This window comes from Panthera tigris, chromosome B3 (assembly GCF_018350195.1).
Source record: "Panthera tigris isolate Pti1 chromosome B3, P.tigris_Pti1_mat1.1, whole genome shotgun sequence".
Taxonomy (NCBI): domain Eukaryota; kingdom Metazoa; phylum Chordata; class Mammalia; order Carnivora; family Felidae; genus Panthera; species Panthera tigris.
This window is the reverse complement of record NC_056665.1, coordinates 51,605,645-51,842,644: the sequence shown is the minus strand read 5'-3', so window position 1 is coordinate 51,842,644 and position 237,000 is coordinate 51,605,645. Positions and strand designations below refer to the sequence as shown.

Genomic DNA, 237,000 nt, shown 5'->3' with positions numbered 1-237,000 from the left:
ACCATGTTCAAAATCAAATGTAAAAATGAATACTTTTCCTTTATGTGAGCAATAATCATTTAGAAAATGCTATAGAAAGATGGAAAATAAGATATTTACAACATCAGTGAACATATAAAGTGTCCAGGGATTACACTACGAGAAATGCGCTCGGCCTTTGTGGAGAAAAATGTTTAAATTTCTCTTCAAGGACATAAAAGAAGGCCTGAATAAATTGAGGGTGGGGGCCGGGGACAGGGTAAGATGCCATTTTCATGGATGGCACTATTTAATACTGTACTGGTGTCAATTCTACCCAAATTAATAATATAATGTGTGAGTCTAATGTAGTTGGAATACAAATCCTAGCAGAACTTTTGAAAAATTGTACAATTATTCTATATTTTATATGAAGTAAAATTCATGTATAACAAGACACTCTTCAAAACAAGGACCAAAGAAGTGAGATTTGCCCCACCACGTATTAAGGGATATCACAAAGCCATCATCATTAAAACAGTGTGATACTGGCATGGGAATGGATAAATGAATAATGGAACAGAATGGAGTCCCCCAATAGGGCCCCACATTATATGGTGGCTTTAAGGATCAGAGTGGGAAAGAAAAGAATATTTAATAGATGGGCCCATTGTGTGTGTGTAGGAGGGGAGAAGAAGCAAATCCTCGGCAAATGCTGTATCCAAAAATAAACTCCAGATGGATTCATGATGAAAACTTAAAAGTAAAACCATAATATTCTTAAGAAAAAACTGAAGGGTAACACCTTTTAAATGTTGGGTTAGGAAAGAATGTCTTAAGATACAATCATAGAAAAAATGATGAATTTGCGGTCATCAAAAGGAAAGATTTCTTTTCAGTGGAAAACCACCATTCATAAAGAAAGGCAATAGACTGGGAAATACACTTGCAACTTAACAGCCAACAAATGATTAATATGTATAATATTCATCTAAAATAGACAAGAAACTACTGTAAATTGGTTTTAAAAAGATAGTAAGTCCAATTTTTAAAAATTTACAAAAGAAATTAATAGGTAGTTTGTCCATGGGAACACTCAAATGGCTGGTTAGCACATAAAGAGATGTCAACTTTATTAGTAACCAGAGAAATACAAATGAAAACAAGGAGATATAACTTTATACTCATTGGATTGGCAAAAATATTCGGCTTGAAAAACATCAACTAGGATGTGAGAAAATAACTTTTTGCTCCCACAACTGGTGGGAGCTATACTAATACACCATTCAAGAGAGCAACTTAATGTTAATTAAAAATGGGTTTAGGCATGGGGCGCCTGGGTGGCTCAGTCAGTTGGGCATCTGACTTCAGCTCAGGTCATGATTTCACAGTTGTGGGTTTGAGCCCTGTGTCAGGCTCTGTGCTGACAGCTCTGAGCCTGGAACCTGCTTTGAATTCTGTGTCTCCCCCTCTCTCTGCCCCTCTCCCACTCTCTCTCTCTCTCTCAAAAATAAATAAACATTAAAAAACTATAAAAATAAAAAAATAGGTTTAGGCAGATAAATTATCACATAGACCTGAAAAAAGTTTAGATCTTCATCACAACACAGTTACATATCAAAGGAGATATTCATCAATATCCATCAACAGGAGAATGAATAGTGTGTGCATATATATATATATATATAGTATAATACTCTATAGCTGCCAGCAAGAATGGATGTGATCTACTTATATTGACTCAGAGAGATGTAAAAAGCCATGTTGAATGGACATATAGTACAAGTCTTTATATATATTTCAAAACTAGCAAAGACTGCAATAATATGTTGTTCATGGAAAAAAGTATATGTAAATGAAAGTGTGGATGATAAATTACAAAGTCATCCAATTAAATATGTGAGAGTGAATATCTCTGAGGTTGAGGGAAACGAGATTGGTGAATAAAGAAAAAAGAGGAACTTGGGACTCCTGGGTGGCTCAGTCAGTTAAGGGACCAATTTTGGCCTAGTTTGTGATCTCATGGTTCGTGAGTTCGAGCCCCGAATTGGGTTCCACATTGGCAGCAGAGCCTGCTTGGGATTCTCTCTCTGCCCCTCCCCCACTTGCATGTGCACAGACTCTCTCTCTCTCTCAAAATAAATAAATATAAACTTAAAAAGAAAAAAAGAGGAACCAAAAAAATTTTAAAGAACCTGGCACAGACCAACAGTGATAGGTGCCACAAAAAGAGGATTATGATGAACTTAATGTTGTGTACCTCTAGTCCAAAATAACAACATAAAGAAAAAAGGTATAAAATGGGTAGGAAGAGTTACCTGGTTGCTCAGAGTTAAGAAGGGTCTAGAGGTCTAACCACTTTTTTCTTTAAATAAAAAATTATAGGGGTGCCTGGGTGGCTCAGTCGGTTGAGCGGCCAACTTCGGCTCAGGTCATGATCTCGCGGTCCGTGAGTTCGAGCCCTGTGTCGGGCTCTGTGCTGACAGCTCAGAGCCTGGAGCCTGTTTCGGATTCTGTGTCTCCCTCTCTATGACCCTCCCCCGTTCATGCTCTGTCTCTCTCTGTCTCAAAAATAAATGAGCGTTAAAAAAAATTAAATAAAAAATTATATTTAAGATTTTTATTTATTTTTTATTAAGTAATTTCTATTACCAACATGGGCCTGAACCTTTAACCCAAGATCAAGAGTCACATGCTCTACCAACTGAGCCAGCCAGGAGCCCCTTTAAATAAAATTTTTATTGAAGAATAACATACAGAAAAGTAGACAAATAATAAGTGTACAGCTTAATGTATTCTTACACATGGACATATCAACACATCCAAGTAACCACCACCCAGATCCAGATATAGAACATTTCTAACATCCCCAAACCTTTGATGTCCCTTTAAGTCATTACCCCTCAAAGGTAACCACTGTCATAACTTCTTTCACCGTAAGTTAGTCTTACCTATTTTGGATATTTTTATAAATGAAATTATTTGTGTATCATCTTTGCATCTGGCTTGTTACATGACATGTAACAATGCTGTTGTATATAGCTAAAGTGTGCTATTTTTTGTTCTTAGATAGTATTCCATTATATAAATATTCTATTGTTTATTCATTCTCCTATTGATAAATATTTGGGTTATTTCAGTTTGTGGCTATTATGGATAACACTGCTATAAACATTTTTACATAGGTCTTTCAATGCACAAACATATGCATTCCTGTTTGATATATAAAAGGAGTGCTCTCTTTGGCAGCATATATACTAAAATTGATACATAAAAGGAGTAGAACTGCTGAATCATTAGGTATGCAATGCTCAATAGTTAGTAGATATTGTTGTATACACACACACACACACACACACACACACACACACGTAAGGATTTTTTTAAGTTCTTTTTTAAGTAATCTCTACACCCAATGTGGAGCTTGAACTTACAACCCCAAGATCAAGGGTCACATGCTTTACTGAGCTGACTAGATACCCCTAGATATTGTTGCCTTTAAAATATTACATCAACTTACTTCTTTTTTTTTTTTTTTTTGAATGTTTATTTTTAAGGAGAGAGAGAGAGTGAGCATAGGCACACACAAGGGAGGGGCAGAGAGAGAGAGAGAGAGGGAGAGAGAGGATCTTAGCAGGCTCTGGGCTAAGAGCAGACAGCCCCATGTGGGGCTTGAACTCAGGAACCACGAGATCATGACCTGAGCCAAACTTGGATGCTTAACCGACTGAGCCATCCAGGTGCCCTGCATCAATTTACTTCTATAAACAGCATATGAGTTTCAGTTGCTTTATATCCTCATCAGCGATTGATATTGTCAGTTTTTTAACTTTTAGCCTCTCAGAGGAGTATGTTATGTATCCCTCACAATCTCTGCCTTGTGATAGAAGTGTTTAATCCATTCACATTTAATGTAATTGTTGATATGGTCATTTTGTTTTCTATATGGCTCATGTCTTTTTTGTTCCTGTTTCTCCTTATGTTTTTGGTGATGGTGGGTTTTTTGTTGTTTTTGTTTTGCTTTTTTGTGTGTGCACGATTTTAATTCCCATTAAAAAACAAAAAAAATTAAAAAAAAACAAAAACAGTATTTCTTGAGTTAATTTTTTTAATGGTTCCTCTAGGGATGAAAATATACATCTAAATTCATCACAGATACTCTAGGTTAATACTGTGTTACTTTCCTATGGTTGCTGTAACAAAGTACCACAGACTGGTGGCTTAAAACAACAGAAATGTATTCCCTCACAGTTGTGAAATCACTAGCATTATTGCTATTGTGGGGTAAGGGGTTTAACTGCACTTCATTCCAAATCAAGTGAGCCCCTCCAAAGGCAAAGCTGCTGGCTTTTATAGCTTGCCTGACTCTGGTAGAATTACCAGGCTATCTGACCTGGGTGAGGTGAGAAGATAGGAGCAGCCCCAGGCAAGACTGTCAAACAAATGCTGTTCTTACTCAGAGGTCAGTAGCTTGTCATAAATAAACACTACTAATTTGTTGTATGCTGTTGGGGAATTTACAGAGCCCTAAAATTGTTGTTTTTGACACTTTTGTCCAGTGTTGTCCTTACTTTTTTGAGGAGAGAATTTGCTGAGCCTCTCAGTCTGCCATACCAGAAGTGAAAAGTCTACTTAAAAAAAATTTTTTTTATTAAGAGATAAGTTTTATACCATACACTTCACCCATTTAAAATATACAACTCAGTGGCTTTTAGTAGAGTCACAGATTAAACTGTCACCACAGTTTATTTTAAGTTTCATCATTGGGGTGCCTGGGTGGCTCAGTTGGTTCAGCATCTGACTTTGGTTTGGGTCATGATCTCAGTTTGTTGGGTTGAGCCCCATGTCAGGCTTTGCGCTGACAGCGTGGAGCCTGCTTTGGATTCTCTTTCCCTCTCTTGCCCCTCCCCTGCTTGCTCTCTCTCTCTCAAAAATAAACATTAAAATAAATTAATTAAAAAAATTTCATCATCTCAAAATGAAATTCCATGTCCCTCAGTTACTGCTCCGTCCCCTTGATTCCCCCTGACCCAACTCCTCCCAGCTCTAAGTAACCACTAATCTGCTGTATGTCGTCTCTCTTTTTTAATTAGTTAGCCTGGCTAGAGGCTTATCAATTTTATTGATCTTTTTTAAAGAACCAGCTTTTGGTTTCATTGATTTTCTGTCCTCAATGTCTTTGATTTTTGCTGATTTATATTATTTCTTTTCTTTTGCTTACTTTGCATTTAATGTTTTTTTCCTTTTTAAACTTCCTAAACTAGAAGCTTTAATGATTGATTATGTATGGGTCTTTCTTCTTTTCTAATGCATACATTCAATGCTATAAATTTCCCACTGAGCACTGCTTTCACTGCACTGGACAAATTTTGATGTTATATTTTCATTTTCATTTAGTTCAAATATTTTAAAAATTCTCTGGAGATTTCTCCTTTGTTCCATGTGTTAGAAGCATGTTGTTTAATCTTCAAGTATTTAGGGATTTTCCAGCTATTTTTCCATCATTGATACCTAGTTTAATTCTAATATCATCTGAGTGCAGACATTATATGATTTCTATCCTCTTAAATATTAAAGGTGTGTTTAACAGCCCAGAATGTGCTCTCCATTGGTGTGTATCTCATGTTCCATGTGCTGTGAGTTAATTTATGAGACACTAACAAAAATCCTTTATTTCCATATCTTTATTTGAACAATTTTCTATAATAGCTAGGAGAATACAGCATTAGTGACGCACATTTACTAAGGACAACATTAGACAACTACAAATTTAGAGCGTAAATGTCAATCTGATATTGTTTTGGTTTTCATCTTATCACTAGGTGATATCTAGTGAAAACCCAGGTTTCAAAGGCTTTTGTTGATATGAGGTGAATTGTTAACTTATTTTTAAAAATTCCATGTGGGATATGTTGGGATGGTTTCAGTTTAAAACCAGAGGTGGTTGATAGTGCCTTTCACTTCTCAGTATTTCTGCTTCCTTTCTAATGGACGAGTATTTTACCTAAGAACTTTTCAAAGATTAACCATATCATGTTTTTCTATGTAGATCAAAATAGAATTCCTTTTACAGACCCAACAAGGAAAAATATTTGAAAAACTTCAATGTTCGTTTTCATTGTAGTTAAAAGGCATATCCATTTCACAGCAAATTAATAATTAAAGTTAATAATTAAAATACAATATGTTAAATGTCATGAGCTCATTCCGGTGTAACACTGTTAGAGCAATTTAAATTTTCCAAGGACACAAAAAAGTGAACATTACTCCAAGAGTCCACAAAAATACATAACTAGGAATCATAAATTACAACATACATATCCACATTTAAAGGAAAAATTCACCATTTGTTGGAAAATATTAAATGGCTCAAGTGATTTAGAGAGCCTGAAATATAGGCTACAGTTTTATAACATGTACCAATACGATATTTGAAACTATTGACTGAAAAATGCATGAAAATGTACTGACCTACCAAGCATTAAATTATACGTACCAGTTTCCACGCAAGAAACATTTTTCTTTCAAATATTTCAAGCTATATCACAATACTAAGGAAATGTTAATCGTTTTCAGTCATTTTAGGAAGCTAATGACACTCATTAAGTTAAGCTAATGAACATTTTCGCTAGACCAAATTATAAAATTAAAAAATGTATAAAATGCATTTTGGCAGGTATTTTACAGATTACTTTTCAGTTCCTGATCTGTTGAGAAGTCTACTGTAACTCAAGGTTGATTTAATTTAGGGTAATACAATGGAATAGAACTTACAGTACTCTTCCCTATTTTGACTCAAACTTTTATATATAGTACAGGGTTCTTTAAAAAAATTTTTAAAGCATGTCCATGGAAGGTTTTACAGCTGTACCCTTTACCTGTATCAAGAAAAGATCTGGGGAAAACAAGCCATTTAAGCATTACCAAGAAGCGAACTGATCTATTTCTTCCATATGTTCATTTGCTTACTTGTGACACCAAGCCCCCCAAACTCAGGAACACTGTCTCAGCCCACATTCACTGGCTCTGAGACTGGTGCTGCCTGAGTTCCAACACCTGTTTGGAAATAACAGAAAAGAAAAGGAAGGAGAAGTAACAGGAGGGGAGAGTCATGCAGGAAGAAAAGGAATTAGCGGTTGGAGGCCACACCCAACCAAAACCCTCACAAAACCTTGAGAAACAGGCAAGATATCCTCTCCAGGTAAGTCGGTCCCTTACAGAGGAAAAGTTCCAGAGAACTTAAGGCAGCTCTCGGAGGGAAGGGAGCAGGGGTTAAGGCGGTCCTCACAGCACGCCCTGAGAAGAAATTACAACGCACTTAACCATGAACGGAGGCCATGGCAATACACACAGCCTCTCTGACACGCATGCACATAGCGTACCTCCTAGCTCCAAAGTAAACACCGGCAGCATGCACACACCAAAATGTCCAAACACACGGACGTGGATACGTGGATACGGCTTGCCCACAGACAGGCCTCAGAAGGTACCCAGGGGCTTCACGGCCGGCTGCATAGCTCGTCTGGTGGCTCTTGTGCTGGCTCTGAGGAGTGTGTGTGTGGAGACTGACTTTCCTCTGAACTTTTGGGAGGCTTTCACTGCTTCCAGTCAGTTTGAGACAGCCTGCCACTAATTAAAGACCTAAGCACAGAGTGTTGCACCTTTCAAGGGAGCTCTGAATCATTACAAAAATCACACCTAGTTATAGAAGGTAACTGACAAAAAGAAAGCCACCAGGCTCTGGGCACTTCATCTCGTTAGCACAGACAACCTGGTCCTTGGCGCTTGCTCAGTTCCCGTATGCCCGTTGCCAATTTTGATAAGAAAAAAAAAAAAGCACCTCTTGTTGACCCAGGGTACCCCATGGGTACCAGGAGAAACTGAATGTCACCTCGAGATCTTTTACTTTCCTGCTCCCACCTGCCACACTGACACTGCTACATTCAGGAAAGCGGCATGGCAGGAGGGCTGTGTGACCTCAGCAAGTCACTGACCTCTTTCTGTGTAGCATCAGCAAGTGACTATAGTAGCTACCCTTTCTGCCTTCCAGTGCTGTTGTGAGGACACAATGAGGTAACAGAGGAAGTACGCTGAAGAAAAGCATAGTCAGATACAATGTCCTGTTCTGCACTACTTTCAGCAGGAGAATCTAAGGGTCACATGCTAAGTTTTGCTTTCTATTTTATTCTAAACAATTGCAGTTACCCAGAGGATCCTTGATTATGCCTCCTGGGGAACTCTACATTCTGGTAACTGTGTGTGTGTGTGTGTGTGTGTGTGTGTGTGTGTGTGTGAGAGAGAGAGAGAGAGAGAGAGAGACAGACAGACAGACAGACAAGGTGGGGTGGGGAGGGCAGGTTGGTGCATGAATATTATGTGAGGATTTCTCAGGATAGGACAGGTACCCCTTGACCTAGGGTTACCAGGATAGTAATTTCTTAAAACAATCACTACACTGAAATTCCCAATATTTTCATAGCCTCCCTCACATGGTATTAAAAGATCTGATCTGTGTTATGCATAATTACTCACCCAGAAAGAGCCAAACGGGATAAAGCAAATCATACAAACTGACCAGGATCCTCAAATTTCCTTTTGGTGGGCTTTGGAATGTATCTTTTTGTACTTTTGCACTTGACAAAAGAAGTGTCAGGTACACGGAGATTTTTCGAAACTTCCAAAGGAATCACTTTATGGATCTTATTTTCCCTCTTCTTTATAGTAACGCTCAGGTCAGGCAGACCAAAGCCTTAAGCCAAGGAAAGCTACAAGGAAAACTGCTCCTAATTTTTCAGTCTTGCATTCCAAGGTATGAGCTGGGTCTATAGATAAGGTGAGTGAGGAGACTATTGAGAAGGGGCTATGAAGATAGGACTGTTTTCTTTCAAGATTTTTCTGTGAATCCCTACTGTGTGTCACAATGGAATTATGAAAAAGCAAATTAGTGATAATGTTAAAGAATGTACTGCTGAGAAGCGAGAACAAGAAGTTGTGCAAAGATCAGCCTGAAGTCAGGCCAGGGGGGCAATTGAGGACTGACTCTACTGCCTTCAGCACAGTCAGAGCAGCTGAGCAGACAGGCAAGTGGTGTATGGTCCAGCTGAGGGAGGGGAAAGAGTGAACAATGGAATGCGCGGCTGGAAGGCTGGGGAAGGGATGTTTGAAGTTGGGTGAGGAAATGTGGTTGGAGAAAGGGTGGGCTGTCCTAAGAGGGGCTCAAGGAAACCCCTAGTAAACAAATAACTGTTGCATCCTCAAGAAAGTAGCACACGGAGTCATTTATCAGGTCTTGGGGTTCCCTGGTTGTAAGGTTGTAGTCTTGTAATGACTAAAGATCTTTATGTCGCTAAGAGAAGTTGATTCAGATCCCCATCTCGGGTTCTGGGTAGGCCTTGGAGGAAGCTGGAGCCTGGAATAGTAGAGTCTTTGCGTGGCCATCACTGAACAGGAGAGATTCTGGCCCAGGTGTGGAATGGAGGCTTCAGCACTTTCCAGCACAAAGGCAGGAGACAAGAGAGAGATGTTTGAGGATATGAGCCGTCTGGGCTAAGATAAAGGGCTGCAACGGCAGTAGGAGCTACAGCATGCTCTTGAAGACCTGACAAGATTCAGGGCATGCACATTACACAGGGACTAAGCTGGGAAAGGGCCCAGGAGGATTTCCAGGTCTGAGGTGGACAGCCTGCTTCATCATGACATTTTTCTGGTGTTTCCCCTGTGCAATGAGTCAGTACTCTGGCACATTCAGTACTAACCAAGAGGTAAGAGTTCATTGTTCACTGAAAACCACATTGACAGCTGGGGAAAACTAAGAGAACCTGATTGGATCAATAGTGTTTTTGGCTGGTTTTGCAAATAAATAAATGTATCCAAACTGAATATGGCAGTACATGATTCAATAAAAATTACTAAAACTAATTCACTTTTTTTTTTTTTTCAACGTTTTTTATTTACTTTTGGGACAGAGAGAGAGCATGAACGGGGGAGGGGCAGAGAGAGAGGGAGACACAGAATCGGAAACAGGCTCCAGGCTCCGAGCCATCAGCCCAGAGCCTGACGCGGGGCTCGAACTCACAGAACGCGAGATCGTGACCTGGCTGAAGTCGGACGCTTAACCGACTGCGCCACCCAGGCGCCCCAAACTAATTCACTTTCTAAAAGCGTGTATGTAAATCATGTAAATTTAAGAAAGGTTATAGCTACACCAACTTGTGGTTTTACATTTTATTAATCCCCTAGAATTAACAGGCACCAAACAGTGATCTTTCAATTAGAGGGTGAACTCACTGAGTAACTGTATCTAGTTTCTCTAGGACCTAAGAGCCAAAAGGAGAGAATTTTAGATGTGGAAGGGTCCAACTCTCTTACTGTATAAATGAGGAATGTGAGGCCCAAATAAGTTAACAGACAGTATTTATCTTTTAATAACAATCTTTATCATTGATTTGAAACTGTTTGACTTCCATTAATATTGCACATGTATTGATAAGATGTCATTTTTCATAGACCATCTAACGGTTAAGTTATATAAATCTATGATTGTAATTCAGAACCAGAGTTTCTAATGAAAACTAAGGATTTGCTTTTGCACAACCTGAAAGATTTACTGTATAGGATGTCCAGGAAAAACTGAGAATATGTTTAATTAGAATTTCAGAATGAAACTTATAGGATCTGGCTCTTACTGAAACAAATCCTCTAAAATTCAGCAGTCTTCTTATATAAGTCTTAAAGTATTTCTAGTATGATGCTCTTTAAAGTATCTAGTGGTACTGAGAACATTTATAGAAGTTGCAAAGCCTAAAAAAATGGAATCATAGTATTTATTATATACCTTGTTTTGCATAATTTATAGGATAATCAAGGTTTCAAGACCCGAACCATGACTATGCTGATACTCTTCTCTAGATAGTGACTGAGATTAATTGTTAATAAATTAAGAAGAAAGAAAACCTGGCTGGGTTGAAAATATGCAGTGCAGGAATCTGATCTGGGAACTAAAAATAAGTCACTTCACAGAACACTGTACCCTGATGTGATATCCACCCAGGGAAAATTAATGAGCACATCAATGTAATACATTCTGAATAAATAACGACATCAACAATAGCCACTTTGTCTAATCCTATCCCTAAATGTCAAACATTTTGTCATATTACTACATGACTTCCCAGTGTCCGCTACTCGTGCAGGGGAATCTGTATATATTTGCACATAATCCAGTTAAAATGGTCTGATTGACTTGTAAACAGAGTTGATAAAAGAGAAGCTTACTGTTGTAGTGCCTAATAAGAATATCGCTTACATGTTAAAGTATACAGTATGTAGCAGCAATTTAAAATGCTCAGTAAACTACAGTACAAATGGACTTCTATGCTATATGGCAAACCAACATTCTCTTAATATCTTTATATCAGAGTGACACATATAAGGAAGTTACTTGACCAATTACTTTACATATTGCCAGTTTATTTCTTTGATCCAGTTTGACAATATCAACATAATTGATTCCTGAACTGATATGATATGTACTCAATGGCAATTTTTCTTTCAATTCTTCTGGTTCACACAGAGGAGGTTCTTTGTTGGTGCCTTCCTAACAACAGCTCATAGCTGGAATTTACATTTTTACCATACCATTAGGATGCAGTGCTAAGGATTTAAAATAAATGCTGGCAGCTGGAGACACTTTTTCCCCTTCTGTCTGCCATTTACCTGCATGTAACTCAGGATACCTAACTGATCAAGGGTGAGTGTTGCTATGAATTAAAGGTAACACAGTACAAAGAAGCCTATTTGTCTTTCCAAGGTGATGAAAGTATTTAGGGAGATTTCCAGTTAATAACCTCTTGTTTGAAAGATACTCAGTACTTTCTCTTTAGAGCATATTTTCAGTAGCTCACTGGAAATAATGGGTTCTTATTTCAGGCAAGAAATTTACTCTCACTGTTTGCCTTGACATCACATCACTTTCAGACCCGTGATATGAATCCCAGGCCCAGGCTGGCTGGAATTTGGATGGTTTCTAGTGCGAGGGAGGATGGGTTAAAAGGAAAGGTGACAGGAAAGATGTGTTTAGCATCCATGAGCAGCTGAGGAGAGTCTTTCCTGTCTCGTAAACGCATCTGAGATTTAAAAACAAAAAACAGAACATCAGTTCTTTGAATCTACAAATAATTTTTTCCCACCAAAAATCTACCAAAAAGTCTTCAACTGCTAAAGAATGTTTATATTTGTTTTAAAATCACTGCATTTTTTCTAATAATCTGTTACCAAAAGTTAATGCACTGTCAGAATGAGATAATACAATAACAAAACCACACTTTCCTTCAATAAACTGTAAATTTCCATTCAAAAGACTGTGTTGGTGAATCAAAGGAAAAGAAAGCCTGGGAGATCTTACCTGTATAGTACGAATAAATGATACAGAGACTCTTTCTTCAAACTCATTAACTGGAGTATACAAATTCAACACTTTGACAATCTGCGAGAAATGAAATGATCAAAGTTTTCAGCATATAACCAAATACACACTGGGTGCTGATAATCTGGGAAACTAAAAGGATCTGTGCATACAGTTTATAATTCTACTCAGGGCTGGATTGGGATGAGGGAAGAGGGAGCTAGTCTAAAGGGCACATTTGCCTTTACTATGTGAATTTTTAAAATAAGAATGTATTAATGTATTATCTGTACTTTTAAGAAGAAATATAAATCTGGAAAAACAATCAAACTATACAAAAGAACACAACATGAAAAGGAAAAGTGTCTCACTCAATCTTCCCAGTCTACCCAAATGGCAACTTTTAACAGTGTCCCTAGTTTTCATCTAGCTGCTTTCTATACATATTCTATGTATGGTTTGTGAAGATGTCTACGTTATGAGATGCGTAAAGAACATTAAGAAAGCCCAAGAGTCAGCATAGAAATAACTGGCAAAAGAAAAATGGGTAAGGTTTATGCCTATTTCTTGCCTCGTGCTGTTGCCACTGTCCTCAAATGTCCTTCTCACTTCCTTAAATTCAATACCCAGCTTAATGGAGCCTTCCTCGAACACAGTGACTGCCCCTCGGCACTTCCTTTAGACATCTTACTGTAGAACTTGCTAGAACCTCTTATAGTAGAATCAGTTAGGTACATCTGCCTTGTCTACTAAACTGGAAATTCTTTTTAGGCAAGGATTGTTTCTTATTTTTTGAAGCATCTCCCCCAGCAACAGGTATGGTGCCTCAAGATAGCTCAATTAGTCATTTATTGAAATAAAGGAATAAGAATAATCTGTCTTAAAATAGAGAAGTCTAAAATATCATTCAATTATCAAATAGTATGGAAAATTACTTTTTGGAATATAGGTTCCATAGAATGCAGAGACTGTACATCCCATGAGAGCAGGGACATTGTTTTGTTCTTGGTTGTATCTCAGTGCCTGGGACATTATGCAGAACACTATACACACTGAATAAATATTTACTGAGAGGCGCCTGGGTGGCTCAGTCAGTTAAGCATCAACTCTTGATTTTTGACTTAGGTCATGATCTCACAGTTCATGAGCCCTGCGTCGGGCTCTGTGCTGACAGTGTGAAGCCTGCTTGGGATTCTCTCTCTCTCTCCCTCAGAATAAATAAATAAACATTAAAAAATAAATAAATATTTATTAAATGTTGACTGTGGATGACTGAGTTGCTAGTAAAGTCTCCTTTAAGACCTGTATAGGTATATGTTTTCTCTGACACATATGAAGTCAGCTCAGAGACCAGAGCAATGGCTAGGAGACCTCCTCACTTCCCTGAGCAGCACCCGTGAGGAGTGCTACCTTACTGCACAGCAGGGCAAGGTGTTTTACCTGGGCAGTAGTTAAAGCACTGCACATGGAACAGATGGCTTCTGCGTCATCATCTGTCTTCTTTTTCACTTGCAAAAGCTGCGCAGCCTGAATGAGAGGTTCCAGGGTTTCTTTAGCCCCACTGTTCATCAGATTCTTGTCACGCAGCCACTCTTCCAGTTGACTGACATTGTACCTGTGCCAAAAAAAGAGAGAGGGAGAGAATGCAAATTCACCGAATGTTGTCATAAATGTCTTAATTTTTTATGTATGGCTTTGTCAGGAATTTCAGTTAAAATGACAGCCAGTATTTTTGTTCAATTTTCTTAAATCTTACCAGTGCTTAAAATTTTATTATAGCCATAAGGTTTATAATCATAATTATATAACAGTAAGTGACTAGAGAATATAATTAACTTCAATGGAAGGTAGAAATATAGCCATTACAGCAAAAGTTATGAAATATGACTTGCTGAAAGACAAAATAGAACACACAATATGGCTGTGTCCTTATTAAACAGCTGACCGGAAAACACTTTCTAGCTTCTCTTACAATTTCAGAGGGTAGAATCAATAACCTCTGCGTATCCATTCCTCTTTATTACAGGTTAAATTCCAAGTTAGTCAAGAAAAACAAGATCCTTCCACACAGACCTTGTGCTCCAGCTCTGTTTAGGGAAGAGCCTGGGTGATAGGGTAGTGGCCTGAGGAAGCTCAGGGATGGAAGGACAGCAGGGTAAGTGGGGGCCGCTGGAAGAGACGAAGACTCCAAATATGGAGAGAGACATGGAAACTGCACAGACGCCAAGGTTACAAGAGGTGGTCAACCAAGTGACAGTGGTTTTCATACTAAAATGCTAAAGGGACACATGAGCAGCACTGCACAATCAGGCAAATAGGAGACCGTATGTTATTACGATGGTGCTTTACGTGTATAAACAAAGCTTACAGAGAAATAAATCCTACTACTTGAGTGGGAGGCATTATCTTTCTAACATTAACTACAATGGCTGTGCGTCAGAATAGAAAATTTGAAAAGAATGCCAAGGTTTCCTGAGATTAACTTTTGTAAGAGAAATCCTTTTTTCCTCTCTTGGCAAATATTCTATTTTAAAATAAATGATTTGCAAAAAAAAAATCAATTCTATTATGAGTATGAGGTTATGTGGTGGGGTAGTTGGGCATAAAACTGAGTGCACATTTTCTTAAGAGATGAGGGGCGTATTTGAAGTTAGTAACAGATCTATTAGACATGTTCTTGTTACCATGGTACAAAAAGGTGTTTTGTCAAAATAACTTTCTAAGAGAAGTCAAGCATCAGAAATCTTCATTATAAAGAATTAGCTATTTTGTTATGTACAATTAAAACACATGCAAACAGCGAGGAAGCAGCTATCTCAACTGTAAGAATTTTGCATCTTCTCTCCATTCCCTCAAACAAATTAGCGTCACAGTGGAGCGGGGTTCCCAACTAGTGGTGGGTAGAGCCTACTGAAAGGCACAGTCAGGAGCGGTAATGAATGAAAGTGGAGAAGCCCAGCCAGCCAGGAGAAAGCAGCTCCATGTCTGGTCCTCCCGTGCTGCCCGGCTGGCGGTAGCAGACATCGGGTGCACTGACCTCAAACAAGCCATCAGCTTTGGTGTTCGCTCACCTGATCTGCATGCCTTTACTCCAGGAGCACATGTCCTTTCGCAGAAGGAGGTTGTTCAGGGTGATGGCCCCAACAATGTAGAACATCTGTTTGACCACCTGCTTGATCAGTTCAGGGTCCATGCCGTGCTGACACATGACTGAGTGGAAGGAGTTGAGCTGCCGGAGGATGGAGTCCAGTGTGTAGGTGCCCTCGTCAGCGATGCTGGAGGTTCGCTTTCTTAGCCCTGTGGGCTTCACCCCAGACACGCCCTGAATGGTTTCATGCTCCAGCATGCCAGAGACTGCGGGAGTAGTTCAAAGTGTTAGAAGAGAAGATGCGTGTTCCACGTGCATACACGCATGCTCACACATGCTCTCACACATTCAATTGAGGAAGATCATCTGAGTATCAAAACAGAGGGAGAAGCCTTCCCAAAAAGAGGGCTTCCAGATTTTAAACTTTAATGAAGGAATAATTCTTAAATGCGAAAATTTACCATGAAACTAAGAAATCATAATGGTGTATTTTCAAAAATAGGAAGCAGCAACCTTATAACAACACAAGTGTGTGATACCTTGGGAGGGTTTTTGAGAAAGATGTAGCAGTTAGGGAGAAGATAAGATATTCTCCAGGGATATCTGAACCCCACAGGCAAAGAAATTAAGTAGCAAGTACAAGAGGAGATTGGGCAGTGGTTGTGGAGAAGCCTTGAGAGGGGATGGTCGTGTGGGGCTGGAGAACTGGGCCATTCCTTGCCCTTAACTTTCCACAGTGGCAGAGAGGCTCTGGGGTTAGCCTCAGCCTCCCAGAACTCAGTTTTCTCGAATCTGGGGCACTGCTGCTCCCTCCACTGTGCCCTCACAGTGTTTGGCTTATGCCCCCTCGAGGATGGTTGTGGGATGACCACCGCTTGGACTGACAGCGCCTTGACAGCAGGGGCCATTCCCGATTCAGTTTTTACATCTCCTATTCATTTTACATCTCACAGTGCTAAACGTGGCTTCCACAACACCTGACAATGACACAAAACACTGGTGGTTATTATCACATCACTGGGAGATGGGGAAAGCAGTTTAAAGGGGGGCATCTTGGAGGTAAACTTCTTATTTAGCCAATAAAAATAGGCAAAAATAGAAGAAATATTGGCTGAAGTTGACCTCTGTGTCCGTGTCACCTCTTACATTGTAGCTGACCTAGGTCGCTTTGAACACAACCTTTAGGGGACAACTGAAGAACTGATGACTGAAGTTGTCCCATGAAGAAATCACTGCTATCTCCCATGGCTTCCTCAGCCTTTTTGGTTTCTAGTTGGTTAATTGTGGGCCTATGATGGAAGACAGAATACTAAAGGCAATGAAGAAGTTGTGGAAATGTGGAAAACACACAGGTAGGAAAAGAAAGTGTAGCTGGGAGTAGCCTTAAGAAGGTGTTGCTGATTTGCCTGAAGATAACTGAGTTTGATAACTTAAAACAAATTTAATTCAATGCATTCAAAACTAGCATCCTGCAATTTATATAGGCCTCCTAATTCCTATTTCATGAATGCTACCCATTCCGACGGAATAGAGGTAGTATAGTACATAAATACGCACTCAGAGTGAGCATACGCATACAAAAGAGAGGTATGTGGACTCACACACCTAGCTGAATACACATATATAGAAACACACACACGTGCACACCCCAGTCACTCATCCACTGAGAAAATGCTACTTTAAACCAAATTGCCTTTAACAATTCCGTAGGGGCCACAAGATGAACAACCCACCGTGGAGTGTCTGACACCTATTCTTGTTGCTGTGGTACCCCGCAGCCCTTTTACTGTAGCCTAATAGGCAAAGTGCAAACTCTCCCCAGCCTCCTTAGTCTTAGATGGGCCCTGAGGAGGCTCAGTGTAGCAGTGTCCTAGACCAGAGTTTAAAGTTTTAATTTTTGAAAACTGGACAAGGTATGAGGTATACTGATGGGTATATAGCATAACCCGGTCTTAAGGGAGAGGACTCACACAGTGGGGAGATTAACTAGATACTGCCATTTCGATCATATGGAAGCAGTGATTCTGATGTATCCCAGTTAGTCACGGCTGGGGTTCGGGATTCCTCAGCTAATTTCAGGACTGGGTCTTACTACTTTATGTTCTTTGTATGAAGAAACGAATGCCACTGGTGGGCACATGAGGTAGACAGACCTCGATGTCAGCAATGCTCTCGCCTTACCGATCATTGGCTGAAGGATGTTCTCTAACACCCGCACGAGCTGCTGGTAGATCTGAATGGCTAAGTCACTTAGCACCTGCCGGTACTCAGCCAGGTCAAAGTTGGTGAGGCAGTGTTCATTCTGGCGAGACGTGTTGTGTTTCATAAAGCCCTAGAGCCATAAAGCAGAGTTACTGACACCCGTGAAATAAAAGCTCTCTTCTAACTCCCTCGTTTGATCAGACATCTCCTGCTGTCTTTCCTCTGAAGAGTTTCCTGTCTGCTCTGCTCTTGAATGCCAGACAGTCATTCTGAAATGCTGGTGTTTGTTTCCATCATATTCCCCTTCCACTTCTTACTAGCTTTTGAATAGTATCTAAAGTTGGCAAGCTAGCATTCAGTGAAACAAGATGGGGGAACTTAGTTTAAAAAAAAAATTAATGAGTGTTTTCGCTTATGAAGCAGCAGGTTTACTGCCAAACAGTAAATTATCTAAAGCACTAATCTCTTAACTTCCTATTTATAAATATTGCACCTGAAGGGCATACATCATCTTAAACTAGACTGGCTTCTACAGAGATTGGTGAATAAATAAAAAATTTCCCTTCATTGTATTTCATTGTAACCATACATGATTTTCAATCCAAGCTTAGAATGGAATCTTTTGGTGGTATGAGCTAAAATGGGAAGCCAACTGTACAGGCAGGTACTTTTGTTAGATGTTGCCTGACAAAAGGCAATTGCCTGTTTGATGGCTTCTGCACATAATCAAGCATGTGCCTCCCTAAAACTACCTAACAACATGGTCAGAAGTGGGGACTGACAGGACAGTTAATGGCCCCTAGGGGGAATTCTAGTCTGTCTGTCCCACCTACTCAGGGAGCACGTCTTACTCATATTTATATTTTCCGTCATTTGCCGGGATAGTCCCCTGCCGCTAGCCTCTTGGTGCCCAGAAAATGCTACCGCTCAGCTTCTCTGGCTGCTCTCCCAGCACAAGGTGGAGGTATGGAGGGCAGTGGTTAGGGGCACAGGCTCTTGGAGGTGAGCAGACCTAGAATTCTAGCACTGCTCCTTATGGCTAAGAGAACCTGGGCAAAATGATGAACTTTATCGAACTTCAGTTTCCTCATCTGTAAAACTGGGTTATAATTCCTACCTCACAGAGATGTTGCAAGAATTAAATAACATAGAGTAAGTACTATCTGATATATACTGAGCAGACCTTAATAAAGAGTAATTATTAACAGATTACAGTATTGAAATATTAGTTTTGAAGTCTAGTAAACACCTGATGAACATATCACTACAAATAAAAGCAAAACAGGTTTTGGGACCAGTCTAGAGAGACATGCCTTAGCTTGATTACCTTTCATGCATTTGGAAAGCCCAAATTGATGAATTTCTTTAAATAGTTCTATATTTCTCATATCAGTGCTTGAAAAGCCCACTTCCACATGCTGACAAGAGGTTTCACTGCTGGTAACAATTCATCGACAAATGCTCATTTTATTTCTGCTATGCTTCATCAAAATACAAACTCTCAGAGGGAAGAAACTATGTCACTGTCTAAATCACTGTTTCATAAACAATGAACATCAAACAAAGCTACAGGCTTCCAAGCCACCTCTGAACTCAGGTTTCTAAATTAATGGCTAAACGTTTTGTGCTTTTCAATTTTTCCCTAAAAAGTTCACAAAGTATATCACACTGGTGTTTTAATGAAGGTTTTCTCACCTCTTCTCCACTGTACTGCTTCAAACAGTGCAAAAATCGGCATGTGTTAGAGAGCCAGAAGGAGACGGTTTCAAAATCATCACCTCTTTTCTGAAAGAGAGAAAAAGGCTAAATTCACTTTTCCTTAGGGAAATAACAACCTGAAGGAAACTGAACAGATACCAGAAGGCCTCAGTTAAATTATAAAGAATTACAAAAATAAATCACATTGCAAAGTCTTACATCATTGCTAGAAAATTTCAACCGAGTTTGTTGGTTGGTTGTTACTTTGCTTGGCATCTAGTTTCTTGCCATTAGAAAAGGATGCCCAGTCACTCAGTTGATGTCAGTTCAATGGTCCCTTTCAGCAGAAAAAAATTCATCAAGCCACAGCTTACCCCAACTCACTTCCTTCAGGATTACTAAGGGGATCAGAGAGGACTAAAAGCATAAAAGGGAATCACAGACTATGAAACGCTGAAAGCCGGATTAGGTTACAAATCAGGTCAACAGTAAGATACAATTCCTGAGCAGAGAATCAGAAACGGGATGAAGGAAGTCCTGTGCAGAAAAGGAGACAGGGGAAGCTGAATAGCTCTTCATCAGGACTGGGGCACATGTCAAACAACCAGTTGCTAAATCAAAACAGGGACTCAAGACAAATACACTTCAATTCAAAACTGGGATGTGAGACAAGCTCACATCAATTTTAAACTGTATCGAAAGGGTGTTATATTCTAGTACCCATCCTTTTCAATTTTTAAACAATTTGATATAATAATTAGTTAAATTAGAGAAATGTCTTCTTGCAATTAAGATGAGAGGGAGAAAACGCTTTGGTTTTGTGGTCTTTGCAGGAGCTGACTTACAAATTAGTAAAACTTGTAGGCTAAGTGCAATATAGCATCGATACACCAAAAATGAAATGAGTTATATCAGAAGACATTCATCAATTTTTAAATGTTAAATCTTCAGAAACCCCATGTTTTAGTAACCACCATAAAACTAACTGCATAGCATATCTGCACAGCAGGGATGGAGAACCAGCATTTGTCAAAGGTTCACTAGCAGGGGCTGCAGGGAGGGTGTGTTCAAAGGGGACAGAACTTCAGTTGTGGGGGTATGAAAAAGTTCTGGAGGTGGACAGTGATAGGGTTGGCACAACAATGTGAATATGCTAACGGCACAGAACTAAGCACTGAAAAATGGTTATGCGGTAAATTTTATGTTATACATATTTTACCACAATTTAAAAAATAGTGCATTAAAGACATTTTAGATTTGAAAGCATCCACTGGGCATGTTAACTACCTACTTATCTCCATCCTAAAAGTTCTCATCTAACTTCAGTTAGATAATCAGAAAGCAAAGTGCTTGGAGAACATTTTCTTAGCTCCTCATAGAAACACGTGAGGTAAAGCTAAGTATAATGTTCATTGTTTTTCTAGAGAGGCAAGAGGAGTATTATGCAAGGTGACTCAGTGACTACTGAGTTATGTAGGGCTTTCTGCTCTATTACATAATTCTGCTGCCGTTTCCAAATCTTTCCTCTCTGTTAGTATCTATGTGTTGCTTCTCACATGGAACCAGGCATTTCAGGTAACAAGGAAAATTATGGGGTGAGTTGGAGAATAAGAGGAAGAAAAGATGGAAGAAAAATTATAATGTTTTATCAGACATCTTTTTATATGAATGAAACATATGGTATTGAACTTATTTAATACCTTTCTAACTAGAGCAACATACTTCCTAGATATATGGATCACACTAAGTATTTTTAATTTACTTTTAAGACCTCAAAGCAGACTATTTCCATTTATGGAGAAACTTAATTTACTCTGCACTTAGGTACAATTATATCAAATTAATTTTGATTACTGTTCAACCTGAGCCCTGTGTAAAAGAAGGCATACAGACGTGTTGCAAGAAAGAATGCTTCCTATAGTGGAAGTTATCAGTGAAGACTGCAAAGTGTCATATCTGGCAACTTAGCTCCAGCTTAAGGAAGGAAAAGTAACTTGGGGCAGATTCTGTCATCATTAAGATTAATTATGAGAATTTTGTTGAACATGAACTGACCTTTAATACTTTTTTGATGCTGTTAATTGTTGATGTTAGCAATGACCTTACTTTCTGATCATCATTCAGGTAGTCAGCATGTCGAACACACATAAACAGGATATACGCTGGTAACCCTGGAATCAAATTGACTGCCACACCACGTGGCTTCAGTTCTGAAAGGAAATGAGGAAAAATAATCTTATATAACACTGAAAGTCTTCATGAGGAATGTTTTGTAAGATACAAAAGCACGGTTCTTGTGAAAGAATTCAATCATTCAGGGCTAAGAGGTCACACTAAAAAAAGAAGCATTTTAATAGCTCATTAAGTAGAGAAATTTTGAGTCTTAGTTGGGACATATGAATCTTAGTTGTCTATATAATGACAACTCCCAAGTTTATATCTCTTGCCCTGACTTTTCCCTTGAATTCCCTTGAATTCCCTGCCTTCTTAACACCTCTGCTCAGGCACATCGAACTGAGTGCATTCCAAACCAAACCACTAGATCCCTTTGGAACCTGCTCTCCCAGGAGCTGTCCCCTTCTCAGTTAAATGGCAGTTCCAGACTTCTGGTTTCCCAAATCATGAGCTTAGTCAGCATTTTTGACTCATTGTTTTCTCACACCACACATCTAATCCAGTAATAAGTCCTATTGGCTCTACCTAGAAAACCCATTCAGAATCCAATTACTTACTCTACTGGCCATCCTAGAATAGACTATGCTCTTCTCCTGGACTGTAGTGGTGGCTTCCAGACTAGTTTTCCTGATTCATCCGCTGCTCCCTAATAGTACATTTTTCACACAACAACCAGAGTGACTCTATACAAAGATGTAGGTCAGATCCTGAAAATCTTCCAAGTTACTTCTCATCCATTTATAAAATAAAAAATCTTCATTATGGTCAGTGTGATCTGGCCCTGTTCCCTTCCCCAGCTCACAATGAATCTCCTTGTTGTTGGTTGAATATGCCAGGCATGCTACCACTCCAGGGACTATGTATTTACTATTTTCTGCCTGGAATGTTCTTTCCTCAGATATCAGGATGATTTGCCTCCTTACCTCCTTTGATCTCTGTTCAAAGATCACCTTATTGAAGACAACTTTCTGGACAGTCTTATATAAACTAATACATTTGCCTTTACTCTTTATCCTTTTCCCTATTATATGTCTAGTTTTTCTCTGTTCCCCACCATCCCCCAATGTAAGATCTATGAGAATAGGGACTTTATTTTCGTTCAGTATCCAGTACCTAGAAAATACTTAGCATGTGGTAGGAGCTCACTAAATGTTATTGAACTGATGAATCTTTGTTAACTCTATGCTTAAAAACCAGTGGCTTCTTAACATTTTTGCTAAATAAAGATCATGCTGAAACTTAAGTGCCTCTGCACCTATATATAGTACTCACGCCATGAACCCTGGGAACATTAAATCAAGTATAATTGCCAATCACATTACTGTCACCCCACACCTGCAGGGAGGAATGCTATGCAAAAGCTGAGAAGAGAGGTTTTTTCCCTTTTCCAGTTCACAACTTTCAGGCTGTGTGCACTCCCTACTCACTTCCCACTGTCCCCTAAATTAGTCTTCTTGCAGAGCCAGGGGGCTTACACACAATCTTCACCCTATGCTGCTCTGAAATGCTTCCTTCATGTCCATTTCATTTGTGCAGTCCTCTCCTTCCATTGCTGGGATCTTTTCCCTAATTCTTTTGTTTCTTCTCTTTTACCAAACTGTTGTTCTTGACATATTTAGTTGTCAAAGGAAGCAAGGAAAAAATGAGATTCAGGAAGTTCAGTGGCTGAAACCAGTGGGTGTTCAACTGTGGCTTACACTTCAGAATCCTTTGAAAGATTGAAAAACATATACCAGACATGGTCAGGCTCTTCCCTCTAGAGATTTTGATATAATTAGTCTGTGATGGGGACTGTACGTTAATACTTCTCAAAAGCTTCCCCAGATAATCTAATCTTCAGCCAGAGCTAAGAAGCCCAGGCCTCAAAGGATCCTGATAGGTGATTCTAGACCAGTCTCCCTGCAGGTTGACTGCAGCATGACGTGGTCAGGATGCTACTGCAGCAGGATCACGCACAGTATGCAGTGATGACTAAAGAAACCAGCGTTGAATATTTCAAACATTAGTGACTAGTCTTTCCCACTGCCGACGTATGTACCAGAAAGACCTTTTATCCCATGCAGAAAATACTTGCCCAGAATCAGGTTCTTAACAAGCTTTTGCTCATCCTCCTTCTTGTATTCCAGCATTCCTTGGAAATCCTTTTCTTTCCTAGGAATATTGACTGGACGGATGGGTTCATCAATGATCTGTCCTGGGGATATGTTCTCCATTTGGCCCACTTCATGAGAAACAAAAGGGAGAAGAAATATTTTCCAGGTAGAAAAGATAAGAGGGTTCCATAGCCCAATAATTTTAAACGAACTCTATAACAACAGAAGCTTGTCATATTTGCCACTTACTTGTTCCCTCTTTAAATACCTTTTTATGCTAAAATTGAGTGGACAGATGGCAAAATTATATGGTGATGTCACCCTAACATCCACTAATGCTTGGCTACTATCAATATCAAAGAACCTTACTTGACTTAAAAACATTTTTTTTTTTTTTGGTAATAAAATTTACTTTGTAGTAAGATTAAATGTCCCTGAAGTAAGTGGTTTAACTTCTTGGTTAATTAATCAGTACCATCATAATAGTTAAATATACTTTAATCACAGAAGAAAAAATATAATATTCTAGGAAGAAGCAGCAAGAGTATTAAAGATTCCTATCACATTTAGCTCTATGAATCCAGTCATCAAAGAAAAAGAACACTTACTTTCACTGTATAATTGCAATCAGTTCAAACCACATCAAGATAAATGGCAGAATAGTGTTTGTTCACACTAGTTGATGTGAAATGTATCATTTTTCACAAAGGCCTTATAAGGCAAAGCACTAACTTTTTCCTGCTACCTCTCATCCCCAAAGAAGTCATGAGCAGATAAAACACTTCTATTTAATATGATTTCCTAAATATTATTCCGGTTTTTGCTTGTTTGTTTGTAATCAAGTGCTAAACGTCTTAAGTTGTAACCATTTAAAGTATAACCACTGGTTAACAACCCTTTTAGATGTTAAAAATGGTCACTATTGTTAATGGCAGGTGCTAGAGAAGGATTATGCTAAGGATTAAAAAAAAAGTCTTCAATTTCATCTCAAAATTGAGAATTAAATGAGAAATGCAAGGGAAGAAAAGGAAACACAGAGTCATGGTGGTGTTTGTGGGAAGTATGTGCTAATAAGCAGGTTTTTTCTTCTTTTATTTATAGGGAGGGGGCAGTTAAGAAATCTCTTTAGGCATAGGTTGAGTTGAACCTGGTGTCAAACAAACAAAATGCAGCTCAGAAGCATTAGAAAATTTAATGTTGCTGATTCTACAAGGTATCAGTAGAGCTTCCCCTGTCACCCTGGGCAACTTCCTATGTTAGTTCTGGGAAGCCAGCTCCATAGGACAAGGTTATCACAGAGAACGCCAGTACCTGCCAGTGTTCTGGCTTAAGTGGCAGGGAGCCAGCCTAGTGACACTCCGTCCACCTCATGCTGCAGCATCACACACCGGGATTACCAGCGCTGACAATCACCACCGTCCATCACCACTATGATATCTAAAGAGTGATCATATCGTGATTGGACAAGTCAGGACTGGGATATCTAGTGTTTCATATGCATGGTAAACTGTATGTCTCTATGCAGGAGACAGGAGATTCAAGCTATTTAGTTTTACACAAATTACTTCTGGAGTCAGTTTAAACACAACACCATGAAGAACTCAGGATCAGCACGCAGTGGGCTTCACAGCTTGTACATATGCTGCATGTAAGGTACAAAAGAGTCAAATCCCTGCCATCTGTCTTACTAGATGCTTTGAGGCATAGAAACAATTCTGAGAGGGGAAACAGAGGAAACAGATTCAATATATTATATGTTTATCAATAAAGGTACATATTTGGACCCTATGTAACCCAAAAAGAATGTTTTAAACCTACTGATTTCATCCATTGATGATGAGATATACCATTATTTTATATAACACTAAAGAAGGAAAAACACTGCCAATTAAACTACAACCCATCAATAATTTTTGAAAGACGCAACCAAATTTGAGATGTTAAAATGTAAAAATTTGTATATCTCAGAATTTAAGAAATACAGTAAATATTTTTATTAGATTTCATGTTTTAAAAGAAAGCTTCACTTTCCTTTTGCAAAACCTCTAACCAAGATATTTTTGGTTCTGTACAAAAATGTCAGAGACAAAATTTGCCATATTTTCATTAAAAGTTTCTCTCTGCCTTTGAATTCTCCTCAGAGATTTGAGTCTTTATAAAAATGCATAGATAAAATATAGATGTAAGCTCAACACAAACCTGATTTATTTAGCAAGCTATCTTCTAATTAAAATAAAATGTCAAGCTTTATCTAGCATCAGGAAAATATAAGGCCAGAAAGAATAAAGCCAGGACCACATCCCAGTTTTCAAAGACTCAAAAGATCTTGGGGTTGTTTGGTCCAATGTTTCATCTAATACAGACTTTCTTCTAGAAAGACCTGAAGCGATCTCTATTTTCTATTTTCTAGATTCGTTATACTCGAGGGAAAAAAATATTCCTGAACCTTTTTGTCCTGGAAAAGGAAAGGAAATTGCATAATTTTTTAAAAGTTAAATTTTCCTCACTTTGGTACCAGAAATATCTTGATTTCAGGCTTAATAGAGACAGTCAAATAAATTCCTACAAGAAGAGAGGTTGTGTTGGAAAATATGACACAAAGGGAGAGTTAAGTGTTCCTGGAAAGCTTGGGTTCTAGTTCCAGTTTGGCTACTAACTGCCGAGACCTTGGCAGTCACTTACAGTTTCTGGACCTCCGTTTTTTATTCCCATGAAATAATTAACTGATTTCCAGAATTCTTTTAGGTATAAATTCCCTGACTCCATGAAAATTGACATGGAACACCCACTACTGGATTAAAATACAGCACAAAGCACATCAAATTTTGAAACACTCTCAATTTAGCTATATCAAATTATATATGTTGGTGTTTAAAAAAAAAAAAGCCACACTGGTTTCTAAAAAAGTCTCCTTAATTAAGGGTAGCCCATAGGAGGAGGCAAGAGTCTTGCTATTTTAAACCAGAAGAATTTAAGTATATTATATTTAGAGAAAAATACAAGAAAACTTTTAGTTTTTAAAAGATGCTTTGTTGTAGAAAGTTGCCTGTATTTTCTGTATAATGGGAGATTAGGAGATATGAAAAGTATTAGAAGAGCTTGCTACCTTTATTCTCTAATTTGGGGGGGGGAGGGACACTGCACTCAGCACATGTCCAAGTCACACACATCTATTTTGTTTTATTCTTTAGATACATATCATTTAACTCGAAATATAACTTTTCTGAAGAAATGATGTCTTTGTTTAATCTATGAAGTGTTTCTCAAATGCTACTTATAGGTTTGAGAACATAGCTGGCAAGATAGTTTCATTGATGAGATTGATTTCTGATTGATAATGGCTTAAAATTTCTGACTTCTTGAGGTATTCTAACCTATCTCAATTTAAAGTATACATAACAAAAAAAGCTGAGTAAAAACTTAAAATAATAAGTGGCTTTGTTATTTATGAAATTTTACTAATGTATTGCAAAGAAATCATTAGAAGTTGAAAAAACTAATTGGCTAGTTAATACCCTTAAAATCAGTTCTTTCAGGCACTCTGCTAATTATCATCTCATGATATAATTAAAGCAGAATTAAGTGCAGAAAGGTTTTCAAAATAAAGATTTTTTAAAGTTCTGTCGACAGACATTACAGTCCATGTGTGTGTGTGATTTGGAGGCTCAAAGTTTTAATGTAATATATGAATCATGTAATGCTACATGATTATAAATAAATTATGACTGCAAAGTAATCTATATGGTTTTTAAATAAATATTTCAACATTCGTATACCCAAAGAGTATTATCCTCTTCAAAGTGAACACCTATGTTGCCATTCTAAATATTTCTGGAACTTGTTTATTTGTTCAACAAATACTGAAGGAATGATTATCGTGGGTCAGACACTATGCTCAATGCTGTGAAAACAAGGAGAAATAAGAAGTGGTCCCTATGCTCAGGAAGCTCATGGCCATTGAGGAAGCCAGTGATTTAAACAGAAAACTGCTAAAAGTACGACTGTGAAAACCACAAAAAATGTGAGCCATCGTGGTACACAGAGGGCAGAGCCATAAAGCCTGCCTGCATGATCAGGAGAGGCTGCGCTTGGGGATGTGACATATGACTCTGGTCTCAAAGGATGACCGGGACTTGAGCAAGAGAAGAAGGAAGACCAAACAGAAAGGACAGTCAGGACAGACCTGGAATGCTGAAAGAAGGAAAACCACACAGAGTTAACATGGTAGACTCTTCTGAGCATTCCCAGTGTTGGGGACTCTTTATCCTTTGAGCCAAGCAAACACTATGCAGAGTGACACCGAGAGAACAGATGGGTAGTCAGACTGCACAGTATCATTTCTGGTCAAAATCGCATAGGTTTGAAGGCAATTCCAAAGAGGGTCTCTAAATCTCTTGAACAACGAGAACATTGTTAGAATATGCTTAGAACCTGGCTTTACCTCCATTTACTGCTATATCCCTGGCACCTAGATACATACCTAGGGAAGGAACAAGCATACTGATCCAAAAGACAAGATTCATTTGTATATAATAACAACTTGTATTTGATCATTTTTTCAAGGTGTTTTCCCATCGTCATATACAAACCATGAAACGCTTAAAGAAATTTTATTTCTTTATAATCATAATTCATTTTTCCTTATTTACTTCTCTTATTTTCTCTATTAGATTCTTTGAAGATGCAGACTTAATTTTACTCATCTTAGTTTCCCTAATACTAGAAGTAACAGTAAAAATAATAATAAAGTTGTATATAGCATTTGCTATGTGTCAGGAAATACACTAAATACATTATACACATTAATTCATTTCATCTTCACAAACTGTCAGATAGATGCCATGATAATTCCCATGTAACAAGTGGGGAAACTGAGGCATAGAGAGGTTCAATAACTTGCCCGACATCAGAGGACTAATAAAAGAGCTGGGAGTTGATGCCAAGAAGCTTGGCTATAGAATCCATGCGCTTAACCTCTATGTTATACTGCCAAGCACAGTGTCTGGCGCAAAGAATACAGTCATTAGATGCTTGTTGAATGAATTCGCTCTTCACAAATTACTACTACCATGAAAAGAACATTTTTCCCTACCTAGCAATGGAAATTTCCACTCCACGGAGGCCAAGTTTGCTGGTCTAATACCATCCTTAATAACTGCATGCAAACCTGTTAGACCACTAGTATAACAAATATAAAATCAAGATTTGGCAACTGTTATAAAATCATGTTTAAATACCTTCTAGTTCACCAATTTTTTTGGCAAATACTTTCAGTTGTTTTTTCAGTTTTCGAACAGTCTTGTCTTGTTTTTCAAGTTGCTCCATCAAATCCTAAAGATTAAAATGAGAAATATAACAGAAAAATCAAAATGGGCCTTCGAAAAGGCAGAGAAGGAAAGCAGACACAAAATCACAGGAATAGCAGTTAGTTTTACATAAAAGCTCCAGAAAAGCTCACTGGTGGAGCCACCACCTGGCTAAAACTGGCAGGCATGGGAAATACAGCTACCAGAAAAGCCAAATGTTAAAATACACACTGCCATAAGATCCTTTACAGCGTGATGGAGAGCAGGCTCCCTGAGGAGTCTTTTCCAGTAGACCCCATGTAGGTAAAACAATTAAATGCTCAAAAAATGTACTGCTTTTCCAGTGGAATGCTTTCTTTCAAGGGGGAAGAGGCAAAATAAATTTTGATGAATGCTCAAAAAGTTCTGTGGGAAGTTTTAAGGATGGTTGAACTTAGGCTGGGGCTTTTGACACCTGTGTGTGAGAAGCACTGTCTCTATGAGACCCACCCTTTGGAGATGCTAAAATTAGTCCTATAACTTAGAAGTTTGGGTAAAGATGAAAGGTAAGATGAAAAAATAACCACAGAGAAAGAATAAAGAGTGGCATGTGGCATAACATACATGTAAAATTTCACAGGTGATATAATTTTTCTCATAGAGAAAAATGGGAGCAATTCCTAATGCTTCATGCCCCCCAAAAAAAAGAAAAGAAAAAAAACACAGTACATTCAAGGGGAAGGGGTAAAAAGGTCTGTGATGACTGGCTAATTAATCCAGAATTCTCAGATCACAGGCATAGTTAAGAGATCAATAAGTAAGAAGAAAATGGGTAACAGCAGACTTGAAGCTTAGGGGAGAAGTCAATCAGTGATATCCGTGGTTATTATTCAGGTTATGGTGAAGAAAAGTATTTACAAACACAAATACTCATTCCCTTTGCAGTTTAAGACAGCACAGATTTAGATAGTAGACCATTGAGTCAAAGGGAACAGGTGCTAACATTTCAAAGTGTTCATTTGTGTTTCTTGGATTGTACTTTATCTTTCAAATCACATTTTGCTTCCATCACACTGTAAGCCTAGTGTTAATAACAAATCCAACGTGACAATGGACGCAAGACATGATAGAGGTGACACCACTGGCTACGAGACAGCTGTGGGAAGAAACAGGTTTCGTGAAGGTTTTTGAAGAGATTCCTGAGGAGGGGCGGGCAGCAGTGTGCTGTTCAATAACAGAGGCTACAAGTAGCAAAGGAGACAACAGAAATGCACTCCGAATTTACATACAATCATCCGCTTGTAAAGTGAAATCCGATATGATTGATACTTCTTAGGGTCATCTGCATATAATTCCTCAAAATACTGAAAAAACAGGCACAATGGATATTTGTTTTTCTCTGTGTCTTTGAGGGGAATTCAACTTCTCAGCAAAATCAATTTAAAAATATTTTTAAAACCCAAATAATTAAAGTATATATTCTTGAAAGGCTCTGCCATTGCCTTCTGATCTTTCCAGTATAGATGATTCTAATTATATATATATACGTATATATATATATATATATATGTATATATATATGCATATATATATACGTATATATATATATACACACACATACACATATATTTTCACATGCTCAGAGGACACAGCTCAGGCATCATCATTTAGCAGGTAAACAGAGCAGTGGCGATTATTCCTCAGATAAAGCTGTTATTTCACTCCTCAGACCTGCTCACAAGTTGCTCTATTTTTTTTTTCCACTGTCAGCAGTAGTGACAAGGGCAAGAAGGCAAATGAAGTGAAAGCGAGAATCACGGCAAGGTGGCACTCTTGTCTGAAGTTGTAAAGGCTGGTGAGAAGCTGCGTGCCCTCCTTCCCTGAAAGGCAGCATGGGGAAGGCCTGTGGAGTATGCTTCCAAGAGGAGGGAGAAAGGCCATCTTTGTGTTCGTGCTGGGAGGCAGGTGGGTAAGAGGGTTACGCAGGGTCGGGTTTCTAAGAACACTAAGCCTAGATCTCACTGCTGCTTTACTATTCTGCTCAAGTGTTTCCTAAAGAAATGCACAATTACGAATGAGAAACTGTATAATGGTTTTGAAAAGTGCATTATTCCCTACACTTAAGTTTGAAACCATTCTCCAGAGTGAGGTATGAGAAGCAGCTGACTTGAGGAGGCTTTTCTAAAACTCAGAGAAACTCATTAACTAGTCTCTTCCCCTTAGAATTTGAAAGCTTGATTTACTTTTCTATTAGCTATGAAAAACTGCCAAGAAAATTCATCCTGCAGACAAGCTTGCAAAAGAAATGGTGAATCAACTTAGTAAAAAAAAAAAAAAAAAAAAGACTCTGGGAACGTGCCATCCAGAAGCATCTTGATTTCACGGTTTCACCTTGTATTTTAAGATAATCATTCATAAGCACAGAATTTATACACTGATGAATCATTATAATTTAGCATATTTATCAATACTTAAGCATTCAAGCACTGTTAGTTCAATTTAAGCAACAATACACTTGAGAGTAATAAAATGACATTTAAAAAATATTCCATGATTCAGAATACTTTCTCCCACGAATTAGTAATATTTCAGTCACTCTGGAAAGAGTCCAACACCTGCTGTCACTTGCCTCTCCCATTCCCACAACAGAGCCTCATGCAGCAAGCTATCCTCAGAGGGACAGACAGTGAGAAGAATACTTTTAGGTTTTGTGTCTAATTTAATAAAAGGTGGGTGAATAGATGACACTAGAAAACTATTTGTAACATAAATGATCACTAATGGAGTTTTGGAGTGGTAATTCAGACTGTTAAATCTGCAGAGAAAATCCAAACTATTTTTATTAAAGGTCATTAAACCCTGAACAACAACAAAAAAGACCGGTCACTACCAATTCTTAATAGCTTTTCTCAAAACTAGGCTGACACTACAATATAGATTTTATGTAGAAATGTGGAGCTACAACTTTTCAATGACTTTTAATTTAATAAATATATTTATTAAACTTAAGTAGGTTTAAAAAATCTGTAATAAGTTATTTTGTGACAGAAATATTTCAGAAAATATTTCCTGTAAAAGAAAGAAAAAGGAAAAAAAAGGAATAAGAAATAACTTGGACTCTGTGCCAGCACTCAGAATCTGGCAAGAGAAAAAAAAAAATTCATTGCACTTCTGTTAGAATAAAAAATGTATAAACTTGAATCCTGATGTCCCTGCACCCTGACCTGGGGTCAGGTATGCTGACGCTATCCAATGTCCACCAAAAGCCCCTGCTTCGTTCTGCCAACCACCTTTCCTGACCGTCACTCCAACCCCACCTGTCTGCTAGAGATGGAGGCAGGAATGGCCTTCGTGGCTGCCTAGGGACCAAAGGTCAAAAGAGCTTGTTCCTGGTCTCTACTGTGACAACCACATAACAACCTCCTTATAATGGCAGGGTCTGAAGCTGAAGTGGAGAAAGCAGGTCACCTGAGTTCTCAAGGATAGCAAAAGCCCAGCACACAGTGAGGGGATATCTCCCAGACCCTCCAAGCTAGGTCTAAGAATGCTCAGACACGCCAGAGCCTTCTGTAGAAACACAACCTGTGCACGTGCCTTTTTCATTTCTACCAACACAATCACATTTTCCTTACTCCATCTCTGCTAGAGAAAGAGGGTATCATGTGTGAGGCAGTGAGTCTCTCCCAGTCAAAAAGGATGTGTTTGATCAAAAAGAAACTAGGACCGTGCTGGAGGGCCAGGCACTGCCTACTAAGAATGCACGGACCTGGGCGCCTCTCCTTACCAAATTTTCGTTGGTCAACCTGGTGATCTCGTGTTGCAGGCTGGCCTCGATGCGGGCCTCCGGGGGCAGCTGCAGGTTCTGCGCCAGCAGCTGCTGCTGCCGATTGTTCTCCTCCTTCAGGCTCTGGATCTCTCCACGCAGGGCTTCAGCCTCATTCTCGTGGCTCCTCTTCTGTGACTGGAGCTGGGATTCCAGGAGCCTGAGGAGAAGCCACACAGGTTGAAAAGGGAGAGGACACCTGAGTCTCTGCTCCGTGGGTGTGACACTTTGTGCTCACTTGCAAGGGCAGGAAGAGTGGGGAATCTTTAATGTTTGTGTAACTTCTGATTTCATTCAAGTCAAGAAGCTCAAACAAGGGCCAGCAACGGAAACAAGCGCTCTCATATTTGTGTCTTTCTGAATTGTGGACCCTGCTACAAATATATCATCTTCAAAGGCTCTAACAAATAGAAAAGTTTAAGCTCTTTTGAAAAGTTTATAAGAAATGATGACTAAAATAATCAATTTAAAAGACACAGCTTTAATCTGGTTTACAACATTTACAAACTAGCATTTAAGTTGGCAAAGAATACCTTTGTCACAGAGTAACTCTACACTGCAGAGGGCAAGATTACAAACTTCCAATCTAATTAAATATGCCTTTAAGAATTTCAGTGTTACTAATTTCAGGCAGAGAGTGTGCCCAGGGTCCCATTTCTACTTTCTACTCTTATCTCTGAAGGACAGAAAGGCTCGAGTGTGACTCTGAAATATATACAGATTTTCCCAAATGCAGATCGTTCTAAAACTTCATATACATGCATTTTAAATTTGTCATCTTCTCTCTCCCCCATAAACTTCCATATCAATAACAGAATCCTAACAAGACATGGTTTTAGAACAGAGATGTTAATAGGATGAACAAAGTGGTTACTGATTCTCTGAGCAAGCATGCAAGTCAGCTGTGCCTGTAAGTAGAGCAGGGTGTTGGTGGTGAGAATATCAGCACCCCCCATTTACCATGCACCCCCACTCCTACATCCACCCCTTTTCCAAACACAGAACCAAGTTATGGTTACAAATTAACTAACACAAAGAAAGAAATGACGTCCTTTTATCCTAATCCCCTTTGTTATCAACTGCTGGGCAAAAGTTAGTGATGCCATTGCAAGCAAATTGTTAGCAACAGACTGAAAATATCTAGTAATTATAAAATTTCAAAGGAATCTGAATAACACCACAAAGTTAATAATGATGGCTTGTGGTTAGAACAAACAAAGCAGAATAAACAGGAACTCCTTGAAAAAGAAGTATTTTAAAAATGTAATTACTAACGTGGTATTTTTATGAGATTTTAAAAATACAAATATCCCTAGAGCAGATGAATGTCTATGTTAGAAAGCTGCTGTTGTTTCAATTTTATTTGCTTTCCCCTAAACACATGTAATGTGTTGAGTTTAGGTAATTATTTTGAACTTCAGCAATGCAAGAGACCCCCCTGATTTGTGGTCTCACATATCTGAATTTCACAAGAATCACATAGAAGGCCAAATTATGCACTCAACACTGCTGTTAGGCAGCATGGTACTAATATAGAAGACCGCACAGTCTCATTGCCACAGGTACTTATGTCCTTTAGATTAGTCATTATTCCAAACAAGAAACCACTAAGTAATAGGTATTAATCTCTCCCACGGTAATTTGGGCTCTAGTTGAAAGGTTTTGTCTTTTTTCCAACTCCTACTGGGAGATTCACAAATTTTAGTGTGTGAAAGAAAGATCCTTCACTTATGGCCCGCAACTCCTATATTCACTATCAATCCATTTCAGCTTTAATTGCATCCCTTAGTGGAGAAGATTTTTAAGAAGGTGTTGGCTGAATGTTCTAAGTTTTGCTGAAATTTACCCAGGAAGACAATTAATGTATAAGAAACATAGAAGTTAAAGTCAGGAAGACACTGTTAGTAAGAGAAACAACAAATTAATAACATTCCATTTTGAAGAGGCAAATATAACCTGTTGGCTTGTTTTAACCCTTCATAAACCAGCCACAGCTCTCCATCCTCATTCAACTCATGGCAATCCATAGCAGGTGATCTTCCATGCAAAAGGAACAACAATGCAAAACACAAAGGGATACAGGATGGTCATGAGATGATGATGGACAAGAGCAGCACATGGTATTCCAATATTTAATTAAGTCAATGAGACTTTTTTTTATTAATTACAAATGACTTTAAGACATTATCACAAAAATTATTTTTGGTTAATTTTTTAAAAAATGGGTAACATGTAACATCACATGTCTATGGGTAGAAAGTAAAACAAAATATAATCAAGGAGTGAGAAGTACTTTTTCTGCAAAATCTGAAATGAATGAAAAGGTGAGAAAGAGGTTCTGTTTTTAACATTTTATTCAGCTAGCAGAGTGATCTTATATGTCACATATTATATTAGAGACCAAGCATGACAATCACACACACATAGAACAAAAACTTCAGCTACTGTCTTCATGGGGCAATCTTCACAATCCATTTCAAAATGAATGAAGCTTTAAGTCTTCTAAGTAGAAACTGGTTTTCACTTAATAAAATCTGCTTTCCTATTTTTAAAACTGTCTTAAGAAATTCTTATAGGGGTAACTTATAAATAAGTATATGTCCAAAGTTCTCAGCTTTTATGACATGATTTTTAAAAAGATTTTTTGTGTCAAAAATTAACGTTAAGATCTGGAGAAACTGCTTTTCTTTTAGAGATGTGACACATTTTAATAAAAGTATGTATAAATAATAAATAATAATGACAAAGTCAAGTACAGGTTTTTTTCTACCTGGAGTATAAAAATAATATTTTGGGGTATTTGCCATCAGATACTGTCCTACATCCTTCCATGTGTATGATTTCATTTAGTTCTCCTAGTAACCCATCATGTATCATTTGCGACACTGCAAAGGGAGACACTGAGTCTTAGAAATAAGATACCTGTGGAGGTTACACAGCTGGCAAGTAGCAGAGCCCAGGGCTATCTGACTCCAGAGTCCAGGTTTTTACTCTTCCTACTAGACTTCTCTTTATATGGTGTGTACATAAAGCACAGGCCAGAGAATGCTCTTCTGTTTACCATCTCCCCTTGGAGAGTTTATCCATTTTCATGGTCGCAATTATATTATTATATGCTGATGACTTCAAAATTTGTATCTCAGTCTATATACCTCTCCTATTCCAGATCTATATTTTCAACTGCCTATGGATTTCTCTCCTTAGATGTCTTCCTAGCTCTTTAAATTCATTACTTATAAATCTGCTGGTCATCTCCGCCCTGAACTTCCCCACACCACAGACCCAGGATCATGAAATGGCATCACCACATCCAACCAAGTATCCAAGCAGACACTTGACAGCCACCCTCCATAATTCCCTATCCCTCACCCACACATCCAAGCCACAAGATTTACTGACTTCATCTTATGTATCTTTCAAAGTGTCCCCTTTCAATCTCAACTGCCACCAATCACATCATAGTCACTGTAATCAGTCATTTAATTACAGTAATAGCTTCCTAACTAGTCTTTATGCCTTCAATCTCTTTCTACTATAATCTGTTCTCTAACATAAAAGCCAGGGCTAGCTTTCTAAAATTCCAATATCATATCATTCTCCTACTTAAAACATTTCAACAACTTTGACTGTCATTGGAGTGATGTCCATATTGTCTTGGCTATCTCCCCAACAGCCTACAAACTCTGTGAAAGCAAGAACTACATTTATCTTCCTTACTGCTATATTCCCAGTGTGTGACACAAGGCCTAACATGAAACTGGCATGCAATACATATTTGGTGATTGAATAGCAGAGTGGATGGGTGGACAGTGTAATATAGCTCTTTCTATACTAACACATTCTTACATAGAAGTTATGCTTATACTTTATATCATAAATTAAAATTTAAGTTTAATCCAATACTTTTTAAGCATTCTCCATTCTTACCCATAAAACAAGAATAGTACCTTAAATTTTGTATGGCAATATTCTTTAGTCTGTAAAGTATTTCTGTATACTAGCCCTGATATGACACAGCAGGAGACTTAGACTGCACACTTGTAACACAAATCCCCAGAATCATCTTTCTCTGTGATCATCACGGGCCATGTTAAGCATGTAGCCTGTAAGTTCAGAGTTCAAAGGCAAAGAGGCTCTGTTGGGAAGTGGGGGTGGTAGGAAGGCTGAAGGAATTGCAGAGATGAGACTTCACTCTGTGATAACCTCAGCTACAGGGGAAGTCTTTAGTAAAGTGTCATCATTTAGTGGCTGTGCAAATCCTGTACCTTCAGTCAGACTACCCAAAGCTCTTGGGTGCTAAGTGCCATCTATAACTTCACTTGTGTTTGTGGTAAATAAGATAAAATCAGAATTAGGATTTTCTCAAAACACCTTAGGAAATGTGACAAATACTTGGTCTTAAATATCAGGGTCCCATCCAAGTACTCTTGTAGAATGATATGGCCAACACTGATATGATTCCAGATACTTCCTCACTTCTCTCCACTCTGAATTTCAATTACCGAAAGCTAAAGTTGCCCCTATAAACCTTTACAAATAACCAACCATCCTGCACAAAATATGAAAGTGACTACCCAAGACAGTCCAACAGTGAGCAATTGGTTTTCCTCTCAAGGCTAAGACCCTAAATAATACAGAAATATCATCCCTTGATGTAAAGAACATTCATTCCCCTTGATCCCTCTCATCAATAATGCTACCTCAATATTATAAGTGAGATTTTAATGAGGAATTTATTAGAAACCTTGAATTCCCTCTGAAGGTCAGATGGTGTCTAATAAAGGTCAGATGATGTCTATATAAACACTTTGACTTACTGTACAAAAGACTGGCTTAAAGACAAAGATACACATGACTATGATTAAACCAAAATGAATAAAAAGAAAATAGGCTTACCTGTTTGTTTCTTTCAAACCAATGTATGCTTGTGCTATTTCACCTTTATCTTTCATTTTTTGCACATCTTCCAAAAGTATTGTGGAATCTGTCATTGTATTCTGAAGGGGGAAATGACACATTTCCACATTAACAGTCAATTCAAAAGCTTTAGACCACACACAACATTGCTCTTTCCTCCAGAAGAGAGGATTTATGTGTTCCCCCAGAGCTCCTGGTCCCACCAGAGTGCCAGGCCTGGCCCCGTGCAACTACAGAGGAGGGTCTGGCACAGGTAGCTAAGAGCAAGAGACACCTTCAGTCCCTCTCTTGAAAATCCCTATTGCTCTACTACAAAGGTGGTGAGAGTCTAGAGCACCAGTGTCCTGTAAATAAAATCACTGATGGGCTGTGTGTATTTTACATGATGTGTAAAAATATATATATATGTGTGTGTGTGTATATATACATATATTTCATTAAATAGCTCTTTAGTGTCCTTGCCTGATAATTGTTCTAATGCTATATAATAACACAAATATATATATTTCAAAGTGTGTATATATATATATTAAGTATATGTATACTTAATATATAAAGATATAGATATATTTCCAAGTATACATAAAGTATTACAACAATAACTAGGTAAAAACACCAAGCAACACTGAATGGACAAAGACCAAAACTATTCTTTCTACTACTTGCCATCTAGTTATAATAAAATAAATGCCCCAGTAAAACACCGTAAAGTTTGACATAAACCTCATCTTTCCATTAAAAGCTCAGTACAAAAAAGTGGATGATATGCTTTAGTAAAATTAGAAGTTTTTTCTCACATATTTAAATATATATAAATGGGAATGATTTAGCTCCCTGTAAATATCTACCATCTGCTGTTATTCAACTAACTCTTTTTCCGTCTGTTACATTATAGTATGGTACATAAGTTTTTGAAATACATATCTAGCAGGTCAGCATTACTAATGATTTTGTATAAAAAGCACTTTTCTGCCAACATTTTTAATTCATTTTTTTATTTTTCCTTTTTAGTCTAATCTGTCTGACAACCAATGCAATTTCCACATCTTGCTTCTACTTGGCTACTCTCTGTCTCTCCTAAATCAGGGCAAGAATAGACTAAGAACTATTGTTCTCTGGCTTCTAGAGAATAATACACTTTAGAACAGAGGGGACCATCCTATTGGTCTAAATAGTATATGTCTGATCTGTTAGTCAATGTTTGCTCTAAAGCAAGGTCTCCCAATGAAGTGGACTTAATAGAATACATTTCGAATACCATGATCTTAGAGACCAGTTCTAAGTTCAAGACCAGATCTTGCTAAGAAACATACTTCAAAAAAATCCTACTTTCCTCCTAATGCTGTCTTTTTTGTAAGTTTATAAATGCATCCTCAGAGAAGACCAAATATAATCTGATAAGAACTTTAACAAGAGCTTATGTTTTACTGAATTTTAAAAATCTTTCCCATAAATACCACATAGAGCATTTCTTTAGCTATTATTTCTAAATATTTTAGTACATATTTCATAGAAAACTTTTTTTCTCTTTCCCTGAAAGAAAATTTTTCTATTCTACAAAGGGCTGTACTCAGATTTTTGACATTTAGGTAGCAACTCTGAAAGACCCAATCCCTATATTAAATGACGCTACATGTATTCTCTGATATCTGAACACCTATATGATGTAGTTTTAAACTTTCAGTAAATTAGGTAACTTGATCCTATTAACTAATGTAAAGGAAAGATAAACTTTGATAGGCTGCTTTCCTGGTAGTAAGCAGCCAGTCCTTCCCTCAGCTGGTCCATCTTAGCTAAGAAGTGGTGGTTGGGGCATGGGATCAGACTTGGACCACAAGTGTTAGGAAATCCCTGACTCACTGCTCAAAGTTTGTCTCCCCTCAAGCCAGTGACCGGAAGTTCAGAAAGGGTTGCACCATGTAGGAAAATCCTACCCTTCCCAGGAAGGCTGTACTCCATTCCTGAGGCTCTTTCTCACCCTTGGCCAACAAACCCAGAGCTTCGAGACAAGAGTGCAGGACACACTGAGCTTTTTGGTGTGCTCCAAGTTACAGGACTCCCATCCCAAGCCCCCATGCTTGTGGATGGCCTACCATAACTACTATAGTGAGTCAGAGAGCCGACTCTGAATTAGAAGCCGCGGAGACCTCTCTGTTGTCCAGACTGGAGCCTACTACATCATTTTTCCACTGACTTCTCACACACGTAAGGGTCAAATAGAAAATTAATTTGTAAATATCAAAACAGACTTGGTGGCCAGAAGCATCAATTGCATATATTGGGGAAATAAAACTTAGGGTCAAATAAGGTATTTATTAAATTTTTTTTTAATTTTGTAATTACCTTGTCATCCTGAAAATCACAAGCCAGCAAGCACAAAGAACAAATGGAGAAAACAATAAGCCCTTAGTTCCATAAATAAACCCCATCAATGAGCACCATCATAACAGAGCAAAGCTAACTGTAAAATAAACCCATGAGTTGTCTCTCCTAAAACCAACTCTGTAAATAAATTAGTATTCATGGAACTGGCATGAGGTGGACATTAGCATATACATATGTGATAGTTCTCACTTCTCAGGAAAAACTGCTTGAAATCCTATTTGAGTTGTTTTGGTTTTTCTAATTGTAGGGCATTTGTGAGTATGTGAGAAAATGACCCTCCTGTTAATGTGTAGGGGTGAAATTCTTATCCTAGGTCTGTGAGAGTTATGGTAATGCTCTGATAGGAGGTCATTGGTCTAAGTGAAGCCTCCCAGAATACTTGGGGGTGAAGCAGATAAACTAGACATGGCTGGGCTGGATTATCACCTAGCTCACTGGATGTCACTCACTACTGCCCTGCAAAGGAGTTGTGAAATGAGTCTCTGCAACTGGAAACTGAGTGCGACAGCCATGGGTTTGAAAAGTCTTTATCTGTGTCACAGGCATTTTTCTAAACAAAGAAGAAGCTGCTGCCATGTGTAGGCTGGGAATTGGAGAGCAGGGGCCTGAGAGTTGGAGACAGGGCCATCCCATTAGGGGCTAGAGGGTAGTTGTGAGCTGGGTAAGTGAGGATGTGTGATACCAGAACTATGTGCTCTGTTAGCTAGGTTGTTTTCATGTCCCTTGGTTCATTTTTCTTTTCCTTTCCCTTAACTTTAGCTAAAGTTTCTTGTTAGAATACCACTTTGTCACCAAAGAACTAGAGAGAGGAGTTGTGATTTTGGACTCTGCTCCAGCTAGTGTGCAGAGACAGGCTTGTATCTCAAGGCCCAACCACAGTGGTAGTCATGGGAACCAAACTGACACAGAGAAGGTGAGACGTATAGGGCCAGGTCAAAGGAAAGATTCCCCTGTCAGGATCTTCTCATTTCAGACTGAATGGTTTGTGATTTGTTGTAAAATAAGAAAGCCCATTTCTTTATATAACTCTATTTATGGCTGGGATGTTTTTTCCCTCCCAAATTATTTGGTCACAAATATCTTGTTTTCAGAATTTGATATTTTCTGGATCAGTGTTGATCTCTCAGGTACGATCTGCCTTTCTTAAACCCAAATGTTATGTGCCAGAGTCAGTATTTTAACCACCATGCAGAACTACCATTACTCTGAGATCTTCCAGTTAATTTATTATATGGTATGTCATGCAGCTGGGTTACTTGATTGTCTAATTCTTGGTAACATTTTGTTTGCTGCATGAACATGGGCAGGGACACAGGCTAGGTTTTAAGATGATTACGCAGAGTCCCTCTGATGGCAAATGACAAAAAGGCCCATCTTTCACCAACACATGACAGCACTGGGTCTCAAATTACCTGAGGCTTCACAGCAATGACTTTGAAGGGCCATGTATACCCTCTGGCATGGGTCCTTTCTGTGGAATCACTACACGCAGCCCCTCTCACCTGCCACCCATCCCCCCCCCTAACAGCTCACCCTATTAGACAGAATTCCCTGAAGTGAGCAGAAATCATCTCCATGGAACTTCTACTCAATGATCTCATTTCTAAGCCTTTTATATGTTATCTTTCCAGTTAAAAGGGCGATTTTCAACAATTTTAAACTAATTTTCAACTAATTTTAAATTCATATTTAATACCTTCCCACAGCAAGACAATTTATGGATTTATGTACTTAAAAAAAGAGTAAAATCTTATTTCTTATTTATTCATTTAAGTAATCTGTACACCCAGCATGGGGCTTAAACTCACGAACCTGAAACCAAGAGTCACATGTTCTTCTGACTGAGCCAGCCAGGCACTCCAAATTTTACTTCTGATCAACATTTATCATGGCCAGATTACTACTTCAAGATTAATTTTAAAAGCCCTTTGCTTATGAGAAATGAAACTTGGAAGATCACTTGGGATTTCATTTATTTTTTGCTCACTTTAATTGGCATTTTCAACAGTTTTAAAGCAACATTTAGATTTTTAAAAAAATGATAATATCCTTTAGACTAAATGCTAATTAGACTAAAAATGCTCCTAAGTGTTTGCTTCATTATAAACTGGAAGAAAAGGATAGAAAGAAAGAGGCTTGTTCCCAGACATCCACTTTGGTCACTTGCTCATGCTTACCTTGGGTTGGATAGCCTCCTTCTGGCTCACCAGCTGAGATCTCAAGATGAGGACTTCCTCCTTGCGGACATCGAGCTCCTCACTCACAGAGGTCAGCTGCTCCATGAGGACACGGTAGGCTGGTGCACCTGGAGCGGTCACCTCTGGGGCACTTTTCTCACTAAGTGCCTTGCGTAACTCATTTAGCTCATTTTTCAGTTTTTTGTTTTCTGATTCAAGCTCTTGGCGCTGTATGAAGAGACAAAGAATAGTTCATTGCTGTTATCCTCAACTTTACACTGGAATTCTCTCTTCGCCCAAGATGGTAGAATTGTGCTGGAAAAGACTGTAAGAGTTATCCTAGTGAATGGCTTCCCAGGCTCTACTGGGAACTCTGTTCTTCAAATTAAGAAAGCTGACATCAAAAGGGATTTAGCAAGGTGAATGGTAGTTTGCTTCATCAAACCAAATTCCAGAGTCACATTTATTCTGGGCCTGCCTAGGGAGTGTTCACAGGCTTGGAGGGATTGCTGAGCCCCAAGGGGTGAGTTTAGTCCAGTCCTCTTAGAGCCCAGGTTTTGTTCGCAGGTAAATATAAAGGCAGGTATGAGGGTGCAGCTGGTCAGGTTATTTCCAATGAATTGGGGCCTGGTGGGGTTAGCTGAGGACTGGGGACACGGGACACGGGCTGGTGGGAGCCCAGGGCTGCAGTGGGAGTGTGCCTGCAGGAAGTGGGCAGGCTCTGTTCCAGAGACAGGGCTGGGCTCCTGCCGCTGGGCTTTGACCTGGGAGTGCCACAGAGCCTTCAGAAGCCTGGGCTGGCCCTGTTCCCAGCAGTGCTCCTGCTCACAGAAGGTTCAGATGAATAGAACCCTGAAATCTTAAGTAGCATCCTCTTATTTCCTTTGTAAAGCAGAATGGAAAGAGCATTGAAATCTTAGACTTTCAACTTCTAATAAAAGAAATTACCATATCATTTAAACTAACAAAATTCCATTCAGTGCTTTGATGACAACAAATAGTGTATTTTTCAAACTTCACTGACATGTGTGTAACAGGCTTGTGAAGTTGCTGGCAGAAGTCCTGGGAGGTTGGGAGGAAGGGATGGGTCACCTCTTCCTTCCGCCATCCAGATGGCCACACTCATCCTTTACCCCCTCCATACTTTCACATACTACCAGCCATCCCCATGCTACCAGTTAGCATTGCCCTCTGCACACTCAAACAATGGCAATGGCAGCCCAGAGTAGCGTTCTGACACTGAAATACAAATGTCTCAGGATACTGGCTGGGAAAGAGTAAAGCAGACAGGTATTTGAAAGCACCATGCTGCCTTGTTTAGCACATCACATAAGGCCTTACGACAGTGGAAATGAGACAGTTCTGGGTGTCAAAGACAAAATATTTTATTGTTTCTTCCAGAGCAGCTACCTTGGGTTTGTAGCACCATACCAAACCTGTCAACATGTTACAGTAAAACAATTTATAGTCTTTTTTTTCTACTATAGAATATATAATGCTTTCTTTCATGATGTAATCTATTCTTAAGTGAAAATGAATGAGCCTTCCTATCCCCAGTCTCCCATCACCTGGTAATCAGATTCATATTGCTCCTTTCTACAAGAGAAAATATGAATGTCTTTACTTGGACACTAAGGTCTGATGCTGTGCTTCCCAAACCTTACAGTGCATCAGAATCACCTAAAGAACAGATTGTGTGGCCTCACCCTTGGGGTTTCTGATTCACACCCCTGGGGTGTGAGATCCACAAATATGCACCTCTAACAAGTCACCAGGTGATGTTGATGCTGCTGGCCCAGGGAGCACATTTTGAGAAATACCAAGCTAATCCCTGGGAACTTTATGATCTGGGCCCCATTTTTAACATACCACAGAATGTCTTTATTTGTCCATTTTTGTGTGATCTGGAGATGACAATCTTACTTTCCATGGGCCTGTGCCATCCCATCCCATATGATCCTTGTCTTATATGACCCATATTGTGAGTTAGTCCTTTAGACAAAGGGTACAAAAGGCAAAAGAGTCAGGATAATAGAGATGACTCTTTGCTGCCACCCTTTTTTCTCTTTGAAAACATAAGTACTGTCACAAGTAGTGCTATTACTGAAGGAACAGTAGATTTATTCATTTTATAATTTAGAAAGGGCAAAAGGGTTCTTCAGGGTATTTTATTTTATTTTTTTAACGTTTGCTTATTTATTATTTATTTTTTATATATGAAATTTATTGTCAAATTGGTTTTCATACAATACCCAGTGCTCATCCCAAAAGATGCTCTCTTCAATGCCCATCACCTACTCTTCAGGGTATTTTAAAATACTACATTTTTTTGGTAAGAATTAATTTTCAAACAAATGATGCTACGAATCTAGGGTATTTAGAAAGTTTCCTACTGTCTGGTATTCAAGATCAGATTCTACCCACCTGATAGCAAATCTCTTAAATGTTCTAAGCATCCTTTAAAAAGGAAATGCCTTATCTGAGAAGTTGTGACAATGACTAAGATAAAGTGTAGGAAAAACTTTTCAAACTGTAAAGCAAATATGAGGTATTATCAGTAAAGTGTTTATTAAAGGTCAGTGGAAGAATTCTAACTGCCTTCAAGGGGAGGGCTACTAAAGAAACTGTGGGCTGGGCAGGGATTCTCTACACCTAGATGTGCAGCCTCAAAAGGAAGCAGTAGCTACCAGTTCTGGGCTGTAGGAAGTTGCAAATCCACAGAGGACAGGTCCTACTAATGTAAATTATGTTCCACATCACAGTATTAGGAAATAACGTATCAGGACCAGATTGAAGTAATATTACTGAAAAAAACAATAATGCAAAAACCCTCAGGACAGTTTAGGGAGACCCTAGGAATTCTCAAATACACATAAAGGCTTTAAAATAATGTGTTTCCTTATGCTATTTTGTGGCTTTTCTAATTCTTAGCTTTGGTTATAATCATAAACCTTGCTATAGTTTTCTAGCTATTCTAGAATATAGTTTACAAGAGGAGAAAACAGTAAAAAATAAACATAGGCAGAAAATGTCTGAGAAAAAGAAATTTAAGACTAATAACCTGATTAATAACCTAGAAAAAATGTTAAAGCTAGGGGTGTTTTGATAGCTGATAGCCTGATAGCCCAAACTTCACAGGGCTAACAAGGTTCTGATTCTGGAAAGCAAAGGAAGGAGCTGAGTGAAGTACAACCTACCCTGATTTTAATTTAATTTAATTAATTTTAATTAATTAAAGTAAACTCTATGCCCACTGTGGGGCTCGAACTTATGACCCTAAGATCAAGAGTCGCAGGCTTCGCCGACTAAGTCAGCCAGGCTCTCCAAGTACAATCTATCCTTTATCAAGAAATACGCTCTTGTTTGTTTTAAATCTCAACTCTTGGGTTACCCAAGATGCTTTGTATTTTAAGAACTCCTGTTCCTTCTTAATCAGAGCCTTTTCTTGTGTTCAACTGCTCTGGGACACACAGTGCCTGCTAGATAGACACTGCCTTTAACCATTAAGAAGACAATTCTTTACCTTCATTTTCCTTCTCGCAACAGTTTCTAAAAAATAAAACAGAATATGTTTCTACTGTAATACCTAGCAAACTAATACCTAGTTATCTTCCTCTACAAATACGTAGTTTCAGTGGGGTTTGGTGGTTAGAGTACGGAATTTGGAGCCAAAGATAACTATGTTCAAATCCTGTTCCTGTTGGTTTCTAGTGGGGTGATCTCAGGGAAGTTATTTATATCTCTTAGCCTCAATTTTCTCATCTGTAAAATGGGAACTAAAATACTCACTTGCAGTATTATTCTAAGAATTAGAGCTAATATGTACTTTACATAATATACACTTTGCATACTAAAGTACGTATTAACTCTAAGATTACTGTAAGAATTAGAGCTAATACATAAAGTATAGGCATTTAAAAATGATGATAATAGTGATAGCAACCAACATTCACTGGGTACTTACTATGTGCTGGGCATTATCCTAAGCAGTTTACTGGATTACTTCACATAATCTTCAGACAGTCTTATAATATAAATATTACCATTATCTCCATTTTATAGATGAGAAAAGTGAGGCACAGAAAAGATACATCACTTATACACAGCCATATAGTGGCAGATCTGGCATTTGAACCCACGCAGTCTGATGCTAGAATCCATAGCCTCAAATGGCAGCTACTGCTCCTGATCTGCTTGGACTCAATTCTAGCTTATGTGAAATAGAATCTACAAAAAGAAACAACACAAGGCTAGAAGTAAGGCCTGAATAAGGTTGAAGCTAGGACTTCTGGTGCCCTTAAGGACATTCTCTAAGAAAAACAGAAGCTCTGAGCAGATTACTTGCCAAAACAAGATATTCAAAGCCTTGAGCAGTAACTTCCCATTACCTTGAGTGACTCATATTCCAGTTCTGCGCCTCTAATTTGTGGTCTTTCTTCTTCCTAGGGAAAATGTAAAGTTAAAAACTTTATAAATAAGTAGTTATATTTTAATTGTCACATTTTTACCCAGAATATTTCCTTGCTCCACAGAAAATAGTGAGGAGAGTTGAGCCCTCACTAAATGAACCAAATTCTGCTTAGATAAAGTACTTCTGGGCAGGGTTTCCATTAAAGAAGAGATTGCAGACTTGCACATAAAGTCCCAGGCTCAGAGCTCAATTTGCCCTTAGCCCTGGGCTGGAGGAGCACTGCACACCTTTGCTTTGCTGCGGAGCACCTGCTCCTCCTTGCGGTCCAGCTCATCCTGCATCACCTGCTTCTCCTGCTCCAGCTCTGTGACCCGCTTCTGGAGCTTTAGGAACAATGACATGTCCAGAGGTACCTTCTTCTCACTTGGCTCCTAAACCCCAGAAATCATAAGATGGTCAAGATGATCCAGAACATGTACAAGCCAATGAGAAAATAATGAACAGTCCAATAAAAAAAAAAAGAGCAAACTTAAAGAAGAAACATAAATGGCCAAAAAGTATATAAATAACACATCCAACCTAGCTAATGAATAGAGAAATGCAAACTAAGCAACAATTAGCACTACTTTCCCCTGTCAGATTGGCAAAGACCGGAAAGATTGAGAATGCCATGTGTTAGTAACAGCGTCTTATATAATACTGATGGAAGTATAAGTAGGCCTTGTAAAAGGGCAAGGTAACTGCACTTATTAAAATTTAAATGTGTATACCCTTTAACCTAGCAATATGTTTTTAAGAATTAATCCTGCAGAGATTCTTATACAAGTACACAAAAATATATAGAAAAAAATGTTCATTGCAGCATTTTTTGCAATTGTAAAAAATGGGCAAAAAAACCCTGAATGTCAATAGAAGAGTTGCTTAAATCATAGTATAACCATACTATAAAATATTTTATAGCTGTTAAAAAAAAAAGAAATAGATATACATGAGTGGATAAATATGTCCTAGATAAAAGTATTAAGTGAAATATACAAGTTGTAGGGGATTTATATTATCTTATTTTCATTACAAAAACAAACAAACAAATAAATGCATGTGACTCTTAAATATATCTAGCACATGGCATACAAAAATCTAAAAGGTCATCAATGGTTATCTCGGAGAATGGGAGGTGCTACGGGAAAGTTTCATTTTCTACTTTACACATTTCTTTTCTTCTCTTTTTTTAATGTTTATTCATTTTTGAGACAGAGAAAGAGAGTGAGCAGGGGAGGAGTAGAGAGAGAAGGAGACACAAAATCCAAAGCAGGCTCTAGGCCCTGAGCTGTCAGCAGAGAGCCCAACACGGGGCTCGAACTCACAAACCATGAGATCATGACCTGAGCTGAAGTCGGAGGCTTAACTGACTGAGCCACCCAGGCGCCCTGACTACTTTACACATTTCTATATTAGAATTGTTTATAATGAGCATGACATGTTTTTCTATTTAGGAAAAATGATTTGTGAAAAGGTGATACCATAAATATATTGAGACCAGACAGAGAAGAGCGAAAAACTAAAACATGTATAGCTCTTAGTAAAGTGAAATATAACTGAGTAGCATTTGAAAAGTACATCAATTGGTTCTAAAACAGAATCATAGTGAGAACTACTATGTGTAAATAAAGATACACTAACTAAAGGTGAGCAAAGGGAAAGAATTACCAACCACTACCACGGAAGTTCTGAGCATGACATAGGTGCTTTACCTTGTTTACTTCAGGTTTGAATTTTTAGTGAGGTAAGAAGAGAAAGAATTGTGTCATTGGATTTAATGGAGAGGATAAAGAGTCTCTTTTTGTTAGAAAGAGAGAAAACAGTAACAATAACTTAATTAAATGGTCAAAGTGTAATTCTTAACTGATTAGTAAATCTTATATTTCAAATTGTCAATTAAAACAATTTTTTTTCTGATGTAAAAGCAAAATAAGCTTATGAAGAAAGCTTAGGAAATAAGTACAAAGAAGAAAAACAAAGCCATAATCACATACCCAGAGAAAACCTACAATTTCTGTCCAGTCTTTTTTCTATAGATTTAAGTAATTGGAATATTTTCATTCTAATTTTGTATTGTCTTTTAAATTTAGCATTGTATCACAAATGTTTTCCAAATATAGAATATGATACTTGAAACCATAATTTTTAAAAGCTATACTGACATGTGTACCATCATTTGATTATCTATTACCTTACTGATGGGCATTGAAGTTGTTTCTAATCGTTTGCTATTGAAATATACTAAAATAAATATCCTAGTACATAAATATCCAAATATTAATGTTTTAAAGTCTGCTAACTTGGTTGGACCAGCTTACACTTCCATCAAGCAACCAACACCTTGCCTGGTACAATAATGGTCAGGATTTAAAAAAAAAAAAAAAAAAAAAAAAAAGGCTCAATTGATAGACCAAAAGTGGTATGTAACTATAGTTTTAATTTATATTTCTTCACCTTTTGATGAGGTTGAATCATTTTTATATTCATTAGTTATCTTCGGTCTTTTGTGAATTGTCAGTAGTGTCGAATTCAGTGTTATTCCAGTTGTAAAAAAAACATCTAAGAAGAATTAATTAAACTAAGAAGTGGGGCATTTATATGTACTATCAAGGTCATTTACCCACAAACTAGTTAGGCCTGGATTTTTGCTTACTGTCCACTCTTGCAATGTTAATGTTCAACAGTAAGAAAAAGTTTAGGCATATGGTATTCACCATAAAGTTTGTCCTGACTTAGCAGAACAGATATAACATCCTGCCTGAACACGAAATTATTATACACTTTCATTCATATAAAAACTCATTTCTATACATCCCATAAACACTTGTATATTAGCTTATTTACAATGTAAACATTCCATTCATGTGTTTTTAATGTTTGTTCATCTATTAATGATGTATGTGTACCTGAAAATCTTAATTATTTAATCTTTTTTTACACTGTAATAAAAGACTTTACCTCACAATGAGTATAATATTTCACTCATTGTACTCAAAATGTCATCATATGGGAATCATTCCTTTCAGCCTTGAATGGGCATTTTCACTTAAAAGGAATCTTCTTGGGGCGCCTGGGTGGCTCAGTCGGTTGGGCATTCGACTTCAGCTCAGGTCATGATCTCATAGTTCATGGGTTCAAGCTCCACGTCGGGCTCTGTACTGACGGCTCAGAGCCTGGAGCCTGTTTCAGATTCTGTGTCTTCCTCCCTCTCTGCCCCTCCCCTACTCATGTGTGCTCTCTCTCTTTTTCTCTCTCCAAAATAAACATTAAAAAAATAAATAAGAAAGTAAAAGGGATCTTCTTATTAAAATGGGATGGGGTAATTCTTCAGATATTAGCAAATACTACATAAAGGATTAGTTGATTGCTAGATAAAAGCAAAATTCTATAGATAGGAATATTAAAATAGGAAATGAAAGAACACAAAACTGCTTGAGGCATAATGACTGGTAATTACTTAGGAGTGCTCTGCATGGTGTCCATTCTTAGCCCTAATGACATATCTAGTCAAAGAGATACCATTTGTCTTCTCTACACCACATGAGCAAAAAGGAAGAATGGGCCATCTGGCTCAGAGGTTTCTGGGGTTTTGCTTTGCTTTCCTTCCTCAGAAAGGACTTTGTCATCCAGGGCTTTTCTGAGAGAGTGAAGCTTTGAAACTGACCTAAAAAATAACAGTCTCTCATCTGAGGAAAATGAGGAAGACAAGAGAACTTATTCATAAAATTACCACTGTAGGTCTGCAGTCATTCTGGAATTATTGCTATAACAACAGCTGAGAAAGTTATGGTGACCTTTTCCCTGGGTTTGACATGTGTGAGGAAGCTCAAGGGCAGAAGCAGAACTGGGGTTATTTGTCAATGGCTACCAAGAAAGGAGAAGCCAAGTTTCCAAGAGAATGCAACACCTGACAATGAAGATGCACATGTGGGAGGGCTGCACAGAAGTGGAGCTGAGGTGGGCTCTCCAGAGGGAAACAGCAGTGGAGGTGACAGCCTGACTCGTGAACAACAAATCACAGGTTTGGCAAAGATAGAAAGACATTAATTCTTTTTTTTTTATTTTTTAATTAAAAAAAATTTTTTTAATGTTTATTTATTTTTGACAGAGAGAGAGAGAGAGAGAGACAGAGCATGAGTGGGGGAGGAGCAGAGACAGAGGGAGACACAGAATCTGAAACAGGCTCCAGGCTCTGAGCTGTCAGCACAGAGTCCGACGCGGGGCTCAAACTCACGGACAGTGAGATCATGACCTCAGCTGAAGTCGGACGCTCAACCAACTGAGCCACCCAGGCACCCCTAGATTTCTATCCTTCTGATCCTGACCATACCTCATCAAAATTGTAGGATATTCACTGGAAGCCTGTTTATAAGAACAAAAACATGGATTTATCGAACACTTACTAGGTACCAAACACCATTGCAAGTGCTTTCTAAGAATTACCTCAATTATCAACTTACTATAAAGTAACATAATAATAATAGCATATCAATTCACAGATGAGGAAACTGAGGCACAGAGAGACTGAGGCTAAAGTTATGGACTCAGTTCCAGGAAGGAGAGTTATTGTAGTCGGTCCAATGTTCAAGATAGCCTTCCTAACCAGAGCAGGCTACATTTCAAATGCACGTACTTAGTCACAAGGAACAAGATGACTAGTTCAGTGAAAAGTCGTTCCTATTAGTGAGAGAAGATTTCCAGGTGCACGACCTACTGCTAATGGTCAGTGCATGTGAAGGACAATATACAATGCTCCAGATCTGTCTGTGATTTCTGGAGCACAATTCATACTTCATTATTCAAAAGAGATGAGCAAAGTACTAAATCCCACTCTAAAATAACTGTTTTTTAAATTTATTTTTACTTTTTGAGAGAGACAGAGAGAGAGAGAGAGAGAGAGAGAGAGACAGAGAGAGAGAGAGAGCACATGCACTCAAGTAGGGAAAGAGAAGAAGGAGAGGGTGGGTTCTGTGCTCAGCTCACTATCATGAGGTCATGACATGAGCAGTAATCAAGAATCAGATGCTTAACTGACTGAGACATCCAGATGCCCATAAAATAACTCTTATTTGGGAAAAGATTCAGCAGAATATAGGTGAGAATTAGAAACAAAAAGGTTACCCCTCCCCTCAAATCTGGAAGAATTTGGACAAAACTTGAAAAGAGTAGAAAAATTAGGTAAAGCGCAGAAGAGTTTTTGAGATTAAAAACATAATGTCCTCAAGAAAAACTATCAATAAGATGCCTCTTGGCCCTGAGTTTAATACAAAATAATCTGCAGCAAAAACACCCTTTTCTGTCATGGCTTTCCCCTCCCTTGCAGGAGCTGCTCAAGTGGTATTGCACTGAAGCCAACAGTTTGTAAACATACTTCCCTCATACTGCTGGGAATGAGTACTCCCATTAAGACCAACTGCATGCAATCCTAAAACCTTCATATCCACTAGAGGCTCAGAGGCTATAATTTTGAAATCTTTGTGGCAGTCTCCAAAGATAGCTACCAATGATTTCTCCCAACACAAATGTCTTTTCTCCTATCAAGAGATGAAGTCTAGGGCATCTGGGTGGCTCAATTGGTTAAACGTCCAACTCTTGATTTCAGCTCAGGTCATGATCCCAGGGTCACGGGGATCCGTGCTGAGCATGGAGGCTGCTTAAAATTCTCTCTCTCTCCCCCTGTGCCGCACCTCCACCTCCCACCATCAAGCTCTATTAAAAAAAAAAATGTTTAAAAAAATAAAAAGAGATGAAGTCTATTCTCCTTCTCCTGAGTCTGGGCTGGTCTTGTAATTTGCTATGACCATACAGTGTGGCAGAATTGACACGATGTTGGTTCTGGGCCTGGCCCTAAGAGTCCGGGCATCTTTTGCTCTTACATCCTTAGAACCTATTTGTCATGTTGCTGAATAAAGAAACCACATGGAAAAGCCCAAGGAAGAAAACCTCGGCATCTGAGCTAATGCTGGGAGGTGCTCTAACCGACACCATGTGGAGCAGAAGAACCACCGAATCAATATTCAAAGAGTTTTGAACAATAATAAATTGCTGTTGTTTGAAGCCACCAAAGTTTGGGATGGCTTGTTACATGGCAACGAATAACTGGAACCACCTCTATTCTGCTACACAGTGGCCAGACTGCTGTTATCAATGGTCCCCAGACTAATGTTAGCTATAGACAGAAATGGCACTGGGGAACTGCAGTGTAAAGTCCCCGGATGGGAGGAAGTAAAGAATGGAGCTCCTAACAGACCAGCCTCAGTTTGAATGCCAGATCTGCCACTTATAAGCTGTGACCTTTGATCAGTTAACTTAGGCTTCTTGTATGTATGATTCCAACTATATGACATATTTCCTTAAAATGAACACAGTTAGATGGCAGAAAATTTCATTCCTGAGTAAAACCAAGACAAAAAGGGAAAGAATCATTCAATTTTCTTTGGCTGTTCTGCCAGAAGCAGTCTATTTCTGACTTGGCCATTTTCTCAGAATGTGACATAAAAATAGAAGAGCTGTGCCTGAATTATCCATTAGCGAAACTAATATCACATCTGAAAAGAAGATCTGAGAATTAGTTTGGCAAAAATCTAACGTAAAGTCACCATACTCTTGGAGTTACGGTAATGTGCCATTTTGGTTTCATACCCCATAACACAAAACAGTAAGGCAGATTTATAAGCTATTTTTCTTGCATTTTTGTGGAAAAAAATTATTTTGGTAAAAACTGTCATCAAACAGAGGTAGCAGATTTGCTAAACTCTTGGACATTGGTTATTTACAATATTCAAGGACAAAACAATTGACCTCAGTCTGAAATAAATTCATGACAGGCTATGTTTTTTTGTAATAGGGTATGTTAAGATGTAGAAGGGAACTGTAAAAGAAAAAAATCTGGTCATCAAAATTACATGAAAAGTTAAGATGTCTATTGACAAAAAAATATATGTAGTAAATAAGCAAGTACATATAGGAAAATATAAGTAATAATTTATAAGCTAATTAAGTACCCATTAGTCACTTATGAGTATAGTTTGAAACGACTGTTACATTTAAGGGCAAATGGGGTCTGCCCCACAATGGAAATGTTCTCTGTTAATGATAGCATGGTCACATCCTGGTGTCTAAAATGTACCTCTGTCCTCAATGGCATATCTTCAGTTTCTGCAATTTCAGAGCTAAAGGTGTATTCAGACTCATTGCTGCTATGAGTGGAGTCTGTTCTCTTGTGTCCAGGCTTAGGCACATTCTGCAAGGCAAATAAACCAAGAATAATTAACACAACATAATTAAAAAGTTAAGTCATACTTAAGACAACATCCACCTTAACTTGGTTCTAATCCCCACTCACTGACTTGCTGTTCTCATGCCCGAATACGATGTTCCATGTTGTCCTTACCAAACCTTTACAAAAGGGTCATTTTCTGGACTCTTCAAAGAAAGAAAAAGATGCACCATCAGGGCATGACAAGAACACAAAACCAAATACTCAAATGAAAATCATCTGTGATTATTAGCAGAGTCCCCTTTGGGTTTTTAAAGTTGTGAGCAGCCAATCACACTGGGTGAAGTGTAGGTATAACACCTCAGTACCCAAACACTGACTTCAGTGTTGCAATTACATACACCTTGGTAAAATGCTCATGAAATATGTTTAATGAAAGCATAATCATTTTCCTGCACTGTATTTGAGCATAAGTGGAAAAAAAGAGAGGGGTTCTACATAGGTGACTATAAATTCTGTCATTTTTGTGCATGGAGTTGATTTTCTGGAGTCAGCAGTGGGAAGTGTGAGCAGTACAGGAGAGGTAAGAAAGCTGTTCCAAGAATCCTCTGAAGTCCTGAAGTTACTGATTCAGGGAGTCCAAGTGACATTTCTATGACATGTGGTACCTATGAGATTAGCATTCAGAAAGCTGATGGAAAACAAAAGTTAAGCAATTACAGTCTGTTCCTTCGTGTAGGAGAAAGGGTTAGAGAATGACTTCAAGAAAGAAGGAATAAAAAGGCTGGGTTTTGTGCCCCTCACTCCTGGGGTGTCCACCCCCCCCCCAACCTCAGAAGAGGTGAAAATGTCCAGAAAAACCTCTGGAAACTTTTCATCTGTCCAATTTCCTTTACTCCTTCCCCCAGCTGCAGGAAGAGCCAGAAGCCACAAAGAGCTTCTTTGCCTCTCTCTCTTTCTCCCATAACCAAGCTTATAGAGAACAGACCCAACTGCATGACTAAAGGAAAGCCAGCATCCAGGGGCAGTTGAAAGTCTCCAGGCCACCGCAACCGGTACTCTGGTGCATAAGGAAGATCCAAGAACACCAGAACTTCTGAAACTAGCTAGCAGCTAGGGTCCACCCTAAAGGGGACAATCACTCCACATAAAGTCAAAGGCACCCAGATTTACTTTCTGTTTACATACACCGGCAACCTTAAAGTTCCTAGCCCCAGCCAACAGGTGTATGGGACGCTGTTTATTAATTGGTTGTGTCATTAAGAAAAACAGGTCCAGGGGCGCCTGGGTGGCTCAGTCAGTTGAGCGTCCGACTTCGGCTCAGGTCATGATCTCATGGTCCGTGAGTTCGAGCCCCGCGTCGGGCTCTGTGCTGACCTCTCAGAGCCTGGAGCCTGCTTCAGATTCTGTGTCTCCCTCTCTCTCTGCCCCTCCCCCGCTCATACTCTGTCTCTCTGTCAAAAATAAATAAACATTTAAAAAAAAAAAAACCAACAAAAACCCAGGTCCATATAAATACGGAGACAAAGGGTTTTAATAAGCTTATTTAAAGATGAGTTAGACCCCTATTTTTCCTCATGTATGTATTACCAAACAACAAATAGCTTAAGGTATGAATAGAAGCAATGCTATGTCTGTGATTTAACGTAACTTTTGTTTACAGGACAGTGGATAAATGCTCTGCGTCTATAGGAGAGAGCTGGGTAGGAATTCCAGGTCTGCCATTTTCTGTCCCTTACTTCTCCAGGCCTCACCTTCATTATCAGAAAAAGGTAGATAATAATATTATCTACCTAAGAGGGTTTATGTGAGGATTAAATAAGATAGCGCAAGTAAAGAGCATGGTTTTTGGCACGTAACAAGGATTCAATTAATGTTAACTGATGTTGCCATAATTGTTAGGACTCTGAAGTAATGCAACAACTCCCTCACGCATTGCCTTTTGTTCCCCAAGTTTTTAGTCCATATGCTATTCAATTACAAGGACAAACATACTACTTGATCATCAAGTGCTCCTTCAAGATCTGCATCTCATGCCTCCTCTTATCTGTCATTTCTCCAATAATTCCTTCTTTTCTTGGACCTGTCTTACTCCCTTCGTCAAGATTAACGACCCCACTGTTGACACGCAGGACTCCCTCCTTACTTGGAATGAATTTATCTTTAAACACTTCACAAGCCTGTATTCCATTGCCTCATTATCCTTTCACTGTCTGCTTGAATTTCCTTGGCCCTGGATTTAGTATTTTCTTCCTTCTGCTCTACAACTGAATGTTCCTGGAGAAAAATCCGACAACACTTCTTGGTACCAGGGCCAACAAATCTAGTAATCACTGGTAATCAGTGCCATTAACTTTGGCCCATGTATCACAGGTTACCAGAAGCGCTGAAGCAGTCTATCAATTCCCCCTCCCTAAAGTTTCCTGCCATCCATTTGAGGAGTCTATTTACCATAAATGCTTCCTAAGCATTATGGCAGTGAGAGCTGCATCTGCAGAACAGTGTCAATGATAGATTAGTCGAGTACCCATCTGTTAGTTGCGAAGTCCCTACCTAAACATTAAAATAAGATATTGCTATTATTTATTTATTCCTAAATTATAAAGTCCATTTTTTAATTCTCTGCAATTCTTGGCAAATATTTTCTACCAAGACTGCAATCTTCACTGTGTCTGGAGCTAGGAAAGGGGACCTAATGAAGAGCTGAGTAGGAAGCAAGTAGACTCTCATCTTCCTTCCTCTGCTATTTTCCTTTTCCCTCCTTCTGACCATTTTGTTACCCAAAAGGAAGGACAATGAGTCATCGGCATACAAAAGAGAGGGTTATAAGCTGAGAAATAAGAAATTAAGCAGCTAAACTGTCCCTGGAACTTGATTACATCTTCCTTTTTCCACAGCACTTCTGGGAACAGAATGGGTAGCAGGCAGAGACTTGCTCAGCAGGAAGGAATAGCCCTGCTAAGTTGCTGGAGGATGGCCATTACTGGAGGGTCTTTTTTTAGACATTTCCAGGAATGTGCTCAGAAAGTGATGTACACGTGGCACATGCTTGTCTCATTTTATTTTCTGAGGTTCACAAGACATGCAGTATTAAAGAATCCCAGAAATTCTGAGGGAGAAAAAATTTGTTTATCTCTCTTTCAACAGAGATAAATGTGGTTCTCACATTTATTTGACCTCAATCATTTCTTTTCCCAATGCCACTTCTTAACATCTCAAGTAACTAGTGTCTTCAGAAGCACCTCATGGGACACAAAGCTTAGTGCTAACCAAAGCATAAATTAACCATAAACGCTGGCACAGTTATCTAGAAAATAGGATAAAAATACACCCAAGAATGGAATTCTGGGGAACATGATATTCAAAGACAGAGGAAAAGGACTCTAGGGAAAGCTAAAGATGGGAGAATGTAAAGGAGGAAGATTGCAGCAGGGAGAGCATGGAAGACAAGATTTAATGAGGCTCCTTTTGATTTCTCAATGATAAGGATAATGGTGACCTACTCTTATAGTTTCTCTTTGCCACGTTCAAATCAGGATAGAGTAGCAAGGTTTGAAATAACTGTCCAACTGGCATTCAAATTAGCTTTTTAACCTCTTTGAGACTAGATTTTCTCATCTTCAAGGTGATACATTTATTTCATTTTTTTTTGTATGTTACATAATCTCCTTTATTTTCCCTTTTTAAATGTCATATTTAAAAAACATTGTCAAAGGGTACAGATAAAGGCAAAATTTGAAGCAAACATTCTCTGCCACAGATATCTGATTACCTTGTTTTTTATAAGACATATTTCAGAGCATTTCTAGCCATGGGTACCATCAGGTTACCTTCAAGGCTGGCACCTACAGGGAACAAGAGAGCTAGGGAACTCTTTGTTTCCTGACAGCAAGATAAGTAGAAGTAAGAGGCTGTGTGAAACTATTAAAAGTATAAAAGATACATTGGTAGATGCAGAAGAGTTCTTGAAATAGATGAAATAATTTGTTACAAATAGAGGCTGAACTTTCCTTTTGCAGGAATATATCTTTGAAACTGTAACAAAAACTAGTGAAGGAAATACTCAATTATATAAATATTTGCTTTATATGCAAATTTTACATGAAGTCATCCAATACATAAAATGAAGTCCAGCTATATGACTTTATACTAACCTACAGTCCAGTCTTTAAAATGTTTGACTTTGCAAAGTATTTATGAATAAAGTTATATGATTTGTGGGATCTTCTCTACAACAACTCAATCCACTGGATAGGGTGGGAAGGAGGGATAGAGTCGGGGTAGAAGTGTGTCGGCCATTTTGGAATTGGGTAATAAGTACATGAAGTACACGGGGATTCATTCCACTATTCTATCTGCCTTTATAAGTTGCCATAAAAAATCAAGTGTTTTCATTAAAAAAAAAAATCAAGTGTTTTACTCACTACCATCAGAGTCATCTCTTCCTTGAGGTCATCATATCGTTCTTCTAAGCGACTGAACTCATTCAGAAGGTTCTGATATCTCAGCCTTTCATCATTAAGATCGAGTTCCAGTTGTTTCGTTTCTTCTACTAACTTCTTCTCCATAGTCTCTGAAAGAAAGAAGAGAGAAAAGCATAATAAAGATGGCTCTACAAAAGTCAAGAGTACAAACATTTACACTGACTCCCAGCTTCTCTGCAAAGAATTTTTTTTTTACCACCATGATCTATGAAGAGTATCTTATTGAATGTAGGGAAAGAGAAAATACCATGACAAAAAAATGAAATTGTTTGTTAATAACAACAATCATCTACTGAGTTCTTCCATATACTATGGATTCAATGCCACTAGTTCATTCACTGGTTATGGCACATCCTTGATAAACTTCTACTAGTCATTGTCTAGTAACTAAAGTACTGTATTTTTTTATTTCAATATTCTGTTTCAGGCTATCACAAAATTCTTTTGTCCAAATTAGTGTACTCTGTCAAAAAGTCAGAGATAGTTCTCAGATCTCTGAGGGAGTGGCAAACTCTCAAGGAACACAGCTATCCTTTGCTACAGTCAACTCTCTGCTCACCTCAGTCCCCAGGCTGAAATCTTACATTTTCCAGCATGCTGAACCGCCCCCAGTCCTATTACTCTCCCAATTCTAACCAGATAAGATCCCCATGTCTGGTCATGTGTGTTGTTACTTCTCCTGTGTGCTGTGGGGGGCACCCTGAACTTTCCGTTTACCACCCCATTCTGCTCGCTCTGTTGCCAGCAGCTTGCATTTGCCTGGGATGTCATCTGGAGACTGGAAACGAGCCCCTGACTATAAATAAAGCAAAGTAAAAAAGCCACAGATCTCAGCTGTATGTTTTAACTCAGTGAGTCAACCAGTCACATTTATAAATGTATTAAACTTCCTAATATTTATATGGCCCACTTTATCCTCATGCTTTGTGACTAGACCTTAATCTGCCCTGCTTGCTTCGATAGCTTCACCATTTCTTTCCCCATCAGCTCTATCATAAGGGCAAGGGCCGCAAGTGCCTTGTTTCCACTGCTTCCCTGGTGCCCACTACAGTGCTTCCCTAAGGTAGGGCTCTACTAATGTGTAAATGAATGAGTGAAAGAATCTCTTCTCCCTATGACATTCTATAAATTGTCTTGTTCTCACCAGTTTGCAGAAGCTGCCTGAGGCTACCAAGAAATTTTCCCTAGGCAAATCCAATGTTATTTCTTTGTTCTTCTCATCCAATTTCAAGTAACATTTTACAATTTCCCAGAAGTATTCTCATCATTCTGGATCTTTCCATTACATTCTGCATCCTAGCAGCCTTCTTTCCATGTCTTCAGTGACTGTTTCAATCTCCCCTATCAATTTTCCTTTCTGGTTTCTTTTCTTCACCTTATCCTTTACCTGTGGACATCCTATAAGGCTTAATTTCAGATTTCTTCTCTTTTCTTTACATTAGTCCCTTTAGTAGGGAGGAGGTGGTAGGGGAAAAGGCACAGAGGGCTCTCTTACCATCATAGTTTTAATGGTACCTTAAGGCCTATTTCTTTCTGTCTCTAATCTTTAATCTCAATTTGTTTTTAGGACATCTCTATATAGAGGCCCCAGCTGACATCCAAAATTTAACATTCTAACAACTGATCTCATTAATTTTACTCATAAACAAGTATTTCCCCCCTTATTTTACTCATTAGTAATAACACATCATTATTGTTGAAATATCTCATGTCAAAACTTTAGAAAATTTTTATCCCTTTTTTGAATACCACATCAAAAAGGATAATGTTCTGGTGATTCTTTCATATACTGTATCTTTGCTCCAATCCATTTATTTCTCCCTGTCTCCACCACCAATTACTATAGCTTAGATCTACATCTTCTTAGCCCATGTTTACTTACATGTGGACTACTTGTAAATTATCATAATTCTTATCTATCTTACAAATGGAAAATGGAGTAAATGTCCACATCTAGTTAGTTTTCTATTCAAAAAATTAGAGTTGCTTTTTTTTTTTTTCTTTTTTAGTGGAAAAAAGGTAATTTATCTTGGGAGAATAATATCTATTGGTTTAGCAAAAAATAAGTAAATAGACATGCATACGTATTAGCTCACGATTTCTTCCTAATTCAATAGAATCCTATGAGTCATAAGTAACATCATAAATGCAGAACAATTCATTTTTTTTAATTACAGATGATAGTGACTGTACATGAATTCACATTCGTACATAGAAAGATGAGATTTACGAGTTCACCAACTAAATCAAACAAAATACTTACTGTGCTTGCCTCTTGGAACTTCCTGAGTTGAGTGATGACAATCTCAACTTTTTAAAACATTTAAGCTCTAAGCAAAGTTGTAACTTAGAAAACGTTGGTCTGAGGTTGGCTGAAGCACTGTAGGTTATGGCCACGCGAGCCTTACCTGTCATCTCCTTAGCCTGCTCCACGATAAGATGATTGAGGGCTTCTTTTTCCTGCTTCAGCAAAGTATTTTCTTCCTTCAGATTTGATACCAGCTATAAAATAAAACAATAAACTCAGGTGGCTGCAGTAGACAGAGGACACCCAGTACCGAATATAAAGACCACACAGCAGTCCCTCCTTACTTCCACATCTCTGTGCCCCATTTCTGTGCCTAGTTCTATCTAGTCTTCTTTCAAACTTGGCTCAAGAATTACTCCAGACAGCCTTCCTGGAAACTCCCTCCAATTGGGTGTCTCTCCTACAGGACCCTGTATGTCCCTTGTTACAGCCCTTATAAATGATTTACTTTTCCTTCCCCAATAGACTAGAAATTCCTGGAGGATGGAGATAACTGCTGTTATTTTACTTTGTACCTTGAGCATTTAGCAACTGCCTGACACCTAGTAAGTATTTGCTCTTGAAGGAATGATAATGCCTTCTCACCTCAACAGCCTAACACAAAACTTATGTGTACTTGTGATTCAGGTATTAAGAGAGATTAAGAAGGTTCAGAAAGATATGAAGGGCATTTTGGTTCTGGAATTCACTGAATTCCTTCTGAAGCTCCCTGCTGTCTGTCTTGAGAAAGAGAATTTCCCTTTCATCTCCTTTTAAGAGTTTTACAAGGTTGCAAACTGGTCCTTTTATTCCATGTTTAAGCATTGGCCTTACAACAGTGTGAAAGTATTTAATGCCACAAAACTGCACACTTAAAAATGGTTAAAGTGGTAAATTTTATGTTACGTATATGTATATTTTGAAACACACACACACACACACACACATAATAAAACACATTGACCTTTCACTTTCTAGTTCCCAGTTGGATAAGGATTCCGAGGAAGCAAAAATCAAAGCCAAAGGTTAACTGTGCAAAGTCTATAATTTACTCAGTTCATCATTGAAATAAATATGTGTTTGTGATGAGTGAAATTTGAATTTCTTTCTCTAAGCATAAATTTAAGGAACTCTTAAAGTGATAGCTTCATTCATTCATTCATTCTTAAAGTAAGCTCTATGCCCAATGTGGGGCTCAAACCCATGACCCTGAAATCAAGAGTCACATGTTAAAGCAATAGCTTTAATAATAAAGAGAAAACTATCAGGAGTTCAGAGACAGAGAAAGAGGGCTCTGTGACTGATAATCCCTAAAGACCAGGGAGGTTAGATAGGAATACTGTGCCGGAACAGAAGTCAGTCCAGAAGGTATTCCTTCTGATGGCTCAATCTCTTCCCTCCATACTGATATGGCCTTAATAGCTGCTCTCAGTAGAAAGGCCAGAGTTCCCTATGTGCTTGTGAAAGAAGTTGCTCTGTCAGCGGGGTGCAACCAGTAAACTATGCTGCTTCTTTGAAATACACGTGCCTAGCCCACACCCCTAGAGCTTGGCCAGGCATGTTTCTAAAAACTCTCCAGGACATTCTGATACACACTCCTGGGTACAAACCACAGGTCTAGTGTACCTTCTAAGCTCCTTGATCAGCCTGGCTGGGAATGTACCTTTTCTGACCACAAAGCTGGCTATCACAGTGGAATTTTTTCATTCTTCTCAATCGCTACACTCTACTCAAAACAATTAATGGTAGTGCCTACTGGGACACGTGGGTGGCCCAGTCGGTTAAGCATTGGACTTCGGCTCAGGTCATGATCTCACAGCTTGTGAGTTCAAGCCCTGTGTCAGGCTCTGTGCTGACACCTCAGAGCCTGGAGCCTGCTTCGGATTGTGTGTATCTCTCTGCCCCTTCCTTGCTCACGTTCTGTCTGTCTCTCTCTCAAAAAAAATAAAATAAATAAAATAAACATTAAAAAAATTTTTTTAAGAATTTATGTTAGTGCCTATAGCTCTCTCTGGGGAAAGCAGAAGATAATGAAATAAAAAGAAAGGAAAAATCTCAATCTGTTCATGTGTGCTATTCTTTCAGACTAGAAAGGTATGAACTTAACTTTGAAGAGGAAAAGAGAATACTCCTACCAAGCCTAAATACCCTATGGACTCAGAGGAATCTGAAAAGCTTCTGTGGGCTCAGGAAATGAAAAGGAGCTCTTAAGCTTCAAGAATATCCCTTTCAATGCATATCTGAATTCTGATAGAGTAAGTTTATCATGTCAAAATAACGTGTTTTAAAGGCGTTGTTTCTGTAGACAGAACTCAGATCTGCTAGAGACAGAGGAGGAAGTATTTTATTAAGACCCTGAACACCATGGAAAGATTGTACACTATCCTATCTGAATTGCATCGTAGCTCTTTCCAAGGTTTTTACTGCATAGGCTGTATTAATATTCAGAAGTCAATACAGAAAAAGCATAGGAAACTGGGAGTTTTGCCAGTAGTTACAGCCAACAGTCAAATCTGTTTTCACTTAAAAATGGTAATACTAGTGGAACTTATGAAAATCTATCACTTTTTTCAAGTAAGCTTTATGTTGAGGTACTTTTGTTTAAACAATACATTGTATCGCTGTTTGAGAACCTTAATGTTTTTCGTATTTAATAAAATTCTAATAGAAGTTAATATAAATGTGTGTAATGTAGAAGCACCAATAAGCAGGCATTCTTGTTATTGTTCTATCTGCACAGCAGCTCCTGGCTATCCTCAGGGTGCAGACATTTGGATTTCTCTCTCTCGGACTTCTAACACAGCCCTGATGTGGGTTTCCATAAGGTCTCTACTATCAGCTAGTGACATTTCACGGTTTGATTGGTTTCTTAATCATGTTAACTCTTTTGAAGAAAAAGGAGTCTACACTTCATCCAGACCTATGTATTTAAAGTAAGAGTGAGAGTAGGTACGTGGCCTTTAATTCTCTTCTTTGCCTCTGATCTTACTACAGTCAAAAGATTCTACTAAAAGACGCATCATGTGGGAGAAATGCTTGGAAAATACTAATAAGGAACAGGAAGCAAACTGACATTTGTATTTCACCTTCAGTTGAAACCAACACTGAGCCACATGGGCCAGGTCATGATGACAGCACATTTCCTTGGTGAAAGGAGTAGATGGGGATATGATAACTAGATCCTACCTGCTCAGTTTCCTGTTTGTACCTATCTGCACGCTCCTCAATAGATTTTTTCTCCGACTGAGTTTGTTCCAGGTCTTTCCGGAGCTTGGCAATTTCTTCCTGCAGACTGAGAACCCGTCCAGTAGCAATCTTAGCTTCCTCCTCACTTAGTTGAAGACGCTCCAAGTCACTTCGTAGTTTCTCAGTCTCAGAGGTGTATATTCCTTCCAGATTGGTCAGTTTCTCCATGAGGCATTTGTAGTCTTTGTTCTTTTAAACATATACATAAGTAACAATAAGTAAACATATGTATCATCAAATGTATTTTGAGATAACCTTATTTACTGATCATATTCATGCTGTATCATCACAGCAACAATAGAGTATCTAACTGCAACCTTTACAATTAAGGCCTATTCTTAGGGATACAAAAAGATTAGGCACAGTTAATTCTGTAGCATGGATGTGATTTTCTCACAGTCACAAGGTAAGTACCACAGTAAATTCTTAATTTCCTATTCTTAAGCCAGAAATAGAAACATCTATACTTGCTTTGGAAAACAAATCCATGTTCTATAAAAGCCATATGCTCCCAAGTGATTCTTAAAAATGATAAAATGATCACAAAATCGCAAGTTACTTACAAATCGTTTTATTACCTTAAAACTCCTCCCACTCAGAAAACCTTCCTGATGGATCCTGCTTTATTCTGTTTTTTGGGTTTTTGTGTGTGTGTGTGTTTGTGTGTGGTTTTGTTTTTTTTTTGTTTTTTTTTTTTTTTTGCTGTCCTCAGTATTTATATATTACCAATTACCATTGTATCATTTGCATGTGCTAAAATATTACTTAGTAACTATCTCTAGGAAATCAAATTTTATCTCTGCAAATAGACTGTAAGCTCCCCCAAAGCACAGACGTCTTCCTGCTTCTTTTGCCATCTCAATGCTAAACGACTCATCTGTAAAAGGAACATTATACTTTATGCAAATGAATGATAATGACAAAAGAGATTTAGAAAGTATAAAGTATAATATGACTCTTGGGCATTAAGGTCTGGCTGTAAATTTCCTCCCTTAGTCCTTGCAATCATAATCTTACCTATAAGCTTGTTACCATTTCCGTACTCCTTACTGTCATTATTATTTTACCTTTTTGCTGCGACTGAAAAGTAAAATAAGGGGAGATTCTGCTGAAAATAATCCCAGTGGAGTTCTTCAAGCATGCCCCACTCTCAGGGCTCCTGTTTAAAACACACCTGGTTGGGTACCTGGGTGGCCTAATCAGTTGAGCATCCAACTTCGGCTCGGGTCATGATCTCATGGTTCGTGAGTTCAAGCCCTGCAGTGGGATCTGTGCTGACAGTTCAGAGCCTGGATCCTGCTTTGGATTCTGTGTCTCCCTCTCTCTCTGCCCCTCCCCGCTCAGGGTCTGTCTTTCTCACTCAGAAAAAAAATAAACATTAAGAAAAATAATTTTTTTTAAATAATAAAACACACCTGCTCATCAACTTTGCGCTGTAGCTGCATTATCTTGTTTTCCATGCCGATGTGGAGCTTCTTATAGCGCTCCACAGAGCGGGCCTCGATCTTGAGCTTCTTTAGCTCACGCTTGGCCATCATCCGCCGGAAGCAGCACTGAAGATAGATGATGGCATGCATACTCCTCCTGTAGTAGATACGAGCCAGCCAGCCCCGGACCCACTTCTGAATGATAACTGCTTTGTGCTCACGGAGCATCTGCACAGAAGAGGTAAGTACAGGTAATGTCAGACCCTGGACTGGACTCAAGGTTCAACATTATATGGAATCCATAAACTATCTAAAGGGAAAGATACAAAATTTGAACCAACAATGTGCTATATGGATTGTACATGGCACAAATATACGGAGGCACAAAATTATTTTAAAAGGAGATTTAAAAAGTAGACTCAGGGGCGCCAGGTGCTAAAGTGTCAGACTTTTTCAGCTCAAGTAATCATCTCACAGTTGGTGGGATCAAGGCCTGCATTGGGCTTCACACTGACAGTGCAGAGGCTGCTTGGGATTCTTTCTTTCCCTCTCTCTTCGCCCCTTCCTTGCTCGCATGCACGTGTGCTCTCCCGCTCTCTCTTTCCCTCAAAATAAATAAAATGAAAGGTGATTTGAGAATCATATAAAAGTCTGTGTTATGTTCATATGTTATATGTATACATATGATGATAATGATGATAAGCAGAGGATACACATACATGCTGTGTATGTGTATACTAAAAGGAAAACAATTCTAAAAACAAAGAAAAAACCACATTAGGTTTCTTATTGGTATATGACTTCTGTTAGCAATAGGTGATCCCTATAAAAAGAATAGAACCCTGTAGTATTAAAATAAAACACTGACCCCCCCACCCCCCACCCCACACCCTTACTGCTGATACCATATGACCATTCATTAGGTGGATGCTTGAAAACATGAGGCATGACTTGCAAGCTGACTATAGAAGCCAACGCTAGGGGCACTGCAAAGTTTGTTACTGATTTATTGACTTTATCCCCCAGAAACAAAAAAATAACACTCTTGTTTGCCATATTTGAGGAATACCATTTTAATGAGGATCTCCCATTGCTATTTCAAATGTAGCTGGAATCCATTTAGGAAATGCAAAGGTAGTAGGGAGAAGCTTCAAAAGAAAAGTAAAAGTTGAAGTGAAGTAAACTAATCTTAATTTTGATTTTATACCATCTTGTCTAAAAAAAATTATATTACCCTAAATTTACAAACAACTTATAATAAAAAGTTGCCTTATGAAATGAATTTGTCAATAACAACCATCAAGTAGGGAGTTTATAAACAATTTCCAGAAATGATAGGGAAAAAATTCTTGAATTTTAAGAAAGGTTAAACTAGCAAAACCTTGAGGTCCTTCCAAGGACCTTGAGGTTTAATGAGATAACTCTTATGTGATATAGATGATGTTTAAATGTACACACCATTAAAATGGTACCATAAAAAAAAAAAAATAAATAAATAAATGTACACACCTAATTAAGTATTTATTAGCAATTATTACAAATGGACATAAAGTATCTCTTGTGAAACTTTTTATATGTAAAAATCTCTGAAACTATTCAAAAAGAGAGAGTACCTTAATAAAATCATTAAAAGAATAGCTTCTCTTTTTAGGTTATTTAACAATGAAAAAAAGGTAACATTCTAAAGAATACATTTAAGAAATAAGTGGTTAAGTTTTAAATGACCAAATACAAAAAAATCATAGGTGTTTAGGAGATCTTACTAGTCCCTCTGACAATTGAAGGCCGCCCTTTCTGGCTGCTCTCCTAATGCTAAGGCAGCCTGCAGGTTCCACTCAGTACAGTCGCCGTGATTCACATTGCAGTGAACCCAGTATACTGAGCTCTCACAGAACATCAAAATCCTGAGGGAGCCCCTAATCTCATCCGGATGACTAGTGACCAACTGGGTTAGACTCAGTGATGGAAACTGAAGGCTTTCAGATTTAAAACTCAAAAGCACACAGTGGCAAAGCTATTAATGCCATTTTCCTATTCCATTTCCTTCTCTCCACGTTACTTCAGACATTGGTCCATTTCTGAAATTTAGTCAAATGGAAACAGTAAATAGAGAGCTTCCACTCTCAATCTCATGTCCATCAGTGAGTCAGAAAAATTAAATAACACCTGCTCTCCCTTTAAGATCCCCAAATCCCATGAAGGGGAAGCTTGGACTGAACACAGCTAGAGGAAGCACTAATGGGGTGCTACTGGCCTAAATGTGAGTTAGCCTCTAACTTGCAACCCCTGCCACATCTAGTCACAGTGGGAGCTGAATTGGCCAGAGCCTGCCTCTGCTAAACCAATGGCCCCACAACCGGGTTCAGATGTTCCTGAGGCAAATGGTGGGGGAGTGCGCGGCAGGGAGTAGGGTAACCAGTTTGTTGTATCAAAAAGGTCAAGATTAACAAGGCTATTCCCTCCCTGAAAGCTCATGCTTGTAGAGAAAGAGCACCAGAAGGTGTGGGTAGAGAGAGAGACCTAGAGTAGCTGTCTTCAAATTTTCTTTAAAACAGAGCTATAGAATATGCTCATTCAAGTCTCATCAACTTTCATTTTTCCTTATTCTTTAAAATTATTTCAAAATAAGAAATATAAACATATAAATAGGACCTAGGTCATGCTCACGCATTGTCTGTGACCAGAGACATGTCTCTCAAATTACCCTACTGATGCTCCTTCTAACGATGATGACCACAGAGCTCTAATGGCCAGACTGTATTTCTGTCTTATGTAGAGTATATCCTAAAGGACAGACTCAAAGCCTTGCCAAAATAAGAGATAAAAATCATATACTGTCAGACGTGATGATTAAGATTAATCTAGTGATCCATTATGTATAGTCATGTTGATTATTGCCAGCTATAAAGATTATTTGTCAAAAATGTCTCAAGCATCATATTCTAATCAATACAACTGTAACCACATTAATGTAATTTATTTTCTTTTCACCATGTTAAATTCTTCTAAGGTTGTTTCATTCTTGGAACTATCTTATGCCCATCTGTCATATATTCTACCTATTCACAGCTCATCATAATTGGCTGAAAAAAGGCCCCTAAGGACCTCAGATCCTCATCCCTGGAATCTGAAAATGTTACCTTATTTGGGAAAAGGGTCTTTGCAGAGGTGGTTAAATTAAGGATCTTGAGGTAGGGGGATTATTGTAGATTATCTGGGTGGGCCTCAAATCCATCATAATCATTCTCATAAGAGACAGACAAAAGAAGCAAAGTTAGACACACAGAGGAGAAGATGATGTGCGGATGGAGGCAGAGGCTTTAGTGACATAGTCACAAACACAAGGGACACCAGCAGCCACTTGGCAAAAGCTGGAAGAGGCAAGAGACAGATTCTCTCCTAGAGCTTCTGGAGAGAGTACAGCCCTGCTGATATCTTGGTTTTTGGTCCATTGATACCAATTTTAGACTTTTGGCCTCAGAACTCTGAGAGAATAAATTCCTGTTTTTGTAAGACACCAAGTTGTTGGTGATTTACTACAGCAGCCATAGGAAACTAATACACTTTTTTTTCAAATTACAAAGATAAAAGGGGGAAAAGGAGGTAATTTATCCACTATCCTGTTAATAAATATATGTACTTATTTAATATTTAAAAATATATTTCAATTGTTGGTTGTCTCCCTTCAGTTTCTATGTCCACAGGAACCCCCGTGGTATTCTATACAGATGTAGAATTTGATTAATGTTCATGGAATGAATAAACAAAGTTGGAAATAATGCCTCACCTTGCGGTACCTATTTCTGGCCAAGTAGCCTCGCAAATAAGACTGAAGAACAATAGTGGCCATTCGTTTTATCTTGTATCTCCTGTGGACTACGTACATGCGCCAGTATTTCTGAATGATGGTTGCTGCCTTGGTTCTGCGCAGGAACTTAGCATAGCTGGCCAAAGAAAAGAGCAGTATGTTGTCGGTAATCAGACAAACCCAGGAATAAGTTTTGTAGAGACTTAAAGCACCAGTATCTTCAGCATAATAAGTAGTACCTCCATTGTCATTGTTCTAATAATGTACATGTTAAATCACTTATATTTGTATAGCAACTTATAGCTCCCCCAAATATTTTTGCACTCATTATCTGATTTGAGCCTTCCCTAACCCAGAAAAGTAGGATGTCCCACATTACCTGATATTACAATAAAGAAAGTGAAGCTGAAAAAGGTTTGCTCTTTCTAGAACAGTGCATATTGTCCCTTTTACATAGCCAACTGGCTGTCCAGTCATCCTATGCTTACTTACCACAAGCTTTCTTAGAAGTGCCATTGCTAATGTGTCTATTTATCCCTAATCTATCTGTTTGGGCATAAATTCTTCATCATTAATTCATTCCTACTGACAGTCCTAAATTAAAATTATCCTCATATGTAATCACACTGAAGTGTCATTCTCCTCCAGATCTCCTCAGTTAATTGCTCCTAAAAACTCCTCAATGGAATCATTATTAACAAGAACATATTCATGATTATTTTAATTTAAAGATGATTTCTTCGGGGCGCCTGGGTGGCTCAGTCGGTTGAGCGTCCGACTTCAGCTCAGGTCACGATCTCACGGTTCGTGGGTTCGAGCCCCACGTCGGGCTCTGGGCTGATGGCTCAGAGCCTGGAGCCTGCTTCCGATTCTGTGTCTCCCTCTCTCTCTGCCCCTCCCCCATTCATGCTCTGTCTCTCTCTGTCTCAAAAATAAATAAACATTAAAAAAATAAATAAAGATGATTTCTTCAAGCTCACATAAAAGTACAAAGTCTAAAAAATACTGGGGACATGAGTAGGCAGTAATTTGTAATTTTTTTGAAGATGAATCTACATCATTCATAAGGGTGAGTGAAATTTTATTCTATTTACTGTCTTGTGAGTAAACCTGTTATTCTTTGAAACTAAGAAGAGGTGAGGCATTGCCTTCTCAAATGGGAAGACCACTCAAAACTGTCCTCAGTTGGACAATGAGCTCTCCAATGCCAGGGGCCCTGAGTCAGGGTGGACAGGCGCCGAGAGACCTACCATCGGGCCTGGTAGCCCCGCACGTATCTCTGCACAATGATGGCCGCCTTCCGCATGCGCAGGTACTTCTTCCGCAGCAGCCACCCTCGGATGGTCTTCTGGATCCGGATGCAGGCAGCCCTCAGCTTGTCCGCCCTCAATTTTTCTAGATAGGCTACTTGACCAGCACGGAAAAAGATCTTTGTCTTACCAAACTGGTATTTGTCCTTGTCCTATTTTTTGGAAGAAATTGTATACTCAGAAGTAGAAATGATGACCATGTAAGTGAACTTTTAAAAGAGAAAAAATATATCTAAAAGCAGAATCAGTAAAGGGATGAAGCTAGTAGTTAAAACTTGGGCTACATCATAATTAACTAATGGAGCCAGATTTTTTATCCTATGTAAGTTGAGCAAATAGAAGGGACTGTAAGGAAAACTGCAGTTTAAGAGTTATTTTCCAGAATAATTCTACCTGGAATTATTATCAGAGGCCAAAAACTTGGTTGTGAGTTATAGGCAGCTATTATTTGCATATTTGCATTTTAAATATCTCAAGGAAATGGAGATGCTGACACTCCCTCTGACTGACTCAGGCTGTAAGTATTACATCAGGCTGTATGTTCCATGAGAAAGCTGAAGGGACAAAAACACCAGCATGAAGAAAAAGGCAGGAAGCCGTGCACACAAAATTAGAATCGAACAACAAAAAATTTTGCATATTCATATCAAGAGTTAAGTTTTCAACAGTTATCTGTTGCTTTTATCAACAGAATCGAAAAATAAACAAACACAATCCTACACATGTATCTAAAATCCTTCTACAAATTTCAAAACTCCTTTTACAAAACCATAATCACTTATATTGCTCATTGACTTTGGATTACAAGATATGCAGGCTATTTTTGGCCTATTGCATTCTGATCCACTTTATCTAGAAGGAAGCAGGTTATTAACCATGCTCATGTCAAAGGAAGAGTGGGATTTATTTATAATAATCACTACCATGATCTGCAATTCTAAGGGAAAACAAAGAAAACTACTTTTCAGGGTAAATAAGTATCTCCTATCCATCTTGCACATGAACCCACAAAATCAGAAATCTCCACGTATACGTAAAACATGTAAAATTATTTCAATTTAAATCACAAAAGTTTATATAGGAAGCCCAGCTGGAGACCTAAACAGCTTAAACAGAGCTAGAAGGTGGTTCCTCTCCCCACCCCCCACCCTGCCCCGTCTCATCTCAGCTTCCCCCACCACACCCCTGCTCTCTTCTACCATATAGCCTCCTCTGTCAAACCACCCTGTAGAGCCCTGAACCAGGCCTGGCATGGTCTGGGTGATGAGGTGGAGAACTATCCCTACTTTTTGCTCTCTGTTCCCTTCTGAACCCAGGATAGAAAGAAGTTGGTCCAAACTCAAAAAACATGATTATTATACATTACAAAGATAGTGGCCTTAGCTCCTCAAAAAAAAAAAAAAAAAAAAAAGGTTTTATTACCAAAGAAGAGATATTACATTTAGCTAATAGTTAATAATTAGGACTAATTACTTCAAAGTTAGGTAATCCATCCAAATTAGTGTCAAACAAGTGAAAATATTTTCTAAGAAAACCTCTCATGAATCTTAATTTCTTCATGAATTAGATCACTGGTTCTCAAAATGGAGTCCTCAGACCAGCATCAGCATCACCTGGGAACTTGTTAGAAATGCGTATTATTGCGCTCATTCCACACCCACTGAATAAAAAATTCTGTGAGATGGGGCCCAGAAATCTGTTTTTTGACAAGCCTTCCAGATGACTCTGATGTATTCTGAAATTTGAGAACTCCCTAGCTCGGCATACAAGACTTTTCAAACACCAACCTACATTTCTTAACCATTTCCCTACTGTGCCATACACCAATCTTATATAGCAAAATGAACACATTTTGCCATTTTCTGAGCAATTTCTATGCTTTCCTACCTCTTCACACTTGCCCCTAGTAGAATATCCTTCTACTTTTATACAATCTTACCAATTCTTCTGGGCCTGACCAAAACACACATCTTCCATGAAATTGTTCCTCCTTCCCATAGCACACGTGGGATGTGCTTTGCCTTCCTCTGATTTCTTTAGTATTTGATAGACACTAGGCATATTATACTTACCTTAAAATGAATGAATTTCCAAGACAGACTATGTTGCCTTAGGACAAGACTTAGTTTTTTTTTAATCACACAGTACCTGGTCTTTTATCTTCCATAAGTAAGTACGAGGTAAACTTTTACTGATAATGATCAAACTCTAAAACGAATGTGTCTCAAGTCTGGGTCCAGGCCTCATTCTGTTTCCTGATAGTAGACCATCACCCTCACTAGGGCTAGCATCCTAAACACAGTGAGCCTCGACCTCTAACACAGTGTGCCCCCCGCCTTCTCACCCCCAAATAATCTGGATTAGTGGTATTTCCCAGGGCATTCAAATGTTACAATCACAAGGCCTTTGGCCAATACCTGTTCAGATAAAGTTAAGTGAAAATCTTTCTTACCGCTATCAGTTTCTCTAATACATTCTTGCATGTTTGCTTTCTGTCACTCAGCACATCCTTTTGCTTCATTAGGACACGGTAGCGACTGAAAAATTCTTGGTAAGTCCACCTATGTAAAGAAACTCACATCAGGTTATTTAAAGAGGTAAGAATGTCTCCCATAGGATTCCTTATATTTGAAAACTGCCACGCTCACCGTGAGGGGAAGCCTGCTGCACTGATGCGGATGGTTTCCAGGACACCACACGCTCTCAGTTGCTGCACCGCCCTCTTCTCATCAAACCTATGTGTAAAAGTGAGCATGAGTAATACACAAAGAAGCCTGGTTATAGCCACAAAGTACTCCCCTCAGTCCAGAGAATAAATTCTTTTGTAAAGAATTAAATGGATAAATTAGAAAAGAAAACATTCCAAAGTTGGAGCAGTGATCAACAGGGAAAACTCTGTGTGACAGTGGGGAGGAGACAATCAGCAGGAAAGATTAAGAGCTGTAAACATTATCTGTAGCTCATACCACAGACCCAAAAGAATACCACTGAGCATATTTTTAAAAACCCCAAGCCCCTCTCTATTTTGCCTATAGTCATTAAATGGCTTGGCCTGATGAGCTGTTTTCTTAATTCTTTAGCTCACTCTATACACCTACCTGGAATAAAAACTGGCCAGCTCTGGAGATTTCTCTAAGAGGAACAAATTAAATATGCCCCATTCAATTATTTAAAAAAATATATTGGTGTTCTAAAAGCTATTCAACTTTGTGTGTGCATTTATAGTGTCCGCATCAAGGAGAAATATTTTTATTTTGTATTGTATCTTATATATGTTATGTTTATTTTACTCATATTTACTCATGCCGTTAACTGGCGTGTAACATTAAACTGACACTAGAAGAGGAAGTAGCGAGGCCTGCTTCCTGCTGGATGATCACTCTTTGTAGACCCCCAGTTAAACCTGGAGTGCCCTATCCGAGCCTCCTGCTGTGCTGTCTTGTCAAGCGTTCTGTTGGTGGTGGGAGATGGGGTTGGCTAATAGAAAGTAACACCCCTAGGTTTGTCCAGGAGAGTGGCCCTGGCTGTGGCAGCTTTTCCTGCCTCCCATTTCCTCCAGGAAGGGCTTCTCGGCACCATTCAGAACTGCCCTGCAGTTCTGAAGGCAGTTCTAAGGCAGAATCTCAGAGGATAGGATCGGCAGGATGTAGGAAAATGAGCACTCATACATTATAGGGTGGGAGTGTGAATTATTACAACCTTTGGTAAATTGCCTAATCTATGACCCAGAAACTCTACTTCTGGAAATATATTATCCTAAGAAGATAATCAGGCAAATATATGAGAATGTTTGGCAAAATATATTTATTGTAGCATCGCTGGAATAACTTAAATGGTCATCAACAGGGAATAATTTAAATAAATGATGGTATGTTTATACAATGAGATACTATGTAGTCATTAAAACGATAATACGGATTTTTACTTTCTAACATGTAAAGTATCCATATTAAGTTAAAAACAGATACAAAACAGCAATTACAGCACAAGTTGCTTCCTTTTATTACTGTCTCTTTCTCATTCTCCCTCTTAGTCTCTGTCTCTGTCACACACACACTCAGAGCAGAGAAGGAAGGGATGTTGGTTGGTCAAGAAGGATCTATGTGAGTTAATACCAGTTATCTCTCAGGGTATAATGAATGTTTTTTTGATTGTTTTTATCCTATTTTATATTTCTTAAAAACTGTTTTTGCAATGCACATGCATTACTTTCAAAATTAGAGAAATAAATATTTACTTTTTGGAAAAAGAAAAAAAACTTCTCCCTTATACATGGTATTTGTGTAGGATGAGACATTTGGTAATAGTAGACATTCTCTGATGGCGTCAACAGTTGAAAAGTAGCAGAGAGAACTGTGAACATTCACCAACGCAGCCTTATCCAATCCAGCTCTGGAGTTAACTAATGCCCAAATTAACAAAGCCCAGAAAGATCTTGAACTAGAATAAATTCAAAACAGAAGGTAGAATGCTTGGTTGACCTCAACTTCTAAAATCTTTAAAAGACCACCTGCTGATTTACCGCTAATTTGTTATCGTATTCTCAAAGGGAAACAAAAACTAAAAAACAAAAACAAACAAACAAAATTTACCCAAATATTTTTTCCCTTCTGTTGGTATGGAAATCCTTATGGGAGGTGAACCCTTTTTAATTTAGTAGTTGGGAAATACTTACGTGAATGGGAACTTGAAGTCATTAGGCTTAATACAGCGCACATAGTGAGGGGTAGTGGCATTGAGGGTCTCCATAAGCAGGTGAAGGGAGTTTCGGAACTGCATGGAAAACAGAACAGAAAGGGACATTAAGGTTTTGTCAAAATCAATGATGATATAAAACAATTAAAAAAATTTTAATGACACTATGGGAGATGATTTTGCCACCTATGAATTTGATCCAGCCTCAAAGGGGGGCTGCTACTATTTAAGAATACAGGGCATTAGGTTAAGATTTGCTTAAACTCTGCCATTTATACAGGCTTATTCTACTAAATATACATTTGTTCTCCTCCCACCACTTTTCCCTGCCACTCCTTTTTTACAGACTTATTTTCTTAGAGCAGTTTTAGGTTCATAGCAAAATTAAATAGAAGATATAAGGATGTGGGTGCCTGGGTGGCTCAGTTGGTTAAGCATCTGATTTTGGCTCAGGTCATAATATCACAGTTTGTGAGTTTGAGTCCTGTAACGGGTGAGCTCATGCACCACTTCAGGTGAGCCCCGCTTTGAGTAAAAACACGAGCCCCACTTCAGGTAAGCCCCAAATCTCTCTCTCTCTCTGCCCCTCGTGGGATTTTCTCTCTCTCCCTCTCTGCCCTTCACTCACTTGCACATACACACACACTCTCTCTCTCTCTTAAAAAAAAAAAAAGATATATGCATTTTCCATATATCTCCTGCCCCCACACAGGTACAGCCTCCCCCATTATCAGTGTCCTCATCAGAGTGGTATATTTGTTACAACTGATGAACCTGCTTTGACAAATCAGTCACCCAAAGTCCATCATTTCCATTAGAGTTCACCCAACCCCCACCCTTTGAACACACGCTTCTGTAGCTTTTTGTTGTGAACTTGGAGTTTTGACTAAAAATATAACTTTTCTTTAAGAATATTAAATCCATTTAATTACGTATAATGGAAATTCTGCTGCAAGATACTAATAAAGAAGCAGGGGACTTACAAGGGCACAGGAAGTGAGCAGGAGGATGGGGGCGTACAGCCAGTTTGGAGTTACCATTAGGGACACAGGGTCAAGCCTGGAGGCTGTGGTCCTGCTCAGTCCCTGTTTCTTATTTTACCTGGGCATAGGGTCCCCCACACAGGAAAGCAAGCTGACTGGCTTCCCATCCAGAGCACCCAGCTTTGTCCAGACACTACATATGTGACTAATATCTCCTATTCCCCACAGAGCCGAGGACATCAAAAAAAGGAGAGGCCTCTGCTCCTGCACTGAGGGAGCTGGTGCTCTGTACAAATCCAGAGAGGAAAGAACCAGAGGACAAACAAAAGGCAGCAGTGGTCTGTGAGGGAGGATATGCACTACCAGAATGAAGACCTAGAGAAAATTATTTGGGGAAAGGCTTAAACAGTCATGGGTCTAAGCCTGGGTAGAGAGGAGCAGGAGGGGTTTTACATGTTCTCACAGTAAAAGCTCTAGTCTCTCTTCACTTCCTCTGGGGTGCTAACAGAAGAAGATCTGAGACTTCAGCTGAGCTTGAGGGGAAGGAGCCCTGCAGTGGCAGCTCCCTGAACTCACCTGGTGCCCCACTGTTTTCTTGTGCTCTTTGGCTGTCTGGCCTGGTCTACCTTTGGTCAGCTTTGCAGGAGTGCGGGTGAGGGGCGTGCGCCCTGATGAGGTGGCTGAGGTTGGACTGATGGCCTTCTCATCATCTTGAAATAGTTCTGGTAGCATCTTAAACTGAGTCAGAAACAATAAAAGAAAATTACACTCTAAATAAACACAAATGTAAACCTTCACAGAAACACTGTTGAAGACTTGGAATCCACAGTGATTCCCTTCCTTAAGTAACTCCTTTGAGAGTCCCATTTCAAATATAATCAATATCTGTGTTAGGAGCTGAAGACAGAAGAAGGTGACACAAATGCTACAAAAATATAGGGGAAAAAAGCAACAATTCTATGACCATGTTTGGGGGAACAAAATCAAAACTACTCCAGTAACACTTGAAATCCTAATCTACAGGAAATGGCCACTATAAACATATTACTGGTCTTTAATTATTTTATGAGCAAAATACTAATTGAAAGTCCTATCTTACTACCTTAGCTCCACAAAATGTTTTATCATCATGTTTCAACTGTCTATTAATTCAAATGGTAAGCACCAGCTTAAAAAAAAAAAAATCACTGGAGATCTCAGCAAGAAGGGTGTCATGAACTAGTTTTTTAATATCATAAGATTGAAAAATAATCACGAATTAATAATAAATTTTAGAAAATAACATAGATTATAAGGAAAAAAGTTAAAAGCCCTGTCCTTGTCCCGTAACCTTTTATATTTGTTTTCAAGGTATTGATAACTTGATTGCATAATTCCTGCAATCAATCTTGTGTTGTACCAGGTTAGCACTATGAAAGACTATTAAAAGATCTAGCATGGGGCGTCTGGATGGCTCAGTTGGTTGAGCATCCAACTTCAGCTCAGGTCATGATCTCAGGTCATAAGTTCAAGCCCCACATCAGGCTCGCTGATGTTAGCCTATCAGATCCTCTGTTCCCCCTTATCTCCCATCCCTTCTCCACTTGCACTCTCCCAAAAATAAACAAATATTTAAAAAAAAGATCTGGCACTTAACAAGTGGATGGATGGTATTAGTCAATATGGTTGGGAGAAATTTTATGGAATAAAAGAGACTTCAAACTAATCCACAAGAAAATCTTGATATATGTAGGTATCTTTTAAAGAGTGCCATATTCCACATAAAATAAATCCTTCAAATTATAATTGCAACTACCAATTATTTGTCTAAAATTTTGGCATATCTGCCAAAAAAATAATTTTCTTTAGGAGAGCCGTTTCATTAAAAAACAAAATCATGGGGCGCCTGGGTGGCTCAGTCGGTTGAGCGTCCGACTTCGGCTCAGGTCATGATCTCACGGTTCTGTACTGACAGCTCAGAGCCTGGAGCCTGCTTCAGATTCTGTGTCTCCCTCTCTCTCTGTTCCTCCCCCGCTCATGCTCTGTCTCACTCTCTCCTTCAAAAATAAATACAAACATTAAAAAAAAAATCATAAAATTTCATTTGCTCCTGATGTGCATATTAATCATAAGGGTAATTTAGGAAATAACTCATGATGTATAAAACAAATTGTTATATAAAACATATCAGTAATGGCTGTTTGCTACACAAATGAATGTATCCTTTGCTTTACAAAATAAATAATATATTTTAGTTTGGTTGTCTATAAACAGGAAAACATGTTGTACCACTATCTTGTATTACAGTGCTAAAGTTGTGTTCCAAAGGGGTAAAATAAGAGTTCCTAACAGTTTTGATTTGCAAACCCAAGCTATGTGTATCATACACCGTCTCCCAACTCCAAGTGCAACAATGCTACATAGACTGGAGTCCCTCCAGACAACCCCTCAGAATGCATGGCTACCTTCTGATAATTAAGGATCCACTAGCCAATCAGAAAAGTTAGTCAGAATAAAGCTACAACTGATTACAGGTGCCTGTGAATGTTCCATTTAAGCTAAATTACCTAGGCAGAGTAGTTAATACAAGAATTTCATGGTTTTCATCACTATTCATAAATAGAAATGATTTATAATCTAACTGAATAATATTCAGGGATTGGCACTGTGAAAGATTTTTCTCTTATACATCAGTTCTATAAGTTATAAAGCATTAATGCCCAGTGCTTATAAGTGAAAAACTGACTTTTACTTAGAGTCATTACTTTTCTGGGGATTAAAACTGGAATTTGGTCTTTACATGATCTTTCTATTATCAAAATAATTGATAGTAAAAATTTTAATTCTAAAAACAAGAGTAAAAATGTTTACAGAATATTCCACTGAACTTAAAAAGACTCTCTTAGAATAAACTAGGAAAACAAAAGTGCCAGTCAATAGTCTAGAATGATTCACATGAATAATTTTAGTTTTTGTTTGTTTACTGAATAATTGAATATTAATTTTGCTGAACTAAGTAACTGGCTTCCTGGTTTGCTCCCCAGGATGAAAGTGAGCAGTGTTCTCCTCCCCAACTTTTCCTGAAGGGAGTGAAAGAGTAGAGGTTGAGACCAACCTAATAACCAATCGACTGCAGTCATCACATTCTCTGCAATCAGGAATATTCATTTCTAACCAGAAAGCACTCTTTCTAGTATATATGCCTATGGAAAATAATTTGGAAGTACTCTGGGCCACACTTGCAACTCCATCTGATCCAAAGATCAATCTCCATCTGGATGGAGTGCTTAAGGCCATGTTTCCAGAGCAGCCTTTTAAAATGATACAGCAAAAAAAAAACCCTGTTTTCTCTCATAGTCTCTCACAATGGCATAAGAGAATCTAGAACCAGTGTGGAGAAAGCAATTTCACATACAACTGAAAGACAACATTGCATAATGGTCAAGAGCACAGACTCAGCCAGACAGCTTGCGTTTTAATTTGACTTGAAAACTTACTAGCTATGAAATCTCTGTGCCTCCGTTCCCTCATCTGTAAAATGGGAGTGATGATATTATCACCTCATTATAAAAATTACATGAGTTAACATTTCTAAGGCATTTAAAACAAGACCTGACACACACTAAGTGTTACGTATTTGATAAATTAAAAACTCACAGTAAAGCTGATTCTGTTAGAAAAATCATCATTATTGTTAAAAGGCTAATGTTTCAGGGCGCCTAGCTGGCTCAGTCAGTTAAATATCCGACTCTCAATTTTTGCTCAGGTCATGATCTCATGGTTTGTGAGTCTGAGGCCCACATCGAGCTCTGCACTGATAGCGGGAAGCCTGCTTGAGATTCTGTCTCCCTTGCTCTCTGCCCCTCCCCTGTTTGCTCTCTACCTCTCTCTCAAAATAAATTAAAAAAATAAACTTAAAAAAATAAAAACCTAATGTTTTATTACTTAACAGTTTAAGATTATTAGTGATTAGAGACAGTATATACATAGTTACATGTATATACATAATTACCTTGCTTGATTTCAGAACTTTAATTTGTTCTTCAAAAACAGTGTCTTTATTCTTTTCCAGAAAGCCTTCACACTGGTATTCCACCTGAAAACACATGCAAAATCTCCTTAACAGAACTTTTGAACAGATATTATTGTCATCGACAACAAAAATGTTTTTTAGCTCAGGCTATATGACTGGCTCTCAGCAAATTGGAATCGGTTTTATTCTAAGAAATCAGTACCATTCTTGGGAAGAAGTACGTGAACTCTAGAGTAAAACTCCTCAAATACTGTTTTTCCTAGAGAACAGTGGTAGTACTGATTAATTGTGGTCTAATAGATCTTCCCAATTCATGGGTAATGAGACTCATAAGAAGTTGACTCTCATCTCCCATGCTGGCTGAAAAGAGCTCTTCCAAGGCTAACCCAATGTATTTTCTTATGACTGAGATCACCATCCAGGAAGGGTAGTCCTCTTGGGAGAGAAGAGATTAAATTGGGAGAGAGATCAGAAGGTACAAATGGCTGCCTGACTGAGAGCTGAGGTGGAGGCTGGGTAAATACGATATGACTGGTAAGTGGAACTACTCGAGAAGGGACTGTTCCTGCTTCCATAACACCAATGACTTCAGGCATCTACCACTCAGGGTGCTCCCCAGACAATACCGCAAAGCCCTTAGGTGACCTAAAGTCACATTCTTAGGCTTCCAGAGAGGATTAAGGAGATTCAGAAGGTCTTCAATTCCTGAAGGAGACCCCAGAAAGCTTACCCCCAATGCCTATTTACACTTCCTTGAAATATAAATTAGTCTCATGGCTCTTGATTTTCTAGGTACACTACTGAACTTGTGAAGCAGCGAGTCTGCGTGCACTGTCAGCAAGGACCAACTGACTCAAACACAGAGGGGGACACAAGTCCACAGGCTCTATTCTGACCCCTCCAAATTTTTCAGCAATCTGAGGCAGCAATCTGTAATCAAACACATTAACATTTCTACATTGAAGTATGTAAATATCCAGCCTTACTGGGATAAATAAATACTATATATAACCTCATGTTAGTTCAGGTCACAGATCAGGTTTAGCCAAGAAATAAATGATGAAAAGATTTTTTAACTTTCAGAGTTTCTTGGTTTGCAGAAATATACAGGATTGTAGACTCATATTTATTTCATGATATAATTCCATTTAGGTTGAAGGAAGGGAAAACTGACAAAGCAACACATTTCCTATAAGGTCCTAAAGAATGCAAACTTCAGCAAAGAAAAAATTGGTATCGCTTGACTATTGATTTTTTTCCTCTTTGAACTTAAGTATTCAGAAAGAAAAAAGACAATAAAGCTTCCTTACTTTGTCAGCAAAATGTTGGATGATGAAAGCTTTGTTTGACAGACGGGGCTTTTCAAAGAGTGCACATTTGTTCAAATGTGTGTTGTACAATTTTTGGGCCCAAGTGTCATCTGTACCTTTAGGCATCTACATTTAGAGGAGTTAAGAAGAAAGAAAACCAACAACAGCCAAGGTGAATATTGTTATGAGATTCTTCTCATGCATTAACCAAGAGACCATTTTTTTGCTTTTCCAACAACTTTTATATTCAATTAGGAACTCATTCCTTCCACATTTTTCATTTAGATGCCAAAATCAATTACTAATGAAAAGCATTGATTGAGACCTTCCCACGGGTGAGTCAGCCCAATCTTTGGGCAACTCCATCTGCCTATACCAGGAATAATCAAATAAATATTCTATCTGTTTTTAACACAACAAAAGCCTGACAAATAAAAGATGAACTACTATGATTTCACATATTTTTTTAAGTAAGCTATACGCCCAACGTGGGGCTTGAACTCATGACCCCGAGATCAAGAGTCACGTGCTCTACTGACTGAGCCTGCCAGGTGCCCCATATCATGTATTTTTTTTAAGTTCTTAACAGCTGCACAGAGTGAAATATTTATATAATTCAGAAAGGTATAAAATGAAGAGCGATCTCTCATCATTTGCACCAACTTTTTTCTTTCTGACTAAAGGCATGCACACAAATAGGATCATTCTATAAGTTCCTTGCATTTTTTTCTTAATGATAGCATTCTTGTATTTATGGCCACCAGGTTGTTATTCTTTTTTTTTTATTATAAAATGGTCACCATTACTTCTTTCACACATATACCTTCGATACTTTTGCAAGCATACTCATAGTGTGAACTCCCAACAGTTCCACTGTTGAGTCAAAAGGTACATGTGCTTATAGTTTTGATAAATATTGTCAACTTTCCTCAAAACTATGTTGTATTAACTCGTGCCCTTCCTCAAGAGTATAGATGCAATAAACACTCATTTGGTATTATCAAGTGAAAGGTATTATCAAATTTAAACTCACCTATCTTGGGGCGCCTGGGTGGCTCAGTCGGTTAAGTGTCTGACTTCGGCTCAGGTAGTGAGCTCGCAGTCCGTCAGTTCGAGCCCCGCCTCGGGCTCTGTACTGACTGCTCAGAGCCTGGAGCCTGTTTCAGATTCTGTGTCTCCCTCTCTCTCTGACCCTCCCCCATTCATGCTCTGTCTCTCTCTGTCTCAGAAATAAATAAACGTTAAAAAAATAAATAAATAAAAAATAAACTCGCCTATCTTATGGGTAAAAAGCATCCCATTTTTGTTTTCATTTGCATTTTTTAAATTTCAAGTGAAACTGAGCATCATATTCATTCTTAATGTTGTAGGAAATCTGGATGCTTAGGAGAACCAATCTATGGTAAGTTGTAACTTATGGCATACAAACTACAGAGGAGTTAAGAGAAAGGATAGGTTATTTGTCTAAGATCACTCAGTTAGTAGTAAAGCTGGAGATCCATTATTTTCCCAGTATATTGTGTCTATAAATATTAAAGCTAAAACTCCCTTTCTACCATATCAGTAATAAAGAATAAGCAGTCAATTTTTAAATCACAGATATTTAGGACTATTCAGAATATCTTTTGTACAATTTCTTGCATTTCTTTAAATATGTCATACCGCTGAACAAAAATACCAAATATAAGCATACTGAAAACAGAAGTGGCTAACACTGGGTAGTAGTTATATCTAATGTTAATTTTTCACACAACTTAGAAGCAGCTGAAAAGAGAAAGGAAATTCTCCAAGTTTCAATTGTAGTTAGAACCATTTGGGCCTAGTGACTCTTCAAAATGCAAGCTAGGGTGACACCCCCCTCCCCCACTTGCCACGGTGGCACCTCATGGTATACTAATGAATCTCTGCTTAAACTCATTTAACTTCAAAGACATACCTCTTCTGATAGACTGGGTACATCAGAAAACCATATTTACCTTGCATTCCTCATCCAGCAAATCTAGAATACCTAGTTTAGATTCTATAAGATTAATGCAAGGCTGATTATCATAAAAATCTATGAGTGTCCATGGAATTTGTTCCTTCATATATTCTTCCTGTTCTAATTTGAAGACATGCTGAAATGAAAAAGAAAAACTGGTATTACCAAATCATTATAAATAATGTTAGTCAAGAAAAAACATTTATAGAAAACACTCTAAGAGGAAATCTGACAATTTGAGATAGTCCATGGCTTCCAACAATAATAATTTCATGGGAGAAACATGATTTACACACAGAGAACAATAATAAGAAGCAAATAAAAATGAGAGACAGTAAAATTTCAGCTGTAAACGATTCTTGGTGAACAAGTAAATCTAGATATGCGGATGTGTCAAATAGCTGACAAATGTAGCAGTCTTTTTAATTTATTTTTTATATGTATACATCCAACACTGCACAATACACTTTTTGGCCTCAAATTATTGCACAGTGCTTCTGACAATGCCGTAGCTGGCTTGAACAACCATGCAGAGCAGATGCCCCTTAGACTACTAAACCACACTGGGCGATGCTTACAGCATGGGGAAGTAATGCTCTTAAGGGACGGTGATATTGAAGTTCATGTGCCTCAGAATTAGCTAACAGTCTTTTGTGTCTGCCTCCATTATTTTCCACATCAGGGAATCTACAGCTCACTTTTCTAGATTCTACAGCCACTGCTGCAAGCAGCTGCAACAAGTAGCAAGGTACCACTGTTTCCGCTAAAGGCATTGGCCACCAACCTCACCACTGCTTATCTTCATTCACTCGTTCAGACAAAAATAAGTATCCACCTTCTCTATGTGCAATTACCACACACCATTAACAAAGTAGACACAGGTTCTGCCCTCACAGAGTTTGCAGACTAGTGGAAAATCAGACAGAAATCAAATAATCACATGGGATCAGAAACTGTAGTGTTACAAAGGAAAATAATTCAAAATAAGGGAGCAAGAGTCCTCATCTAGTTTGGACACGGGGTGGGGGTGGAGGGAACACAGGAGAGGGGAGGGAATGCTTTCCTGAGGAAAAGCTGCTGTGTGACATGAGCTCTGCAGATGAATGGTAGTTAAGTTAGTCTAGGCAGAAGGGCAAGCCAACCACTGGTACAGTTCTTGCTTCAGGCTTTCCAATGCAGCAACCCACAACTTCTAGTCTTTCTAAGATGTTAATGGCCTTGACTTATTCGTTGTTGGGGGTTTCTGCTTTCCTTTGTCTCTTTTGTGTCCCTTGTTCTCTTGTACATCTTGATGTTTTTTTCTGGAAAGAATAGCCCTCTGTGGCTATGTCCATACAACATATTTTCTAGGACCCCAAACCCCATGAAACTTAGGTGTCACTCTGATTCCTCAAACATATTCTCCTTATGCACCTGGAATTTTTTCACTTTATTCTGTACTTGTTATAATGCCCTTCCTGGCTCACCTGCAGCATTTACCAGCTGCAATAGGCTTTAGTAATTAAAAAAACAAACATCCATAGGAATATTTATGTCATGTTAATCAGAAAGTAAATTTCTTCTGTTCTTTTGATGAATGAGAAGGCAAATGGGGCACCAGGTGTCAGCAGGATACCCTGACTGATGGTACCAATATTTCCCAAAACAATGAGCCATGTCTTTTTTTAATTCAATAATGTATATGCAGTCTCCACAATGACAACAGAAACAGTGCTCCAGATTTTAAATAGAGCTTGTTTCTCTTCCATATCTCTCTGCCTAATTTGGAAAAGTCCATGAGGCCTCAAAAATTTTAGATACTTAGTTGTCAAAAAGATAATGTTGGCATGAGGTTCAACATGGCGAGAGATCCTTGGTCAAAAAGTAATGCCTCCAAGCACTAAACATGCCAAACACCGTCTTTCTCACACCCAGTGCCCCACCCATAATCCCTGCCAAGGGAGTGGCCCAAAGCAGACAAGTTCTTCACTGTGAGACCCCAAGTTCCTAGTCACAGCTGGTTAATTGCTAGAGATCTCTGAAGAAGAAATGAACAAAGTTAATCAGAATCTCTTCCTCAGCTGTTAAGAATTGGGAAGCAGGCAATTAACAGTGTAAGCTGAGGCTGAAAGAAGTCAAGATGAATGGGAACTAAGCGAGTTAAGAGGATGAGAGGAGCAATACAACCACTGGTGGATTCACAGGAAGCTTGAAGTAAGTGGGGAGGAAATATATACAGAACAGAAGGGAAGAATATGCCATCTGATAGTAAGAGGGAGTGGAGCAGCTGTGCAGAGAGAAGCTAAGATGCAGTATGGGGTATGTGTGTGTGTATGAGAGAGAGAGAGAGAGAGAGAGAGGGAGAGAAACAGAGAGAGAAGAAGGAGAAACAGATCAATAGAGACAGAGGGAAAGAGAAAGAGAAACAAGAGAATCAGAAACACACATGCAGAGAGAGGGCATCCTTGAGAAATAGACAAACTAGCCAGTCCCTAATGAAGGCCGGTGTTGGTTCTTTGTATTTCTAGTCACGTTGTGCCAAAACATACTAGGAAAGAGCAGAGGCTGTGGCTCTGATTAAAGTATTAAGAAACTAAAAAAACAAAACAAAACAAAACAAAGTATGAAGAAACTCAGAATAATTAGTTTCTGATAGGTTTTTATTAATGATCCTTATGCAGAGATGAAAAACACACCAATTATATTCTTATGGAAATAGTCATAGCCTAAGGTTTGAAGATCACTTCTGCATTATTTCCTTGTGCCAAGTAGCTTAATTTGCTAAATAAAGATGGTCCAAATTTTTATCAGAGCATATGCACTATTTTTTTAAAAAATCAAACATTCTAAAGGTTTGGCGATAACAAGCAACAATCCCTTGTCCCATCCCTCCCCAACTCAGTCTCACTCTCTGGAGAAAACCATTTTTAACTCCTTTTGTTAAGCAGTTAGGCAGGCATGAGTGAGAAGAAAGATAGCAGATGCTAGCCACAGGCTCAGAGCCACGTCAGAGGGTTAAGAGCTACCTTCAGAGCCACCTCTAAGGGGTAACAGAACAGGAAAGTCCTAGCCACAGAGCGGGCTCAAAAGCCATAAGGGGACTTTCAAGAATGGAGCATGCACACAAAAGATGCAACTTGCCCTTAGGTTACACAAAGTCACAACAAAGCCCATTGGAAACTAATAAATATATAATACAGAAAAAATTAGAAGGCATCATGGGTAGACACATGCGCAGATGCCAGAATGTTATATAAACCACCGGTTGTCCATCAAAAACGTCAAAGTCAAATTTACATGTACACAAGGCAGACTTAAAAGGATGCAGCTGGAGCTTGTCAGGGCCATTGCTACTGTTGCTCTGGCAGTGGCCCACTTTCTCTCTTCAAAGTGTACTGTACTTATCTACTCAATAAACTCTACCTCCCCATTCTGGTCTCAGGTCTCTAATTCTCTGGTGCATCTGGCACAAGAATCGAGTGACTCGACAACACCTTAGCTGTTTCTTCTGGTACTTAACCTCTAAAGAATATGTTTATCTGCTATTTTTTTATTTATTCATTGGAAAAATCATCTAGTGATCTCTTGATGAGACAGATGAGGCTAAATTCATATATATCACCTCTCCACTGCTCCTCTCCTGTCCTCCAAATATTACTACCTTTAGATCTTCTTTTGATTTTTATTAATTTTATAATTTAAAATAATACCTTTAAACTTCTATTTTTTGTCCTCATCAACTATAGACCATACCACTTGACCTCTTTTATAAGATAAGGATACTAAAGGCTCTTGTCCTGTCATTCAGCTCTCTTCTTTCCCATCTTCAATGTCTATAGGTGGCTCATTTTTAATATCCTCTTTCATCAGTACTAATAACTATCCCTAATCTTGCTCTTAGAACTGTGCCTTGCATCTTCTTAGCACTTTACATATTCTAATTCATTTAATCTATACAACCATGATAGTAAGTATGATCATCATCCCCATTATATATATGATAAGACTAAGGCCCAGGAAGGTCAATTAACCTGCCCAAGGTCCCTTGAGTAATCAACAGAGAATGGGATTCCAATGCAAGCAGTTTACTTTTGGGGGTCTACTTTTTGCTCTTCACTATTATAATCTACCGTCCCTCATTTTTAAATACCTTGAAATCCCCCAATACCATGATAATGCTTGAAGATATTTGACATTACTACTCCACAAGAGCCTCTCTCAAAATATTCCCATTGCCATTGTCCTGGTGAATGTCTCAGACTGCTGAAGAGAATATGTAAAACAGCATATGTAAAAAAATATGTACAAAAGAGAATGTATTTTGATTTTTTATTCTGGCATTTTGCTGATACAGCAAGTAAGAGTTAAGATAGTCCTAACTCCATAGGAACAACACACTGAAGGATATCCTGGGCTCAGAACTTCATACTGCCTATGTTACTACCTAACATACTTCCTGCATACCTCACTCAATTTATTTTGACCAAATTTTCACTATACTCAGACTATAATATAAAGATTACCTTGAATCCTATCTGGGCCATAAACATATTTCTGGTGTTGCACTTACTTATTAATCATAAGTTCCTCATCAGCTCAGCTGTTCTAAACCCCAGATAATAATTGTAATTTACAACTTCACTTCAGAAACCAGACTTTAAAGACAGAGTAAAATTCAAAAGAATAATTTATAGTAGAATATTAGTTAAAAAAGAAAATTCTTACCATATTGAATTGTTGCTGTAGTTTTTCATTTGCATAATTTATGCAAAACTGTTCAAAACTATTTATTTCAAATGTTTCAAATCTGTAAAACCAAAAATATTGTGTGAAGAGAGAAAAAGAAACAAATAGTTTTTTAAACTATTTAAAATATACACATTAGCAAGAAAGAAATGGGAAATTTTCTAACATTGTAAAACTTTCTTTCCACATCAGTGAAGATAAAGATCTATAAGTCAGTAATATGGACTCTGTACCCAGCAGACAGGCATCAGCCATGTAGGAGAGAGACTTTTTTTTAAAGGGTCCAGCATGCAGAGGTGTTCAACAGTTTGAGTTTTTGAGGGCTAATTCATCCCCAAGTGGGGGAACCATCAGAATTACGACAAAGCAATTGCTCCTGTCACTTTACAGATTCACACTCACATAAGAAAGGGGAAATGGGAATAGAGATCTCATAGCTTCTTTTGCAAAACTACACAAGATAATAAAAATATTAGGCATCAAAAAGCACAAGTATACAGGAAAGGTTTTAACAGTTAAAAGATGTTACTCAGAGAAGGCAAATTACCAAATGAAATAAGATTTTTAGAAATGCTCTTCTAATGTTCTTTTCTCCTTACCAGTAGGAGACAGAATCTAATAGCCACTTAGAGTTACTAGGTAATCTCTAGAAAGAAATGTCTGTGGCAGACCGCTAAGCCAAATATACTTACCCATATATGTCCAGCACTCCAATAAAAGAATGCTGTTTGACAGCAGAATGGAGGGCTTGATTGACATGATCTACAATCCAGTTAAAGAGCTTGGCATAAATGTGCTTGGCCAAAGCATCACGGGCATTTGTGGCCTGCAGCTTGGATATGGGTTTGATGTATGTCTCCGTGGTGGTAGCCAGTTTCCGATGGCAGAGCCAGTGACACATCTCTTCATAGTCCACACCCATAAGGTCACAGAAGATGCTGAGAGGTTCATGCTTGGGCTGACAAAAGAGAGTGGGTTATTTCCAATAGAATTTACTAGAAAACACTAAAATGAGGTAAAACAAAACAAAACAAAAAAGAACCACAAAAACAAAAAAAAACCCCAGCAACTTCTTTGTTATGAATGTCCAGATCACTTGAAGCTGATCAGTGATAATCACAATCATCAATCAAACCAGCATCTAGGCAGCATTTTATAGTCTATTTTAGGGCTCATTTCACAAACTATCTCTTCCTTTGTCTCTTCACAGCATTTGTTTGTAACTGTCTTCAGGCACCTTCATTCAGTCAGTTGATCAGAAGATCTGTCAGCCTGTCAACAAATATTTACTGAGTGCCGACGATATGCCAGTAAATAAAACCAGACATGGCCCCTATTGTCAGTCACTAAGGGATATGGATATTAATCAAATGATTGCTCCCTAAAACATAAAATCACTGCAAAGAACAAGGGCACTATACTATGATTCCATGTAAAAAGAGCATGCCCTATTCAAGAGGCAGGGGCCCGTTGCCTTGAGAAACAGAGTTGAGATCTGAAGGATGGGAAGGAAGGCAGTGACTCAGTGAAAGGGTGAAGAAAGGGTCTCCAAGCTGAGGGAACAGCTGGTATACAAATCCTGTGGTTGGAGAGAAACCAGCAGTATGAGAGACTGAAGCTGAATGAGGGAGAAAATGTCTGAGTTGAAACCAGAGAGACAGGCAGAGGCTACACCATGGCTGGTCTTTATCCTGAAAGCAAAGGGAAACTATTGAAGGGTTTGAAACAGGTAACATGCATGACTTCTCAGACGGAAATCTCTTTAATGACTTACATATCCCTATCCCCTACAATGTCTTCTGTAGGCCTTGCATTGAGTAGACATTCAATAAATACTTGTTTAATTTAATCCTTATGAGTGCATTATATTTTTTAACATCTTCACTAGCATGTTTCAACTGAATCTGATAACATTCTCGGGGAATAGGCAGGATGAACATTGCTATCTTTTAACTGAAATCCAAGAGGACAGCTTGTCAAACATCGCGTGGCCAATTTATAACAGGGTTGTTATTAGAACCTGGGTGTCCTAAACCCTCTTGCACTGTTGGTGGGAATGCAAATTGGTGCAGCCACTCTGGAAAACAGTGTGGAGATTCCTCAAAAAATTAAAAACAGACCTACCCTATGACCCAGCAATAGCACTGCTAGGAATTTACCCAAGGGATACAGGAGTACTGATGCATAGGGGCACTTGTACCCCAATGTTTATAGCAGCACTCTCAACAATACCCAAATTATGGAAAGAGCCTAAATGTCCATCAACTGATGAATGGATAAAGAAATTGTGGTTTATATACACAATGGAGTACTATGTGGCAATGAGAAAGAATGAAATATGGCCCTTTGTAGCAACATGGATGGAACTGGAGAGTGTTATGCTAAGTGAAATAAGCCATACAGAGAAAGACAGATACCATATGGTTTCACTCTTACATGGATCCTGAGAAACTTAACAGAAACCCATGGGGGAGTGGAAGGAAAAAAAAAAAAAAGAGGTTAGAGTGGAAGAGAGCCAAAGCATAAGAGACTCTTAAAAACTGAGAACAAACTGAGGGTTGATGGGGGGTGGGAGGGAGGGGTGCGTGGGTGATGGGTATTGAGGAGGGCACCTTTTGGGATGAGCACTGGGTGCCATATGGAAACCAATTTGACAATAAACTTCATATATTGAAAAAAAAAAAAAAAAAAAAGAACCTGGGTGTCCTGACACCCTCACCTCCTGACCCTTCCCACTGAAGCAGTCCTTTCCATCTTTCATCTCCCTCCTCCCAAGCCATCAATTCATATACAAATTAGCACCATTACCAACAGCATGCTACAACCCCCTTAACTAAGCAGCTAATTTCATTCATATAAATATGAATGATTTGACAACATTTAGAATTGGATCAGTACTATCTAAACATATTCTATACCATAATATTAGATCAAGGCTATAAACTGCTTTGTTCAAATTTTCTGTAACTTTACTAATTTTTGGCCTTCTTCATCTGTCTCTTCTCTAATAATTGAGAGAAGTCAAAAATCTATCACTATGATAGATATGTCTATTTCATCTTGTGATTTCTGTTGATTTTTGCTTTACATATTTTAAGGCTGTGCCTTTAAGTACATGTAAGTTTGGAACCATTACATCTTCCTGTTGAATAAAATCTCTATCATTACATAGTACTCTATCTCTAGTGCTTTTGGACAAAGTCTATTTTGTCCAATATTGATACAGGCTCTGCCATTTTTCCCTAGTTATTATGGCATGTCTTTACTAAACTTTTAATTTTCAAACTTTCTGTACCTTTATGTTTTAGGAATGCTCATTTCAAAAGTATATAGCTGAATTCTTAAACCAGTTATTGTTATCTAGCACTCTAGTTGTAGGTTTTTGAGGGGAGCAGGGGCTGGTGATTCATTTTATTTTTTTAACTTTTTGTTCTGAACTGGTTTTATTTATTTTTATTTATTTATTTTATTCCTGGATTCCTGGTTTTATTTTTTATTTTTCTAATATAATTTATTGTCAAATTGGTTTCCATACAACACCCAGTGCTCATCCCAAGAAGTGCCCTCCTCAGTGCCCATCCCCCTGTTCTGAACTAATTTTAGACTAACAGGAAAGTTACCAGTGGTAGGAAGAATTACCTTCACCCAGATTCCCTAAACAGTAACATTTTACCAATTTGTATCATCCTCTCTTATATACATGTACATACACATTAATTTTTCAGAACCTTTGAGAGCAAGTTGCAAACATGATGCTATTTTAGTACTAAATATTTCAGTATGCATTTCCTAAAAACCAAAGATATTATCTTATATAACTATGGTATCATGAAAAAAATTTGAAAATTAGCAATGATGGAACCCTATTATCTAACCTATAGATCTAATTCATTCCTCCCTGATTGATCTAATCAATCTCTATGCAGGGGTGGGGGAGATATTTTTATAGTCTAAGATCCAGTTTAAGTTCATACACTGAATTTGGTTGCCACGTTTCATTAGCCTCCTTTAATCTGAACAGGACTTTGTTCTTTTTTTTGTCTTTCATTTGTGACCTTGACATTTTTGAATAGTATATCCCTCAATGTGGGTCTGTATGATGCTGCCTCATGATTAGATTTGGGTCATGCCTTCTTGGCAGGAATACCAGAGAAGTGATGTTACCCTCTCAGTGCACCATATCAGAAGTTATATGATACTGAACAGACATTTTTCCAAAGAAGACATCCAGATGGCCAATAGGCACATGAAAAGATGCTCATTATCACTCATCAGTAGGGAAATGCAAATCAAAACTATAATGAGATATCACCTCATACCTGTCAGAATGGCTATAAATCAAAAACAGAAGAAACAACAAGTGTTGGCAAGGATGTGGAGAAAAATGAACACTTATGCATTGCTGGTAGGAATGCAAACTGGTGCAGCCACTGTGGAAGACAGTACCGAGGTTCCTCAATAGTTAAAAATAGAACTACCCTATGATCAAGCAATCGCACTACTATTTACCAAAAAATACAAAAACACTAATTTGAAGGGATACATGCACCTCTATGTTTACTGCAGTATTATTTACAATACCAAAACTATGCAAACAGCCCAAGTGTCCATCAACTAATGAACGGATAAGGAACATGTGCCACACACACACACACACACACACACACACACACACACACACAATATTACTCAGCCATGAAAAAGAATGAAATCTTGCAATTTGCAACAACATGGATGGAGCTACAGAGTATAACACTAAGCAAAATAAGTCAGTCAGAAAAAGACAAATACCACATGATTTTACTCCTATGTGGAATTTAAGAAACAACAAATAAAGGTAAAAAAGAGAGACAGAAACAAGCCAGAACAAACTGATTATCAGAGGGGAGGTGGATGGGGGGATGGGTGAAATAAGTGATGGGAGTTAAGGAGTGCAACTTGTGATGAGCACTAGGCGTCATATGGAGGTGTTGAAGGTGTTCACTATATTGTATACCTGAAACTAATATAAAACTGTATGTTAACTATACTGGAATTAAGATAAAAAACTTAAAAACATGTTCACTATAAACTACAAACCAGAGAAATAAAGAAATACCTTTAGAGGATTTTTAAAAGCAAATGACAACAACAACAAAAAGAATAAAAAATAAGTTAAATGATGTTGTTTGGTCTCATTACTGGTCTTGTCAACTGTGGTCAGGAGATTAAGGAAATGTCTGCCAAGTTTCTCCACTGTAAAGAGAGCTATCATTCCCTTTGTAACTATTAAGTATTTTGTGGGGAGTTCTGTCTTTTCCAGCCCAATACACTATTCATTATTATTACTGTTTAGTTCATGAAATTTTACCTACATTTGCACATGCTTTTCTAGTTTATTGATCCATTATTTATTCTCTGACTTTAGATCTTCTACTTGGGATCACTTTCCTTCTGCTTAAAGCACATCCTTCAATATTTCCTTTAGTGAATACCCTGTTGGTGACAAAATCTCCCAATTTCTATTTGTCTGAAAATACTTCTTTTTTTCCATCATCCTGGAAAGATATTTTTACTGGATACGCAAATTAAGTTAATAGTTACTCTAGAACACTGAAGACTGTTTTCTGGCTCTTACTGCTCTAGTTAAGAAGTGAGCTATGGGTTTAACTGCTATTTCTTCAAAAGTAGTATGTCTTATCTCTTCCTATTTTAAGATTTTTCTTGGGGCACCTGGGTGGCTCAGTCGGTTAAGGGTCCGACTTTGGCTCAGGTCATGATCTCACAGTTCATGGGTTCGATCCCCACATGGGGCTCTGTGCTGACAGCTCTGACCCTGGAGTCTGCTTCGGATTCTTACTCCCTCTCTCTCTCTGCCCCTCCTCCACTTGTGCTGTCTCTCTCTCTCTCTCTCTCTCTCAAAAAGAAATAAACACTGAAAAATTTAAAAAGAAAAAATTTTTCTCTCTGCCTTTGGTATCATTATAGAGAGCCTAGGGATGACTTTCTTTTTATTTATTCTAATTTATTTATTCTAAGTCTGATTTTTTTAGACTTTCCAAATCTGAGGCTTAGTGTCATTTTCACAATTTCTGAAACTTATTAGTAATTATCTCTTCAAGTATTATATCTGCCTCATTCTTCTTTTTTCCTCTAGGAACTCTCGTTGGATTAAAATTAGATTTTAATACTCTATCCTTCATCTCTCCTGTTTTAAGCGCTCCATCTCTGAGTCCTGTCATGCATCCTGGAAAATTTCTTTACATCTCTCTTCTAGCTCATCAATTCTCTCCTCAGTTGTGTCAAATTTGCTATTAATTACTTTCGGCATTCCAAATAGGTCTGACTCTTATCTGTTGTTTCACCTAGCTCCTTCTATTTTGTTTCCTTGTGGAATTTGTGATTTTTGACTGTGAGCCAGTATTTCTTGTAACTTTTCTCAGGGGACTCCACTGAGGCCTGGTTTGAAGGTGGATCATCCAAAGTAGACTTGCATGTGCTTCTGTCAGCCATCTAAGGCACCATCAGTCCAGGACCAATTTAAGCTAAGTTTTCTGTATTTAGCTTTCTGGAACCATCTAGGAATTACAAAATCAGTCTGGGAGGAAGTGTGAGGGTCAGTTCATTGTTGCAAATCTTTAGGGAACTATTTCTCCTCCTTCACTTAGCACCAAGGCTTGCTCAAACCAGTTACCTTTTCTTTGTACTCTTGGAATAGGTGGTGGGCAAGCTTATTACTAGTTTCTCATTTAGGGTCTCAGCTTTAAGCAGGAGTTCCCCTGTTTATATGAGTCCTAGTCTTTGTGTTTTGTCTTCTGAACTCAACTTGGCTACGAAAACAAAAGCTCAAGGTCCCTGGGTTCAGCAAATACCTTATGGCGAGTCCTAACTTCAGGGTTCTCCTTTCTCATAGTTCCTATTTTCACTTAATTTCTGACATCTGAGTAGTTTTTACATATTTACTAAATTTTTTAAAAATATATAATTTATCCTGGCTGGCTTAGTCAATGGAGCATGAAATCCCTGATCTGGCTAGGGGTTGTGAGTTCAAGCCCCACACTGGGTGTAGAGACCACTTAAAAATGAAATCTTTAAAAAATATGCACATAATTTATCCAGTATGAAGATCAATCAGAGTACCTAGTCAAAAATCGCTGGAAAAGAATGTCTCATTTTACAGATGAGGCAACGACGGCTCAGAGAAGCTAAGTAACTCACCAAAAAACCTAGTGTGAGTAAACAGTAAAGCTGGGATTGGATCCAGGCAGAGACACTGAAACATATATTTCAAAACTAAAGTCTAAATCACATGAATTAATTTACACATAGTTTTGCTAATATCAACTTGGGTATCTAAACAGTGAAACATAAATCTTAACATTGTTTCCTATCACAATCTTGAGAAAGCAGGATGAAATAAGAATTAATTATATCAAAACTCCCTCCATTTTAAAATTAAAAAACACCTAAAAATATAGTGTGTGTGTGTGTGTGTGTGTGTGTGTGTGTGTGTGTGTGTGTGAGAGAGAGAGAGAGAGAGAGAGAGAGAGAGAGAGAGAAAGATTTGATGGTGGTGATCAGCAAATACTACAAATCATAAATGCCCAATGAGGATAATCAGACTGTCAGATTTTGTTACAATTTAAACAAGTATTTTCACATATGGAATTGGGTTTTAATTCTCAGATGCAATTATCACTATGTGGGGAAGAATATGCAAATCCTCGTGAAGACACCCTATCCCCCAGCCATCTAGTTCATTTTCCCAGGAGTAACTACTACTAATAGTTTCCTCAATAACTTTTAAATCGTATTACAATTCCACAGCTGAAGACACAAAATTTTCAATTATTGGTACTTGTGCCATAGGCCAAATAAACCCTTCTCTCTAGATGGCCCCAATCCAACTTTCACATCTAATACTTCCCACTTCTGTTCATATGGACCAGAAATGTATCCAAGTTCTCTCTTCTCCTATCCCTAACACACACAATCACTGTGCACCAGGATTAGCATCCATATTTCTTTATTTTCAGTTCCAGATTCTACTTGATGTAATTTATCCTTCTAATAATTATCTCTCTGATAATATTAATAGAGATACTTCAAATATACTGCTTCCATAAAGAATCAACAAAACTGAAACACAAATAAACCGCTACCACACTAAGCATATTCTGAACTTACAGGTATTGTGCAGCTGTCTGAATCCCGAGATGTAAATGCAACATTGCCTAAGTGAAGGATGCCAGCAAGTATTCGGAAAATTCCCATCTGATAAGACTCACTAATTCCTGAAACAGCAGAGTAAATGAATAAGTGATTACAAACCATTACAACAGACAATTTTAAGCCCATTTTTAACTCTTGAATATTGCCAGATGTGCAGATAGTAACATGTCGTCATTAACAACACTTTCACCTTTACTGACATTAACACGTAACACAGTTCAGCAGCATGGCTGAGAGCACAGGCTGTGGAGCAACGACTGGGCTCAAGGCCTGGCTTTGCTCCTGACCTGCCATCTCACATGGGCAGGTACTATCACCCTTCTATGTTTCTGTTTTCTCATTTGAGATACGGGAATAGTAGTGAGTATCTCAAAGGGTGTCTGTGAACATTAAATGAGAAAATTCAAGTAGTCATGTAGTATACTTAACACACTATGGGACACGTGGTAAATGCTAAACAAATTATCACCATCATACACTGGAATTAAGTATTTTATTAACATTATTATCTTTTCTACTCCAAATGCAATTTGCAGCCCAATAAGGCTGTTTTGATTCATATTATTTAATTACTTCTAACTACAGACCAAGTATAAGTCAAAGAAATCCCAAGATTAGAAGTGTTCAGGTTGGTGCTGTCTCCCAGCCTGATGAGAGAATATCCAAATGCAGCATTAGAGCAGGAAATGAAGGAGGAGGCAGGATGAGACAGCTGTTACAGCCCTTGGCTTTTTATCTGATCTGGCTTCATTCTTCAATAAGGTAAGAATTTCCTAAACATTAGGTATAATTATATGGAAGTAAAAGTAGTAAAATTATTTCCAAGTATACAATCATATACGAGGTAATTGAGAGTTGATCTCATAATGAATGCTTTCATTAACACCTACATTATGGCTTTTATTAATTTGCCATTTTCTATTTACAAATATATTCAGCCCTAGAAGTAAAGCAGTATTTTTCAAACTTTAATATGCATATGAATCACCAATGGATCTTGTTAACATACAGATTCGGATTCAGTAGGTCTGAGATAACGTTTGAGTTTCTGAATTTTTGAAAGCTTCACTATGGTTCTGTACCATACTCTGATTAACAATGCTTTTAAATCAATTAGCTCACCTCATGGTATTCCTCAAAATACCAACACATGATTTAGTTATTCTGAGGTCTTTAAAATAAATAATCCACCACTTAAAGTTGTACATTAGAGTTCTAAAGATTAATTTACTCACATGTAGACCTCATTTTTTAAATCTCAGAAACAAGACAGTGACATCTCAGTCATTTTTAAAATGTTAGAATAATCTACATATAATACAACGTTTTGTCACTACACCAGCTCGCCACATTTCCCAGCCACAAAAGACCCCAGAAAAACAAAAACAAAAACCCTACAAAATGTGAACTTGTTCGGGAAACCATAACATTCAGCTTTAGGTTTCAGATTTTGTGAAAATTTAAAGAATTACAGTTCGTCCTACTTACTTTAATGCCCCCAATTTGTTCTTTAAACAGCTTTATTGAGGGATAATTTACATACCATAAAATTCACGGTTTGAAGTATGCAATTCAGTGATTACTTGTGCAACCACTACTACAATCTGATTTTAGAATAATTCCCACCACCCCAAAAAGAAACTCTGTGCCCATTTGATGTCCAAAGGTGTTTTATAAGGAATGTTAAATCTCCCAACAACACTCACAGCCTAATACAAAGCAAAGCCAATATTCCAAGCAAAGGTTGTTTAAATCAGAGAGATACTGCTCACAAGAGCTCAAAAATAAAATTACATTACCTAGCAAAGTGCAGGCCTGCCTGGTATGTGCCATCTCCTTGGTATCATCAACTCCTTCAATCACAGGACTGCCACCTTGCTTTGTGTAATGAAAGTTATTTGCATTTCCTGTAATTAAGGAAAAAAAAAGATTTGCAGTCTATGAAAAAGCTTTGAATTCTACCTTTATGTCCACTCTAAAGTAGAGGCACTGATAGCACAGATAAGTGTACAGAGTCTGGAGTTCGATTCCAACTCAATACTCAAACAGGTATCAACACACGGCCAATCTTGCTTCATTTACACAGTCATTCACCCCTTCTCCATCCCTAGGTTATCGTGAAGCCAATTACAGACTTGTTATCATTTTATTCATAAATATTTCAGTATGAGATAATCTCCCTTTTAACAAATAAGTTTATGAACTTGGGAATTAATAGAAAACAATACCAGGACAATAAATTTAACCCCATATTCATACCTAATCGCAGCATTTTAAATTCAGGTAAATTTGCTGAAGCACAAAGCTGATAGAAGATATGATAGTTTCTCTCCTCTTCTGCCTTTGAAATAAGAAGAGTTTTCAATTATAGCATTTTAACCTAAAACTCATAAAATTCAATCACAAAAAATTTTAATATTTAATTCAGTGCAATAAGTTGTCCCTTCCCAAATTTCCTAATATAGGATTATGATTATTAAATTTTATGATTAGTTATGTGCATATATGAGTATGAATCTATTAGTTACATTCAACAAAAATTATCTGATAATGATGTTTTTGGAAGTAAAGAACAGCTTGATATATGCCATTGTCTTAAGAGATCATTATCTTTGGGGAAAACTAAAACCATGTTTTTGGGAAACAGGTATCCTCTGCTTTTCTTTTTTTCTTTTTTGTTTGTTTTTGTTTCTGTTTTTCATTATGTTCCTTAAGTCTTTATTTATTTTTTTTAATATTAAATTTATTGTCAAATTGGTTTCCATACAACACCCAGTGCTCATCCCAACAGGTGCCCTCCTCAATACCCATCCCCACCCACCCCTCCCTCCCACCAACCATGAACCCTCAGATTGTTCTCAGTTTTTAAGAGTCTCTTATGCTTTGGCTCCCTCCTTCTCGAACCCCCTTTTTTTCCCCCTCCCCCATGGTCTTCTGTTAAGTTTCTCAGGATCCACATTAGAGTGAAAACATATGGTATCTGTCTTTCTCTGTATGACTTATTTCACTTAGCATAACACTCTCCAGTTCCATCCATGTTGCTACAAAAGGCCACATTTCATTCTTTCTCATTGCCAAGTAGTATTCCATTGTGTATATAAACCACAATTTCTTTATCGATTCATCAGTTGATGGACACCTAGGCTCTTTCCATAGTTTGGCTATTGTTGAAAGTGCTGCTATAAACATTGGGGTACAAGTGCCCCTATGCATCAGTACTCCTGTATCCCTTGGGTAAATTCCTAGCAGTGCTATTGCTGGGTCATAGGGTAGGTCTATTTTTAATTTTTTGAGGAACCTCCACACTGTTTTCCAGAGTGGCTGCACCAGTTTGCATTCCCACCAACAGTGCAAGAGGGTTCCCGTTTCTCCACATCCTCTCCAGCATCTATAGTCTCCTGATTTGTTCATTTTAGCCACTCTGACTGGCGTACGGTGGTATCTGAGTGTGGTTTTGATTTGTATTTCCCTGATGAGGAGCGACGTTGAGCATCTTTTCATGTGCCTGTTGGCCATCCGGATGTCTTCTTTAGAGAAGTTCTATTCATGTTTTCTGCCCATTTCTTCACTGGATTATTTGTTTTTTGGGTGTGGAGTTTGGTGAGCTCTTTATAGATTTTGGATACTAGCCCTTTGTCCGATATGTCTTTTGCAAATATCTTTTCCCATTCTGTTGGTTGCCTTTTAGTTTTGTTGTTTCCTTTGCAGTGCAGATGCTTTTTATCTTGAGGAAGTCCCAAAGTTCATTTTTGCTTTTAATTCCCTTGACTTTGGAGATGTGTCAAGTAAGAAATTGCTATGGCTGAGGTCAGAGAGGTCTTTTCCTGCTTTCTCCTCTAGGGTTTGGATGGTTTCCTGTCTCACATTCAGGTCCTTTATCCATTTTGAGTTCATTTTTGTGAATGGTGTAAGAAAGTGGTCTAGTTTCATCCTTCTGCATGTTGCTGTCCAGTTCTCCCAGCACCATTTGTTAAAGAGACTCTTTTTTCCATTGGATATTCTTTCCTGCTTTGTCAAAGATTAGTTGGCCATACGTTTGTGGGTCCAATTCTGGAGTCTCTATTCTATTCCATTGGTCTATGTGTCTGTTTTTGTGCCAATACCATGCTGTCTTGATGATTACAGCTTTGTACTAGAGGCTAACGTCTGGGATTGTGATGCCTCCTGCTTTGGTCTTCTTCTTCAATATTACTTTGGCTATTTGGGGTCTTTTGTGGTTCCATACAAATTTTAGGATTGCTTATTCTAGCTTCGAGAAGAATGCTGGTGCAATTTTGATTGGGATTGCATTGAATGTGTAGATAGCTTTGGGTAGTATTGACATTTTGACAATATTTATTCTTCCAATCCATGAGCATGGAATGTTTTTCCATTTCTTTATATCTTCTTTAATTTCCTTCATAAGCTTTCTATAGTTTTCAGAATACAGATCTTTTACATCTTTGGTTAGAGTTATTCCTAGGTATTTTATGCTTCTTGGTGCAATTGTGAATGGGATCAGTTTCTTTATTTGTCTTTCGGTTGCTTCATTATTAGTGTATAAGAATGCAACTGATTTCTGTACATTGATTTTGTATCCTGCGACTTTGCTGAATTCATGTGTTCTAGTAGACTTTTGTGGAGTCTATTGGGTTTTCCATGTATAATATCATGTCATCTGCAAAAAATGAAAGCTTGACTTCATCTTTGCCAACTTTGATGCCTTTGATTTCCTCTTGTTGTCTGATTGCTGATGCTAGAACTTCCAACACTATGTTAAACAACAGCGGTGAGAGTGGACACCCCTATCATGTTCCTGATCTCAGGGGGAAGGCTCTCAGTTTTTCCCCATTGAGGATGATAGTAGCTGTGGGCTTTTCATAAATGGCTTTTATGATGTTTAAGTATGTTCCTTCTATCCCAACTTTCTCAAGGGTTTTTATTAAGAAAGGATGGTGAATTTTGTCAAATGCCTTTTCTGCATCGATTGACAGGATCATATGGTTCTTATCTTTTCTTTCATTAATGTGATATATCACACTGATTGATTTCCGAATGTTGAACCAGCCCTGCAGCCCAGGAATGAATCCCACTCGATCATGGTGAATAATTCTTTTTATATGCTGTTGAATTTGATTTGCTAGTATCTTATTGAGAATTTTTGCATCCATATTCATCAGGGATATTGGCCTGTAGTTCTCTTTTTTTTGCTGGGACTCTGGTTTAGGAATCAAAGTAATACTGGCTTCACAGAATGAGTCTGGAAGTTTTCCTTCCCTTTCTATTTTTTGGAACAGCTTGAGAAGGATAGGTATTATCTCTGCTTTAAATGTCTGGTAGAATTCCCCAGGGAAGCCATCTGGTCCTGGACTCTTATTTGTTGGGAGATTTTTGATAACTGATTCATTTCTTTGCTGGTTATGGGTCTGTTCAAGCTTTCTATTTCTTCCTGTTTGAGTTTTGGAAGCATGTGAGTGTTTAGGAATTTGTCTATTTCTTCCAGGTTGTCCAGTTTGTTGGCATATAATTTTTCCCTGATAATTGCTTGTATTTCTGAGGGATTGGTTGTAATAATTCCATTTTCATTCATGATTTTATCTATTTGGGTCATCTCCCTTTTCTTTTTGAGAAGCCTGGCTAGAGGTTTATCAATTTTGTTTATTTCTTCAAAAAACCAACTCTTGGTTTCATTGATCTGCTCTACAATTTTTTTAGATTCTATATTATTTCTGCTCTGATCTTTATTATTTCTCTTCTTCTGCTGGGTTTGGGGTATCTTTGTTGTTCTGCTTCTATTTCCTTCAGGTGTGCTGTTAGATTTTGTATTTGGGATTTTTCTTGTTTCTTGAGATAGGCCTGGATTGCAATGTATTTTCCTCTCAGGACTGCCTTCACTGCATCCCAAAGCATTTGGACTGTTGTATTTTCATTTTCATTTGTTTCCATATATTTTTAAATTTCTTCTCTAATTGCCTGGTTGATGCACTCATTCTTTAGTAGGGTGTTCTTTAACCTCCATGCTTTTGGAGGTTTTCCAGACTTTTTCCTGTGGTTGTTTACAAGCTTCACAGCATTGTGGTCTGAAAGTGTGCATGGTATGATCTCAATTCTTTTATACTTATGAAGGGCTGTTTTGTGACCCAGTATGTGATCTATCTTGGAGAATGTTCCATGTGCACTCGAGAAGAAAGTATATTCTGTTGCTTTGGGATGTGGCGTTCTAAATATATCTGTCAAGTCCATCTGATCCAATGTATCATTCAGGGCCCTTGTTTCTTTATTGATCCTGTGTCTAGATGATCTGTCCATTGTTGTAAGTGGAGTATTAAAGTCACCTGCAATTACCACATTCTTATCAATACGGTTGCTTACATTTGTGATTGTTTTATGTATTTGGGGGTGTGCATATTCGGTACATAGACATTTATAACTGTTAGCTCTTCATGATGGATAGACCCTGTAATTATTATATAATGCCCTTCTTCATCACTTCTTACAGCCTTTAATTTAAAGTCTAGTTTGTCTGATATAAGTATGGCTACGCCAGCTTTCTTTTGACTTCCAGTAGCATGATAGATAGTTCTCCATCTCCTCACTTTCAATCTGAAGGTGTCCTCAGGTCTAAAGTAAGTCTCTTGTAGACAGCAAATAGATAGGTCTTGGTTTTTTATCCATTCTGATACCCTATGTCTTTTGGTTGGAGCATTTAGTCCATTTACATTCAGTGTTCTTACTGAAAGATGTGGGTTTAGAGTCATTGTGATGTCTGTAGGTTTCATGCTTGTAGTGATGTCTCTGGTACTTTGTCTCACAGGGTCCCCCTTAGGATCTCTTGTAGGGCTGGTTTAGTGGTGATGAATTCCTTCAGTTTTAGTTTGTTTGGGAAGACCTTTATCTCTCCTTCCATTCTGAATGACAGACTTGCTGGATAAAGGATTCTCAGCTGCATATTTTTTCTGTTCATCACATTGAAGATTTCCTGCCATTCTTTTCTGGGCTGCCAAGTTTCAGTAGATAGGTCTGCTACTACTCTTATGTGTCTACCTTTGTAAGTTAAGGCTTTTTATTCCTAGCTGCTTTCAGAATTTTCTCTTAATCCTTGTATTTCGCCAGCTTCACTATGATATATCATGCAGGAGATCAGTTCAAGTTATGTCTAAAGGGAGTTCTCTGTGCTTCTTGGATTTCAATGCCTTTTCCCTTCCCCAGATCAGTGGAGTTCTCAGCTATGATATGTTCAAGTACACCTTCAGCCCCTTTCTCTCTCTCTTCCTCTTCTGGAATTCGTATTATTCGGATATTGTTCTGTTTGATTGCATCACTTAGTTCTCTAATTCTCCCCTCATACTCATGGATTTTTTTATCTCTCTTTTTCTCAGCTTTCTCTTTTTCCATAATTTTATCTTCTAATTCACCTATTCTTTCCTCTGCCTCTTCAATCCATGCTGTGGTCGCCTCCATTTTATTCTGCACCTCATTTATAGCAGTTTTTAGCTCCTCATGACTATTTCCTAGTCATTTGATCTCTGTAGCAATAGATTCTCTACTGTCCTCTATACTTTTTTCAAGCCCAGCAATTAATTTTATGACTATTATTCTAAATTCTTGTTCTATTATATTTCTTAAATTGTTTTTGATCAATTCGTTAGCTGTCGCTACTTCCTGGAGTTTCTTTTGAGGAGAATTCTTTGTTTTGTCATTTTGGGTAGTCCCTGGGGTGGCTCCAAACTGCAGGGCACTTCCCCTGTACTGTCCAGAGTAACTTGTGTTGGTGGGCGGGACCACAGTCAGACCCAATGTCTGCCCTGAGCCCACCACTGGGGCCACAATCAGACTGGTGTGTACCTTATCTTCCCCTCTCCCAGGGGCAGGACTCACTGTGGAGTGGTGTGGCCCCTGTCTGGGCTACTTGCACACTGCCAGGCTTGTGGTGCTGCTTCGATGGGATCTGGCGTATTAGCTGGGGTGAATCCGCAAGGTGCACAGGGGCAGGAGGGGCAGGCTTAGCTCACTTTGCTGTTGGTGGTCTCCTGTGGGAGGGGTCCCTCTTCCGTGGGACTCCTATCTACGCTTGGCTCCAGAGAGTCTGTTCTCCTAGTCTTCTGGCAGTTTTCTGGGTTATTTAGGCAGATGTGGGTGGAATCTAAGCAATCAGCAGGACGTGGTGAGCCCAGCGTCCTCCTACACTGCCATCTTCCCTAGGTCTCCCTTAAGTCTTTTCTCCTCTGCTTTTCTAACATTCACATTATACCACTTCACTTTTGCAAAAGGCCTACATTAGTACCTGTTTCGCTAACCAAAAGAAATCCACAGAGGATTTTTTTACAGAAAAGCTAAACAGTGTTTAGTGTTTGTGTTCAGTGAGCCATTATAGAGGCAGCACACACCCAGAGCAGCGAGGGTGGCCCCGCCCAGCTCCTTGGCAGGGAACTACGCTGAGCATCTCAGCATCACCCTGCCATACCTCTGAGCTGTGTTTGTGAGCATCTGTGCTTCATCTTGACTTATTTTGTGCCTCCATTAGCAAGATGTGTCCCAAGGCATCAGAAAAGCCTAAGAGAGGTTACTTTTGGGGTCTAGCAATGCTCAAAAACTTTTCCATGTAAATTAATGGTATTTTTTCTTTGCTTTATACCATTTCAGCTTACAAAAGTTTTCATATGAACAATCTGCTTTTGGATAGTGGGGGAAACCTGTACTCAGTATTTTCTCACAGTACCTTTCAAAGTCATAGTCTTCCTAACACTTTATTTTTTTAATGTGTATTTATTTTGAAAGACAGTGAGCACAGGGAAGGGCAGAGAGAGGGGGAGAGAGAGAATCCCAAGCAGGCTTCATGCTGTCAGTGTAGAGCTTGACGTGGGCTCAGCTGTGAGATCATGACCTGAGTGCAAGTCAAGAGTAGGGGCTCTACCAACTGAGTCACCCAGGCACCCCTTCCTGACACTTTATTTATTTATTTAAAAAAAAATTTTTTTTCCCTTAATGTTTACTTTTGAGAGAAAGAGAGACAGAGAGTTAGTAGGGGAGGGGAAGAGAGAGAGGGAGACACAGAATCCAAAGCAGGCTCCAGGCTCCAGGCCGTCAGCACAGAGCCCAATACGGGTTTCGAACTTACAAACCATGAGATCATGACCTGAGCTGAAGTAGGAGGCTTAATCACCTGAGCCACCCAGGTGCTCCCACTACTTAACACTTTAAATGAAAAAGAATATTCCATCTTTGCCATATGTCAGAATAGATCACCTACTGTGGTTGTTTGTAAGAAATCCACAAATGTACTACACCATCCATATCATTTTAGTTTATATATTTTAACATCAGTATTTTACAAAATAGAAAATAAATCATGTACAATTCTAATATCATTTCTTAGTATTTCCTGACAGTCCTTTTTCTACATACATACTTTAAAAAAAATACAACTGTAGTAAAACTGAATCCTTATACTCTACCACCACCAAATCCTTGAATTCTGTAGTGTATTCAGTTGACTAAAGAATAGTGTGTCCTCAAGGTCAGGTTTGATGCCCAAAGGGGGTTTATGTCTGGTAAAGAAGATTTTTTAAATTAATTTATTTACTTTGAGAGAGAGAGAAAGGCAGAGAGAGAGAGAGAGAGAGAGAGAGAGGAAAAGAGAGAGAGAATTCCAAGCAGGCTCTGCACTGCTGGCATGGAGTCTGACGTGGGGCTCGAACTCACAAACTATGAGATCGTGACCTGAGCCGAAAGCAAGAACTAGACGCTCAACCGACTGAGCCACTCAGGCACCCCTGGTAAAGAAGATTTTTTAACTTTCATTATTCTATCTAAACAATATATTCTAAGAGAGGAGAAGGAAGGTAAGAGGACAAGGAACTGAATTCAAACTGTAAGTCACTGAAAGCATATCCCAATGTCTTCCCTATCAACTGGGAAATATGAGAGTTAAGACTAAACTAAAAGCACCTTTTTTTATTTTTTATTTTTTTTATTTTATTTATTTTTTTAATTTTTTTTTTTAGCGTTTATTTATTTTTGAGACAGAGAGAGACAGAGCATGAACAGGGGAGGGTCAGAGAGAGGGAGACACAGAATCTGAAACAGGTTCCAGGCTCTGAGCCATCAGCACAGAGCCCGACGCGGGGCTCGAACTCACGGACCGCGAGATCATGACCTGAGCCGAAGTCGGCCGCTCAACCGACTGAGCCACCCAGGCGCCCCAAAGCACCTTTTTTTAAATAAGATTACCCTACCAGCATCTGTAGGAAAAGTCAAAACCATTAAACCTAGACCAGTGCTGAGTCCCAAAGATTATTAGTCTAATACGTACTGTCCTGCCTCTGACAGGTACCATTTTACATACTGTGGTCCAAATGTGGTCTGTAGTAATATTGTCATAAGTTATCAAGACTTATAAGTTCAAGAGTTATCTGCAAATTAAATGCACACCAGCAGGGCACCTGGGTGGGTCAGTTGGTTAAGTGACCGACTTCGGCTCAGGTCACGATCTCACAGTTTGTGAGTTCAAGCCCCGCGTTGGGCTCTGTGCTGACAGCTCAGGGCCCGGAGCCTACTTCAGATTCTGTGTCTCCCCCTCTCTCTACCCCTCCCCTGCTCATGCTCTGTGTCTCTCCCTCAATAATAAATAAACACTAAAAAAAAAATAGTTAAAAAAATGCACACCAGCAAGCGTGAGCTCTGAAATTGGCAATCTAATACAAGTACTTATGGGTATCTGCCCAGCTTACCTGGAATACCACTCTGGATTTCTCTAAAAGGTAAGTTCTCATATTGGCACCAATGATTCGATATCTCTTATCAAAACCAATTTCAATATACTTCCCAAAACGGCTGCTGTTATCATTCCTGGTTGTCTTAGCATTTCCAATGGACTAAGAAGCAAAGGGAAAAATAATATTTTAGAAGTATAGTTCATGACATGACATTTACAGAGTTTGTTCAGGGAGACAAAGGACAGAATAGAACACAACCCTTTATAACTGATTCTTTTAAGAACAGAACCAATTTTGCCCCTGCAGGCACCAGGGTATGCTTTGCCCACTGTGCAACCACACAGATACCCACTAATAGTTCATATCTGTCTTGTTATTCTCACACAAATTATTTTCAGAAACAGCAAACCTGAGCACAGTGGCTAGGGGATTTTCACACCATTTGTGGTATCAGAACATGCTCATTGAAGTCAACAAGGAAAGAAACGGATGGGAATGGGGGCTGCCAAGGCAAGACCTCTTAGTTATACACTTGGGTTTGGATTTCCTGAAAAACTTGGGCTGTGTAATATAAATAAGCTAGTTAAGACAAATTAATATTTTCATGGAGATGCTATTCCGGTGTTCAGAGCCTCATTAGCTAGAAGTTTCTATCATTTTACCCTGTGACAACAAAGTCCTAGTTGGACTGTTTATTAGCAGAGTATTAATAATTACCCACTCAATTCAAAGCCATTTTCTGAAACCAGACATACTAAAATCTGCCCTTGGAATTTGATAGTTTTTTCTATCTTGCAAAACATCTGCTATAGAATTCAGAGAATGTAACTTTCTGCTAATTTTTTATATAACTTTAAAAATTAAGGTAACATATGTACTACTTTTTTCAATGTTTATTTATTTATTTTGAGAATGGGGAAGAGGGGAAGAGGAAAAGACAGAGAATCTCAGGTAGGCTCCATGCTCAGCATGGAGCCTGACATGGAGCTCAGTCTCACAGCTATGAGGTAATGACCTGAGCCAAGATCATGACCTAAGCCAAAATCAAGAGTCAGATGCTTAACTGACTGAGACACCCAGATGCCCCTCATACGTACTACTTTCTGACTTAGGTAACATGCTTCCATAAAGTTTTGTTTCAAGGCAAAGCAAAAAAACAAGTGTAGTAAGAAAAGCAAGTGTTCACATAATGCATATATTAAATGTTTAATAAACAATTTCACATACGATTAATACCATTTACTTGTACAAAGCCTAAGACTATCAGAATTAATATATTAAAGTCGTAGCAGAGAGAAAGGCGTGAAAATGCTCTGGTGTATTAAAAAAGCAATACAAATATAAGTGATGAAAACAGTAATAACATAGCCACAAAAAATCAACACATTAGATTCTCTGATCAGTCAAAGAAAGCACATTTTCACTCTGTGAAATACAAGGCAGATATTGTCCTATTTTGCTTTGGCAGTGAGAACACTGCTACATTTCAGATTAACATTTTAAATGGAAAGAGTGATGGAAAGCTATCTTCCAAGCAAAATAAGAGTGAACTAATATAGCCTAAGATAATTTAACAATACATTTACTTAGATATTCCCTTTCTTGATGGCATGAAAAGTACAACAAAAAAATCTCCATATATTCCAGTTATTTTTATTTTATTTAGAAAAGGAAATTAATGATAAATGCAGGATTTTCTTTCACCACACACGTTTCTTTCACCACTCTGTCACAGAGCAGAGGAAGAAGATGTAGTAATTACAGCAATGGCAGTAATAGCCACCGAGTGTTTACCAGGCACTGTCCCAAGCACCTTTCTGCCACCAACTAAGGAAGCTGGGGAAGGGGGCACCACAGCCACTCCTTCCTCCCTGACTCTATCCCACCTTCCAGATGCCATCTCTCTATCTACTCAGAGTGGGAGTCAGAGCGGCCAAGCTGTCAAAACAGCACTACACTCTATGAGAATCTGCAGTGAGTAGGCCAGGGTTGAAACAGACTCCTCCCCTCTGTCTTTGAGTGAAATGTATTTAAACATAGAGCAAAGAATGATAGAAGAAGCAAATGAAATAGAAGTCTGAAGATCTGGGTATTAGACCAGGCCCTATTACCAACTTGCCAACATTTAATCCTCTGAGGAATGCTAGTGACTCCAAGTGTAAACTGCCTAGGTGAGATGAGCTCCAGGGTCCTTTTCAAAACTAAAACTAGGGGCGCCTGGGTGGCGCAGTCAGTTAAGCGTCCGACTTCAGCCAGGTCACGATCTCGCGGTCCGTGAGTTCGAGCCCCACGTCGGGCTCTGGGCTGATGGCTCAGAGCCTGGAGCCTGTTTCCGATTCTGTGTCTCCCTCTCTCTGCCCCTCCCCCGTTCATGCTCTGTCTGTCTCTCTCTGTCCCAAAAATAAAATAAATAAATAAAAATAAAAAAATAAAAAATAAAAAAAAAACTAAAACTATACATGCTAAGCCTTGAACCTGGTAAGGAAAGGTTCTATATACAAACAATACCTTTTGTTCATTCCCTCTAATTGCTCCCTCTGCCTTTTAAGTACTATATTTACAACAGACCCCCTTAATGCTATTTTCATTTCAGTTAGCAAGAAACTTCTAAGGAAAAGTTTTGTGGTCTTGATTGTACTACTGATTTCAGTGAAGTGTTGAGTGAGTTCCTCCTCTTTACGAAAAGCACATAAAAGTCTTCAACTATGGTTATTAAAGATATAAAAGAACTATTAAGATCCAGTATGCCCCAAGAATATTTCCCTGTCCCCATCTTAGGATGAAAATTTCCTAGAGAAAAGGAGGAAAAGAAAACATGAAAAAATGAGCAAAAAAGATTCATTTCTCTGTGCCTCATTTGTATTTTGCTAAAGGAGCCTATGCTGAGGATGAGCTTGCTTTCTAGAGGATAATGTGGAAATCCCCTTAGCCACTGGGCTGTGATGTTAATGTAGGACACTCATTATCCCAGGAGTTTCAGATCACTGGAGACCCAGACATGCCATCCTTGACATCACAGTAAAGGCGTCTGATATAGAGATGCAGTCTTGAGAAGGAGGTTTAAAGTTACAAACTTTCTAGGTCACATACTCAATATTTCATCTGTCTTCCTCCTATGACTGCAAACCCTTTGGTATCATTCTTAAGCCCCAGATTCCACTTTAATCTTTGAAATTGGTATGCCCTCATTTGTAGTTATTGAAAATTAGTTCTCTCTGTGCCAAACTTTCTTAATCCAAATTCCTTTGGAAAAACTACACAATGTAAGAGGGAATAGCTAAGCATAATTTTTTTGTTCAGTCTAGCAAACAAAGTAAATTCTTTCTAAGTACATATTAAAAAGTAGTATTTGTGGCCATTCTACTATCTCTCCTGCTAACACAAGTGAACTATGTATTGTGGAAAAACCGATGTACTATTTTTTGAATGAGAATATAGCAAGGTCATAAAATATGTCAATCAACTTGACATATTCTAGAAGGTTCATTCTGGACTTACATTATTATACGGTCCAGGCCTAGAAAAGGTGGGGTTCCTGGATGCCATCACAACTTAGACTGGGATATTCTAACATTAGGGACTAAGAATGAGCTAAATTATTGCCAAATACAGAGAATTTGTTGTTGTGACCAAAAACAGTCAAACTGATGGTAGGAAGCAAAGCAAAAGCCTGTTGTTTTCTGCCCCAAACCCAAAACATGGCTCTACAGATTATATTTCCCCAATATTAACTGTGGCATCCAGCACTACAGTTGGCATCTGTAGCTTAAATTCTTTAGAAATCTTAATATTTGCTTAAATTCTCTACTACTCTTTTTGGCATAAACCTCTGTTTCCCCCAGTCTGTGCCACTTCAGAAAGCTTCTCCAGTTCTCTTTCCTCAGTGCACTTATCCAGGCAGCCCCATAACTTCCCCAGCATATCCTGTCCTCTCAATCCCAAGAACAGAAGTTCCGCTGCTCTGGAGGACAGCCCTGTGGGCAAGGGGTCACAGCACTCTGTTCTGAAGTGTCACACATGGCACTGCAAACCAGGCACAATTACCTCTGGACTGATTATTGCAAAAACCACTTGTACCACAGGTGCACCAGGCCAGTTCTAAACTCCGTCTGTGTTTGGGTGACAAATAAGGCTTGACAAAGGAAAAAAAACAGGAATAAACAATGCTGACTTGAATTCTCAATGAGAAAGGTTTGTTCCTCCCTGTCTAAAATAATTTCTCTCCATTATTAATGAGAAATACTTTTCTCCATTTAATGGAACTACTTGCAAAAATGTTTGACTTTCTTAAAATCGTATTAATAGACAGATAATTCTCTAACTACAAATCCTGGAATATTCAAATTCTCACACAAACAGGTCCACTTTCTTTGGAATGAGCATTTCCACTCTGTATACATATTTCACCTTTGAAAGGACATCCTTTTGTAGTTGTCCTTTCTCAGGAATTTATTAAATTGTACTGAATTTCTTTTTCTAGCCTACAGCTTTGTGATATGCTCGACAAAAACAAGAAGAAAAATGTTCATAAGATCATGACTTAAGCTTATAGTTAAAATCTGGGGGAAAAATATAGAAAAGGCTAACAGGTTGTACTAAGTATAGAAAATGGATTGTGGGCAAAGGGATGATAAAATTCTTCATGCTTGAGCATGGAGAATCCTATGAACTCAGAATTAGAGGGAAATGAGGAACACACTTCTACTACAAGGAACAATAGATAGGAGTCAAATAACTAGGAGAATAGAAATTTAGAAAATGAAATACCACTACCAGCTATTTAGAGGCAACAATTCAAAGGTAGGTTAAGAGTGCAGGATTATGGAATAAAGTAAATGCCTCCATAGCTGGGCTTTACTCAAATGTCTACCTTACTGACTTTTTACTTTTCTGAGGTCTCTTCTTACTAATATGTGGAAAAGTATTTTCCTACTTTTAGTGGCCAGGACATCCTCAACTTTCTTACATGTGCTGTTTCAATTTTGGGGGCATGTTTCTTAAGAAAATATAGTAACAAGGTCAAGGCTGCTGCTGTCTTACCTCCATAATGGGGTTGGAGGCCAAGACCTTTTCCTCAACATTGGCTTCACTGGCAGAACCACTTACAGTTGCAAAGTATCGCATGGCATACTTAGCTGAAACGGTTTTTCCTGCCCCAGACTCTCCACTTACGATGATGGACTGATTTCGTTCATCTCTGTAAAACAAAGAAGAGTAACTGTCAGTGCTGCCCACTCCTGAATGTTATTAACATTATTTCCTCTGTGCTCTCATCAAAGAGCCATGGTGAATTTCTCCTGGTTCATATGTCCAGCAATGTGGGAAGGAACATAAGAATGATATTTCCTAATAAAAGTAACTACTTACAGGGGCATCTGGGTGGCTCAGTCAGTTAACAATTTGACTCTTGATTTTGGCTCAGGTCACTATCTCACAGGTTTGTGAGTTTGAGCCCCACAATGGGCTCTGTGCTAACAGTGCAGAGCCTGCTTGGGATTCTCTCTCTCTCTCTCTCTCTCTCTCTCTCTTTCTCTCTCTCTCTCTCTGACCTTCCCCTACACACATGTGCATTCTATCTATAAATAAATAAATAAATAAATAAATAAATAAACGTAAAAAAAATAACTACTCATAAACTAGTAATGAACAGAGAGGGGGAAGAAGATATAAAACATCGAATCAGAGAACATCACATCTGAGGTGAACCTGTAATAGAGGGTCTCTGAATTTTTTGTGTGTACATGTCTCAAACACATTATTTAATTTCTGGATAATAATTCTAGTATACTACAATACTGTTGTCAATCACCTCAGAAGAGAAAGGAGCCACAGCAAAGGAATTTAAAAGAAAATCCTATTAAAATTATAAATTGTCTAGTAGTTAACAGTCCTTAAAGTAATATCTCCCACGAACTCCAACTTCTGCTGAAAGTGTCCTCATTAGTAGAGAAGAAATGCTTCATTTATTTGTTGGTGATTTGTTCAAATATGTCAGAACTCAAAAATTACTATTACCTCTTTAATTCACCCACACAATGACTCAAAAACTCTGATATACTTGCTCATAAGACTATCATTTCTTTGAGGATAAAGACCTAGATCATCTTTATCTTTAATATCCATCACCTAATCCAGAGCCCAACACATCACAGAAACTCAATAAATGTGTATTGATTATAAGTAAATAAAACTTCAATGAGCAACCTAGCCTAAGAATAATTCTGTTTAGACTACAATTTCTACTAGGACAGAAGTAGGAAACTTGTACTTCCTAAGATGGAACCTGCAATCAGCTTTTTATCAAGATAACAGAACAAGTACATAAAGGTGGTATCATTTGTGCCCTTAATTTGCAAAGAGACAGGATCAGAATGATATCAAAGATTTTTAGTGGGACTATCCTACAAGGCCACAAGATGGGGAGGTTATTCTACTATAGAAGATGATCTTTTTATCTTTAAAAGGAGACTTATTTATCCAACAAATACACCTACTACACCTATCAAACACCTACTACATGCCAAACATTGTGCTAAATACTAGGGATACAAATTAAATAAGCTGGGATCCGTGTCCTCAGTGGTGAATGGTCTAACAGGAATGAGAGACCTAGTAATTCAAGATTATAATACTCGTGATGGGGCATTGAAAGGAGGAAGAGGTGATCAGGAAAGGCTCCCTAGAGAAGATACAAGAACAAGGTCTAGAATGATAACTAGGAAAAAGCAAGGGATGAGGAAGTTAGAAAGGAAACATACCAGGGAAAAGAGACAACAAAATAAAAGCTCAGAAGCATGAGAAGTTATAATTATAATTATGAGAAGTTATAATTCGATTTGGTTGGAACATGGAGTTATGACAGATAAGGTTGCAGAAATGACCAAGAACATGATCACAAAGTTCTTACATGAGAGGTTAAGGAATCTGAAGTTTACCTAAAAATGATGGAGTGCCATTATAGGGTTTTACACAGAAAATAACACAATCTAATTAGTAAAAATCACTCTGGCAGCAATATGGACTATGGGCAGCAGGGTGTCCAGATGTAAAATTATGAAAGTGTGAGTAAAGGCTGTGGTGGTCCTGACTGAGAGAGGTAGATGGGTTTCAGAGACACCAAAGTGATAGCATCGACAGTACTTGGCAATAAATTTTCAAAGTAGAAATTTAGGACTTTTCTGAGGAAAAGTTTCTTTTTCTTTTGAGAAATGAGGCTAACTGTCTTATTTTATAGACCTTGAAAAATACAGTAGAAGTATGCAGTTCAGGCCTGAGTATGCACACTTACATCACATTACCAGGACAGATAGCAGCCTATTCCTAACACCCAGACTCCCATATTGTGGGGAAGATCAGGAGGATCAAGGTGACACACTAAGGAATGTTTAATTTGTATAGTACAAGCTTGCATGTAATCCCCATTTTTATGACACATCATGGAATCTCATACTCATCATCTCATCATCTTTCTTTTTATCTGAATTTACAGATGGAACTGAATACTCCCATTGCCTCTGTTGATTCATGGCTGATTTCAAAATAAATCATCTAATAAAACAGTTCTCATTTTGGTGCCACTGCACTTTCTTTTAGTCATTTAAAATGTCCCCAGAATTCACCTTTTTTCGATACATTAATCAAGGCATAGTATCAATAGTTTTTGGATTCCCTTCTACAATATGAGTGGAAAAATTATCTCTTTGTAATTTCTGCATGATCAGTTCTGTCACTGTGCCTGTGTGACAGCACTCCTTCCAAGAGCAAACAAGGTGAGGAGGCTTCCACAAGTCTGACGTAATTATTAATGGGAACTGCTATTCTAAACTGTACTGCATTTAAAAGGCTACTTCAAGTCTTAATATCAAAATGTTATATCAAAAATCTAAAAGTTCATGTGAAATAGCCCTTTCCTATAATCTGGGGAAAAAGAAAAATATTAAAGATGATAAGATCAAAAACTATTCAAATGAACAGAGATTTGGACAAATATATACATATATGCACTGATACAAAGCACATGCCATATACATTTTCTTTTCCAGGATATAGGATCCTGGATCCATATGATCAATAGTTTTTAAAAATTTTTAAGGGATTTTATTATTTCTTTTATATTTCCCTGACTTTTTGGCAGGCTTCCCTTTTTTACCAAGGTTAGTAGAGCATTCCAATATATAAATAAGCACTACTCTTTCATTATATAAGCTCCTTTGCATCCAGGTTCTAATTTTAGATCTGTCATTTACCAGGTACATAGCTTAGAACAATTGCATGACCTCTATGGGTCACAGTTTTCTCATCTTTAAGATTAAATAGTACCCAAAGTCCTTCTCAAATTCTCAAGTACTATAATCTAAAAGTCTAACTCTGGAGTGGATTTTTCAAATCTTGGGTGGTCTATAGCCTGCACTCTAAGCCAAGGTAAACTCTTAGGACCCAGAATAGTTGGGAAAGGACAGGCCTATAGACACTCAGATGGTCTTGAGTGGCCATATGTGAAATGAGCAACATTTCTTTTCTGAAGGATCCCTGGATTTAAGATGGCCAAAATCAAAAAAGGGCTACAAAGAGGAAAAATGTAAAATAATCAATTCACCTGCTTTTATTATTTATAAATGTTTATTTATTTATTTTGAGAGAGAAAGAGTGCAAGTGCAGGAGAGGCAGAGAGATGGAGAGAGAGAATCCCAAGCAGTTTCCATCCTGCCAGTGTGGAGCCCAACGTGGGGCTCAATCTCACAAAACCATGAGATCATGACCTGAGCCGAAATCAAGAGTTAGACATTCGACCAACTGACCTACCCGGGCAACGCAATTAAATGCTTTTAAATTAAACACAGGAAGTAGAACTTTGTAGGTACAATAAAGTTTTTAAAATGTTTTTCAGTTCTATGTGGCCATACGAAGAAATGCCCAAAAGATAGAACAAGAGCGAGACAGGTAGAAGTGGGGAGCCAAGCAGAGACACAGATGAGAGAAGGTTAACACATAATAAAGACACACAAAAGGAAAAACAGGAAAAGTATGACAGAGATGAGGAGAAAACAGACAAAACCATCAGGGACAAATATTTTATGGTTCACGCTTGCTTAGACCATGCACAAAAATAAATGCAAAATGGATTAAAGACCTAAAACCTTAATTCCTAGAAGAAAACATAGGCAGTAAGGTCTTTGACAGGAGCTGTAGAAAACATTTTTCTAGATATGTCTGTCTCCTTTGGTAGGGGAAACAAAAGCAAAATGAAACTATTTTTTTAATGTGTATTTATTTATTTTGAGAGAAAGAGAGAGTGCCTGTGCAAGTGGGACAGGGGCAGAGAGAAAAACCCAAGCAGGCTCTGCACTAACAGCGCATAGCCCAATGTGGGGCTCATGAACTGTGAGATCATGATCTGAGCTGAAATCAAGAGTCAGAGGCTTAACCGACTGTGCCATCAAGGTGCCCTAAACTATTTTTATTAATCAAAATAAAAAGCTTTTGCACAATAAAACAAAAAAGGCAACCTACTGAATAAGAGAAGAGATTTACAAATGACATATCCAATAAGGGGGTTAACATCCAAATTATTTAAAGAACTTATACAACTCAATACCAAAAACCCCCAAATAATCCAATTTAAAAATAGGCAGAAGCCATGAATAGACATTTTTCTAAAAAAGACATAGAGATGGCAAACAGACACATGAAAAGATGCTCGTCATCAGTCATCATCAGGGAAATGCAAATCAAAACTACAATGAGATATCACTTCACACCTGTCAGATGGCTAAAAGCAAAAACATAAGAAACAACAAATGTTGGCAAAGATGTGGAGAAAAAGGAACCTGCATGCACTGTTGGTGGGAATGCAAGCTGGTGAAGTCACTGTGAAAGACAGTATGGAGGTTCCTTAAAAATTTTAAAATAGAATCACCCTATCTATGATCCAGTAATTTCACTACTAGATATTTAGCCAAAAAAAAAAAAAACAAAAAAAAAACAAAAAACCACGAAAACACTAATTTGAAAATATAGATAGATAGAGATAGAGATACTCCTATGTTTACTACAGCATTATTTACAATAGCCAATATATGGAAGCAACCCAAGTATCCATCCATAGATAAATGGATAAAGATGTGGTATATTTACACAATGGAATGTTACTCAGCCATAAAAAAGACTGAGGTCTTACCATGTGCAACAATATGGATGGACCTAGAAGATATTATGCTAAGTGAAATAAGTCAGTCAGAGAAAGACAAATACCATAATGTCATTCACATGTGGAATTTAAGAAACAAAATAAATGAACAAAGGAAAAAAGCCAAAAGAAAACAGATTTTTAAATACAGAGAACAAATTGGTGGTTGCCAGAGGGGAGGTGGGTGGGAGGATGAGTGAAATAGGTGAAGGGGATTAAGAGTCCACTGATCGTGATGAAAACTGAATAATGCATAGAATTACTGAATCATTATATTGTAAACGTGAAACTAGTATAACACTGTGTTAATTATACTTGAATAAAATAAATAAATAATTTTTAAAAATTTATGGTTCAAGGTGAATATCATAGTCTACCCTTTTCCATTCATTTGAGCTGTCAGCTTTAAATAGTTATATATGTGTAAATAATAATTTATAGTTCTTTGAAATTTTGACTATCTGATCAGTCAGTATTTATAATGCTCCAAGTACTCTTGTCCTTATATTACAAGAACCTTCTTTCTACTTTTAGGATATAGATATCACTTCAAAAGCCAGACAAAACCAAGTTAAAGAACAGAGATTCTCCACTCTTCATCAAGGACAGATCAATCTGGACCATCTTAAGGCTGCATGAACCAAAGATTTATGATTTCCGGCTTGGCGAGTTCTCTCAAGGGCCTCTACAGTAATACCAAATACCTGGGTACTGGGTGTCTTGGAGATAAGCTCTTCTGACCTGTTTTATCAATGGTGGTTGCAGGGGCTCTAATGTGAACTAAAAGCCCCCACCTAAAAACACTGTTTCATTCATTTATTTAAAAAACATTTAATGAGCAGCCACAATGTGCCAATCATTTTATGAAGATAAAAGACTCTGGGGTCATTGTTTATTGAGAGAGAATTGTACTTATTGAAAGTATAGTTAAAATATAGGGAAGTAATTGCTAGAAAAGAGGTCTATCCAGGAGAATATGAAACAAGGGAAGAAGGATACGAAATTGGTGGCAGATGTAAGAAGATGACGTCAGGAAATACTTTCTTGAAAAGGTGATGCCTTAATTGACTTTTACATGATTAGGAAAAACTATGTTGTATAGGAACAAGGCAATGGGAATTAAATTATATAGAGACACCTGAAATCTCAGGGGAAAAATTATTCAAGAATAGAATAGCCACTCTGGGTTAATGAAAGAGAAGAGTTACATCGTAGTCCATTTTCCTTCTTTGGTTTTCAGTATCTATATCTATCTAGTCTTTATATCTGTATCTATTTGGTCACCCCAACCTTTTCTTGTATCTATTAAGTTTTCATTTTATATCAGGTGTATTCTTTTATAGATTTTCCTTCTGAACTTTACCCTTTAAAAAATGTAATCTCTCTAGTTCATCATGGTCATATTGAATACTATTCATATCTTCTAAGACCATCAACCTCTTCTCTGCAAATTTAATGAGCATACTTTTCATTCACATCCTGGTCATTCATGACTCAACTAAGTAATGCCAACCTCAGACCTGACTCATGCGGAACACAACTTAATATATCCACCCATGTTGATGTTGACTCTCTGATAGCCATCCACTGGGTGTTGCCATTTACCTTAGGTAAGTGTACAAGCACCTGCATCTAATTTTTAGCTTATAAGTGAACATGTTTGCATTAAACAAAATCTAGAGCTTTACTTTTTTGCAGGCAATCAATCTAATTGTTTCTTATTTAATCACTTGTTAAAAAGAGAAAATATTAAGTTCACGTGATATAAGGCTTTCTTCCAAAGCCATGTTTTTTACTGTGATGACTTAAAGATGTGGCTTCAGCCAGCATTACATTGATTCTAAAACCAGACAAAGACCCCAGTAAAAAGGAGAACTACAGACCAATTTCCCTGATGAACATGGATGTAAAAATTTTCAACAAGATACTAGCAAACCAAATCCAACAATACATTAAAAGAATTATTCACCACATTCAAGTGGGGTTTATTCCTGGGATGCAGGCTTGGTTCAATATCTGCAAATCAATCAATGTGACAGATCACATTAATAAAAGAAAGGATAAGAACCACAAGATCCTCTCAATAGATGCAGAGAAAGCATTTGACAAAATACAGCATCCTTTCTTGATAAAAACCTCCAAGTAAGTAGGGATAGAGGGAACATACCTCAAGATCATAAAGGACATATACAAAAGACTCACAGCTAATATCATCCTCAATGGGGAAAAACTGAGAGCTTTCCCCCTAAGCTCAAAAACACAACAGGGAAGGGGTGCCTGGGTGGCTCAGTCAGTTAAGCATCCGACTTTGGCTCAGGTCATGATCTCACGGCTCATGAGTTTGAGCCCCACATTGGGCTCTGTGCTGACAGCTCAGAGCCTGGAGCCTAGTTTGAATCCTGTGCCTCCCTCTCTTTCTGCCCCTCCTCTGCTGGTTCTCTCTCTCTCTCTCTCTCTCTCTCAAAGATAAATAAGCAATAAAAAATTTAAAAATTAAAAATTAAACAAACAAACAAAAAAGAACGCAACCAAAATGTCCACTCTCACCACTGGTGTTCAACATAGTGTTGGAAGTCCTAGCCTCAGCAATCAGACAACACAAAGAAATAAAAGACATCCAAACTGGCAAGGAAGAAGTCAAATTTTCACTCTTCGCAGATGACATGATACTCTATGTGGAAAACCCAAGACTCCACCAAAAAACTCCTAGAACTGATAATATGAATTCAGCAAAATCACAGGATATAAAATCAACATACAGCTATCAGTTGCATTTCTATACACCAATAATGAAGCACTAGAAAGAGAAATCAAGGAATCGATCCCATTTACAACTGCACCAAAACCCATAAAATACCTAGCAATAAAACTAACCAAAGAGGTCAAAGATCTGTATGCTAAAAACTATAGAAAACTTATGAAAGAAACTGAAGAAGACACAAAGAAATGAAAAAAACATTCCATGTTCATTGATTGGGAGAATAAGTATTGTTAAAATGTTGATACTATTCAAAGCAATCTACACATTCAATGTAATCCCTGTCAAAATAACACCAGCATTCTTCACAGAGCTAGAACAAACAATTCTAAAATTTGTATGGACCAGAAAAGACCCTAAGTAGCCAAAATAATGTTGAAAAAGAAAACCAAAGCTGGAGGCATCACAATTCTGGACTTCAAGCTGTATTACAAAGTTGTAATCATCAAGACAGTATAGTAGTCACACAAAAACAGATCAATGGAACTGAACAGATAACCCAGAAATGGACCCACAAATGTATGGCCAACTAATCTTCGACAAAGCAGGAAAGAATATCCAATGGAAAAAAGACAGTCTCTTTAGCAAATGGTGCTGGGAAAACTGGACAGTGACATGCAGAAGAATGAACCAGGACCCCTTCCTTACACCATACACAAAAATAAACTCAAAATGGATGAAAGACCTAAGTGTAAGACAGGAAACCATCAAAATCCTATAGAAGAAAATAGGCAGCAACCAGTTTGATCTTGGCCACAGCAACTTCTTACTAGACAAATGCCCCAAGGCAAAGGAAACAAATGCAAAAATAAACTATTGGGCACCTTGAGTGGCTTGGTTGAGCATCTGACTCTTGGTTTTGGCTCAGGTCATGATCTCACGGTTTGTGAGTTTCAGCCCTAAATCGGGCTCCATGCTGGCAACACGGGGCCTGCTTGGGATTCTCTCTCTCTCTCTCTCTCTCTCTCTCTCTCTCTCTCTCTCTGCCCTTCCCCTGCTTGCACAATCAATCAATCTATCAATAGAATGTGCCGGCACACTGGTGAAAGCTGTGCTTTAGAGAGGCAGAGAGACTATTAAGGTCATTCAATTCCTGAGAAACCGGTCACACTGCTATCAGATCCTCTCATGTCAAATTGAATTCTCTGTTCCATCACTACAGAGCCTTAATATAGAGGTGCCTTAACAGAAATAGCCAGTTATATATATTTATAACTTTTATAGACTCATACTTACTGTATTTTAATGCTTCTACAACTTTATGGGGCAGCTAGTACCCACTAAGTGCCAAATTCTTCAAGAATCCTGAAGAACAGTCATATACAAGGAGCTGAGGTAGTCTCAAAGTAAAACTTGAGTGGGATCATGAAGAATACATAAAAATCGGGCAGAAACAGGAGCATGGAGAAGGAAATTCTAAGCTGAATAAAACATGCAAAATTTATGTATGCAATGTTAATTTGAGGGAGTAGATGTATTAGAATAGGGGAGTGTAGTTGAAAATAAGAAAATGACAAAGAAGAAAGGTTTTGGAGTCTCAAAGCTAGAACCAAATACCAGCTCCTAGATTCTATTTATTAGACTGACAGCCTGAACAAGTTATTTTCCTCAGTTTCCTCACCTGTAAGGCAGGGGTGATGATGTCTGCTCCCATGCTTGCACAGCAGACATCTAAACCTGGTAGCTCTTAATACAAGTTAATCTACCTTTATATATCATACCTAAAGTTCCTTATCAGGTAGCATATATTACTTCAAGTCTATTTGCATAAACAGGATACTTGGTACCACAGGGCAGCAGAGTCACAGTTGGTAACAGGAGAGATTTTATAATCTATAATAGCAGGCCAATGGAACTCAGGACAGAGAAGCCTTCAGAAAAACTGCCTAGGGGCCCCTGGGTGGCTCAATCAGTTAAGCGTCCAACTTCAGCTCAGGTCATGATCTCACAGTTCGTGGGTTTGAGCCCCATGTCGGGCTCTGTACTGACAGCTCACAGTCTGGAGCCTACTTCAGATTCTGTGTCTCCCTCTCTCTCTGCCCCTTCCCAATCTTACTCTGTCTCTCTCCATCTCTCAAAAATAAATAAACGTTGAAAAAAAATATTAAAAAGAAAAAGTGCCTAGCCAAATGAAAGAAGGAGCCACCCTAGGAAAAGGCCTAGCAATAAATAATCAAGAGTAATAGGGGCGCCTGGGTTGGTTGAGCTCCGTTGGTTGAGTGTCTGACTCCTGATTTCAGTTCAAGTCATGATCCCAGGGTCATGGGATCAAGTCCCATGACAGGCTATGAGCTGAACGTAAAGCCTGCTTAAGATTTTCTCTCTCTCCCTCTACCATTCTCCCCTGCTTGCACACACTCTCTCTAAAAAATAAAAATAAAAAAAAATAATTAAAAAAAACAATTAACAAAAAAAGGGGGGCGGTGCCTGGGTGGCTCAGTTGGTTAAGCATCTGACTCTTGATTTCGGCTCAGGTTGCATTTCATGGTCATGAGATCAAGCCCCAAGTTGGGGTCCACAATGGGCATGGAGCCTGCTTGGGATTCCCTCCCCCCAACCCCTCTCTCTTCCCCTTCCTTGCTTGTACACACATGCACACACATGCGCTCTCTCTCTCTCTCTCAAAAACTAAAAATACATTTAAAAAAAATTTTTTTTAAAGAATATAACCAGATGAGAGGCTAAAGTGAATGAAAAGAGAATATAGACCTAAGACTTCATAATGATGAGGACTGATGATAGTAACAGCCTATACTTAAATACTTATTAAATTTTTTAACTGAAGTATAGTTGACATAGAATGTTACATTAGTTTCAGGTGTACAACACAGTGATTCATTAAGTCTCTATGTTATGCTATTCAAAGTGCTTTTATGTTTATCATCTAATATACTTTTTACCTTTGAAGTAAGCACAACAGGTATTTTTTTTTCCTTATTGGGGAAAATAACACAGAGAGGTTAGATGGCTTATCCAAGTTTAGAACAGAGCTCTATGAATGTCACATACCACACCTCCTGGTTTCCAAGAAGAAAGTCTATACCATGCTCCTTCTGCTTTACTACACAACTCCTTACCATAGTCTGCTCTCTACTAGGAAGAGCAAAATGCTTATGTATTAGTCTCCATGAAACAAAAAGGTAACAAACGCATACCACAGAATACTACATAAGTGTCAAGGTAAACCATCCAGTGAAATTGCTCCATTTTATAGGTAATAAAACTGAGACTAAGGCAGATGAGGAGATTTAACCTTACATGGTTATTTATTGATGCATGTCTGATTAGTACAGAGCTCTTTTTCACTATACCAAGGTTATGCATATAAACTAATTTATGTCAAGAAAACCCAGGGTTGCCTGGGTGGCTCAGTCAGTTAAATTTCTGACCTCAGTCCAGGACTTTATGAACTCGGTTTGTGAGTTTGAGCCCTGAATTTGGCTTTGTTGCTCACAAGTGCAAAACCTGCTTTGGATCCTCTGTTTCTTGCTCTTTCTGCCTCTGACCAGGCCCCCCTCCCCACCCCTGCCGTGCATGCACACTCTTTCTCTCTCAAAATATTTTTTAAAAAAAAGAAAACCTATAAATGAAACTTAGTCAAAAAAGTTTATTTACCTTTTACAATGGAAAGAAAATAAACCAAATTAATCAATATTGCCTGATTTTAAGGAAATAAAAGAAAAAAAATTATGTGTTAAGGAAAATTTACTGTCATTTAGTTACCAAAGAGCAATCAGTGCCAGCAAGAGAAAAGACTGGCAAGAATGGGAAACAAGAACATGAGAAGAAAAACAGAGCAGCCCACTGACACTTGCACATCTCCTCTGTAAGTCAAAGGGACTATTAAAAGTAAGAGGCTAGACTATGAAGGTATTCTATGAGGGCACTGCTCTCTATAAAAGCTTAGAAAGGAGTCCTGAGGCAAGGATCCTGGTTATTCATATTGTCATTGGACATATGCCTACTGGGGAAGAATCATTTGTATCAGTTTTGTTTTGAGAATAGATACCTAAAATGAAACTCCAACCCTTCCTCCTCCCTCCCTTCCACCCCACATACAAAACCTGCTCTTCCTTCAATCTCCTCCATCTCAGTAAATGGCAACTTCCACTTTCCGGTGCTCAGACCAAATACCTTGCCTCCATCCGTGACTCCTCTTTTTCTTTCATACCCTCACACAAGCAAGCCTTTATCCATTCTATCTTAAAAATATATCCAGAAGCCATCCATCTACTCTTTCCATCTTCATTAATATACTCTTCAACTGGATTATTATTTCTTAATTGGATCAATATAAAAACCTCCTAACTAGTCTCTTGGATTCTACCCTTGTCCTACTACCAACTGTTTTTTTTAATTTTTGCTTTTGTTTTCTAACTAGTTTTGATATGATTTCAAACTGTTTTTTTTTTCCCCACTGATTTCAAACTCACAGAAAATTACAAAACTAGTAAAATGAACTCTCATATATGCTTTACTCAGATTCACCAATTGTTTAGGTTTTGCCTGTTTGCTTTATTAACCTCTCTATTTCTCTTATATTTTCTGAAATATTCAAGAGTAGGTTACAGACATGATGGCTCCTACATAATTTAAACTACTATATTTCTTAAGAACAGTGACATGCTTTTATACATCTATAGTAATCAAAATCAAGAAATGTAACAGTGACATAGTAATATTATTTATTTCACACATATCTATATTCCAATTTTATCAACCATCCAGCAATGTTCTCTACAGTTTACCTTACCTGTCCCATCATCACAGATTCAATTCAGAATATTCACTGCATTTAACTGCATGTATTGTTCATCACTTTTAATCTAAATGCTTCCTCAGCCTTTCCTGGACTTCTCTGACCCTCATAATTTTGAAGGGTATCTATAGTTATTTTGTACAATGCTCCTCATTTTTAGTTTTTCTGGTGTTTCTTCCTGATTAGATTTAGGATATGTATTTTTGGCAGCAATTTATGGTCAATTTTTATCATAGCTGCAAGATGAGGCCATTCCTTTGTTCAAAACCCGCACTCAGAGAAGTCAAATTTGCTATGACAGCCCACACCTCTTGGTAGGATTCTTGCGGTTGATGATCTCTCTGCTTGGAATATTCTTCCCCAGATATGTGAATGACTTGCTTTATCCTTTCCTTCATGTTATTTTTTTTTAAGTTTTATTTATTTGTTTTGAGAGAGACAGAGAACATGAATGGGGGAGGGGCAGAGAGAGAAGGCGAGAAAGAACCCAAGCAGGCTCCAGGCTCTGAGCTGTCAGCACAGAGCCCGACACAGGGCTCGAACTCACAAACCATGAGATCATGATCTGAGCCAAAATCAAGAGTCAGATGCTTAACCACCTGAGCCATCCAGGTGCCCCCTTTCTTTCATTTTATTACTCAAAAGACAGCTTAAGTTTTTATGGAGTTAGGTAAGTTGATATCAAAGTCTCTATGGAAAAACAAACACCTAAAGATAGCTAGGAAAATAATGAAAAAGACAAACTATGAGAGGGTTTAATGGTACCAAACATTAAAAAAAAATACTACAAAGCCACTATAATTAAAACAATGTGAGGGGAAAGTGGGTGATAGGCACTGAGGAGGGCACCTGTTGGGATGAGCACTGGGTGTTGTATGGAAACCAATATGACAATAAATTTCATATTTTAAATAAATAAATAAATAAATAAATAAATAAATAAATAAATAAATAACAGAGTGAGGGGGCGCCTGGGTGGCTCACTCAGTTAAAGTGTCATGATCTTGCGGTTCATGAGTTTGAGCTCCACTTCAGGGTCTCTGCTGTCAGCACAGAGCCTGCTTCACATCCTCTGTCTCTCTCTCTCTCTGCCCCTCCCCCATTTGCTCGCTTGCTCTCTCTCTCTCTCTGTATCGCTCTCTCAAAAATAAACATAAAAAAACAAAAAAACCAGTGTGGTACTGGGACATGAAGACATAAAGGGAGGTGAAAAGAACCGAGCCAAGATATTGAACCCAAAACATGAGAAAACCTAGGATATGACAAGTGACATCTGAAATAACTGGGGCAAAATAGGTTTCTTAATAAGTGCTGCTGGGGTAACTAGGTAAGCATTTGGAAAAAAGATAAATTTAGATCCCTATCTCGTATAATACAAAAGAATAAACTTCAATGGGATCAGGGACCTAAAAGTACATTATAAAACAATACAAAGAAGAAAACATGGATAAATTCCTCTTTTACCCTGGTATAGGAAAAGGCGTTGGGTGTTTTTTTTTTTAAGTTTATTTATTTATTTTGAGAGAGAGAGAGAGAGAGAGAGCAGAGAGAGGAGGAGAGAGAATCCCAAGCAGGTTCCTCCATGTCAGCACAGAGCCTGATCAGGGCTCGAACCCATGAGCCATGAGATCATGACCTAAGCTGAAATCAAGAGTTAGACACTTAACTGATTGAGCCACCCAGGCACCCCTAGAGAAAGGTTTTTAATACTGACTCAAAATCTCTAGTAATAAAATAAAAGATTGATAACTTTGCATGGAAAAAAAAAAAGCACAAATAAAATCAAAAGAAAACTTATAAATGGAGGGGGGATATTTACAATATATACCACAAAGAGCTAATATCCCTAATGTATTTTTTAACTCTTAAAATTGAGGATCAAAGGACTAAACGCACAACCAAAAAACTGAAAAGACATAAATGGACAGTTCACTGCATAAACAAAGACACAAACACATTGATAAAATGGCTTTTAAACATACGAAAAGATGTTCAAATTCACTCATATTTAAAGAAATACAAATATAAACAACCTTGAGATATCATTGGATAGTGAAGAACTGCAAAGAAAAACTACATATTTTTTGTTGATGAGGCTACGGGGAAGCAGGCATTCTTGAACATTTTTGGCAGAAATAAAAACCCGTATAACCCTTATAGAGGGAATCTGGCAATACCTACTAAACTACATTTAAACCCACCTTTTGACCTAGCAATGCCACTTTTAGCAACCTACCTTAAGCTACATTTCCAAAAATACATAAATACATATGCACCAGGTTATTACAGCATTGTTTATAATTGCAAAATGTTGAAAACAATCTAAATGACCACATATGGGAAAGTGGTTGAATAAACTAATAAAGTGAGTAAGATAAAGAACTAACCTAAGTAACTTTGGAAATCAGTACTTTATATACCATAAGGCTAAAGACAAAATGAATTGGACACAAATATTGTACTTGAGTGGTAAATTTGCTTCTCACGGGGGTATGGGATAATATTTTTAGAACTACTTTACTACTTTATGAACATTCTAGGATTGAGCAAAGAAATATACATATATATATGTATATGTGTGTGTGTGTGTGTGTGTGTGTGTGTGTGTGTGTATACACATACATACAGGATAAGGAGACCAGGTTTCTAAAGACCAAAGAAAGGAGATAAATGAAGGAAAAAGAGAAAGCAAAAATAAAAACTGTGGTGCTGAACTGGAATTGGATGTATCAATATGAACTCAAGTTTTTTTAATATATATACAGATAGACATAATAATATATACAGACATGTATCGGTGTGTGTGTGTGTGTGTGTGTGTGTGTGTGTGTAAAAATGTGTAACTTTTATATTTAGAGAAAGGCAAATTAATACAACACTGGGATACCATTTATCACCTGTCATTGTGGCAAAATTTTAAAAGTATGACAACACATTCTGTTGGTAAGGCTATGGGAAAACCTTTATTTCCTAGCTCTGTGAACTGGGCTTAAAGATGATGCCCCAATAGTAATGAGCATTCCTAGCAGAAAGATCTTTGTTTCTAAGTACCATTCCTCCAAAAAAGAAACCAGGGCTCCCTGAAGAAATTAAATAGCTGATTCTAGGGTTGGGGTAAGGAAATCAGAAAATGAGCCACATGTTGCTAAAATGTAAGAAAATGATCAAAACATAATAAAGGACTGTTGAAAGTACACTTGAAAAGAGCTCCAAGGTTTCAACAAAGTAAATCTGATAGAGTTTGAACAAAATCTGATAGAGTTTGAACAAAATAAAAAGTGATAGTAATGAATAATCCATAGACTAAAATAAATATCCATGAGCCCATACTGATAGAAATAAAAAATAAATACTAAATAAATGGGGGGAAAGTAACAGCTCTTCCTTACAGCAGAAAATAGCAAATGACCACTTGACCAACACCACAGTAAAAATTGTTGCAGTCAAGAATCATCAATGGATGTTAAAATTAGTAAGTGAAAGTATGATGAAAAACAGGATATTTACATGGTCTCAAAGTATTTTCCCATAACACACTTATTAATTTCAAAGTTTAAAACAGTAATTAAAATAGAGAAATCTGGTAGATACTGCCTTAACTAAGTGATCAATGTTAGTATCCCCAGGAATCAGTATCTTATATCTCCTCTATATGATGAAGGGCACATCACTTCTGTGATATGACTGTCCAAAATGTGTGGCTAGCCTCAATTACTCGATCAGGAAAAAAACTCAAACTTTCAGGAGGGTAAGAATTTTTGGAGTCTATTTTGCCTAATTTTTCTACTGCTGTGTCCTCAGAGCCTACAAGATAGTTGGCCAGTATGTATTCTTCAAAAGTGTCAAAATCATGAAAGAAAAGAGGATTAATGGATGGTTCTAGATTGGAGGAACCTAAGGAGAAACACAAGGTACTATGTATGATTCTAGATTGAATCCTAGACCAGAAAAAGGGCATTGGAGGGGAAATGATAAACAGTGAACAAGGTTTTTAGATTACTTAACAGTATTATACAATGTGCATTTCCTGGTTTCAGTTATTTACAATGGTTACATAACATGTTAACATGGGAGGAAATGTGAGGGTAAGGAAATCAGTACCTCTGTGTACTATTTTTCCAACCTCTTTGTAAGTTTAAGGTTTTTTTAAGTTTGCGAAAAAACAGAGAGGGCAGCTTTACAATGAGGCTTTCCCTGAAACTACTACATATGCCCTCTTGCCTACCTGGCATTCCTTACTTACTTTCCTAACTTTATTTTCCAGGATAGCACTTATTAATATGTGAAAAACTGTGTATCTTCTGCCTCACTTCATGAGGGTAAAAACTTTTGTCTATTTTGTCTCATTTGTTTGCTGTTGTGTCCCCTATGCCCAGGACAGTGTCTGGATGGTGTTCAGTACAGGTCTACTGAACAAGTGTCTATAACTTCCCTGAAGATATAAGGGGCCTCTAAGAGTACTGGAAATGTGAAACTCCAGGATTCACATCTGGTAAACATGGCACCTCATCACTTGGTAAGGAAACAATGCCAAGAAACGATCCTGCAATATGTATCTCCAACTATATGCCTAAGAGACGTGGTCTATTTAGCTGCTGTAGCACATTTTCTGTGTACAGACTTATATAAATATATTTATAAATGGTGAACATAATATCATAACTGAAGCGTATTTTAAAACTGCCTAAAAAACAAAACTAAGCAAAAGGAAAAGAAACCAGCAAACCTATAGTAAAGAAATCACATTGACTGAGTCACGGGGGAATTATGAGGGAAGAAATGTTAGGAAACCAAAGTAAATCTAGGGTTGAAAAGCCAGAAATATTCATACAAATCTAACACTATTTTTGAATTTCCTGTGACAAAGATGCGGAGAACCAGACTTTCATATCAGTATTTTTCAGATTAGTATTTTGAAAGAAGTCATATAATTCTCTATGAGCAGCATAACATTTTTCAGAGATAATTTTTAGGGCCTAGCACTCCATGCAATTCCCTCTCTCCCTGATAGTTCTCTGGCTGTACTTGTGCCATGCTCACTTGTATTGCAATGCTCCAGGATTATACACATTGAATATTGGTGGGTTTTTCTAATTTTAGGGGGAAATTATGCTGATAGACGGAATTGAAAAGCCTCAAAAAGTAACATTTCTTACATTTTTGATACTAGTTCCTATTTTATAACAGAATCTGGTATAACACACCATGTTATATAGTACAAAACTATATTTAGTCATTTTGTATTTAATATGATAATACTTCACAGTGTTAGACTAATGGAATTTGAAAGCTAGTCTTCCTAGTTATGTGGCCTTAGGAAAGTTAAGTAACTTCTTATTGCTTATATTTTCTCATTTGTAAAATGAAGATTAATAATAATACTAACTTCAGAAGGTTGCTGTGAGGATAAAACTACTTAAAAAATTGAAGGCAATTAAACAGTATGTTGCAAAGACAGAGTACTTAATAGCTATTATTAGAAATAATAATAATTTATTAATAAAAGGGCATAATGACTTCTATGGACTCTGTCAATGAAATAATTCTAAAATTCTGTCACATGCTAGTCCAATTATGTACAAACACTCTCCCCGTTTGGAAAGGAGAAAATAAAACCTCTGCAGTATTAGTTTTTTCTCCACTTCATAAATTGCTTGAGGATATATGCTGGTTCTTACCTGAAGATGGGAGATATGAATTGAATATATACTCTTCTATACCTCCATAGTTTTGTATTACATCACATTATTAAGAGTCTAATCTAGTCCTGAAAGTAGCTTTTTCCTCTGGTTTTCTACTGTCATAGTGTTAGGGTTCCATGATTAACATCAAAGACATTTTACTGATGCTGTTCAGGATCACCGGACACTAGAACATAATACTAACGTTAAATTCAGTTTCCTTGAGATTTAATTCTCTGAGATACAGACAGATTTCTTCTTGTCCTTTGCCCTTTTATTTCTTTTTTTTTTTTTTTAATGTTTATTTATTTTTGAGACAGAGAGAGACAGAGCATGAACAGGGGAGGGTCAGAGAGAGAGGGAGACACAGAATCTGAAACAGGCTCCGGGCTCCGAGCTGTCAGCACAGAGCCCGATGCGGGGCTCGAACCCACGGACCGCGAGATCATGACCTGGGCTGAAGTCGGACGCTCAACCGACTGAGCCACCCAGGCGCCCCAGCCTTTTAATTTCTGTTCTGCCACTCATTAGCTGAATGATAGTGAACCCATCACTTATTACCACCAACTCTTGATCCGCTCTTCTGTAAATATAGTATCTGTCTTTGCACATAGTCACAGAATCATGAAGAAATTCCAAAGGCAGTTTTTTTTAAGTTTATTTATTTTGAGAGAGAGGGAAAGAGAGAGCACATGCACAGGAACAGGGGAAGGGCAGAGAGAGAGAGAGAGGGAGAGAAAGAATCCCAAACAGACTCTGCACTGTCAGTGTGGAGCCTGATGCAGGGCTCGAATTCACAAACCATGAGAACATGACCTGAGTCAAAACCAAGACTTGGACCCTTCACCGACTGAGCCACCCAGGCACTCCCCAAAGTCAGTTTTTAAAAATTGGATGTTCTTTTATAAATAAGAAGTTATTTTAATAATAATGCAGGCCATCTGAAATAGTCAAGTCTGTTTATTTAATAATAATTTACCAGTTGCTCTTAACTGTGTTTTAAAATATCTGTGACTCAGCAAAGAAGAAATTATCACATCTAGTAAGAGTCATGAAAAAATAAATAGAGCTCCCACCAACCTGGCCATTTGCTTGTAAGCTTCTTCGGCTACTGCAAAGATATGTGGATCCATATCACCCATATTCTGACCACTATATGCATTAATAATATCTTCTCCATAAATAGGCAGCTGTTCATAAGGATTTATAGCTACGAGGACTATACCTAGGGGAGGGGTAAAAAAAGCAAAAGAAGAAGTCAGTGATACACTAATAGACATATCAAACTTGGTAAAGCGAGAATCACAGTTAACACAAATTTCAACTTGAGTTAATCTTGAACTAACAAATTGTTAAAGATCAAAATATATCACAGCCTTTGCCTCTGAACACAATATACCCAGACCTAACTAAAACACCATTTAAAAACTGGCCTAGGGGCGCCTGGGTGGCTCAGTCGGTTGGGCATCTGACTTCGGCTCAGGTCATGATCTCGTGGTCCATGAGTTCGAGCCCCGTGTCAGGCTCTGTGCTGACAGCTCGGAGCCTGGAGCCTCCTTCCGATTCTTTGTCTCCCTCTCTCTGGCCCTCCCCCATTCATGCTTTGTCTCACTCTCTCTCTCAGAAATAAACATTTTTAAAAAATAAATAAATAAATAAATAAATAAAAACTGGCCTAGGTTATTAAAGACAAAAACCATGGCAATGTTAAAAGAAACTTAAATATTTTCATAGTATTTAAATTGAAAATTACACTTTTAGAAATTTATCCAAATGAAATAACCAGAGATTTAAGCAAAGAGGTTTTTTTTTCATAAAGATGTTTATCATATTATTCACAGTAGTGAAAAGCAGAAACAAACTACATAATAAAGGAAGAGTAGCTAAATATTTTCTTACATCCCTATAACAGACATGGTAGACATTTGTGCTACCACTACAAATCATGTTTATAAAGAATATTAAAAGTAATAGGAAAACATGACACAAAACTATCAACAGACTAATTCTAATTTCATATCTATTTATACTTTCTCACATATACACACATATAGGATATATGTAAACGTAATACTGTTTTTTTTCAGTAGTGAATTACATGTATATATTTTTCGTTTTTAAACACCTTTTTTTATGTTTCCTTAAATTTTATAGTAAGTATATTTTAAATTAATGAAGCCCTTCATTCTACAAATATTTATTCAGTTCCAAGTATGTCTCAAGTCTTTCCTGAGTGCTAGGTTTACAACAGTAAACAAAAAAAGACAAATCTTTACCCTCACAGACCTTATATTCTAGTAGGAAACTCAAACAATTAACAAGTTAAGAAAAAATAAATATCACAGGTTAGATAGTAAAAAGGAAAAAAGAGAAAAATTAAACAGAGAAAGAACACGGAAACTTAGAAGGGGAAAAGGGTTTATGATTTAGATAAGGTGGGCTGCGAAGGCTTTATTGAGAAGGTAACATATATGCAAGAAAAAGGTAAACGGAGAAATGAAAATTGACAATCAGAAATAGTTAATAGAGAAGAAAAAGAGTTAGCATCAAGGATACAAGAGGTATAAATTCCTTTAAGAAGAAAAGATAGTTGTCCCTGTCCAAAGCAGGAGAGTAAGGAAGAAATGATAGGTGCTGAGTTGGTTACACCAAGCAAATAGACTTAAAAGAAAATGAATGAAATCCCAGCCCGGAGGCTGGGGGAGAATAATTAGTGAAAGAAAGATAAGAAGTCAGTAGAGAAAAGAGCCAGGGACAAGGGAGAAAATAAAAGTTAAGAAAAAAATAGAGACACAAAAGAAGGAAAGGGGGGAAGAACCCAAATGTACATGTGCTTAGTTTCCAAGAGAAAGAAAAAGACTACTGAGCTGGGTCACTGGCAGCTAACAATGCAGCGAGCATGGACCCAGACAAACACATCAAGCAAGAATAGTTACTATGAGTTGTCAGTCCTGCACTGAGAACAAGAGAACACTAAACTTGAACTTGCTCCAAAGATAAGTCTGGACATCTACTCTTCATATAGCAGTTCTTGTAAGAGATGAAAATAACTAGCAAACTGTCACTGAATTTGGCAAATAATTTCTTTGGAAGGAAGAAAATCTGGAAGATGGGCCTAGCCCAGCTCAGGGCTTTTTGTTTGCTTGTTTGTTTTGTTTGTTTTGAGCAAAATTATGTAATTTACAAAAGAGCTTATTCAGCACAAAATGCAATGAGCTAATGAACACTGGTAAATCTTTTTTGATAACTCAAGTGATCCTCTCTCTAGGAGGAAATCCAACGACAGCCTTCTTTCCCCATGCACAATATTTCCATGGTACGTCCATTAGAGGGAAGAGTTCATGGTCCACTCAGACAGCAAGGCACACTTACCACAATATGTATAGATAAGTTTGGAGTCAATAAAGCGGACTCTGAGATTGTGGAGCACAGCAGGCTCATGAAGATAGCTGAGGGCTGTGAGGTCATTTTCACCCACAAGTATGTCAGGGTTTCTTAAGTGAGGCAGTTCCTTAGTCTTTGGATCTAGACGATATTCCAAATCCTGAAAATGCATAAGGTACAGCATCTGGATAAATCATGGCAATAAAAGTGAAACAAGTCCATGCATTTTGCTTATTTCCTATTCCTCATTTGCTTCTCAACTATTAAATGCATTCTTTTGCTGGCACATTTCCCAAAGCCACAGAAAATGGTGGAAATGAAGAGTCTTCTTTTTCACTAGATGTATTAACTTGTATTAATAATTTTTGCTAATATAGTTTGAGAAGCCTAGACGTTTTTTTACCCGTTATGGAACCAGAAGTCTTTAATCTTTAAATAACCTTTCTTTTTCTCTCTTTCTCTTCACCTGTGATAAGTGAATAGACAATAAAGAGTGGTCAAGAGCTTATCTTTAGAGTTAGATCAACCCAGGTTCAAATCCTGAAACTGGTACTTACTTCTTTTGTGGCCTTGGGTATGTTATTTAATCTTAATCCTTCATTGTAGAAAGGGCATAAGAGAAATAGCTCACAGGGGTGTGATAAAAATTAAATGAGGCAATGCATGGCATGTTGTAAATACCTGGGAACCCCTGAACCCTGAGAGGTCCAAGAATCTCCTGAAATTAACTGTAACTGTGCATATGTGCATATGTGTAAATATACATACATATGTGTATTGCTTTTGGAATTACAGTTCATAGCTTTCATTTGATTTTTAATGAGGTGATTGGCTCCAAAAGTTCAGAAGAACTACTCACTTTAAAGCCAAGGAAAATATGGCTTTATGACAAAGCCAAGCATGGAAATTATCACTCAACTATGTGTTAAGGGCAAATAACATATGACAAATAAAAAAGGAAAAAAAATGTAATTTAATTATAGAGAAGGACTAGCTGGTTTTGTAAAAAGCCACTTTTCTTAACATTGCAGAGATATAGAGGTCAAATATTCAAAACAGGTTGGAATGAATCATGCTAAATGGAAAGGAATTTATAATCTGCTCCTCAATCTCTCCCTGCCTGTTTATTAGGATATAATGTCCTTCCCCAAATTGAACGGTCCTTGCACTGGTCTCTGCAATACACAAAAGCCACTCTGGCTATGTAATCTCAGGCAAAACTACTTAATATCTCTGAGCCATGGCTTCCCTTATTTGTAAAATAGTTATAATACTACCTGCCAACATACAGGGTTGTTGTGAGAATTAACATAAGAAAATATATCTCACAGTGCCTAATATTGTGCCTAACACAGAGCAGTTGAATAAATTATTTTCTTAATTTGACATTCAAGGTCCTCCTAATCGGGCCTAATTCTTCCCTGCCTTTTTCCCAACTAACGTTGCCTCTATTTTGCTCTCCTGAAATTCATCCTCTGTGCTTCCACCAATGAGTCCTTTCTAAAACACAAATCAGACATCCTTCCTCTGTTTAAAAATACTACAATCGGGGCGCCTGGGTGGCTCAGTCGGTTAAGCGTCCGACTTCGGCTCAGGTCACGATCTCGCGGTCCGTGAGTTCGAGCCCCGCGTCAGGCTCTGGGCTGACAGCTCAGAGCCTGGAGCCTGCTTCGGATTCTGTGTCTCCCTCTCGTTCTGACCCTCCCCCATTCATGCTCTGTCTCTCTCTGTCTCAAAAATAAAATAAAAAAACATTAAAAAAAATTAAAAAAAAATACTACAATCATTCCACATCACATATCTCTTGAAGTCCAAGAGTTTTAACATGATCACCAGGCCCTCTGTGATCTGGTTCCCACCCCCCCACCCCCATTCTCTTGCCAGTTCTGTACTCTTACTTCACATTCTAACAACATGGAACTTATGTACCTCCCCAAATGCACATTACTGTGCATGCTTTCCTGCCTTTGCACGTGCTTTTCTGGATCCCTTAATTGCACTTCTGCTGGTCTACTCATTCTTCAGACAACGCCTCTCTGAACCCTGACCTTCACCAGCCGGTCTGATCACTCCCTACTCTGTTCTACTTTTGTTCCTTATTTTCATTATATCACATGCCATACTATTCATAAATATATCTATTTCTCTTACCTGACATTGATGTCAGAGAGCACCTTTTGCCAACATGATATCTAGCAGATACTTTAATATGCAAGCCCGGAACTTGAACACAAACCTAAATGTCTGCTCCAGGCAACTTGCTATATTCACTATCTCCAAAAAACATTCCAATCCTCATAAGGTCTATCCCCTTCTCCTTGTAAGTCCACATTCTATCTACCTTTTAAGATCCAGTCAAAATCATTCTTCCTCCTTGAAGCCTTCCCTGACAAAGCAGCCTGTAATGAAATTTTCCTCTTTAAGATCCTAAAGTCATTACTGTCTTTCTTTACAACATAGCAGAGTGGCTGTGAGCACAAATCATGAAGACAAATTTTCTGGCTTAAAATCCCAGCTTCATTCCTTAATAGCCATATAATCTTGAGCATCTCTCTGAGTACTGGTTTCTTCATCCATAAAGTGTAATAACAACCGCCCCACTTCATAGGATCGTTGTGAGGATTATATGAGTTAGAGCAAATAAAGCACTTACAACTATGTGTGACAGATAGTAAGTGCTCAGTACAGCTAACTGTTGGGATAGTAATACTCATGTGGTACTACCTCATCATAATCTTTGGTATTGTGGTGTTGAACTACTCTTTAGATCCTACATTTTACGTAACTTTTCATGTATTTGTATCCAGTTTCCTTGGCTAGACTATACGTTGTTTAAAGAAAATTAATGTCATAAAGGTTTTTAAGAAAAAAGTGGGACATGCCTTGTCAAATGCAGTGGAGAAATTAAAAAGGTACAACTGGGGCACGTGGGTGGCTCAGTCGTTAAGCACTGGACTCTTGGTTTTGGCTCCAGTCGTGATTTCATGATTCTTGAGTTCAAGCCCCATATGGGCTTCACACTGGTAGTGCAAGAGCCTCCTTGGGATTCTCTCTCTGCCCCTCCCCCACTCATGCTCACACACACCCTCTCTTTCAAATAAACTTAAAAAAATAATTAAAAAATAAAAAATAAATAAAAAGGTGCAACTCAGATGAGTCTACCCATGCAGTGAATGCAGACAGGAAAGCACAGAGATACAATTGGTTTTAAGTTTTTTTGGTTGCTGGTGAACAGCTTTGTACATAATAGCTTCTCAATAAATATTTTTCAAATGATTAGGTGCAACAAATATCAAATATCAGACTGGCTCCTTAAGCAATGTTTTCTTAGTTACTATGAAATAACTGATGCTAGCCTAAACAAAATAAACAGGCATATCTTTGGGAGGATTAGACGTGAATTTAAACCTAATCATAATAAATTTATAGACCAAATAACAGATTTTTACAGTTCTGCCATTTTGACTAACCAATTGTGATAGAAAATTGAGTTTGCTATTTTGCTTTTTTCTTCAATTTAATAAGTAAAAAATATTAGATTAATTCAAAATTTAACTTCCATCTGAAGTCAGGTATGTCACAGCAAACTCCCACTTTTGAATTCCCTTCACTTTATGCCAATGACAACAGATAAAAGCAAAATTCTTACCTTTCCTTCTTCAAGGTGAAGCAGGAGGACTTTATCTCCTGGTTTATAATCTTTCAGCAGCTCTGCTGACTTCCAAACTTCCTCAGGATCAGGTATCCAAACTCTAGCAAACTAGAAGGCAAGAAAAAAAAATTAAACTAGCAAAAAAAGTATTTTAGCCCCATTTAAGTACCATCCTGCCCACATTATATAAAAGGTATGCTCTATATTGTGTCAATAATTTCACAATACATCTAAGTCAATTCACTATGTTGTACACCTTAAACTAATATAGTGTGTATGTAATTATATCAGTAAAATTGGAGGAAAAAGTATGCTCTGAATAAAGAGCTACAATTAAAGTTTGAACTCTCTTTACATAGGAAATGCTACCTGAAAATAAAATTTTAGGTAAAAATGTACATATAAATCCATTTTTCCATTGAATGTGGACTTCTAAAAATCCCAGAACATGACTATGAAGCTCTGGTATGGTGGCTCTGCCAGTGGATTTACAATTTGAATTTTTGATTACGGTTTTCATCCTGTGTTCTGCAAAGACTTGGTGACTTCTCAAGTATTCCTCAGGGGCCAGTAAGGTGTGGCAGAGGAGAGTAAGCTTGTGGCCTGGAGTCACAGCTGTTTTATAGACTGGGCATCTAGAATTTTCTTGGAAGAAAGTTCTGTTGCTAATCTAAAAAAAAAATAAGAAAGCGTTGTCATCTAGTATTTTGCCTTTATTATTTTATAAAGATGAGTGAAATGGTAGATTTGGCTAGCAATAAGTTTGGCTCTCATAGCCTCAATAGCATGAAAAAGGTATGGTAATCAATCATCAGGGGTTCCTGGAGCAGCAAATCTTTAGCCTCCACTAGTTACTCTCTGGACTTAAGCCTATTTTGGACTTGAGATCCATTTTGAAGAAAAAGAAAAAAAAATATTAAAATGAATGAATCCTCCAGACACCACACTGAAGAAATGTTTTATGACCGCTTGGATTCCTCAGGGAGGAATCTTCCTTAAAAACATTATGTACATTAAACATTGATGGACATTTTCAGGAATATATCACATATAAAAAATACCACCACCAACAGCCTTTCTTTATTTTCTTCAGAGTTCCAAAACTACCTGAACTTACTTATTGTTATATTATTGTTTACTTATTATTTCTCCTTCATTAGAACATAAGCTCTATGTCTGCCTTGTTCAACACTATAACCACTGCCTGTGTATATAGCTGGGTTCATAGCTGGGTACATAGTATTTAATGAGAGAATCTCAGAATAAAGGGCATCTTCTTAAAGTGAATAAAAGCAGTATGGTAAAAAACTTACCCATTGCTTTACTTTTTTCTTATTATCACAGACTCATGCAAACTTTTTGTCTGAACAGTTTGCAAAGGAAAGAGTACTGAACTAGGTTATGAGTTCTAATCCCAGGACTACCATACTGGCATCTTAGCCTTTATTTCAGGCATTTGTAAAATGGGGATGACAGCAGTACTCATTTAGATCATCTCAAGGACTTTCATACATAGAAACCTTGTGAAAAGCATAAGCCAATATATAAGTACAGGTTGAGATTGTTACCAAGTGTGTATTCTATAAGAAATGACTGTTAATGTTCTATGTCAAATATGTTACTGAAAGTTGTTTTATGGCTTTCTTCCCAGTTATACAGTCCATAAACTGAGTAACAGCTGTCCAATTTACTAAAATTTTACTCATTCAATAAACACTTCTGTGTACCAACTACTCCGACTCTGAAATTCACTTTAGAAAGCCAGTATTTCTATAACTTTCTCTGGAGGGATTTACTGGTTCCAGAAAAGATATGCCATATAGGAGATTCAGAGTCATGAAATGACGTACTATCCTGACTAATGAAAGCAGAAAAAAGCAAAATGGGTCCAAGTGAGTTTGCAGAAGTTTGACCAACCTGCTCCAAACATGAGATTTTCAACTAAATCTAGAAAGAAGCACCTTCCTATTATTTGTCAATAGCAAGTTCCAGCTCAGATTTCCGCAAGTGTTTTGGAAACACTGGGTGCATGCTTTGCCAAAGGCTAGATTTCCAAGAGCTAGGTGTTAACAACACTTGCAGATAGGTGAGGGAGGCTAAGGCCCTTACACTCACCAAAGGTGAGATATTTAAATAACAAACAACACCATGATAACCAAATTCCCCATTATCCTATCTCTATCTCTTGGTAAAGTAACCAAAGAGAAATAGGTCAGAACTCAGTCTGTTATTACCATTGTCTTCTTATGGTTCTTTTCAGTCTTAACCGAGGAGATTGGTGACTCTGCAAAAACAACTATACCAGAACTGGGTCAGTCTGGGAGGTATATATATACCTTAGCTGCTGAAACCGAGAGAAATTCCAACCTGACAATGCCCCTTCCTATTGCCTGTGTCACCTCCAACCCTATTTTCTATTTTGGCCTTAGGCCCCCAAGGAGAGTACACAGAGCAACCCTCAGAAACGGGACGAAACTTGTCCAGCCACATCCAGTGGGAAGACTGCAGGAAAACCGCAGTGGGAGATAAGGCCCCGAAGCCATACGAGAAACCTGGAGGTGAAACACAGCAAAAGCCGGGCAGGAATCACATATAGGGGTGGACACACATACCTAGTAAGTCTGCTCAGGATTTCTTGGTGAAACAGAGGCAGTTAGCAAAAGATAACCCTAGCCAAAGTGAATCAGACTGGACACAGCTCCCAGCAAGACAAGGGAGTGTCCAATGTCATGCAACTCTGCTCTGTCATAATTAGCTAGTAGAGGGTGAAGCTTTCCTGCCATGCTCCTCATTCCCTTTTCCTACTCATGCTTTTCTAATTTTATCCCTCATTATCTTGTGAGTCCCTCAAAAATCTCACTTATGATACTTCAGACCTTATCTTAGTTATTTACGGATCTATCTACCTCCCACACCATACCATATACTCCTTAAAGCCATCCTGGAATCCTCTCTAATTTTGGCCAAGTTGCTGGCTCATGTTTGGTAAGCACCACATTTATGCTGGTTTTATTTAAGGCAGAGGTAGGACAAGATAAGGAAAAGAGATGGGAGAACTGGGATGAGAGGTGGCAAAGGCAAACTTCACAGGCATACCTCGGGATTTTTCCTGAAGCCACTAAGCACAGTTGAGATGGGTAGGAGTCAGAGACTAAGAGAAGAGAGATCCGTGAATTAGTAAGCAAAGGAAACATTGCTGTAGGAACAGGTAGGAGAAGGGAAAGCAAGGATTTAGGATCTGAGGTACTATGACTAAAGCCAAAAAAACCCCCAAAAAACAAAAAAACCCACTGTAGGACAGGAAGAAAAGATAAGGAGGCTTAAAATAGATCATGTTAAAATGTAAACACACATCAAAGAAGATTAATGACAATCCAAAGGAACTCCTGATTAGAAAGGAGAGTAAGGACAAAATGGAGATGGGCTAAATTTTATGGTAACAGGCAAAATTTGAGTAAATAATGCTAGCACAGATTTAACTTGCATAATAGCTCACAAGGAAAATAAAAACCATCTGTCTTCTACAGTACAGTTTAATCAGGCCTGCCTGACAATGATGAGGTAATACTGACAGAGACTAATGGAAGAACACTGGAAAGATGGGTTCCGGGGACATGCTTGCACTGGTACTCGCCAGAGCGGGGCACAAACAGTGCTGGCTCAGCCTAGCATAGCCCTCCTACCTTCTCGGAGATCACACCCATCCATGCACACGTAAAGAGGCACCAGTCATCTTTCTTTTTTTTTCGTATCCTCCCACAATGACAACACTCAAGAGGTTCTTGAATAATGCAGATGACTCAGGGGAAATTTTGCTAACTTGCACTCTGTCAGTCAAGGAACTCCGAGGTGTGGGCACCGAGAGCAGTTTTTCTGATGCCTCAGACACTTTGGGAACAAGACCGAAAGCACTAACCAAGTAAAGGACCAGTCCCCGAATCCCCCAAAATCTGACCCATGTGATTCTCTCTCCTTCCCACACACATTATTCATTTTTCATACAGCACATTTACACAACTTTCCTAGCTCCCCTATTAAATCATATGCAGCTTGGCAACATAGAACAACCTCTAGAACACAGTCCCTCCCCTTTTTCAGCCAGCATGCTCCTATTTATCATTCATATCTGTGGTAAAGTACCACCACCTCAAAGAAAGCTTTCCTCGTCATTTGGTGGCATTCTATTCTCACTGTCCCCATTACCTCACACCATACTCCACTAGAATTCTTATCCTAAATAAATGATAACTTTGTATGCCTAATCTCCCTTCAGTAAGTGTGAGCTCCTTCAGGGTAAGAGTGTCTCTCATTCATCTTTGTCTCTTCAGCACTTAACACAGGGCCTGCCTATAATAATTTCTGAATGACCCTTTGTTATGTGAATGTTCTTGCCTTCAGTCATTATACTCTAAAAGGGCAGACTAAAAGAAGTATTGGCAAAAGGCTCTCAGAATCTTCTAGAAGGGTCTATAATTTCCAGAAATAGAGAAAGATGCAAGCAACATTAGATAGGTGAGTTACGTAGGAAATCATGGTATTATAAGAAGGAAGAAGAACCAGACATGTAGGGAGATTAGTAATAAAAGATTCTTTCCTTCCCTACTCCCCAAAAACCCATGTCTCTATCCCTTCATAATTCATATGTTTAAAGTGGAAGCTACTACTCACTTCTAGAACAGACAGCCCCACTCCCAACCCGACCACAAATTCCTCACTCCCTGCTTAGAAGAGCAGGGTAAGGGGTCACACTAAAATGAGAGGAAAGAGAAGATGGGCTGGGGGTGAACACACGGTACACAGTGGATAGGGTTGGAAGTTAAGAGTGGTAATGTTCTGTGCTCCTACTGCAGCTCTAAAATAATGCTGCTGATGAGAGAAAAGACAAACATCAAGTCCACTTTGTGGAACTTGACGAAGACTGTGAGGAATGACAGCTAACATTTATTGAGCATTTTCTCTATGTCAGTAAAGGCCTAGATATTTTACATATATAATTTCATCCAATCATCACCATAACCCCATTATTAACCCGTTTTAATAGATATTGAGGCTCAGACCTGAAAAGTGGTAGAGTCTTTTTCTATTCTAAAAGCAAATATTCTTTCCACTTTACCAGGCTTCTCCCTTGTTCAAACAGCACATCTTGTAAAGAAGAAACCCACTCCCCCAATCCAAAATTGTTCCTCTTGGTATCATAACTGAAACAGTTATTAAACTGGTCCATGTCATCAGGTGAGACTTAAGAATGTTTCTTAACATTAAGATTCTTAACATCCAAGACTTAAGATAATGTGTCAAATCCACAGTAATCAGCCTGGCATCCATTCTGCAGTATTCCAATTGGCTCTGACAGGAGAATGAGGCTCTGCCAAAAATGAGTTGAGGAAATAATAGCAAAAAATCATCTGATGATGAGAAAGACTAAAACTTTTAACAAATGAATGGTTCCAGCTTAACTTACTTCCATAAATGAACAAAATGATAGAGTTGATTTAAGATTTTTAATTTTTTTCCAACTCTTGATGTCACCACGCGTGTACTGTGAAATGTGCATGACTTAAAAGTAAATTGAATTTGTCAGTTTCCAGCAGGCATTGAAATGATTTTAAACTCATGAAGAAAACAACTCTTCAAATTAATGGATATGTTTTGTTACCAACAAGAAGCAAAAGTTAAATAATCTTATTTCTCTAGAAATTTACATGAGATGGCACAGCTTTGGAATGAATATTTTTAGACACTGCAGTTCTTTAACATTTCTGTAAAGATTATTTTTGGAACTAGATCTCACTTTACAAGCACAGTCTTCATATGCACATCAAGAAAAATCACTATTTCTATCCACAATTAGCTAGTGGTATTTGAGGATAAATTACAAAATTTTAAATAAGAAAAACAAAGTTAAAACAATCACCAACAAAGAAAAGAATCATACTGATCATCTTCATTAGAAGAACTTTCATTAGGATGAAGAAAACACCTAACTTTCCTGTCTTTTACTTAATTCTTGCAATATTCTTTATAATTGTTATTAATAAAGAGGTTCCTCAATCAACAGCCTGAGCAAAGTTAAACAACTGGCCTGAAAGTCACTCAGCTAATAAATGACAGCGACAGGATTCAAACCCAGAGTGAACTCGAACTTCAAGATGTTTAGAATGTATAAGGAAGAATACAACCAACATAATTCAAATAAACCACTTTCTCCTGATTGTTACCAAAGTTGCCCAATTAAGCAAAACTCACACCTTCCTACTATTTTCAACACTTGCTCCCAATGTGGAGAACAGTATAAAAAGGGTCATATTAAATATCTACAGGCCTGTGTGTATAGATAGATGTCTTCCTCCCCCACAGAATATCTATCATTCTGATAAATGATCTGGTGCTGAAAGAAGTCATGGGTAATTTTTAGATCTCAAATAAAATGTCTCAACATGGTAAGTTTTAAAAGAACTGGACAACATATACGTTACATGAGACAACACAGGTAAGCAGGCACCAGTAAGTAGTTCCATCCCATTTATAACAGGTGGCTACCTTTGCTTTGCTCCCAGCTTTAGGGACAGACACTTCTGGCTACAATCACGGTCTGGTGCTAACAACACATTACAGGTCTTTCATGATCTGGCCTCTGCAAAAAGGCAGAACTTTAATAATACAACAACCCAACAAACCCAACTCAGTTTAAGTGTTATGACCTCCAGGAAGCCTTCCTTGACCAGCACATTGAGGCAGGGCTCATGCTTGGACTGTCTATAATATCTGGTTTCTATCTCTATCTATGCACTTGCCACATTCTATTATTTTTTTTTTTCACATGCCCACCTCTTTAACTCTTTAACTAGATTGTGACCTCCTTGAGGACAAGATCTATGACTTATCCACTGGCATCATCTCCATACCTGGCCCAGTGCTTAGCAGATAAATGCTCAAGAGATGTCTGTTGAGCGAATAATAAATAAATAGACAAGTCTTTAGGAGCCACAGAGCTTTCACAGATTTGAAATGTGAAGGAATATTACGCAGTGAGCCAGTCAAGGCAGAAGTCATAGAAGAGATTTGAAAATAATTTAATTAGAGGTGCGTGGGTGGCTCAGTTGGTGAAGAGTCTGACTTCAGCTCAGGTCATGATCTCACGTTTCGTGAGTTCAAGCCCCGCATCAGGCTCTGTGCTGACAGGGTGGAGCCTGGAGCCCGCTTTGTTCGGTGTCTCCTTCCCTTTGTGCCCCTCCCCCACTCATGCTTGTCTCTCTGTCTCTCTCGAAAATGAATATACATTAAAATAATAACAATAATAACCATGAGTGTAATAATACAAGCATGAGTGGAAAAAAATAACCCAGTCATCCACACTTAAAAATACAAGCTGGCTTGCCCAAATGAAAGAGCATTTCTTAATAGGAGCTTACTTTAAAAATGAAGAATAGAACATGAATAAACATGAAGAGCATTTAGGGCAGTAAAACGTATTCACATTTCTCTTATCTGCTACCTATTACTCTGCCTGTAGCTTGAGTAGACTTTTTCGATCAACAAAATCCCCATAAAAACTGCTTAAAAGAAACCTACGTGGGAATGCAAGCTGGTGCAGCCACTTTGGAAAACAGTATGGAGGTTCCTCAAAAAACTAAAAATAGAACTACCCTATGACCCAGCAATTGCACTACTAGGTATTTATCAAAGGGACACAGGTGTGCTGTTTCAAAGGGACACATGCACCCCAATGTTTATAGCAACACTATCAACAACAGCCAAAGTATGGAAAGAGCCCAAATGCCCATTGATCGATGGATGAATGAATAAAGAGGATGTGGCATATATATATAATGGAGTATTACTTGGCAATCAAAAAGAATGAAATCTTGCCATTTGCAACTACGTGGATGGAACTGGAGGGTGTTATGCTAAATTAGTCAGTCAGGGAAAGACAAAAATCATATGACTTCACTCATATGAGGGCTTTAAGAGACAAAACAGATGAACATAAGGGAAGGGAAACAAAAATAATATAAAAACAGGGAGGGGGACAAAACAGAAGAGACTCATAAATATGGAGAACAAACTGAGGGTTACTGGAAGGGTTGTGGGAGGAGGGGTGGGCTAAATGGGTAAGGGGCACTAAGGAATGTACTCCTGAAATCATTGTTGCACCATATGCTAATTTGGATGCAATTATTTTTTAAAAATTATAAAATTTTAAAAAATTATAAAAGAAAAAAGAGAACTGCAGAAGTGACTGGATCCAAGGAGCTGCTGGCCATGTTTGCACTGCCAGCATGGTGAGACTATTACTAGCAAAACAAGAAGCAGAAATCATTAGATAATGAGATTATAAAATACTGACTCAATAATTCCCAAACTTCTAGAGAGACCAAGAGACACTCTTTTGCCTCTACTGTGACAGCCCTACGCTGCAAAATGATATTACTGAATTGATAAAGAAGTTATCAATTTGATAATTGACTGGTTGTGGGTTCTCAATAGGACTGAGAGGAACTGACAGGACAAAGGGGATGATAGAAAAATCAAAAATTGGTACTTGATTTTAGGTGTAAATCTCTTTATAGGTCATGAAATAAAGGACATGTGTTTTTGAGCAAAAGTTACTCCAACTGTGTATCTTGAGAGAATATTGTGAAAGACAAATGCAGCACAAGCAAGCCAAGGTTCTGAAAGAACTTGTGGTGGCGCCTGAGTGGCTCAGTTAGTTGGTTGAGAGTCCAACTTCAGTTCAGGTCATGCTCTCATGGCTCATGAGTTGGAGCCCTGCATTGGGCTCTGTGCTGACAGCTCAGAGCCTGGAGCCTGCTTCAGATTCTGTGTCTCCCTCTCATTCTGCCCCTCCCCTGCTCATGCTCTGTCTCTCTCTCTCTCTCCAAAGTAAATAAACACTAAAAAAATTTTTTTTTACATGGAAGAACTTGTGCCTCAAACTTTTCCTCAAAGGTTAAGCTGGTGTCCTAGCACTGACTTGACCACACCCTTCTAGAAGATCAAAATGAATCTCCCTAGAAATAAGAATTTCATTTGGTCTGTGATGACTGAGGAAGTACATTATTTCCTTGTACCCCTCTACAACCATTGCTTCTCACTTAAAAAAAAAAAAAAAAATCCATGAGTTTTTTTTTCTTAATACAGAAAAAAACTAAAAATTTTAAATATTGCCAAATTATCACACACCTAAAACTGATTTCATTTTTTATTATTGTATAATAATAAATAATAAATTTCTCCTAATTTTTACCTAATCTTAGATATTTACACTTCTGTTACAGAAAATTTCGCTGGTATTTTAGTATTCTTCATACAAAAGAGGTTATGTTTTGCTAACTCACTGACCTTCATAAAAGCTACCCTAAATTTACTTTATTTTCAGTCTGTATCTGGGATAATCAGCTTCTTCTATTTACTACCCAGTGTGTAAAAAGTACTTCCCTTTATTTGGCCTATAACTACTTCTTTGAGCTTCAAAAGATGCCTCTGAGTTCTTACTTATATAATGAATAAGTCCATGTTGCCCTCTTCATGTGCTTCATGGCTTTCTGAGCTCCATCAGATAAAAAGTTCATTCTTTATCCTTCCAGACTGAGGGGTCCACTTTCTTTTTGAACAGTGCCTCATATCCTCCTACTCATTCTAACTTATTTTTAATCTCTTTGAATTTCATTTTTCTCACTTACAAAATAAAGCAATTAGTGTAGAATCCAGAGTCAAAGTTAAGAGCTTGGGCTCTGGAGTCAGAGACCTACAGACTCCAACACTTTCCAACTGTGTGACCTTGAGAAAAAAATCCAGCTTCCTTTCTCAGGATCATTATTCATAAAACTTATTAATAATACATGTATCAGCAATCAATGGTACTATAATTGCACTGTAGGGCGGTATGCGTGGCCTAACGTATATACTTGTGGAATCACTATGCTGTACACCTGAAACCAATAATGTAACATTGTGTTTCAACTACACTTCAGTAAAAATAATGTTATGCAGATAAATGAGATAAAGTTTAAAAATCATTATGTTGTATTGTCACTACCTCTACCCTACCTCCAGATTTAAACACCTCATTGTGCTCAATCTGAATTATTTTGCTCTATCAATAATGCACTGTGTGCTTTAGCCCATGTTTAGTATCACCTCATGAAGGTCGTCTTCTAAGCTCCCGCTATGCCAGCATAGAACACCCCAAACTTTCTGACTTCAAGGCTGTTACTGAGCTTGCTGCCCAGAGCATCCTCCCTTCATCCCCCAACTCTCCTTACGGCTGGTTCCTTCTCACTATTCAGGTCTCAGTTTAGATGCCTCCTTCTCAGAAAAGTCCTCCCTGGCCATCCTATAAACTGCTTTGCTTACCCGGGATTATCTGTCTTCCCACCTAGCCTGAAACCCCTGTAAGAGCAGGGACCACCACTAATTCCAGAACCTAGAACAATAACTGTTAAGTACTAGATACTGAATAAGTATGTGAGGAATGAACGTGCTCAGGATAGTGTCTGGCTGGCTAAAAAAATAGGTTATGACCAGGATGTGAAAGACCTCACATGCCATGTTAGGCAGTTTGACCTTTATACTGCAGAAGATAGGGATTCATTAAAGGTTTTTAGGCAGGATAATGAGTGACTGATATTTCTAATAGCCTATTTCTAATTGGCAGTTTTTTAAACATCATGAAAAGCACATCTTGTACAACTTCTGTTCATGATTAGTTGTTCTCCCCTCCCCCAATTATCCATATACTACTATTATTCACATTTTGTCTGTAGACAAGATTTATCTAATAAACACATAACTGCTTCCAAAACGCCATTCATATTAGGCAAATAGGGCTTGCATCAGAGGGACTGAGAGCTTTCCCTAAAGGCAGGGGCTGGGAGGGCAGTTCAGCTGGTATTGTCTCATGAATTCTGGGAGCTAGTGGGGAGATTCTTGCCTGGAAATAAGAGCCTTGGGAGTAAGGAGGAGGGGGATAGGAGCAAGGGGATAGGGGAGACCCTGTAGTGAGCCAGCTTTGGGAGGGCAAATGAGCAGGACACCCTGCAGGCTGGTTGAGTCACCTAGGGAAAAGAACCCTATTGGCTTGCTTCTGAATGGAAATGTTCACTCCTGGGCACCTGGGAGGCTTAGTGGGTTAAGCTTCCAACTTTGGTTCAGGTCATGATCTCACAGTTCAGGAATTCGAGCCCCATGTTGGGCTCTGCATTGATAGAAGGGAGCCTGCTTGGGATTCTCTATCTCCCTCTCTCTCTGCCTCCCTGGCTTGCACTCTCTCTCTTTCTCAAAATAAGTAAGTAAACATTAAAAAAAAAAAAAAAAAAAAAAAAAAAAAAAAAAAAAAAAGGAAGTATGCACTCCTAGGCTCCAGGGTGCCTCCTTATCCCATCAGTCCCCCTCACCCTTTTTTTTTAAAGTATCCTTTTAGCTGAATTTTAGCTGGAAAAAAATTGGCCTAGGGCCTATATTTGGAAGAAAAGCTATCTCAAAACAAGTTTACAGAAAATTTAGAAACCTCTGGGTGGCAAAATACATCATAAACAAAGTCAACATACAAACTGGCCAAAAAAAATTTGTAACAAACTAATTCTCTTAATGTATAAAGAATTCTTACAAATTAAATAAAAAAAAATAAACAACCCAGTAGCAAAATAGGCAAAAGAAAATAGGTAACTCAGAGAGGCACCACTTAAAAGAATTAAACGTAAGAAAAGGTGTCTAATCTCATTAATACTTTAAAAAATACAAATTTAAAACACAACTTAAAATTTTGTATATGGAGTTTGAAAAGACTGAAAGGGTTGATAATAACATGTTGGGAAGAAAGGAGACAATCAGGCATTTTCATATATTGGGGATAAGATAAATAGGCACAATGTTTTTAGACAGAAATTTGGTAATTTCTTTAACAGTGTAAAATTTATATTTCAGGGATGGATATCAAACTGGGAAGAACGCATACTTTTAATTTTGTACTTTACTTCTATATTTTACATTTTTTATGTGGTACTTTTTTACTAAAACCCAAAGTTTAAAAAACATGCATATCTATGACTCAGAAAATCTATATCTAGAAATTTTTCCCATGAGATGCTGAAAAATACAAATAATTATTTCCAAAGTTGTTCTTCAGCGTTGTTTGTAAAAGTGAAAATTTAGAAATGACATAAAGGTTAATATACAGTTACATTAATAATAAGCTTAATACAACTATAGTAACATATAGTTAACAGATTAAGGTACATCTGTACAATGGAATACTAAAAAAGAATAAAGTAGGTCTATATGTACTGACATGGAAAGATTCTATTAATTGAAAAAGAACAGGCTGCAAAACAGCATCATTTTATGATTCTATACAGACGTTCAATATATATCCATATATCTATGTAACAGAGTGGCTTGGGAGTCACGGATTTACATTTATGGTTTATACTCTTTGTAAACAATGCCGAAAGTCTATGGCATCTGAACACTGATCTTTATGCCTAGTCATGAATGAATGACACCTTTTGTAAGACCTCTCTTTGGAAGGCAGATCAGAGCTGGACAGTGGGCCTGGCCCTGCCCTGGACTCTCCCTCAGTATGGCTTTGCTCTTTCCCATTAGTCTGTGTGTGCACTCCTGAAGAGATATAAAACTATTTCTTCGTAGGAGAGAGCTGTGAGAGAAAGCCACCTGTTTGCACCTGTGATGGAAGTGAAGCTTATGCAGAGGTCTCTGAAAGTGACTGTTCTAACCATACTCTGTCTCCTCTACCCCAGTCTCTATATCCCTTGCCTAGCCTTGGTCTACAGAGGAACAGTCCCCTGCCCTCTTTTCCAGCTTTACCTCTTTCTACACACCCCTTTGCTTTTTTTGTGGCCTAACCTCACTGGCCTTTTTCAGTTCTCTCTCCACCACAAGATTACTCACAACCTATGCTCTCTGCTTGGAACTCTCCTCCCCTGCTCTCATTAACAACTAGGCTTCTCTCAAACCTCAACTTGGCCTTTTTCTGAGAAGTGCCCCTGATCGATCAGCTCTAGCTGTTCTGTGTACCTTTATAGCACTGAGAACCTCCCCTTTTGGGTGCTCAGCACAGTTATGACAGGACATTTGCCTCTCTCTTCCCAGTTAGTTCCATCCTGTCTATTTTTGTCTATTGTTTCATCTCTATCATCTAGAACAATCAGGCATATGAGTGTATGATATGTGCGTATAGGTATGTATAATTATGGATAATACATTAGTACTATGTAAGAAGTTACCACCAGCAACAAACAAGTAGAATTTGAAATTATAAACACAATACCATTTACTTTAACCACCCCCCCCCCAAATTAAATACTGAGGCATAAATCTAACAAGATATGCACAAGATGTATATGAAGAAAACTACAAGATTCTGGTGAATAAAATCAAAGAACTAAATAGGTAGAGAGATATTCCATGTTCATGACTAGGAAGACTCAATATTGTCAAGATGCCAGTTCTTCCCAACTTGATCTACAAATTTAATGCAATCCCAAACATCCAGCAAGTAATTTTATGGATATCAACAAAGTGATTCTAAAGTTTACCTTGAAAGGCAAAAGACCCATGCTAGCCAACACAATCTTAAGAACAAAGTTGGAGGACTGACAACTATCTGACTTCAAAACTTACTATAAAGCTATAGTAATAAGACAGTGTGGTATTGATAAAAGAATAAACAAACAGATCAGTGACACAGAAGAGAGAAACCAGAAATAGATCCACATAAATACAGTCAATTGATCTTTGACAAAGAACAAGACAGTAGCAATACAATAGAGCAAAGACAGTCTTTTCAATAAATGGTGCTAGAACAACTGGACATCCACATGCAAAAAAAAAAAAAAAAAAGAAGAATCCAGACACAGACCTTACAACGTCACAAAAATAAACTCAAATGGATCACAGACCTAAAATGTAAAACTCAAAACTATAAAACTCCTGGGAGATAACAACACAGGAGAAAACTTAGATGACTTTGAGTATGGTGATATCTTTTTAGATATAACATCAAAGTCATGACCCATGAAATAAATAATTGATAAGTTAGACTTTATTAAAATTACAAACCTCTGCTCTGTTAAAGACAATGTCAAGAAAATAAGAAGACAAGTCAGAATGGGAGAAAATATTTGCAAAAGATACAATTGATAAAGGATTATTATCCAAAGTATACAGAGAATTCTTAAAACTCAACAATAAGAAAACAAACAACCTGATTAAAAAAAATAGACCACAGCGGGCGCCTGCATGGCTCAGTCGGTTAAGCGGTTAAGCGTCTGACTTCGGCTCAGGTCATGATCTTGCGGTTTGTGGATTTGAGCCCCGGGTCAGGCTCTGTACTGACAGCGCAGAGCCTGGAGCCTGCTTCGGATTCTGTGTCTCCCTCACTCTCTCTACCTCCCGCCCCCACTCATACTCTGTTTCTCTCTGTCTCAAAAATAAATATTTAAAAAAAATAGGCCAAAGATCTTAAAAGACACCTCACCAAAGATATACAAATAGCAAATAAGTATATGAAAAGATGCCCCACATCACATATCATCAGGAAAATGCAAATTAAGACATTCAAGAGATATCACTATATACTTATTAAAATGGCCAAAATTCAGAACACAGTCAAGGATGAAGAGCAACAGAAACTCTCATTCATTGCTTGTGGAAATGCAAAACGGTATAGCCATTTTGGAAGTCAATCTGTTGGTTTCTTACAAAATCAAACATATTCTTATATGATCCAACAATCACAAACCTTGGTATTTATATAAACGAGTTGAAAACTTATGCCTACACAAAAAGTTATATACAGATGTTTATAGTAACTTTATTCATAATTGCTAAAACTTGCAAGTAACCAAGATGCATCTCAGTACGTGCATGGTAAATAAACTGTGGTACACCTAGACAATGGAATACTATTCAGTGGTAAAAAGAAATGAGCTATCAAGGCATGAAAACACATGGAGGAATCTGAAAGAGCTACATACTATACGATCCCAACCGTATGATATTCTCAAAAAGGCAAAACCGTAGACAGAGACAATAAAAATATCACTGATTGCCAGGGTGGGAGTGGGGAAGAGACAAACAAGAAGAGCACAGATGATCTTTAGGGCAGTGAAAAAACCCTGTGTGATATAATGACGGCTACATGTCATGACACATTTTCCACACTCACAGAATGTACAACACCAAAGGTGAACTGCAATGTAAACTATGGACTCTGGGAAATTATGATGTGTCAGTGAAGGTTCTTCAATTGTGCTCTGGTAGAAGATGTTGATAATGGGGGAAAGCTATACATGTGTGGGGACGGGTTATATGAGTAATCTCTGTACCTTTCCCTCGGTTTTGCTGTGAACCATAAGCTGCTCTTAAAAGAAAATAATAGTCTTTTCAAAAAGTTAGGCACTTGGTTGAAATTTGTTATTTATTTGTTTATCTATTTATTTAAATTTAAGTAATCTCTAAGCTTCTGACTCCTGATTCCAGCTCAGGTCATGACTCATGGTTGTGGGATCAAGCACATGCACCCTCTCTCAAAGTAAATAAATAAACAAAAAAAGAGTTGCATGCTCTTTGGACCAAGCCAGCCAGATGCCCCCAAATTTGTCATTTTATACAAATGAGCCTGTCTCCACATCATAGTTCATTCTAGGAATTAATAGTGATTATGACAGGGGAAAAAAAAAACAGTTCTTTTAATCTTCTATAGCATGTCTATTTTGTTTTTCATGTGTGAAGGAAGAAATAAGAACTAAATACTAATCACCTGGAAACTTGTCAAACAACTGCAGAGTCTTTAGCTAAAACCCAAAGAACCTCAACTATGTCAGCTATAATTTGATCTATTTATATTCAGCTTTTAACTCACCCAGGAAACACTGCAGAATTTAGGAAAAACCCTAACTATTCAAACCACAAAGAAAGTGTGAAATTTTAGAACTAGAATAGAGGTTAAAGGTTATTTGGTCCAAACATTTCATTCACAGCAAACTTAAAGCTCCAAGGGTAATATATCTAGACTGTAAAGCTGGCTCAGACCAGACACAGCACCAGACCCAGGATGCCCTGAGCCCCAAGATCTGAGACTTTTTGTTTCCCTCTGGCTCCAGCTCTCTGCCTCTCCCTGTCTCTCAGTCTCTGTCTCCCACCTCCTTCCATTCTCTCTCCCTCCCCACCTTCCCCTCGTTTGCCATCTCACTGAATTTCTCTCCCTCTCTCACATGCCCCACCCCCCTCCTCTCTCTCTCTCTCTCTCTCTCTCTCTCTCTCTCTGTCTCTGTCTCTGTCTCTGTCTCTGAGTCAGGCTTAATAGTTCTGTAAGAAATTATACAGCTACACAAATTATACAGTAATAAAAATTGCACTTCATTACAGCTCAGTTACCCACACTCTTCCCCCAGTAGACAGAGTTAAGTTGGAGACTGGTATAAGGAGGCCCAAAGGAAAACTTTTTCTTTGGCATCATCTCCCCTTAGCTTCAACCCTTAGCTGTGCCTCTAGCACAATCAAAATCTACAGAGCTACAAAGCACCAAACCATATGTAGTCATTCATTCAGCAAGTGTTTAATGAGTACCAGTTCTATACTAGGCGTAGGTCTAGGTCCTGAGACACAGCACCTGTACTGGCAGATAGGCTTATGCTTGGGTTCTCTTGTACCTATCCACTTGGGAGAGTCCATGAGAGCCATGGCATTTGATTGTAGGCTGGGCCACACTATAGATGCTCATTATAGTAAGACTTTATGGTCATGTCCATTGATTGACTTCAGAGGTGTGACAACCCTAGATTCAAGTACATTTCTCCGCAATGCCAAAATCCTGGTCAACCCTTGTATAGGAAAAACCAGGTGGTGTGCCTGTAACTCATGATCAACACATTGTTGCAACAGATGCTAGGGTCATCTTTCTTGCATATTTGGGTAAATGGTCTGTAGCAATAAAAAACAATGTTTAATGCAACTATGGATTGCCCAGAGATTCTACAATATTTTCTATTTGACATTATGCCATGACTGATTTGATCCGGTTCCACAAGTGTTGGTTATGTATACATCCTATACCATGTACTGTTCTAAGAACTGCAGAAACAAACATGAGACGGTGTTTTTGTCCCTTCTTTCAAGGGCACCAGCTGATATAATCACTATGATATGAGAAGTGGAGGTATGCACAAGGTGGCATGGGAGACCAGTGGAAGCACACATCACCCAGCTTAGGCAAATAAATAGGGCACAGAGTGGCTTCCCAAAGGAGTGGAAACTTAAACAGGTAACAGAGGGATGCATAGGAGTTAGGCAAATGGGGGAAGCATGTTGTAGACAGAGACAACATGAGTGAGTGAATATATGAAAGATGATGAAATATTTGTGAGGAATACAAGCAGTTTAGAATCATGGTAACAAGAAATGAGAGGAAACCAGAGAGATACCCAGAGCTCAGTTCATGAAAGGCCTGGCACATAGTAGGTATTCAAGAAATACTTGGTAAAAGAAATGTCTAGAACTTTCATCAAGAAAAAGGTATGAGTATGTGGGTATGCATGTTGGTCACATTTTGTATATTTATTTTGTTAGGAGAAACAGAATATAACACATCAGTAGAATTATAAGGACATGACACAGTCAGCAAGAACATGGCTCACTCAGCATGATACTTGAAGATGCAGGCATCATAAAGAGGAAGTGGCTGGACAGTTTTGATATTCTTGTGACCACAAGAGAGGGAAGAATCAGGGTGGTGTCTGCACAGAAGACAGAGATCATATGGAGAAAGATAAAGGAGGGGGGGGGGACGCTCAGAATGTGTAAGCTTAAGAGCTTCTTGGATATAGCAACCATCTCTTTGTTTCTCCCACTGGCTTACATACAACCAACATAAATAAGTCAAGTATCTGTGACTCTACCTTCCTTTCTTCATGGCATCACACAGGGGAAACTAAACTGGGAAAGAATAGAACTCATATTCCTAATAGCTGTTTTTTTGTGAGCACACTTGAGTCCTTTGTGATTGTTGAAAAGGGAAGAGGATACCCAGGGCTGGGAGAAAAGGAAGTCAACACAATCCATACCCTAACAATTCCATACTGAAACACACAAGAACTCTGAGTCAGGGTAAATTTTCAAGAAGTATAAGAATATAGAAGCAGTGAGGTTAATAAGGGAGGCAGACACCATCACTACTAGTCATAAATTCTAAAAACTTCAGTACACTGACACTCAAAAACAACTCATCATGGTGAAATTTCTCTCTTGATTTTTTGTTTATAGTTCATCTATTTTTTTTAAATAGAAAGGCTATATATACATAGCGTCAAGGGCATATGTACCTATCCCCTGTACTTCCTATGCAATTCTACTATGTACCTAAAAGTGCTCTAAAATATAAAATGTAGGTTTTTGTTTTGTTTTTTAATGAAACTTGTCCATTAATATAGAAGTTGAGGCAACTCAAGACTGGGAGCCTGAGGCCAGGCTCCTAATCCCCTACCCCTGAGTTGTGACTCTGACCCCTGATGCCCCTGGACCACACACCTGTTTTTTGCTCCTCCAGGCATCTAAAGGCCTATGGTTGGGCTCCTATGATTATAAGGGGTTGACTTGAGACTCACTTAAGCTCATTTAAGTGAAGGACAAGAAGAGCATATATTAAGTACACAGGGGTAAAAAGAGAATAAGGAACCAGAGAAGAGCTAAATTTCACAGACACCAATACTGAAGCATAGGTGATTTCAAGACAGGCCCGGGAAGCTCAACATTAGAGATTTATGGCATTTCTGATATACCACTACAATGGGTTCATTATCATACAGGTGTCTCTATACCACTCTTCTCTGGTTTACCTTTTCTATCCTCTTCAGTTGCAATTCCCAAAACAGGACATATGAATGGCTCAGTTAAATACTGTTGCCTCTGTTTAGACTGAACTTTTGAGACCAAGCAACATCATAAGACCCTTACCACTCACCTGTGAGTGAACTATCCTTGGTCAGGGCCTCCCCTGATCCAGTCAGGTTGGCCAGAAGGGCTGGGTCACGTGGTTCTCAGCAGAAGTCCAGAGTGTTGGGTGGGGGAGTGACAGCTACCCTTTGAAGGGACTGTGAGTAATGGCAAGCACTGTGAATTCATTTATGATATACTGATGATAGCAATCGCTTGGCAGAAGTCTCAGGAGTGGAAGATGGAAAAAGTGACCTCTGGGTGGTATTTGAGATGTAGCAGTATAAAAAGTATGTGTGTGAGGCCTTTAACAGTCAAGAAACACCTAGACATTCCTGAAAAGTCCATCCTTAGGGCCCAGCATTCCTTCCCACTTACTCTAATCCCATGATTTAGAAAAACACCTGACTCCCAATCCCCAATATCCTAGGTTCTGAAGCCATTTTCATTGACCAAATGACCTTAAAAGACACAGTGGCAAGGATTTGATGAACCAGACTGGATGAACCTTTTCCTTAGCTTATGGCTGTGTCCACCTCCTTGTCATAACCCTAACTGTGGTTCTTCAACTTGTATCATTACAACACAGTAATGTGGAAAAATAGTTTCATCTATATGACTAATGTCCATTATAGAAATGAATACCTCTGACCAAAAGCCTTGCTTCTAGTGATGCTAATCCCTTCTGAAAGCAATTGTAGGAGCCCTCTCTCAATCAGGAAGCATGGGGGCAGCTAGAGCACTGGAAGCCTCCCTAGGAAGTCAGTCCAAACTAGAGGGACTCCTTTTTTAAATCTCTCTGCAAAGATTTGTTAGTATACACTGGGACTGTTGAGCTCTGACACACAGACAAGCAAGCTAGGGAAAAAGGTAGCTAACCTCTGACGTTACATTTTAATAAAAATTAAATTGATTAGATTCACTCACTAAATGACTAAGTATAAGGGCAGAATGAAAAATATTCTACAATTCTAAGAAGTTGAACATTTTATATGTGTGTCTCGTTTTTACACATTACATTTTCCTCAAAAAGTACAGTTGAATTAGAATTCAAAAGGCTAAAATACAAGAGGTAGTTGGGTAGCTACAGTAGAATGAACACACACACACCTTCAAAAAAGAAAAAAAAAAGAATATGGACCTGTTCCAATAGCTGGGAAGGGAGGAGGTGAATATTCAGAGGAAAAGCATCATACCCTCCTAGTTCTTTTTATTATCAGAAAAAGATGGGCAGGAGGTAAGCTTTAACCCTGACCACTGTTTCAATTTTCACAGGCTTTTGCAGATTGAAATACTCCAAAGTGATCATTATAAGAGATGCCATAGAATACAGAATGCATTTTTATGTCCCCAAATTAATAAAATAACTTTGCAGACAGAACCAAAACTGCAGGTATATCCTTATTCCCTCAAATAGTTTCTGATTTAATACTCCTTTTTTAAAATTGAATAAAGTGATCATAATAAAGACACTAATTACAGAACTTTTCTCTGCTAAGAAATACCTAAGTCAGTAAAAATGATCTTCATTTCTAATCAGTCTTCAACTGACATAGAAGTTCCTAACACTTTAAATTAGTCCTCCTCTACTAATGACCTTTAATGACAGAACACTGATCTTAAAAGAAAATAAAATAAGATAGAGTTGACTATGTGAAGACTACAAAGACTGTCAGGTGATGAATCATTTCAATGTCAAAAACTGTTTTGGATATTGAATTTGAATACAGTAGAGCACATTTACAAATACTATTTGAATTAAGGGGACCCCTAGAGAGTTCAAGTTTTGTCACAGGAGTTAATTAACCTGTTTAAAAGAAATCAGTTGACCTCTATATGAAACCTCTGATTTGATCATGAAATGCTGAATTTTCAAGTAACAAGTTGTCTTTTTAGAAATTCTTACCCTAGGTAGCACTGACCAATGTACTGAAATGAAATAAAAAGAAAAACATAAATCAGCATAATATTTACGCTTTCTTTTTTTAGATTTATTAAGTAACCACTTCCATGGATATTAACTATACACGTTTGTATCTATATACAAACATATGTATGAATGTAATTTTACATACCACAGCCAGGAAGTGGAATGGTGAAATACTAAACAAACAAACAAATAATAAAAGCTTTGGTAGAAAAGCCCCAAAACCTTAACATAAAAGAATAAAGATTGTTGTCCTGGGGCGCCTGTCCTGGTGGCTCAGTTGGTTAAGCGTCCAACTCTTGATTTCAGCTCAGGTCATGCATGATCTTGGGGTTCATGGGATCAAGCCCCATGTCCGGCTGAGCATGGGCCCTGCTTGAAATTCTCTCTCCCTCTCTCTCTGCCCCTCCTCTGCTTGCATGCGCACGCTCTCTCTCTTCTCTCTCTCTTCAAAAAAATACATAAACTTAAAAAAAACTGTTGTCCTGTTTTTGACATTATGATAATAATATTTAAACTTCTTAAATCTTTTCCATAACAACAAGCAAACCTATTTGTCAGCTCTGAATGTTGTTCTTTTGAAAACACTATGGAAAATCCTTTAGGTTGAACCTTAGAAATGATTCAAGAGCCTGGCATTAAGTAGCTATATAAAATTATTTTAAGTTGGTAAGTATCACTATAAACAGTCAAGAGAATACAGTCCTACCAACATTTCTATGGTAAATTGTTTTTCATTTTTATAAATTGCTTAAATCATTCTTATTCTGTATTTTTCCTATTCATATTCAAATGAAATTTTATTTATTTTTGGGGTAATATTGGGTATTTATTTATTTTTTATTTTGAGAGAGAACATGCGTGCATAGTAGAGGAGGAACAGAGAGAGAGAATCCCAAGTAGACTCCATGCTGGCAGCAGGGAGTCTAACGAGGGGGCTCAAGCTCATGGTTCATGAGCTCATGACCAGAGACAAAACCAAGAGTTGGACACTTAACCAACTGAACCACGCAGGGGCTCCTCAAATGAAATTTTAATTCTACATGTATTGATTGAGTCCCTCTGTGAACAAAGTTCTAGGTTAAACTGGTGGTGGGAGTGGAGGAAGTGGAAAAAAGGAGGACCATGGCATGGTCTATTCTCTGCTTGCCAGGGCCAGGCCTCACTTCCTGATCAAGGTCAAAGGAGGTCAAAGAACCAAGGTCCATTTTAACCTGACAGCACTATCACTGGGCATTGTTATCCCTGTCTTACAGATGGAAAAAACTGAGTCTGGGTGAAGTAAAGTAGCTTGGCCCACATGACATGGCTAGTTAAGTGGTGGAGACAGCATCTGACCCAAGAATGTCTAGCCCCAACTTTTGTTCTCTCTCCATTACATTGTGCTGTTAGTGGCTTTCTTATCCAAACCTCAGCTCATATGTCGCCTTCTGAGAGGCCATCCTCTCTATAGACTAGAAGTTTCATTTTCTTCATTTTTTTAAAGACATTGGACCCATGAATAAATTGTGAAAATATCTTCCAGTTGGAAAGAAACAAACAAACAAAAGCTTTTTGCAGATTTTTTTCAAATACTAACTTAGGTAAATTTCTCCAAAAAGAAGAGAAAAAAAAGGAAGTGATACACAGCACAGACAAAAATAAGGATGATGTTGAAAAGAAAAACAGACTTACACTTTCTCCCTTGTTGCTTTACTAAAAGGCTAAGAGGAGTGAGGGCTGATTCTAAAGGCCAAGTGTGCACACTTGACTGCCATCACGCCCATGGAGTCATAAGATGCCCACAATTGAAGCTCTGTGGAAGATTCCCCACAAAGATACACCCCTTTAGGCATGTGGGTGAACTGTCAGAGATTGAAATGTCAGCATGGGAAATGTGAGCTTTTTTAAGAAAGTAATGAGTTAGTATTTGTGTTACATATGAATGTTTCTTAAATACGTTACAGAAGACTGAAAGGAGTTTTTCCTCAATACTAAAATTTTAGGGGCTCTCAGAGAAGAAAAATAGGTTAAAAGACACAAAACTACTTATCTGAGGTATGTACAGAACAGTGTGCCAAAATGGGTTTTGCACCATAGTTTTTCCTGGTTTCAATTTTGCATTATCTTTAACCATCACTCTGGAGTTTCTTGACCCTATATATAGACTTACTCAATATTCTCCTGATTGAAAGAACTAATTATACAGCAAGAGCTCTCAGAACCTCTGGCCCCACTCAACCTTACCCCCCAAAATTACCAAATCAGCCCTACTTCAAATAGCCTGCTGAGATGATCTATCTGGAGCCCACCTTTGGGTTCTAGTAGCACTGGACAATCAGGCAATACAAAGACTAAGAAGAAAACTCTAACCTTGGATGAGGCCCCTGATTATCTCTCAATTCGATGGTCATGTGTATCTGAATTCTTAATTTCGACACAGTACTTCCTCTATATCAAAAAATCCCCTATTTTACTGAAATTCATTAAATTCCCTAATTTAAAAAAAAGTAAAGAGCTGAAAGAATAATGGATCAGGTGGTTGGCCTTGTTATATAATATCCAGGTGGTCTCAAAACACTGAGGGAGAAAGTAAGAAAAGAGAAGCATATTTTTGTAATCTTTCCTGTGAGTTCTCATTATAGTAGTTTATAAATTTAAGTAGCTGATATATGTAAATAATGAGTTCTTGGAAATCACACTGTAACATGGAGAACTATAAAACAGTTCATATGTTCCAAAAGAGTAATGCTATAGCTGAAGTTTGGGTTCCTGAGGCTTAGGTGGCACATTAATTGCAAATATGATGAAAACAATGCCATAGAGTCAATACACAAAATTATGAAACTCTACAGCAAATATCAAATATCAAAATTATGCTTTTGATCCTCGTCCAATGGCTTAAAACAATATGAATTGATTACACAGTTGACCCCGGAACAACATGAGTTTGAACTGCACAGGTTCACTTATACGTGGAATTTTTTTTCTTTTTTCTTTTTTAAAAGTTTATTTATTTATTTTTAAGAGAGAGAGAAGTGGGGAGAGAAAGACAGAGAGAAAGAATTCCAAACAGTCTCTGTGCTATCAGCATGAAGCCCGATGCAAAGCTTGAACTCACTAACAATGAGGTCATGATCTGAGCCAAAATCTGGAGTTGGACACTTAACCAACTGAGCCATCTACCCCTGTGGGTTTTTTCAACAAATACAGTACTATAAATGTATTTTCTCTTCCTTATGATTTTCTTAAGAACATTTTTATCTCTAGCTTATTTTAAGAATAAATTATATATTATGTGTAACATACAAAATATGTGTTAATCGACTGTTTACATTATTGGTAAGGCTTCTGGTCAACAGTAAGCTATTAGCAGCTAAGTTTTGGGAAGGCAAAAGTTATACATGGATTTTTTTACTGTGTGGAGAACCAGTGACACTAACCCCCATATTGTTCAAGGGTCAACTATGCAAGTATTGTATTATAAAGTACAGGAAAATCACACTTTTAACATAACACATATTTGATCAGAGATCTGTATATTTACATTAAGCATATAAATATGAATGGAATGAAAAAATAATTGGGATTCACCTTAAAATACTCCAGAAAGAAAAATAGTTGGGAAAAGCAGTAAATGAAGCAAGATGTGCAAAATGCTGACATTTGTTGAAACTCTGTGCTTGGGAATTAGTTTTACTATTCTCTTTTCTTTGTTTATGTTTGAAAACTTCTCACAATAAAATGTTTAAGACTCTAAAAATTATAAATAATTACTACTTAATAAATAATAAGTATTATTTAACAATATATCTTACTTTCTTAAAACTGATAAAGAGTCTTAGAGAAAAATGAGACAGGTCAGTAACAACTGCCCAAAGAAGGAGGCATTATGGCAAGTTTCCCATGGAAAGCAGTTGTCAGTAGTGTAACTAACTTGAGAGCCCTTCCCCCACCTTCCAGATGGTGCATTCATGCATCATTAAGCCAAAGTGTAAAAGTGTAACTTCAGGGAGTGAGGTCAGTCTCTAACCTTACACCACAAATAAAAATTAACTCAAAATGGATGGAAGATCTAAATGTAATAGCTAAACCATAAAAATTTTGGAAGAAAACCAAGGGGAAAGCTTCCTTACATTGGATTTGGCAACAATATCATAGATATGACACCAAAAGCATAAGCAACAAAAGAAAAAAATAAATAAATTAGACTACATCAAAATTAGAAACTTATGTGCATAAAAGTTCAAAATCAAAAGAGTGAAAAGGCAACTCAGAGAATGGGAGAAAATAATTTATAAATCATGTACTTGGTAAGGGGTTAATACCCAAAATATTTAAAGAACTCCTACAATTCAACAACAAAAATAAACAACATGACTAAAAATGGGCAAAGGACTTGAATAGGCATTTCTCCAAAACAGATATACAACTGGCCAACAAGTACATGAGAAGATGCACAACATCATTAATCATTAGGGAAATGCAAATCAAAACCACAATGAGATACTACTTCACATTCATTAGGATGCCTACTATCAAAAAACCTGAAAATAACAAGTATTGGAGAAGAGGCAGAGAAATTAGAACTCCTGGGCACTATTAGTAGGAATATAAAATTTCCAACTGTGATGGAAAACAGTATGAAGTTCTTTAAAAAAATTAAACATAGGGGGCACATGTGTAGCTAAGTTGGTTTAAGCATCTGACTCTTGATTTCAGCTCAGGTCATGACCTCACGGTTTGTGGGTTCAAGCCCTATGTCAGGCTCTGCACTGTCAGCACAGAGATTCTCTCTTTCCCTCTCTTTCTGCCCCTCCCCTACTCTCTCGCTCTCAAAATGAATAAACATTAAAAAAAATAATAAACATAGAATTACTATCCAACCCAGCAATAATTTATACCCAAAAGAATTAAAAGCAAGGTCTCCAAGAGGTATTTGTACACTCATGTTCATAGTAATATTTTTCACAATATCTCAAAGGTGGAAGCAATCCAAATATCCATCAACAGATGAATGAATAAACAAAATGTAGTATATACACACAGTGAAATATTATTCAGCCTCGAAAAGGAAGAAAATTCTGAAACATGCTACAACATGGATGAACCTTAAGGATATTATGCTAAATGAAATAAGCCAGTCATAAAAGTGATAAATACTGTTATGATTCCACTTACATAAGGTACTTAGTGTAGTCAAATTCATAGAAGAAAGTAGAAAAGTGGTTGCCAGGGGCTGGAGGGAGGGGAAAACAAGGAGTTATTGTTTAATGGGTAGAGAGTTTTGCAAGATGAAAACAGTTCCAGAGATTGGCTGCACAATATGAATGTGCTTAACATTACTGAACTATACACTTAAGATGGGACATTTTGTTATTTTATTAAAAATAGAAATTTTTAAAGTGTACATCTGTATTCTAAATGTTTATTAAATGCCCAAACACATAGTCATTTCAAAAAGGCACGCCTTCAAAGATGACCTATGATAAATAACTACATTGGACCCTTGCTCTCAGATTATTCCTATAGAGTAAAGTAAGAGGAACTTAGTAACTCAGTAATTAAAACTAAGTTACTGAGATACTAAAGGATTCTGTTGCATAGGAAATTACTACATGTTGGGGTTTAGATTTTAGTAGGGTTCTGATGTTTCCTATTTTATGTTTTAGGGTCCTAAAAAAAATAGTAAGATATGCTTTTTAAAACTACAATTCCACCTACATATGATATCTGCTCACCACAGAATTGTAGCAGCCCTGGATAATTAAAGCCAGCTTTAGTTCAGGGAACTCTGCCAGGGTTAATACCTGAAAGACGGGTAATGAACACCAACCCATATAGTTTTGATGGGATTCTCTAAAGACAGTGAGTCAGGCTCCAAGTGTCAAAAGATTTAGTCTCATGCGAACAAAAACAAAGATATTTACTGTTAGAACTCCTTTTATCCAAGTACCTCAAAGTGCTTGGCAAACATTAATCAAATGGAAATTAAGACATAGCCTCAGGACACATGAAGGCATTGGCTTTCAAAAGCTCACACAAAAAGTCTCTAGATCCAACTACCAACTTATAGACCACTTTAAACTACACCATGACAAGATCATCAGCAAAAACCAGACTGTGGGAAATTCTACAGGACAAATTATCCAATTTCTTCAACAAATAAATTTCAAGGGAAAAAAGAGAAAAGGAAAAGAGGGAGCCTATAGATTGAGATTTAGAGAAATACCAAACAATTGCAACATCTTAACCTTGATTTAAACAAACTGAAAAAAGTTATGACATTTAAGATACATTTGGAAATGCAAACTGACTTGAATGTGCTGCTATTAATGAGTTATTGAGAATATGTTTATGTATAAAATGCTATTGTGGGTATTTATTTAAGTGCTTGTGTTAGAGATACTGTTTCAAAGTTCTCCAAGACCACTCTCAGGTTCAGTGATTTCCTAGGAAGTTTCTCAGGACTCAATATATACTGTCACGTCTAGGATTTATTACAGCAAAAGGATACAGAGCAAAATTATAAAGGGAAAAGGCACATGGGGTGAAGTGCAGAGGAAACCAGGTGCAAGCTTCGAAAAGTCTCCTCCCGGTGGAGTCACACAGGATGTGCTTAATACCCTCCACAATGAGCTCTGAAATGTCATCTGTCAGAGACACTCATTAGAGTCTCAGTGCCCAACATTTTACTGGGGGCTGGTTACCCTGAGGGCTAGGCCCTCTCTGCCTAGCATGTACCAAGATTACAGACTTCCAGAAGGAAAGCAGGCGTTCAGCATGAACCATATTGTTTGCACACAAAGTGGAGGCACAGTGAGCCACTAACAATTAAGGTGGTGAGAGAACCCTCCTGAAACCCAAGTTCCTAGATGCCAGCCAAGGGCCAAACTTGTAAGCAAGCCTTTCAAAGGACAGCAGTCAGGCCTGATAATAATAACTCTTCTCTGCACAGATACATACTGAAATACTTGTGGTGAAATGACAATATGACTGGGATTTCCTTCAAAACAATATAGGAAGGCAGAGCTGGGTGTGGACACAAGATTCGCCATGAGTTGAATTGCTGAAGTTGGAGGATGGACATGTGGGAATTTACTGTACTGTTTTTAGATTCTTCCATAATAAAAAGCTGCATTTGTTTTTTTTTTTAAGTTTATTTATTTATTTTGAGAGAGACAGAGAGAGTGCAAGCGGGGAAGGGGCAGAGAGAGAGAGAGGGAGAGAGAGAGAGAATCCCAAGCAGGCTCCATGCAGTCAGTGCACAGAGCCCGATGCGGGGCTCAAACTCATGAAACTGTAAGATCATGACCTGAGCTGAACTTGAGAGTTGGACGCTTAACCGACTGAGCCACCCATGCACCCCTAAAAGGTTGCATTTGTTTTTAATCATAGGAGAAAACTCAGAACCAATGCTTAGGCTATGAATCAGGAAAATGAGATGGGATGAGAACTGGAGCTTGTAGAAGGCTTGGGCTGCTACAAAGGTCTCAAGGAAGAGAGGTTGCCCTAGGTCATGTGTGAATAGGCTTTGAACCCTGACACTCACTCAGGAGTTAGTTAACATGTTCTGGGAAAAAGGGACAAAAAGGGTTGCCTCTTGTCCAAGGTAAACTATGTATCAGAACCAAAATTTTGAGAGTGAGTTAATTGAGCCACAGATAGGGTGGCTGGCAAATGATCTTAAATAGTCTATAGAATTTGCAAATCAGATTTACTATACTTTTAGTCATTAATTGCTGAGCCATAAAAAAAATATGTAGCCACTCTTTCCCACATTATCAAAGAATGAAGAATATTTCTTCCATTTCAAAAATGTTTTCTTTAGCACTTAAACATGCTACTTACTCACATATTATGCTCTGGAAAACATTAGCCTCAGAGTGACTAAAACCTTGGCAACAAGTTCTGAACATCACAGATATTGAGCATTCTGACTCATTGCTACACAGCCTCCACAGACACTATTAAATTTTGGTTTACTTAGGTGGGGTATGCAAGAGGTAGGAGGAAATAAGGGTAAAAATATATCCTTTCCTCAACAACTACAAATAAATCTGTATTTAAGAAATTATTTGTAACACAAATACAATGAAACTAAATTTTAGCTTGCATTATATAAGGCTGGAAAAAAAAAACAACCTAAAAGCCCAATGATGAACTACCAGCCTAACAAGTTTCACTGACTGGCCCCTTGCTCCAACACTCACAATATGACAGCTCAACCTGTAACAGACAGAAAAGAAGGAGACAGGGAGGACCGGTCTAAATCATTAATACAGACTCATACATCTTCCCTCTCTTATATGAAGAAAACATATGTTCATCACTAAGTGGTGCCATCCCTGGTTTCCAAACAAAAGACATTTTGACTCATCATCAATGACTCATCATCAATAAAACATTCCCTGTTAGTGGGGATGGCTTTTCACTAATCCATCCACACTATAATCCAAATGCCAGTATTACCAAAAATGTAAAATGAAATCTCTGGGCTGGGGATCCAAACAAAGCCTACAAATGAACAAGGAAGGAGCCAAGGGTCTCTCTGATTCTGCACTGAAACCTTCAAAGCTTTCCCACCAATAGAAAAGCGTATCAACTCTATAAAGCACTTCATCATCACCTAGCAGTGAGTTACAAATATACTGCACTATTAAAAAAAAACAAAAACAAAAAACAAATATACTGCACTATTTTGTCAGAGTTCCTTCCAGATAAATGTTATCAAGACAAAAGTCACTTTGCTTAAATAAAAGGTAAGATGTTACTTCTTGTAATGTTATCCAGGTGCCAAGCTCTGGGCAAGTATTAACGATTCTAATGAATTTGCCTACCTGAGCACTTCAATATCCAGAAAACCAACTACTGCTGAGACTTTTAAATAAACGTTAAAAGTTGACAATTACATAGCTCTCAATAATGTCCAATTGGCAAAGTAGTATTCCTTATGCTATTTACAAAAGCCAATGTTAGCCAATAATCTTATTCTTGAGATCCATGTATAAAAAATATATTTCTGCCTGAAGTACTAAAGAAATTAAACTGACTTAAAAAGGGGCCAAAATGCAACTATCCAGAACACTATTCAGAATAAAAGGTAAAAATGGCCTCTGGGTGTTCAAAAGAGAAGACCCAAATGAACCCCTTGCATGCACTAAAGCTTTACTTGGAGAAGAAGCCCTCAAGTTTTCCTTCAGACTCTACCTATAGTCTTATTTCACAGTTTTATCTGTTCCAAGTTCACATCAGTTTAAAGACAGAAAAGTAATGTTGTCCTAAGTAACAAACTAACTTGAATTAACTTAGGTGAGGAGGATTTTAAGGATATGGAGCTCTTCATGAAGCCTAAGGACAGGAATATGGCTTCAGTCAGAACTAGAAGCAGGGCTGAGAAAGCTAATCAATCCCTCTCACTTTCTCATCTCTGTGCCTCTGTTCACATCTGCAACCTCTGCTTTCTGGGCCCCATGACTGGTGAAAGATGCCCACCACACAGCTCCCAAGTTTCAATTCTACAGGTCTAACTAACCATAGAAAGTGAGCTGCCCTCCTTTGGGAAAGTTCCAGGAAATGAACATGGAATGGCCAGCGTAGGGAAGGTTGCCACCCCTGGTCTAGCTGCATGTGGCTGAGGTGAGAGAGGATGCTGATTTATACAAAATGGCTAGGGATTAAAGAAATTCTCCACAAATAAAATGAAAATGAAGATTCTCCAAAGAGTATCCACTGAAGAAGAAGAGAAGCTGCAAAAATTATGGGTACTAGAGAATAGCAAAAAGTAAGACTTTATACTCCCATAATGGACAATGCAGACCATCTCAAACTTTTAACTTGAAGTAATATGTATTAGTACATGGGCAAACTTTCTACACACCTTAGTAGACTATGAGAGTTTCACAGTATTATTTGCACTATTAGTCACATTTATTATGATGATCCATTACTCATAAAAGTTTAAGTTAAATTCAACATCATCTCTTTGGAAAGGAGAGATAATACTTATATACTATTGGGACACTTGGTGAAGGATACTGATATACTGCTGATGGGATTTTAACTGGTACAGCTTTTCTGGAAAGCAATTTAGCATTATATACAAAGTGCCTTGAAAGTATTCAGCAACTTTATCTTTAGGAATTGATTCTATGAAAATGGTCTAAAACACATATAAAAATGTATTTTAACAAATATTCAAAACATTGTAATACCCAAACTGTGAAAATAACTTAAATGTCCAGTGATAAAGCAAAGATTAAATAAACCATGTCTAATCCACATTATAGCCTGAAAAATGAACAATTTTAAATAACAAGAAAAAATATTCATGCCATAAACAGTGAAAAGAGATGCACAGATACATATATGAGAGATCTATATATATGAAATAACCCTGAGTATATAAAAAAATATGAATGAATGGAAAAAGCTAGAAAGAGACTGTCACAGTTTGAGCTCCCCAGAAAGCACACTCTGAAATAGAGATTAGTACACAGTTTATTACGGAGTACTCTTGCGATCTACAGCTATAGGAGGAAGGGAAGAAAACATGACTGGGGAGAAGGAGAAGCTAAACTACAATGCAGACCTAACAAAGACCTCTGTCAACTGCATACAGAGCTATGAAATTGAAATGGCACCATGAGGCTGGGCCTTCATACCCTGCATCAACTAGTCATTGGACATAAGTTGCCCTAAAAAAGAGTATGTCCTTGGGCAAACGGCTCTTCTAATCTGAGGAAATTCAGATCTGGGCAGTATAGCACAGTATCTACAGCAGAGACTACATCCAAAAATTACCATTTGTTGTCTTTGGAGAATAGTTATTCATTTATTTACTTTTCAATTATTCACCAGGGTTTTCCATATTTTCCAAATAAAAAATAGGTTATACTCTATTTTTTTCAAGTTTTTATTTATTTAAATAATCTCTACACCCAATGTGGGGCTCAAACTCACGAACCTGAGGTCATGTTTACATGTTCTTCCAACTAAGCCACAAGGCACCCCAGTTTACCTTATTTTTAATAATAGATCTTAGAAAGATTTATATACAATATACTTATAAAAATAAATTTGTTTAATGGAAGTAACTTATATACAGAAAATTTAGTTATAGAAAAAATAAATATTTTAGCTAAGGTTTGGTTAGCTCAATTTTAAAGTTTATTTTTTTAATGTTTTTTTTTAAATGTTTATTTTTGAGAGAGCGAGAAAGTGTATGCGTGTCCACGCAAGTGCGGGAGAAGAGCAATGAGAGAGGGCGACAGTGGATATGAAGTGGGCTCTGCGCTGACAGCAGAGAGTCCAAGGCAGAGCTGGAACTCACGAATTGTGAGATCAATTACCTGAGCCAAAATCAGACACTTACCCAGCTGAGCCACTCAGGCACCCCAGTTAGTTTTTAAATTCAAACAAACTGAAATTTATAGGAAAAATTTTATTTTTTTAATGTTTATTTATTTTGAGAGAGACAGAGAGAGCAAGCAGGGGAGGGGCACAGAGAGAAGAAGAGAGAGAATCCCAAGCACGCTCCTCCCGGTTAGCACAGAGCCCGATGCATAGCTCAGTCTCACAAACCATGAGATTATAACCTGAGCCAAAATCGAGAGTTGGACACTCAACCAACTGAACCATCCAGGGGCCCTTTAAGAAACACTATTTTTTTAAAAAAGCAAAACAACTTTTTTATAAACACATCATAAAGTGATGACTAGCCAAAATTAAGTTATCATTTTGCATACCAACCAACAAAAATATGAAAATTCCAAAAATATTAGAAAAAAAGAGTCCATCTTAAAAAATGGAAAAGGTATTTTAGGGTTTACTTCACACCCACACACACATCTGCTGGGTTAAGCATCTTCGGAACGGCTGATAAGATATCTGAAGTAAAGTTTTTATAGATTGTTATTTTACCTAACAGAATAGTTCCTTAAAATGATATAAAAGAAAGTTAAATTAAGCCATTTGAAAAACGCCTGCATCTGCATAAGTACTTACACACTTATAAAATAGCTTACGAAATGACTTCTGGTTCTAGATAAGAGGGAGTAACTTGCATCAGACTAACATTCTCACCTCAAACTAAGAAAGGTGGAATTTTCAAAATGCAAAAAATCCAGCAGATTAAAGGTGTTGGAGAGCAACCAAATAATCATGATTTGAGGGGCCAAAATCCCAGAGAAAAGAGATACGCACCTACGTGAGCCCTACATTTGCTACTTTTTTTTTTCCTTCAGATCATTTGCAAATGCAACTTATGGTGCATGGAGGTTGAGTACTGTGTGTTGACCCAGAACTTATGGCAGTCTCACAGGTCTATGAAGACAAAACTTATCTGTACCAGTCGCTTTGAACTCTAAGAATGGAAGGGGATAGGATCTTGGAGAAAAGAAATAGTTGCTCACAATTTCCCCTTGGAGCATTTTGTCAGTCTCTAAAATGCAGATGTTCAGGAAAAGTGGCTGAGAAACCAAGCAGAGAGCAACCATTAAGAAGCTAAACAGCTAAACAGAAATTATGGCAACCCAACTGGTGAGGAAACAAAAATTGGAGTTCAGAGCTAGGAAGAAAAAAAAGGTCTGGGGAATATATCCCAGCTTTCATTTGACACCCTTAAAACATTATATTCTAAGACTACTAAGGCCAAACTGGAAATTGACTACCCTTACAAATCCTGAAACAGTGACACATCTCAATCCCTAACTGGACAAGGCCATCAGTCTGGCTGCCAGGAGAAAATTAAAGCATTTATGCAAGAAGATATCACCCAGAAACTCTATAATTTTTCATACAGAATGTGTTTCATTTAACAAAAAAAAAATTGGCACACATGCCAGGAAAAAAGGTGAAATGATCAAAAACCAAGAGAATAAAAGACAATAGAAAAGGATCCAACAGTGACCCAGATATAGCAGCAATTAAACACAGACTTTGGAAGAACAGAAAGCCAAGCTCAAAAATACAGAGAATAGATTGGTTGTGGCTTGGGGGGGAGGGAAGGAGGAATAAAATGGGTGAAGGAGATCAAAAGGTACAAACTTCCAGTAACAAAACAAATAATGTACAGTATGTAATGTAATGTACAGCATGGTGGCTATGGTTAATAATATTATATTGCATATTTGAAAACTGCTGAGAATAGATCTTAAAAGTCTTCATTGGGGTGCCCGGGTGGCTCAGTTGGTTAAGTGACTGACTCTTGATTTCTGCTCTGGTCATGATCTCATGATTCGTAAGTTCGAACCCCACATTGGGCTCTGTACTGACAGCACAGAGCCGGCTTGGGATTCTCTTTCTTCTGCTCTCTGCCCTTCTTCCCCCTCTCAAAATAAATAAATAGATATTTTTTTTAAAGTCCTCATCAAGAAACAAACTATTTATGCATGGTGATGGATGTTAACTAGACTTATTGTGGTGATCATTTCTCAATATATACAAATATTCAATCATTATGTTGTATACCTGAAACTAATGTTATATGTCAATTATACTTCAATAAAAAAATAATAACTGGGGCACCTGGGTGGCTCAGTCAGTTAAGCGTCTGACTTCACCTCAGGTCATGATCTCACTGTTAGTGGGTTTGTGCTGACAGCTCAGGGCCTGGAGCCTGCTTCCAGTTCTGTATCTTTCTCTCTCTCTGCCCCTCCCCAACTCGCACTCTGTCTCTGTGTCTTGAAAATAAATAAATGTTAGGGGCGCCTGGGTGGCTCGGTCGGTTAAGCGTCCAACTTCAGCTCAGGTCACGATCTCGTGGTCCGTGAGTTCGAGCCCCGTGTTGGGCTCTGGGCTGATGGCTCAGAGCCGGGAGCCTGCTTTCGATTCTGTGTCTCCCTCTCTCTCTGCCCCTCCCCTGTTCATGCTCTGTCTCTGTCTCAAAAATAAATAAACATTAAAAAAAAAAATTAATAAAAAAAAGAAAATAAATGTTAAAAAAAATTTTAAAAAAATAACTATGTTTAATATATTAAAAGATATGCAAATCGTTGATAATTTATTCAAAGAACTTGAATATTTTTTAAGAAGGCAAGTAGAACTTTTAGAACTGAGCAATACACTGTGCTGACAGCTCAGAACCTGGAGCCTGCTTCCAATTCTGTGTCTCCCTCTCTCTCTGCCCCTCCCCCACTCATGCTCTGTCTCTCTCTGTCTCAGAAATAAAAACACATTTAAAAAAAAAGATTTAAAAATAAATAAATAAATAAATAAATACATAGAACTGAGCGATACAATAACTAATAAGTAAGTAGATGGACTAGACACAGCAGAAGAGAGGATTTGTGAAGTAAAAAATAGGTCAGCAGAAAATAACCATATTGAGCAAAAAATGGAAAAAACAAGTAAGAAAGAAAAGAGAATCAGAGACATAAGGAATAAAGTGAAATAGTCTAATTTATACATAATTGAGGCCCAGAAGTACAGAGAGAATAGAACTAACATCTGAAAAAATACTAGCCAAATATTTTCCGAAACAGATTAAAAACATTAAGCCAGAGCAAGAAGCTGTAAGGACCCATGACAGATGAAATGAAAAGAAAACCATCCATGGAAGCATCAGAGTAAATATGAACAAAGAGAAAACTAAAAACAAAGAGAAAAGCCTTAAAAGTAACCAGTAACAGGTGTAATGGGGGTTAGGATGGCAAGTTTCAACAAAATTCAAAGAATGTACACAGATAACAGAGTATTTTCATTGTCCACAGTGGAATTATGCTATAAATCAACAGCAGAAGGATAACTAGAAAACTGCCAAATTTTTGGAAAAGAAGAAATGTATTTCTAAATACCCATGATTCACAGAGATCTCCAGCTAAATAAGAATATGTTTTGAATTAAATGATAATAAAAATTCAACATAATACCATAGGAATATAGCCAAAATAGTGCTTTAAAGGAAATTTATGTCTTTATACATAAGAGATGGAAGGCTAAAAATCAGTTTCTAAGGGTCCATTTCAAGAAGCTAGAAAAAAATAGCAAATTAAACTCAAAGAAAGTAGAAAAAAATAACAAATACAAAAATAATCAATAAACTAGATAATAATTGTGTAATAAAGAAAAATCAATAGAGCCAATTTAATTATCTGAAAATCAATAGAGCCAAGTTAGTTATTTGAAAATACTAATACAATTATCAGAAACTAGCCTTATACAGATACATAATCTTCATAAATAATTCCCTATTATTGAACAGCTACATTGTCTCCAATTCCATACCACTGTAATTATCATCTTTGGCATACTCATTTTCTTAAAACAAATTCTTATAAATATATAACAACATATATATATTATTTGTGAAAAATTTTAAGGCTTTTGATACATATACTGCTAAACTGCCCTAGAGAAACACTGAACCTATTTTACTTCCACTAGCATTTTATGATAATGTTCATATCCCTAAACAATAACTATAATTTTTTAAACTATCAATTTGGTAAAAACTAATAATATCTCATCATCTTAATTTGCATTTCTTAGGTTACTAATGAAGTAAAACACCTTCTCAATGTTGATGGGCTACTTAAATTTCACATTTGGTGAACTATTAGTGTTGTCTATTTCTCTACCAGGATGTTAGTGTTTCTTCTAGATTTCACTACTTTTTTATATATTAGAATATTAAGCCCTTAATCAAAGAATTGAAAATATTTTCTTGTTCTGTAAGTTTGCCTATTAGTGTCATTTACAGCATTTAGTTTTATTGTTGCTGCAGAGTTGTTGTCTTTTTCCTTTATGGTTTGTCTTTCATTTGATGTTTAAGAAATACTAGCCATATACTGAGATTACTATGTAAATAATCACCTGTATTAATCCCTAATGAAAAAGCATGGATAAAGATTTGATGAATCTCTACAAATGTCTTGCCCAGGAATGTAGTCTGAAATTATATAAAGCTTATCAAAGGTAAAATATCATCTAAGATTCTTAAAAACACTAGAGATGCTATTGGATTTGAGACTCTGTGGGGCTGAGTCAGAAAAAGGCAAAATTGTGATGTAACTGAAATTTTTTTTAGTGGCCCAAAGTACTTCTTCCTTTCTTTGCACTTTTTACTACTGAAGCAGTTTTTCCTCATCCCTAGTTCCAGATGTCTCCTCTAGCTATCTGCCTCACTCTCACTGAAGGAAGGACTGACACTTGTTCACCATAAGACATTAAATATATTTATGCTCTCAAAATAACAGCTTGTAAAGAGAAGGCATAGGAATAGTTTTAGAAGGGAAGATCCTGAGGCACTAATGGGCTTTCTTTTTGTATCATTTTTAATTGTGGTAAAGTATACAGAACATAAAATTTACCACCTTTACCATTTTTAAAGGTATAGCTCCGTGGTATTAAAGTATATTCACATTGTTATGCTATCATGACCATCATCCACCCACAGAACTTTTTCATCTTCTGAAATTGAAACTCTGTGCCCTTTAAACAATAACTCCCTTTTTCTCCCTCCCCTAAGGTGCTGACAACCACCATTTTGCTTTCTGTCTCTATGAATTTGACTACTCCAGGTACCTTATGTAAGTGGAATCATAGTATCATAGTACTTATCATTTTGTGACTGGTTTATTTCATTTAGCATAATGCCCTCAAGGCTCAGCCATGTTGTACATTATGTTGGAATTTACTTCCTTAAAGCTGAATAATATCCCATTTAACACCTGTTGAAGGACACTTGTGTTGCTTACATCTTTTGGCTTTTATGAATAATGCTGCTATGAACATGAGTGTACACAATAACTCTTTGAGATCCTATTTTCAATTCTCCTATTTCAATTTTCTTCATTATATATCAAGTGGAAATACTGGATTGTATGGTAATTCTATGTTTAATTTTTTTAGGAGCTATCATACAGTTTTTCATAGTAGGCACACTATTTTACATTCTCACCAAGAGTGCATAGGGTTCCAATTTCTCTACATCCTCTCCAACACTTATTTTCTGTTGCTTTTTCTTTTTAATAATAGGGATCCTAATGAGTGGGAGGTATTATCATAGCGTGGTTTTGATTTTTCCCTAATGATTAAAAATGTTGAACATCTTTTCATGCACTTATTGGTCATTTGTAAATCTTTTTTGGAGAAATGTGTATTCATTCAAATCCTTTGCCCATTTTTTAATCAAGTTGTTTGTTAGTTTGTTAAATTGTGAGAGCTCTTTATGGATTTTTCTTCTATTTGCAGTTCCTCTCAGTACCCTCCAAATCACACTATACAGGTAGCCTCTCTACGTCTCTCCCCACACCTGGATAATGTTCTTAATTAGAATCTAATCCAAGATGTTAATTCCAACACTAAAAAAGGGCCAGGAATGAGACACTTTAGTTCTAAAGGCACAGAACAATGCTTAAATATATTATAAACTATTTTAATATATTAAATATATTATATACACACATACACCATCATACACCTTTTCTTAACTTGAGAAATGTTTCTTCGAAACATCTTTGTTTACACTACTTAAGAAAGAAGGGGCACCTGGGTGGCTCAGTCAATTGAGCAGCTGACTCTTGATTTAGGCTCAGACCGTGATCTTGCAGTTCATGGGTTCAAACCCTGCAATGTGCTCCATGCTGACAGTGCAGAGCCTACTTGGGATTCTCTCTCTGTCCCTCTTCCTCCTTTCTCTCTCTCTCAAAATAAATAAATGAACTTAAAAAAGAAAGAAAGAAAATATTTGTTTTTTCTAATTATAAAAGAAACATACACTGATTATAAAATCTAAATATTATAGATATGGATAAATTAGAAAATAAAAGTCTCCCATAATTCCCATAATTACACCTCTAGAAATAACTGTTTTCAATAATCTAAGCAGTCATATAGAAACTCTTCTAGAACATAGCATATACACACACATATTTTGCTTTTTTTACTTAACACTATATCCTGTACATCTATTCATATCAATATGAAATGTTATCTTTTATAATAGGAGTCAAAAAAGTATTTATATATGTAAACGAAAACTGAATTTTTAAAAATTCAGAAAACGCCAGACAAAATGAGTTCTAGTAAGATTAAAAACACTCAGAGTCTAATGCTGCATGAGAGAATGAGGAGGGCTGAGTGGGAAGCAGAGCCTATGGTTACTCTATACCTCTTGTACATGAGGTCTAAATCTAGTAACACAGCCTTTACAGCCTTCTCTTACCTGCCCACAGTGCCTGTACAAACTCTTTTTCACTCTGTACCAGAAATAATATATCCTCTGGTCATGCTGTATCTACAGAAATGTGTGATGAATAAGGCCAGCCATTTCCATAACATCTAGTGAAAGAACAATGACGCTATCAGCCTCATTGGTCAAGGTAAAAGACTGACGGACATGTATAGGAGTTTGCATGTGTCAGCCTCCATTTAAAGCATAATTCTCTGATTGTACCATTGGTAGACAATATTTTGGTTTAGTTATTTCCTCAGTTACACAAAGAGTTAGTGTTTTCTTTTATGACTAACTTTAAAAAGATGCAAAAAAGTTATTGACTTGGCAGTCTTAACAAATGATCAAATTTAAGTGAGAGCAATTCCTCAGTGGAAAATATCACTATCATGTTCATCTCATTACATGGTCAAATTTTCTTAATCTTCTAGCTAATTTTTTCCACAGGACTTCTCTGTATTTTCTCATCTGTATTCCCTTCCTTGTCCCTCTATTTTTCTTTAAATTTCACTTTGATACTTTTATGAAGCACTTTCTTTTTTTAAGTTTATTTATTTATTTGGGGAGAGATAGAGGCAATGAGTGGCAGAGAGTGGCAGAGAGACAGAGAGAGAGAGGATCCCAAGCAGGCTCCGCACTATCAGCACAGAGCTCAACACAGGGTTCAAACCCGTGAACCGTGAGACCATGACCGGAGCCAAGATCAAGAGTTGGTCGCTTAGCCTACTGAGTCGCCCAGGCGCCCATCTACCTCCACTTTAAATATTCACATCAAAAGGACAAACTTACCAAAAATCTTAACACCATTCAATAATCTAAAATTTAATAGGATTGGGTTAAGCATCTGGTTGGTGTGGCTTCACCATAAATTTCACATAAGGGTTGAGAGACAAAGCACAAGTAAACCCCAAAGTTGCAGAGGCTTTTAATTTTTCTAGGCCTTCAATGGCAGTGGCTGCTGCTGCTTCTCCTTCTCCTTTGTCTTTTTCATGTCTTGTTCTCTTCTTCCCCCACTGAAATTCATGAACGCTTAACTTCAAGATATCCTAGGAACAAGCAGGGCTGGAAGACTGGCTTGGTCTCCACACACTCATCTTATAATTGAAATCTTCCACACCCTCACCTTCACTCATACCCAGCTTTTCCTTTATTCTTCAAACTCCAGTCCTAGCCTCTGTCATGTTCAGGATTCTAAGCCTGCAGAAAGCAAGACTTTAAAAAGTCATAGATAAATTTTTTTTTTAACGTTTTATTTATTTTTGAGACAGAGAGAGACAGAGCATGAACGGGGGAGGGGCAGAGAGAGAGGGAGACACAGAATCGGAAGCAGGCTCCAGGCTCCGTTCTTTTTTTTTTTGTGGGAAAGGACTCGCGAGGTCACCAGACAACCCAGAAATTATGACTAGGACTAGGTTATTTGATATTACTGCCCATGTTTTGCAATGTCTAAAGATGTTTCACCTCTTGGATTCTGTTTTATTCCCATGTTACCTGCATTTATTTTGTGCATACATAACCCTGTATAGATTGGACAAACATCTCCCAAATTTATGGTAACTTTATTCACATTAAAGCTGCTTTGACTTAAGTTGGGAATGCTTTCAGCCATAAGGAACAAACAAGTCTAACCAAGTAGCTTAAACTGATAGGACTTTAAAACCATAGGAAACCAGAAGTCCAAAGAAGGCTATCTGAGGGTTGTTCTGACAGTTTGATAATATCACTAAGAACCCAGACTCTGTCTTTTTGCTCTACCCCCTCAGCTTGTTAACTCTTCACTCACAGGCATGTTGACTCATGATCGCAATTTTGCTGCCACAATGCCATACGTCATATTCCACATTTTAGAGTGGAATAAAGAAAAGGATATGCATCCAAACTGTCCTCTTGCTTCTGTTCCTTCTATCATAAAAGCATTTTTTTCTGGTTGTATCACTTTAGCCAAAACTGAATTATGCAGCTAGCTCTAACTTCAACAAAAGTGAGAAAAGGGAATATTTGTCTTTTAAACCTCCACAGTGGCAAAAGAAAAAGGCCTGGGACTGCCTTTTCAGATTCAACCAATAGTTCATGATACATGTCTATATTACGCATGAAGTGCTAGTTCCTCAGTTAATTACAGTTGGGTGCAGGACTGTTAAGAGCCCTCGTTTAGAATAAGTTCCTCTTACTGGCAGAAAAAAGGTTGAGAATGCTGATAGAGAAATTTCAAAGGGGCTGGGAGGAAAGCTACAGCCACGTCAGATGATGCTGACAATGTGGAGTTACAGACAGATGATACGTGAAAGAGAATCACTAGCCAAACCCTATCTGGAATGAAGGGAAAATTGTATTAGTGTACGTAACTCATGTCTTGAAATCCTCCAAAAGCATTAAGAGTATGATAAGGAGAGGTCTATCAGGACTATGTTTTTTTTTTTAAGCAAATGAATTTTTACAAATCATTTAAAATAGACAAGCCAGACAAGCTCCCTCTCTCTCTGCCTCTCCCCAGCTTGCTTGTGCACATACATTCTCTCTCTAAAATAAATAAATAAACATTTAAAAATAAAATAAAATAGACAAGCCAATAATACCAGCTAAGAGTTAAGAATCAGACTCCATTATGATGTGCCAAGTACTAAGCTAAGTGCTTTACACACATTCATGTGTGCTTTACATTCATACAATATACATAATCTCTCAGCTGTCCTTTGAGGTGAGCACAAGCATTAATTTGCCAAATCACCCAGGAAGAAGCTCAGCCTAACACAGGAGATCATGCTTTTAACTATATCATATTACTATTTGCTAATTCATCTGTTCTCACGTATTTTCCATTCCTTTTATGTACTTGTTATTTAACATTTCAAATTCAGATGGTTTAACTCTTTTTTTGTGTGTGTTACAAAAAACAAATCCAAGCAGGTAATGAAATAAACATATTTTTTAAGTGTCCATCCTGGGGTCTCTGTCCTAGAATTTAGTAACCAGTTCAAGTGTAGGTTGCTTGAACTGGTAGGTCACCAACACCATTGCCGCCTCTGAGCATCAGGTTTAACTCTTGTTTACATGTTGTAAATAGTCTTTTCTCTACTTTCTTTTCATAGTATACCTGGCTCACACAAATCCCTACGTGGCAAAACTGTTTCAATCACATCTTTCAAAAACCTAAAGTCGGGTAATTAAAACAGATTTTGTAGTTAGTTTTAGAAATCTTAGGTAAAAATTACAACTAACCTCACAGAACAAACAACCAAAACAGACATCACAACACAAAGACAATGCACAAAGGACTCAAGTAGAAACATAACTAGACATCTATTATTAGACCTGATGCCTCTTCTGTTTTATCTACTGTGAGTTTGCTATTACAGCACAGTGGCCAATATTATTTGTAGACAAATCTTGGTTCCCTGAATTATCAGGCTATCTCCTAGGACAAAACTGTTTGCCCTACACATACATGGTAACACACATTTGGGTAATCCAACCCAAATCTCCCAATCTCAAACTGCCCTTTTTTTAGCCTTTTTTTTTTATACTTTTATTTCCTTACATCTTTATTATTATGCTCCCAAAAATTTAGCTACTTAACATATATAAGATCCTGAGCATATTTTCAACACATAATAAAATCCAGACCTTTTTATTTGTCAAAAAACCCCATATATCATAGGTTAAATGTTAACTTCCTCTTATTCTCTTTTTACCTACTAAAATTAGAAGTAGATTAAACTTTCTAGTTTGCTTGAAAGCAGTGTCCTTAAAGGTTAGGCCATAAAATGAAAGTTTCTACTGATTATAATAATGTTAGATTGGAAAAATAAGATAACCACGTATGGGAAAGGATATTCCTACTTATCTCTTGACCTGGTTTTCCCTAACTCTGGCTATCTTTGTCCAATAATCCCTTTTTCCTTAACTATTTGGAAGACAAACAACCAAACAAAACAAAACCTCATAATAGCAAAATCATCTGACAGTATGATTAACTAAAGAAAATAATGATTGGGGGGACGGGGGGCGCCTGGATGCCTCAGTTGCTTGCTTAAGTGTCTGGACTTAGGCTCAGGTCCTGATCTCAAGGGTGTGGGTTCAAGACCCATGTCAGGCTCTGTGCTGACAGCTCAGAGCCTGGAGCCTACTTCAGATTCTACATGTGTGTCTCTCTCTTTCTGCCTTCTCCCAATTCGTTCTCTCTCTCTCTCTCTCTCTCTCTCAAAAATAAATAAACATTAAAAAAAAAAAAGCCAATAGTGATGGGATGGGGTGCCTGGGTGGTTCAGTCAGTTTAAGTGTCTGACTCTTGACCTTGGCTCAGGTCATGATGTCACGGTTCATGGGATGGAGCCCCCACCTTGAGCTCTGTGCTTACAGGGCAGAGCCTGCTTGGGATTCTCTCTCCCCCTCTCTCTCTGCCACTCCCCTGCTCGTGCATGCTGCTCTCTCTCAAATAAATAAATAAACATAAAAAAAGAAAAAACAGTAATGGGCACATACATAGCCTCTTCTCTCCAATAACCCAGCAGGCAACGTGACCTGTACCTACTTGCTATCCTACTTGTAAACACAGTTTTTTTGCTTGCTAGGTCAACTGTATTTAAACTAAAATATGACAACTATAAATAAAATAATAAAAGAGACCATTTTTAGATTCTGACAAAGCCAAAGTTCATAGATTGCTCTCTTGAAAACTGTCACTGAAGTTAGAGAGCCTCAAGAGAAAATAAGAGAAAAATCACTCCAGGGCCTGAATGATTCATGTGGAAATCAGAACCATCAGATGAAGACTGTAAGACGGATCAATAGCTGAAAATGGTCTCAAGTGAACAATCTGTGCCATTCTCCTTCTCTAGTCCTTGAAAAAAAAAAGTACTAAAGTCTTCTAAAGAGACTGTTACTCCACTAATTACTTGAGGCAGTTTTTGTTTCACGGGAATTAATTCACACGGCCCTTCTTTAAGCTCCAGCTGCATCTGATGTCACTGTGCCATGGCAGCGACAAATGAGAACCAAAGGAATTAAGCTGACTATAGTGAAAAGCGTGCACAGAAGCAGTTCCAGTGCTCTCGCTGAGACTGTTTGTTTATACACTGACCATATTCTGAATAGACTCAATCTATGTGACTTCATAGTTACAAAATTGCTGCCCAACAGAAGAAATTTTCAAGCTGGAATCATATATAGTGGTGCTCCATCTATCTCACCCACATATATTTTAAAATAATCTGGTCTCTACTTACTCAGATTTATTAAATTTCACCATAGTCTATGACAGTTACCTTAGAAAATCCTGAAAAACAACAATAGATGAGCAAGAAGAATATAGGAGATGTTTAACCTTATGAACATAATTATTTTAAGAATGTAGGTTTAATGTACAGAATGGTACATTCTGTACAACCGAGTCTTACAGATTTGTGAACTGATGCTGACTTAAATGTCCGCATCACTTATGTTTTCATCAACTCCAACGAGACATCCTAATCCTTACTCTAATCATTTAGGCTGCACACTACAGGTTTTGTCCAGATCCTTGTTAAACACACCATAATGGAGGCCCCAGTTCCCAAAGACAAATTAGACCTCAACGACTCTAACAGGCAGTGATGGAAGAGGAAATTTTGCATGGGCCACAGATTTTTCAAAGACTAAGGCACTGCTCCTGACACAGATTTAGAAAATCCTTGGACCCAACAATGTGCCACCTCTGCCCCAAGGGGACTGAATACCTCAAGAATGGGCCCTTAAGAATCCCTGGCCAGTGTCCCAGACATTTCAGGTAGAAACTAATTATAAGAAACATTTATAGTATTTGTAAACCAAGGGGGCTTAACTGAAATACATTAACCAAAATACTCCTTTTAAGAGCTTTTAAGAGCTCAATCTTATGTCTCAAAGATTATCTCCCACATTACTTCTCTTGATTGGAAAATGTGTTTTTTCTTGAATAACAACAACTGCTCTATTTCTTCTCCCTTTAGCCTAAGTCAACACTTTCATTTCTAAAGCCAACAGTTTCTGAGTAACCAGACCATCCTGCCATTAAACATGGATGCATACACTTGACAAATTCTGAGTGCTTTTATTAGTCAGGGACAGCCTCTTTTACTAACAAGAAAAAGCGAGTATATCAATATATAGATTACAATACAATTCATCCTACCTACCATATGGCTTCCAAAATACTGGTGGAGGAAGGAAATCATTGTCCTCTCAGTTGGAGCTAACCTACAGCTTAATGCACCTGGCCCACTGATTAATATCCTTGATCTATCTACATCTATAGTCTGGAGAATTTCCTTCTAGTGGGCAGTTGTGATTGATACTCAGAGATCTCAAATATTTAAGGATTTATTTCTGAGTGCTTTGATAGTCCTGTGTTTTTTTCAGTCCTTCTAAACTCTAATAAGTTAATCCTCTTAACACTGATATGATAATCACCAAGTTTTTATACCGATATTGTTATGTAGAAAAACAGCATGTTCTGTATAGTCAAATTCATGAACAACTACAAATGATTTCTTTTTAAAGGAACACACAAAGGCTTTTGGCTCTTCAGTTTAAATGTAAATTGTCAAAAAATTGGAATTTACCATAGGGGACTGGTTGAGCAACATTATGACCAATTGATGCAATATAACATTCTGAATCCATTAAAAAGATATTGTAAAAGAATATGTATTGGCAGAATACACCATTTAGACAAAAAAATCTTGCTGCAAAATAGTAAGTACAAAATAAACCATTTTGTTGGAGAAAATATACATAAAAAAATAGAAGGGCATACATCAAAATATTAAGAATATGTAAGGACAGAGATTACATGCAATCCTTTATTTTGTATTTCTGAATTTTCCAAGGCTCTGCACTGAATATTTATTATTTATATAGTTTTTTTAAAGGTTTTTTTAAAAGGAAAATAGTTCCTAAAGTAATTTTGCAAGTCATTTATTATACTATTTCACATCTATTATTAGTAAAGGTAACGGAACATCTTTCACCATAGAAGATTCCCAATTTAGTTTTAATATAAGAGAGGCAGTTTTTCCAGTTGCCTTTAAAAATAGCAAAAAGATTTACTGGGTCACTTCCATGTGCCTGGTTTTCTCACATATTCTATTAAAAGTGAAACACCAAGGATAGTCAGGGGGAAAAAAAAGTGGCCCACAATGTATCCACAGTAATATCATCTTATAATTTTAAAAAGACTCACCACCACCACTGAACAAATAGTTCAATTCAACTAACTTTTATTGAGCATTTACTAAGGAGGGGGGATTCTGATAAGAGGAAGTACGGTACACAAAGTCCAAAGTCAAGCCAAGATGGCACACAGGCTCAAGCAGCAAGGTCGTTTCTATGTCAAAGAGTGGAGTTCTATAGACTACCTGCATCAGAATCCTTTATGGCGTTGATTAGAAATACAGATTTCTGGGGCTCCCAAACCTACTGACTCAGAGTCTCTGGAAGCAAGACTCGGGAATTAACAATTTAAAAGCACTCCAGATGATTGCTACATATGAAGTCCGAGAAACCCCAGTGTTGTGAAAGATCAAGCCAGGAGAACAGGGTTAGAAAAAGATCAAGAGTCTTAAATATCAGGATAAGGAAAGAGTTAATTCTATAGTAGATAAACAGAGCAGCGGAGGAGAGGCTGGGGACCAGCCAGATGTTTTTTGTTTTTATTTTTGTGTTTTAAAGCTGGCCCTGCCTCTAGGGTAGAGTTAATGTTTTCTTTTTCTTTTTTTTTAATGTTTTTTATTTTATTTATTTATTCATTCATTCATTCATTCATTTAGAGAGAGAATGCGCGCACAAGCCGGGGAGGGGCAGAGAGAGAGGGACAGAGGATCCGAGGATCCGACATGAACCATGAGGTCATGACCTGAGCCGAAGTCGGCCACTTAACTGACTGAGCCACCCAGGCACCCCAACCAGCCAGAGGTTTTAAGCTGGAGAGCAGGATGGTAAGATCTGTGTTTTAGGTCAATACTGGTCATTAAAGTCTGACTTGAAAAAGAGAACTGGAAGCACTGGAGAATTCAGGTAAGCAATCTATAATGATGCATTAAAACTGACCAAGGGAAGAATAAAATCATTCCTATCCTGGTGCCAAAAAGGGGGGGTGAAAGAAGGAAGCTCATGAAGAATTACTGATGAATAAATAAGATGACTCGAATGCTGAAACATTAAAGCCAAAAATTACAGATACACAGAGGAAGATCTGGAGAAAATTTTCCAATGGTATTTTGACATCATCTAATTCATTCATTCATTCAATCATGGAGGTGTTACTTAATATGTATTAAACCCAAGTCCAGATGGTAGGTCAAAAAACATTGGAACCACTGAATTACACCTTTAAATGAATGAATTGTAATGTATGTAAATGATATCTGAATAAAGTTGTTATTAAAACACAACAAGGGGCTCCTGGGTGGCTCATCTGGTTAAGCATCCAACTCTGGATTTCTACTCAGGTCATTATTCTTACGGTTCATGGACCTTCAGAGCTTGTTTGGAGGTTCTAGCAGGGGAGCACAGCTACTTGTATACCCATGACCAAAGAATGGTCCTCCTCTATCGGGAAAGGTCATCCTCTTCAACCGAGCACACAGCTTCAGGAAGGATGCACATGGAGTGGTGAGGGAGAAAGGGGACACCCGCCTAGCCAGCCAGATCAGCCAAATCAACACTGGCAATCAATGGGGTGACAGATGTCACAGCCAGATCACCCCCACATCCTCTTATGGTTCATGGGATCAAGCCCATGGGGCTCTGTGCTGACAGCATGGAGCCTGCTTGGGATTCTCTCTCTCCCTCTCTCTCTCTCTGCCCCTCCCTTGCTTATGCTCTCTCTCTCTCTCAAAAGTAAATAAACTTAAAAATATATATATATTAAATAAATAAATAAAACAAAACAAAACAAATGTGATATTTCCCTTCCTTAAGGGGCTCAGAGAAGCACTGGGGAGATAAACATCTGCAATGCAGTGTTGTGTCAGGACAGATGTATAAGAACACAAAGGAACATCTTACACAAACTAGGATCTGAAAGACCTAATTCATGAATAAACAGTGGAGAAAGCCAGGCAAGGGGAATGCTGCAAAGCAGGAAGAGCTCTTGACTTCAAGTGAACACCTGAATGTCATGAGGGAAAATGAGATAGGAGGCAGGCCCAGAGTGAAGGCAGATCAGGAAAAGCCCAGTATATTACAGCCTCACTACTCAAGTGCAGTCCTCAATCCAGCAGCAGTGGCGTCAGCTGGGAATTGTTAGAAATAGAGTCTTGGGGCCCCATCACAGACCTACATCATAATCTCCATTTTAACAAGATTACTAGGTGATTTCAGATGTACACCAAAGTTTGGAAAGCACTGCACTAACATACTTATTCTCAAGACAATATCCTATAGGGAATCATGAAAGAATTTCAAGTCAGAGAGTACCATGATGATATCTTCATTATACAAAAACTTTGGGGGCGCCTGGGTGGCTCAGTAGGTTAAGCATCCGACTTCAGCTCAGGTCATGAGCTCACGGTTTGTGAGTTCAAGCCCTGCGTCGGGCTCTGTGCTGACAACTCAGAGCCTGGAGCCTGCTTCGAATTCTGTGTCTCCTTCTCTCTCTACCCTTCCCCTGCTCATGCTCTGTCTCTCTCTGTCTCAAAAATAAATAAAACATCAAAAAATAAAATAAAATGAAAATCACTCTAGTAGCAGAAGAAAAACCAGATTATAGGAGTTAGAGCAAGAATTGCTTAGGATACTTTTACAAGATACAAGAAAAAATAATAAAGGGTCCAAACAAAGCATGGATAGCACCAGGAAATGGTAAGTGATTGGGGTGTGGGGTTAAAGGGGAATAAATCAAGACAATTTCTGAATTTTTGGTTTGAGTACATGGATAGATGTTGATGCCATTCACAAGACAAGAAATATAAATAGTAACAATTATAGTGGCTAACATTTGTCAAATAGGTACCAGGAATTATTCTAAGTGCTATGCATAAACTATGTCATTTAATCTTCTTAATAACCCTACGAAGTAGATATTACTATTACCCCATCCTACAGATGAGGAAGGAAGACACAAAGAAGTAGGGTAGAGTGGGATGAACAGGAAGGGAGGAGATGACGAGTTCAATTTTGAATATGCTAGGCTCTAAGTGCTTGTAAAGATGCCCATAGGCAATCATCACAGAGACCTAGGTTTGTAGGGAAAGCAAATAGGCTGGAAACAGATTTGCAAGTCGTCAACACAGGTTCATACCTAACTTTTCAGGAGCAGATCAGGCCACAGTGGGAGGGAGTTTAGGTTACAGACAGAGCCTTGGGAGGACCAATATCTAGGGGGTAATAGGAGGTTGCTGAGGTTATGAAGAAGACAAAGCAGCCAGAAAAGAGAATAATAGCCACAACCAAAAAAGCAATAAAGCAGCCAACAGTTAAGTATGTTATTATGTATCAGTTACTATTCTAAACATTTTTTATATATTAAAAAATTTAGGGGGCACCTGGTGGCTCAGTCGGTTGAGCATCTGACTCTTGATTTTGGCTCAGAACATGATCTCATGGCCATGAGATCAAGCCCAGCATCAGGCTGTATGCTAAGCATGGAACCTGCCAAAGATTCTTTCTCTCAACACTCTCTGTCGCTCTCTCAAAGAAAAAAGAAAAAATTTAGTCATCATTAAAACCATATGAGGTAGGTGTTATTATCCTTATAATAAAAATGAGGAAATTGAGGCGCATGGAGGCTAAGTAGCTCATCAAGGTCACACAAAAAGTGAACAGAGAATCCAGGATTCCAACCACAATTCAAACTCTAAGTATAGGTCCAAACCTTGACTGCTATGATATAGTGCCTCTCTTTCAGGCACTGGAAGAGGTAGAAGCCAAGGAAGGACACAGTTGTATCAAAGTCCTCAGAATAGTGTCTGGTCCATAGTAAGACCTCAGTAAATATTAACCATGATTATTTGATAATTATACTGCCATGGAGTCATGCATTTATGCAAGCCACAGTTTTTAAAAATTTTTTTTTCAACGTTTTTTATTTATTTTTGGGACAGAGAGAGACAGACAGAGCATGAACGGGGGAGGGGCAGAGAGAGGGAGACACAGAATCGGAAACAGGCTCCAGGCTCCGAGCCATCAGCCCAGAGCCCGACGCGGGGCTCGAACTCACAGACCGCGAGATCGTGACCTGGCTGAAGTCGGACGCTTAACCGACTGCGCCACCCAGGCGCCCCTGCAAGCCACAGTTTTTAGAAGAAAACAAGTAACAACTAAAGAAGGTAAAAATCAAGGTTTTCATGGAGGAATAAAGCGAAGAAATTTCCAACGACACTAAGGCTTCTGCTCAGTTTCCTATGGCTTCAATATCCACATTTCCAAACAATCAACTTTCAATCACACTTGTGGCTACCAGTCCTTAAGCAGTGCTGCTGTACACAGCAATGACCCACTGGCCTCACAAACCCCAAAACACCTTCTGACTGCTATAAAGATTCTGTTCTAGGATGCTATCTTTAATGCTGGATGTATTTTGCTCCATTCTACTTGTGTTTTTGTTTTATTTTTTAGAGAGAGTGAGCGAGCGCAAGCAGGGGAGGGGCTCGGGGGGGGGGGGGGGAGAGAGAGAGAGAGAGAGAGAGAGAGAGAGAGAGAATATCGTAAGTAGGCTTCACTCTCGGGCTCAATCCCACGACTCTGGGATCATGACCTGGGCCACAAGCAAGAGTTGGATGCTCAACTGACTGAGCCATCCAGGCACTTCCATTCTATTTGTTTTAAAGCAGGTGCTGAAGATCTCTCAGGTTCTTGAGTATCCACTGAAAACAAATAATTGTTCCAGACCACTCCAGACAAATAATTGTTCTAATCAGGAGGACATGTTGTCTATAATAAAATGGTAACATATTTTCAGGTAATTTTCAAGTTAATATTATATTGTTTGTACTCTTAGGACAAAAGCTTCATGGTTGTTTTAATTCTTTCTAATTCAATAATTCTGTCTGGCCCAGATTCCCCCAAGATCAAAGAGAAACAATGAATAAGGGCAACAATGAGGAAAATGGTCAGAAAAAGCAAATAGTTTAGATTTCCAAAAGGTTAAGTTTTTGAAATAAATTTATGTATTTCAATCTAAGAGGATTTCTCAAAACACAATAAAGGCACTGGATGGCAAAAAGCATCTCACATAAGTGGGACATCTGGTCATCCTAGCCCTGAAGCAATGTACATAGAAAGTGCTATTTTTAAAATGAAATAAATGTGAATACACTACCCTGCATAAATGTAAATGATAACACTTATCAGGGAGACGTGGAATATAAAATTGACTAAAACTGACTAATTCAAAGATTTATGTACAAAGATGCTCACCATAGTCCCTGTCTTATAATAGTGAAAAGGCCAAGCAGTAAATAAATTATGGTACATGCAGATGATGGAAAATTATGCAGTCACTAAAAACATTCTTAATGAATATTTAATCATAAAAAATTTTTCACAATACATATTACATTTAAAATATCATAAAAACTACATTATGAATACAGATGAGGGGTGCCTGGGTGGCTCGGTCGGTTAAGCATCTGACTTCGGCTCAGGTCATGATCTCGCGGTTCGTGGGTTCAAGCTCCAAGTCAGGCTCTGTGCTGACAGCTCAGATCCTGGAGCCTACTTCAGATTTTGTCTCTCCCTCTCTCTGCCCCTCACTTGCTCATGCTCTCTCTCTCTCTAAGAATAAACATTAAAAAATACATACATACATACATACATACATACATATGAAAGACTTAAGGAAGCAAATTACTAATTGACAATGATTATTTCTGGATGGAATTGGTTTATTTTTAACTTTCTTCCTTCATATGTTTTTGTATTTTCCAAATTGTTCATGATGTATCATTTCTATAAGCAAAAAAGAAACTACTGAAAAGTTATTTTTTAACAGTTTTTCCAATAAATCTCTGCTTCTGTTTTTAACTCTTTCCCACTTTTTCTTACCCTAGTTTAAGCCTTAAGGTCTAGGGCAGAGGTTCTCAAATGAGGGTAGTAGGGAGAGGGATTTGGCCCCCCCATGGGATATTTGGTAATGTTGGCAGATAATAAAGTTTGGTTGTCACAACTGGGGGTGGGGGATGTTACTGGCTCTAGCAGATAAAGGTTAGGGATTTGGCTAAACATATAATACACAGGACAAGCCTGCAGAAAGGAAGGATTATCTAGCCTTCTATGACAATAGGGCAGAGGTTGAGAAATTGTGGTCTAAGATGAAAAAAAATGAGTATAAACAGGAAGGGTGGGTGAAAATGCAATATTAGCTCTAGTGGCTAGTGGCTTTTCACTTCTATAAAAAGATACAGATATATACCTAAAGAGATAGATAATACCCATCTATTTATTCTGAATTGATAAATACTGAATCCACATTTTGACCCAAATTCCTTATTAAAATACACATCTCCTGATTTTATGAAACATCTCCAGGACTTCTGCTCCCAGCATGAGCATGACACTTGTCAAATAAGAAGTAAGATTTTTCTCAGCTTGAACACATAGAGACCAATTCTGAATAAAGTTTTTAAAATACTGTTACAACAATGTTTTAAAGTAAGATGGTATCCTTAAAGAAATAGCTGGTCATCTTATTGTATATACTTCAGTAGGGCAAAATGAAAAACTAAGTTCTCACTAGTGCAGTCTAGACTAAAAACTAGTCTAACACAAAAGTGTTTAATTGTTTAAAACACATAGACACCCCCATACACAGAAAATAACTTATGTAAACTCATGAGAAATTACTTTCTATTGTGATGTCAGGTTCAGAGAATGGTAACAAAGCAAAAGTACGAGGATTTGAGGAAATGAAGCACCCTCCACAATCTAATTAGTTACTGAATAACAATTTACTTCATAAGAATTTGTTTTATTCCCTTTTTGGGGAGTGTGTGTGTGTGTGTGTGTGTGTGTGTGTGTGTGTCTGTCTGTCTGTGTGTGTATTTGATTATAACAAAGCACAAGAGAGCACTAGAATGAATAGATAAAATAAAGGAGTAGGGGGATCAAGATGACAGAGGACATCTGTCGACGTAGACAGATAACACTTGTAGATGACAGAATGGAAGGCAAGAGAGCATAAAAAGAACATTGAAGATGCATACAGGATGATTTAGACAATCAAAGGGGAATAATAAATTTTACAATTTATTCATTGCTGAAAATGAGGGAAGAGATCATGTATTCAAGCAAAAAAATGAAGAAAATGAGGGGAAATAAAATGCTGAGTAAATAGGGCAGAAAGAGATCAGAAGGAAAGATGACATAGGGTTCATAACCCCCTAATTAAGACTGAATGAAAAATACTTTTCAAATCTTCAATCTCTGATAGGATTTCAGTAACATTTGCTTATATGGATTCTCCATGGCTCTTTTTTCTTTTTTTTTTAATTCAAATGATTCTCTAGGGAAAGATATACAATGTCTTCTGTCCATGCAAAATCCTCCCATTCTTCTGCTTAAAGACCAGAAGGGTAGGGGCAGAATTCAATCGCTTTGTCATTTTTGGTGACTTATTCATAGCAGACACTGACTATTCTTTCTGATGGGCAACAGTTTTCAGCCACCAGATCTGAGCAGAGCTATTCATCATGAGATCTTATCCTCTGCCTGGCCTGAGATGAGTAGGACTTGACTATGCATAGTATTTTTCCTCCACTGCCTACACAGCAGAGTGGAACGAGAGGGCACATGACCCCTAGCAAGGGCAACCAGGATTCTTCTACCAGACTCTCTTCCTCCAGGCCCAGAGCTGGAAGATCATGTGGTCGGCAGGTGCCACTGACCATCTTTTTCATCATGAAAAGAGCTGTCATGTGGATGAAACCAATGGTAGACAGCATAATCTGACATGAAAGTCAGTGACAGAGAGCCCAAGAGACCACATTCTAGCTTTGAATCCATGGACCTGGGTGTTCAGGTCATAGAAGCAAATAAAATCCTTTTTGGCTTTGAGTCATGTTTCTGTTACTTCCAACTAAAACAGCTCTGGCTGGTAAACTGTTTAACACTGTCAAAGAGATGTTTGTTAAGTCAGTATCTCAGAACTATGATGTATGAATTATCCAGACCCTTTTTATTTATCTACTACATACTAGCTGCCATCATAACTTGAGGTAATAAGTTTCATAAATGTAAACATAATGTTTAAAGCAGAAATTCATTTTACAATGTTTATTTTTGAGAAAGAGAGAGACAGAATGAGAGCAGGGGAGAGGCAGAGAGAGAGGGAGACACAGAATCCAAAGCAGGCTCCAGGCTACGAGGTGTCAGCACAGAGCTCAACATGGGACCCAAACCCACAAACCGTGAGACCATGACCTGAGCCAAAGTCGGATGCTTAACTGACTGTTACCCAGGCACCCCCAAGTAGAAATTCATTTTAAATAACATATTTATTTATTTCAAGATCTAACAAGAATCCCCGAGATTTGATGTTATAAAACTTCTATTATTCTTGATGTTAAATACTTCATCATTTTCCACCTTCACCTTTCTAAGTTAAGGAGTTCTGCCTTTCTAATCTACCTTCTTTATTGCCATAATCATTTTACTTCTCCCATTCTGAAACTCCTCTAGTTTCCGTGTGTTTTTACAAAGAAGTAGAAACCCCAAACATACACACAGGATTCCTGGCCAGGAAAATGCAAGTTTCTGTATGAGTGACTAAGGAGAGACAAAACTTGTCTTTTTAGTGCCCGGCCTCCCTCCAGTTCAGCACTGTGAACACAACAACATGTTCACAACACAGCAGCACATCAGGCCAAAGGAGGTAGACAGATGGTCCTCGTGAACACTTAGAAGTGGACAATGTACTTCTCCCTTGATTTCAACCAAGTTTGGAGTCTTTATTTTGAAGTCAAAACATAATCACACCATCCCCAAGTTCCACAACTGGCAAAAACCTCTATGGTACAAGGAGCTGTTTAATACTAATGGCTGCTGGTTTAGGAGACTTCCAGCTGAGGAGGGCTTAGAAAAGAAATGGAGAAGGTCCGAGGCATGAAGAAGCCAGGGATAAGTTTCTGCAGTTTAAAAATCTGTATCACCACAAACCCAGACTGGCATTACAACCAAGGTAGATGGAACAGGACAACTGTTAAAAGGCAAAAGTGACCAACGGGCATTTTAGCACACTAAGGACCTAAGGACTCAAGGCATCAAAGGCAGACCCTATCAATAAAGGTAAAGGGGTAAGTGTGTGAAGGAAAAATTAAATAAATCACCTAAAATCCTTTTCGATCCACTCCCACCTCCCACTGTGAATGAAACTCCACAGAAGTGACACCTCGGTTCAGGCCTCTAGAGTAAGTATCTCTCTATTGGTTGGGCTAACGTGAAACCATAACATACATTTTGAAAACAAACAACTCTTCCTGCTGCCCCACTGGGCAAGCACAACTCCAGTAAATAGGAGTTCATTTAAAAAATTATCCTTTTAGCCACAAAGAATTAACTGGGGAAGAAAAGAAGCTTAACACAAGGAACTTTTGAGGATGATGAAAATGTTCTATATCTTGTTTGTGGTAGTGGTTACATGACAGAACATATCTGTCAAACTCACTAAACTGTACATTTAAAATGAGTGAATTTTATTACATATAAATTATACCTCACTAAAGTTGTTGGAAAGAGAGACAGAAAGGCAGGTGCTGGAAGGAAAGGAGAGGACAAACTCCCCAGGGAGACAAATGGACAAAGTCTGGGATGACTCTGTGGGAAGGAGACCTGTCAGTCAGGTGGAATGGGAGGAGTGGGGTTGCCCACATGATACTTTACCGAGGGCCAGGCCTTATTACATAGAAACTCCTGGCTAGGAGTTTCAACTTTTCACAAGACCTTATACTTCATTAGGAATTGCCTAAGTAGAGACGAATACATCAAACTCTATCCTCCAGTGGGCCATGTGCCCCTACATTCTCCCTATGGAGGCAAAATCCATTATAAAGTAAAAAACTAAGAAGCTATATTACCTTCGGAGACAAGATGTAAGGAAAGAGGGTTTGCCTGTCCTCTCCCACACTTTCTTATAGTGCACCTCCACCGTGCCCCAACCCTTTGGAGGTAATGGTTAAATCCCAGGAACCCCATTCATAGACTTTCCTCCAGTATTCCCCTACTTTGAACTGCTAAAAGCACCAGATAGATTTGAAATGTTCATCTGGCAGTAGCAACTCTCATTAAAATGAGAATTCCTTTGTACTCTTTTAGCCACTGGGCAATACACCAAACTTTCACACTTCAAGAGACAGTAACAAATTTCAAGAGGAAATCATGAGCTTTCTGCTGTGCTCAAGCAGTCTGAAGAAGTATTTCTTAGTAGCTTACAGGTTACACGGAGTCTGCAAAACTCCATGACATAATGGGAATTAATTTCCAGTTTCCAAATCTAGAGCTACTGGTGTTAACTTATGCTGTTCCCTCTCCTTCCCTTCCTGTACCTAATCCATCACAGACACCTGCCTCTCAGCTTTGTCCTTTTCTCATATAACTTCTGCCTGTGCCTCAGTCTACCAGAGCTTCATCACTTCCTATTTTGTTTCCTACAACGGTTTTTTTTGGTGGGTTTTTTTTTTTTTTTTTTTTTTTTTTTTTTTGGTTTCCCTGGCTCCCAGCTCTCCACGCTATTACTCATCCTGTTCAACATGCCTGGAAATGTGCTTACTTGTTTAACCACTTCTTTGTACCCTGCTCCATTCCTACAAGTGAACTAATCATCTCAAACTATCATTTAGAGTCTGTTTCCCTGCCATTAGAGACATCGGGAGGAAATATAGATGGAAGGGGCAGGACAGGATACTTGAGGAAATCGAATGTATTTGCTAAATCCTATATCAGGCACATGATGAGACATGAGGTTTCTGTCCTGCTTTAAGATGCTGAAAGTACTCTGAGAAATGTAATTTCAACACCCAAATATTAGAATTTCCAGGATTGATGGTAGGGGGAAAATGGCATAGAATATAAAACAGGAACTATCCCAGAAAAAAATCTAGGCCATGTGGCTTCAGTAGGTATGAAGAAATATAGTGGGAAAGGAAGATTACAGATATACAATCTATTGGCCTAAATTGTAGTTTCATCTAGGAAAGTTTATGTTGCTTCTCTAGTAGGGGCTTTAGTTTTTGTACTGTTACAAAACTCAGCATCCTGATACACAATGGGACTCCTAATTAAACAACTTCAGGTAATCTTGGGCATTCTAGGGCATTTATGGTGTTATCCATGATGTTTGGGAAGCTCATGTGAGGAGGACTACCATGACATTTGACTGCTGCTGGTGATCTATCCAGGCCTAATTAATAAACTCTGCTCCACAAATGCTGAATCCTTCGAAGTTACTGAAAGCATCTATGGGTGACATTATGATTCAAATATCCACTGGCAAGTCAAGACTAGTAAATATTTTCAAAATCAGAAAGCAATGAGATATCATAGCCACCTTTAATTCTTTTGGGAACAACCCAGGTGGATCTAAACACAAACTGACCCACAACTGTGATTATACTAAATATCTCTGAATTATACACTTTTATTTTTTTGAGAGAGAGTATACACACACAAACACACAAGAGGGGCAGAGGGAGAAGGAGAGAGAGAATTTTAATCAGGCTCCACAGAGGGTGATGCAGGGCTCCATCCTGTGACCCTGCAATTATGACCTGAGCAGAAATCAAGAGTCGGATGCTCAACCGACTGAGCCACCCAGGCGGCCCCTGAATTGCAGACTTTATTTTTTTTTTAATGTTTATTTATTTATTTTGAGAGAGAGAACGTGAAAGCTTTTTGTTTTTTGGGTTTTTTTTTTAATGTTTACTTATTTAAGAAATGTACACTTTAGGGGCACCTGGGTGGCTCAGTTGGTTAAGCATCCGACTTCAGCTCAGGTCATGATCTCACCATTTGTGAGTTCGAACCCCACGTGGGTTCTGTGCTGACAGCTCAGAACCTGGCACCTGCTTTGGATTCTGTTTCTGCCTCTCTCTTGGCCCCTCCCCTGCTCGCTTACTCTCTCAAAAAATAAACATTAAAAAAAATTAAAAAAAAGAATCGTACACTTTAAATTGGGAGTTGCATGGTATGTAAATTATATCTCAATAAAGCCTTTATTTTAAAAACCAACAAACAGGGGCGCCTGGGTGGCTCAGTCAGTTAAGCATCTGACTCTTGATTTTGGCTCAGGTCATGATCTCATGGGTTGTGGGCTGAAGCCCTGAGTTGGGCTCTGTGCTGCCAGCGAAGCCTGCTTGGGATTCTCTCTCCTTCTCTCTCTCTGCCCCTGCCCCTGTGCTTCCTCTCTCTCTCTCTCTCTCTCTCAGAATAAACTTAAAAATAAAATAAAATAAAATAAAAACATTTTAACCAAAATGTTGGTTTCCAGAAATGTTATATCCTGGGAATCTAGCTATTGTCCTTAAAATGTTTATGCTGCTGGAAAAATTTACAAAATGGAAGCCCTGATAACTTACTATGAGAAAACCATTATCATTTTAGCTACAAAGAATAAACTGAATGATCTCTTGCCTTTCACTGTTATGGGAGCTGATATGTATCACATATCAAAATCTGCCTTTAAACTCTGAATGACATTTTTTAAAAAGGCACTTTTCAGATTTAACCACTACGTTGAATACCATAATTATGGCACGTCACTAATACATCTTTCCTTATAATCTACTCCAGAACTTCCTTCCCTATAATCCTCTGTGAGGGAAAAATCCTTGTGTTTATCCATTGATTTAACCTCTAATGATTTCCCTCTTCCTCTAATAATCACTACCCAAGCTTCTATCTCTAGAATCATCCAACCTTCCCCACGTCCCAACCCATTCCCTAATTTCTACTAATAAATACCACACCAGCTGTCTCCCTGCTATGGAGGTAACAACAGGTTATTTATGCTCCTGGATATTCAAAGTAGGTCAAGAATATAGGAAACAGACTGTGAGCCCTGTGCGGGAAAGGGCTGTGTCTTGTTCATTGTTAGAACCTCTCAATATTAAATAAAGTACCTGGCACCCAAGAGGTGCTCAATAAATATTCTGGCCCACCATTAAGCTAAGGCCCATTCACAAAAAGAATTAACCAACAAATAGCCAAGTGAGGAGATTATACTTAGGCATAAATGTATTTAGAAGGCAATTTAAGCTCAACTCACTTTTGATGTCTAAACCAGTCTGTCTTTACAATGCCTAAAAGCCAAATTTTAACAGTGTGTGATGAAGCTATGACCAAAACTCAAATCCTTGCAATTTAAAAATCACAGTATTTTAAAAAAATTTTTTTCTTCAAAATTATCTTGGGAGAAAAAAAGCTGATTTAACACCAAGAGCAATTTATTATCCAGTCTCTAGTTAAGCAGCCCACAATTAGGCAGCTCACTGATGGACTCCTCACCACAGTGAAGAGTAGAGGGCTATACAAAGGAACTAAGGAATGTTTACAGACCTGTATCTCTTCATGGCACTTCTCAGTACCTACCCTCATATGTTCATTATGAGGAATAAACGAGCTAATATTTGTAAAGCACTTAGAGCAGTACCTGGCACATAGTTAGCACTGGATCAATGTTTATTAATAAAGTAACCGAATCAGTTCCTAATTGCATTCATTCATACATTAGAGGCCTACAATGCCTAAGAAAATTACCAGGTTTAGAGAGAAGTTCCTACTGTGAAGTCTTTAAATGTATGACTGGAAAAAAAGGGGACCTAGAGAGTGTTTCAAGCAAACTCCTCATTTCATGGTTGAAGAAATTAATCATATACCTCATATTTGTTGAGAAATTCACAGGCTGCAAAAGCTTTCCCATCTATTACTAGGTCTGATCTCACAACAGCCTTGTAAGAGATGTCGGGCAGGTATAATTAACTCCATTTACAGATATGAGACAACCAAACAAAAGAAGTTAAGTGACTTGCCCAAGGTCACACGGTAAGTTAAAAGGCCTGGGCCAGAATCCAGGTCTCTTGATGGTGGGTCCAGACTTCTATAACATGCTGCAACTTTGGTCCTGGGTTTACTTTGGGTCACATTTGGAAGCAATGATTCTAAGATCCTAAATGTTGATTCTGCCACAAACGTGAAGTTGAAAAGTTAAGGCAATTCTGTTAACTGGAATTAAGGGTAATTAACAGTTAGCAAAACACCTACGTACACTGGAGTTATAGTATAAAATGCCATGACTACATACATTCACAAAGCACCACACCGCCTAAGACAAATTTTCATAAGTGTTCAAAGGGGCAGTTTTCCAAAATATGCCATTCATAGATTACCAGACCCGGAGAATACTGATGTCAGTGTAAGAAAGAAAAGGCTGCCACTTTCCTTAAGGCTCGCCCCAGAGGATGGTGAAGCCATGGAGCATAACAAGGCTCTAAGGGATTCACGTAGGTAGCAAACTCCCAGGGACAAATGAGAGCCGAGCATCCGAGCCCATGAATCATCTCGCATTTATCCGGCTGCATCTTCAAGGGCTCACCACCCCCAGGGAAGCAATGTGAAACCCGGCTTCAGGGGTGAAAAATCGACTGGCGACCGTGTTTGCAGGACTCCAAATAATCTCACAGAAAGGCTGGCTGGCGGTAGAAGTGGCACCGCATACCAACACAAGACGTTATTTTAAGCGCCTGTCCCCAAGGGAGGGACCATCTGATCCACCCGATCAAGCATCTCCCGCAACCAGGCGTTTTCCGAAACCAAACCGGCGGGCAGGGCAATCCTGGCGGCGGCCCCCCCTTTCCAATCAGAAACACGCTGAGCACCCAGCCCAGGAAGCGTGGCAGGGGCCAGAGAGACCCCCAAGGCAGGCCTGCGCCCCGAGCGCCCGAAAGAGGAAGGCGCCTCTGCGGCAGGCGGGCCGGGCCGGGGGTTTTGAAATGATCGGGAAGGGGTGGTGCAGCCGCGCCGGCCCCCGCGCCCCCGCCCCTCCCTAGCCCCACAGCGGGCGGTGCCGGGCCGCGCGGCCCCCTCCCCGCGGCGCCTCACCTTTGTGTAGAGCTCGGACGCTGCCATGGCGGGGCCCCGCGGCGCCGACGCCCCCCGCCTGAGCGGAGGCCGCACCTCGCCTGGGCGGCCGCCCGCGCCAACTAGGAAGCGCCCAGGCAGCCGCCGGCTGCGCGCGGGGCAGGGCCGGGCGGGGCGGGCAGCGGCGGGCGGGGCGGGGCGGGGCGCCTCAGGCGCGGGCGGCCCGCGGAGACCTCGCCATCACTCCCGGGCTCGCCGCGAGCAGGCGCGAGCGCTCCGCGTGCCCGGGGTCCTCGGGGTCGCAGCCGCAGCCCCCTGGGCGGCCGGTGATGCTGCCGCTGCCGCCGCTGCCGCCGCCGCCCTGTGCATTGTGGGAGCGGGAGGAGGCTGCGCTCCGGCGCTGCCACAGCGGCTGCTCAGGGCTCTCTCCCGCTCACGCTGCCTCCCCTCGGCTGCCGGCTCCGAGCATCCTTGCCCTGCTAGCCAGCGCCGCCGAGGCCCGGAAGCCCGCCCCGGCCACTCTTTCGCGGCACACCTGCCCCGGGGGCGCGTGGCCCCCCGGACGTCCCTTCTCCCCTACAGCGAGCCCTGGGCGGTGCAGAATGGCCCAGCCACCGAGAGGGGCGGCGATACCTGGTGTTACTGCGTGTGTCCAGGTAAACGACTAGGAGTCTCCAGATGCTTTTCCTATCCTTCCAGGCAATTTTAGAGAAACGATTTGGGAGGAGGCTTCTTCGAAGTCCACAGAACAACCTAGAACTCACAGAAAATCCTCTTAGGAGCAGCGAACTGGGAGCTGGACAGTGAGGACCAGTAATCTGGGATAGATGATCGCCAAAATCACCCTAACACTTGGGCATCAGCCCGGGCATCGTTTCTTGAAACAAGATGCCCCCAGGGGGGCAGCCCAGGTGCCTACCTCTGCTAAGTCTATGTGTTTGCCAAGGTGCCACTGCCTTTCCGACCCAGTCCTGTTGCCCCTGGTGATTATCCGTTCCATGGTGCCACCAGAAGCTATCCGGATGCCACCTGAAGATTGCAGGGGCTTTTGTACAAAGTTCATACCGCAAATTAACTCTGTATCAAAAGGTCAAAGGAGTCTCAGGAGTGCCATTCAATCTGCTCACTGTTATTCTTGCACATCAAGCACAAGAATGTGGTCTTTCCCCACCCCCAACCCCCTGTGCCCATACTGTCTTCACCTTCTACCTGCTCTACTCCCCCACTTTCATTCCTGGCTGACTAATCTCCATATTTTTTTAATCCCAGCCTCTTATTATTCTCATTTTATTTCTTTGAATTCTGAAATGCCTGTCCTGGCAATCTGAGATGGGTTCTATCAAGACCATGTCTCAAGGCTGGCCCCGGTGTGTATCCTGCATGTGTATGTGAAGAAAGACCATTGATATGTGGGGGGAGGGCTTAGGGCCAGTCCTCACTCCCTGGAATTCAAGCTTGTCTTTCCCTTACTCACTGTTTACAATCCCCTCAGAGATGCCATAAGTAATGGCTACAGGATCCAAAGACCCACAGAATTCTCTGTGCCTTCCAATTCTAAAATCACATCTCTTTCATGTTTTGGGGTCCCACCCTTTGTTTGTCCAGACACAAAAAGGGAAAATGTGTAGCTATGACCAGTACAACAGGAAGGGCACTGGATTGAGATTTAGGAGGCTTGAATTCTACCCCTTATAAATTCTTCATGCCTTGTGTAAGGTGGTAACCACTCTGTTTCCTCATCCTCGGATAATACTTACCTCTCAGGACTGTTGAGAAATGTTGATGAAGGAGTTTACAGCATACACCCCAGGGTATGCTGCTTTGGCATACCAACTATTTTGAGTTCGGAGCGCGTGAAAAACAGCAAATACAAGAAAAACATTCTTTTTCTCAAAAGAAGGACATGAAATTCCTATATGAAAGATGTCCTCCCTATACCAGAAGGAAAGTAACATTCTTATCATCAAGGAGAAGCTGAGACCAAGAGAATTCTGCACCAACAAACCTTTGTTAAAGTAATTCTTACCTACCATTCGCCTCCCCACAGAGTTTAGTCACTTTTCCACAATTGCTTCTCTTTGTTCAACCTACTGTAAAAGCAAATAGGTTTTGCCATTTCTTTGGGTCAATGCTCCTGTGTCACAGAAAACAACATAAATATATATGTCACTTCTCCTCTTAATCGGTCTTTGTCAGTTTAATTTTTATACACAGCTAGGGACCCCAAAAGGGTTGAGGAAAACTTTTTCTTCCCTTATATTGAGAAAAAGCTTTAAAAAGGGTCTCATAGATGAGTCTTTTTTTTTTTTTTTTTTGACAGAGAGACAAAAAACTAGAATTACTGTCTTCTAATTCCTGAACACATGCATTCAACCACCCAAATTTTGGGGACCACAGTAAGAGGAAGGTAGTGGAGATGAGGAAGAGGAGAAGGATTCTCTACCCTTGACTTGACTTTACCTCATTCAGAAAAAGAGTAGGCTTAAAAGCCAAAAGAAGCAACAAGGAAACCCAGATGGCTGACCTCCCTTACTTTAATCACATATATTCACAGTTCCAAGCACTTTGTCATTAGTGAAGTATGGAAACTAGCAATAGTTACAACTTTCCAGGATTTAGGATTCCTCCCTCCCAAAGAGTTGCCAGATGTTATTGTATATTTGAAGTTAATGAAGTTCTCAATTATCACTTGATAATTGGGAACATTTTCATGTAGTTTGTCTCAAATAAAAACAATGCCCAAGTTAATGTGAAAAATCCCTCTCTTCCAAAACATTTGTATTACTTTTTGCAACAAATATTGAGAGCTATTATGTGCCAGACACTGTTTTACATGTTCACTTGTGAGTGAACAACACAGATAAAATCTCTGACCTCAAGGAGCTTATATTCTAATCAGGGAGACAATGATAAAGGTAGAAGGGAAAGACGACAAGTATTCATTTGCTGAGATTGCAGTAATAAAGCACCACAAACAGCATGGCTTAAACTGTAATGTGCTGTATGATCTGGAGGCTAGAAGTCTTCGATCTAAGTGTTGGCAGAGTTGGTTCCTTCCAGAAGCTGGGAGAGAGACTGTTCCAGGCCTCTCTCCTATATCCTAGTGGTTTGCTTACAGTCTTTGACATTCATTGGATTCTGCTGCTCACCCCAATCTCAGTCTTCATCTTTACATGGCATTCTCCCCGTGTGCATGTGTGTCTGTGTCTAAATTTCACATTTTTATAAGGCCACAGTCATGTTGGATTAGGGCCCAGCCTAATGACCTCATCTTAACATGATTATTTACAAGGACCCTATTTCCAATAAGGTCTCATTCACAAGGACTAGGAGTAGAAAGGACTTAAGCATCTTTTAGAGGTGGGGAGGGGACACACAATTCAACCCATAGCTGTGTACAATGGAGAAAAACTAAACAGAAAACAGAATGTGGGAGGCCAGCAATTTAGTAGGGTGGTCATTGCTTTATTCAAATTGAAAAAAATAATTTGATGGAGGGCCTATTATGTGCCAGCACTTAAAATAATAAAGACAGAAATTAATGAAATATGGCATTTGACCTGGGGGAGCTCACTATAATGAGTAGCTGGGGAAGGGGCAGTCCATGCTGCATGATCATAGAAAGTAGTAATTCTAGGGGTGCCTGGGTGGTTCAACGGTTAAGCATCTGATTCCTAGTTTTGGTTCAGGTCATGATCTCATAGTTCATGAGTTTGAGCTCCACATAGGGCTCTACACTGGTGGTGCAAAGCCTCCTTGGGATTCTGTCTCTTTCTGCCACTCCCTTGTTCAAGCACTCTCTCTCTCTCTCAAACTAAATAAATACATTTTTTAAAAAAGTAGTAATTTTGATTCTGTAAGATTAGTCTATTCTAGAAGCAGAGGCAAAACACTGTGTTACTGGTTAATTAGTTGGCATTTATATATCCTAATATTTAGTGTTTCAGAGGACTAAACCCTAAGGCACGGGTGACATTTGAATGGGTGGGAAAGAACCCCAAATAGTTCACTGGAAGATCCAAATAATGATATGTATGAGAGGTCTTTTATTATCAAAGGATATATAAAAGAATAGTATAAGGAAACTAGGCTATGAAGCAAAGCCAAAATTAAGAATAGAGTAAGACCTAGAAGACTTTTGAAAGATGGAAGGCAGGCATCAGGAACTACTAGCTCCCCACCCCTTCGCTTCTCCAACCCCAGCCAGTTTTTCTAGCTCCCTCCCACCTGAATTTAGGCCTAGGCACACTTTAAGACTCCCAAGGCAAGGAGGATTAAAAGTATAGTACTTAACTCAAAAGGTGCAATTATTTTTAGTCTCAGTACCTATTATTCTAATTCTAGATTCTAATCTTATGTGTCCTAAAATATCTGTGTGATCTCTGGCCCTTTGTTCCCAGTCTTCTCCCTGCGCCCTGACCACCAGCTATTTGACTCGCCTCTGCATCTCTATGCCTGGTTCTTTGGTACCAGATTCCCCCATCAGCTGATGTTCTGGATCTTGAAATGCTTTCTACTCGTATCCATAGCATTCACCTGCTTTATACTGCCCTGATCTTCGTGAATTACTTGATTTTAAGTACACCTACTTTCCATGTGGTAGTGATGGAAGATCCTCAGTAGTCAAAATGACTTAGATTAAAATGACCTTGATTCTAGTCCTAGTTCTAATGTGGGACTAAGCCACCTAGCCCATGTGAGCCTTCTTTTGTTTTTTTCTTTAAACACACTTCTTAAAAGTTTATTTATTTTTGAAGGGGGTTGGAGAGACAGAGAGAGAGAGAGAACACCAGGCAGGGGAGGGACAGAAACAAGGAGAGAGAGAATCCCAAGCAGGCTCTGAGAGGTTAGCCCAGAGCCCGATGCAGGGCTCCAACTCACAAAACACGAGGTCATGACCTGAGTCAAAGTCAGATGCTTAACCAACTGAGCCACTCAGGTGCCCCTAAATAAACTTTTAGTTTATGTTTTATATTTATAGAAAAAATTGCAAAAATAATACAAAGTTGTCACACACCTGGGCAATGAATTGAATGTTTATACCTCTGCCACCCTCCCATCCTTACCCCTGCCTAATTCATATATTGAAATCCTACCCCCCAAAGTGATGGTAGTAGGAGGTGTGGGCTTTGGAAGGTGATTAGGTAATAAGGGTGGAGCCTTCATGAATGGCATTAGTGCCCTTATAAAAGAGACCCCAGAAAGATCCCTCACCCCTTCTACCATGTGAAGATACTGTGAAAAGACACCCATCCTTGAGGAAGCCAACCTTCACCAGACACCAAGGTGTCAGCACCTTGATCTTGGGCTTCCCAGCCTCCAGAATTGTGAGAAATTTCTGTTGTTAAGCCATCCAGTCTATGGTATTTTGTTATAGTAGCTTGAATAGATTAAGACACCCTGCAACCATTTTACCTTATTATTATCTTAGTATAGTATATTTGTTACAATCAATGAATTAATACTGACATATTATCATTAATTAAAGTCCACACTTTATTCAAATTTCCTTAGTTTTTACCTCATTTCCTTTTCTGTTCCAGGATCCTAGATTACATTTAATCATCTCATGTGGATCTTCTTGGATGACAGTTCTTCCCTTGTTTTTGATGACAGTTTTGGGTAGTAAGGTCAAGTATGTTGTAGAACATTCCTCAGTTGGGATTTGTCTTGCTTAGACTGGGCTTTTTTTCGTGTGTGTGTGAGGGAGAGTGCCATTTCATCACATCAAATCAAGGGCCATACTATCAACATGATATTACTATTGATATTGACCTAGACCATCTGGCTCAGGTAGTGTTTGCCAAGTGTTTCCATTGTAAAGTTACTATTTTCCCTGTTACAGGCTGAATTGTATCTCCTCAAAATCCTTATTTTCAGTTCTAACCCTCAGTAACTCACAATGTGACTGTATCTTGAGAGTGTCTTTAAAGTGGCAATTAATTTAAAATGAGGTCATTTGGGCCTTCATCCAATGATTGATGTCTTTAGAAGAGGAAATTAGTGCACAAACATGTGCAGAGACGACCATGTGAAGACACAGGGAGAGACACAACTGCAAGCCAAGGAGAAAGGCCCCAGAAGAAACCACACTTGCTAATACCTTGATCTTGGACTTCCAGCCTCCGGAACTGTGAAAAAATAAATGTTGTTTAGGCCATCCAGACTGTGGTACTTTGTTATGACAGCCCTAGCAAACTAACACACAGACCCCTTTCTGTACTCTTGAATGAAATCCCTCTATATAGGCCATGCTTCAAGAGTGGGGAGTTATGCCCCCACCTCCTTGAGGACAGAGTACTTACATAAATTTGGAATTCTTTTCCATGGGTAATTTGTATCATCTTACTCATTTATTCAATCATTTATTTATATCAGTATGGATTCATGGATATTTATACTCTGGGTTATAATCTCATACTACTTAATTTTGTTGCTCAAATCGTTCAAGCTTTGGCCACTGGGAGTTTTGCATTGGTTCCTGTGTCCATCCCTTTGACACACACCTGCATTATTGTGTGTGGGGTTTTTTTGTTTGTTTTTTGCTTTGTGTTTTAAAGTACTTCCTTACTTTCTGGCACTACAAGATACTATAGATTCATCTTATATATTTCCTCTCCAGTCCTAGAATCAGACATTTCTCTGAGGAACTCTGGTTCCTTTCACTGGGGAATGGTATTAGAAACAAAGATCTGGGACTCATTGTTACTGGGGTATTGTTGCTTCTTGGATCTGTCAGTCACAGAGCAAGAACATAGTGTATACTGACATGTATGTAGAGATATCTATACTCATTTCCATATGTAGCAGCCTATATTTATATTAAGCTGTCCATGAATTCATACTGATATCTCTAATTTCAAACCATTACTACGTAGATCATTCTGGCCTCCTCCTCTGGCTTATCTGTAAACTCCAATAGTGAGGAACCTGAGCCTGTCTTCTTTTAATCAGCAACTTAGATGTATATTGAAGGGTTCAAATGAAATAAATGAGAAAGTGTACTGGAAAGTGGACTGTGCTACATAAGAGATCATTATCAAATTTTCAGTCTTCTCTTCCCCCACCTACTCAGTCCCTGCCCTGGACTGCCCAGGCCTATGCTGTTGTAGGATTCAGTGGAAATCTAACAAAGAATCGAGTGACTTCTGAAAGAGCATTCTGGAAGAGGAACAAAATGAAATGAGGGATCAGCCAGAAGGGATGAATAGCTCAAAGATTAGGACTGTAAAAATATACTTATTTGGCTATACCACCTGTCTGTATAGTTTAAGCCTTTTTCTTCTTTCTTCTCTTAATGTTTCTTATTTATTTCTGAGAGAACGTGAGTGGGGGACCAGGGGTGGGTCTGAGAATCTGAAGTGACGGAGGGTCAGAGAGGATCCAAAGTGGGGCTCTGCGCTGACAGTTAATGAGCCCAACACAGGGCTTGAAGTCATGAACCATGAGATCATGACCTGAGCCAAAGTCAGACTAAGGCTCTTTGAGTGAGGCATGTCAAATTGAAATGAGTAAGGGAATAACTGAATTCCCTGAAGTTCTCATACACTAAGGAAGACAATACTGCAGTGGTGTGTTGAAAAGGCATCACAGGTATAACAGCATCTGTCCTATTCGTTTGCCTGTCATCTTTTCTGTGTTTTGGGGAAATTTCTACATTAGTCTTGCCTCCTGATAGAAAAACCAGGACGCAAATCCCCCACGTCTCTTGCAGCTAGCTCAGATGTAGTTGTATGACCTAGTCCACAAAGATCAGATCCATCTGCACGGTTTAGGATATGGGAGGGAGCAGATATCAGAAAACAGACTCTTCCCAGAACTTCCATTTGCAAAGGAAGGTAGCAGCAGAAGTGGTCCAGTTCTGGGGACAACAGTGGTTACATCCAAGTTGGACTCTCGGCTTTAAGTGTTTGTGGCGGCGGAAGCAGCAGCAGCACTTTGCCTAGCAGGCCGTTGCTGTAACATGCATGTTTCTTGGCGTTATTGCAAGACTGTTTCTCTAGCCTTTCCAACAATTTTGTAACTGATGTATTTTCTGATAAATCCTTTTCGGCTTAAAGGAGACAATGCTTTGTGATTGAGAACCTTGACCAGTATAGACTGGAATAGCAGCAGTTAATGGGAATGGCTAAAATTCAAGGGTATGCTTTCTTTCAGAAAATACTGGGCACTTACGAAGCCTGGGCTAAGTAAGTACTGGGGCAAACTGATAAGATATTTTCCTGCAAGGGAGAATAACTGAATGGAGGCAACTAGAATGCACTGTGATTAAGTGTTAAAACAGTGTTATGTGGAGATGGTTATTGTGTCTCAGAGGATGGAACAATTATCATGATGTGGGGTAGGTGAACATTCAGTTCTTACAAAAGTATGCTTGAATTAAGTTCTGAAATACAACTAGGAATGTATCAACAGATAATACCAACTAAGACAAGCCACAGACTGCGGAAAGATATTTATGATGTATATACTATGCGCAAAGTTTAAGATAAAGAACTTCCATTTCTTCTAGGGAACCTGACCTAAGACACAGGCGAAAAGCAATAGTTGCCATATATGGAATCTAGAAAATAATGGATTCAGTTCAGGAGAGCAGCTAAGTCCCAAGATGAGAGCTGTATATAAGAATTAGAAAGCAATGAGTTCAGATTGAAGCAAAGAAGTTTCCTGGAACAAAAGGAAGACTTAGAGAATACTTAATATAATGAAAGACAGTAAAATAACTGTGGTTATGATAGAGGCCAAAAGTACAAGGGGAAAAAATAATTAAACACCAAAAACCAAAATACTATGTAAGAAAATGTGATCACAGTATAAACTGTGATCTACAGTGAACTGTATCAACTGATAAAGCTGAGGTAACTGTGAATAATAGTTATAAAATAGAATGCAAATGTTACCAACTTCGATAATGTAACTGTAAGAATAGAGACAAAAGTTGAGGGTGGGGGGAGAGTCAAAAGTAAAGACAGGAAATTAATATTGTCATTTTACCTACCAGAGAGGCAAGAATTACTGTTGACAGCCAATAAGAAATAAAGGTGAAAAAATATTAGACACTGTAAAGGAAGTCTATAAAAAGAATCCAGAGTAGTAATATTATAATCCTTGAAGGAGGTTGGGAGGGAGGGAAGTGATGTAAACTAAATCCTCATCAGTCTTGAAAACCATTAATTTATGTCTAAAATTAAGCAATCAAGAAACAGTGATATGAACGTACTTTTGAGAGGTATGGAGCCAACTACCAGGAAAAAACACAAAACTGAATGTTTCAGTTAGTTTTCCCTCTGGGAAGCTAAACTTGCCTGTAGAGGTCTATATTGTGATTCTTAGCTTTTCACGATGTCCCTTTTATACTAACCTTAAGAATGACATACAAGAGAACTTTAGTTAAAAAAAAAAAACCTGAAAGGAACAGAAATTTAGTAACAATTTAGAACCAAGTTTGGCTTCTATCATTCTTTTCCATATTTTTACCCTATGATTGATGCCCTGCTTGAGACCATCTGCTCCCTTTGGTTCTCTTACAAAAGAATTTAAGCAATGATCCCAGTGAAACCACTTTTAAATTTCGAGGTCCTTTCTGATCTGTATTAATGTACATATATGCGTTTTACAAAGTTATAAAGGCCCTTTTGGGTCTCAAACTTCCATCCTCTTCTCTCATCGCCTCCAGGAAGTGACCTCACAACCATGTCTTATGAATGGGAGTAAGGTCACTTGGGGAGCCCTCTCCTCTAGTGTCCCTTTCCCCACCTGAACTTTAGTCATTCATTCTGACTCTTTGAAAGACATGCTAAGGCTGAGCTCTTCACCCATGCTCTCCATCCTACTTCTTGCCTTTTTGCCTCTTCTACATCTTTGGTCTTTCTTCCTTACTTTTTGTTTTGCCTGTAATCAAACTCAAACCATTCTTACATTTAAAAACAAATCCAAAAACGGTACCTTCTTTCATGTGCCTCAGAAATCTCTCAAAAGAACCACACCCTTACCACTAATTCCTCTTTAGTTGTTTATCATTGCTTTTCTATTCCTCAGCCGCATGCCCACCCATACCTTTTCTACTGAAACTACTGCTTAAGTGACCAGGTATACAAATTTTCATTAAATCTACAGGCCTTTCTTTGAGTCCCACCCTTCTTACTGCTCTGCCATCCTCCCCACTTTAGACTATCTTCCTCTTATTGAAACTTTTTCCTCTTTGCTTCTGACGTTTGTAGACCGTACCTCTCATGGGAATGTGAATTAGTGCAATTAGCTGACAATGTTGTAACAAAACATAAAGGAGTCACAAGATATGAAGCAAGTATAATGAATAGTTCTTTAAAGTTTACATATAAACCTTAACATATGAGAAAATAAACTTGGCAGGAATAATACTAAGTGTGACCATTTTAAATGTCCCCAGCTGGCAAACACTGGAGCCACAGACCTAACTTACAGGTATTCAAGACAGAAGTCTTAGAATCAGTAGTAATTGTCTGCCAATTACAAAAAATCAAAAACAGGGGCGCCTGGGTGGCTCAGTCGGTTAGGTGTCCGACTTTGTCTCAGGTCATGATCTCACGGTTGGTGAGTTCGAGCCCCACATCGGGCTCTGTGCTGACAGCTCAGAGCCTGGAGCCTGTTTCAGATTCTGCGTCTCCCTCTCTCTTTGACCCTCCCCCATTCATGCTTTGTCTCTGTCTCAAAAACAAATAAACGTTAGAAAAAAAATTTAAAAAAAAATCAAAAACAAAAAAGCCAATTATTTTTAGTCTTTTAGCAAGTACATTCACAGTAATTGGGGGCTTTTCATAATACTGATATTAAAGTGGTTGAGAATAACCAAAAACAGTAAAGGTTTGTGTTCTGTAACTTAACAGCAGAAAGCTGCCCACTGGTGTGTCTTTGAGCTTTACCCTTAAATTAAAATATGGCTGCTCTATAGTGATCACTTCCGCAGTAACCCTTGCCCTTGAACCCAGGTTTGAACTGCACATGTCCACTTAGATGTATGTGAACTTTCTTCCAATAAATACAGTACTACAAATGTATTTTCCTTATGATTTTCTTAACATTTTCTTTTCCCTCAAAGTATGTAATACATATAATATACAAAATGTTAATCAACTGTTATCAGTAATGTTTCCAGTCAAAATAGGCTTACTTAGTAATTACATTTTGGAGGAGTCAAAAGTTTTATTTGCGTATTTTCCACTGTGCAGAGGGCCACGGACTTAACCCCTGCACTGTTCAAGGGTCAGCTTCACATCAGTAGACAAAGTCATTAAAAACATTAGCTTGAATTCTCAGGTATACCAATTTCAGTGATGTGAAGTTTAGGAGAAAAAAGCTCTTTGACACTTCCTCATTCAGAGAAATATTGAGTATAAAGACTTACCTCAATGAAGGAAAGGCCAGACACAGCTGAGACAGCATTCTCTCTCTGTCTGCATCCATGTCCTTAATCTGGTTTCCCACTTACATGTCCAACCCAATACTTCATTTTTTATTAAACATTTGAGTATATATAAACTGCTTGGGATACAATAATGAATTAAATCTCCCTCTAAGAAAGTTAAAAGTTGACCGGAGATCAGAATGAAATAGAGCCAGCCAAGCTATGAATCCAGGGAAATGTCTACTGGAAAAGAAATATGTCAAGCATAGGGCAGAAATAAGCTTCGAACATTAAGTGGTTATTAAGAGTGGAAGCCAGGAAAGATGTAGAAGCACAACATGGACAAGAGAGCAGGAGCAGAAAGTGATGTGTTAGGAACCACAGCAAGTGTTCAGCTAAGAAATATTAATCAGGGGTATGGTGCCAGCAATGGAGAGAAATCAGCAAATTCAGTATGTATTGGTGACTATTGGTCACGGCCTCTGAGCAATCACATACGACTCCAAGTTCATTTGAATACCTGAGTAGATAAATGCATGGTGTTATCATTTACTGATGGCTGGGAAGAAAAAACAATGTGGAGACAAATCACAAGTTCTTCCTTGACATGCTATGTTCTCCAACCAAACTTCCTTATTCAGCCCACATTTCCCCAAGTCCCTGCCTATTTGAAAACAACATCCCCTCTACCTAAAATGATCTTCTAGCTCCCTTGCCCTCCCTCCCAACCCATGCCGACAGTAACCCATCTCTCAAAATTCTCTCCTCTACCACTCATCCCATTTATCCCCGACATTGAATAACTCATTCCTCTGGACTTCCTGGAACTTTATTTCTACCTCTCTTAAGGGATGTAACACCTTCTACCTTGCATTAAATATTATGGAAGTTCTCAGAATGTAAGCTCCTTGTCTAATCCATCTTCTGTTTCTGACAGTATTGTAAGAGTGTTTTATTTTATTTATTTTTATTTTTTTTAATTTTTTTTTTAACGTTTATTTATTTTTGAGACAGAGACAGACACAGCATGAACGGGGGAGGGGCAGAGAGAGAGGGAGACACAGAATCGGAAGCAGGCTCCAGGCTCTGAGCCATCAGCCCGGAGCCCGACACGGGGCTCGAACTCACGGACCGCAAGATCGTGACCTGAACTGAAGTCGGACGCTTAACCGACTGAGCCACCCAGGCGCCCCAAGAGTGTTTTATTTTATACATGAGATGAAGACTTGCAATGTGCAAACATTTAACATTATCTTAATCACAAAGCCTTTACAAACATCAGATTGCTAGAATCTCATCACACGTGATTTAAAACAAAACTTAAAGACTCTAACAAAATTCTTTCTGCATTTAGTAGCTGAAATCTAAAGGTATCGACTTCAGAAAATATTCTGAAAAACAGTAACATTTAAATAAGACAAAAACTGCAAATTGTATCAATAGAAATTAAGCAGATCAATTTATTTTTTTGTGTATTTCACAAGTATAATTTTGGAAGGGCTATTTGACAAATTTCAGCATTAACTGCCAACTCTATAGACATGTTCAACAAAAAAGGCATTTACTCTTGGCCCTTTTAACACAGGCAAAGTGTCATACTGCATCACAAATGAGATGCAATAACAGATCTGAAGCCTTATTAATTAGGTGTTTTCTTTCAAATGCAATTTGGTTGGTAAGTAACATAATACAAATATACATTAATGGTTTCATGACCACCAGCGAATGCAGAATAAAACCCACAGGTCTACCTACTTTAAAGGCCCAGACTAGTAAAACAGTATTAAAATCAGGGTTTTTAAATCCTTAGATTAACAATCCTGGAATGAGATTTCTTTGATTCCAATTTTACAAGGAGTGGTGGGGAGTCAGGGGGAGAAAGGATATGAGGGAAGACTGGCAGTGCATACGCTGAGTTGTAGAGTTGGGACAGTCACTCAAATTAGTCATCCAGATTAGGATAGTGTTTTAGAAAATTAAAAATGTGTCCTTAATTGTGGCATTTTGGTAAGGATATTCAAGGTTTGACACTTCATCAGCACTAAACATTTAACAAACACCATCTGGAGGCTTAAGAAGTAAGCAAGGATGTGGGGTGAAGTACAATGAGGTGAAAAAGGAAAATGAAAAGTACAAGAAATGTGTTTGAATGCTGGGGAGGGAAAAGGCCACCAAGAGAAACTTGTTTTAGTTGCCACTCGGGTGTGCTCTTCCTATAGGCTCCCAGCCCCTGGATCACCAAACATCAAGTTTACAGCACAATTTAAGTAGAGATTACATTTCAGCTTTGATAAAACCTAATTTTGATTGAGAAAGAATACATGTCCGATTTAGTAAAAAGTATCAACACTCAGAGGTATGGTTTTGTACCATCAAGTAAAAAGAGCAACTAATTCCAACTTTTGAAGTAATAACAAGTAAAGAGAAGCCTCACCAGGCCTGTCTTGATGAATAGTTACGACTTATTTTTAGGTCAGCAGCACAGGAGTATAGAATAACTTGTAAATAGACTGTAAACATGCTACTGCCAGTTCATCAAAACAATCCAACAATCCTTACTATCCCAACATGCCAAGAACTACAATTGTGTTAGTCAGATATAGCCTTCAAAAATGAAATGTTCCTCAAATGGTACTATCAAAGTAAGAGCTACTAGACATGAAACAGGTACTTTATTTCAGATTTAGCCAATTTTCATCAAGTAGTTGTTATCATGAACTTCAGTTCACTTCAACAGTCATTTGCATTAAACAGGACAATTAGCCATTTTTCAAACCACAACTCTGAAATTAGAGAAATGGAGAATTAAGCTCATCTAGTCAACATCTTCATTCAAGCAATGGTGAAACAGTTTGCAAATATATCTTAAATAAACTGAGATTTGAGGCAGAACAAAAAATGGAAAAATTAAAAGCCTCTATATTCCAAGCACCAATAATGAAGGCTAAGCTATTATACCTACAAAGTCTTATTGACAGGTCTTTCCCTAATGGAAAATCCTGACACTTTAAGCACTGTGACTTTACAGAAGGCAGGTTGGTTTAATGAGGAAACTTACTTTTAATAAAAAGACAATCAACAGTATTTTATTTTGGGCACTTACTCAGTATTTCACAGATCCTCAACAAGTTTTGAGGTAGGTTAAATATTAGCATTATACTTTACAAAATAAAACTTAGGCAAAGGTTGTATCATTTGTTGTAAACTACAGCGTCCTAGAGTCCTATCATGGTCAAGAATAACATGGTTTCCGTGATCTTTCAGATTAATCTTCTCTGATGTAAATTTAGTGGTGACAGCTTGCAAGTAGTCACAAAAAAAAAAAAAAGGAATACTATTACAGAAATTCTACTTTGGGGTATTTCATAATTCTTAAATGGATCCTACAATGATTATATATAGTGGAATAACCTACTTGCTCCCATAACAAATATATTTACATATGACTGACCCTTAAAATTACAAACTAGAACATTACTGATTTCATTGCTTTTCTGCCTTTTGGGGGTAGGTGGAGAAGGAAGATAATCAGCAAGCCTTACACAGCGCTAGGCAGCCTTTAAGTGCAGGTGCTGTGCTCAAGGCACCATTTACAATGATTTGGGGTCATAGGAAAGCAAGTATACAGATGGAGCCAAGATCTAGAAAAGATGCCTAGATCCCAAAAGAGGGATGCCGATGCAGGTCAAAGACAAAGAAAAAAAATGCTATCATCTCAGGCTACTGATCTTCACTGTCATGCTATAGCATTACAACACCAATGGGAAGAGCTCCTAAAAGAGCAGTAACTATATCCCAATAAAGTCTGTTAATTAAATTCTTACTATCTAGATAAACCACAAGTAAAATTAAATTGGTATTTTATTAAAATGACATCTACAGAAGTAAAATATCTAAATATTTTAATACGAGTATGTTCCACCTATCACGTAAATGATTCTAAGTGTCTTAAGTCTAATTCACTTATTAGCTCATTAGAATTACTTAAAATTATTTACCAGAATTCAGCTCATCCTGACATGAGTTCCTGGGCCACGCTGCTCAAGTAAATGTTTCAGTATAAAGTTCCTTTTATTTAAACAAGTGTCAAATATTAGTAATACAGGATTAAGAATGGTTAATTAACTAAGAAATTATAAGAAAAACATCATCCTGTTATAAAATATAGCATTCAGTAGAGTAAATTTCAAGAGTGAGGATAGACACCTAAGCTTCTAAAGACTGAACAGCACGGGTGAACAAGATTTGAGTTAAAGCAGCAAGAAAAAAAGGAGGGAGGGGCCACAGGAGGCAGAGTATCGAAGCCTTTTATTCTAGTGTTCCCCAAATTGACTGTGGAAGTAAAAAGTTTCTACATTAAAAAAGTTTATATAAATTACATGAATTGCAATTTTCATAAAAGTCAAAATGAAATGTTCTGCATAGGACAAGATATGCCTAAGCAACATATCATATCTGCACAAGGCCACTGAATGTCATGGATATTAATAACAAATGAAAAAGCTTAAGTCTATGACAGACTAAGCAAAGATTTCAGTTTAGTATTCTATAAGCCCAAGACTGTAAACTACTCTTTCTATACAAAAGCTCTAATGACGTACAGAGTTTTGTGTAGGAACTCTTGTGCTTCTGGTTGGCACATCATCTGCTTTTTAATATGTGAAATTAATACAGACATTTGTGAGAGGTTGTGCAAAACTATTGTATTTACAAAAATGGCACAAAAGTGAATTCAACAGTCAATGCACATGCACACTTCATTCACATCTTCAACAAAAGATACTCTAACACTATAGAACGGACTAAGAATACTAGCTTCAACGGCAGCTGTTAAGCACTAGAGTCACATAAGTTACACCAGAATGGGCAAATATTGCCCAAGTAAAATTCTATTGTTAAAGCTGAAACAGGTTTAAGGCCATTCAAGTTCAAGCACAGAGATACAAATCTTTCAGAGCCCCATCTATTTTTGTTTGAAGAATGTAACCTTTCTTCCAACTTGTGGTCTTAAACTTCTGTTTTACAAAATCCAAAAGGAAAATACAGAAGAAATCAATACAATAGAGGTTATATTAAATAAGAGTAACATACAAAGCTATAATTAAGATGAGTTAAGGAAAGCCAAAACATTACAATTGTAAAACTTGCTTGTTACTTGTTGAAATAGTCCTACACTAGGAGTTAGGTAATATATACAATTATTTTCAAGTAGATTACTTTATGTTGCTCTAACATGTTCTCTTTATCAGTGCACTGTTAAACTAATCAAAAACTCTACACATGTATATTCCCTTACAATAGCAGCACACACTACCGCTACCTGCAAAGCTGTCATTCTGAAATGACTTAGTGAATGAAAGGAAATAAAAAGCAGAGAAAGTAACATATTAAGGAGAAAAAATGGGAATTGAAAGATTCATGCAGTTCAGCTCTTTTAATCAGCCAGCCAGCTTGCTAGCAACAAGGGATGGTTTCCGTTGAGGAAGGTCCTGTGGAGTAGGAATGTGGTCACCAGTGACCTCTGTCTTATCCGGAGCTGCAGTAGGAAGCTGCTTGTTCTTCATTTTTGCTTTAGCCATGTTGTAATCCCCAGAATCAAAATATTTTTGCTACAAGGGAAAAAAAAAAAAATTCAGACTGGAGTTTAAAACTTTCATATGCAATCACACTGAATTTAAGATGTAGATGTAACCCTCAACTGTCAATATAAAATAAGCTAATCTAAAAAAGTTTAAACAAAAACATTAACATGAAATAGCACAACTTTCAATTACTAACAGAAAAACCAGAAATTCTTGCTTAAATTATTTGGAAAATAAAAACACTTAATTCACCATCTTGCATTTAGGATGTGCCATACACTTTTAATTATTAAAAACATTATTTATAGCTCCTGTCACCTAGGATGAACATTCCTGAAAGGATTTAAAATTATTTATTTGAGGGAGGCTAGGGTGGCTCAGTCAGTTAAGCATCCAACTCGGTCTCAGCTCAGGTCTTAATCTCAGGGTTGTGAGTTCAAGTCCTAAGTTGGGCTCCACACGGGGCACTGGAACCTACTTAAAAAAAATTATATATATATATAAAAATAAAATCATTTATGTGAATGAAAGCAATTCAGTAAGATCAAAATTAAGGGTAAAATATAAATGCTAGGGTGACAAGAAAACTCATTAGAAATTATCACTTAAAATGTACATCCTTATTCTACACTTCCATATTTCACTTAAGACACTGAAGAAATACAACTTTTTAAGGTAGAGGAATGAGTAAGGTAGCAATGATACCCTATTATCACTAAAATAGAAATTGCAAGGAGAGCTAAATATCAACCTTAATATAGCTAATCTACAGGAGTTATCTGTTCCAGAGTAAAAACGTACAAATCTGCCTGGTTTCCAACTTCTACCTTTCATGTTTAACCTACCTTTACGGACTGCTTACTCTATACCTGAGGCGCTGTGTGAATCCTTGAGATACAAAGATGGACAATAGTCGAGTATTCCAACCATTATACTGTTTTAAGTACACAAGGTGCTACAGGTGCTCAAAAGAGAGTAACTTAACCTTTTAGAGTAGGCAAGAGGGAATAGTCCAGCAATGAGATGAGCACCTCACTGACAAAAGGAGAAAGGGGGAAAAATTCTCTTTGAGACTTCAGGGATATCTCGTATGGTAAATGAAGTAGCTGGGAATTCACAGCTTGGTCTAAGACTGTTGAGTGGCCTGGGAAAAGGTCTCAGTGGCTGCCTCCCTGAAGGGACTATTATTCTCTGATAAGACAGCTCAGGCCTTAAAGCCAAAGGGTCTAAAGCTAGAAACTGCTTTTCTGTTGTCACTATACACGTAACACACTGAGCAGTTAACAAGGAAACTTGGACCAGACCCTACTAAAGCTTGCTGCAGCTTTATTTCTACATGTTTTAAAATGAGTATGGTGCTCCTGGGTGGCTTAGTCAGTTAACCATCCGACTTTGGCTCAGGTCATGATCTCACGGTTTGGTTCATGGGTTCGAGCCCTGCATTGGACTCTGTGCTGACAGCTCAGAGCCTGGAGCATGCATCAGATTCTGTCTCTCTCCTTCTCTCTCTGCCCCTCCCCTGCTTGCACTCTCAAAAATGAATAAAGGTAATAAATAAAAATAAAAATAAAAATAAAAATAAAAATAAAAATAAAAATAAAAATAAAAATAAAAAGAGTATGGTGGGGGCACCCAAGTGGCTCAGTTGGTTGAGAGTCTGACTTCAGCTCAGGCCAAGATCTCACGGTTCATGGGCTCGAGCCCCACCCATGTTGGCCTTTGTGCTAACAGTGCAGAGCCTGCTTCAGATTCTCTGTCTCCCTCTCTCTGCCCCTGTCCACTCGAGTGTGCTCTCTCTCAAAAATAAACATAAAAAAAATGAATAGGATGAAAAAAAAATCTCAGAACTTCTGAGTATCATATTAGAAAGCTTCTGCATATTAGAGAGCTACTTCTGAAATTTAGTAGCTTCTAGAGGAGAACAAAGCAGACTGCCAAATTCTTTCTCAATAAAAAACACAAAAGGAAAAATTTAATATACAGTACAAATTTTAGGCAGACTGTCCCCATTGTAATAAAGTCAGTTTCTAATGATCCTATTAACCCTGACATCTAAAAAATTCAAAACTCTTTTAAAATAGTAAGAAATGATATAGTTGAATATAAGACTTCATTTCCCAAGATAAAAGTGCTTATTCATTGACATTTTGGTATAATGCAAAATCATTCAAGAGTTCCCTTCTCAAATTCTATTTCTTGATTCAAGCAGCATTTTCTCTTTCACAACCACTTACAACACCAATTCCAAAATACAAGATTGATAAATTCTGACTTGAAGATACTTAAAAATTCATAAATAGTTGAAGCTTGAGGAAAATTACAAAGATAACAGCCCAAATGTTGGAAGAATGGTTGAGCATAAATTATGCTGGAGATTAACAAAGGAAAAGTTTCCTGAACACTTAAGAGTAAATCAATTCCAAATAATAATTTCATAGTCAAAGATGATTATATAATTTTTTTCATAAATAAAACCATACCTGATGGGACCATTTCAAAATTAGACTTGATACAAATACATTCTACATAGCTATGCTCTCAATGAATATGTTTCTCATTCTGCTTTTTCTATTTATCCCCTACATTATGGTATTTAGAATAATGCTCGTAAATAACTACAAAATATTCTATTTTGTTGACTTATTACAATTTAACTATTCCTCTGCTGCTGAACAGCGGTGCTGCTTCTAGTTATAAAGCTACAAATAGTATCTTCAAACTCGATTTTTTCCTTATATTGAATTATATCCTTAGATTAATTCACAAGAGATTATTCATTGAAAGAATATGAACACTTCTATAAATCTTGATCCATATCCCTTTCCACAATGAGTATTAAATGCTACACATGGCAAAGAGAATATTAACTATATTCAACTTCAACCTCACCAGTGGTTATTATATTTTTCTAATTTACTTGTACGTGTACTATGGTATGATCTAATTTACATTTCACTGATTTCCACCACGGATAAACATTTTTCTAACAGTTCTTCTGATAAAATATTTTACATAGGGGCACCTTAATGTTTTTCTTGAATATCTGAAAAATCTTTTTTATGTACTACAGGTATTAACTATCATTTTTGTAACAATTTCCCCAATGAATTACTTCTCATGAAACAGAGATTTTACATTTTTATATATTTGGAATGATTCCAACCTGCCATCCTATTATTTCAAAGCTGTGAATGTTATTCTTTCGTAAGACAAAGAAAATTCTGTATTTTGCCACTTTTAAAACTAAGTATTTAATATATAATTCTGTAAAAATTTTTATTAGGTGAGCTTTATTTTTTCTTTTATAGGTAATCTCTATGCCCAACACAGGGCTTGAACTCACAGAGTTCAACTCACAGAGATGAAGAGTCACACATGCTACCAACTGAGCCAGCTAGGGTGCCCTGTTAAAATACTCTCTTGGTAAAAAGACAAACAGTGTATGATTTGACTTACATGTGGAATCTAAAAACATTAAACTCACAGAAACAGCAAAATGATGGTTGCAGGGGTGGAGGAGTGGGGGAAATGGGGAGATACTGGTCAGAGGGCACAAACTTTCAATTAGAAGATGAATAAGAAGTTCTAGGGATCTAATGTACAATAAGTTAACAGTACTGAATTGTACACTTGAAAGTGCCTGGAAAGTAGAGCTTTAATGTTCTCACCATAACAAAAAAATGGTAATTATGTGAGGTAAGGGATGTGTTAACTAACCTTACTGGTCAACATTTTACAATATGTAGGTGTATCAAATCATCACATTGTACACAGTAAACTTACACAATGTTGTATGTCAATAGTATCTCAATAAAGCTGGGAAAAAAACAGCCTTTTGCAATTTGGAGAAAATAATCCATATATAACTATTGCCAATACCTACACATATAAACATACATATACATACAAACATGTTTTTACTAAGCAAGCAGCAGATACCAGTATGTTCAAGGTATTTATTTTAGTAAACTCATGATTTGGCACCTGATTCTATTAATAATTCTTTTCTTTCCCTGTTCCCTGTAAGGTAAATAATTTAAATGTACTTAAACCAAAGATGGAGTCCTTTAATTTTTTACAAAGGAGTTAGAAAGAAAACCTAAGGAATAAGCATGTAGCAGTATCTCAATTCAGATCTCATTATTGAGCAATAATGGTTTATGCCTCACAAAGAATTAGTAAGATTTTGAAAAAATATTTTCAGTAATCTCAACTACTAAAATTACCATGTGTAAGCTGTATTAGAGTAACTCTGTAAAATGTATTATGTACAGGAGATAATAAGCTCTGCCTTTACAAGTGATCATTTCATCCAAATAAAAATTATTTTTAGCCTTGGCATGGAAATCATCTTTAAAACAAGTAAAAGTTAAAAAATATTGGCAGAAGCATAAATGCCAGCTTCTGGATAGTCGCTGCTTTTGGAAAGAAGGGTGGGTGGGGTGGGATAAAGGAAAGAAGGGGGCAGGGGATATATACATACATGTGGTAGGTTTCAACTATATCTACATTTTCTTTCTTACAAAGATAAAACTGAAGTAAATATGGCAAAATATATTAAATCTGGGTGGTGGGTACATGAGTTCTGCTGTATTATTATCTGCACTTTCCACATGCTTGAAATAGTTTATATTTAAAAGTGATGAGATGTACATTCTTATACAGGTTTATAGAGTAAATGATATAAAATATTGGAAAAAAATTATGTATATCTATGTATATATTTGTATCTGATAAAGTACAGAGTTACATACACACAGACACCCATTTCATAATCGCAACCAGCACAATGAGTTCAGGGTTTAAGCATTTGAAGATTATATGTAAGAACTTACCCCCTTCTGCAATCGTTTCCTTAAGAAATCCGAACCTCCAGGCTTTTGTCCCAAATGAGGATACCTTGCTTTTAATTTTGCTTCTTCGGCTTTCTCTGGACTAGTCACTTTATCTTCCATTTCCTGAAATAATTTAAAATAAATTACTTTTCTATTACAATTCACTTATTTAAAATAATTCACCTTTCAATATCTGGACCCTGACTTCAGTTGTCAAATACCAAATAATGCAGCATCTGACTAAGAAATCAAGCGCAGAAGCTTTTAAAACATCTCTGTCTTGTTTTTCAAATGATCCATGTGATAGCTCTATTATAGCTGTGATGCATGTGTACACCCCACACACTGGATAAAAATATCAAGATAACTCAGCTCTGAAGTCTTGCTTGCCATTACTTTCCAGTTATGTATAATACATTTATAGTTAGTCACCTTCCATGGAACTCATCAGCTCTGTGCCTATATTTAGAGAACCATTTTAATGTTAAAATACAAGAGCTTTTTGAACTCCTATTAATTCAAATTCATGTATGACTGGGAAGCTCTGAGATTCTTTAATAGGAATTAACAACAGCTTATTTACCAGAAGATATTCCCTAACTCAATACAGAAGACCATGCATTTTTTATTTGTTTTTTAAAAGATTCTATTTTTTAAGTAATCTCTACACCTAATGTGGGGCTGAACTGGAACCCCAAGATCAAGAGTCTCATGCTCCACCAAGTGAGCCAGCCAGGTGCCCTGACCTTGGTATTTTTAAAGGGAAACATCATCTTTGTCAACCTTCATATCAATGTCCATTATTCCCTAATCTCCCCCTGTATTTAATGACATGCCAAAGGTCCCATTCTTTATCAAAAATGTGTTTTCTGACCAAATGATATAAATATTTTAAGCCTATTCATTTTTTTTTTCTTCTTTAAAGTAATCTCTACAACCAATACGAGGCTTGAACTCATGACCCTGAGATGAAGAATTGCATGCTTGGAGTGACTGCGTGGCTCACTGAAGTGTTCAACTTCAGCTCAGGTCATATCTCCTGCTAGTGGGTTTGAACACAGAGTCAGGCTCTGTGCTCACAAGCTCAGAGTCTGGAGCCTGTTTCTGATTCAGTATCTTCCTTTCTCTCTCTCTGTCCCTCTTCTGCTTGTGCTCTCTCAAAAATAATTAAATGTTTAAAAAAAAAAAAAAAAAAAAGAGAGAGAGAGTTGCATGCTCTTCAGACTGAGCCAGCCAGGAACCCCTGAGCCTATTCACTTTTTTTTTTTTTTTGAAAAGCATACAGAATTTATTTAATACAAATTTTATGTGATACAGAAGAGTTCATAAGGATGAAGACCAAACAATTTAAACCTGATTTTTATGCTAGGTTTGAACAAAAGTACAGAGAAAATGAAAAAATACGATAGGACAAAAAGGAGTATGAGCTGAGAGTGGTAAATAGAGGAAAACAGCAAGGCCTATTTGCTCATTTTTCCCAGTGTCCCTCCATCTTTGGAGATAAGTAACCCACTGAACCAGCCTCAGTCCTGGGAATAGGTCAGTCCTTCCAAACAGTTATTTCTCATTTCAGGAGGTGGTGGTAAAGATGGGAATAGATACTCATCTACAATAGATCTGTATATGGTATGAACAATCAGGCATTTAAAAAGGGACATTTCTCTTGCACTGACTTTTGTCAGTTTTCCCATGATCCCATCTGCAGACTCTGGAGTAAGTGGGGTGTCTTAGCCACCTCTTCATGGTCAACAGAAACTATTTGTCAAGTTGAAAAGGCACTGACTCTTTCCATTCTCTCTCCTTTTCTCAACTCCTCTTCATTCCCCCTTCCAAGGGCATGTGGTCTTCCCACCTGGGGCACGAGGTGGTGGCAGGGGGAGGAGGTGGAGCAAGGGGCTCCACGAGGTGGAGCAAGAGGCCTCCACTCAAGCTTATTCACTTTTAACACCAGACTTGATACAGTCTACTTTCTTTCAAAGAGCCATATTTTATAGGGAAGCAACGTTTATGACTGTCTGGTAAATACTGAAGAAGAAAGAATGAATCAAGAAAAAGTTGCCCTAACAGGCGATGCTGGGCAATGGCAAGGTACACACACCTTCCAGCTAATGGACGCTTTTCTGCATACCAGCTAGACAAAATCACACACCTTTGCATATCTCGATTCTTGCAGGTTATTTGCAAATGTCAAAAAGCAGAAATGTTATATCCATAAATGTCAAGCCTAGTATTCTTGTACAGCAAACAAATTACTTATGCCCAAAATGACTTAATATGATTTTTGCATTTATTTTTCAAAATTATATTCATACATGCTTTATAACTAGCTCTGTTTACCTTATACATTGTATTTCCTTCATCTTGACCAGCAACCTCATTTGTTACTACGTCTTCTCATTTTTAGTCTTAGAGGATTTTGATATTAAAACTGCTGCTGCTGTCAAATATACTTTTTCTATGGGGCTTCCTTTATATGTATGCTCCTTTCTGCTTCAAGTGTTCTACCTTCCTCCTTTTTTTATGCTACAGTTTCATGCATCTATTTAGATTTTCAGTCTAAGACATCACCTCACTTGATGTACACAAAATTCAACTATGCTGTCAGAGAGAGAGAGACTCTAAACAGTATGAGTGGTGATTCTGCCAGTCATCCCATTCAAGAAGAGTATGCCCCAGAGAGCTCAAGTGTGAGGTGTGTGATGCCAACCTGCCGTTTCCATGATGATCTCACTCCTGGGCCTCTTTCAGAGTTTAAGCATAGTGATGTTCTATTTATCATCTTAGTATTTAAAAACTCAGTCCCTACATACAAGTCTGCTACCTCAGCTATAAACTGAAGAATCAGCCCAGACATCTGTTCAACCACTGGATTAAAGTGACTACTTGTCCTACTGAGAATTGATGGGGCTGTTTCCACTATTAGGGAATCATGGATTATGACTTCATTGGAGTTTTTCAAGAGCAAATTTAGTTATATGCTATTCCTGCCTTACTAACTTTAGAATATAACCACTGTGTAAGGTATGACTGTATTGAACTCATCACAAAAGGTAGAGAAATACTGTAAATTTAAGGTTACCAGCTTAGTGCAGGAAGATGGGTGGGGTCACTGCAGTTTGTCCAACTATATTCACATCGGTGCTACTCGGACGGAACTGGGAGAAGGAACCTACTCTTGGGTCCCTCTGTACAGTTGTGTTTTTTAAATTGGTTAACACTGAATTTGGATGTTAGTTGAAAAGGACTATAACTTGATTTACAGCCTTTGAGTCCTTGCACATTCAAAAAAAAATTTTTTTTAGTGTTTATCTGAAGCTGGCTCCAGGCTCCAAGCCATCAGCAGAGAGTCCAATGCTGGGCTCAAACCCAAGCACCGTGAGATCATGACCTGAGCTGAAGTCGGATGCTTAACCGACTGAGCCACCCAGGCACCCTCTTGCACATTCAAATTAAAGAGTGTCAAGAGAGTCCTACATTTCCACTAAAACCATCCAGCTTTCTTGGGCCTGCCTGGGAAATAAAGGCTCTCCACTTCCTTTGTTTGATTTGAATTATCAGTTCTTTATATTTAAGAAAAATTCCTTAACATTTCTGGTATAGAGGTAGCAACTTTCCCTAATTTCCAGTGTTTCTGCAGGTTTCCCTTATATAAGAGAGGGGGAAAGGTTACACATAATATACAATTGTATCTGGTATTCCCTTATTTTCTTAATAAAGAATATATTCACATATATGTTTATACATGATATCTATTACTCGCGTTCAATTAAATCGAATTAGGTTACTATAAAATACGTCTGGGCAAATAGCATTTACAGAAGTATTGTTTAGGTTTAGAATGGATCTATATAATGTGTCCTAGAAAAAACAAAGTCAATCATTGAACTTTCTTGCCAAATACATAGCACAAAGTTAAGTGTCTGCAAGCTGCAACTTTGTAGCTGGATTCAGAATTTCAGCTGCATTTAATACCAAAAGGGGGAAAAATATGACCAAAGCTGTATTTTTAAAACACAGTATATACCATCAACACATCTATATTTTTCATGGATCATACAGAAACGTTCTTAACCTTTTGCAAATGTACAGTTATAGGACCTTACTGATAAGCAAGTTGAAATGCTTGGACTTTATGTAGAGTCAATTATAAATAACACATCAGGTGGCAGACTGTCTGCTGGCATTCAGTCAACACTTACTCTTCTTTAAAACACTCCCCTGAATTAGTTAGAAGCCTGAAACTACCTTTCCCAGACTGAACTATTAGGTTCTGCTAATGGCACCTACACCAGATTAAAAAACATGGGAGAAAGAATCCACTCTGTTCCTGGTGATGCGACCAACAATGTGAACACCAGCAATAGCCCATGAGTTCCTGCAGGAGGGCATCAGGCAGATCATCAGGGGCTAGTGCAGCTGCTCCACGAGAGTATGTGCAGGGGATGGTCTGCTCAGAATAGTGCTCACTTATGCAGAGTCAACAGCTTTCTACAATCCACACCTGTAGAAACATTATCTTCCCCCTTTATTCCTCCATCCCTTCTAATAAATTTGTAACCTAATTCCCTAAATCACAACCCTTTCTGTTTGAAATACCCAAAGTGGTTTCTACTGTCCAGGACAGAAGCCGGTCGATAAAATCAGGTAAAATAAGCAATTTATCCCTACGGTCATGTTAAAAAATGCAAAAGGCCACAATGACTGGTGTGACTGCATGTTTCTGGACATCCTTCAAAGTAACTCTTAAAACATTTATTTCAGCTAGAATCAAAATAAATCTTGAAAAAGGTTTGAGATATAGAAAGAAATAGCTAAGAGGGGCACCTAGGTGGCTCAGTCAGTTAAGTGTCCAACTTCGGCTCAGGTCATGATTTCATGGATCATGGCTCAGAGCCTGGAGCCTGCTTTGGATTCTGTGTCTCCCTCTCTCTGCCTCTTGTCCGCTCATACTGTCTCTCTCTCTTAAAAGTAAATAAACATTTAAAAAAAATTTTTTAAAAAGGAAAGAAATAGCAAAGAAACTGAAATACATTAATGTACACTGACAAGCCACTTTAATAATTCCCCCCCAGCTTTGCTGAGATATAATCAACACATTCGCTTTTCAAATTTTAATATCTTAATATGCGAGGTTAAAAACAAAACAAAAGGAAAACAAACAAAAGGGGAGGCTGGCTGGCTCAGCTGGCAGATCATGCAACTCTTGATCTTAGGGTTTTGAGTTCAAGCCCCTCATCAGGGGGAGCATTTACTTTAAAAACAAATAAAAAACAAAAATACTACATAACACAGTTTAAGTGTTCTATGGTCCACATTGTTTACCAATTTTACATTTTGTTTAATTAAGAATGTATGATAAAATTTCAAGGGGAAACAATTACATAACAGAAATGAAGTATGTAATTTCCATACTAACAGTAGAGGTAAAACGGAAGAAGAAAAATCAATCATGAGGGGAAAAAAACCCAAAAGCCTGGGAGGTCAGAGATAAGAAAAAGAAAAAGAAAAAGAAAAAGAAAAAAAAAAAAAAAAAAAAAAAAAAAAGATAGGGGGCCAAAAAGCATTATTAGGGATGCAGAGAATCTAAATATTCATGCCTCTGATAAAAAGCCTCAAAAGCTATAAAGAAAAAATTGACTGAATTACAGTAACTGACAAGTCTATCAGTACAGATTTCAATACACCTTCCTCCATTATTGATAAGTGAAAAAGACAAAGTAGTCAAGATATTGTATTTTATTTCTGCACCCAATAGTTAGGAAATGTATATTCTTCTCAAGCACAATGGAAAAATTGACTAAATAGGCTATAAAATAAGCCTTAACCATTTTCATCCAAAGGACCATCTATGACTACAATTCACAAGATCAAAAGTCAACAATAAAAAAATTTATATATCCCTATTCAGAAATTAAAATACGTACGTAACTAAAATAGCTTAAATCATTAAAACTCTAATGTGCACAGGGGCAGACGCCTGGGTGGCTCAATCGTTTAAGCATCAGACTTCGGCTCAGATCATGATCTTGCAGTCTGTGAGTTCAAGCCCCACATGGGGCTCTGTGCTGACAGCTCAGAGCCTGGAGCCTGCTTCAGACTTCGTCTCTCTGTGTCTCTGCCCCCCTCCCCCTCACCGCTTGTGCACGCTCTCTCTCTCTCAAAAATAAACAAACATTTAAAAAACAAACAAAACTGCAATGTATATAAGCTTAAAAAATATATTACTAAAATAATTCATGGTTAATAAATAATGGGAATTAAAAAAGAAACACATGGAACTCACTGATAAAAATTCTATACTTACCAAACTTGTAAGATTCAACAAATGTCCCTTAAGGGCATGTATTAAACAAGAAAAGTAAAAGTCAATGAGCTATACATCTAACTTCAGTAGTTAAACAAAGAACAGAACCCAAAGAGAATGAGAGAAAATAAAAAGCAGAGGTTAATGAAATAAAAACCAAAGGGATCAACAAAATATGGAAATGACAAGCTTAACCAAGAAGTATTTTTAAAAATTCAAATCTGGGGGCACCTGCGTAGCTCAGTCAGTTAAGTGTCTGGCTCTCGATTTCAGCTCAGGTCATGATCTCACAGGTTCATGGGTTCAAGCCTCCATCGGGCTCTGCGTTGACTGTGCAGAACCTGCTTGGAATTCTCTCTCCCCCTCTGTCTCCCAGAATAAACTTAAGAAAAATTCAAATCTGTTTTCAAACTTTTATTCTCCAAGAAGCTTCTGTGTCATAGAGCAATTTTACTACTTTGTAAGGATTCATCAGCTAAGTAGTTTCTATGCTGATAATACCTTGGGCGGGGAGGAGAGTAGTAGAAAAAGGATCATTAGAATTCTAGAACATTTAACCATAGGCTACAAACTGGGGAAGCAGAAACCCAAAGATATATGCTTATAATATACAAAAAATACTTTAAAACAGTATTTTAAATGAAGGTTATCTTCTTGACAAGTACATTTATCCTCAGTGTATACTCTATACCTAGCACATAGCTTAACATTTATTGTTTAGGCACTTGCATTTTTGTGAAATAGTCTACTGAAATATATTAGATGTCCCTTTTGTGAGTAGGTGGGGTATAAGGCATAAAAACATAAAAAGAACATTCAAACAATTAAGGATTATTATGTCATGGACTGATAAGTCTGAATGATTAATACCACTTTTCCACCTTCAGCAGAGAAGTTACATAGCAACATCAGCAATAAAAATCTGGTAACTCTAAGCAAATTTTCCTCTATCTGCTCAGCAATATGTTCACTGACGCAATGATTGATAAATAAGTAGAAAAGATTAATGAAAGCCCAACAAATCCTTTGGGATATTGCCAGGAAGGTATCGGAACTGTTATCAACCTCTAGGGAAAAATACTGTGGTCCAATTAAGTCCCTGCTGCTTGCCTAGTGCCTGGCATTTAACAGGTTTTCAATAAAAGCCTACTGAATGAACAAACACAACATACTCCAATTGTTTCAATAAAGCTAAGAAACTTTCCAAACACCTGACAGCTTCACTATCAGCTTATCTTTGAAATATATCATGTTATAGTAGCAGACACAGAGGCAAGCCTAAAACACTGCTGTATATATAGCACATTTGATAAGGTAGCAGCAAGAAACATTTTAAAACTTTTCTGAGGTTTACTTCTAGATTGCTGAGTATCAATGGTTGCACACAAACGAAACAAACAAGTTATGGTTTAAAAACTAAAATTAAAAACACTCTTGAGGGGCACCTGAGTTGCTCAGGCGACTGACCGACTCTTGACTTCTGCCCAGGTGTCACATGATCTCATGATTCATGGGTTCATGGGCTGGAGCCCTGCACTGGTTTCTGCACTGACAGTACGGAGACTGCTTGGGATTCTCCCTCTCTCTGTGCCCCTCCACTGCTCTCAGTCTCTCAAAATAAATAAAATAACATTAAAAAAAAAAACAACACTCTTAAGCCTTTTAGTTACCAAAGGTGGTGTTAAAATTGAAAATGTCAATACTAACTGCAATTTTTTAAAAACTGGGAAAATGGGAAAGCAGTTTGTACCCACTCTTTAGTGATGATGTATGGATGTAATAGTTCTCTTCCTTTTCCACTACTCACAAAAGCACCAAGCATTATCTTTTAAACTGACAAAAATGTTTCAGTTGAGAGCCCCACTTCAGTTAGCTTCTTCCAAGACACCTTACTAACAATTTGATCAATATTGTAATAAAATCTCTAGAAAACCTGCTCTTCAGATCTTCTTTTTAAAAAACTTATAAGTGGGGGCGCCTGGGCAGCACAGTCGGTTAAGCGTCCAACTTTTGATCTCAGCCCAGGTCATGATCTCACAGTTTGTGGGTTTGAGCCCCATGTCAGGCTCTGCAATGATGGTGCAGAGCCTGATTGGAATTGTCTCTCCTTTTCTCTGCCCCTCCCCTGCTTGTGCCCTCTCTCTCTCTTAAAATAAATAAACTGAAAAAAAAAAAAAAAAAAAAAAAACCACTGGGGGGCACCTGGGTGGCTCATTCGGTTGGGCGTCTGACTTCAGCTCAGGTCAAGATCTCACAGTTTGTGGGTTTAAGCCCCATTTCAGGCTCTGTGCAGCTCTGAGCCTAGAGACTGTTTCAGATTCTGGGTCTCCTTCTCCCCTGCCCCTCCCACACTCATGCCCGGTCTCTATCTCTCAAAAATATTTAAAAAAATTTTTTTAAACTTAAAAGCAGTAATACACATACCCACACATACACACACATACGTTTCTTTATTCTCACTCAGATTTCTTAACTGGGTCTAAACAAAGGTTTTTATATTACTATAGTCTATTCTTCCCTCTTTCAAACTGCAGTACAAGCTTTGTCATTTGTATTAGATAGTACTTTGGCAATGGTTTCAAATGAAAAATTCTGAGAAAAATTCATTCAACCAGTATTTTCTGAACAATGAAATGAGTGGAATGAATCAGGTAAGATAGGAGCAATGGGAGAAAAGATAGATAAAGAAGGGTCCATGACTTTAAGACGTTCACAATGAAAATAGAATTATGTGTTTTAAGTCATCACTATGCCTCTTCTCACCCCAGGACAAGAGTGTACACCTGTCTGACTGAGCTTAGTGGAATTCACAGGTGATAGATCCATGAGGTCTCTGCTAAAATTTTTTTAATGTTTTGTTTTCACTTCAGTGATAATCCAGAAGGAAAAAGTTTAAGTATATACCAGCACATATGAATTGCCATCTCATATCTAAGTGCTACATGATTTCCATTTCAGCTTTCATTTATGAAGGAGACTGAGCAGTACTCCAATTGTCCAGAAGAGTGAGAAAAGAACAGAGCTGAATTTAAAATGTAAATGATATATTTTTGATCCTAGAATTAAATGATCACACAGATTACTCTTAAAAAGGACAAGTGAGGGGTGCCTGGGTGGCTTGGTCAGTTAAGTGCCCAATTTTGGCTCAGGTCATGATCTCACTGGTTAGTGAGTCTCATTGAGCCCCATGTGGGAGTCAGCACAGAGCCTGGAACCTGCTTTGGATTTGGATTCTGCGTTTCTTCACTTTGCCCCTCCCCCACTCACATTCCCTCTCTTGTCTTTCAAAAATAAACATTAAAAAAAAAAGGACAACTGAGTCATCACATGACCTAGGGAAGCGTTAGATTGCCAAACTCAAAATGCCCTGCCTGTAACAACTGCTACCACATTCTCAATACGTTGGAAATTTACTTTCAGCAAAATACTATGCCACAATGGATAAGTCACACTAATTTTGTTTGTATTTGATTTGTTTAATCTAAAATAAATTTTAAGTAATCTCTGTCCAATGAGGGCTCGAACTCACGACCCCAAGATCAAGAGTCGCATGCTCCACCAACGAGGCCAACCGGGTGCCTAATTTTTTTAATATTTTTGTTCATTTTTTGAGAGACAGTGTGAGCAAGCAGGGGAGGGGCAGAGAGAGAAGGCCAGAGACAGAATCCCAAAAAGGCTCTGCACTGCCAGCGAGGAGCACCACACAGGGCTTGAACCCAGAACAGTGAGATCATGGCCTGAGCCAAAACCAAGTCAGACGCTTAACTGAATGAGCATCCAGGCACCTCAATGTGTGTTTATTTTCAAGAGAGAGAGAGAGAGAGAGAGAGAGAGAGAGAGCGCGTGCGCGAGAGAGAGAGCGAGCTCGCAGGCACACATGCAGGTGAGGGGTAGACAGAGAGGAGGAGACAGAGAATCCAAAGTAGGCTCTACACTTATCAGCACAAAGCTAGACATGGGGCTTGAGCTCAGGAACTGTGAGATCATGACCTGAGCTGAAGTGAGATGCTCAACTGACTGAGCCATGAAGGAGCCCCATCCGTGTTTTAATTTTAAAGCAGTGTTAAAGAGGTATGTTTATACTTATTTTCATGTTTATACATATTTAATATCCCAATAAAAAAAAGTGGCCCATACAGTTTTTCTTCTCTTAACAAGGGCCCTGCACTTCTCAGAGAAATAGTGACTTAGCCCTTACTCCATGCAGTCTCATCTCTTTATGTTAATTTTTCAGAGGCAACAGGCCAACGTACCGTAAAATTATAAAGGTGTTTTAGCTGAATGCTTTGGCTTTAATTGAAAGGTCAACTGGGTACACAGAGAATAATCCAATTTTTTAAGTCATCTAGCTATTCTTCCAAAATAGAAGAAACAGGTGATTTGGCCCATAGGAACACAGAAGTGACTCTGCACATTCTCCTCATGTTTAGGGATGGTATCCATGCTACGGGACACTTAACATCTACAGCCAATCCCTAATTCAAGAAGGGACATTATATTACCAACCCACTTTGGTATTAATGACAACAGACCTAAAACAAAAGGACTTGAGTTAAAATTTTAATGTAGACCTTTATGAAAACATTCAATACATGTTTAATATTGTTAAACCTGATATGAGGTTGTTTCAAATAAAAGCATTTACCCGGTAGAAATCAACACTTTATACTTTGGCAACACACTAAAAATCTCATAAAAGGAAACTACATAGCACACCACGGTACATCAGAAGTCAAAACCGAAGCTGATGTCAGTGTTTAGGACAAGACAACACACACATGGGTTTGTTGTTTTGGGGGGTTCTTAAATCCCAAGCAATTATGAACACAATAAACGTTTTTCAATAAATAAATGATATTTCATGTTATAGTTAGGATTGTAATCTTTAAACTGTATTTCTGTCCTAGAAGTCCATGTTTTTGTAAAGTGTGAAAAATACCAAACATAATCTTCATTGGAATATCCCTGAATAATATGGTAACTTGGCCTACTACCTACGCAGTTTTCTTTTTTTTTTTTTTTTAATATTTACAAGTAACATAACAGAATCATTCAACTGAAGAAAAGTTACCATGCTTAAGAACATATGGAGTGGGTTTAGAACACTAATACACTAATACACTAATCAAATTTCTAACCTGTTTAGGAGCATGAGGAGAACATGAAGCAGAAGGAGCCCTTACAAAGTCCAATTACTAGATCAAATTCTATTTATAATAATGCCGTCTGACTTTTCAAGAAAAGGTGCTGGCAACTCTCCATAAACAATTTAAGAAACAATATATGGGCCTTTGTAGGCCAGCCACAAGTACCAAGGAGGGCAAGGCAGCAGAAATAATAATGGTGGAAGGGGCAAGAACTAGCACAGACGAAACAAAGTCTTAACATTCGTAATTTGAATCATACTGATTTGTGGATTATTTTCCTACATCTGAAGGATGTTAGAAGTAAGTGTACAAAATATTCCTGTTGCTACAAAAATCCAGGTCAACTAAATTGGTAAAAAATTTTCAATTCCAAGCTTTTGGTTTTCAGTCAAGTACCATATGCGGATCCCAGTGGCTCACATTTCTGAGCACACACTGAGCTAAATATTGTAAGTTACCCACGTCATTTAAGCCTCACAACAACTTTACAAAGCAAGTGTTATCAGCATTATTTTACAAATGAGAAGATTGAAAACTTGAAGAGTTTAGCGACTGGCCAAGGTTACGCGGCAAACAAGGACGGGATCGGAAACGCCAACCCTGGTCTAACTCGCCACCCGAACACGAGATACCGCCTTTGGAGTTAAAAGCATGCCGACAATACCAGTAGTTGGGAAGAGTTCGTTCTTCACGGAAAAATAAGACTTCCTACGTTAAGTGAGGCTCATGGAAAAACTTAGGTTCCACCACAAAAACGGGAGTCCTGGGCTCATATGTACAGTCGAGCGTAAGGAAAAAGGCGACACACCGAGGCGCTGAGAAAAGGCAAATCTCGGCCAAGACTCGGACAATGCTCAAACTCCCACCACGCGGGTGCTAATCACCAGAGTTACGGCGGGCGGCAGGTCTGGGAGAGCTCGGCCCTCACGGCGGAGGCGTCCAGGCAGCTCCAGCTCTCTCCACCAGGAACCCGCGGGCCGACTCGGGGCGCGCCCCTCCGCACGCGGCGGGAGCAGGCCACCCGGCAGGCCCGGCCCGCAGAAGGCTCGCCTCTGGGCCTTCCGAGCCCCCGGGACCGCTCGCCGTGCACACTCACCTTCTGCTCCTCCGCGGAGGCTGCCTCGGGGACTTCCGCGGACATAGTGCTCCCTCTGCAAACGAGACGCCGGGAGAAGACGCGATTACCTGGGGGCCGAGGCCGCCCGGCCGCCGCACCGCCTCAGGCCCGCCCGCCCCCGCTCTCCGAGCGCCCGTTCGGGCAGCCTCCGCCCGGGAAAATGGCCGCCGCCTTATGACGACACGGAGCCTCGCGGCGCTCGGCGGCCACTGCAGCCCGCCGCGCCCCAGCCGCCCGTCCCGCACCGCGCCCCTACCTACCTTACCCCGCTTGTCCGACTCTGCGACGCCGAAGCACTTCCTTTCTTCCTTCAAAGGTCGCGGCTCGCACCTCACCTCACATCCGTCTGGCAGATGCTTCCTGGGAATTGTAGTTTATAAGTGGAGCCGCCTCTCCCCGCCCTTTTCTGCGTATTCCGGGAGATTTACTATTTCTACTTTCCCGGACTCGCCTTCCCCTGTTCTCTTCCTCGCTCCCCGCAGTGTAGCCACGCATGCTTTTTTGGGGGGCGCTTCAAAGCTCTGTGCTCCTTCCCTCCACAAGCCTCTTCCCGTTTCCCTTTTCCTACTTAACCATATTCATCTTTCACATCCCAAATTCTATGTCATTGCCTCAGGCTTTTCTTGAGCCCCTACCCTAGGTCAGATCCACTTCTTAAATGTCTTCACATGTCTGTATCTTCAGCAACACACGCTGTACCATTAGACATATGAATATTAATGACACCTTTCCTGCTCAAATAAGCCACATCAGGACAGGGACCTCGTCCATATTTGCTTATGTTGCACTCCCAGAGCCCAGCATTTCCTAGATGTTAAATAAATATCTGACGAAAGAATTCAAATTCCATTCATTTGTCTACACCCGGAGGTCCACTCCCACAACTTGACTGAAACCCCTGACACCAAACTATTCCAATGACTTTAACTACCAAATCTGTTAGCTTTACATTTAATCCTCATAATAATTAACATCTGGATAGCTACCGGCAATACTGTACAGGGTGGTTCCAATGAAGAGTTTATCAGAAACTTGGAAAAAGTTGCCCTCTAAGAGTTAAACTAGTAAAAAGCAGCGGGTAATGAAGGCAATCCTGCGGGAATTTGGAAACCATCAAAAGAACCAGTTTCCTAGGAAGAATTTCAGACAGGAAGAATTGCATGGGGATTGCAACTTGAAAATCCAAGTGTGATACTGCACTCCTTTTGGAGAAAAGAAGGAAGAAGTTTGTCAGGCAAGCAAGTACCTGAAATACGAGAATTCAAGATGCCAACTCTTTGACAAAGATATCCCTTGAGAGTGCTTTAAGTGGGCAGCTGAGAAACTTCTTAAGATCAACTATTTGTTCTCATTCCATACTCACAAAACAACCTACTGAAAATTTGCCTTCCCGTTGTGTCAAACAATAGGGAGAAAGGAGAATTAACTAGTTAGGCTAACTGAAGTGTCTAACAGTTGTATTTTTATTAATAAATTGGCATTCTGGTATATATCCTACATCAATATATTTGCGAGCTTGAGTTAAAATCTGAGACACCCATATATAAAAAAAATTAGTATATGTGATCTTGGATAAAGAGATTCTGTTCCTGAAAGATAGTGACATGCACGTGAGGGCAAGATTGAATTTCTGGGAGGGAGACTTTGGTCAATGGGGAATTTACAAAGGTCAGTGCCCCATTGTGGGGATGTGAGAAGCCATGCTTCCCCAGGTAACACTCCCCTGCATCATTAACCTTGTACCTTAATGTTAATTAAACATGTACCTTAATGTTTAAAATTGCACACTAATCACCAGAATCCTGTTTTTCAAAACTTTTTTCTCTTGATCTCTAGGATACTACTCTCTTATTCTCTCCTTCTCTGGCCATCTCCTCTTAATCTCCTTTGTTGAGTCTTTACTTGCTTCTTTCTTTTTATTAAGTTTGTTTATATTTTGAGAGCAGGGGAGGGGCAGAGAGAGAGAGAGAGAGAGGGAAAGAGAGAAAGAATCCCAAACAGGCTCTGAGCTGCTTGAACCCACAAGCTGCAAGATCATGACCTGAGCCAAAACCAAGAGTCAGATGCTTAGCCAACTGAACCACCCTGACACCTCTTTTCCTGCCTCTTAAAGGGAGGATTGTAACGGTTCTATCCTTGGATCCCTTCTTTTTCAAGTTTACACTCTCCAGATCACTTTCACCTCATAGGTTCAGCTGCCATCTATGTATTCCAGATCAGTGCTATGCAATAGAACTTTCCGTGATGATGGAAATATTCTCTATCTGTGCTACCAATACAATTGCTACTACCCATATTTGACTATCAAGCATTTTTTTGTTGTTGTTAACGTTTTATTTTATTTTTGAGACAGAGAGAGACAGAGCATGAACGGGGGAGGGTCAGAGAGAGGGAGACACAGAATCTGAAACAGGCTCCAGGCTCTGAGCTGTCAGCACAGAGCCCGACATGGGGCTTGAACTCACGGACTGGGAGATCATGACCTGAGCCGAAGTCAGCCACTTAACCGACTGAGCCACCCAGGCGCCCTTGACTATCAAGCATTTAAAATGTGACTAGTACAACTGAGAAACTGAATTTTAAATTTTATATCATTTTAACTAATTAAATTAGCCACAGGGATTAGAATCACTGAAAAACCGTATTAACAGAGATCCTCATTAGGTCTGAGGCAAGGTTCAAGTATTCATGTTTAACCAAAGCTCCCCTGGTGATTCTGATCCACACCTGCACAAGATTTTTCAGGCTTGGAACTTGGTAAGTGTAAAAAGCTTTAAAAAGACCAGAGGTCTTTTAGAGGCTTAGGTGCACTAGCTCAAGAGTTTGTACGAGTCAAGGAAATAATGTTCCACCACATCCATTCCTCAAGCAGCTGAGAGAGGAAATCCACCTACATCGTTGCTGAGATTGTAGCAAGGATCAAGAACAGAATACATTTACCCACTTGTGGCTGCGTTTTGCATTTTATTGGCCAGAGGGGAGGTGGCCTCCTCTATGTCACCAGCAGTGCTCACAATTTCTTCATCCACTCCAGGCTTGGATCTTGGGGTCCTGGGGGTGGCTGGGCACATCGGGCATGTCCCCATCATCTCAGAGGGGCACTGGATAGTTGTAGGATGTGGCCTGGTCAATTATGGTGGCATATTTGATGAAGGGGCTAAGGATGGGCAGAATTGTAGCGAGGCCTCCTTAGTGAAGGATGCAACTGGCACTGGTTCCTTAGCCCAGGTATCCTCGAGGAAGGTGGCACCAGCTTATTTTTTTAAAGATATTATTTTTAAGTAATCTCTATACCCAGTGTGGGGCTCAAACTTAACCCTGAGATCAAGAGTTGCATACTCTACTGACCAAGCCAGCTAGGTGCCCCAAGAACAGAATATATTTTTAATAAAAGGACGCTATAGGAAGAGCCTGGAAGATACATTCGGGAAGTCAACTGAGCCACTGACTACCACAACCCCTGAGGATAAATGGTGATTTCTGAGAGCTAAGCCCAGGGAACAAAGATTACCTGAATAGGTAATACAGGCCAGATAACTATAGAGAGCAGTTTCAACCACTTGAGTACTGGCAATGGAACTTAGAAATTGGAGGATGCCACTTCTCTAGGGACTGAGATGAGAGATCTTTATATGAATTGAAAATTCAGACAGGAAAATTTTGAATGAATTTAAAATAATGATGAACAGTGGGGTCTAGAAGAGACTTCACAAACTTTCAACATTTTAAATCTCATAAAATGTTTGCCACAATGTATTTCTAAACTTTCCCTTAACTTGAGTGCCTCCTGACAGTATACTAAGTTGGATGGCCTCTGAGTTGGTTTAGGACATTCCTTCGTTCCTTCCTGAAGTCTTTTTAAGTCTTCCCCCTCCCCCCCCCCACAATGATTAATAGGCAGGCCTTATATATGTCACTTATCACACACATATTATAAGCTGTATTGCCAAGAATATTGATGAAAAATATATTCTATGCCAGGCCATAAATACTAGTGGAAAGAATGGAAAAAGAGGCAAAATGCCCATGTAGTAGGGTGGAAAAGACATAAGCTTTAACTCAGATTTGATTCCTGATTCTTCTACTAACAGTGAGACTCTGGGGAAGCTCT

General features: G+C 38.3%; 2 protein-coding genes across 9 annotated transcripts; both read right to left on the bottom strand.

Moving 5' to 3' along the window:
* Positions 1-10,037: 10,037 nt before the first annotated feature.
* Positions 10,038-198,622, bottom strand: MYO5A (myosin VA). 7 transcript variants are annotated; one of them, XM_042988826.1, is made up of 41 exons: positions 198,543-198,622; positions 137,464-137,574; positions 133,803-133,974; positions 131,511-131,655; positions 112,087-112,243; positions 107,062-107,205; positions 98,612-98,693; positions 98,152-98,259; positions 96,308-96,414; positions 88,834-89,099; positions 88,121-88,202; positions 83,412-83,552; positions 81,436-81,561; positions 80,105-80,188; positions 76,690-76,851; positions 75,111-75,208; positions 73,084-73,170; positions 72,888-72,996; positions 70,376-70,587; positions 69,105-69,261; positions 65,306-65,545; positions 63,831-64,079; positions 60,766-60,859; positions 58,298-58,446; positions 53,784-53,897; positions 46,903-47,046; positions 46,593-46,646; positions 42,205-42,432; positions 37,622-37,722; positions 34,682-34,762; positions 32,687-32,885; positions 30,192-30,266; positions 28,855-28,948; positions 23,599-23,745; positions 21,405-21,559; positions 19,347-19,436; positions 17,631-17,781; positions 15,433-15,715; positions 13,802-13,976; positions 12,362-12,442; positions 10,038-12,083 (listed from the first exon to the last, which is right to left on the bottom strand). In XM_042988826.1, the coding sequence occupies exons 1-41, from the start codon at positions 198,567-198,569 to the stop codon at positions 11,931-11,933; spliced, it is 5,634 nt and encodes a 1,877-aa protein (XP_042844760.1). In that variant the 5' UTR covers positions 198,570-198,622; the 3' UTR covers positions 10,038-11,930. The 7 variants fall into 7 exon arrangements, with proteins under 7 accessions (XP_042844760.1, XP_042844761.1, XP_042844762.1 ...); XM_042988827.1 differs by having other exon boundaries at positions 58,301-58,446; XM_042988828.1 differs by lacking the exon at positions 198,543-198,622 and adding an exon at positions 137,978-138,540.
* A 16,701-nt stretch (positions 198,623-215,323) lies between these two features.
* ARPP19 (cAMP regulated phosphoprotein 19) lies at positions 215,324-233,201 on the bottom strand. Of its 2 annotated transcripts, XM_042988824.1 has the most exons (4): positions 233,150-233,201; positions 232,869-232,923; positions 220,322-220,444; positions 215,324-215,513 (listed from the first exon to the last, which is right to left on the bottom strand). In XM_042988824.1, exons 2-4 carry the CDS (start codon positions 232,911-232,913, stop codon positions 215,343-215,345), a joined length of 339 nt encoding a protein of 112 aa, XP_042844758.1. In that variant the 5' UTR covers positions 232,914-232,923; positions 233,150-233,201; the 3' UTR covers positions 215,324-215,342. The 2 variants fall into 2 exon arrangements, with proteins under 2 accessions (XP_042844758.1, XP_042844757.1); XM_042988823.1 differs by lacking the exon at positions 233,150-233,201 and having other exon boundaries at positions 232,869-233,062.
* Positions 233,202-237,000: the final 3,799 nt, after the last annotated feature.

Excerpts from the sequence above, each read along its gene's own strand:
- MYO5A (XM_042988826.1), bottom strand. The coding sequence starts at position 198,569 with ATGGCAGCGTCCGAGCTCTACACAAAG. Across the intron at positions 42,433-46,592 it reads TGGAATATGAGTCACTCAAG|CGCCAAGAGCTTGAATCAGA; the intron begins GTAATGGGAAGT and ends CTCTTCATACAG. Across the intron at positions 19,437-21,404 it reads GCATCAAAAAAGTATTAAAG|AAAAGAGGTGATGATTTTGA; the intron begins GTCAGTTCATGT and ends TCTCTCTTTCAG.
- ARPP19 (XM_042988824.1), bottom strand. The coding sequence starts at position 232,913 with ATGTCCGCGGAAGTCCCCGAGGCAGCCTCCGCGGAGGAGCAGAAG. Across the intron at positions 220,445-232,868 it reads CCTCCGCGGAGGAGCAGAAG|GAAATGGAAGATAAAGTGAC; the intron begins GTGAGTGTGCAC and ends AAATTATTTCAG. Across the intron at positions 215,514-220,321 it reads GGAAACGATTGCAGAAGGGG|CAAAAATATTTTGATTCTGG; the intron begins GTAAGTTCTTAC and ends TTTCCCTTGTAG.